At 47.2% G+C, this 273,602-nt stretch overlaps 1 protein-coding gene and 2 long non-coding RNA genes across 4 annotated transcripts; 1 reads left to right on the forward strand and 2 right to left on the reverse strand.

Moving 5' to 3' along the window:
* Positions 1-27,989: 27,989 nt before the first annotated feature.
* Positions 27,990-211,685, forward strand: GALNT14 (polypeptide N-acetylgalactosaminyltransferase 14). Its single transcript, XM_054701225.1, has 15 exons — positions 27,990-28,127; positions 146,303-146,472; positions 167,558-167,656; positions 175,353-175,420; positions 177,269-177,334; positions 177,504-177,625; positions 182,807-182,894; positions 183,582-183,666; positions 186,170-186,273; positions 195,027-195,153; positions 197,267-197,359; positions 201,296-201,379; positions 201,824-201,971; positions 209,935-210,054; positions 211,140-211,685. Exons 1-15 carry the CDS (start codon positions 27,999-28,001, stop codon positions 211,296-211,298), a joined length of 1,662 nt encoding a protein of 553 aa, XP_054557200.1. The 5' UTR covers positions 27,990-27,998; the 3' UTR covers positions 211,299-211,685.
* On the reverse strand, positions 55,507-65,096 carry LOC129146844 (uncharacterized). 2 transcript variants are annotated; one of them, XR_008554120.1, is made up of 4 exons: positions 64,948-65,096; positions 63,990-64,158; positions 61,400-61,527; positions 55,507-55,565 (listed from the first exon to the last, which is right to left on the reverse strand). It is a non-coding gene; the product is annotated as an uncharacterized LOC129146844 (long non-coding RNA). The 2 variants fall into 2 exon arrangements; XR_008554119.1 differs by lacking the exon at positions 55,507-55,565 and having other exon boundaries at positions 61,177-61,527.
* Positions 150,511-155,369, reverse strand: LOC119259425 (uncharacterized). Its single transcript, XR_005128450.2, has 3 exons — positions 155,105-155,369; positions 151,931-152,105; positions 150,511-151,716 (listed from the first exon to the last, which is right to left on the reverse strand). It is a non-coding gene; the product is annotated as an uncharacterized LOC119259425 (long non-coding RNA).
* Positions 211,686-273,602: the final 61,917 nt, after the last annotated feature.

Genomic DNA, 273,602 nt, shown 5'->3' on the forward strand with positions numbered 1-273,602 from the left:
AAAATCTGCTCACAGGTGCAGGGCTAGACCCCGCAAACAGAGCTGAGCTTCAGCTCTTGCCCCTAAGGGGACTGGAGGCTGATTGGGGGGACTAGCCAGAAAGTCAGCCTGAGGCGGGCTATGGAGAGCACAGCTGGGACCCAGATGAGCCTGGGCATCTTGGCGGAGTTTCTGGAGGACATGGTTCTTGACTGGAATGAAGGAAGATATTGCCAGGGCAAGGAGGAAGGTCTGGTAGAAGGAATGGCTTGAGAGGACAGGGGCTAGAAAGCGGGTTCTTCAGGAGAGGGATAGGGGGTGTTTTGGAGAGATGGCTCGATAGCTTTTGTCCTTAGCAGAGGCTGGCCGAGGGAGCAATGGGAAGTTCAGAGAAGGTAAGTGACCTTCCTGAGGGCCACAGGAAGTGGTCAGTCCCCATGACTTGACTTGTTCTGAGTCCTCTCCTCAGGATTCTCAGACCTGAGTGCCTGGTAGGCGCCTTTGCAGCCGAGTTTGCTGTCAACCCTCAGGAAGAAGGGGTGAGGGGAGGAGACTGCACCTCCCATCTGATGTCAACAGAGACCCAGCGGTCAGGGTGAGAGGGTCTTGTTGGGAGAGGGCAGCTTCAGGGCAGGATGTGGAGGAGCCTCCCTTGATTCTGCTATCCTGGAGGGTCGAGAAGAGGAGACTTAACAGCCTCAGAGCTGTCCCGCTGCTCGCTCCGCCATCAGTCCGAATGGCATCTCGTTCTGTCTGAATTCTGAGATGCACAATAGATTCAGTCCAAGAAGCAAACGGGCATTCAGGGAGCAAGACAAGGAATTCCATCCAGACATATGCACGCAAGACCAGGTTCTCTGGGCAGGGATTTTAAAACCCCTTTTTACCACCATGGATTCTTACTGAACACTCAGGGGTGCAAACCCAGGGTGTCCTTACCTGGGTGGTCCTTGTGCAGGACACTGCTGTCTTGCAGGGATATGGACCTGGGTCCAGTCTGGGGAGGGGATCTGTGTGGTCAGTTCACCAGGGAAGTTTTGTGTAAAGGCTGCGTGATCACAGTGAGAGTTGAGTACTGAGAGACTGGGCAGAGAGCTAAGCACTGCAGCCATGGCAGATGTGGGGGCACCCGCTAGCCTGAGCACTGAGATGGGGGCCATGTAGGGCCTCCCAACCCCAGAGCTGACCCAGACCTTGGTGGAGAAGGCACAGCTGGGCTCACAGACGGTGCAGAAGTGACTGGGGTGCCATGGGGCAGAACTTGTGGGGATTCGAACCCTGGAATGTGCTCCAGGGCTGCCCTTCCAGGGGGCAGACTGTTCATAGGGCGTCTCAGCAGGCTTATGCTGCTGCTCAGCTGCTTTATGTGTTGTTTCCTTGTTCAGACTTCTGAAGAGGGTGAGTTCAGGGCTGAGGCTTAAGGAAATCCTTCACGTTTACTACTTCATCAAAGACATTCTGAAATGAAATGGGCTTGCCCCCTCTCTACTGCGCGTGTGCACAACGGAAAGGACAGGAACAGTTTAGATGAGTATGCAGGTCATGGCACCCAAAAATGACAGTCTCTGGGGAACTGGGTCCCCACGGTCATGCCCATGCACTTGTGCTGTATCCTGGGAATTCAGTCCAACAGTTGTCCATGGACAGGCCCCTTTAGAGTGACCAGATGTGTGCCTCTGCCCACCTCTGGCCACCTGGAAACAAAAACAAATTATTAGATGGATAGGCAGACTTAGAGCCCAGGGAGGACCTGAGCCACTGGCTGCCGCGCAGGCCCTTCCGGTGATTAAGTGTTAGTGCTGCCAGCTGAGGGGCTCCCTGGCCCCCAGACAGCTGCCACTGTGGGAGATGAGCGGCTCTCCTGCCCACCATCAGCCGTAGGTCACTTCCTTCCACCTGCTTGTGCTCCTTGATGTCACCTTCTCCCTTCAAAGACACACAGCTTCTGTGGCCAGCTTCACGGTCCAAGATCATAGATCATTTTATGCCGGTGGCATTTTTTGAGTGGCTGCTTCCCTGAGTGTTCACGGAGGGCTGTGAATTCACCCACGGTTGTTCTCCAGGGCTCTCACAGGCCGGTGCTCCCGGGAATGTTTCCTTCAGACAGTTAATCCCCATCAGGAGTGCGGGCTCCCATTGGCCTGATCAAAGAGATTCTCGTGATCTGTCCTCCCTTAAAGCCCCACTAGAGTTGGTTTATTTAACTAATAGCTGCGGCATTTAATGTTGCTAGTAGCTCCGGGGAGCCTATATAAATATCCTTTAAGCCAAGAACAATAGGAGTGTACAGGGGCCTTAAGCAGAGCCAATCTTTGGGTTTAAGAGTTTGAATTTTGAAACTGAAACTATTTCCCCTCCTTAGTAAGAAAATAAAAGGAAAAGAAATAGGTAAGTGAACAGATGTTGGTAGTGTGCATTGAAAAGCTAATTTTTAGAAGAAACAAAGAATTTAAAGATAAACCTAGGTCTTTGGCTTCAAGTGTGAATTCTACCCTTTGAGCCCCACCTTTGTGATGTTTCCTTTGGGGACTATGTGTTCCCTGCAGCTTGGTCTCCTCCGTGGTGTAGCGCTCTCACTATAAGCCCATTCATAAGGCAAGTGGCCCTACAGGGACCCAACTTGCTTTAAAACTGAATTCTTGTTGGTGACCCTCAGGGCTGGGTCACTTACGTGCTGCTGGGCACCTGGGTGCTTCACAGTGTGTCTCACTGGGGGACTTCAAGTCAGAACCACCCCAGGGATTTCCAACACACAGCTCCCAATTCCCCTGCATCACCTCTGATTTAACACATGGCACTGGCATGCCATAGCGTGTTCAAGTTTACAGATGATTTTGTGTTGGTCACATTTTAGAATGGCTGCTTCCCTGGGCACGAGGAACACACCTTTATTCACTACTCAATCTTCATTTTGGGGCCAAAAATCACTAATGTGTTTCTGATGCATGTAAAGACCAATGTATCAGAACCTACCAACTTTTCTCTGTCAAGTTTCATTCCATCCCTCTTCCAGACAGACTCTGGACAAAGGTTTCCAGAATATTCTAGACTTGGACAAGATCCCTATCAGGCAACCCTGACCTCTTGGCATAATGGAAAATACCCAGGCCAGGGGATTGTACCTTTGCACATCCGCTCTCTCAGACCTGCACCTTCTCCAGGGCTCCCCCACCTACTGTGGATCTGAAGACGCTGAATCTGACCTGTTGGCAGGTGTGTACCTTGTCAAGAAGAAAATGAAGGGAGCTTTTGGTTTGCCAGTGCTGGCATACACACTTTAATTTTAGGGTCTTCATCTGCTTTGGTAGATAAATCACAAACATTTCCATGAATAACCACGTCTGTTATGCAAATTGGTTTCCGTCTGCTGGTCTGTTGAGAATAATGTTCCATAATTACAACAGTTATTTACTTCTGGGCAAATCAGCTTTCTCACCACCTTCTCCATTCGAGAGAGGCCTTCAACTGTTATAGGAGCCTGTGTGTCTGTAAGGGCTGGGGGCTCTGTGGTCTGAGTCTGTAGGTCCTGGGCAGAGGGGGATCTGAATACTGTCAGCCAATGAGAGGATTAGGCCCCCTCTCTGGCCTCTTGGCAAGGAGATGTCCAGGACACTGTCCCCTCAAGGCATTTACAGCTGGTTGAGGAAGTAAGTTACAATGAACAAATGGAAGAGAATTAAGCCCTAAAATGATGGTTCCGCTCAGGATCCATGCAGTAAGTATTAGCAAGGAAGGGATTGGTGTGTCATGGAGAATTTAGTGTTGGCATTCTGTAGGACAACTTGCCGTGGACTTGGGAAGATGGGATGGCCATCTGGAGGGGGACCTCAGGTGGGAAGGTATTCCAGGTCCAGAGCAGAGACAGGAGGAAGGCGCAAGAGTCCTGTGGCCTGAATGCAGGGAGGGAGGCTCCCAGCCTGGAGTGTCTGAGCTCTGGTCTGAGTCTTGCCAGGCTCACAAAAGACCTGCCAACAAAATAGTGCAGTAGGTGGGAGTATCTCCACTTAGGGAGTCTGAGGCAGGGTGAAATTAAAGTGGGTTGCCTAAGTTACAAAACCAGGAAGGTGAGAGAGAGATAAGATATGGAAGCAGGATCAGAAGACAACAGGAGTTCTAGAGTTCCAGGGAGAGTAATTGGGACACAACTGTAGGATTTTAACCAATGGTGAAATCCCAGTGTTGGGAGGATGGGTCAGATCGGACATGTGATGGGGGAGAGGAGACCATGGTCCTGCTTTCCTATCTGGACACCGTGTCTTCCTTCCCAAAGATGCCTTTTTCACTTTGATTTTGTAAGTTGAAAGCAATCAGAATATTATCCATGTTTTTATTTCCCATCTTTTATAGATAAGGATAATGAGGCCAAGTAAAAGTTGTCACCAGTCATTTGTTCTTTTTCACTGGCTAGTCCCAGAGTGCTCGGAGTGGTCTGAGCTTGGCTATAATAATGATATTGACATCACAGGACATTCATTCCATACTTGTTACTGGGCAAAGGGTCTAAAAACTGTCACTGTCCTCCTTGGTGGAACAAGGGGTTAAGTCTCAGCACTGTGAAGCTGTCCGCAACCTCTGTAGCATGAGTTCGATCCCCGGCCAGGGAGCTACCCACATGGTGCAGCAGACCTCTCCTGTCTCGCCTGCTGCTCCCCTCAGCAGTGTATTTCAATCAATCGCCTGTTCTGCTCCCCGCTCTGTCTCTGGTGAATCCTCTCACCACCCCCGCACCTCTGTCCTGTACCCCAGTTCCTGTATGCATAAATAAATAAATCTTTAAAAAAAAAATAAATACTGTCACCAGTATTAGAACTTCTCTTATCAATTCTGGTCCAGTTACCTTCTGCAACAAATGCAAACACAAGGGGCTTTGGTGTAGGAAAAAAAAAAATTATTCTAAAGACAAGGTAGAAGGAGAGGGAGAATCTGGAGCCAGGACCTGCAGCACCCTCCCTTCCCTCCGCCAGCACAAAATCTTACCAAGTTCTGCCACCACCAGGGTGGTAGGATGCAGCAGTCCTGCCTCCACTGAGGCCAAGAGGCCCCACTGCCAGGAAGGCTACTACTGTCTAGCAGGCAGGACTGCTGTTGTCCTCAGCAGGGAAGAGAGGACGTACATGCATTGTTCCCTGTTAAAGTCTCTCAAAATGGCCACTTGGCTCTACCCCCTTCCCGGCAGCCCCTTGTGCATGTTGTCAGGGGTGGAGTTCAGCCCATAGCATTGTGCTGGTGCCATTCCCTCTGCCCTGGGTGGTGTCCTGACATCAGGGGACTGAGTTCAGTCCCTTGTTCTGATGGGCATGGTTGGCCCCCAGTCCAAGAGACTGTGCTGGCCACCCTGGGCTTTGGAGCCACAGCACTCAGCTGCCCCAGGCGGCTCCAACAATTTCAGCACCATCTATAGTCCTCAATAGAACATGATCCTTGTCTTCAAACACTTGCATTCCAATATGGAAGAATTCAAAGTTTTTTATTGGGCATAGAAAGCTACTAGCCACATGCTCCATGCTGAGGGGCATTCTTCATTCACTTTACTGTGATTTTGTTGGGAAAGGGTCAGAAATTTGAACTACAGGGTGTCCTGATGAGTATAAGTTACACAAATAGGCTCCTAACAGATAAACCTAAAATTTGAACTGAAAGAACTAGATAAATATAGAATTGTCCCCTCAGTATCTAGTAGATGGAGGCAAGGTTGAGGAGGGCGTGGGAGGCTGGTGAGGAGTCAGGTCAGCGATAGAAAAATAAAGGAGCAATACTTTCTCTGCGCTGTAGACTCATAGGAATGTCAGTCACTCTGTGACCTGATCCCATGAGCAATGGGACTTTTATTTTTTTTAAAGAATTATTTATTTATGCATACAAGAGCTGGGGTGCAGGCCAGAGGTGTGAGTGGTGAGAGAGGATTCACCAGAGACAGAGTGGGGAGCAGAACAGGTGGATCTACTGAAATACACTGCGGAGGGGAGCAGCGGGTGAGACAGGAGAGGTCTGCTGCACCATGTGGGTCACCTCCCTGACTGTGGACTGAACCTGTGCTGCAGTCTGCAGATAGCTTCACAGCACTGAGACTTAACCCCTTGCACTACCAGGGAGGCCTGCACTGGGACTTTTATAGGAGCATGTATACATTTATTCCAGGAGGGTTTATTGAGCACCTCTGCTTGCCAAAAACTGTGCAAGGCTGAGTATTCGTTGCTGAACAGACCAAGTCTTGTTATCTATGATTCACAGGCTGGTCATAGAGACTGAAGCATTCAGGGGATTGAGATCAGAATGGGGTTCTGAGAAGGGGTAGATGTTAGGGGTTATGCAAGTCCAAGGAGACTTCATGACCAGGATCAGAAAAGGCTTCCAGGTAGAAGTGGCGTTCACTCACCTTGTTCTTGTAGATGCAGCTTCCTCCCCATTCCAGGACATGCTCACTCAATGTTCCCTTCGCAGCGAATGATGCTCCCTGTCCTTTTGATGATCTATTCTCCTGCATCTTTAGGTCTTGGTATAAAGAGAGGACTTTCCCTGATCTTGCTCCCCAAGTACGAATGATGACACCTTTGTTATTTTTCTTTTTTTTTTTTAAAAAAAGATTTATTTTTATTTTATTTATACAATAACCGGGGCACAGGCCAGATGTATGGGGGGGGGGTGAGAGGATTCACCAGAGACAGAGCTGGGAACAGAACAGGCAGAATGACTGAAATACACTGCTGAGGGGAGCAGCAGGTGAGACAGGAGTGGTCTGCCGCGTCATGTGGGTTGCTCCACGGCAGGGGCAGGTGGGGATCCGAACCGGCACTGCAGAGGCCGCAGGCAGCTTCACAGTGCTGCGCTCACCACCTGCACCACCAGGAAGGCCCCAGCTTTGTTATTTTTCTTTCCTCTTTCGCCTGATTCTTTTTCTGTACGAGACAAACACATCTGTTTCCATGTCAATCTTCAAATAGCTACCTATTTTTCCCACTAGGGTGTGAGTTCCTCAAGGTAGACTTTCCCGTCACAGCAGGACACTCAATAAATATTAGCGCGATGCATGAGTGAAATCACCCAACCAAGACAATCAAGAAACCCTCTGAATTTTCACCTGAAAAGTGGGATTTATGTACCTACTTCATAGGGTTTCTGTAGTATGGTTGGTTGAGTGACGTCTCCCAAAGGTGTTCCATAGTAACTCTTGGAACCTATGGCTGTGCTAGTTTATATGGCAAAGGAGACTTTGCAGATATGACAGAGAGAAGATGGAAGGATTATCCTGGATGGGTTCAATGTAGTCAAGGGGCAGGGAGACAGGAGATCAGAAGGGCAAAGGCAGTGTGGTGGAGGAAGCAGAGAAAGACTGAAAGGGTTATGTGGGAGGCTGTGAAGATGCAGGAAGGGGCCACAGGCAAGCAAGATGCATATTTTTCCCCTGGAGTCTTTGGAAGGGTTGTTCCCTCCTGACACTTTATTTACCCCTGTAAGTCTTGACACCTTGCTCTAGCTTCATTTTGGACTTTCGAATTTCTAAGTTTTTTTTTAAGATTAAAAAAACTGGAATATTTTAAGCCTCTAAATTTGTAATAGTTTGTTATGGCAGCAATAGGAAACTAATACATGTTGGGATCAAATAAGATGTGTGGGAAGGATCTTGGAAAAAGCACAAAGCCAGGAGTCATTATTAGTTTATGACAGCCCACACCTTGTTTATCCCTCTGGTGTACCAGTCGGTGTAAGTTGCAGCTTCCATAATGTGGAGAGATGGTTGAATAATAGCCCTACACCCCAAGGAAGGGTATTTTTTCATGCTTTATAATTGCCATAGAGCTTGACAATCTTCCAGGTCTTATAGTTCTTAATTATGCTCTCATGCATATGCATCAAATACCCACATGCTCCTACCTAGTTTGTTACTGCAGATATTTGGAAAAAAAATATATTTGGAACAGTTTCCTCTGCATGCATCTCCCTCTGAAAATATGCTATGAAATATTTCACCTCCACTGCAATAATCTGCTCCAGTGGGGACATACTTGCCAATCTTCCCTGCACGATGGAATTAAACCTCTGCTCTCATCTGCTGCAGTCTCAGAGCCTGCTTATTATACCTGGCAATTCTCTCTGCTTAAGTCCCAGGGGCTTAATTGCAGATTTGGTTCTCTGGGTTTGTGTCTGCCTAGCTGGGGATGGTCAGCAATCCAGGACGGACCAGGGAGTATCTGACCCAGGAGGTTATATTTAAGTGACAGCTAAGGGGAAGAAAGGGTGTTGGTATTTTTGCTTGATGTTTCTCCCCATTAGGAATGCCTCTGCTGGGGTCTGTGCTCCTGGCCCACTGAATTCTAGCTGAGTAGCACATAATACTAGAGGGGTAGTTTTATCTACAGATCCATGGCTTTGCCTGCTGATAGTATGCAAATTTCCCATATAAGGCTTTCAGTTCTACACGGCTCAGTTTACCACTCTGCAAGTCAGTTTTCTCCTGGGGTGCTCTCTCTTCCTTCTGCTCTCTCTGATTTGTCCCCTGCCCTACAGATGCCTGTAGGAACCATACCTTCTTGTTTCTGTCGGGAAAATGACAGTAGATCCATCTTCATGGGGCATTTTTATGAAATGGACCAAACATCATTCTGTTGGTGAGCTAAAAGGTGGGTGGGTCTCAATTTTTGACTGTTAGACTGAACTTAAAAAATGTTTTTTTGTGAGAGAGGAGATCTCATCTTTGAAACCTCCAATTTATAACACAGGAGCTGTGTCACCAGGTAAATCCCTTAGCCTCTCTGCATTTTGGTTTTCTTATCTGTAAATTGGAGATGGTCATTTAAGCATGGCAGTCACTCCAGGAGGATTAAATAAGTTATTATGTAAAATGCATATCTCAGAGCAGTTACTTGTTCCCTCCTCTGCCCCTTTACTCCATGTTCACACTTGAGGTGCACACTCCAACCCTCCCTACCCCCACTGTGAATTTGCTTTAATGGGAAGATTCTGAAGTCTCAAGTCCAGGGAATTAGATTCCATTGAGAGAAGCCTGGGAATCTGCATTTGAAGTGAGCTGCCCAGGTTACCCAGATGCGGGTGGTCTTCAGACACTACTTATAGGTGCTGCTCCATGGGCTGTGAGGATGGGACGCATGAACCATAAGCATCTTAAGGGCAGTGCCTATGTGGTTTCAGTTGGGGCAATCCCAATGCCTGTCACAGCGGACACACCCAATGCACATTGGCCAATGTTAAATTAATTCCCCTGTGCACTCTTGATATTATCTGATCTTTTTTTTCAAGGTTATACTCCTCACTGGGCAATTAGAAGTCTATGTATGAAGTCCACTAGTGCAACAGTCTGCCATCTGAACCCTGAAACATTCCTAGTGGCCACCTGGAGTCCTCATTCTACCCCAGTCTGGCATGTACGAATCTAATCATCTTTCAGTAAGTCCCGGCACAAAGTCATGTTTTCTGAGATGCTTTCCCTGGTGAGAGTTAACACTGCCTTCCTCTGAAATCAGTTTTCCATGTCATTTTAAGCAGGTTAACTGTGAATTCTTACAGATGTGTATTTGCTCTCTCAGCTGATTGTGTGTTCTTGAAATTTCATCCTAATATCTCTCAAATACTTCTCTTTCTCCCAACTCAAACATGTTTGACCCAGTCCCAGTGCCATCATCTTGCTTGATTTACTAGATTAGCTCCTTCTCTGGTCTGTCCAGACCATCCGGGCCCCTTCCAAATTGCTCTTATCTTCATAGCCTTTGTACACAGGAGTCTGATAACATTAACATTCTGCAACCATTATTCACCCACCCTGCCACTTAACATCCTTCAATGGCATTGCTTCTCTCTGCCATTGGAATGAAGCCAACAGTTTGAGCATAACCTCAGAAGCTCTGTGGGGTTTGACTGCCCCTGCCTCTCCAGTCTCATCTTGTATTATCTCCTCTCACTCAGGCCTGCTTTAGTTCCTTAAAAGCAGTGTGCTGCCTCTGGCCACTGGGCCTTTGCACATGAAGATCCCCCTTGCCGAGGATTCTCTTCTAATCTTTGCCTTTGGTCTAGTTAACTTTGTTTTCAGCTCTGAGGACAAATCTAACTTTCTTAGTGAAGCCTCCTGTTGAGACTCCAAGTCTAGGTAAAATTCCTTTGGTATATGATCTCATCAAACTGTGCTCCTTTGCCTCATTGCCCTTATGCTTCTTTAAACTTATCAGTTCTACAGAAATTTCAATAATATTTGTCTCCACAAAAGCAGGAAACTGTTTGCTTTTGTTCACCTGTTTCTTCTTTATATTAGAAAGTAAGACAACGCACACCAGGAGCTCAGATCTATTTTGTGAATGAATGGAAGAGAGAATGCATAGATGAAGAATGTGAAGGTTTTACTTTGAATGGGGCCTGTTGTTTTGGACTCATCCAAAAAGCACTGGATTTCATTAAGTTCTAGGAATCAGAATTCAGCAGTTGGTCTCTAAAAAATAACTTGAAGTTGGAAAACTGATGAGAATTTTGTTTTGTTGCTTAATTTAGATACAAGGACTATGCTGAGTTTAGGTAAGTTTAGGCAATCCTAGGCAAGGGGGGCTTATATTCATTAAGTGTTAGTCCTCAAATCCTCTATTGAGTAGATTTTGCTGACTAAATGACTATGGAACAGATTTTGGTTGGACAGATGGTTACAGAGTACTATGTACTATGTCAATGTGAGTTTTAGAGAATTTTTTTTTTTTCAATGAGCAAGAAGGTGACTGCTGTGATTAAACAAGGGGTATATGGGAGATGCGAATGGGGAGAAAATCTGTGGAATCTCTGGATTGAGATCATATGTCAATCATTGCCTTCCTATACCACCATATGCCGTACCATGCATGAAATACCATACAAGGGCACACCATCATAGACCCTCCATCCAAAACTAACTCTAGAAATACTACACAAGAGTATAGTTGGCTGGGGTACAACTATAGTTGTACAGTTGGATGGGTTGAAGGGCAGCAGCACACAGAAACTATGGGATATAAAAAGGTTCTGGAGATTCTGATCATGGAAACCAGTCAACACAGTTTGGGGGGTCCTGTTTCCTCCCAAGGCTTTCCTCTTGGGCACTTGCTCCCAGCCTGGATTAAGAAGGTTGACCAAGGCACTCGTGTTGGTAGCAGGCAGTCTGCTTTTGCCCCTTCTCATGCAGTTGGCTGGTCTACAGCAATTTCCTAAGTAGAGTTGAATTAACCAGTTGCCTCTCTGGAAATATGGAATTGAGGTAGTGAAGACTCTTCGTTAGAACCTGAGCCCAAAGTGTATGAGGAGATGGAGTTAGTCAGCAGCAGTGAAGACAAAGCTGAAATTATGCAGCAGAAATCATGAGTGAGAAAGGGATCTACAGGAGGGAGGAGATGGCACAATCAGACCAGGCAAGACTATTTACATCAGAGAAAATCATAGAGACAAAGAATTGGTCCTTGTGCCTTCTACTTAGATCCTCTTTCCAGGTGACCTGGCTGGCCAGGTGACTGTGACTTCTGTATCTTTTCAATAAACTCTCCTCTGAAAGGGCTCACTTTCTGGTATCTCTGTTCTTTATATTCAAAAGAAATGTGAGAAGCAATCAGTGCTTGAGCATGTGATAGAACAAACCATTTCAACTTGAATTTGAGAGGTACCTATGAGGACTCCGTTTTCCTAGCTGTGAGCCATAAACACAGCCTTAGAGGAAACACACTGGAAATATCAAGTTTTCTGCGACTAAGTAAGTTCTTTATTTATGTGTACGGTCAACATTCTGGAACCCACTCTTGAGAAGGGAGATTTCCTGACTGGACATGTCTAGCATGAGTTGGGTTAACAGCCTGCAGCCCCCAAGACTGAGGTCCAGGTGGAGCATCTTCTGGGAAAATGTTAGTAGAAATGACAGGCAGACAAAGGATCGGTCTAGCTTTTTCCTTTTCCCCTCCAGCAGAAACCTGGCCTAGCAAAGAACTTATAGTACCTTTTGTACCTTTCTTACCCTTCTAGATTATTTCTCAGGTGTTAGCTCCGTGCTGATGCTCTTGTAAATTCATATCGGCTGCTAATTCCCCATAGACTGTGTTTCAGCCACTGGCCCTAAATGCCTTCAGATGTTCAAGTCAGCAGACTCAGCACCCCCCTCCCTGGCCTAGGTGTTGTCAGCTAGTCAGCAAGTGTTTACTGAGCGTCCTCTGGGTGCCCATCTCTGCACCAGGTGTTCTGTGCACTTGGCTTATGTGTGAAGAGAACAGTTAATTGACTGCTGGATGTGCTGTTCTGTTGGAAGAGTTCTGACGCTTTGGTAAGCATTGCCTGGGCAACCAGACCAAGAGTCTGGTAATTAATTAATACTGCAGTGATCGCACCCAATGTGAGCTAAAGAGAAGTGGAAAGTGGCTGGGATGACTTTGTTTTTTTGTGAAGGAAGGGTGCTAGAGAGACATGCAGTTTTGCAGGCTGGGAGGGATTTTGTCCCATTTTCAAGCTTACTGGGAAAAGACACTGAGAGAAGTGATGTGGTGGGAGGGGAAGGAACTGATGAAAACTGTTCTGCACACAAGTGAGAGGGTGACCAGCCACAAAGCCATTGACAGTTTTCTCCAAAGAGAAGGAAACCACAGCTCAAAGGCCCTTCGAGGGAGAAACTCCACAGCTGAGTTAGGGTTCAGCTTCTGAAGACGAGCCTCCCGACCGTGGCTCGGGGGAAGATCAACATAGAAGGGCTTTTATAGAAACAGGTGGGGCACAAACACACGTGTTTTGTATAACTTTTCATTTTGTTTAATAGTGTAAGTGTGCATAGTTAAAAAACCACCATTGATTTTCCAAATTCCCCGTGGATTACCCAGGACTTGAACAATCACAAATTGTTTGCTCCTCCATATTCACATACATATGTATTGAGATAGATACATATGTAATCAAGAATAATTAAAAATTGTGTTAGTTAATACCGCAGTGATCCCCAATAATCCATGGAGAATTTGGGCAATCAATAATTGTGGTTTTTTTTTTAATTATATGCAATACACATGCAAAATTAAACGAAACAAGGACTGTGCACATCATGGGTTTCTTTCCACAATCCTGGCCCTAATCTATAGCCAAAACTCTTTGGATGTCAAAGAAACTCATTCGTAGGCTGCACTGAGCCAATCATATTCTTTCTCTCTTTAAAAATTTTACTAAGAAACTAAATTATTCAAAGATCAGGGAAGAGGGGAAGAGGTGTTATAGAGACCTGGTGCTACATATACATTTCCTTCCTTGAGTATCCAGAAATCCCTAGAAGCAAAGAACAAGACTGGAGAGAGGAAGAATTCATTCATTCATTCATTCTTTTCTTTTTTAAATAAAGGTAACTGATATAAGTTTCAGGTGTACAGCTTCATACCTTAACAACTGTCTGTACCACACCACACCCACCACCACAGGTCTTGTCACCATCCACCCCCATCCAAATGACCCCCTCTACCTGTTCCACTCACCCTCCCGCTCCCCTCCCCCTCTATTAACTGTCGTTCTGTCATCAGCATTTATGGATTTGTTTTTGTTTGTTCATTTGCTTTGTGTCTTCAAAACTATTCACTGAGTATCCTCCTTGTCTCATACTTTCTTCTGGACACAGAGATGCAACAGTGATTAAAACAAAGTCCCCTTCTCATAGAATTACATTCTAGTGAGGCAAGGGAGAGGCAGATGGCAAATAAAATGCACTATGTGCTCAGGGAGTGGTGTTATGAAGGAAAATTAAAGCCTTATGGCCATGGAGATTGATGGAATCAAGAGGCTGCCATTTTAGAGAAGGAAGACAGGAAAGGTGGAACCAGGGGAGAGACCAGGCTTCGTGTGGTCCTAGAGAAATGGACAGAGGGGTTCTTTGGAGATCTGCTCTCCTTACTGTTGTGGGGTCCTGAGCTATACCTGACTAGATAGCTGATGAATGACCCTTTCTTGCTTAAGTCAGTTTGGGCGGTTTTCCTTTTCTGATAGTTAAGAGATTTCAAAGTCATTCACAGATCCACAAGCCAAATGCAGTTACAAACTATCTAGATTTTTAGTAGAACTTCCCAGTGAGAGCATGTGTCTCTTTATTATCTAAGAGCGAAATCTTTAAAGGACAGGAGCCTTACAGAGGTGCAACAACCTACCAGCCTGTGAACAAAATAGATGTCAGGAGGTAATAACTCAGCACCTATTTCCTTTCCCAGTTTGAGCAAATTTTGAAAATGGAAGAAATTATATTCTTGAAAGCATTAACAGACCATTCCTGCCAAGATCATTTCAATTTGTCTGGAGGATTTGGGAAGCTTAGAGATATGAATGGCTCTTTCTTTAAATTGAGGGCCCCCATCAGACCACCACCAGAGCTGGTCCCCATCCAGGACTCAATTCATTCAGGGTGGCTCTGAGTGATTCTATAGCAAAGCTGGGCTGCTGGCCTTCTTGCTCTAGGTAAGGAACCAACCCAGAAGATGGGTTCCCTCCACAACTCTATGTACCCCCAAGACACACTCAGGCATCAAAGAGAAATATAAGGAACACTCTGGCTTGGGACAATCACTACTGCTGGACCCAGGTTTAAGGAAAAATAACATTTATTGAGTACTCTGACACTTGATGTACCTGATCTTCTGTCGCTGAAGAATGAACTTCATTCTAAAGATGAGGAAACTGAACTGCAAAGAGATTAAGTGCCTTGCTGGATCAGTCAAAGTCTGAGTTTTAAGCTATAAAGAATACTCTGCTTGATAAAGCAGAAAACGAATACTAAGAGGATTCGGAGATCCTCAGAGAGCCGAGGCTTCTGGAGTGATGCCTAATGTCACGCTGTGCAGTGGTCCGCTGAGTAGGCTGCTCTTGCAGAGAACTGGATGCCAGTGTTTGCACCGGTGCCACTCTGTGCAGGCCTTTGGCTCTGCCATGTCTGCTATTGCTGCATCATACCCCAAGAACCCCTACTACCCCGACTCCCTGCCCTTCTCTCTCATCTTATCAGCTCCCCTGTACAATCTGGCATCAGAGTCAGGAGTCCAAATTTGGACTCTAGCTGCAAGGGAGGCTAGGAAAAGAGCAAACTTGTGTTTTCATCTCTTCTTGGAGAGTCTGTTTCAGTCCCTTGTCAAGGGGAAAATTCCCCCCAAATAGAAAGTGGATCAGGCAGTCCAATGCTTTGCCCACCAGTGTTGCCAAGATGAAGTACTTGTGAACTTTATTTTTTACAAATTCTTGAGCAAATATTGTGTTGAATATTTTAATTATGCCCATCATGTCACTCAGTGGTGGAGCAGAAAAGAGCAAAGTACACAGTCCTTGCCCTCAAGGTGAGGGCTTAGCCTTCCCCTCCAGGTCAGAGCTTAGCCTTCCCCTCCAGGTCAGAGCTTAGCCTGCCCCTCCAGGTCATGAGCAACAATCATGGTTGATTCATATATTGACTGCCATCTCTATTACTTCTCTATGTCTATTGTCTCTGAATCCTACAACAGCCCTGCAAGGATGGGTATGACCATGGAGCTCAGGAAGGCTCATAACTTGCCTGTTACCAGTTAAGATACTGCAAACTCCAGGCTGAAACCCAAGGTCTGTCTAAACAATTCCATCGTGGAAGCGCTGGGAGACAGAGGGCTCAGTTACTTACTGAAATGCACCTGATGGAAGATCAGGCTTGGAACACAGGCCTCTGACCCCATGAGCATAACCTCTAAACTAACCAGACTCCACGCCAGCTGTGTCACCCACACCGTGTGCTGGCTGGTCTGCCCCACTGTGCCTTTCATTCAGTCCTGAGCTTTTAAAACCTGCCCTTCCCAGCTCTGTCTTTTTGAAGGATGGTGACCGCCTCAGCCGATTCCAGGTGTCACTAAAACCAGGCCACCCCAGCACTGAGGGTGGGCTGGAGGGGCTCAGGCATTTTGCCAGGGTGTCATGAGGGTCCCTTCCTGGTCAGAGGCCTGTGAGGAGGGTTTTCTCCTAGAATGTGTGACTCCTTCGGGCACAGAAGGCTATCAGCTTTATCTACAACCCCCCGACCCCCGTGAGGCTGCTGGACCTTTGGTCTCGGATCACCCCTTGACCACTGGCAAGTTCTTCCCTTAGGACAGCCTGCTGTGGCGATTCGCTTCCTGATGAAGGAAAAGGAGTTTTGAAGGAGGAGTAGCTGGCAGGGGCTTGGTGAGTGAGGCTATGAGGCCACTCCTCTTAACTGGATAGAGCTGGCAGCAGAGAAGGTAGAAAAGAGAGGATGTTCTGAAAGTGGCCAGGAGTGGCCAAGAGAGAGAGAGAGAGTCAGGAGAGAATTAGAGGAGTTGGTTCTTTATTCCACACCTTTCTCTCCCACCTTCCGCTGCTGGTTCAGGCTCCACCACAGTTATCTAGCTTGAGTTGACATGTCAACTCCTCACATAGACTTGGTATATATCTAAGTGCTTGAACATTATTATTGTTAATATCAGTTGGCCATTTTCATTCAATTCCTGTAAATGGTAATCCATACCTTCCTACCCCTAACACACACACACACACACACACACACACACACCCCACAGGCCCTCACATACTATACACATACCACACACACCACACATCACACATCACACACACATACCACACATACACATACACTCCTTACATACCATACACATAGATACATACCATATAGCTCCCCACATACTCCATACACACACACCATACGTACGCACCACACACATACCATAGTCCCCCACACATACTACACACACACATCCACACATCACAGCCCCCTATATACCACACACATACACACACACACACACACACACACACACAGCTTCCCATGCATAAAACATAACAGTGAAAACCTCACAGCCGTTTGCTACACCCTGAGAGCTCTTTGTCTTTGAGAGTCCAGAAGGAAAAATCCACCAGCCATCAAAGATTTTAATTATTTATTTTTAATTACACAAGCCAAGCATGAATATGTTCTGGTTGTAAAAAATTCACACAATACATACAAAATTAAAGTGTCCCCCAAATGAAGAATTTTAAATAGCTCTGGCCCTCACCTGTCAGCTCTGCCATGGGCCCGTTCTGGGGAAGGTCAGTGAATTTGGCAAAGATCTAAGGAGACAGACTCCTTGTTGGCCCAGAAGGATAGGGAAGCTGGGGTCGCTCAGATAATGTGAGGGGGGTCTGTAGTTGAACTTACCCTTTATGTTTAGAAGCTTTGGACTTTGCCAGGAATGTACTCTTAGATTTTTTCAGTTTTCTTTTATAGGACGAAGGGGAGAGGACATGGTCCCCTGCCTTTCTGTTGAGATTTGCCTTTTTCTTGAACACATGCAGCATTAGGGTGGTCAGCACCACAGGCAAAGGCTTAGCACTGGGTTGTAGGCTGCAGCTGCTCTCCAGAGGGCTGCCTTCCAGCTTGGGTGGAAGGAAGGAAGTCTTCACATATCCCCCGTCCCACCTGATTCACTGGAGGAGGTTCTCAGTGTTTGCTCACCTCCTTCCTTGAGCTTAAGGTACCTGGTCATATTTGGCTGTAGCAGATGGGCAGATACTTATCAAATTCATCTCTTTCTCAACAATATCGTATTAGTGGGTATTTCCCTATGCCTCAATTAACCCCTGTATAAATTTGCTATGGAACTAAATGGAGATAAAGAGTTTTGGAGGAAGAGTCAGAAACACATTGACTAGGAGAATACTTGAAGCAGAAAGGATCTTCGAGACCATCAGTTTAATTCTTCACTTTACAAGTGAAGACATCAAAGACCAGAGAAATTTGGTCCAATGTCTCAAGTCATGTAGGCAGAGTTAGAAGAAGAGAGAGCCAGGATTTTTGATTTCAAACTCCCATCTCGGTGCTCCATCCATTACACCAGAATTGGAATTCAAGTGGCCACTCTGCTCTGCCTTCCAGGCCAGGGCAGGTCACAACGATTCTTGGTTCCAGATGCTCCGTCACCCCTGTCTATCTTAGAGTAGCACCACTAAGAGCAACAGAGGAAATTATGACTGCCAAGTGTGATGCAAATCACCAAGCAACCTTCAAATACAAGTGATCATCCTCCAAATATTGTAAAGACAAGCATTCTTAATTGCTTAGTCATCTGTAGTAGAATTTCTCAAAGCCCAATCATCACCTACCTGAATGAATGTTTTTGGGAGTCTAGCTAGGAAGCTTTGCTTTTTTGTTTTGGTTTATCTTTTGAAGTTCTCAAGGAATTTGATTATAGACTGAATGTTATATAATTGTAGAAGATTATTCTTAATTCAGTTGTGGTAATGGTGTTGGGGTGATGATGAACATGTCATTAATTTTGGGGAATATGTTTTTCTTGGTTATTTACAGTTGTTTAGGTGTTGTCTATCACAATGTCTGTAATTTACTTTTTAATGATCCAGCAATTATAGATGCATGTATGTGTGCATACACATAAGGTAATATGTTTACAATGTTTGAATCTAGGTGAGAGGCATATTACATGTGTGACTGTCTTTCTATCTTCATGTATGTTTGAATTCTTTATAACGAATAGTCAGACAAGTTCTCTAGATGTTTCTAATTCTCTGTGGTTTGAGAACCCTTGCTGTGGATCTGTAAGCCAGTGACCAATGACAAAGTGTGAGTGGAGAACTCTTCTTAACGCCCTCCTTGGTAGCTTGTCAGAATTGGAACCACTTTTACTCAGCAATACTTTTGAGGTTCTATTTCCCCTTGCCTATATGAGTTGTCGATAATACAGCATATTAAAATAATAGACTACTGTTCGTATTTCCAGCCAGGTCTAGAAGTGACACTAATTCAAGTTGGAGATATTGATTAGACCAGTGGTTCTCAAACTTGGGTACCTAGAAACACTCCCTCCCCCCTCCCCCACCACACACATACTCACCCCACGTTGAATTTCAACAAGCTTAGGGTGAGACACAGACATCTGATTTCACAGCTGTCAGAGGTAATCCTATTCTCCATCTAGGTTTGAAGTTCTTTGTTTTAGACCAAGATGGCCACAAGGTCAAAGTCAGATTTAATTCCCAAATTAAGAACTATGTAAGTGCTATACCTTAATAACATCCTATACACCTTACCCTGTTCTACCATTTTTAAATGTTTGGAAAAATGAAAAACTGAACCAAGAGAAAGGGGAATGGCCCAGGGTAATTTACAATTGCAAATACAGATTCGATTTTTTTTTTCCTTTCTTGTGAGAAACCGCTACATTTATTGTAGAGGTAGCTGCACTTTATTGATGGGTGAAAAGAGGCCTTTATTCGTTGTTCTCTCTATACCAAATGTATCAACTACCTCAGGAGTTTTAGATGAAAAGGTAAAAATGTTTTGTCAGCATTAGTGAATTATGATCACAATGAATGATGCTTTTAATGAAAACCACTTGATGAACACTTAGCCTGCAAGCCTGAAAGGAGAAATTGAACCTCAGGAAACAGAAAAATTAACCACTCACCCCTCACCCAACGAGCTTTATTATTAACATTTTCTGGGCCTTCACAGCTTTGGACATACAGGAAGACAGAAACAGCCTTTGGGGGCAGCCCTGGGGATTGCAGGGGGCAGCTGCAGGGGGTGGCTGCAGGGCCCTACAGCAGGGCTCCAGAAAGCAGCTTCCCCTGTTCTTATGTAATACGTTGTTGCAGCTTAAACCTTTAATTAACCAGAGATGTCATCAAGAAAAGTTTGCCAAGGAAGAGGATGCCTGGTTTAATTAAAAAGATCTTTAATAGTTATTAAGGAAATCAATTTGAAATTCAGGCTTGAGAGCGGTGATGGGGGAAGAAATCACTGAAAGGACTCTGCCATCTCTCTGGGTAATGGATTTTAACCCTTTGATCTGCACTGCTTCAAAATCCCTGGGGCAGCGGTGCTGGGAAGGAGAGGGATGCTTATCACTCATCTCTTGCGAATCTACATTCCAGATCCAAGCGAGAAGGTAACCTTTCTGGGATGCAGTTATCCTGGCAATCGAAGGAAATGGGAAACCTTTATAAATTGAAAATCTCCTACCTCATAAGTATAAGCTGTTTTTTTTTTTTTCAAAGAGATGCATTATTTCTCCCTGAGGATTTGTGCTTAGACTGTACATCAGCTTCTTTCCATTACCACTCAAACCCGCCTTCTTCAGATCAAGCCAGAAAAAGGGATTTGGCTCTTTGGAGCACAAGAGAAATATTATTTTCACTTGTCTCATGAAAATGATGACACAAAAGGTGAAATAGCCAGGGGATGGGCAAAATAAATTGTCTGCATAGGCAGAAACTGCAAAAGGGAAGGTGTTTTTATTTAAAAAAAAAAAAAAGAACATAGTATTTTGCCGACAGGGGGCTGATCACCATCCGATGCAGCCCAGTTGAGTTCAAATGCTAATAGCACTTTTCAAATAATCTATGTTTAATTAATGTTTGTACAGCACTTAGAGAGGGAGACTCAAGACAGGTGCAGAGGATGGCTACAAAAATGACTCTCCTGTGGCAGTGTGGCTATCTTTCAAGCGGACGAAGATGGCCTCTTTCTGGGACTCATGTCAGTCCTCAGCAGGAATGCAGCCGAGAGGTGAGACTGGACCTTGTAACACTCAAGCCTGCATCTTCATCACCAGCTTACGCTTTCCTGAAGAGCTGGAATCAGACCTATACTTATTTGTATTCCTCACAGCAAACTGCCCAGAGTCTGTGCTCACAACGTATTGCTTGTTTTGCTGATCACCTGGAAACTTACCCGAAACATCTCAGCTCCCTGTTTCACTTGGTCTATTAAACCTGGGGAGGGCAGATCCATTCTAACCCTAGCTCTACTCACGAGCTAGCTGTCTTGCTGCAGGTGGATCATGTAGCTTCTCTGGCTCCACTTTCCTCAGTGAAAAAATGAGGAACATTGAACTAGATGATCTCCAAGGCCCCTTCTGACCTGAATAGAGTCTGATCCACTATTTCTCCTGTATCCTAGCCAGGCAGATTCTGTTCTTACGCTAGTAGAATGATAGTGCAGAGGAAATCTCCATGCCTATTAAAACATTATGGCTAATGTTTGGGAGGGTGTAGAGAAAAAGAATTCCTTGTACACCGCTGGTAGGAACGTAGACTGGTTCAGCCCCTATGGAAAACCGTATGGACATTTCTCAAAATATTAAAAATAGACCCACCATATGATCCAGCAATTCTACTTCGAGCTATCTATTTGAAGAATACTAAAATACTAATTCAAAGGGACATATGCACTTCTCTGTTCATTGCAGCACTATTTATAAGTCAAGCCAAATTATGGAAACAACCTAAATACCCATCAACAGAGCAGTTGGTTTAGTTGATTAAGATGCGGTACCCAGTGGAATACTACTCAGCTATATAACAGGATAAGTTTTTATTCCTTTTTATTTTTTTAATGACTAATTTTATTTTATATATTTTATATATCATTTTTCATTTTTGCACAATGTATGCATTTTCGTCTTGGTTATATTCCCCGTGCAATTCCCACCCCCCCTTATTTTGACCCTCCTCTCTCTTCCCCCACCCCTAGTGTGTCTCTAGTTTATAGCTGCTTGTTGATTTTGATTTTCACTTTATTATAAATAGTCTTTTTCCAAAATAGGATAAGTTTTGCCATTTGTGGCAACATGGCTGGAACTGAAGGCGATTATGCTAAGCAAAATAATCCAGAAAAAAACAAAATATGAATGGTTTTGTTACGGAGCAGCCCCGATATAAAACGGGGTGCCTGGCTGTGGGTCCTCACCCGTGCGCTTACAAGGGACTTATTAATACTTCACTGCAGGCACACACAAAAGGTTAATAAAAGGTTTATTTACAAGGGAAAGGGAAATGAGGAAATGTACAACTCAGGGAGAAAATAGGGAAATAAAGTCTTTAATGCGTCCTACCTGATCCGCCCAACTGGAAACCCAAAGGCACTCTCAGAGCTGGCTGGGCGCTGCGAGCTGGCGGAGAGTCAAAAAGGTAATCCCCCAAAGCCCACGTGTCTGGTTTTATACCCAACCTGGCTGCTTAACCCCACCCTCAGGTTCCAGCCACCTTCCCTTGGGTGGTGATGGGATTTGTCTTTCCCAATGTCCTGATGGCTTTGGTCTGGAGTGGGGGTGGGGTCCACAAAGCCTGTATGGGATTAGCTCAGGACATCCTTTCCCCCCTAACAGTTTCACTTCCATGTGGAATATAGAGGGGAAAAAAAAAAACAACAACAAAGGAACTGACAAAACTAAACCAGAACAAACCCGAAAAGTGACTGCAGAATTGAGGCTGCTTGAGAGGGAGGGAGGAAGGGACAGGAACAGAGGAGGAAGACGACCCACTGTCCTAGGATGAAGGACTATAGGTGTTTTGATGGTGGAGTGAAAACATAACATGAGGAGGCGTGAACCTATACCCCTGAATCATGGGCAGGGCTGTAAACCAACGTTACTTCAGTAAAGCAGGTAAAGGAGATACAGTTGAACTGGGGGAAGAAAAATGTGTGGCTGCAGAGTGGGGTTGTAAACTGGCCAGCAGTGGGTTGGATCCCGGCTGTAGACCTGTGCAGTAACCCATTTGCTTTCCCCAGGGTGAATTAGTTAATAGCAGTTAAAATCCAGGAGGTTTCTTAGAGTTAACTGGACTTCCGCTTCCACTGAGAAGCGGAACTGTTTCAACGATGAACACTTTGAGCTGAGTCCTGAATGGGTCACCCACAGTGTCCTCCTGTCATGTCCTGGACACCAAGCCTTGCTGCCTGTGTGCTAGGCGGTGGCTGCCCTGACTCGGCCCCTTTCCCTTGCTCATGTTTTTTTCGCTACCCATGTAGGTATGTTTGTGAGAGGAAGGGACAATTGGAACAGTTATTAGAGTCTAATGTCAGAAACCCAAGTCCTCTGAAGAAATGCTTGTTCCAGGAACCTGCTCCTTCTTGGGATGTGTGAACTGCCAGGTGGGTAAAATGCCTTCAGTTGGGTGGATAGGCTCAGTCATTGACTGGTGGGGTAATAGGATTGTTTCCCATTTAAAGCTAGCTCAGTCTATCCACATTGTCTCTTCTTTGCATTCATACCTTGAATATTGTTTACTCAGGATAGAGTCCCACCTGAACATCTAGACTCTCCCAAACTCAGCACATGCACAAAACAACTTTACCAGCAAGGACCCACAGTTCTGGTTATCTGAGAAAAGCAAGCTTCCTTTGAGCAACATCACCGGAAGCCCTGTTAGAATGGCCTTCAGATGTAGTGTCTAAAATTGGGATTTCCTGAAAATGTAGGGGTTGCTATTACCAACTATGCAAGGAGAATGGGATTAATCCAGGGCTGTCCCAAGCAGGATGGGGCACGTGGTGCCTCTGTTCAGCAGGCAACATCCGCTGAAGACTTGCTGACAGACTCTGCCACTGGCCACTGGAGGTTGTCCTGGGAAGCAGATTGACTCCATTTCCATCCCTGGGCCTGCTTGGCTCCTCCCACTATTGAAGTTCCTGCCAAGCTGGAGGCCCTCACACAGTTCTTTCCTTCTAGGACCTGAGCTCTCCCACCTGCTTCACTTTCCACTGATGCCTCAGAGCCAGACTTACCAAGGACTGTGCTAATGACTCTTATGCTAATGATGAGGTTGCCTGTCAGACATGACTGTCTGGGATTGGGACCTGGGAGTAAAGGACATCTGTCTTCAGGTGCCTCCATTTCTTCTGCCTGTGCTCCCCTCTTTTTTAGAGTCCTTCTAGGTATGTCAGGGTAAAGAAGTTTCCTCTACTTTTCTTTATACTAATAAGATCACCCCTTCATGCTGCTAGGACTTCCATTTTTATGGGGATAGGGGACCCATGGCCTAGTTCATTGCAGGGAACCACTGAGGATCAAACCTGTTTTTACAACCAGAAAAGACATATCACTGTAGCAATAGTAAGTTTTACACTTGGCATTTGGGTGAGAAGCGAAGAAAGTTTGGGGGCATTTCGAATAATGAAAGAAAGAAGCAGGCTTTTGAAATGCAAAGATAGAACTCCCTTTCCAGGAAGCAAATTATACAGTGGCACATTAAAAAAAAGGCGGGGGGGGGGTGTGGTAGGGGGTGACGAGGGGTTGAAAGTACTGGGACCGTGAAAGGAGTTGTTTAATGGATAGAGAAAGATCCAGAAAGGTGACTCTCAGATCCTTTGGATAAAGCCACCCATCTCCTCGTCAAAGATAAGAGGAAAAGCGGCTGGCTTTATTCTTTATTCTTTTGACAAAGATGCACCAGTGTGGCTGAGAGAGGAGGCAAGCTTGGTAATAGCTGCTCATTCACCAGGCAGCCTAAACCATTCTAGCGCTCACTTTACAAAAAGCCTTTCAGGAGATGCAGGACATGAGGTTTTGACAGGCTCTCCAGTGGCAAGGAAGAGGAGAGGAGCAAGAGCAAACAGGGGTTGATGTATTATTTATGGTTGGAGAACTTAACAGCAGCCTGTGAGGGTCGGCCCAAAGACTCGCATCTATGGAATCGAGACAGACATCTCTGAATTTCTTTTGCTGCCGGGACCCCTGCCAGTGCCGGGCCGGTGTGCCTGCCTTTCATCTCAGCGCTGGGCTGCAATCTGCCTGGCTCCTGGTTGCCTTTCCCTGTGGCCCATGATGAGTAGAGACCTTGACAGAAAACTGCCAGGGTCTCTGTGGGTGAAATCTCACTAGGTCTGCACAGAGGGCATCGTGCTGGGCAGTCAAATCTGAGCATGCAGATACACACACACACACACACACACGCGTGCTCGCAGACTCTTACTGATGTCACACGGTGGGCAGAGAGGAGGATGTGGGACTTGGATCTGAAAGGAACAAAGGCAGATCGTCCTCTGCAGTGAGCTGGGCAAAGTGCAGGCGGACAGCGAAAGGAAATGAGAGGCAAAGTGCGAAACCCACAGCAGAAGCCGCTGGAGAGCATATGCATTGGACTTCACAGCTTCCTCCTGTTTCCAGCTTACATTTGCTCCATATGCTGCTTTACACAGCTTTTCGGGGCAATAATGGGTTTTATTCCATAGTTTTTATACTAACATGAATGACTCACATCTGCTCCAATACCCAATTTGCTCTCTAATGTCTTCCTTCGGCTGCAAGGGGAGAACAGCTCCCACAGAACTTGCCAGTGACAGGAGTGGTGAGAAGAGACCTAATTCAGGGACAAGGCAGCTTAGTGCCTGATAAGTGTGAGCTGGAAGGGGCTTAGAGAGGACCTGGCACAACAGAAGATGAAACTGAGACCAGAGAAATGAACGGGCCCAAGAATATCATGACCAGGGAGTTGGGTCTGTCCTAGAACACCAGGATATACCTAATTCAGAATTTACCTATTTTTCTTATTTCCTGCCATGTTAAATCTTACCCTAGGAGGTTTTCCTACCCCTATTGGCTGTGATGGGAAAAAAGTAACCTGGATTAATTGCCAACCACAGCTAATTCCCCACTGGGCTCAACTGTGCTCTGCATTACTTAAGGTTATTAAAGTTTTAAACATCTGCCTGAGCATGGGAGACCCCTGGATAGGCTGCGTCCTGGGAGAGACCCCTGGATAGGCTCAGCCCTGCATGGAGACTCACCCGACATGTCGTTGTTTAAAGTCCCACCTGAAATGCTTTCAATCCAAATGGCAGCTACTATCAGACTACTAGATGCTTTTTGGCTGGATTGGGAAATGCTACTTGGCGAAACTGGAGTCCCCTGACAGCTTCCAAAGGCCCAGGGAATTTTCTCAATTTTGAGTGGAGGACAGTGATTCTGAGGCAAGCCCCTTGGAAGGCAATCCCTGCTCTCCCAGGCGTCCCTGGCCCTGCACAGGAGACTGAAGGTCTCCGTTTTCTTGCATCCCAAACAGTTAGCATGAAGGACCTGGTGCTGCACCGATTTTGAAAGCTTGGCGGTGGTGTTGTGTAACTGTCTGCCATCTGTTACTCAGAGGCAGCATCACAAAGCGCTGAGCAATGGACTCAGTGCTGCAGCTCCTGCCTGGAGCCCACAGCCTCTCAGCAGCTTGCCTGGGGGTCCCCTGCAGAGACTGCTGCAGCATGCTTTGCGGGGCCCAAACCTGCAGGTCTGGGGGGAGCTCCTGGAAGAGAGCCTGGTGCTCCAGATACTGCAGGGACTAGTCTCTCACTGCTGCCTTCACCCTTTACCACGGTGATCTACCCGGACCCTGGCCTGGCCAAAGTGGGGGGTAGGGGGGCCTGCTGCAACCTTTCAGGACAAAGGCAAATCCTGAACCATTCCCAGGGTGCTGTGAGAGCTGAATCTTGAGATGGGCTGGCAAGAGAGCCCAGGTGTTCTCGGTGGTTTGATTTCCACCTCTGTTCCCAACTAAAAACTTATCTAAGCCTGTCCAAAAACTCTTTGGAATTGTGAGGGAGGTTTGCCCTGTGGCAACAAACATGGGGCTTTCAGCAGACACCACCATGCCTCACTTCACTTCTTGGGGCACCACCTTAGTAGAGAGTGAATTTTGGATCCCTTTTGTACAGCAGCACCTTCAGAAGGATGTGAGATATGGGGGCTTCCCCTGTGCCTGGCTCAGGGGGGAGAGAAGCAAGGATGGTGGCTACAGCAGTTGGCACGACATTATCTTCTCTCCAAGCAACTGGATGAGATAAACATCCCTCCAACTAAGGCTGCCTACATTCAAATGGCTGGTTTTGCTCCCACTGGGTTGCCCAGGGGAGTCCTCACTCCCCCTTTCTGAGTGGTCAAATGATCAGAGACCACCAGAGCCTTGCAATCAGCGTCCACAACTATTCACTTACTAGTCAGAGGAGGTACTGTCGCCCCCATTTTGGGGATGGAGGCAGGTAAAAGGACTTGCCTGAGATTCTCACAAGTAATGAGAGAATGTTCTGCGCCAGATCAGGGACCCTAGTCCAGGGATAGCGCTATTATTCCCCTGAGCTGATAATCCAATTCAGAATTTCCTCCGCCCCTAGACCCAAGCAGCTTTAGTCTGCAGCGGGAGGAGGAGGCACACTCCAAAGGCATTTGGGGAAAGCGGCTTTTGGAAGGTAACCTCCTTCCTCTAGTATCTCCCCTGCCAAAGCTCACTTTCCAACCCCCTTTGTGGCCAGCCCAACTTTGGGTGCCCTTTCTTGCTAGCACAGAGCCGCGAGGCTTACAGGGAGAGAAAACCCTTGGGGGAGATAATTGTGCCTTAATCAATGGATTTCTTTAATTTTAGACCAGCCGAGCGATCCACCAAGCAGATAAACTTGCCAGGCACCTGCAGGCAAGCAATAAACACCCCGGGAGTTGGCTGAACTCGACCTCAGCCCTGCTCCACCAGGGGGGTGAACCCCGGTGTGGCAGCAGCACCCCCAGCGCCCCAAGTCCCAGCGCCTTCTCCCTGAGGGCCGCGCACTGCAGGCGGGACCCGGCGCGAGCGCCACGTGCAGCCCCCGCGGCGAGCGGGAAAGTCTCCCCGGCGCGGCTCAGCGCGGCGCGGGCTGGCCCTGGGTCCCGCGAGCAGCCCGGGGGGCGGGGGGGGGGCGGCCTCCCCCACGCACAGCTCCGGCCCGGCCCCTCCCCAGCCGCGAAGCTGCGCCCAGGGCTCCCGCGCGAGCGGCCCCAGAACGCAGCTGCGTGCGCCCCGGTCGGCGGGCGGCGGGAGCGCCCCCACTCAGCCCCGCTCGCTCCCGCGCGGGCTCCCTCGGAATCGGCCCCCCTCCCCGGCGCTCCCCCCCGCTCCCGCTTCCCTCGTGCTCCTCCCGGGGCGCCCCGCACAGCCTCGGATTGGCCCCTCCTCGCCGCTTCAGCCAGTTTCCCTCGCGGCGGCGGCGGGCTGGAGGCGGCGTGGCGGCACCGGGAGCCCCTCGGCCCCGCGCGCTCCTGCCGCCGGCGCGGACGTCCAGCCCGGCTGCCCCCCGGCCCCTCCCCGCGCGCCCCCTGGCGCCCCGCGCCCCCACCCCTGTTCGCCTCCTCCCGGGCGGGCGCAGCCCCTTGCCAGGTCCCGCCGCCCCTGCGCCCGGCTCCCCCGACCGGCGCTCCTGCCCCGCCGAGCCTGCCCGCCAGGGGGTGCCCCGGGGCGGCGCGGCGCGCGGAGGACTCGCGGAGGGGACCATGCGGCGCCTGACTCGCCGCCTGATGCTGCCGATCTTCGGGGTGGTGTGGATCACCGTGATGCTGTTCTTCTGGGTCTCCAAGAAGAAGTTGGAGGTGCCGACGGGGCCCGAAGTGCAGACCCCCAAGGTGCGGGGGCTGCGGCGCGCGGGCGCGGGGGGCGCGCAGCCGCGTGCCGGGGTGCGGGCGCCGGGGGCGCCCGGCGGGGTCTGCGCGCTGCGGGCGGGTAGCGGGGCGCGGGCGGCGGCTGCGGGGGGTGTCTCGGGATTTGAAGGAAGCTCGGGGGGCGCCCCCGACCCGCGCGGTGTGAAAGTGGGTGTGGGCGCCGGGCGCGCGCTCGCGGGCTGAGCGGGGCTCCCAACTTGGGCACCCGCCGGTCCCGCGGCGGAGGGGGCGCTGCGGGCGGGGCGCCCGGGGGCGGGGGGCGGGCGGTGGGGCGGGCTGGTGCTGGAGAAGTCTGGCGCGGCGCTGACCTGCTTCCCGCAGCCGCCAGGCCACACGGAGCGAGGCCGGAGGCCCGGGGTGCCCGCGCGCGCCTGTGCGTCGCAGGCGAGCGCCCTGCAGCCTCCTGGGCGGCTGCTGCCGGGGCCCACGCGGCCTGCTCCGCCCCGGCTTGGTAACTGCTCCCGAGCCCTTCAGCCGCCTTGGAAGTTGCCTGTGCCTTGAACCCCGCTAAAGAGCCTGTGAAGACAGGCGCCTCGGTATTGCCGGGGAGTTGGGGAGATGAGAATCCAAGTGGCGTTTCCGACTCCTGCCTACTTAGTTCCTCAGAACTGAGCCAGAAGGGCCTCCCTGCGGGCCTCCGGGTTACTTTCATTCAGGCCCCCACACTTCAGGCTCTTTCTCCTCCACAGACCAGGCCCTGTGGGACCCAGAGTGAGCGCTGGGGGTGGGGCCGCGTTTATGAATGGGATCCGGAGCAGTGCTCCAGGGACTGGGAGAAAGCTCCTGGAGAAGCTTATTGTCAGAAGCAGAATGTAGAAAACGGCAGGGGGAAGGGAGGAGTCTCCCAGTACATGTGGTACTGAGGACCTACTGTGTGCCAGTACATAGTGGGTGCTGCTTCACTACCGGTGGAGGGTTATTCTTTTTTTCATAGTTCAGGAAACAGGTTCAGAGTCTTGGGTTTCTTTCCTTAGGTCTCTCTGATGAAAACTCAGACCTCGATATTCAGAATCCTTCCACTATATCCGGTTCTCTCAGGTCCTCTTTTAACTACATCTTTGCCACTTACTGTTCGGAACCCGGCCAGTTTGCTCAGTTGAGTTCCACAAGCATTTGTTGATGATCTGCCGTGTGCCTGGCAGTGTGCTAGGTGCTAGTTACTGTGGGTACAGAGGTGTAGAACTTATTCTGGGTGTAGGTGGGGTGGGGTGGGGCTTTTGCTCATCAGTGGGCCAGAGGCTTGAAGAGTGCTGAGGGCTAAGAGAACTCATGCACCAGTGTCACGGGAGCCTGGGGGACTTCCTGGAGGAGGAGGACATAACAGAACTGAGTTCAGAAGGATAATCAGTAGGTTTGCCAGTAGGTAGGGAGGGCATTCCAGGGAGAGGTTAACTGCACAGAGGAATGACACAGCACGTTGTTCGAGTTTGGCATAGTTTGAGTGTAAAGTTTGACTGACGGCTGTGATGAGGCTGGGGAGGTGAAGAGGGGTTGCGCAGTACCTGTGGGTGCTCAGGGGCCTTGGGAGCTACTCATCTGGGAAGTGATGAGGGTCAGACAGGTGACTTCAAACAGCCTTCATCATACCGGATCAATTTTCTCCCTCAGTTCAGACCTGCACATAGATCTGGGAGCTTTCTTCTTTTCCCTGCTTTTGCTCCTTGTGATACAGTTAATGATGCCTGCAGGGACGTGAACTCTTTCTGTTTTGCGTTGAACCTCATTACCTGAGCTTACTTATTCTCAGTTTACGCCAGGGATCTGGGATGAGAGCTCTCTTTCCTTCTTGGTGTATTTTGCTCTTGCTCCTTACCTCCTCTCATCCTGGTGTGTACAGAAACCACATTTATCTAATGCGGCTGTTCGCCAGGCCCTGTACTGGGCTTGGGGGCTGTTGTGAAGAGTATTCTGTGTCTCTGCTTTTGTGGCTGGACCTGGAGTTTGGGGGTGGCGGGTGGTCTCATAAGTTCCTGGTTGAGGCCAAATTACAAACTAATGAGTGATGTGGGGTAGTGGCAGTGCAAGTCGGGATCCTGGAAGTCCTGACCTCTTGCTCTTTGCTTTAATATCTTATTCCTTCTTTCTTCCATTTCAGTATTCTTTATAGCCATAGTTTCTATAGGCTTTACACATCCTGCTATTTCTTCCTATTAGGTATCCTTCTTTTTTGTTAGTATATTTCTCCTTCTCTTTTTCACTCGTGTATATGACTGTGTGTCTACACTTCTGTGGGTGTTTGTGGGTGCATTTAGTGTCTGGTGGATGAGCACCCCTCTGGATCTCAGTGTCTATATGTATCCGAGGCGAGAGGTGGAGGCGGCAAAGAGAGATTCCTTTTAGGCACCAGGGCAATTTTCCTCCCGTGACTTATCTGTAGAGAAGGTTTGTACATCCTGTCCGCAGGGCATTTGGCTCCCACACCTGACTGCATGTCAGAATCAAAATATGAATTTGGGGGCTTATGGTAGAGATTATGATTCTATAGATTGCCCTAGAATCAGTGTCTTTACAAGTGCTCCGTGTGAGTCTGAAGCTGCCTGTCGATGAAAGGGATTTGGAGGAAGAATACTCAGTCTGTTCATTTTTTTGGTAGCTGGCTTGGCCCCCTGTAAGTATGGCCAGATGATTCGTTCTTCTTAAGTCCCTCACCGGCCTAGCTTGGCCAGCCTGTGTGCGCTCACGTGAAATAACAGTGGCTGGCGTTTGTATAGTATTTTACAAATTCACAAACTCCATTTTACATATGATAGCTCATTGAATCTCTACAACCACCACATAAGGCAGCTGATGCTTCTGTGCAGATGAGATTGAATAATGAGATTAAACAGTTGGCCCAAGATAACAAGGCTGTTACTAAGTGGCTATTTCTGCTCGGGGAGCAGAGGTTCTGAGTGACCACCGGTGTGCGCCTTCCATGCCGCTCAGCTGTGGGGGTTGCACTTGTGGGTAACTGGGTGAGGTCAGAGATATTTGCAGTGGGTGCTCCCCACCCACTTTCCAGTGCTTACATGACTCACTCCTAGATGAGCCTTTGGAAAAGACCAGGGGGATTGGTGTAAGTTGTGGGGGAGCCACCTCAGAGGCAAACTTTCTCTCTCTGCCTTTGGAAGAGGCCAAGTGGGACAGCGGATGCTTCTCTGTCTGGGCTGAGTCTCCCAGGTGGGGAGAGTCCCCGGGGAGGTAGATGTGTCTTGGGGTTTGGCACCCAATGGTTGCAGGTGGCAGCAGTACTCCTGGTTGAGGAATCATTTGCCAGGGCAGAGATTATTTTCTCCACAGTAGGAATTTGAATGGGACATTTAAAAAAATGTGGTTTTTGGGTGATTCCAGCATCCTGGGTTTCCTGGGTGTGCTCAGGTATGGACACCAAGAGGTCCCAGCGCTGTCTGCGCCTGTGCAAGTTTACATCCTGTGCGGATTCTTCCCAGTGTGATCCAGGGGGTTAGATTATTTTCCAAAGCAAGAACAGTGGGCTCCCTCTCCCTAAAAATGTCCTGAGAAGTTGGGAATGGTGGCGGGTTGGAGAGGAGAGGCTGTGGTCCGGGCTGGTGGCTGGCGACTGCCTGACTCTTTGATTCCAGACAGCAAACTGGGGTCTGCTACATGTTCTAGTTTTGGTCTCTGGCTCCTTGTCTCCTTCCCTCAGAGTGTTAGGAACTGTCCTCATTCACCTCATGATGGAATCTCCAAAGTGGGGTGATAATAAAATAAAACCTATGCCCGGCCACAGTTTCAGTGCTGTGGAGAAGACGCACTGTGCTTCTAGTTTAAGGAAATTAATTGGATTTTTTTTCTTGGTTTCAAGAAGGGTTGGTTCTATTAATAGCTCAAGTAAAGATTTCTTTATGTTTGACTTTTTAATGTTGATTAGATTCTTTTACTGGGTTCCCTACTCCCAAATTCAGCAAAGCTCTAATTCCTAATTGAAAAATCATCTAATACGTTTGATGTCTTCATTCAACTATATTTTAGTGATAAATGTTTTACCACTAAAAAGGACCTGAAGATGTTTCATTTCTTCTTTCCCCTATCATGTGTTTGCCATTTGGAGAATTATACAATAACTGACAGAATTAAAAAAAAAAAAAACTAGCAAATTTGACTCTCATTTCCAAGAAACTAAATTTAGTCCAGGGGCTTAGGGCTCAGAAAAAGCAAAAGAATGTGAGGCCTGAGGGTACTTTTTGAGGAAAGTATTGGAAATATAAAGGCTCCTGAATAAAGTGCCTCGGGCCCATGTAAATGTATTTGTGCTCTGCTGGAAATACAGCAAAGGCTATTAGAAAAGAGCTTGTCATTCTGTGGTATTTGCATACCTCAGATGCCTGAAGTATATGACACTGTTATTTTTCCCCCATTTAGTAGATCGCTTCTCCCATTAAAAAAAAGAATCTGGAATTTTAGAGAGTGACCCTGTGCATTTGTTAATGCTCAGTGTGTGCTGACTGGACTTTGTCCAGGGCATTTTGACTCTGGCATGACCACAGGAGCCCGTCACCAGCCTGGCGTCCATGCGTTCATTCACTGGTGTGCCTGCTGTTGCCAGGCTCCATGTGTCCTTCCACTCCAGGGCCATCCCGCAGCAAGCGAGGGGCTGAGGTGGACTGGTGAGAGGTTGGGGGACACTATGTAGCAGGTTGGAACCTCAAGTATTCAAGAAATCTGTCTTTGCTTTCTAGTTATCAACAAGCATTATTTTAAAAAATCTTTGAGGTATTTTTAAATACCCTTGTCGCATCCTATCAGGCTGGTGGGATTTTGACATTTGCGTCATTTTTGGCCTGCCTGGGTTGTTCCCACATCCCAACCCAGCTAGTCCTCTCCCCGAGGTCCAGGCTGGAGGCCCTATCCCAGGACCCAGGGGTCTGTGTGGGGAATCCCTTCTATTCAGTATGGACTCTCTTTCCATAAATCCTCATTCCTTAAGTGGCCTGGTGCTTTTGGAAACAAAGACTGGGAATCCCTGTCTCGGAACTTTGCTGAGCACAGCCAATACCTGCTCAAATCTGGAAAGACAAAGGGGCAAGACTCAGCAGGAGGAGAAATTAATGTCCCTGTCACAGGCCTCCCCAGCCTGTCTAGAGTCTGGCCCCTTTCTAGGTTGCACATGTGTTTGTATCATCCGAGAGTGTTCATTTCCACTCATCATAGGTCATTTATAAACTGAACAGGACAGAATGAGGCTGCTGTTGGCTGGTGCCAAGGCCCAGAATTTCCACCCAGTCTGGTTCACGTGCCATTCATCTGCCTCCTTTGCCTACATCCTTTCCCATCTTCCCTAATCCCGAATTTCCAAAGTGGTCTTACCCATTATGAGCACTCAGGAACAAATTTTAAAGAAACATGTTGCTGTGCCCTGTTTGGTTTCTAGCACGTAGTTTGTCACTCTTCCAGGGTATCTCAAAGTCCCTGGTACATTTTTTTTTTTAAGATTTATTTATTTATACATACAAGAACTGGGGTACAGGCCAGAGATGTGGGGGGGGGGTGAGAAGATTCACCAGAGACAGAGTGGGGAACAGAACAGGCAGACTGACTGAAATACACTGCTGAGAGGAACAGAGGGCAAGGCAGGAGAGGTTTACTGCGTCATGAGGGTAGATCCTTGGCTGGGGATCGAACTTGCACTACAGTGGCTGTGGCGAGCTTCATAGGTTGCGTCTTAACCCCTTGCGCCACCAGGGAGCCCCCCTGGTGCATTTTTGGAGAAGAATTTGAAGTAGAAAGCAGGGATGGGTTTCCAGCACCTCTGTAGGGGACGAGGGCCCTTGCGTCCTGGCATGGCCTCTGCATGTTTCACCCCAGACAGCAGCAGTGCCGACCTGCCATCTGTTCGGGTAAGTGAGTCTGGCCATGCCCCATGCCCTCTGCAGCTGGCTGCTGACTGCCCCACGTGCCCACTGGGACCCTGAGCCTGCGGTCAACCCACCTCACAGGGCCCTCAGTTGCGCTGCTTGCTGGAACCCGAGACAGAGAGCCTGCTGCTCTCCTGGTTCCCCCATCATGTCACAGTGAGCTGTGCTTGCACCTTCTGGGCTTGCTTATGTGGCGGTGGGATGTGTCTTCCTGGCCTGGAGTAACTCGGACCCCTGCCTGCAGGGCTTAGTGTGCTCGCCTGTGAAGTGGGAGCCGCTGCCACAGCGCTGCATCTTCACAGGCTCATCAGCAGCCAGAGTCGCTTTGGGTTACTTGTGAATAACTCTGAAGTGAGACCTCATGCCTATAAATAATTACACCACAGATACTCTGTGTCTATTACTTATCTTTTAATTATTTTACCAGAAACGCTAGATTAACCAAAAAAATAAATCAGCCTGAGTCCTTAGATGTTGAGCTGATTAAGATAGAAGCCCTTTGGGATCCTGAAGAACACACACACACACACACACACTCTCTCTCTCTCTCTCTCTCTCTCTCTCTCTCTCACAGACACACACTCACCGGTACCCTGGGGAATTCTGCAGAAGCTCCTGAAATTTGCTGGCTCTGGTATTTTGCTATTTCAGAATAAGTGGCCTGATAGGACCTTCTGGGGCAGCAGTCTTTGCACTTGGCAGCAGTCGCAGCCATCACGCGACTCACACGACCTAATGAACACGAGGAAGCTGATCGGGGATGGAGAAAAAGAGATGTGTATGGTGTGGACCTCTTTCCTGACTTTTATCTCCATTGGCCCCCTCCTCCCTTCACATTCTTTGTCCTTTTCTTATTCACATCTCCTGAGAAGACAGTGGGTCCGGGAGCAGAGAGCCCAGCTCTCGCTTCGTGACAGGCCCTAGGGACACTCTGGAGGGACAGGAGCCCAGTACTCCTGCATCTGATACAGGGTCAGTTCTGGCAGTTCTTCCACCAAGGTGGGTGTAAAGGCCGGACTGGGCACAGGTGCAGGTTTTCTGATCCCATGCAGACCGGGTAAAGGAGGAGTCAGAGTCCTCAGTAGTTTTGCAGGTTTTTTATTTGGGGTTCACCAGGCATATGGCAGGCAGGGGGGCTGGCTGGGGGGCTGGGAGGCCTGCCAGCAAGTCTTCACTCTATCTGGGCTCTCTGGCGTTCTTTCTGCTGCTTCTCGGCTTCTCCTTCAGGTTCTGCTGCTGCTGGCTGGGGCTGCTGGCATCACCCCCTGACGCCGCCCTTAAAAGCACAGTCTTAGCTCAGCTGAATCCCATCTACCTATGCCCACACCCTATTCCAGGTGCCCGCCATCAGGCATGCATTCAGGACAAGGATCCATCATCTATCCTGATGGCGGAAGGGCAGAAAAGCCTGACATTTTCTTTACCCTACAGTGGGAATTCGCAGCTTTGGGCCACCCTGAGCCACCTTGCTGGACACCTTTGTATAAGCAGGAGTTCTCATTGTGGGGTTCAAGGTGTCCCCTGATCCACTACCTCCTGGACAATGCCCATTCCAAGTGCAGAGTCTCTTGTGCATATCATTTCAGAGACAAGATTAGGCACTTAAAAAATAATTAAATTCTCCTCATGTCACTTGTCTTTTTAACTATCAGCACTACAAAGATCTTTCAAGGAAATGCAGGGGAGAGCGGCTTGCTCTCATGTTCCTGCCATTGGATTTGAACATCCAGATGAAGCGAACAGCCCCCCAGCTGCCTCTTTTCTAATGATTCCCGTTGTTTAAACCCAATTTGCATCTCATTCCAGGACTGGAGAGGGTGGGAAGCAGCTCTGGGGCTGGTGGGACCGCGCCATCTTGATAAGCGCCTCGAAGCGGCTGTCCCTTTGCTCTGTCCTCACTAAGGTTTGGAATTAAGATTTTCCCCACCCCGAGTGTCCCAGCTGAAGATTTATGTAGCTTCTCTCGTTCCTCTGAGAACACTAATCATTCATGCTTCCCCCCACCCCTCCAGCCACGGGGAGCCTGGTCCGATCAATATTTATGCGCCCATCACTCGCAGCTGCAGCACGCAGGCATAATGGACGCCCAGTTCCTTGATGGCCATTGAGAAATTAGCTGGCGCTGTATTTCAGGCTCTTTGTTTTCTAGGATCTCAGGGAGAGCAGACCACATGGCGCATGGATTAATTAAGCCACCCAGATAATTGGCTGTTAATAGATGGCCAATTGATGGCTGCCAGCTGGGGCTGAATTGACTGAGGTCCTCATGGTGGACGGGTGGTCTTTATCGGGAGAGGAACTGGCCGAAAGACTTGACTAAATAAAGGTGAATCAGGAATGCGAGATAAGAGGCAACTTCTTTCTGCCACCACTTGGCGTGTTGCTTTACACTTTACAAAGCATTATACTCACAGATGCTGCATTTGACCCTCCCTGCCACCCTGTGAGGTGGATGTTATTATTATTCACATTTTTAAAGTGTGATGAATCTGAGGTTATAAGGGGGAGGAGACTTTGGCAAGGTTGCCTAACTTGTGAGTGGCTGTAGAGGCAGGAATGGACCACAGTGCAGGTTTTCTAGGATCCAGCAGACCGGATAAAGGAGGAGAGAGTCCTCAGTGGTTTTGCAGGGTTTTATTGGGATTGCCAGGTACACAGCAGGCAGGGTATTGGGGGGCCAGGAGGCTGGCAGGCCTCCCAGCCCCCAGCAAGTCTTCACTCTATCTGGGCTCTCCGGCCTTCTCTCTCTCTCTCTTTCTCTCTCTCTCAGCTTCTGCTGCTGCTTTCTCAGCTTCTGCTGGCTTCCCCGTGTCGCCGCCCTTAAAAGCCCAATCGAATCCCATCTACCTATGCCCACACCCTACTCCAGGTGCCCGCCATCAGGCGTGCATTCAGGACCGCAGGGTTCCGTCATCTATCCTAATGGCGGGAGGGCAGAAAAGCCTGATATCTTTTACCTTACCCTACAGTGGCCTTGAACTCACTCTTGTGACTAGAAAGCATGCACTCTTTCTATGGTAGCCAAGCTCAACTTTTGGTTAGCTTGCTTTTGCAGGGGAAAATGAAATGTATCTTATATGTGCATGTATTCTATGTGCAAAAAAAGCTGACTCCTTACCTCTGATGAAGCAACAACCACCACCTAGCATTGCATTTCTGGGTACAGAGGGAACCAAGGAGAGATTGAGGGAAATTTAGAGCTTGTCTTTGGAGGGGCCACTGAGGGGTTGGAGGGGTTAGGTTTTCTTCCTGGATAGGCCAAATTTAACCACACTGGGCCCAGAAATAGTCCACAGGACACTGCCTTCAGCGGTGGGAAAATACTGCTCAGTGGCAGCCTTGGGGTCTCAGGAGCAGTGGGGAGATGCTCTCCCATCCCCTTGGTCCCTGTTGGCACTGGCTGGCTCTGTTGTTGGCAGTGAGCCAGTGCTCCCCAGCCAAGTCCTGGGCCCGCAGGCTTGACAGCAGGAAATGAGACTCTGCTGTCATTCATGAAGCTGTTCAACTCAGAAGTCAACAGGATTGTGTGATTAAGACAGCATCGGTTGATTTGAATCCCTTTCGTGATGAATGTAGTCCTTAAACAATCAGAAGCAATTCCCCTCTAAGAGGAAAAACGTCATTGGAAGGAACCTGATACATCCTATTTGAGATGCAAGGCAGGGGATGACTCCGGGGAAGCTCCTCAGAAGATGTGGAGCATCGCCTGAGAGCCCCCCGACCCCTGCCGTCTGGAAAACAGGGGGTGCCTGCCTGTGTCTTGCTGTTCAGCCTTGAGGGCCCACTGATGACCAGCTTCTGCCGGTAGATGGACCACAGCTTCTACCCAGGCGGGGCTCAGCCTCCTGTGATGGGTTGGAGGCTGGGTGTGTAAAGCAGTCGCTGTCTGTAGATGTTTAAACTTGTGAAAGCATAAAACCAGGAGACTGCTGATGTCTTCCTGGATGTTTTATCTGCAATTTGGATAACCAGCCAGGGGGCTCATGGTGGGGCTTTTGTTACACGGCCTGAATGACACAGTTTGTTGCTCCTGCAAGATATGGAGCAGGAGCCTGGCTCTTGGCTCTTGTCCACTTCTGCCGAGCATGACAACACAAACGGGCCCTCCTCTTTCTGAGATGCGCATGGGGTAAGAACGAAGAAAAACATAAACTAGGTGACTTTGATATTTTCCTCTCTACTCGGAGACCCCGATCAACAAATTGAATCATTTGTTCAATTCTGTAATTCTCCCAAGATTATAGTTTCTGCTCCAGGTTTTCATTTTTCTTAAAACTGTGTGTGTATTTTGGGAGACTTCTTGGCAGCGTCTACTAAAGCTGAACGTATGAGTGTACCTATCACGCTGTGATTTCATTCCTAGCTATAAATGCAACACCAGTGCACACATATCTCAGTCGATGTACTCACTCTGGAGTTGGTAAACTTTTTCTGGATAGTAAGTAGTTTTTGTTTTTGAGGTCACATGGTTTTTATTGTCACTACTTAGCGCTGCTAAGAATATGTAGTTCTGCTATAGAATGAAAAGCAATATGCAAATGAATGACTTTGGTGAGTTCTAGGAGAACTTTATTTATGGGCACTGAATTTTGAATTTCATGTATTTTTCATGCCTTGTAACATACTCTTTGGTATTATTTCAGATATTTATAAATGTTAACATCCATGGTTATTTTGCAGGGTATAATAAAGCAGGTGGCAGGTCAGATTTGACTAGGAGGCTGTGAGATTCCATCTATATAAGCACCAGCACTGGCAAAACTGGTGTTAGAGGTTTCATGGTGAGCCTTGACTGGGGAGCAGGGAGGCCATGGCGGGCAACTGGTACCAGTTTTTCGATCTAGGCGCTGGTGACTGGAGAGTGTTCACTTTGTGAAAAGGTCTTGAATGCATGCTTTCTTCTCTCTGCATACTTCATTTAAATAAGTTCAAAGAGAAAAAAATCTGAACCGAGTGTGTGACTTTTGACTCTGGTTTTAGCACTCATTTGGGGTCAGCATAGCAGTTTTCACACTTTTTATGGCTGCTGGTTTCTGTTTCCGGAATAAGAGTCTTTGGAGAAAGGTCTTGACACTTCTTCCAAGATTCCTAGATGTTGCTCTCTTTTAGAAACAGGGAGCCATTTAACAGCTGGCTGGTACAGACACCCACTAGCCAAGCTATGCACCGAGTGAGTGTTAACTCTTTAGAGAACTAGTGCTGGGTCACAGAAGGGCGGGGGAAGGACCTAAGGGGAGTGTGGCTGCAGTGGCAAGCCCTTCGGGACATTGGGAACTGTGACTAGTGCTTTGACTGGTTATCACTCACCCAGAGTGAATCCAGACTGAAATCTATCTTTGCTTAGGGCTAAGATGTAGATATGTAATTGCAAGGAATGGAAGTACAAGACACAAACTACTGGCTTTTAGAAACCAGCTCCTTTTTTTCCCACCCAGGAGTAAAAGCAGAGAACAAGCAATCTGAGCTCCTACTAAGTGCCTGGAGGCTTAGTCATCTCTTCTTGTTAACAGCCCGGCACAGTAGGCACTGTTCATTTCCGTGCTCACTTGCTCAGAGGAGGAACATTAGGGAAGTTAAGGGACTTTTCCAAGGTCATGCCATCCATAAGCAGAGGAGCTGAGCACTCCTGGCTGGCTCCCGAGCCTGAGCTCTCTCCTCTTGTCAGGCTTTTCCTTTTCTCTTCACAGTCACACCCAATCTAGTCTCTTAAAAGTGATGACTTGAATATATTTCCCCCCCTAGCAACCAGCCTTTGTAGCCTGCCATTGAGCCCCTTCGCAGAATGATAGGCATATTGTCTAGACCAGAAGCAGTTGAATGAAGTAGTTTATATCAGCAGCTCTCTCTTCCCACACAAGTCATTTTAAAACCATACTCAAAGAGAAAAGTTTACAGCATTTTCAGAGAAATACTTGTGCTTTCAGCACGGACACCCTTTGTGAACACCTTCCACCTACAGATGACTGGAATGTTTTTGGTCCCAGGGTTAGACTTTGAAAAGGAAGTCTGCAGGGCCTCACATTCTTGAGAGTGTGAATGTGCTTTAGGCACGACTCAGGCCTGATGAAAGAGCGGGCAGTGAGGAACTGATGAACCGATGCTGAAACTGCAAAGGCCACGGTGGTTGCTCCCCACTTCCCACGTGGAGAATAACAGTCCTGCATCCAGTGTAATAGCACCGATTATTTGGTTGTTTGTGCTGAGGAGCTGAAAGCTATCATGTGCCGGGAAAATACTCAGCGTGGAGCAGTAATTATGGATCAGCTGATGATAAAGGATGCACTGGATTGACTGCTAATTAGATTATTAGCACCAAAAACAAATACCTGCTATTAGCTATAAATAAGCTACACTTATGATATTTTCTCCTTTTCAGTGCATCTTCTTTTTGATAATGTACGATTTCCTCTCCTCCCTTTCTGTGCCAACACTTCTCATCTCCCCCAATCACGTTAAGCACATTTACTTATTGAGTTGTCATCTAGTTGTTTTCTTGTTTCCTTCCAGCTGCAACAGCAGGTCAAGAGAGTTGACACTTAACGATGCCACGTGTCTGGTCCTACCTGAAGTGTTAGGTCTTCTCAGGGAAGAAGTTGGGGCTAATCCAGAGCATGAGCCAGGTTTTCCCCCCGGTACTGAGTCTTTGTGAGGAGCAAAGGGGAAACTGGTGCTGGAGATAATTGCCAAAGAAAAGACCTGGCTGCTTCCTTTGTGCCTCTGTGAGGTTCGATCTTCATTACCATGGCTTGAAGGAAAGGACAGGATAGCCATTTGGGTGTTTCAGGTGTCTGCGATCCCCACACCTCCCCACCAGATGGGCCTGTCTTCCTACAAGCAGGCTGACTGCATGTCCCTGGCAGTGTGAGATTCCACCTGTCTTTCTGCACAGGGTGACTATGAGTTCTGTGGGTGGGAACACCTGGAAGACCCTGGGGAGCTTCCCGGGTTGTCTGGAGAGAGAAGTTGGCTCTGGCTGGAGCCAGGGGGCAGCTCTGCTCATGTGGCTGATAATCGGGGCAAGTTGGGCTTTGTGCAGAAAGTACTAAAGATAGACTGTTAGCAGGTGACTGAGGGGTACCCTGGTGCTCCAAACTGGTGAGGGGTTCAGCCATGGACTGCACAAATGCAAAGGAAGCAGAACTCAAAATGTAGCAGCCCTCCCACGTGTCCCTCACCCACTGTATCTTCCAAATGAACAATTTCCATCCAGATACACAAACACACTAGAGAAATAAAATCCATGTTGCGTTTCTGGTCGTGGGTACCTGAGGTGGGGGGAGCCTCCCATTGGGCTGACTAACCACGGGTGGCTTTTTCCCGTTCAGGGAACCAGATCTGTTAGAGCAATTACCACGGGAGGCTCATTGACTGTGTTTAGCATCTCAGACTTTCCATTTTCGTCTGGCCTGGAGTATCCTGCAGCACAAACTAATAGCGCAAAGTCAAAATCAAAGTACATATCAAGTCCCCCCAACTAGGGAGGCTGACAACATGTCAGTCATGGCGCCTTCCCCCACCTCCCTCGCTCTCAGCCCCGAGCAGGCGTTTTCTAGGTGTGTCTGCAGCAGAACTATTAAATAGTTCATGGCTGCTGGTCTGTGCTGGGTGTCCTATGTAGAAATGAGAAGCTTTCCTGAGGAGAGGGGCACGTGAGTGCCTTTCAGGGGAAAGCGAGGTGCTTTATGTTTCAGCCATTCAATCTTCTCTGAGATAGGCAGGCTGCGATTTAGCTGGTGCAGGCAGACTGAGCCATGTAGGTTGTTAAAATGATCTTAAGAATATCATCGCTGGATGATGTACTGATTATCTTTATTTATCTTTGAGGAACTCGAGGTTCATAAACATCCAATAACTTGCCCATGTCAACAGAATTATTAGTAAGCGGAGGAGCTGAGGCAGGACTGGGTGACCCTGGAGCCCATGCTGGGCGCCCTTGGGAAGCTGCAGCGGGGCTTCTTGCAGGAGGTTTTCCATGCGAATTCCTGTCTATGAGGAAATGGGTTTATCACATGTGGGTGGACAGAGTGGGCCAACTCCCCAGTGCCCTGGCTACTTGGTCACGCTCACCAGTCCAGCCAGCAAACCCATGTGGGGCACCACTGTGTGTGAAGCCCCGTGCCAGAAGCGGGAGATGCCCAAGCTCTGGTTCCGCACTCCGGCCCAGAGCAAGGTCGAGGAGCGTGGGGCGGGGAGCAGTGGCTTTCTGCCGGGCCCCGCCTCTCCTGTCTCTTGAGTGCTGTCTCCCACTTGGACATTGCATTGTGTTGCTTTATTACCGGAGAGGACTGAGTCTCCAGGATGGCTGTTTAATGGTGAAAGGACAGCAAGGTGGCCGGGCCTTTTCTCTTGAGTTGATGTGGAATGTGAGGCAGGGCGGATGGAGAGACTCTTCAGGCAGGTTCCTGGGATAAAAGTTTGAGGAGATTGCTTTTGAATTTGCCAGGAATTGTTCTGCTAGGTTGAATTTCTTCCCCTGATCATGTCACTGTTCTGTTAGCCCAGAAAACTGTGGTTGAAGTTTAATCTCGTCCTTAAAGCTGTTTCACTAAAACAGGAACCTGTTATTCCACAGGGCCTGTTATTAGAAGAAGAAGGATTTAGGGCGGTCTTTTAAAGTCGTTTCAGGGCTTTTTGAAGAAGTACATTTGCCAGAATCCACTTGTCCCCAAAGTGTCTGCTGTTTGAAAAGTATAGCACTTGGGGAAGGCTACCGGGAAGGAAAACTGGCTTCAGATTATAAAATAAGCTAACTGAGCAACCCACTTCAATTTAATTAGTCAGGAATGCCCTATGGTGGGTTCTGGACTTTTGGGGGCAGCATTTCAGCCAGACCCCCTCTTCTGCTGTTTATATACAGCCTGTAAGGTGTGTGCTTGTTACCTTTTTTTGATGGTTGGAAGAAAAATAGTATTTTGTGTTATATGACAATTAATATGACATCTAAATTTCAGAGTCCATAAATTAAGTTTCATTGAAACACAGGTCATCTCAACTTCTGTGCAGATTGTCTGCGGTAGTTTCTGTAGTACTGCAGCAAAGTGGTTGGGGTGTGGGGATTCCTCTTCTACTTACAGCTTCACTCAAAGGTCTTCCTCAAAGTCCCAGAGTGTGGGAACTTCCCAGCATTGTGTTCACAGCTGTAGCATGCCATGGAGCCCTCGCTGTCCGGGAGACCTGTGCCCAGGGTCCAGCCTCCCTGGGACACCACAGAGCCCCTCCCATACACGCCTTACAGGCTGCATATAAATAGCAGGCGAAACGGGGTGCAGTGGGGGGGTGTCTGGCTGATGCTGGCCCCAAAAGTCCAGAACCCACCATAGGGCATACCTGACTAATCAAATTGAAGTGGGTTGCTCAGTTAGCTTATTTTATAATCTGAAAACCCTGCCACCCCCAGGCACCCACAGCTCTTAAGATCTCTGCCCCCACTGTCTTTCCAAACTAGAGGGATTCCCTTTTCTCTAGTCTTCAGTGTGCTGCTTTTCCATCTCTTTCTTCTTATGTTCCAACAGAGACCTGTGTTAACTGAGATGTGACCCCCCAGCATCTCCCCTGGGACCTAACACAGGGCATGTGGAAATGCCCTCATGATGCACCAAATTAAAATCATAGTAGTATTCAAAATTACGCACATAATAGGATCCTGTTAGAAAAAAAATCTTATAACATCAAAGTCTGTATAAATGGGCATTGTCTATGTTGTATTTCTCATTGTTGTTTCTTAGTTAATTAATGATTGATTTAGGTTTAGTCTCCCTAAATCCCTCCCACATCTCTCCCCACTTTTAAATTAGCAACATCACAACTTGAATATGTAAATGTCCATATTTTTCTCTGTGCATGATGGAGTCAGTATTAAACATTTAAACATTTAAAAATCTGTTTTGGTCACTATTAAAAAAGGGGGAAATCAATTATATTATAGATACTTATTTGAGTCCTACCCTTCGTTTAACCTTGTATTTTAGAAATCTTGAGGTCCGCTGGCTCATTATTTTCAATGGCCCCATAATAATCTATGGCATGGATGTGAGTTGTTTTATTCAATCCTTTCCATTGGATGCCTATGCATCCTGTCTCTCCATGCAGTGTTGCAGTAAAATGCATTGTGCACATGTTCTAAAAAGTAGGCACTTTTATTTCTACAGGGTAGATTTTGAGTGAGTCAAAGGCAGGCTGTAATTTTTATATTAGTGGATAGATTAAGATGGCTTTTTAAAAACAGTGTCAATCTACATTTGCACTAGCAAGTGTGAGTCCTTCCCCACCCCCGCCCCCGTGTTCCCTTTAAGTGTTGTGTTCCCTTTAAATGTTCCCTGTAAATGTTGTCATTTTCATTTTGCCAATCTAAAGTGCAGAACATGGAATCCTATTGTAATTTTATACTCCTTTGGCTACCAGAGAGGTTGAGTATATTCTCAAGTGTTTATTATCTTTAAGGATCTGCTCTTCTGTCACTTATCTCTATTCTATGCTTTGTCTGTTTGTCCACTGGATGGTTTATCTTTTTGTTGTTAATTGTAAGACCTCTTTGTATGTTATGGATCACTCTTTATTGGACATAGGTACTGCAGATTTTTCAAAATCAATTGTCATACTATTGACTTTGTTTATGGTATATATTGCCATATAACTCTTTACTTGTTTTATATAAATAGATCTAATAGAAATAGCTAATGAATATTCTATTTTATTAAAAAGATCTTCCTAACTTCTAGGTTGTAAGTGGAACATCTTTAATTTCTTCTTCTATGTAACTTAAAAAAAAACCCAACAACTTTCAAATCTTAAGTCCACTGGAATTTAATATTATTTCTAGTTTGAGGTAAGGATTCAGCACCATTTTCTTACAAATAGTCATCTGTGTTGATATTATTATTTTTTTTAAGGATTTATTTATTTATTTATACAAGCACTGGTACAGTTAGAAACACAGGAGGGTGAGAGAATTCACCAGAGCCAGAGCGGGGAATAGAACAGGCAGACTGACGAAATACACTGCTGAGGGGAGCAGCGGGCGAGTCAGGAGAGGTCTGTCGCGCCATGTGGGACCCTCACCAGCGGACGGAGATCGAACCAGTGCTGCAGAGGCTGTGGGCAGCTTTGTAGCCCAGCGCTCAACCGCTGCGCCACCAGGGGAGGCCCCTGTGTTGATATTATTAATTAAACCATATTTTGCTCCACTAATTAAAATACCACCTTTGTCATATATCTGTTTCTTCTATCTGAGTTTTAGTTCTGGGAACTCCATTCTGTTCTGTTGACTTAAATATCTCGCACTCTGCCAATATCATACTTTTTACTGGAATTTTCTTATTAAATCCAGCAGTTACTTCTTAATTAGTTCGTTGGATTTCCTAGGTATAAAATCATGTCATTATCACCATGAGTTAAATTTAGTCCTTCTTTTTGAATACTAATCTCGATGATTTCATTATGTTGTTTCATTGTATGCACAAGAACATTCAAAGCCAAAAACCTTGGCAACAGAACTCTTTCTTCAGGTTGCTATTGATGATTCCAGTGTTTTGTTGTTTACTTTTATCGACTGTTCTTTATCATAATTTGGTAGTTTCCTTTTTCTGTTTTACTTCAAGTTTTTTTTAGAAGTGATTTTAGTTTTTTTTTAAATCATTTTAATGGAATCATTTAATTTTTGTCTTTTATTGATGTAATAAATTATTTTGACTGCTAATTTTGAACCACCTTTGCTTTGCTGGAGTAGATTCTATTCAGTTACAGTTTTAAAAAATATGTATGCTGTTCTATTTTATTTATTGACATTTATCTGGAATTTTAACATCTGTATTCAGGAATTATTGAGTTGCTGCTTTTGGGGAATAATTTCAGAGTTTAGATTTAAGAGTATGCTGCTTCTATAAAATGAATTATGGAGATTTTGGTTTTTTATTTTTAGCATGTGGGAATAATTTAAATAGCTGAGGCATTATCTATTGCTTAATGACCATGTAAAACTCAGCTCTGAAATTATTGGTTTGCTCTAAGGATAGCCTTTGGTTAGAAAGTGTACCTAAATTTTCACCATATCTATATAAATATTGTCTGGCTTGTTTGTTTTCTTTGGCATTTGCCCATCTCTTTATTTTCAACAGTTTTTTAATGACAAAGTATGTTTCTTATAAATAATTTACAACTGTATATTAACTTGAACACCTAGTTTTATTTTTCGATCCAATCTGATGTTTGTTTTTTAATAGGAATAGTCTACTTATTGTAATTAGTGATAATAACTGATATGCTGAGTATTTGCTACTTAATTTTCCTTTTTTTTTATTTTTCTCCTTTTTATTGTTTTTGTTAGTTTGTCCAATTATTATCAGTTCCTCTCCCTTTTTTTAAATTTGGATATCTTACTATATCATAGACACTATTACCTTCCTTTTCTGGACATTCAAATACATATTTCTCAGAAAACAAGATATCAACAAATTTTCCCCACCAAGATGTTACCTATTCATTATCAGTCTTACAAGCTTTCTTTAAAAGACCTTTTTGGAGTAGTTTCCCTTCTTCACACTTTCTTACACTGAAAGCTAATGGATCTTTAGAAGACTTCACTCACTCACTCACTCACTCACTCACTCACTCACTCACTCACTCACTCACGATAGTGTTTCAAATCCAGTGGTGGTGCAACAGGGCCAACAAGCCAGGACAGCAGTAAGGTACTGACCCCACAGAGTGGCTGTCTGTAGAATTGCAGTTTTATTTATTTATTTATTTATTTTAAAGATTTATTTATGCATACAAGAACTGGGATGTAGGCCAGAGGTGTGGGGGTGAGGGGTGGGGGTGAGAGGATTCACCAGAGACAGAGTGGGGAGCAGAACAGGCAGATCTGCTGAAATACACTGCTGAGGGGAGCAGTGGGCATAAAAGGAGAGGTCTGCTGTGCCATGTGTGTTAGCTCATGTTGCCGTGGCTGGCAATAGCTTGAGAGCACTGTGTCTTTAACCCCTGCACCACCAGGGAGGCCCAGAATAGCAGTTTTTAACTTTACATTTTCCAGTCCCTATTGTCTAATTTAATACTGTAACTGGAGCTTGGTGAATGAACAACTCTCCATGAAATTTTTCATTTCCAGGTTTTGCTGAGATGATGTTTTTTAGAAATAAATGTCATGTTTTTCTCTGCAGAATATCTCTTCTTTTTAAAGTATTCTTATTTGCCACTTACAGTAGATGTTCCTAGCCCCTTAATCCTATCAATGTAGACATAGCCGTGCAGCTCACAGATCCATCACAAACTACTCTTTTCATCTTACCCATCTCAAGATTTCTGTTTGAATTCGTTCTTTTTTTTTTTGTCAGAGCATTTTCTTTATGTGGGTTATATTTTCTTTGAACCCTGGTGTATCCACAAATGTTCTACAAATCGCACAGATGGGTAACATCTGCCTTGGATATATGGCAGTCTGGATGGTTCACCACTGTTTTCTAGATTCCAATTTTGCAGATGGCAGGTATACTTGAAAGCTAATTACCGTACCCCTGTATGTCACCTGTTCCTTCTGTTTGGAGCCTTGCAAGATTTTCTAATTGTCCTTGGAACTCAGGACCACGCTATCGGGTAGGTTCTGGGAAGGACTCAGTTCCGTTTGCACACTTAGGTCTTTCTTCAAAACAGAGAAAGTTATGCTCTCATTAACTTAATTTTTGTTTCTTGTTCTATCTTCTGGGGTTATTGTTATTCACAAATTAGGCCTTTGGGATGCACCTGTTCTCCAAATACCTTTTTGCCCCTGATTTTTATTTCTTTATATTTTTGTTCTTCTTATGTTACTTTTTTCCATTTGCTCTTCTGAGTAATTCATTCAGGTCTCTACAGCAACCATCCCATTCATCACATCATCTGATGAGCTTTTCAGTTTGAAAATCATGATTTTTCGTTCTAGAACACTTCTGTTTTTGGCTTATGGTTGAATACCATTAAGGGTTGTTATTTTTTGTTTGCATTGCCCTTTGTCTCTGCTCACCATTCTATTTCCTCACCAGCCTCTCCCTTTTAAATGTTGGCTCATTCATCTCTGGCTTCTGGTCCCTTCTGTGGGTGGTATTTGTCCTTTGTCAGCTGTCCAGCTGCCTTTAGGTAAGATCCGCAGAGAGTGGCAATGGTGTTGTATTCTGGCCCCATGTACACTGGAGTGGTTCCACCTGGCAGATTGTCAGTGCCCAGACATACAGAAGGAAACCCTGAGCTACCCTAGCTCCTGACTAGAGAGGACTCGATGTCCTGGTTCACTTGCCAGTCCTATCCTTGGGCCACAGACAGGAGGTCTTCTTAGAAGCTCAGACAGCTGAACGTATTCCCAGGGACCCACTCTGGGCCAAGTTCTTTCTAGGATTTGGGAGCTCCTATCTGGTTCTGTACCCCTCTGCTGTATCCTGCACCAGCTTTCTGTACTCAACTCTGCAGAATCTGAGGTCTCCCTCTCAGACTCCAGTTTATACCTGTGTGTTAGCCTCAGTGGCTGCCAGGTTCAAGAGAACAGCCTGCAGTTGGACTGGAGTTGAGAGAGGCAATTGCAATTGTCAGCAGGGGGCTCTTCAAACCACCACTGTCCAAAATCAGCTGCTTCATCTGTTTCTGGGTTTTCAGCAATGACTTTTCAGAAACTTCCAAGTAAATTTTGTTTTAAGATTTAGGCTTCTTTGTAAACCATTAAATTGAGATCTTGCCACATTTTATCAACAGGAGAGGCATTTTGCTTTAGTTATGAAGGATTGCTATTCATTGGGAAGTGTTGCTATGATTTTATCATGGCTGTATATAGTAATACCAGTGGGTAGACCTCACCCATCTAGACTGAAATTGCTTCCTTGTGTGATCTTTTGGAGAATTTTAGGTTTAATTCATTACAGGAGTTCTGGAAGCATATGGTGAAGAGATTATATGACAGAAAAAGGAGTTTTGGTATAGCATGATGAGAAAACAAAGCATTTTGGGGATGGGAGAAAGGAGGTTTGAAGGTTTGAGTTTGGCACAGACTCAGTGGTGTTGTGGGCCAATGAACATGCTGTTGAACCTTGTTCCATAAAGTGGACAGGATGCCTAGTGGACCCTGACTCACAGGAAATTGGTGGCTAAGATGTCCTGTCAAGTGAGAAATGTAAAATGCCCTGGGTCATGCATGTTGGCCATTTTTCTTTGAAGACTCTGACATATTATAGGAGTAGCTCATGAAGAATTCAAGAGATCTTCAACTTTTTCAACATTTATTAAACATCTGTCCCATTCAAACAGTGGTGCCTGGTGCTGTCTCAGACGTCACCTCCAGTCTGCACTCTGCACAGTGGTAGCAGCATTTTTACCATTTACATGGAGAACAAGATTGAGAAGCTAAGCACTTACTCAAGGTCACATGGCAATTAGCATCTTTCTGAGTTGATCAGAGGTTTGAAAAGCACTGGTTTTTGTCCAGAAATTGCTCCAACTGTGCTGAGGGTAAGAAAGCCACGGGGTGTGTTTGCTCTCCTGTGCCTGGGGCCGGCTTGCTATTCTACAAGAGTGGCATTTCAGAGGACACTTTGCTGAAAGGGCATGAGAGTGGCCAGTGGTCTCCAAAGAGCAGTCTTTTATGGACTGTCTGTGATATGGAGGGTCCTCTGTGGAACAAAGAGGAATAGGAAGGAGAACCCACAAAGCAAATGCACAGCTGTAGAGAGATGCCTGAAGCCCTGCTGTTGGGGGTGGCAGCTGTCTGTGGGACAGTCCAGTTGGCAAGGATGCTTCTGGTGGCCGGTAAGTGAAAGGTAAATAAGATCTGAGAAAGCAGTTACTAGATGTGGTGAAAGGATCAAGTTAAAACTCATCTTTCATCGAAAAAGTGCTAAAACCAGATAAGGACCTTCGTGTGAAAAAAAGGTTTTAGGAAAATATCGATTTGCCTGCATCTCACCTCGTTTTAATGCCTAAGCACTTTCATCGCACCTAAGGTTGTCCAAAGTGATGCAGCTAGGGTTCTCTGGGAGGCTGGGGGTCAGGGCTGGGTTTCTGCAGTTCATGGGAGCTGGTTATTTCTGGTTGGTGGATTGTAGTTAGAAATCCTGTTTAAGAGCCATGTGGGGGCTTATGGCAGAGATGTCCAGTCATCAACCTGGGGAACAAGCTGATTGTCCTTGGCGCTGCCTTTGACTTTCTGGCTTATCATTTTTGTGAACGAATTCAATTCTTCAGATGTGCAGTGAGTATCTATGGTGTGCTGGGTGCTGACACAGGACGTTGTGGGGTGCAAGTGGAAATCCTGGCCCTTTGCCCTGGGTGCTTGTGAGGACCTGCAGGGCGGCCTCCTGGGAGGCCCCATCCTGGTGCTCTTGGGACTTGCTAATACAGAATCCAGGGTCTGCGTGCTGGGCTGCTCTGTGGTGCCTGCAATTCCATCCAGTGCCCGGATGCTCCCCTGGGGCTTCTGCGTGGAAACAGGGTGGCAGAGAGGTGTTTTCTGCTTAGCACTGGCTTGCTCTCTCTGAGGCTTTGGAGTTTTGCATGTTTTAAATTCTCTGGCTCTGCTGGAAGACGCGTGGGTGAGGCACCTATGTTAGACTCTGTCTTACAAATGAGCTGCATAAATAAGGGGAGACTCAAGTACTTGCCCTGCCCCCCAGGTCCTGCAGGGCTTTGGAGTTATGGCCTAATATCCCACCTTTTTCTTTCATACCCCTGAGTCAGCTTGAGTCATAGATCTTTGGAAATCTGACTTTAAGAATGTTGTTTTTGCATGAATCTAGTGCTGGTGTGAGAGTTGATGTAAGTTTTAAGGAGTCAGTTTTTCCCACTCAGAGAAAAAGACCAATCAGTTTGATATTAATTCCCCCCAATTTTAGAACAGATGGTTTTCCGAGCACTTAAAAATAACTGCAGTGCTTGCCTGGGCTAGCACAGCTCCCCTAAGGACAGAGCCTGCCTTCCTTCCTGTGGTCACTCCATGGAGGCAGGGAGGGTCAGGAGAAGGACATGGTGAAGGACACCCACCCCCTGGCCCACGTGCAGTCCCTCTAAGGAAGACAGCTCCCATGGTCTCCTGCCAGAGCCTGTCCATGGTGTTCACGCTGCCAGCCCTGTCCTGCTCTCTTCTGTTATGCCCTGATTTTGCTCATTAAAGACTGCCCTCTGGCTAAGAGACAGGGTTCTTTATTTTTGTGACTTTGTCAATCCTCAGCCTGTTCAATTTTCGAGATGCCGAGGATTTGGAAGACATGTCTCTTGGAATCACTACAGATAGGACAACCTCTGACTTGATTACCCAGTGAGTAGAGTGCCTAGAAATGGAGGCTGTTTCTGGAGGAGGAATCTGTGTGCTTCTCATATTTATTGGGAAGACAGAGATGAGGAGGTAAGATAGGGCAAAAGGAGGATCTAATCTGGCTCTTCAGAGACCTGGAATATTGTTTCAAAGAAAGGCAATGCAGAAATTAAATCATTTTTTTTTTTTTGAAAGATGGGACTCAAAGACAAGGAAAGAATGGATTTGTTTTTAACGATTTCAAGTAGAACTGAGGCTGTTCCTGCAATTGTTGGAAGTAAAATTGGTTAGAAAATGATGTCAGCAGAGAGTGGGGACTGTGAACCAGGAAAATAAATGAGCTCTGAAATCACCTTCTATTTTATAAATATTGTTTCTGGAGCTGAGAAAATTGAGACAGATTATTCCTTTTTCTCTCTCCCAAGCTATGGGTGGAAGAAGCCCTGAGTATCCCATTTGGACCTTGTGAGGAGCAGCTCATCTTGTCCTGGCGCGTTAAGTAGCTTTGTCTGCATTTAGACACACTCCATTTCCCTTTCAAGGACCACTATCAGCAGTAGCCAATTACAAACACACCTCATAACACATTATTGAGACACACTGCACGCAATAAGCTGGAGAGATGTTTAATGATTGTACTGCATGGCGTCCGTTACAATCTGTCCTCGCCATGGTAGGACGGAGGGGCCAGTTCCTGCGTGTGTCTGTCTGTGTGCATTTCACTTTCGCTGCATCCTAATTACACATAATTTGAACCAAACCAGTTTACACTCTTAAGGAAGGAGAAAGGGTATCATTTCACATTCTGACAGACTCCTTTTAGGCCTGACATTCCTTCTCTTCGGTTTTCTAAAACTATCAGCACTATTAGCAGCCTGAATTCATTGGAAAACAAGGGAGGGTGCATTTTCCAACTCAATGGGTGGCGTCCTTCTGTTATCTGTTTCTTGTGGTAAGGCAAAGGTGTACAATTGAAGGAAATGTTTACTTAGGCAGTCGTTTCCTTCACTCTTTCATCTGTAGGTTTGATTTTTGCAGTAAGAGTTTGCTGAATTTTATTTTCTCTGCCATTTGCCGTCACCATGGATTTGGAAGTAATGGCTGCATTTTACCAGGGTAACAGCTGCATTCCAGGCCTGGGTGAAATGGAGCCCCATTCACAAAGCCCAAGGCCCTCCCTGATGGTGTTAGTGGTCTGGAATCTAGGAATGAGCTAACAGCCAGGTTTGGGGTGGGGTGGGGGTGGACCTCACTTGTTGAGGCAGGGTGCCTTTGAGTCTGTCAGTCCCTCCTGCTCTGTTTCCATCTGACAATACTGAGACTAGTGAGCTGATGTTACTTTCTCAAGTGTGTCCAGCTGTTTAGTGGCAGAACGTATCTGGAGCCTGGCCTCTTGGCCCCTGGCCCAACTCTTTGCATTCTGACTGTTCCAAACTGGCTGCATTTTCCTCTGTGAAGTGCGGAGCTCGGTAGCGAGCTGGGTCCCTGCTGGACCCGCCAGCCATGAACACCATCACAGAGTATTCAAATATCAACACGTACATAGTCCTCATTTCTAAGGAAACTCTTACTATTCTGAAGAGCCTTTGGAAAGAAGGAATAAAATTTCAAAGGATTATTTTGTCAAAAGATTGTTTCATCCTCACAGTTTTAGAAAGATCGAATGCCCAGTGCTCTTAGCTCTGTTACCTTTCTTGAGTTTCATCCTTGCAGTTTCGTCCTGGGCCTTCTTTGAAGAGGTAGCAGAGGAAAGAGAGAAAATACCTTTGTGTTTGCTTTTAAATCAGCCAGAAATGTTTTCCAGCCAGATGGCAAACTAAGGTTGGGTCTTCTAGAACCTGTTTGTATAGTTGAGCGGGTGATGTGTCCAGCCTCCCAAACTTGGAAAAATTTACTGTTCACACTTCATTCATATGTTCCTTAGTCCTTGGCAAGCGAATTGCTTTTGAAGAATTTATGTTCCCATCTGCCACTTCTATTAGTAAGGATGATATTTGTGATTTGATGTGGTGATGGGTGAGTCCTGGGGCTTTGGTGATTTGACATTGCCCATCTGCAGCCTAAAACTTTAGGGTTCACATGGGGTCAGAGGCAGGAGTTTGGGTTTGGTATTTCCCAAATCACACTTCCTGGCTGAGGGAGCCTGTGTTTGCTCACAGCCAGGAGGATGGTGCCAAGTAGTGGCACATTCCTACTGCTACTTTTGCAGCCAGCAAGAGAAATGAGACAGGGCAGCCAGCAAATTGGTATTTTGAAGACTCTGCTGTGTTTTAGGGTGTGAGTGTGGGTGTTGTTGGGGAGGCGGTGAGAGTCTGAGATGGGGGGTGTGTGTGATCTTAGTCCTAAAGAAGCAGCTGTTTCCTGGCTGGTGGGCTATAAAGAGCAGGTGCTAAGGAAGAAATAGGGTGAGGGTGTAAAATTATCAGCACCATGGAGAGCACCTAGCTTTTTGCTGGCATGGAAATCCTTTTAATGACATTGAGACTTGTGCCATAAGAATCCTCTTAGATCACCTTCAGGAGAAACCAGGAGGATAGCAGGTCCTTCTGCCCATTACATTAACAAGAACACTGATGCTTAATGTGTGTCTTGTTTGAGCTGTGGTGGCCAGTAGAGAATGCACACAGGACTTCCAGCATGGTATGGTTGTGACATCCTTTTTTTGCTTCCTGCTGTTGGATATTACACAAAAGACACAAGGAGAACAATTTAAAAACCTCAAGAAGTATTTCAGTGGGCTTAGAGGATAGATACAGCCTGTGGAATCAGAAGTATGTGTAAGGGCTGCCAGGAGCAGCTGGGTTTGGAAGAGGCCATGAGGGGAAAGGTAGGGGTTTCGAAGAGTGGCAGGAGGACCCAGGGCAGCATATGGCACAGAGTGCCAGAAAGACACATGTCCTGCAGTGGGAGCATCTTGAAGAGCCCCAGCCATGTCATTTAACTGTAAATGTGGGGCAGAGACTTGTGTGAGCAGAACTGAAGGAAGGTACTTGCTGGGCCTACTTTGCTCCCAACATGCAGAGGCGGTGGATGAATATGAGAGTCCTGAGGGCAATATTGGAATCAAGGTAAATAGTATCACATTATTACCTATTAAATGAAATAGGAGTCCATGAGGCCATACTGTTATAGATGAAAGAAAGAAAGAATGAATTAATAGATAAGTAAATATATAAGTAAGTTTGTGAGGGGGGAAGGAAAATCTCTTCCTTATAGTATAGTGGCAGCTGATAAATGTAGAAGAAATGATGGCAATAGATATTCTCCACCTGCAACCATCCTAGTGGTGGTCAACACAGGTAGCAGTTGTCAATGTCTTATGAGTGTAGGTTTCATAAAGGTCAGTGTTTCGGCACAATGTTAGAATAGTGCCCACAAAATTGTAAGCACCTACAATGGAAACATGGGGAATTGTCAGTGGTGAAACCTGGCAGAGCCCAGCTTGACCAGCTGAGGAAAGGTCCCACCACTTGTGATGGGCTGGGTGGACCTGGGCTGCCCTGGTGCATGGTGGACTGAGTAGAACACAGCATCACATCCTTCATGGCTCCTGAATTCCTGCCCAGAGAGAATGGCCTGTCATGAGGCCCAGGTCCTGCAGAACAAAAGGCCAGAACCCTTTGAGACTTTCAGAACCCTTTCAAGACTTTCTCTTAAGCAATAGAGAAAGACCAAGGAATTGTACCAAGTTGTAAGAGGACAATGAGACACACCAACTAAATAGTGGCAGATAGAATCCTACACTGGGAAGGGAGAGGAGACATTGTTAGAAAACACAGTAGTTGAAATAAATTTCAATGCCAGTTTTAAGGATTAAAACATTCTTAGGAGAGGAGAGTTGGAGAAATTGGAATAGATTAGATGATCAGTCTGTGTTGAATCAGGGCTGAGTTTTTGACCAAGAGGCTAACCCTAATATAAAATCCTGTTGGTTTTATAGGACAAGTGTTCTTGTCCTTAACTATACCTGGGAGTATTTAGAGATGGTGGAAAGCAGGTAAAAAGAAAAAGAAAAATCTCTTTTTTCCAAATAGGGGAAATAAAGGTTTTATTTCTGACCATCTAGGGGATTTGTGTGGAGGAGTTAGAAGAGTTTATACTTTTTGAAACTGTATTAGCTTTGAAATTATTTCAAAATTAAAAAAAGTTTCACAAAATAGAATAATGAAAACATTCATTTGAGGATCTGGCCAAGTAAGGCAAATCTCTTATGAAGAGAAAAAGATCTGGTTGGCTCCAGTTTCCTTTGCAGCAACATGCAATGCCCAGAAGACAGTGAAACATCTACAAGAAAAGCAAAGAAAGAAAGTGTGAATCTAAGATTTATATCCTTCCTAGCTGTCTTTTAAGTATAAAGACAGTTGTGAGCATGCATTAACTCAGGGAATATTGTTCCCAGGAGCCCTTCTTAAGGAAACTTGTAGAGGACAAACTTCAGCCAACAAAGAAGAGACTGGGGGTGAACACTGAATATTTTCTGTGGTCAAACTAGACACAATTGACACCACAGAGATAAGTATTAGAGCAACAGAGGAGCATATAAATGTTCTGCTGCAGAAATGACAGAACCCACAAATCTTAGAAGGGAGTGGAGGATGGGAGCAAGTTTTCTGAATGTAGGCAGTCAAGGGATATAATTTAGAGCTGACAAATGGAGTAATATAAGAATAATTATATTTAACAATAAATGGCAAACATTAATAAGGAATATTATTGACTAATGGAGGAGAAACTGCATAGCCGAGTGGAGGATGCCCAGGGGTTATGGGATGTGTTTGTTGTCTGAGCGCAGCTGCTACTGTTAAGGTCTCTGTGCACTTTCAGAACTGGCATCCCGGGATGTGTGTCTCCATCTCTTTCTATCATGTATTTGCTTTGTCTCTGTGGAAAGGGAAGCGAAGTGGAAGATGAGAATATATCCCAATTTTATCTTTGCTTATAGCACAGAAATAAAAATTGTGTCTAAAGTCACAGGCTAAGATTATTATGTAATGTTATACTTATGAATGTAGCTACTAGAATAAAAACACGAACCTTTCCAGAAGAATCACACAGGAGAAACAATCACAGTAAGATTAACAATACCGAGAAACAAACAAAAAAAAAGTAGTACACAAGGAGAGCTAGGCACAAACTTATTTGTCATATTGCATTTACATAAATGTAAATGCATTTAACTCACCTGTTAAGATTTCTAGATTGTATCACAAATCACAATCCAATTCTATCTTGTTTATAGAGAAGCCCCCTAAAGGCAAGTGATATAGGAAGGCTGAAAGGCAGGAAGGATGAGTAAAAGGCCCCCAGGCTAATGTTTATAAAGGTTAGTAAAAAATATAGAAGTGAATAGTAGTAATCATGAACTTGCGTCAGACCAAGTAGAATTCAGGTTAAAATGCATTAAATAAGAAAGAGAAAGTAACTTCATAATGTTAAAGGGTATCTTTCACAATAAAAAAATAGCAGCAATATTGAAAAAAAAAGTTAAGGGATATAACGAGAAATAGATCAAAACACACTAGCAAGAGATCACTTTAATTTACATGTTTTGGTCTCCAGTTAACTGAACAAAGAATAAAAATCAATATTGAAGACCTAATTAACATAGGTAATAAAGTGGATCTGATTGATAAATAGCAAACTCTATAGGCTAAATGAGGAGAATGCTTCTTTCAGGGCCCATGAAACAGGCACAGATATTGACCATCTATTAGGAGACAAAGCTAGCGTCAATAAATCCCAAAACGTAGAAAAAAGTACAAGCACTATTTTCTGATTATAGTACAATTAAGCTAGAAATTAATAACTAATCAGAAAGTCTAAAGACCATTCCACTGAAAGCAAAAACAAAACCAAACCACTCAATGCTTGGCTTGAAGAGGGAAATAAAAACTGAAATTGCAGATTTTCTGGAAAATAACTATGAATAAAAACTAAACATCAGAACAGATGTGATATAGCTAAAGCGGTACTCAGAGGAAAAATGATGGCTAAAATATTTACACGAAAGAATGATAGCACATGACTTAACTGTCTAAGTCAAGGAGTTACAACAGAAACCTCCCCACCTCTAGATTATAGCGTAAGGAAGAAATAGATAAAAGTAAAAAATAATGAGTTAGAAAACACAGCAATTGAAATAAATTTCAAGGCTGGTTTTAGGGAAGAAACCAATAATAAAATAGATAAACTACTAGTAAATCTCATCAAGAGAATGTAGGCACAGGACAGACATGTAAAATAAGAAATGATACCCTGGAAATAAAGACAATAATAGGAAATTAAAGGAACCACAAGAAACTATTTACTCAGCTCCATGAAAACACATTTGAGTGAACTAGAATATTTTCCAAGGCAATAGAATTTTCCAGACTGACCCCTGAAGAGAATCCAAAATTTCCAAGGTAGACATTAGCTCAAAATGGATTAAAGATTTGTAAGGCCTGAAACCATAAATTTCTTGAAAGAAATCATAAGCATTGAGCTTCTTGACATAGTGAGGCCTTTTTTTAAAAAAGATTTATTTATTTATTTATACAAGCACTGGGTATAGTCAGAAGCGCAGGAGGGTGAGAGAACTCACCAGAGCCAGAGTGGGGTACAGAACAGGTAGACCGATGAAGTACACTGCTTGGGGGAGGTGGGGCAGCAGGCAGCAGGAGAGGTCTGAGCACCATGTGGGATCCTCGCCCGGTGGCCGGGGATCGAACCGGCGCTGCAGAGGATGCGGGCAGCTTCGCAACCCAGTGCTCAGCCGCTGCGGCACCGGGGAGGCCCAGTGATGCCTTTTTGAATCTGATGTCAAAAAGCAAAAATAAGCAAATGGGATTACATCAAATTGAAAATTTTCTGGACAGCAAAGGAAATCACCAACAAAACGAAAATGCAGTGCAGCTGAATGGGTGAAAATATTTGCAAGTTAACCCTGATAAGGAGTAATATCTAAAATAATTCAGGAATATAATAAACTAATTTAATAGCCAAAACAAACAAACAATTAAAAAATGGACAGAAGAACTGAATGGACATTTTCCCAAAGAAGGCATCCAGATGGACAATGGGTACATAAAAAGACCTTCAATATCATTAATCATCAGGAAAATGCAAATCAAAACCACAATATCATCTTACATCTGTTAGAATGGCTATTCTCAAAAAGATAAACAATAACAAGTGTTATTTCTTAGCAAGTGTTACATTATTAATTAGTAAGGATGTGGGCAAAAGAAAATCTGTTGTATTTTTGGTGGGAATGTAAATTGGCACAGCCACCATGGAAAACAGTATAGAAGGTCCTCAAAATCACAACTACCATATGATCCTGCAATTCCATTTCTGGGTAGTTATCTGAAAAAGTCAAATAATTAACTCAAAAAAGAGTTAATATTAAAAAAGAAACACTATGTTCATTGCAGCATTATTTATTTACAATAGCTGAGATAAGGAAACAACCTAAGTGCCCATCAATGGATTAATAGATAAAGAAATTGTGTGTGGCTCCAAACATATGCAGAGCCATGAAAAAAGAAAGAATGATATCTTGCTGTGTGGCCACATGAATGGACCTGGGGGGCATTACGCTAAATCAAAGATAAAATACATCTGCCTTCTCTTATATGTGGAAGCTGTATCTGGATACAGAGAATAGATGAGTGGTTGCCAAAGGTGAGGGGGATGTGTGGGAGAAATAAGTGAAGGGAGTCAAAAGGTAAAAAGAACAAAATAGAAAATTTCTTAATTTTTAGGAATAATTTTTTCTTGCTTGGCCCTTAGAAAGTATTCCAAGGTAGAAATTAAGAAAACTCCTGGGCTCCTACACTGCTGGTGGGAATGCAAACTGGTCCAACCACTATGGAAAGCTGTATAGAGGTTACTCAAACTACTAAAAATGGAGCTTCCATATGACCCAATTCCACTCCTAGGAATCTACCCTAAAGGACACAAAAACATTAATTCAAAAGTATACCTGCACCCCTGTGTTTATTGTAGCACTATTTATAATAGGCTATTGTACAATAGGTAAGCTATGGAAACAACCCAAATGCCCAAAAATAGATGATGGATCAAGAAGATGTGGTGCATATACACCATGGAATATTACTCAGCAATCAAAAAAGATAAACTCATGCCATTTGCAACAATATGGATGGAGCTGGAAGGGATTATACTTAGTGAGATAAGCCAGAAAGAAACAGATTAAATAGTTTCACTTATAGGAGGAATATAGGGGAAACAAATAAGGGATCAGGAAAAAAATTATAATAAATCAAAAAACAAAATTAACAGTCAAAACTATAAATCAGAGACATTCTGTGGGGGAGGGAGATAGATCAAAATGGGAGGGAAGAGCATAAGGGACCTGTGGTGTTGGCATGTGGGTGAATTGGTGGTGGAAATTCTACCGGAACGCCACCTGAGAGGAGAAAGCATACATTGTACCAAAGGGAAGAATGATGTAAAATAGATATAAAAGAAAAAAAAATCCCAGAAAACTCCTCGAACTTTCCAAACATGTGTACCTGACCACAAAGAAGAAAACAGTTTAAGTGGTTTTACAGGGAACAGTCTGTATCAAACTTCACAATACAGACAATTCTGAAGCATTATGTAGCACAGAAAAAGAAGGAAGGCTAGATGACTCAATAAAATTTGAAAGGAAAAAACCAACAAAATCTCCTGAAGAGTGAAAAGAATCTGAAGTAAACTGAAAAGACAAAAGACAGAGGAAAAATCACTTTCAGCCACTCCAAACAGGTGAGAAAGTATGTCAATCCACTAGAAAAAAATAGGCAATGATTGTAATCAAACAATTCTCAGAAAAAAAAATAGGAATGATCCTAAATATGTTAAAAGATATGCTCAATTTTAGTTCAAAAATCAAATTAAAACTATATAAAAATACAGTATTTTTATCTGATTTCCAAATAGGGGAAAAAGTTGTAGAATAGTATACATACAATACTAACTTGTATAAAGTGGTGGACAGGGCTGGGGGAAGAATTAGAATGTGTCTTTGTGTTTGATTCTAATATGCATAAGAAAATCTGGAAGGGTAATCAACAAAATAGGGGTGATGGTGATGTGAATGGGGGAGCTATGGTAGAAAGGAAATTTTTCATCGTGTGCTTTTTCTTTTCTAACCACATGTGTATTTATTTACAAAGGGGCTGTTTTGCTAACGGAATGCTAACATGTTCTCTAATCTATTCATGTCACAAGAGCCTGCACACCGGCTTGTCCCCACTTGCAGAAAAGGGTCCAAATGCTTCTACTCCAACCCAGTGCAAATTGCCCAATGCTCTTCCCCCCTTAATAAGCCGTGAAGGATAGAGGCAGAACTCCTCAGAGTCCACTGTGGGTTTTTCAGGTAAAATCAGCATCATCTCGAATCACTAACTTTTATTAGGCACTGGAGTGTTTGTTTGCAGAAAGCAGTGTATTTGCTGAGTGTGCGGTTTGTGTCTCCCCTGACGATTTGGTGTGTTTCCGGATCAAGTGTTAGATGCTTGTTTTGCAGCTTTTTAATAGAGATGTGCAATGGTGATTGATACCAGCTGTGATTACTCACTTCCCAATTATAAGTCTGAGCAGCTCTGACTGTGTAGACATAGGACATAAAGTGGTGTAAGTGTAATGGATCATAGAAATTAACTCAGAAGATGACCTCATGTCACTGGTGAGGAAACACCCCAGCCCTGTAGAAAGTTTGGCGTAGCTGGTTAGTGCCAATCACTGGAGCGAGTCTCTGAGGTCCTGAGCTGGGGTCTGTGGAGGCCTTGAGGTGGTCAGTGCAGCGTGACTCTATGAACCCTACTGTATTAGGGGCATTGGTGTTAGGACTCCTGGGTGACAACAGGAAACAAAAGACGAATCAACTCACACAACTGAGAAGTCCAAAGAATACTCTTGGGCTCTCTTTGTAACAAGCACTTTTATTTTCTTATCGCCCATGCCTCTCTTAGAAAGTATCTTGTTGGATGTTTTTCTCATTTGTGTACTTGATAGCTACACACAGCAGGGGTCCCGTCTAGCGTGTCTACTCTTGAGTCACCTGTGGTCAGAGTGGAAGGAGTTAACTTCCCACTCTTGGACTGGAGGGTGGAGAGTAGAGCACATACCTCATCTGAGAGTGAGAGAGGGATTCTCCCCCGAGACTCTGTGTGGACACCAAGTGCCAAAACTCTACATGGGCTCACTGGATCTCACAAAGCTTCAGGTGATCTTTAGTTCTCTCCTTCCTCGATTCCTAGAAAAATATGCTTATTATTCATGTTTTCCCCTCGCTGGGTTTGACTCAGGATGATGGTTAAGGAAGGCCTTGAGACCACTGGGCACTGCCCAGAGTCCATGAGACCCTCCTCCTATCCTCCCCTGCTGGAGGATCATGATTATTTCTCCTTGACTAAGAACCAGGACTACGCTGATGGTGTGTAGACACATAGCAGGAAAGGAGGAATTTGATGATAGGACACTTTCAACGGAACGCAGCCAGGAAGGGACAGAAATCCAAAGTGGGAGACCAAGAGCCCTGACTTACTTCAGAGACTGGTGTCTGCCATCGCCACCCCTCCCCACCCCCACCCCTCCCCACCCCCACCCCCACACCACCCCACCCCTGCCCACCCCACCCCTCCCCACCCCCACACCTCTCCATCAATACAGTTCTGGTTTGGCCAACTGTTGTTGCTGCTGCTCTTACTGTTGGTGGTACAGCCGGTGACCATCTTCGATGTATTTCTGTTTCCATGGTATTCAGAACAGGTTTTCACAAAGAACATGCTATCAGAAGATTCTGATTTGAAACCATAACTGTCATTTGTAGGGTGTGTGATGTGAGGCAAAACGTTTAATTTTTTACTCTCAGATTACACTGGTACAAAGTTGGGGAGAGTCACAATATCTTCCCTATGTATTTCCCAGGAGTGATGTGAGGATTAAATGAGGGAAAACATAGTAAGTACTTTGCAAACTAAGGCATTAAGCAGAAGTGAGTCTTTTAACGATCGTATCTCAGTCCCATAAAGCTAAGGTTCTTAAAGATCTTCTCAGACTAAAGCCCTTGATTTCAAAGGAGGAAACCCAGGCGATCTGAGGCTTGACCAGGGCCATATATTCAGCTAGTCGAGGAAACTGTGCCCAGTCACTGTAAGACAGGGAAGGGGGAGTGCAGTATGCCCCCACATGTCCATATCCTAATTCTGGGAAACCGCAGCAGTATTAGATTATGCGACAAAGGGGAATTAAGTCGCTAATGTGTTGACCTTAAAATAATAAATGATCGGGCCTCTCCGGTGGCGCAGTGGTTGAGAGCTGGGCTGCGAAGCTGCCCGCAGCCTCTGCAGCACAGATTCGATCCCCGGCCTCTGGCAAGGGTCCCCTATGGCACACAGATCTCTCCTGCTGTGCCCGCTGCTCCCCTCAGCAGTGTACTTCGTCAGTCTGCCTGTTCTGCTCCCTCCTCTGGCTTTGGTGAATTCTCTCACCCTCCCGTGATTCTGACTGTACCTAGTGCTTGTATAAATAAAGAAATAAATCTTAAAAAAAAAAAGAAATGATCCTGAATTACTCAGGTGAACCCAATGAAAGTAGTTGAGTTCTTAAAAGGAGAAGGCCAGGGACGGAAGAGGAAGTCAGAGCGATTCAGTAAAGGAAGTGATTCACTCTGGTGGGCTCTGAAGATACCTACTGAGGGAAGAGGAAGTGAGCCAAAGAATAGGGGTAGTCACTAGGAGTTGGAAAAAGGGCAGAAACAGACTCTTCCTAGGAACACACCCTGCTCACACCTTGATTTTATGGTGGTGAGACTATATTGAACTTCCAACATCCAGACGGTAGGTAATAGATTTATGTCGTTTCCTGGTACTAAGTCTGTGGTAATTCGTTACAGCAGCTGTGGAAAACTAATACAGGTACCATTTTTCACATTTTATAGATGAGAACACTAGGCACAGAAAGGTAGAGAGACTTCCTTTAAATCATAAGTCTTGCAGTGATTTTGGGAACTTTTTCTGCAGGAAGGAGCTGCTGTGCTAAATATATTTAATAACTACTATGGGGGATAGTCTGGAAAAGATTAGGATATTAAATAGCTGGTCTTGGAAATAAATTTTCCTCTCTTTTTAGTGAGTCTGCTTTTCCCCTGTGAGGGTCGAGTTTTAAAATTTATTTTTCCATGGACTGTATGATTACTTGTCTTGATGAATAGGCAGGTGACTTTTTCAAGACCAAAGACAGGTAGTGGGAAAATAAAGACCATTTGGATATAAATGGAGGTAGAGACTTTGGCATTTGTCTTCTTTTGGATGATTTTTTGTGTCTCCCAGGGAGTGCTGGGTAAGAAAGAATTAAAGCAGAACCTTCACTGGGTCAAACCCTAAACTTGCAATTGTTCTGTTGTTGGGGCTGGTGCATATTTTACCATGTTTGAAAGGAGGTTGCAATTCATTAATTCTCAGACTTGGGTGGGATCATTGTGGCCACCCCACCTTGTATTTGTGAAGGTGACATGAAGGTGATAATTCTCTACCAGGAGTAAGTCATCTCTACATTGGCTTTTCTAGGTTTGCTACCTTTCTTACTTCTCTACCCTCTGTCGCTTCCATGACTGGACTGCTTTTGACACCTAATGAATCAGCACTTTAATTGTATGATCAGTGACTCAGTTAGAGTATATGTGCTCATTGATTCTACTCTAGAATTGATATTTACCTGGGAATTCCTTTATATCAACTCCTGGCCTTTTGATCTTTTGTTGTTATTTTTGAAGCTTTTCATTCATTTATTTTATTGACTATAGTTGATGTGTAATTCATTTTGATTGTGATACTCTTTGTTGAGGCACAAAGGAAATCATCCCATACCCCTCTGTCTTCTTAGGCTGGATCAGTAATCCAAATAACATCAGATGGGTTAACAAAGGAAAAAAGCAATCAGTTTAATAACAAACTTAAGGAGAATTTACTTGGTTAGAAATTTGAAAGAATATTGGTGTGGGCCACGGATATTTAGCCTATGTTTAGGGACCTGGGGCATCAAGGAGAGAGAGGAGACTTCACATGATAGATAAGGAGGGGGTGTTATTTCATCCTTATTCTGAGAGGTGAGACAAGAGTCTTTTTCTCTGATAAACTGACAACTGGATGAAAACTTCCAAATTACATTGTTCTAGGTATCTCCTCTTAGAAGGGGACTTGGGCAAGGGAAGAAGCTAACTTAGCCCTTGATCCTCACTGCTCTTAACCCAAAATAATTTGCATTCTCTAAGTAATGGCAACAGACCTCCTAAGGCTCATAGGACTTGATTGACCTCTAGGTCCCATGGCAAGGTGACAAAAGGCTTACTCTAGGCCTATTGAAAAAAGCTTACCTCACCCTTTTGGGGAGACCAAACTCTCATCCTACCTCGTGGCTCTGAGTTGGGTCCTAGTTCAATCTGCTCATTGGCCAGATGAACCACTAAGGCTGCAGAGATGGAATGGCTTACAGAGGGCCACAATCATTGGAGCACCAGTGGGCCAGAGCCTACTTTCCCATTTTCTAGTCCTTGTCCTCCATCCAGCACATTCCCTAGAATGTCTCCTTCAAAGGGGCCTCATTGCTGGAGCAGAGGCAGCTTATGTCTTTCAATCTCAAGACCAGTCTCATGTTCTTTGAGAAAATTACTTACTCATCAACTTCTATCTTCCATATGCAAGATGGAGAGAGCAAAGAGGAAGCTGAGAGATACCTGGGGAGTGGTAAACTCTGGCATGTGGAATAAACTGGATCCAGGGCGGCCCTAGGCCATCCCGTTGTCATATCCTATTGCAGAGCAAACAATGGACAGCAGCTGGCCACATGTTGCTCATGTTCTGTTTCCATGGCTCCCTGATGACACATATAACATTGGCTTCCAAATGAGGTCAGGTCACAGTCTACAGCCGGGGTAGATCCCGTTGCACTCAGACCAATGTCAATGACCTGGATTCCTGGTTTCATCAACCAGCATGCTTGAGACGGGATTCTTAAGTCCTACTGAGCTGAGTTTGCTCCAAGATGGGGAAGAACCAGGCAGCTTTCCTGCTCTGTGCTCACCGATGTTTTTCCTTCTAGGAGGCTGCAAGTCTGCAAGTGTTTTTCCATCCATTTGTATTCAATACCTCCTGGATGCTACAGAAATAAAGTGATGTATACATGATAGATAATAATAAGAAATATAGCACTTGTCATTTGTTAACGGTGCTATTCATTATTCTTCACAGCAGTGCAGTGTGATGGATTCGCATTAGCCTCTTCTAAAGAGGAGAGACACAAACGCAGCATGAGGGAATTGACATACAGGGTCTGTGGTCCTTGCTTAGGTCGTGCAGGCTTCCTGGACATTGCTGCTGAAGTAGCATGATCTTTCCTCTAGGTTGGCTCATAGGATCTTAGTTCCCAGTACCAGGCTATCGCAGTTTGAGTCTCTTTTGCTTCAAAATTACATTACTTGAAGTTTTTGAGTTTGAAGTCAGAGAATCCATTTCAAATTAGCTTTTTCAAAATGAGGCTGTTTTGTAGTGGTCCAGAGTATGGTCATGGAACCTGAGCTCAAGAAAACCTTAGGGGCTGGGACCACAAGGCTGCTGGGGGCTCTTACACCTCTTTCTCCATCTTATCCTTTTTCCTTTCTCTGTGTCTTCCCTAGCAGAGCAGCCTCCTCTGTTCCCCAGTCCACATGGTAGACAGAAGGGTTTTACTCCCAGCCATAAAGGGCAGCTTTGCTCTCTCTCTTATCCCTACCCTGAACTAAGGTAAGGGACCAGGAGGTCCTGCCCCAGACAAGAGCCATTCTGGGTCCAATGAGTGGCGATCAAATCTTAATTGAACTGTGGCAGCCAGGGATAGCTGACCCTGTGGATATTCACGGTGTAGTTAAGGAGGCCATTTTTTAAAAAATTTATTTTTATGCATACAAGAGCTGGGGTATAGGCCAGAGGTGTGGGAGGTGAGAGGATTCACTAGAGACAGAGTGGGGAACAGAACAGGCAGAATGACTGAAATGCACTGCTGAGGGGAGCAGCGGGCAAGTCAGGAGAGGTCTGCTGCGCCATGTGGGTAGCTCCCTGGCCGGGGATCGAACTCATGCTGCAGTGGCTGCAGATTGCTTCATAGGTTGCGTCTTAACCACTTGTGCCACCAGGGAGGCCCAAGGAGGCAGTTTGAGATGAGTTAATTTCTAATGATGACCAGAAACTGGTTATTGATCATCACAGTTTACATTCCTGACATGCATTCACTGCTTTGGGAATATGTAGCAATAGGGAGCTTATTCTTGGGTCAGCTCAGCCAGCCAGGATGCTGCCTCATATTGAAATGTGCTGAAATGGGCCTTCAGTCTCAAGTCTCCTTCTTCTTGCCACAGAGAATTATCCTTGTCTTCATTCTTCATGACAGCTCTTCAGATAATTGAAGGCTCACGTGTCTTCCTGTCACACATGTCTGAGTTCCAGCATGTTCCCGGGTGTCCTCCTGAGGACCATCCACTTTAAAGTGGAATCCCCAGAATCAAATCCTTATGCATGCTCAAGCCTTTTCTGGGAGTAGCTTTGGGACAAACAGAGATCTATGTATCAGGGCAGACAAGCTTTGTCATTAAAGGACTAATTGAAACGAGAGAGGGAAGACCACAAGGGACTGTGGTGATGGGTCGTGGGTGCTATGGTGGCAGAAGAACTACGGGGGCTATACCTGAAGAGAGTAACCAATTAGTGTACAAAAATGAGCAACATGTAAGAAAAATAATAATAATAAAATTGAAAAAGAAGGACCAGTTGAAAAATAATTTGAATTTCCAGGTCATATGGTTTCTGTCACAACTCCTCAGCGTGGCTGGTGCAGCATGGAATCAGCCACTGACAACATGTAAACAAGCGAGCGTGGCTGTGTTCCAATAAAGCTTCACTCATGGACACAGTAATTTGAATTTCATATAATTTCCATGTTTCACAAAATACTCTTCTTTCGACTTGTTGTCAACCATTTAAAATGTAAAAGCTGTTCTTACCCCACCTGTTGTGCTTATAGAGATGGGAGGTAGGATTTGGGCTGTAGGGCATAGTCTGTGGACCTCTGGTCTGTATTCTGTGAATAAGGGCCCTAAGCACCCACCCCCTGACACACACCAAGTCAAAACAAATGCAATTCCTATCTCTAAGCCTGGTATGGAGGAAACATTGCCCTGGTGAAGGGCAGCACCCAGCCCTCCACGAAGAGGACAGAGGGTCTGCTTAAAAAGTGAGGCTCCTTTGTGGAGGTACACACAACTCAGTCTTTAAACTTCAGTATGAATTAGTATTAGTGACTTAACCTTTGTAAAATACTCACCAGCTTTTAAACACGCATGATTTAATTCTACCCTCCCATTCCCTGTGAGGTAGGTATTTTAATGGGGAGAAAGTCCCTTGATGAAGTGACTGCCAGAGGTCCCATAGTTGAGGTAGAGCTGAGGTTCATAGTTTAGCAGGTCAAGTTCTTTGTCTCCCTGCATCATAAGAGTACTAGTTTCCCCTCTATCCAAAGTTAGAATGTCACTATTTAGAGGTTATTTTTTGAGTCTGGGAATGCTTTTGCCATTAATTTATATGGAAAGATGTTTGAGCATTCCTAGACCCCCCCAGAACAATCTAGCAAATCATAACAAATAGGTACATTCTACCTTCAGATAGTGGGGAGACCTTTATAACAAACCATTTACTGGGCACCCACTTGTGCCTGGCACACTGCTATGGAAGGAATTATGGGCAAATAAGATACAGCTCCAGCCTCAGAGAGCTCAAAGTCAGGTGGGAGAAATAGCTAAGGTCCCTGTTGGCTAGCTGGTGAGACTAGGGTGACCCCAGGAGCTCAGAAGAGGCTACCCTCACCCCACTTGCCTCTGGACTGGAGGCCTTCTTGAGGGACACTTTATTTCAGCAGAGAAGCAAGAGTGGATCCACCTGATAATTCTGGAATCTGGAAATGATGAAAACTGGGGAGGGGATGTCATCCAGGGGATGGAAGGGTGAGCACCCTCCCCTGCTGGTGCCCTGTTGTCAAGCAGATGTCTCTGGACTAGTCTTGATTTCTCCACCTATAACTATGGCTGTTGAAGATGGAGATGCAGGGCCTCAGTTTCCTTAAACTGAGAGTCAGGGTCCACTCAGGCCCAGGGTTCAGGCTGGCACGGCACTTGAGGGCAACGTCTTCCTCGAGCCCCTCTTGCTGCTGTCTTTCAGGTATAGAGAAAATCCACAGTAGAGGTGGGGGGAGTATGATGCTGTTCATTATTCCTGGGACCCCTTGTATGAAGCAGAGGCTCCCTGCCATCACCTGTCAGATCCGGCACTTTTTTGTTTCATTAAAAATAAAACAGAAAACCCTCTAAGCAACGACATTAAAGAACAACTGGAAAATAACCCTTCTGTTTTCCCTGGGAAGATGTCAGTATGTCCAAGGCAGAATTGATGAAAGAATTTTTGAAGCAGTCAAGAAAAGAAAATGGATCAGGCTTTAGGGAAGTTGGCCTAAGAAGTGGGGGAAAAAAATAGCCTCAAACCAGAAAATATGTCAGTCTCCAGAAACAATAGTTCTGGTGGCTGACTTAACAGCAGGTCTTGCCTGATTTGTTTTGGTTCAAGTCAACTATCCTAGCAGAGGGAACAGTGACAAATACTTTTTCTTCTTGAGCCAGTTAATAAGTGATTATGAAGCCTCCTTGTTGAGATCATCACTGTGCTGTCAGTGAGGTGTGTTGGGGGGGTGCAGACTGCATGGCCCCCAGGTTTCATCAAGCTCAGGCCCGACAGGGGGAACGGGGAAGAATGCTTCCGTCCTACGTCAGGTGCTGAGAAATGCTACTTAAGTATTGGACTGGGCTGGGGAGTGTAGAGGCTGCAGGAAAAGAAATAGTTCATGGTAGGCAAGGAAAAAGTGAGACTTGCTAGAATTTAGGTTGCTGGAGAAATCAGAAAGATATTTAAGAAAAATCAAGTCACAGGCACAGGCCCCTCAACACTACTGCCCCCCGCCCCACTCTGTCCTAATGACCCGTCCTCATCAAGCCTTCAAATATTCAAGTACAACCAATCTGAACTCCTCATCTTTCTCCTACTGGACTTTTAAATGTCTGGCATGTGCCCCCACCTTGTCCCCTCTTGTTACAATGGAGGATCCACCCATCCTCTTGTCTAAGGTCTCTCTACCCCTGCCCCAACATACACATTTGGAGTCTTATCCCCTTTTGCTCTTCTCATAGATGTTGCAAAGCTCACCTTCCCCAGACATCAACATTCTCTCTTTTTCCGGTTAGACTGTAAACACAGTCTGGTATCACCTGTCTTCAAAATAGCCCCATCTGACCATCCATTTCCCCCTTGTATCAGCCCTCTACATCCATGGTAACGCTACAGCAAATAATGACAGTGTCTCAGACATACTATGACATTTGTTTTTGCTCTCATGGGTTGGCTGGGATTCTGAAGATCTAAAATGGGTTGTTGCTAATCTGTGGTCACATATGGCTCATCCTCCTTTATCCAGAGGCTCCTCAAGGGATGTTCTTCTCATGGAGAGCAAGCCCATTCAGCCAAGTGAATTCAAGCTTCCATTGAGGACATGTCTGTACATCTCTTTGGTCAAATTATATCAGAAGGCCAAGGTCAACATCAGAGGGAAATAGGTTCTCTCATGCTAGTTGAGGGAATGACACCTGCTCACCAGCAGTCAACCATGTTCTTCTATCTTTAGCCTCTCTGTTTTGTTCCTCTTCACAGCCACTTTTAGAAAGGGTTGCCTAAGCGTGTTGTCCCCAGTCCTCACCTCCTATTTTTGCTTTGTCTCTTCCAGTGGCTTCTGCTAGACTACCCTCTTGGGGCATCATCTGTATTGTCAAAGCCAATGGCTATGTTTCCATTCTCATCTTCATTTCCTCCCTTTCTCAGTAGCTTTCTGCACAATAGACCACTTTCTCCTTCTGGAATCCTTTTTTTTTTTTTTTTTAATTTTGGATTTTATGAACATCACTAGGTCCAGGTCCTGACTGTTCCCCCACCTCTCTTTTGCTTCTCCTCTCGTCCAGCTCAGTAGCGGTGTTTCTAAGGTCTTTGTCTAGAGCTCCTCTTCTTTCCTCTTCTTTTCTGAACTCTACAGTGTTCACAGGGCTTGGAATGTCTTCTCCATATGGATGATTCCTCTTACTCAGCTGCCATTTGGATGCCATGCATAAACCCCAAACCTAATACATCCAGGTGGAATTACTGTTTTTCCCTCCATAATGTGCTCCCTCAATGTCCCCACCTTAAGCCATAAAGATCCTTAAGCAGACCTCATTGGCACCTGCCTTAGAGCCTTTGTGAAGTCTTTTCCTTCTGCTTCCTTCTTCACCCTTCACCATCCTCCCCATGGGTGGCATCTTGTCATTACCCAGGTCATACAGTGAAATGTTGCTGCCCAAGGGAGACTTCTTTAACCAATCTGTGTACAGGAGCCACTTCCCCATGCAAACTCATTTTACATGCTAGTCCTATGTTTCCTACTAGTTACCATAATTGATCATTCTTTTATTTGTTCTCCTGGATTTGTTCTGTCTTCCTAACTGCAAGTACACTTCCTGGCAGGCACTCAGTAAATATTTGTTGAATTAATGACCTTGAAAGGCCTTGGGGTAGAGTGTTTCATCCACTATTTGCCGCGGACCCCTGGGGGACTGGGGAATCATTACCTTGGGTTCAAGTGTCCTGAGTGCACCAAACGTTGCTTTGTTGTCTGAGAACTAAATAATAAATCTCACTCATGTATGGTATCATTTTCAAATGATGGTGTGATAATGAATAAAATACAAATTCATTTGAAGGTATTTCGAAATTCATAGGGCCTTTCTGTCTTACCTACTAACATAATTTGTATAACTTCTATCTTTATGGCTATAAACACAGCACCAGAGGGATGAAGTTACTTGTTCAAGGTCATGTTCTTCAGCAGTAGAAAGGCTTTGGGGGTGGGGATGGAGAGGAAAGGTTAGGGGGCTGGGGAGGTATGCAACCTGGTTGTGAGGAGAAAGCTGTTCGGCCAGACATCGTCTGTTCCTGCACATTGCAGTCCTCACACAGATCCACATCCTCAAGGTTCCAGACGATTTCAGCTTCAGCCAAAACATATACCACTTAAGTAGCTTTGTTGTCTTGAACAGCTCACCTCTCTTAGCCTCTTTTTCCACCTCCCCGAGACTGTTCTGTCATCGATAAAATGGGGCATAGCAATGCTTACTTTGGAATATTCTGTTGAGTATTAAGTGAGGACAAACTTTGGGAAAGTGTCTTGTGCAGTGGCTGCTGCCAGCAACCTCTCAGCCTGTGTCAGCGGCGGCTGAATTGGGAAGCTGATGACCAAGCAGGTTCTGACTGTGAATTCAGTGCACTTTCCCCTCCTCTGCCATAGAAATCCTGTCCCTAAACCCACTCCTATACCCCTCTGCGAGCCAAGGGACCCCAGCAGCTTCCCTTACCAGGAGTCCTTGGGTCTTCCTTGCTCCCACTGTTTCTCAGGGCTCACCACACTAGGAGAGGGGGAGGAGCCACGGTGGTGTAACTGCTCTTTCCTGGGTCACACAGTCTGGTGACAAGGTTATGGGGGAGGCCTTGGGCCCTGGCCACCTGGCACGGGGGAGTAGGACCTGTCCCTTACCTTTGCTCCCTTGTAGTGTTTCCCAACCACACTCCTAGACCATTCCACGGAGACATGTCTAAGGAAGCAGCAGATTGGGATCCCAGCCCCAACCTTGGCCAGCTTGTCCACAGGGGCTGTGCACGTTGGCTGGGCGCCCATCCCCTCCAGACTCGAGCAGAGGGGCCGTGGGTGGCAGTGAACACCTGGTGAAGGTGAGGCTGGGAGAGCATCTGAAAGTCAGTGATCCCAGACATGGCCAGGCTCCGCTCCCTCCCCAGCCCCTCCAACCCCCTTGCTCTGTTCCTTTAACTGGAACTGACCAGAGGAAATGATTGGACTGAACAGCTTGTTAACCATCATCGATTCCCTGTGTTCCCTTCACCAGGTGCCATGATCCTCAAGAAAAGTCAGCTTTCCTCCCATGATGATGTGGTGCCTGCCTCTGATCCCCACAGTAAAGGCACCTAGACCACCTACAGCTTCCGCTCCCACCCCCATGCTGTGTGATCCCCTGGGGCATGATGCGGGAGAGAAGTCCTACCATCCTGGTTTGCCTAACTTTCTAGATGTCTCGCATCCTGGGAAACCTGTCAGTTCTGGGCAAGAGCAAACTAGTTGTTTACTCTAGCAGAGAACTTCACCATCATCATCATCTTTACCATCATCTTTACCTCTGTCATCATCCTCATCCCCATCACTCTGTCATCACCATCACTGTCACCAACCATCATTGCCTCCATCTTCACCATCCTTACCTATATCATCTTCATCCTCATCCCTGTTACTCCATTATCACCATCAACACCACCATCGCTCCCTCTATTATCACCAGCATCAACTATATCATCACCATCACCATCACGCCTTCATCACCACCAACATCATCATCATCATCATCATCATCATCATCATGATCATCCCTCCTTCAGTCATCACCATCCATCACCAATTCCACCATCATCATCACGTCCACGATTATCCTCATCATTCCTTCCATCACCACCACCATCACTGCCATCCTATCTCTCCCTCCGTCATCACCTTCCATCATTACCACCACCATCACTACCTCCATCACCACCACCACTGCTGCCATCATCATCGGTAATAAATAATATTAAGCACTTCCCATGTGTCAAGTTGCCCTGTGTCACACACTTTAAATCCGTAGTTGATAATCCCCTCAGCAAGCTGAGACAGAAGTTAGAGTTAATTGATCTGTTCTGCCCCTGCACGACTTTCCCCCCAAACTCCTAAGTTATATTTTCAACCTCAGGTCAACTTCCTGCAGGGGATGCTGTAATCCTCTGGTTCCTAACATTGGTTTCCTCCAAGCCTTGCTTTGTCCTTTTTTCTGGCTCTCAGCCTCTCCTGTGTCTGAGCCCTGCTGAGTTCTCCTGTCCCTCGTGAGCAAGGTCAGCCTTGTTCCTGACCTTCTGCACCCCAGAATTCTGTAAGAGCCTGGAGTGCTGCACTTGAGCTCCTAGGGCTGAGACTTGGCCTTTGTCCCTGTTCTCTGCGTGGCCACCTTGACCTGTGCCTACTCAGTTACTTAGTAACTTGGTGCCTGGTTGGCCTGGTGGGCCTGTCTGTGACTGGTCTAGGTTTGCAGAAGATGTGCCTCCCGGGAAGCACAAGCCTTTTCATAACAGTCTGAGCATCCTATAACAAGGGAGACAAATGAACCTCTGAAAATAACATCATGTACTCCAAAGGCACGTTATAAATGACTTTTGGATAGGGTGGGCTCGATTAAAATCAAATTGATTTAAATCATGATTTGAATCACTAGTCAGGAGGAGTCGATTAAATCAATATTTTCCCTTCAAAAATGCATTCATTTTTGATATAATTTTAATGCACAGTCTTCACAACTCTGACAGAGATAGATGTGGTTTTCATTTTTAGAAGTTACATACCATGCATTTTAAAGTTGTGATTTATTTTGACATTTCGTTGAATCAATTTTGCAGCCACGTCTGAGTCTTGAGTGATGACTTGGTTATTCTATTTACCAAAGCTAATCAAACAAATGTGTATAATTTTCCAACAAAAATAAGCATGTGCACTTTCGAGTGTTTAACTGTTTTTTGCTGTAAATGTAAAAATGTTTTTTTGGTGAGATGAATTAGACTATTTGGTGAGATGAATTAGATCTAATCCCAAACACTTATACTATTATATTTTGCTTTTAACTGAGTCCTTGCCTTCACTTTCTATTTGTTTATGTATTAGAAAACAAAGGTAAGGACTTCTCTGGTCGCCTGGGAGTTAAGTCTCAGTTCTATCATCATGAAGGCCCACCCAAGTGGCATGGGTTCAATCCCCTGCCAGGAAGCTGACCCATATGGCACAGCAAACCTCTCCTGTCTCACCCGCTGCTCTCCTCAGAGTGTATTTCAGTATATCCACCTGTTATGCTCCTTATTCTGTCTGGTGAATCTTCTCACCCCCCTGGACCTCTGGCCTATACCCCAGTTCTTATATGCATAAATAATTAATAAATCTGTAAAAAAAAAAAAAAAGGAGGTAAGCTTTTCTACTTCTGTAGTACTCAATGATTTAGTGACTAATTTAGACCAAATTAGTCACTGGAAGATACTCTTGAATGTGTAGAGAAGAAATATCTATGATCATATAAACTCACTAGTTGTTTTTATCATTGTTGAGACTCTACATGCTTGACTTTTATCCACCTTTAGTGTGACCCCCTCATGAAACCATACACATTGAGACACATTTGAGATCAGCTACTCTATTATAGGGAAGTGTCTTATGGAAGGGTCCTTATGTGTAGCTTCAGAATGCTGGGCTGGATCCCCTCCTGCCTGAGGCTAAATAACTGCCTTGGGTTTATGTTTTTACTTCTGTCTTTTCTGAGCAACTCATGCCATCAGCTCTTAGAACATGGCCACATATTTCTCTGCCTGCTGGAAGAACAAGTGTCTGTCCATAGAAGAATGGACAAGGAAAGTGTGGTTTATGTGTATAATGGAATATTATTCAAACTTTAAAAAGAAGGATGGCCTGTCAATTGCCACAACATGGTTGAACATGGAGAACGTTATGTTAAATGAAATGTCAGTCATAGAAAAAGAAATACTGCAAGTTCCCACTTACACGTGGAATCTAAAATAGCCAAGCTCATAGAAGCAGAGAGTGAAACGATGGCTTCTGGGAGCTGGAGGAAGGAAAAAAGGGGAGGTGTTGGCCAAAGAGTACCACGTTTTATTTATGAGGGATGAGTACATTCTGGGATTAATGTATAGCATGATGACTGTAGTTAATCATACTATGTTTCATGCTTGAAATTTGCAGAGAGTAGCTCTTAATTGTTCTCATCCAAAAATAAGAGTAACTATGTGAGGTGATTGATATACCAAAAAAAAAAAAAAGTACCTGCATCTTTCAAGCTAAAACAGGTGCCTTCTAGTTTTGCTTTCCCAGGACTCGGAATATGAATCCAGTTGCTTTCATTCTGTTTCTATCACTGTACTTGGAAAGAATCAACACATTTTAGGATTGGGAAGAAGAGTGATTTCTTAGTGCCGTTCTCAAACTAACTCTTTGATGTGAAATTTAAGTGACATGCACAACTCACCAGCTGGGCATAAGAGCCCTGGTCTTGAGTCCCCCGGAACGGGGTGTTTCCTGGGAGAAGTCTTGCCTGGATTTGGGTGATTTCTCCTCTTTGTCTTTCTTTCTTTTTTAAAATAAGATTTATATTTATTTGTTTATGCGTATAAGAACTGGGGTGTAGGCCAGAGGTGCAGGGGATGAGGAGGTTGACCAGAAGCAGAGTGGGGCTCAGAACAGGCGGACCTACTGAAATCCGCTGCTGACGGCAGCAGCGGAAGAGGGAGCGACAGGAGGCCCCTCCTCGTTGTTTTCCTTCTCTGAAAAGAAGTAATTTTTGAAAAACTCCTGTACAGATACAAATATCTATTTTAGTTTGTGTACAGCTGTCCCCCGCTGGACTCTTCCAGAGCTGCACTGAGGAGTATAAGTTCTCTAGGAGGGAGGACAGATTTAGCAGATAAACAGCGGGTAAGTTTGCATGCAAGACATGGGCTGGCTTACAATAAAGAGTATTCCTCATTTATCTGAAATTCAAACATAAGCAGGTGTCCATATATTATCTGGCAAACCCCTTCTCCCTGTTATTCAGGGTAAAGTATGATGTTTGGGTTCCTGTGTGATGTCTAAGGGATCTGGTAAGGTATGTGATCCACCTTACAGGTGGCCAAACACACTTGAGTTATATTTTCATTGACAATCTACTCTTCTGTGTTCTGTTTCATTAAAAAAAATGATTTTGTTGGTTGACTGTGCCCTCTGCACTATTTTCATGACCGTGAACTCTGCAGTCCTGTGGGAGGCAGGCATCCCAGTGCTTGCGGAGCTCATGCTGGCCCAGCCCAGCCTTTAACAGCACTGGTCCTCGAGACCAGGACTGCTGGAGGCTGAGTGGTGCCCAGTGAACCCAGCCTGGTCTTCCCCAGGAGCATGAGCAGTGCCTGGCATTGGGGGTGACTCCAGAGGAAGCAACTGAGTTGGGACGGTGTGACATGAACCTCACTGAGCCCAGAACCAGACCCTGATGACTATGGAGAATGTGTGTCTGACATCACTTGACCCCACTGTGTGATGTGTGGCTTCCTCAATGGAGGGGCATCTCTTCCTGTCTGTTCCTTCTCTTCCCTTCCAGGCATTAATTCTTGGTTCAAACAAGCCAGTTTCCCAAAGGTGTGGTCACCTGAGCCAAATAGCAAGGCGTGCATTTTCATTTCTTAATTCTTTAGATTTTTTTTTCTGGTTGGAAAGTGGTCCACGCACAGTAGACTGTAGTGGATCAGTCTATCTATCGCTGGGTGTGATGCCTGAGGGGGGAAATCTATACACTCAGAACACTAACAAGGATGTAAAATAATGGTATTTCAATAAAAAAAAAAAAAAAAAATAGTGACACAAGGCCATTGTAACTAAATGCCCCAATAAAAAGAAATTAATAACTTGTGAAGCACCATAAAATAATACATTATAAAATAATACTGTTATATCTAAAATTAAAAAAAGAAAAATGGTCTGTAGCTCATGTCTGAGCTCACCCAGCTCACTCTGAACCCCAACTCAGTACCCCAGCTCCCCAGCACCCCCTCCAAGGCTCTGAGATGGGCTTTGGGGCTAGGCTGTGCCTACCCAGCTCTCTCTCTGGCAGACCCGAAGGTGCCAGAGCTTGCAGCCCACACCCCTCTGGCTTGCAGCCAGCTCTGCTTTGCCTTGCTCTCTGCCTGTGCGAGCCCCTGATATTGTGTTTCTCTGTTGCTCCCTGTGGTCCGTGGGGGGTCTCCACACTGCCCAGCTCTGAGCCTTTGCTATGTTCTATCTTGAGTGGGCAGCATGGCCTCCAGGAGCTAGAGTCAGGGGATTCCCCAGTTCTGGCACTCCTGCAGAGCCGGGCCCTAGAAAGCTCACGTCAGCCCCGCTCTGTTCAGGGTGAGGGTGTGATTTCATCCAGGTCCAGGGAGTGGGAAGAGAAGCCTTTAGTAAGCTGAATCCTCCCAGGATGGCTTTGTTGAGAAGTTCCAGTGTAGACCCTTTATTTCAAAGCCATTTAGTGGGCTTTAACTCTGGACGCAAGTTTCTGGTAACCTTTAAAACAATAGGGTTTTCTTATCAACCTGTGTTCCTCTAATTAGGGAAGGGTGATGAAGACAGGAGTGGGAGTGGGGGCTGACCAAGGGCACTATGATCGCCTAATGTTATCAGACCTAATTACCATTTCCAAGCCTGGCTGAAACTCTGAAAGTTGCCTTGTTGGATCATTACCATCCAAGTTGTCTCCTTCTAATGAGCCTGAACTTTCCCCACCATCGCATCCCAGATGCTCTTAGGCTGCTGTCCCTACTGACTGATGAATGTAATTGGTTCTGGCCTTTTTTTCCAGTCTCCTCATTGTAGAACCAGCTGGGTCTCTACTGGAGCCCGTTGTTTCTCAAGATGACCCTGTCCTGTTACTTCATCTCCTGCTTTGTCACCTCTGGCACCATGTGTAACATCCTTAGCCCCCAACTAGAGCTCTTTCCTTCCAAGTTGCCCCCGCCTCTTGGTGTGCCCTGTTTTCTCCCATCCCCAGACTTCCATGCCCAGGCTTGGGGTCCCTTTGTGGCCCACACACATTTCCCCATGGGCATAGGGTACAGCGTAAGTCTCCATGCAGTTCCTCACTGCTCCTCGGTAGCATTTCTGCTGTGCCTGGCTGAGATGCAATCATAGCGCTGGATAATTCTGCTAATTCTGGGATGAAACGCAAAGGGGATGAAATCAAGTGTGTGTTCTGGGGATGTTCCGGGAAATGTCAGTTTAATTAAAGACAGATAAGTGGGGAAAGAAAGATTTCTGGGGATCATGAAAGGTGACTTCTGGGCACTGTCAGTCCCAGACTGATGGATACAACTTTATTATTTTACATTTCATTTCACAATTTACATTTTAATTTGCTTTTGTAAGGAAGTCTTAGACTTACCAAACAAGATGAGCTAGCATGTGTAGAGGTTTGTAATGGGGATGGAGATGGGGAAAGAAATACTGTATTTATGGAGAAGGAAAAAGTATTTCCAGAGATGGTTGAAGGGGGGAAAGGGACAGATGTTAAGATGGAAAGAAAGAACTTGACTGAGATGATAGGAACCGAGGCATGAAGGTCCAAGATGGGGGTGTATGTGGGATCTCATAACCTTGAGGGATCCAGGTGGAAATAAATAATGGGAGAACTTACCATTTATAACTAAGATGTGGCCCTTTAAAATTGTACACTCTTAGGTGTGAATATACACTTCTCTGGCTCTTGGGCTTGTCATTAACCTAAATTCTTTGACCCTTTTGTAAACTGTATCTAATAATACCCACCTCATGTAATGGTGAGAATCAAATGAGATATTTGTGGTGGCTTAACTTAGTATTTGGTGGGCTTAACTTAGCTTCATTTGAAGCTTTGATCATAAGGATTGTTATATTAATCCAAGTAACAATAGTCTTTTTTTTTTCTTTTTTTTTTTTTAACATTTATTTATGCATACAAGAGCTGGGGTACAGGCCAGAGATGCAGAGGGTAAGAGGATTCATCAGAGACAAAAGTGGGGAACAGAATGGGCAGACTGATGAAATACACTGCTGAGGGGAGCAGCGGGCGAGTCAGGAGAGGTCTGCTGCACCATGTGGGCTGCTCCCTGGAGGGCCGGGGATCAAACTCGTGCTGCAGAGGCTGCGGATTGCTTCGTAGTGCGGTGCTTAACCCCTTGCGCCACCAGGGAGGCCCCCAAGTAACAACAGTCTTTACTGCTGTTTCCAATGGACAGCGAGGCCTTGTTCCAAGTTCAGCACTTGGATGAGTTCCTGTGGGATTGACTGGGGCTTGTGACCATCAGCTCCCTTAGGTGACCTTGTGTCCTGCTTCACCTAGGCCAGTCCCTTGTCTGAGCGCATTATTAGTAGTGGCTCCATTCAGACTTGAGCAACAAGTTTCAAGTTTCAGACTTGAGCAACAAGTCATATAGTCACCCTGCATGTGGTTCTTACTGTCTGTATCAGCAAGGCAGTAGTATTGGGGTACCCGTTATTCCCTATTTTCTCAAATAGATGATGAGTTGAGACCACTGTAAGGACATGTATGTGTAAACCTGTATGGATGTACACATACTTCCATCGAGTGCTTCTCCATAGAAATGCAGGGACCTCATCCTTTGGTGGTCTTTGCTATAGGACCTTCCCACTACTGGCTGCTAGAAAGGACATGGGCAGAGGAGACAGCGTGTTCACAGGAGCAGGGATGGTTCTAAAGTGGAGCTATGGACAAGCCATGGCCTTGTCTCTCGCCTGTCGCTTAGGAGCTGTGTGCTCTGGAGCTAGTTATTGAACTTCTCTGTCTCTGTTTGCTCAGACACTGTGAGGAACAAAACAGACCTTGAAAGGCTGTTGGAAGGATTGCATTGCCTGGTGCCTGACCGTAGCGTGTGTTGAATATATATCCTTACGCCGAAGTACCCTCTACATGCGTGGGTGGCTCCTTGCCGGCCTCTGTGCAGCTCTGCTTTCTCCATCTGGTTTCCAGGTTTGCCCAGGGTCAGACAGTTTCTGGCCAGGCAGATAGGTAGGTCAATCCATCACTCATCTGATAACTGTCTCAGGGAGTCCCTGACGAACAGCCAGATGCAGTTTCAGTCTTCAGGATCCCAGGCCTGTCAGGGTAGTTTGTAGGGTGTGTTAGAGACGGTTCTCTCCCTGAGTCACAAGGGCACACATAGAACCCACCAGAGTCTCAGAACCCAGTGTGGGAGAGGTGTTCCTGGGCTTTGAGCTCCCAGCCTGTCTCGAAGTTAAATCCTGTTATTCAAGTGGGATATTTGTGATTCAATCATCAACGTGGCAGTGAAAGGCAGAGGAGCACCTGCCTGTCTTGGCGGGGTCAGCCCGTGAGCTGTCCCCACTCCTCAGACGCACAGGGAGTGCCAACTCTGACACATTCCACGTCATCACACTCACTTCAAACCCCCTGCTCACACCCAGAGATTGTCTCTGATTGTTTCCACACCAGCCAGCAGTCCTCGCTGGAGCAGCGTCTGTGTGGGTAGAGGGAATATTTGCATGTGCGATGTGTGCCCTGGCCGTTGTTCGGGGCAGCTGCTCCGTCTCAGCTCCACTTTATAAAGGGAGAGGTTATGGTTACGTCGGAAGGCCCAGTGACTCTCCCAGGTCATGGGCTTAGCGCTGGATGCAGGCAGTTCTCTGCATGGCACTACCAGCCAAAAATCCCCCTCCGACCTGCACCTGTGCGCATCCTCTCCCCACTGATCTCCGGCTCTCCCTGCCTGGGTCTGCCTCATCTCAGCGTCCTTCTGTAACTGGTTACACTTCCTCCGCCCCATTTACCTCTTCCAGGTCCCCAACTCACAGGGAGCTGTTTGCAGTGTAAGGCCAACAGATTATTATTATGTGCAGGGAACTTGAGGCTCAAATAATACCTTGGTGGACAAGCAGGCGGCCTGGGTAGATAAGACCGAGGTATTGGCAGTGGAGATAGGGCCTGCCCTGCAGAAGTTGCTCCTCCTTTGCTCTCTAGACTCCGAATTTGCTTTATTTTTCTTCATAACTGAGATGAGTTAGCTCTGATTTGTGTGTCTCCTCTATTAGAATACAAACTCCAAGAAGACAAAGTCTGTATTTTTTTTTTTTTGACCACTGCATCCCCTGTGCCTCGATAGCATCTGGCAGGACTGGCAGGCAATAGCTCTATTAAGGCCCATCGTTACAACTAGCAGGTTTTGAGTGTATGTAATGTGCCAGGCATAAGGCAGAGTTATTTCTGTTATCTAAACCTCATCAAAACCCTATGGGTGAATCCTGTTAATATTCCCATTTTGCAAATGAGGACTCTAGAGCATGGAGTGACTGAACAGCTTACTCCAGATCCTGCAGCTGGTTTGTGTTGAAGCCGTTAGATGCCAGGTCAGGAGAGCACAAACCCTGTTCTTGGGTGACCATTTGCTGCCATCACTCAGGTCACTGCAGAGGGGATTTTCCCAGCAAGGATTGCCTGGCCCCTGAAGTTCCCAGTATTTCCTTTGAAATACTTTGGGTGCTTTCCTTACCCACATCTCTTTCAGGTACCCAACACTCAACTGGGTTGAAGTGCAAAGTCAGTTATCATTATGTCAGAAATGTGGGCTCCAATAAGACAGGTGGACAATTGGCAAGCCCAGCGCGGGCCAGAGAGGCCACTTGTGGTCACAGAAGGAGCACCAGGCTGGAGTCCAGTGGCCCATCACATCTCTGCGCTGTGTCCTGGCTTAGCCTGAAGAGCTTCCTTCACCCTCTTGCCCCATCTAGAGGACCGAGGGGGAAGTCCCTTCATCCTTGTCCAACTGAGTTGTCTATCAAGTTGGTAGAGGGGCCCAGTGTTAGGGCGCCAGCTCTGGGGGTCTGAGTCTATAAGTCTGTGAGTGCAGTAAGGGAGGGAGGAGAAAAGGCAGAATTTTCCAAGCAAGCAAAGGAAGGTGTTGTGAAATGGAAAGAAGCAGGGAGAGGAAAAGGATAAAGAGAGGAGCTCAGGAAAGGGAATGACAGAGAGAAGAAAGCAATGAAAGAAGAAAGGAAAAAAGGATGAGAAAGGATGGGTGAAAATATGTACATATTTGATGCATATAGAAGGGTGTGTGTGTGTGTGTGTGTGTGTGTGTGTGTGTGTGTGTAAGCAAGCCTGAGGGAGGAAGAAGATTAGAAGAGAGTAGGGAGATAGGCATCCTTACTGTTAATCCTCCCCTCCCCCATGCCCTCTGTGTAGCACAGCTTGAAGATCTTGCCTTCCGTCCTTTTCATCCTGCAATGCCCTCGGCCTTGGATTCACCGGTTCTTCCATCTCAGTTACTTTCTCTTTTTCTGCCCTTTACTACCCCTGAGCTGTTTTTTTCCCTTCTCCCCCGCATACACGGTCCCTGCTCTGCAGTCTTGCTGTTGGCTGGGGCATATCTCCACTGGGGTTGCTAATCATCATCTCCAGCGTGACCTGTGCATCAGCAGCCCCCAGAGCACCCCCGGCTTCCCAGAGTGCCTCACATCCTTCCAAGGGCACTGTGCTTGCTCTCAAGTCACTGTGGCTATCTTGAAGCTCTTAATGATTTTTTTTTTTTAAATTGAGGTTACCTTAGTTTACAACACTTACAGTTCCAAGCTGACATTTTCTCATCGTGCCCACCACGATATGTCCAATCACCATCAACCACTAATCCGTGGCCCTCTACCCATTCCCTCCCCTCTTCTGCCTTCTCAGTCTTTCTGTTTTCTGAGTCTGAGGGTTTGTTCCTGTTTTGTTTATATCCCACAAATTAAGTGGAATCCTATGGTATTTGTCTTTCTCCTTCTGACCTACATCACTTAGCAAAATCCCCTCAAGGTCCATTCATGTTGTCAAAAATAGCAAGATTTCACCATTATTTTTTAAGGCTGAGTAGTATTCCATTGTATATCTATACTCCAATTCTTCCTTATCCACACCTTAGTTTTTGGCTATTGTGATAGTGCTGCAATGAACACTAGGGGTGCATATATCTTTTTGAGCTAGTATTTTCATATTCTTCAGGTAAATACCCAGATGTGGGATTACTGGATTATGTGGTAGGTCTATTTTTAATTTTTTTGAGGAAACACCATAGTGTTTTCCATAGTGTTTGTACTACTTGTTCACCAGCAGTGAACAAGAGTTCCTTTTTTCCTTCACATCCTCCCCAATATTTATTATTTTTTTATTTGTTCAATAATAGTTATTATAACCAAAATGAAGTGAAGGCTCATTGTGGTTTTGATTGGAATCTCCCCAATGGTAAGGGATGTAGAGTATCTTTCTGTGTGTCTGTTGGCCATCTATGTGTCTTTGGAAAAATGTCTCTTTAGATCCTCTGCCCATTTTTAATCAAGTTGTTTTATGCTATTTTGTTGTGTTACATGACTTGTTTACATATTTTGGATATTAACCCTTCATCTGATATATGGTTTGTAAATATCCTCTCCCATTTAATAGGCTACATCTTTGTTTTAATAATGAGTTCTTTTGTTGTGCAAAAGCTTTCTAGTTTGACGCAGGCCCTCTTGTTTATATTCTCTATTGTTTTTCTTGCTGTTGGGGACAGATCCACAAAAACATCATGAAAATGGATGTCAAAGAGACCCTATCTGTGTTATTTACTATGTACTTTATGGTTTCGGGTCTTAAAGTGTTTAATCCATTTTGAATTAATTTTTCTAGAAGGTGGAAGTAGTGTCCATTTCGTTCTCTTACATGTGGCTGTCCAGCTTTCCCAGCACCATTTATTGAAGAAGCTTTCCTTTCCCCATTGCATGTTCTTGGCTCTATTGTCCTTAGTTAGTTGCCTATATGTGTATGATTTTACTTCTGAGCTCCCAGTTCTATTCCATTAATCTACATGCCTGTTTTTATTCTAGTACCATACTGTTTTGATTACTGTAGCATTAGAGTATAGTTTGAAGCCAGTGAGCATGCTACCTCCATTTTTGTTCTTTTTTTTTTTACTTCAGAATTGCTTTAGCTATTCGGGGTCTTTTGTGGTTCTGTGCAAATTTTAGAGATTTTTGTTCTATTTTTGTGAACAATGCCATTAAGATCTTAACAGGATTTGCTTTGAACCTATGTATTGCTTTAGATAGAATGGCCATTTTGACAGTATTCTTCTGATCTATGAGCTTGGAATGTCTTTCTATTTATTTGTGTATTTTTCAGTTTCTTTCATTTTTTTTTTTATAGTTTACGGTATACAGTTCTTCCACTTTCTTTAGGTATAAGGTTGGATTGTTTATTTGAGCTTTTCTGTGTTCCTCTTAATGATTTTTGAGCCACACTTTTATTTTGCCATGTAGCCAGTCCTGACTCAGAGCCAAGAAGTTCACTGAGTGACTGGAAGAGAGAGAGCAGAATTCAGAGGAGGCCAAGGGTGAGAGGAAGAGAGATCCTGACACGCAGGTCATATAAGGAGGAGGGCCAGGAGCACCTTGGCAGGGCAGGTAACTGGGACCAAATGAGCCAAGTGTGCCTGTAAGGCGGGAGAGGCTGGGTAGGAACATACAAGCACTGCTGAGGCTGTACTGCTGCTTTGTTCTGGTTGCATGGACCCTCTCCTGCCTGGGTGAGCAGAGAAAAATGCTGGAGAAGCTGCAATCAGGAGACAGTATTACTTGACATTAGCTTATGAACGCAGTTTCTCTGTTTGCCCATGACTTTGATTCAGGAGTGGCTGTCAGCAAAGCCCTCAGTTCTGGTGTCTACAAAATAGGTGCAAAAGGTCAAGTCAAGGGAGAATCCAGGCTCCTGAGGGGCACCCTTGGTTGACTCTGGTTCTGCTCTTCTTCATGGCCAAGGACTACCTGGTATTCTCTGCTGATAAAGACAGCTGTGACTGCACTTTTAAGCACCAGCCTCTTCATCCCTCAAACGTCAAGTCACCCAGACTTCCAGATCTGAGTTTTTGCAGTTGGGCAACAGATCTGTCTTGCTCCATCAACTCAGTGGTTTTGGCATTTGCCTAGATGTTGGAATGTGGATGCACCTGAAAAAAAATTCAGGCGTCAGGAAGTAGGATTTCAAATTAAAATTAGAAGTGTGGTTCACAGCATTGCTTGTTTAGACTGCCTGGTTCGTGACTGTCAGCCACCTCCCCTCCAGCACACTGATAAATTGCTACTGAGGATTTTCCAGGCTAGTTGAAAATAGATGAATCATGTGGCTTGATTAAGTTCAATGTAGAATGGGCAAGTGGAAGGAGATGGCCTTGAGGTCAGGCCCATCCAGGGGAATGTAAGTGTGTTTCTGAAGAAAAGGCAGCCTGAGTCGGATCTGCGTGGGATGCCACTTCGGCTCCTTCTATCTTCCACGGGTCGTTGCGACCTAAATGGTTTCCTTCATGACCCCACGCTGATCCTCCTGGGTTTGTTTGTGGGCTCGTTCAGGATGCAGGATGAAACCTGAGTTCCATTGGTTTTATGGCAGACACTGGGTAATTGAGTGGATGTGCAGAGCAGCTCCTGGTTAGCCTGGGGAGGAAGGCCTTGGATGTGGAATTAGACAATCTCCTGCCATGTGGTTGCAGGCTTCCCAGGACCTCACTCACGGGGTGGCCACCATTCAGCTCTGTCTTCCCAGAGGTTCTTGGAGGAATCTTGAGGGACTCAGAGGTATAGGTGGATGGAGGGGAGATTGTGGTTTTCTGCTGGTTGATTAAGCCATTCTCCTTTGCTTTACCCAGCATTGGGCCAGGCTGATGGATTTCCTTCCTCCCTGTCACTATGCCGTCGCACTGAGCACGGCAGTTCATCACCCCATTGGGATGGGGAGACAAATGACAGCAGTAACGTAAGCTGAGGAGGATTAGATAAAACCAAAGAGCTATCACATACAACAGTGGACAGTCATTTAAAAGGAAATCCATCTCGTTGTTGCCTGAGGCCTCTCGGGAAGAAAAAGACATTTTGCTATTGCGAATTCAGTTTTTACTACGAGGGGTCGGCTCCTGCGGGTTGGCACAAGTCTGGCTTGCCTCCCGGGCTCTCTGGCTTGAAGGGGACAAACAAAGGCTCAAGACAGACTGCTGGGCTCCCATGCCAGTGCCAAACTCAGAGTCTGCCTGTCTTGATGAAGTGTTACCTTACTCCCCGAGTGGGGGAGGGTTCTACTTCTTCATGTGTAAAGTGGGGGCAATGGAAACTTTTGAGTTATAGGGCAATCAATGGTGAGGACTGTATGAGGGAACACAGCAAAGTGCTTAGATCAGAACTAGGATGCAAGCAGCGATAGATGTGACGGCATAAGGTAGATTCAGGCTGTTGAACCTGCCCTTAATACCCTCTTAAAAGCGCAGAACTTCTCGCCTTCCTTATGGAGTCTGGTGGTAAATAGCAATGAAATGCCCATTTCTGAGATATTGACCTTCTTGTCTCTCCAGAAAAGGATGATCAAGAAGATGTTCCAAGCATTTGATTTTTCAGAAGATTGTTTGAGTTATAATTTACATATATCATATCTGGAGAGACAGAGTCGGAGCAGATGACAGTCCTTGTGGGACAGTGATGCCCACTGCCGGGGCAGAAGGAGGTCATCACTGCCCCAGCAGCACTGGTGGCGCTGGGGTGGGCAACTGCTGTTCTGAGCAGGGCTGCGGCCAGCCTGACACTGGGATTTGTGTTTTCCAGGACCTGGGCAGCTTCTATTTGTGACTCGACTTCTCTTTCCTGTTTCTGGAGAGTGGTCCAGCAAGGAGAGTGGGGTGAGGGCTGGCAAAGGCTGGCATTATGTGGCCCCAGACTGGCCTTTGGACAGGCGTCTGCACAGCAGCAGGGCGGCTCCCTGGCCAGTGCAACCAAGGCCCGCAGGCACCTGGTGCTCCAGCTCTTCACAGAAATCGATATTTGCAGCCGATTTTATCTTTCCACCGGGATGGCTGGATGACGATGTTTGGGCTGAGATGTAGTTCCTGTCCTGCCCATGGCTGCACTTCTGAGGGGAAGAACACTCATTAAAGGCTTCCCTGCATGGCCCCCTCCCTGCCTGTTCAGCCTGAGTGACATAAATAAGCCTCTCGTTTCTCTGTTACAAGCAAAGCGAGTCCCTTAGAGGTGGGTGGACGTCATCTGGCTACCCCTCCCAGCTTCTCGGAGGCCCCTGGCAGAGCTGGTGAATAACAGCTGCTGTCGAAGCCACAGCTTCTGACAGGCTCCTGGGTACTTTACAGCGGGGGAAGGTGTTATGAATTCCTCCTTCATCTCCTGTTGAAGATGGTGCTTTGGCCCCTGGGGTGGCCTGAAACCAGCTCAGCTGAGAAGCTGATGAAAAGCATCTAACGGTGTGCACACATGGAACAGAGCCTCCAAATTCATGAAAGTGGGAAAACAGGGCCCTGGGGAGGGGACCCTGGCATGTGGGCTCCTGCTCTGGGCCAGGCACCTTGTAGCTATTGTCTGTCCCACTACCAGCCCCGCGAGCAAAATAAGGAAAATGAGGCTCAGAGAGGTTGAGCCACTTGCCCATGGTCACACAGCAGGGGGAGGCTCGAGCAGGGATTTGAATCCCAAGAAGGCCTACGCTGTTATCCTGGTGCTCTGCTGCTTTCCTGTGGGTTGAGTTTTTGGACGAGTTTGTGGGAATATCTAGGTAAGTTACAAGGCATGAACATGTCAAAACCGGGACTCAAACCCAGATTTGCCTCATGCCTTTTGCCCTACTGGGCTGCTTTTCCTGGGCACCCAGGGAACATTTGTTGGATGCCCAGGATTTGGTGAGCAAATCTTTCTCAAAGCAAGAACTTCCCAGTACACTGGGAAGGTGATTTTGTAATACTTTATGTTCATGCAGAATTTTAAAATCTGATGGGGTGAGCAGGACTTGTAAATCTGACACCCCGGAAGGTGTGCAGCTGCATCTGTTGATCCCAGGGCCCTCTTCCTGGCCACTCACTGGTTCTGGACAACCACACCCATTCCTTGCTGATTGTGCCCGAGTTTCTGCTAAGATTTGCCAAGCACTGAGCTGTGAGTTTTATGGAGAGCATCTACTTGGCTGTCATTCTTACCACTCTCCTGAAAACTATTCTCTGCATTTTTCTAATGCAGAAAATGGGGCTTAAAGCCAGTGAATGACTTGCCTAAGTTTGAACAGCGGCTAAAGAGAAGGGAGGGATTTGGATCGACCTACAGCAGAAGGTAGGAGAGAGGAAGAAGGCCCTGGCACTTCAAACATCCAAGCAGTAGTCAAAATAACAAAAAAAAGTAGGAGATAAAGGACCAAGATGGATGCATAGACTGCAAATTCTGTGGGAGGCAGAGCAGGGAGGTCTTCAGGGTTGATCTGGGAAGAAGCAGTCGGTCAGTTTGGGGCTGGCTTCCAGATCCACCTACTTTTCGTCCCCTGAGGAGGAGAAGCTCAGCCAGCTCCAAAGTGTGAGCGCTTAATCTGCCGGCAACGGGGGAGGAGACAGATCTCTTTCACTGTGCTAGCGGTTTTTTACATCACGCACCCCCCCACCCCGTTTATTTTGGAGATCGATACAGACAGGAGAAAAGTTATTCCCAGGAGAGGACCTATCCTTAGTCCTTTTTCCCCAGTCCGTGGCCATCCCCCTTTGCATTCATTTAGAGCAGAGTCATTTATGCCCTAACTGAATTGAAGAGGCACTGAACTGGAGAGCGCTAACTGCTGTGGCCTGGCCTTGGCAAGGCCAGTGGAGAACTGGGGTGGGGTAGGTGGTCCAGGATGCAAGGATTCCCCGCACAGTTACCTTTCCTTTACACAGGAATGTTTGGTTCCTGAGCTGGAAGCTTTTATAAGAGAGGCCTGCACCCCAGAGGCAGAGAGGGAGGGAGGGATCATAAGTGCCTGCCTGGCTGGCTTCCCATCTCAAGGTATAGGAGTGTCTGGCAAGATCCAGTAGGAAGAACTAAAGTCTCCCGGTATCCCCCAGGCCATCTGCTTTGACATGGAAACATACAGTGATGGCTATTCTGTGATAGTTGGATGAACTGGGTTTAGAATAGATGTCAATTTTCAGATGTTTCCCCAGTGGAATCCTTTTTGTTTGACTGAAATTTATTCCAAGTCCCAGATATAAACCAGATAAAAGTTGAACTCTGGTTTTGGGGGACCAGGATTTGAGACAGACTTTACTGCACTGGAGGGGGTTGGCCCAGGAGGTTGTTTCTAGATCAAATATTCTAGAAATATGCCATCTCACATTATTCTCCTCTGTTCTATGCCTGTGCCCAGACTCTCCAGGGAGCCAGTGAAAAAGTGGTGGCAGAGACACTCTTGCATTTGATTTGTAACCTCACACACAGTAGGAACATGAAAACAGATTTGTATCCAGTTGAGTTTCAATCTCTACACAATCAAGAGTCTGCAGCAGGTCATCTGGGGTAGAGCCACTCCCCACCAGTCTAGATGTGACTTCCATTCTGAGCTCTGGGGAAGCTGCCTGTGAGCCTGGCCATCTCCCTTCTTGCCATGTATGAAAAGGACCTCTTCAGCCAAGAGGGATGAGATGAGAATGAAATCCTCATTTTGAAAGTCCCCTCCTATAGAATTGTCTTTTCAAATCTTTTCCATCCAGGCAAAATGATTCTTAAGTACTCCCGGGCAGGAATTCAGTTCATTTTCAAGGTTTTATCAAAAACATTTGGTTCAGGCTCTGCACTGAATGCTGGAGGTATGCGTAAACACAAACTATGACCGCCTTCAAGGACTGTGCACTGTGGGTGGTGACAGGAGGCACCTGGGGTATAAAACCTGGGGGGTGAGTACTGAGAAAGGAAACAGGTAGAGAATAATTTCCAAGATTTTAAGCTGAAAGGGCCAGTGGACCAGGCTTTAAGGATAAGAGATAAAGGCAAGAACATTCTAGGCAAAGGGAAGTGTAAGCACTACTTGAAGGCCTTGCAATGCCTCTTGCACATGATCTGGGGTGGTTGGAGAAACAGTTTTATTGGGGAAAGTCCTGGAGGTGAGACTGGCCAGAGAGTTTGGGCCACAAATGGGAAAGGCTGGAGGATGAAGTGTTGCTTTTCAGGAGGGGAGAGAGATGGCATGACTCAGCGTTAGGAAAATCATCTGGTATGGCTTGGAGGATGCATGTTAGTGAGGAGAAGGCAGATGCAATTGTCCTTGGAAGAAATGATGGGTGTCCAGTCTGAGATGGGATGATTTCATGTCAAATGAGAGGAAGGAGGTGGATGCCAGGCCTATTTGGAAATACACCAGGTCTATTTGGAAACATACCCTCAACAGATGTGAGGGTTGAGGAAGAGAAATTCAGGAGCAGGCCATATGTTTGGTTTGAGGGACTGGATGGAGAAAGGAGCCTGCTCTTGAGATTGGAATTGGGTGGAGAAATGCCTTGGGTATGGAGGCAGAGATCAGATGTGGAGGTTCTACGGGATGGCTAGGTGGGATGCCGCGTATGGGGTTTGGAGCTCAGGAGAGAGGCGTGGTGGAGTCTGGGACCCCGAGCATATAGGTTATGGTCTTCGGCTCACCGTGGGGGTGTGGATGAGCAATCCTAGCTCCCTTGAAGGTAGGAAGGGAAACCATCACTTATGAAGGAAAGGGGACGGGAGATGAGAAAAAGTGTAAAGGAAAGAGCCAGCTTTTTTTAAAAGCCTGGCTGAGAAGCCAGCCAGCAGTTCCTGCTGCAGCTCCCCCCACCCCGTTTCTTAGACTTCTGTCTTGTGGTGGTGGAGCCCACCATGCGCCCTGCTCAGGGCTCCCCACCTGGGTGGAGGTAGTGGAGGCCCAGGACAAGCAGCACCAACTAGTACTGCAGAACTGCCATCTTCTGGGCCTGTACCAGCTTGCGTCAGAGAGTGGAGACCCACTGGGCCCAAAGCACCGAGACTAATCGAGATAGCTGTTTAACATCAACATATCACCCCGGCTGTGCTGTCGCGGCCCCGGGGGTCACGTTGACGGCCACTGGCCCATTAAAGGTGCAGCTAGACTGGTGAGCACAGTTTTGAGGAGCTGCTATTAACGGCACTTAATAGCAGGACTGTAGTTAATGGTTAGCAAATGTTTTATGAACAGGTTCCTCGTGCTCTGTGAAGGCAGATTCAATTTATTCTGAATGGATTTGCTTTCCCCTATTAGGCTCAGGAGTGTATAATCAGCGCCTTCCCTCCACGGAAGGCGTGGGGCCCATGTGGCACTGGCCCTCTCTAGGGCTCGTTCTGGAGGAGGGTCTGCGAGGGAATCTGTGTGTGTCTGGGGGTCTTGTGTGGATTGTTGGCCACACGGAGCCTGGGGTGACTGGTCTGTGGTGGGCGGACAAAGACAGTCTAGAAAAACTGCCTGGTCATAATAGATTTGTCCAGCTTGGCAGAAAAACCCTGACCTGGGGCCTTCTTGGTTCTGGTACTGGCGGGAGCACTGGTTTCCTGGTCACCTTGGGGCAAGCTGTTTGACCTTTGTGCCTGTCTCTTCATCCTCAAGTTGCGGCTAATGGCGCCCCTCTGGCTGTCAGGTGTGTTGTAGGAGTTAAGGAGCATGAAGCCTTTCTGGGTTGGGGAGGGCAAGGGATTGGAAGGACGTCCATGCCAAGCGTGCAAGGAGAGCTGGGAATTCTAGTTGAAAGGCTGGGGAAATAGAATTTGGCACGACTGCTAAATCGTACCTTAAATTGAATTTCTGATAGCATTCATTCAGGACAGCATTTGAGAATAGCTCCTGTTTCTGTTCAGAATCAAAGCGGGTTGTGATTTTTGGTTTTAAATCCAAAGAAAACGAACACTGTTTTTCCTTTAATGCCAGCAAGGCGGGGAAGGTGGCAAAATCACCAGGCGGCTTCCTTTTCCCTTTGAACAAAGGTTCAGAAAATGTTGTCTTTTGGGGAGTAAAGAGGTTAAGTCTTCAACGCTCCATCTTTTGCTTAATCGTAAGAGGTTTCTTTGCTTTCTGCGCTTTGTCCTGAATTATTTCCAAAAAGTTATACCATCCAGCCACCACCGCCCGGTGATTCGCAGAGGGAAGCGCCTCTCTCTTTGGTGCTGACTTTGTTTCTCAATGGATGGGCCTGTCTTTCTGGCCCAAAGACAAGGTCGTGACAGGATTTTAAGGGGAGTCTTTTACATCTGCCCTCTTAGGTCTTTCTGTTGGGAAAGAATTTGAGATGTTGTTTAGAAAATTCGAGACCAGGCCTTGGTACTTAGTATATGTCTGAATTTGCGCGTTTCCTCGTGTGATATCTCTGACCTTTGTCTCATCCCCAAAACAATGTTGAGAAGATCAAATGGGATCTCATGTATTTAAGCAGTGTGTTCCTTGGCTCCTGTGGTCAGAAGAGGGAGTTGAGGGGCTCATCCCCTGGGGACAGCCCAACCACGCCTTCTTCCTTTGGGGAGTAGCCCCTGGCTGCCGAGGGCTTCTATTAGGCAAGAGGCCAGGCCTCTGCTCCCCTTGTGCCACCAAGAGGCCTCCTCTGGCTCTGGCCAGTGAACGAGGGCTGCACTAGGTTGGTTTACCAAGAACAAGCTGTGGAGTACCCTCTCCTGGAGCTCATGGCACGTATTAAAATGAAAGGGGAGGAACCAAGGATTTCCAAGGTGGGCACCCTAGCAAGCTCTCCCCTCTACCCCACAAACACACACACATCCAGACACAAAGACACACACACACATTCCCACTCAGTCCCTGCTGTCCCTCTGTGATGAGGGGAGCATTGCTGTTCCTTATTTGTATATTAAAAGGCTCAGAGGTGGGGTGACCTGTTCAGGGTTACATAGGTAAGGAGCTGTGGTGTGGGTGGGGCTGGCAAGTGCGGGCTGGCACACCCAGAGAGTGTGGCTGAGAGGTGTTTAATGAGGGGGCTTTTAAAAAGATCTGTGGAAAAGAGGTACAGGAGCCAGCTGGAGACAGAGAACCCCCTCAGGGACCCGCCATCAGAAAGCAGTTCCCCCTAGGGCTGGAGCGCCAGGAGGGTTGGTGTTACTGGAGCCACCTGGGGCCCTGGCAGAGGTTGGCCGTGGAGGGCTCCGAGGCGCAGAGCAGAGAGGAAAGGTCAGACATGGTATAGCTGGGACACATGGAGAATGACCAGGATGCAAAACCAAGTCTCTGACATACAATCAGGGCCTGTGGCCCTTTCACTAAACTGAACTAGTGTGGCACACAGGTTCTCCAGGGGAGGGTGCTGTCAAAAAATAACAAAAACAAAACAATCAAAAACATCACGGGCACTTAGCAATCTTCCTCCTGGGGACTGTAAGAGACCTGCAGCCTCGCGTTGGCACTGGAGCCCAGCCGGGGGTCTTAGCTATCAAGCTGGGGCTCCTAGCTGGGTTTTATACTTACTGTAGGTACAGGTATTTTGAAATGTAATCTTGTTATTACCTTGAAATTATAGCACCTATTAGACCACTGCTAGATATATTGCTGTATCAAGTTAAAAAGTTTTTAAGAAGTCATTTTTGAATGTAATCTGCTTTCTTTGTAATACTAGGCATTTGATTTTATGCATTTATAAATATTTGGAGAAGGGCTTTCCCATGGAACACAAAAAGGCAACAAGTTCAGAATCCTAGAACAGGATGATGTTACCCAAATATGCTGACTATAACCTTGAAGTTCAGGGTCAGAGAAGACCTGGCCAGTGTCTTCCCAGGCCCCATGGTCAAGGCCCTGGGCCAAACTTCCAGAATATCACTGAGATGGTTCCACCTAAGTCTTCGCTTCACTGACCTTAACAACTCATCAAATGGTCCTGAAATGACAAAATTGATGAGGGTCAACCAGAAAAAGGGCATCGCCTTCAACTTGGAGTCTTCTCAAAGTGTGTTCTATTCATCTCCTGACTACTTAAGAATCAAGACCCCACCTGAGACCTACTAAATCAGAATTGGGGGCCTGGAAATCTGCATTTATTGGTTTCTTAGGTGATGGTGTTTGAGCTACTGAATCACTGCTTGAAAGTGCCTGTGCCTAGGGGATTTTATTTGACCTAAAGTTCAAATTTTTAATTGAATTTTCAAGAACTCATCTAATTTCTAAACCAAAGCCTCAGTCCAGCTGGTTAGATGAAAGCAGGTCAGCCCTGGGGTGGAGGTAGGGGTGGGGAGGGGAGCCTGCCCCTTTCCAGTGATTCTGTTCTGGGCCCTCCCAGGACCCGGCACTCTGGATGGGTGGCACTGACATGGGAGGCAGGGGTAGGCCAGGGTTCAGAGGACAGATAATGGCTCTTTGGCCTCTGGCAGCTGGAGTCTCAGCTGGCCTGGCCTGGGCTGTTCTGTTGTGACCCTGAAATTTTGCATGGCAAAGGCCATTCAGCTGATGAAGTGAAATGACAAGGCTGTGGTTTATCCAGCACCTTTAATCCCAGCATTTAAAGTGCTATTTAAAGGTCAGCTTCCAGGGGATAAGTGCCCATGTCATTTACGCTTTTTAAAATATCAGAATAATGAAAAGCAGTGTGCTGGCGCCTTGCTAATGGGTGTACACTTTCCAGATTTTCATTAGCCCTTCTGAAGATTGCCAGTGTTCTGTGGATGATCCATTTGATAGCAGTGAGCCTGAAGATACACAGTATCTGTGCTGCGAATAATAATTTCAACTTTCATTTAAATTGCTGCTTTTCCGGAGCATGATTTCTTTTTATGAGCAGTATTTTCACGATGAAGTCTGGTCCTCCTTCACGCAGACAGCTGAATGGGCAGAACTCAGCTCTGGCCTCTTGGGGCTCTCTAGGGCCCAGAGCCTCAGTCTTGCCACCCAGAAAACACGTGGATTGTCCTAGTCGCTCCTGCACCATTAGCCTTTAAATTGTGCCCCATGGCCTCCTGCCGTGAAAGATGTCCTCCACTAAATAGGTGGCGCTGCCGATGCTTTTGTTTTTCACGTTAAGTAACCAAAATATATTTACTAATTAGGGTTTCTGATTAGCGTGGAGTCAGTAATACTGAGTTGATATCATTTCTACTCAAGGCAAAGAAATGTGACATTTTATTTCTTCTGTGAGGCTTTATCGAGGGTGAGCAAACAGATGAAGTCTGTTAGGCTTTGAAATGTATTAAAATAGCTCATGGTGCCCTGTTAACACATTCAGGCACCCCTGGAGGTTTGGAACCACTGGGTAGCTGCTCTTTCTGTTCATTCATTTGTGCAGTAAATTTCAGTGGCGTGGGCGCTGTGCTGGTGGGCTGGCATCGAAGGAGACAGACAAGAATCTGGTCTAGGTGGAGACAGAGGAATAAATACAGGGCGGCCAGGCAGTGACAAATGCCATCATAACAATAACACAGGATGATGGGGTGCAGAGTGACAGGGGCCTCTTTAGATCAGGCAGTTGGGGAAACCTCCCAGGGGAGGGGACATTTCAGGTGAGACAGGATGGAGCCTGCCATGGCAAGATTATCTTTGGTCACATTGACAGGCTGGCCAGAGTGAGTCCACACATATGTAAATGGGACTTCAGTCTTATCTCAAACCATTTTTAAAAAATCAGAGCAGCCATTAAGCAGACAGCTCACCCCAGGGGATCGAAGCCTTTGTCACACTTCCTTGAAGTGGCCTGTTTACTTGTCTGTCTCCCTAAATGACAAGTGAGCTCCTGAAGGCAGGGACACAGGCGAGTTCTCCACTGGACCCACAGAGCTAGTGCAGAACCTGCAGGAAAGTCAGTGGAGGATGAACGGATGAATGACTTTGACCTCCACTCTCCCCCGGGGCTTTGCGTGCTGACGGCTGTGAGGTTCTTACGGAGCAGAAACACTGTTCAAAGGTGGGTGGGACCAGTAAGAGAAGTCAAAAGGAGTCTTGCCAGCCTTGGTCTGATTTGTTAGTCCCTTGAACACGATGGTGTGAAGACTGGCAGGAGAGGAACAGGTTTAGTTCTTAGTGAAATGTTAATGCCCTGCTGTGTCTCTTGTTAAGGAATCATGGATGTCAGGATGGGGGAGAAGTCAGTCTGATCAGAAGCACGATTACATTGGGATTCAGGCCACAAATGAACAGGTGCCTCAGGGGAAGCGGTGAAATTTCTGAAGTAGGAGAGCTCCAGGGTGCATTTTTGTGGGTGTTGAAGGGTGGTCTTGCTCATGGACTGGACCAGGCTGAGGGCTGATCCACAGGTATCAGAGTTGGAGATTCTGGGCAGGACAGGAGGGCAGGAGAGGGCAGGTGGGTTGAGATGGGTTGAGAAGAGTCCCACTTACTTGGTGAAGGGCTCACCCAGCTGCAGGTGCCAGTTGGCAGGTTTGCAGCGGAACCAGCAAAGGGGTCGGGCCATGGTTGTCCTCAGTCATCAGGCCACCAGAGAGGATGGTGGTACCCAAGATGAAGTCCTATGGGTAGGGCCCTCCACCCATTCATTCTGGGGCTTGGGGACTGGACCTGAGGGTGAGCACAGGTTCCCCAAGCCTTGAGGGGGTGCCAGGCAAAACAACAGCACAGGCATGTGAGAACAAGAAGTGGAAGCAAGATTGGGCCTGGGCCACGTCAGGGTGGATTGGGAGCAACAGGACCCTGCGCTGGTATGTGGCTGCAGCTTTTACCTCCTGCCTCAGCTTAGGTTTGGGCCTGGGCTGAGGAACTGGGAGAAGAGGCCCAGAGGCTGTGACCGAGCAGCCTGATGCGGTCCCTCTAATGGCTCTCCTCCATGGGAAGCAGGGACGCCAGACAAGCTGCAGGACACCCTGTTAAATTTGAGTTTCAGAGAAACCGTGAATATTTTTTTACTGTATCTCAAATATTGCATGTGATGTATTATAATTGATTCAAATTTCAAATTTATTGGGTGTTCTATATTTTTATTTGCTAAATCTGACCACATATATTTGGATGTAAGAGGCAGAAGCGCTCAGAGGCCACCGCTTTCCAAAGGATCTGTTGCCTGACTGGGCCTCGTGTTCCTCCTGAGCTGAGGAGAGGAGGCAGAGTGACCCAGCCTGACATAGGGGGAAAAGGAAGTGTCTTGGCCAAGGGGAGGAAGGAGCCCCCTGCGTCTCTCAGGAGGCCAGGTTTCCAGGGAAAGAAGGCAGAGCTCTCTTTGCTACCCCTTCTCAAAAAAGTGTCCCAAGTGAAAACACCTAACTTCCCACTCTGTGTTTGACCTGGAGAGCATCCTCTTGTGGATTAGAGTACAGCCTCCAGGTGTTATCCACGGACTGTGTCTGTCATGTGAACTTTGCTGCTCCCCATGGTCCCTGATGAGAGGTTTACAGAGACACAGGGTGAGCATCTCCATGAAGGGTAGGCGCTGAGGTTGTGCCAAGATCTGTGGACCCCTCAGCCAGCTCAGAACCCCGGCCCAGGGACACCTCACAGGTGCCTCGACACGAGGGAAGCATGGGCAGGATAGCGCAGGACCAGTGGCCTGTCCCAGGAGGTGGCTGTGGCGCGTGCTGTCGGGTACCTTTGCGCCTCAGTGAGTGTATCTCTCTGGCAGGCGGCAGGTTTTCTCCTCACTGAGGAAATGCTGTCAGCCCGGCGCTCCCGTGACTGGGGGGGAGTGAGGAGTTGAGTGATGTGTTGTTATTTTTGAGTTGGAAATGAGAGGCAATGGGGGGAATGTCCACGGAGCTATTCCTGAAATGTTTGTCACTTACTGTCACTTTCCAGCACAGGGAATGACGTCCTTCTCAGACAATCAGCGTGAACTCTTTATTTTAGTGACTGCATGATGGACTTGTGGACGGGCCGGTGATGGGTGTCCCAGTCTCTAAGCCCACAGTGGGACAGCACAGCACAGTGCATGGAGCGGGACCTCTGGCCCTGCCTCTACTGTGTAGTCAGCATTCTCCAGAAACAAAGCCAGTATGTATATGTGTCTATCTAGTTTTCTATTCATATATATGAATATCTGTACCTGCACCTGCATCTCCATCCGTCCGTTCATCCGCTAGCTGGCTCTCTATCTTGGTTCATTTTAAAGCACTGGCTTCTGTGATTGTGGCCACTAGCGAATCCAAAATCTGCCAGGCTAGAAATTCCAGTAGGAGCGTATATACCATCTTGAGCTTGAAACCCATAGAGCAGACCAGGCAGGATGGAGACTCAGGTATGGTTTCTGTGCTGCAGTCTTGAGAATTCCTTCTTCTTTGGGAAACTTCAGTTTTTGTTCTTAAGGCCTTCAACTGATTGGGTGAGGTCCACTCTATGTAAGGCCTTCTGTTTGACTCAAAAAGGGATTGAGTGTAAATGTTAATCACATCTTTAAAAAAATACCTTCACAGCAACATCTGGATTGGCATTTGACCAACTGGGGAAGCTCTGCTGTAATTTTGATGAAGGAAAGGGGTGACCACAGGGTGGGAGCAGGTAGGAGGCTCAGGAGAGCAGGAAGGGACACATCGCAGAGGTCATGTTCACCTGATCCACCTCCCCTGCCCTGGAGGAGGTAAGAGGGGGGCTTCAGGCAGAGGCAAAAAAGGCTGGTGCAAGAGAGAGCGCCCTTCCAGGCCATGGATATTACACCCCTCCCGTGGGTCTGTGATGAGAATTCCAAACATGTCCGGCTGGGGAGAGGGTATCGCACACCCCACTGAGGCAGTGTCACGGCCACAGGCTGCCAGATGCCAGCCCAGTGTGTTCCACGTGGCTCGAGGCTTGCTGCGGGCTCATTTCACTGGGTTTTCTCTCAATGAACGTGATTTTTTTTTGCAGCACTTGCTACTTGCTTCTTTTATGTCCTTCTCTGTGGTTATGCTGGGCCTGTGACTTGCAGGCTCTTTCTGGGGTGAGGTCCCACACAGTGAAGAGCCCTGTCAATGCTGGGCTCCCCCAAACCCCACTGCCCATGGTGGGAGAACCCTCACCTCCAAAAGGGCTGCACATTCACTAGTTTAGAATGATTTTCAATTGATAGAGAAGTTGCAGAGATGGTGCAAGGAGCTCCCCTCCCCTCTTGCCCCAATGGTCCTCTCATGTCACATGGAATATCTGTCACTATCGTGGAACCACAAAGGGACAGTCCTGGTAACTGGACATGATTTGTCCACGCTTCTGTCCAGGCTCCAGTCCAGAAGGCCACATCGCCTTTCTGCCTCTACTTTTCAGGCATGCTTCTTCCTCACAGCACCCCCTTCCTGCCCACTTGCTGAAGGGCTCTGGCTGAATGGTCACTGCCTGGACGCCCAGGGCCCTGTCTGTTGATCTTCTTCGCTCTTGCATGCTGGGAGGAAGGAAGGCGCCTGGGCCGCTTGGTAAATATTTTACAACATCTAATGGAATCAAGTTGTTTACTCTGCAGGAAATAGAAAGGCATTAGTTAAAGAAAGTAACAAGCTGGCTGGTTGCTGACGCTTCAGGTTTAGCAGAGGCCTGGGAGCTTGAATGATTTCCACTTAAGGAGTTTTAGTGCTGGCTTGCAACTAGAACATCCTAGGAGAGCCCGGCTTTGCAGCCTCTTGGGGTGGGCTTGTGGCCACCAAAGCCCTGAGGGGCCAGGACGGGGAGCTGGGCTCCCTGCAACCACAGACCCACTAGGGCCTTGCTGGGCTCCTCTTCAGCTCTTTCCCCTCAATGTCCACCCACTCCCAAACCTCATTCCAAGTAGCTCTCCCTTTAGCTTGTTCCCCCTTAGTCTCATCCTTATGGCCTGCACCCTTTGGGGGTATGCTTCTTGGCCTATTGGTCTGCTCCCTCCTGAACCCCATGACTGTGCCCTCAGCACAACCCCTCGCCCTGACTTTCTTATCTGGAGAGGAGGGCACTGTCCATGCACAAGGCAGAGGCAGTGAGACAGACCTGCTCATGGTGGCCGAGAGTGTCCATGCACCCCTGCTCCTGTCCACCCCACTCTGGTTCCCGTCTCTGCTTTTCTATGCTTTGCCCCCAAAGAGTTTCATTCCACAGAAGAGTGAAATAAAAATCATGATTTAAACCAAGGCACATAAAGGCTGTGGTAAGTGGTTTTAATGCTGTTTACTACAAGTTGTGATGAAGTTTAATGTGGAGTCAGGAGGGAGTCTGAAAGTCTGAGCAGAATCCTGAAGAAGAGCTCGGTCTGCTTGGTGTCAGCCTCCACACCTACCCCACCCCACCACTCACCCCTGTGCACACGCATCACACAACCGTTCTCCATGAATTAGTTTCTGCTGCTTCTTGGGATGGGGCTTGGGCCTCCAAAGCCAAGTTGGAGGGTGAGCTGCCAGCTCTGGGGCATCCAGGCTCGGCCCTGGCATGGCTGTTCCCCAGATAACCTGGGAGCCAAGTAGTGGAGCCAGCTCAGCCCTGGCGTGATGCTTCTGGGCGCCTCTGCCTTTGGAGGTATCTGAGGCACCTCAGGTCATCTTTCTCCATAGTCCTGAATGAGAACCTCTCCTGATTTGGGAATTTAAGTTGGCTTGTGACTCCTGAGAATGAGCTGAAGACACAGACCCTGCCCCTGAGAAGGGGGATCCAGGAGCGATGGCACCCAGGTAGACAGACAGGTGGAGATGAGCAGAGGGGACTGTCAAGGCGTCAGGCAAGAGGGTGACCACGTCACACTGCAGAGAGGGAGCTGCACCAGACACACGGCACAGGAGCCAGTGGGATCTGTGAGCATAGGGTGGGAGGTTTCTAGCAGCCTGTGCGCCCCTATTCACCGGGAAAGTCTGGCTGCGGGGAGGGGCTAAGGGGTAAGGGGTTGGGGTCTGAGGGTTGGAAGGAGCATCTGTCCAGTGATGCTGTCCTTGTGGTGGAGTCACTGGGTCCGGGAGGAGCCTTGACTCCCGCAGCCGTCTCTGGCTGTGTGTCTTTTTTCTGGTCCCAGCTGGTAAGAAGACTGTCACAGCTCTGTCCCCAAGGGCATGAGACTCATCTGCAGAGATGGTTAACATGCAGGTTCAAGGGCCTGCTTGCCTTGCCCAGTTCATGATTCAGTTTGTCTTGGGAATGGCCCTGGAATCTGCATTTCAAAAAGGCTCTCCTGGCTGATCTTGGTGTGTTGCCGGATTGGGGGGCCTCCTCTTCTAAATAGGAGTCCTTCAGGGTCACTATCCAAGGCTGTCATGAATTTGGATGTGGAAGGGGGACTGGGGATCCCCTTGTTTTTGTTACACAAAGGTAAGTAGTGCCCATCTGATCTTAGACTAGAGTCTTTGGGAAGACCCAGGCTGAGGCTGTCCAGAACCCAGTGAGCAACTGCAAATGGAACCTGGGGCCTGGGGGCTCCTGACTTATAATTAAATGTTAAGGTGCAGCGTAAGAACAAGGGGCTCTAGGACTGGGGATGACTTAGGAGAACTTCCCTCCCTGGGGAGTGACACTAGGCGCAGAAAAGCCTGTAAAGCAACCACCCACATTCTGCCTTCAGTCAGCTGTTCCCACTTGCACTGGCTCCTTGCCTTGCTGGGTCTGACTGGGGGTGGCTGGGGAAGCCTCCTTGCTGGCTGCTACTCTCGGCAGCCTCGGCCTGCAGCCCAGCCTCCTGCCCCCGCAGCCCTGCCCTGTATTCTTCTGGAGGGGTGCCACTTCCCCGGCTTCGTGCACCCTAGCTTCTTCAGGTTCTGCCTTGGGTGGTCTGTACTGAGATTTAGCCCCATGCATGGAGGCAGGAACACGAGGCTGGAGCCTGTTTCCTGTCACCCCACTTCTTAGCACCCCAGTCCAGGCCAGGGACTCACCTCCCTGAGCCTTAATTTCTGTGTTTGCAAAAGAGGATTTTGATTTCTCTTTTGGCCCCTTTATAGAAACATTTTGAAGATTAAATTAGAGAGGGGAGAATATCTTGAAATTTCTGAGGCAGGGTCTGTGAACATGAAATGCGTAATATAAATGAGTGATCTGGGCAGTGAAGATTGGCAGGAACTGTGGAAAGCTGGAGGGCAAAATTAGATTCGAGAGAAAAAAGAAATACCATAGACTCCAAATAACCTGTATCTAAGAGCAAAATTTGGCTTGTGGGCCAACAGTTACCTCTTACTGTAAAGCGATGTCTGAAAGTCAGGTAGCTGTCATAAATTTCCATCCTCTATTCATCAATTACAATATGGAACGGTGCCCTAACAAGTATTTTATGTCTGGACATTCAGACAGAGGGCTGCGAGACTGTGGACTCCAGAGTCAGTCTGCTTGGATTTGGATCCTGTCTCTGGCACTTGGACATGTTGTTTTCACTTCCAGGACTCTCATATATTCCTCTATCACCTGTTCAATGTGGGTAATAATAGCGCCTACCTCATTGGAATCCTGTGAAGATGAAATGGGATAATCCATGAAAAGCTTAGTTCAAGGATTCCTCCATAAAAGTTTAATATTGTTATCATTGTATTATTATTATTATCATCATCATTCTCTGCTTTGTTGGACAAAGGATTAGGGAGGCATATGCAGCTTTAAATAGACTCATGACACACAATAGTAGATATATGTGGGTAAAGTTATGTTGGAACTTGAGAGTAGACAAAGCTGACCCCAGACATCTCATATGGTTCCTGTTGGAAATTTACCTTTCGCTTTGAGTTTCCTGGTAACCACAGGGAACAGGGAGAAATGGCCAGTCACAAGCTTCTGATTGAAATGCAGGGGTGATCTTGAAAGTTTCTCCTGGATCTGTGCCTGTCTTTTGTTCAAGAAAAGAAGTAGGAAAGACTGTCTTCCTCATTGAATGGACTGTGCATGTACCTGGATTACTCAGGTGTGGAGTTTGGAGCCTACCATTTCCTCACTGGCATGTCTGAGGACATGCCTCGCACATTGGCGTTAAATCTCAGCTGTTCCCTAGATGCTGGGATGTAGAATCCCCATCCTTGTGATAAGGGCTTCAAAGTTCAAAGTCAGGCCATTTTTCTCATCTTGTCCAGTTCCCCAGATCATGGGCGCTGCTCAGATATCTCAGTGGTCCCATCCTCTCCTGCACCTTATAACTAATGCTGGTCAAGGTGAGTGTGACCTTGAGCAAGCTCCTCATTCTTCTCTTCCCCAAAAGCAAATGGCTCCCTCCTCTGCCTCCTTACCTCCCATCCTGAAGTCCTTTCTGAAGTTTTTTCCAGATGGTGCTTCTGGCTTGAGTTTCCAAAACCTTAATGGATCTGACACCCCATATGCTGACTACCCAAACACACTTGGGATAGAATGTAGACAGTATGTAATTTCTAGAAGAATCCTCCCTGGTTTTTTCTATACTGTTAAGGAGTTTCTAGAGTGCAGAGAGCACATATTTGTTTATCTTGCTCAATTACATGCTAGGCTCAGAAGGACACTTAATAAATCAATGTCTCAATAAAGAAAATGGTGGCGTTATCAGTAAATGATAATCTGGGATCCGAAAGAGCACAAGCTTACTTGATTTGGATGTGAACCTTGGGTTTTCAGGGAAGAGCAAGTTCTTTGCAGTATGTTTATTTTGAGGACAGCAAGTCAAGTTTACAAACAGAACCGCATTACTGGATGAAATTAGCAGCATATTATTTTCCTGCCGAGTCCTTCCTAATATTTCTGGGAACTCTGATACGTTAGGACAAAAGGCCTGTCTTTTCACAACAGTATGCAGCTTGGTTTTAAAAGGCTTTCTAATGGGAACATGAAGAAATAATTACATAAAAAATTAATATTTGAATGACTAACGGGTCTTATAATAAGCTACTAGCCCTTGGCCATGTTCTAAGAGTAGAGTAGTTGGCCGTCAGGAAACTTGACAGCTTTCACAGAAGCTGAGTCCTTTTGGTGCTGCTTCCCAAGATGCAGGGAGGACTTTAGAGTTGGCCAGGCTGTTTTCTGGTCATCCTTGACCCTTGTCCACCCCATCACAGGTCTCATCACTGTCAAATCTGAATCCATGTCCTCCTGTGTAGGTGTCTGTATTAGAATTTTTCTTTACCATTTCGTCTCTCTGAACTGTGTGGAGAGGGGCAGGTGTGGCATGCTATCTTATTCATCTTGATATGCACAGGACTTACCATGTATTTTTTGAATGAATTAAATAATTTTGGGAATGCACCAAAAAAACCCACCTGGTCCATCCCTTGCCGGTAAGATGGATGATCCCTGGGAGTTTGAATTCCTCAACTGGGGCTCTGTGACCCTGCAGGGGATGAATCCTTTGCTTTTGTCTCCAAGTGCAGTGTTTTTTGGCTGGAATTATTAAGAAGTGTTTTCTCTCTTCTTCTTTGTCTACATTATTTTTCTTCTTTGCCCATTCATTCATTGACTCATCTCTACATTATTTATTGAACAGCTAAAATGGGTTGGGTACAAAACAAAACAGATAAAGAACAGTAATGGAGCTCTTATTTTAGCAGGGAAGATAACCAATAAATAATAAGCATAATCAATAAGGTAAGTATATAGTGTGTCAGAAGGAAGTTGGTGCTATGTGAAAAAACAGGAGAGCAAGGAGGAGGTTGGAAATACTGAGCCGGGGCAGGTGACAGGTTACAGTGTTGCGTGGACAAAAGGGAGAAAGGTTTGCTCAAAGACTGGAAGAAGGTGAGGGCTATCACTTTTTTGAAGCTATCTGGGGGAAGTTTGTTCTAAGCAAAGAAGACTTGAGCAAAGCCTCATGGGAAGAGTATGCTTGGGGGCTTGAAAAACAGCCAGGGTGGAGTGGGCCAGAGTGAGGGTAGGACAGAGAAGTGGGAGATGATCGGAACAGGTAAACAGGACCATATTGGGCAGGGGCTGGTAAGTCATAAAAAGGACTTTGATTTAGATGTGGAAGGACATGGAAAGCCATGGAAGGGTTTTCTGGAAAGGAATATGGTCTGACTTATTTTAGAAAGGACCTGTCCTATTGAAAATGGAAGGGCCGAGGTAGAAGTGGGATCTACAAGGAGGCTATTGCAATGATCCAGGTCAAAGATGAGGGTGGGTCAGGCCAAGACGGTAGCAGCAAAAGAAGTGGGAAGAAGAGGCAGATGCTGGGATGTTTGAAAGGGAGAGCCAGCGGGATCTCCTGATGCCTTGAGTACAAGGCATTCTAAAAGAGAAGGGTGTGAGGATCCCTTAAGTTGTCACCTTAACCAGAGGGATAGTTGGTGTTGCCATCGACAGAGGTGAAGGCTGTGGCTTCAGCCCGATTCTCCACCTGCCCTGCCCCACTGGTTCCATCCCCCGAATGGAAGAGGAGTAGGAGGCTTCCCCTCCCAGTGAGGCTAGAGTCACCCCTTTTGTGAACCCTCCATCATTTTTCTTCACAAACTCAGATGACCCCCCTTCAGCATTCCCTTTATGATTCATCACCTCCTTCATGACATGTGCCTTGATTAATTTTACCTCACTGAAGTCTCCCAGTACATTCCATATTCATGCATAGATATGCTTTACTTAGCACAATAGATGAGTTTTTGAAAAGAGAGGTGTAAGTCACCTTAAAAAAAAACATTAAAGCCTATTTTATATTCACCAGGGGAGCTAACTATTTAAAGTACACCATTATTAATAGGGTAAGGTAAGAATTTCGTAAGGTGAAGAATCCTTTTGTTAGATCACTATGGATCTCCACTCATTTATCAGTTTTAAGAGATCAGGTGATAAACACACAAACTGAGTGTACGTTTGTGTCCTATGTCTCTGTGTGAGGTGTCTGCTGGGCATCTCGTTCGAGTGCCCCCTCCATTCTCACCTGAGCTCCAAAGCATTTTCTTCCTCAGCTCCTTCTGCCTTCCCTGTTTTATCCAGGCTGAAACCCAGTCATCTTGGGATGTCTCTTTCCCTCATTCTTCCCGCCCAACTCATCTCTCTCTCTCCTGCATTCCTTTCATTTTAAGGGATGAAATGTCCTTTTGGGACATTTTTTTTTTTTTTTTTTTGGCATTCTAGTTATTTTTATTAGCTTTTGATTGGATAATAACAAAGTTTCTTTCTTTTTTTTTTTTTTTAAATATTAAATTTTATTTTTATATTCCCCCATACAATTGCAAACGCCCCATTCTGACCCCAATCCTTCCCCTCCCGCCGCCCACCCCCCAAAAAGTGTCTCTGGTTCATAGTTTTTTTGTTGATTTTGATTTTCACTTTCTTATATTCATTTTCCTGGTCCCTTATTTAAGTTTTCTAGATTCCTGCTATGAGTGAGACCATCCGGTATTTTTCTTTTTCTTTTTGGCTTATTTCGCTGAGCATGATCCCTTCCAGTGCCATCCATGTTGCTGTAAATTGCATGTGTTTATCTTTTTTGAATGCTGAGTAATATTCCATGGTATATATGTACCACATCTTCTTGATCCAGTCATCTATTTTTGGGCATTTGGGTTGTTTCCAAAGCTTAGCTATTGTAAACAGTGCTGCTATAAACATAGGAGTGCAGGTGCTCTTTGGAATTGATGTTTCTGTGTCCTTTGGGTAAATACCTAGGAGTGGAATTGCTGGATCATATGGAAGCTCTATGTTTAGTAGGTCCAGAAATCTCCACACAGCTCTCCATAGTGGTTGGACCAGTTTGCACTCCCACCAACAGTGCACAAGAGTTCCTTTTTCTCCACATCCTCGCCAACATTTGTTGTTGCTAGTTTTTTTAATATGTGCCATTCTCACTGGTGTGAGATGGTATCTCATGGTAGTTTTGATTTGCATTTCCCTGATTACAAGTGATGTTGAACATTTTTTCATATGTCTGTTGGCCATTTTCGCCAGTTTCCTGGAACAGATGAACATGGGATGATGCATTAGAAGCCATGGATAAAGTAGGTACAGGGAGAAGAGTTAAGAAGTTCCTTAAAATGTCCCAAAAGGAAATGAAAATGGCCTTTTGGGACATTTTAAGGAACTTCTTAACTCTTCTCCCTGTACCTACTTTATCCATGGCTTCTAATGCATCATCCCATGTTCATCTGTTCCAGGAAACTGGCGAAAGCATCCTTCTGATCATGTCCTTTCTCTACTCAAAGACCTGTGGTCTCCTCATCACCTGGCCTGTAGCTTACAGGCTGAACTCCTGAGTCTGGTCCAAACCCTCCCACGTGCCTGTCGGTTCTTCTCACCATCATCTTTCCATTTATCCTCACAGCCCTGAGGGCTGGCGTGATGGAACTCTTGCACCACCCCTGCAGCCCTGAGCCCGAGTGGGTGTGGGCCAGCACAGCCCCCCATTCTGCTCAAATTCTTTCCATTTGCATAGAGCAGCTCAAACACCCTTTTCTCTTTGAAGCCTTCTCCTTCTTCAGACAGAACGACCCCTCTGTCCCTAACACTTAATGCAAATCATTTTTCTGGCACATTTTCCTCTGGTGTGTTTTTATTCTACCCCCACGACTTCCTCCCCAACTTCCTGCACTCTTCCTGCTTGCGGGTGTCTTCTCAGCTCTTACCTTTCTCTCATGTGCCTTAGGAGTGGCCGCGCGTGCTGCTGGACGGTGTGGCCACTCTTTTTCTGAATAATGTTTCATTGTTGCCATATGCTGCCTACATTAAATTGTAAGTTTTGTGAAACTGCAGTTGGCTTGCCTTTGTGGCCAGCCTCCCTCGAGCACAGCCCACAGATTGTGTTTATTGAGCTAAGTGCGGTGTTGTCCACTAGCCCTTGAGTTTCAAAGTTGTGTGACCCTAATGATGAATAACAACACATTGGAAATTCATCCTGGGCACTCTGGCCTCTGGTTTTTTTGTTTGTTTATTCATTCATTTATTTATATCCCATGTGGCAGGTATGAATTTCAGGCTGTAAGAGTAGGGTGCAAGAAATGTCACATTTCTTTATTTTTCTCTAAATCAAATTTAATCAGTGCCAAACTTCTACCTTCAGAGCTGGCAGGAAATTCAATCTGTTTTTGGTCAGCCCCCTGCCCCCAGCTACTCCCTGAGGATTGTAGAAAGCCTTGGGGTTCCCACAGTTCTGAAGTTGGGGAAGGACACTTTAGGGTGGGGTTTGCACTGGTCACATCCTCACGCCTGTCGTCTGCAGGTCCGTGGCTTCTTTGCTTCTGTACACATTAAGAGAGCTTAGAGGTCCAGGCTGGAAGTGTCGGGTTGTTTCTGAGACTCCCCCTCAGGCATGGTGAGAAGAGCCTTAGCTTGGACCACTTATAGTAGCTCCAGAAACCAGGCCCTGTCTCAGCCTCAGGAGACATTCTTAAAACTTCCTCCCTTGGGCCTCCCCTGGTGGCACAGCGGTTGAGTGCTGGGCTGTGAAGCTGCCCACAGCCTCTGCAGCACTGGTTCGATCCCTGGCCGCTGGCGAGGGTCCTACATGGTGCGTGGACCTCTCCTGCCTTGTATTTCATCAAGTCTGCCTGTTCTGTTCCCCGCTCTGGCTCTGGTGAATTCTCTCACCCTCCTGTGCTTCTGATTGTACCCAGTGCTTGTATAAATAAATAAATAAATCTTTAAAAAAAACCAAACAAACCAAAACTTCCCTCTTGCCCATTTATTTATTTAGATTATGTATTTTTTATTGAGGTAACGTTATTTTACGGCACTGTGTATGATTCAGAGGTATGCATTTGCACCTTTTCAGATCTGTTACTGCATTACATCCACCACCAAGCACATCTAACCCTCCGCCCACCTACCCAGCTCCCTCTCCCGCTTTCCTCTCCACCCTACTCTACCTGGTTCCGCTCTGGGAGCCTCACTTTTACAATCAGATTTCTAGGTTTATTTTGGTTTGGTTTTGTCTGTTCCTTTGTTTTGCTTCTCCGTAGTCATCCATTATTTGTCTTTCTCCTGCTGACTCTCCTGATTTAGCATAATCTCCTCCAGTTGTATCCATGTTCTCACAAATGACAGGTGATTTCATCTTTTTTATAGCTGAATAGTATTCCATTATGTGTCTATACCACATCTTCCTAAACTCTCATTTGTCATTGGGCATTTAGGCTGTTTCTATAACTTGACTATTATAAATAGTGCTGCAGTGAACATAGGAATACATCTATCCCTTCAAATGAATGGTTTTGTATTCTTTGGGTAGGCATCTAGGAGTGGAATTGCTGGACCATATGGTAGTGCTATTTTGAATATTTTGAAAAACTGCCATGTTGTTTTCTAAAATAAAAAGGCGCCCTACTGAGTGGGGGAAAATATTTGCACATCATGCATTTGACAAGAGGCTAATATCTAAGATCTACAAAGAATTCATACAAACAACAGAAAGAAAACAAATAGCCCAATCAAAAAAATGGACAGTAGAACTAAATAGACACTGCCCTGTAAGACTGAGTAGAGCTGTCTTCTGGTGCCCAGCAGCTTTTGCTTTTGGCCACACAAATATAACAACCCCTGAAGCAAGGAAGCATAAGATTGTTAGGATGAGAGAGGGAAAATACCTTTTGTTTATTTTCATCTCTTTCAGTATTGTCAAACAGAATTAATATCTGAATGATTTTCCTGTCACACAGCTTAATAAAGTGATTAATGCTCTGTACACATATCATAAATCACAACAGTTTAGTAAGGGAAATAAAGAATTTGGGCCAGGGAAAATAAAGTATAAACAGTCAAGATAGGAAAGGAAAGAACTCACAGTTTAGGTAATTAAAATTGCTTTAGTTATGCTTTGCATCTCTCTCTAAGCTCCCGGTAGCCAAATGAAAAGGGAGCTGCGTTTTCATAACTCTGTTTTCAGAAAGGGAAAAGCAATCAGATGCTCAAGAGAAGAGCCTTTTTTTCTATTAGTGATTTTAAAATAAATTTTTCATGTGAAGTATTATAAAGGGGATATTAAGCAAAGCCTTCTACAGTCTTGCTTGCAAGTCTCTGTTTTTTGTAGCTTGTGCCTTTTGATAAACCCTGGTGAGGATAAGTATGCCTGGGCTGTATGCCTTGGAACAATGAACACAGAAATTGGCCCCTTCTTTTGTTACATTTATCTCCTATTCACACTCTAAAGTATGGCCAGATATTACTGATATTGGAAATGCACCATAAATTAAACAAAGACTGAAATAAACATGTATGAGATCAAAATCTAATTGACAGGAGAATATGGCCTGTCTGGCTAGATAGGTTCTGCTCCTGCTGTTGCCTTTGCCTCTTGATGGCCTTGGCCACTTTCTTCTATTGAAATCTCTTCGAGCATAGGGTCTATATGTTCATTGTTGAATCACCAATGCCAAACAAATACCTGGTATTTAACAGGTGCTAATAAATCATTGTTGAAATATTGTGTTTATTTTCCCCTCTGTTTAATATCTGCCACATGATCTTTTACATTGACCTCCTTTGTTTCAGGAATGTTGTAGAGCTAAATGAGAAAAGAGTTCCTCTATGGTGGACCCTTCTCCATCTTGTACATGATAGGACTCAGGAAATAGACTTGAAGCTCCATCAGTGATTTAGGGGACATAGAAGGAAGAGCATATTATACTCTCAATCAGGACAATGGAGACAGGTCAGCTGCTGGGTAGAAAGGATGAGGTTGTGTGATATAAAAGAATAATTATGAGACTGGGAGGCATAAAACTTGATACATGTCTTAGAGTGTGTTTTACTTGCTGTGAGACCTTGGTCAAATCATTTAGTTTTCTCCTCTGTAGATTGGGGAGATTTTCATTTCAGTGGTTCTTCTTTGGAATAAAAAGGCTCTTTATAAACTGAGAACTGATAAAGAGATGTTGCTTATTGTTCTTGTTGTTCCTAGTTGTAAGTACGGGATAGGCATCTCAGAGCAGAGAAATTGTATGAGAAGAATCTTGGTGACCAGCATGAACAAGATATATATATGTATGTGTGTGTGTGTGTGTGTTTGTGTGTGTGTGTACACATATATATATACATATATACACACATATATATATGTCAGTGATTGACTTAGAACTAATAAATGAATCCAGCAAAATTGTAGGATAAAAATCAACACAAAAGATGAGTTGTTTTTATGCAATAAGACCAAATAATATAAAGAGGAATTTAAGAAAATGCCATTTATAGTAACATCAAAAAGAGTGAAACCCTTAGCAATAAACCTAATCGAGGAGGCAAAAATTTATAACCTGAAAACATTGCTGAAAGGAATTAAAGAGACACATAAAAAAATGAAAAGACATCCCATGTATATGGATTGGAAAACTTACTATTGTTAAGATGTCATTACAACCCAAAACAATCTACAAATTTGCATTGAATCTGACACAATTCCCTCCCAAATCCCAATGACATTGTTCGCAAAAATGGAGAAAGCCTTCCTAAAATCAAATTTGAAAAAGAACGAAGTTGGAAGACCTGCAATTCCCTCTTTTCAAAACATCTTACAAAGCTACAGTATTCCAAAAAGTGTGATACTGGAATAAAAGACAGGCATATAGATGAAAAAGTCAAGAAATAAACCCTTCCATATATGTTCAGATGATCTTCAGCAAGAATGCGAGGACTCTCAATGTGTAAAGGATAGTCTCTTTCACAAACAGTGTTGCAAAAACCGAATATCCACATGCAAAATAATTCAGATTCTCATCTTACAACAAGGATAAGAGTTGACTCATAATGTATTAAAGACCTAAACATATTTGCAAATTTTGTATCTCATTAAGAGATTACTATCTAGATAGAGTATATAAAGAACTTTTAAAACTCAACAATAAGGTAATCAAATAATCTGATTTAAAAGGGGCCTCCCCTGGTGGCACAGCAGTTGAGCGCTGGGCTGTGAAGCTACTCGCAGCCTCTGCAGTGCTGGTTCCATCCACAGCCCCCAGCGAGGGTCCCACATGGTGTGCAGATCTCTCCTGCCGCGCCTGCTGCTCCCCTCAGCGGTGTATTTCGTCGGTCTGCCTGTTCTGTTCCCCGCTCTGGCTCTGGTGAATCTCTCACCCTCCCGTGCTTCTGACTGTACCCAGTGCTTGTATAAATAAATGAATGAATCTTTAAAAATAAATAAATAAAAGTGGCCAAAGACTTAAATAGATATGTTTCCCCAAATGATATACAAATAACCAACAAGCATATGAAAATATGCTGAAAATCACCAATAATCAAAGAAATGAAAAAAAAAAACAACAACCATGAAATAAGATATCATTTCTGACCTATTAAGATGACTACTCTATCAACAAACCAAAAAATCCCTCACAAAACAGAAAAAAAATGGAAGTAGGAATTTTGTGCACAGTCAGTGGGATTATAAAACGGTACAATTGCTGTGGAAAACAGTATGGCAATTCCTAAAATATTAAAAATAGAACTACCATAGAATGTCGCAATCTCACTTATGATAACAAAAGAATAGAAAGCAGGGTCTCAAAGAAATACTTGTGTGCCTATGCTCCTAGCAGCATTTTTCACAATAGCCAAGAGATGGAATCAACCCAAAAGTCCATTAACAAATGAAAAGAGAAATGTATATAATGGAATATTATGCAGCCTTAGAAAGGAAGGAAATCCTGCCACATGCTGCAGTATGTTGAACCTTGAGGACATTATTCTAAGTGAAATAAACCATCATAAAAAAGACAAATACTAAATGATTCCACTTTGAGGTATCTAAAATGGTAAAATTCATAGAAATACAAAGTAGAGTGCTGGTCATCAGAATGTGGGGAGAGAAGAAATGGGGAGTTGCTGCATAGTAGGTACAGAATTCAGTTCTGGAGACCTGTTTCAGAACAAGGTGAATATACTTAGTACCTCTTAAAATGATTAAGATGATAAAATTTATGCTTTTTATCATGATTAAAGTAACAACTAAGAAAAAGTCAGTGATCGAAGCACTTCCAAAACTGCAGAGTAGTTACTTCCAAATAACGGCTTCTCCACGATAACAATGAGAATGCTGTCAAAAATCATCATAATCAACTTTTTCAGAATTTTATAAAATACAGACTCAGTCATGCAAGGAACATTTTTTCAAGAAAAATAACTGAATTACAGTAATAACAATAAGCTTCATGACTTTTTTTCTTTCTCTAACAGCTACTGGAGGGGCAGATGAAGCTGGAGCTCTCCCAATAACCCCATCTGCAGAGAGTCATTACTAGATTTTGATAATGTTCTTTTTGATTCCTTCATTTTCTAAGAAAGCTCCTACATGAGGTTCACAGATACCTCCTCATTCCCAGACCTTCTGTCGTCTGCCTTTCACATCTGAGACACAGGGAAACCCTGTCCCAAGTTCCTGGTTCCTTCCCACCTTGACCTACCTCTGCACCTAGCCATTTTGATTTCTCCACTGGATGACTCCTTGTGTATCCCTCTCTCCACTCAATGGAGAGAATAAACTCAAAGAAATCTACATCAAAGTCAGACTGTCAAAAAGTCTGAGATATTCTTGAAAGCAGCAAGAGAGAAAAGACTTGTCACATATAAGGGATCCTCACTATGATTAACAGCTGACTTTTCAGCACAAAATTTGGAGGCCAGAAGCTAGGGGTATATAAAATATTCAAAAGCGAAAGAATGTCAACCAATGTTCAGTAAAAGCTACCCTTTAAAAGTGAAGGAAAAATTAAGATAGTCTCAGATAAACAAAAGCAGGGAGGATTTGTTGTTATAGGACCTGTTCTGAAAGAAATAATAGAGTCTTTCAGGCTGAAATGAGAGACTACTGGACAGTAACTTAAATCCACACAAAGGAATGAGGAGCAGTAATAAAACTTACTACAGTGTAAATGTATTTTTATATGTTACTCTTTTCCTATTCAATTTAAAAGACAGCTATACAAAGCAATAATTATAAAACTACATTGATAGGTTTATAATGCGTAAAGATGTAATTTTTGTGGCAGTAATAGCATAAGGAACTAGATTGTTATAAATTAAGATGTTAATTGTAATCTCTAGGGAACCCACTAAGAAAATAACTAAAACAAAACAAAGAATAGGGAATAAAAATGGTCCACTACAAAATACTCATTTAACATAAAAGAAGGCAGTAATGGAGAAATAGGGAAATGAAGTCTTAAACGTATGGAAAACAAATAGCAAAATTGCATGCATAAATCTGACCTTTTCACTAATTACATTAAATTTAAATGGACTAAACATACCAATCAGAAGGCAGAGATTGGCAAAATAGCTTTTAAAAATGTGATCTAGCTGCATGCTCTTTATGGGAGACACATTTTAGATTCAAAGATGCAAATAAACTGGAAGGAAAAGGATGGTTAAAGATCCAACATGCCAATAGTAGCCATAAGGAACTATACTGATACCACACATGGCACACTTTCAGCATTTTTGCTATAGACCAAAAAGACCATTTTGTAATGCCGAAAGGGTCAATTTATCAGGAAGACATAACAAATATAAGCATATAATCACCTGCCAGCAGAAGCCCCCCAAATACCTAAAGCAATAACAGAGTTGAAGGGAAACATAGACAATTTGATAGTAATGGTCAGAGACTTCAGCAGACACTTTCAACAAAGGATAGAAAAACTTGAGCAATGACTAAAAAGGAAATAGAAGACTTGAACACTGTAAACCAACTAGACTTAACAGATATCTTTGGAACATTCTACTACTGACAGCAGAATACACATTATTTCCAAATGCACGTGCAACATTCTCCAGGATAAACCATATGTCAAGCCACAAAAGAACCTCAATCAATGTAAAAGGATTGAAATCACATGAAGCAACTTCTCCAACCAAGTGGAGTGAAATTGGAAATCGATAACAGAGGAAATTTGGGAAATTAAGAAATATATGGAAATTAAACAGCATGCCTGAAGAGCCAGTAGATTAAAGGAAAAATCACAGGCAACTAGAGAATACTTTAACTAGCATGAAAATGAAAGTGTAAGACACTAAAACCTATGGGATGCGGCTAAATCATTGCTTAGAGGGAAATTTATGGCTGTACATGCCTATAGTTGAAAAGAAGAAAGATCTCAAATCAATAACCTAAATTTCCACCTTAAGAAATTAGAAAAAGCACATCAACTAGGGGGAAGGGAATTAATAAAGATCAGAGCAGAAGTAAATCAAATAGAGAATAGAGAAAAATCAAGACTAGGAAAAGATAAAAATTCAGTGACTGGAACAGCCATGGGAAGCTCAGGGGAACTCATCAAAGCTTTGCAGGACAGTGGGACCATTTGTGAAGGGCCCTGTGAACTTGAAGTGTGAACAAGGAAGAGTCATTGCAACTTTCTCCATAAAGAGTACCAAAATGAAATGTGTTCTACAGGGCTCTCTGGAGTCATTGTTCACGATTTGAAGGCAGTGTGCAATGTGTTATCAAGACTAAAGAATGGAATCAGTAAGGTAAAGCAAGAGGCCAGTGCAATAATCCAGGCAGCTAGGGACAAAAATTTATAGTAGAGGTGTGACAGGTTCAGTTCAAAGGGGATTAGGAAGGAAAGAAGACTCCATGGAATTTAATGACTGCTTGGATCTTTGACCTGAGGAATAAGAAGAGTTTAGACTTGGATCCATAATTTACTAGTTGTTTGATCTTGGCAATCCTTCTGAGCCCTCAGCCCACTCATCTATGAAATGGAAATAGCAACGCTTGCCTGGCATCCACTGCAGGATTTTTGTATGGTTCAAAAGGGGCGATAGGTGTAAAAATAGGTGTAAAGTCACTTGTGAATTTTTAAACTTTTGGGAATCCTATGAGGGTTTGTTTGCTATTATCCTAATGGGTTTGGTTTTCTGATGTGCATTTTCAATAGTGAAATTTTCAAGTGGAAATGTTGACTGGGTAGTTGGAAAGGTGGGAGGGAATTCTGGAGAGAAATTATTGTCAGAATAACACCTGACATTGCCTACCTGCCTCAGGGGGAGATCTGGAGAGAGGTTTGGGATGGGCAGAGGGCGGGCAAGGAGTCAGCCAGTGGAAAAATCCAAATGATTATGGGCCAAGGCCAAGGGGAAGGGAACCAGGAACTCAGGATAGAATATTCCTGAGTTGCAGATGTGAAAGAGAGGAGGTAGCAGATGTGGGAATGAGGATGTGTGGGTGAACTTCACAAAGGAGCTTCTCGAGAAAACAAAGGAAGCAAAAACAGAATTCTCTGAATTTAACTAGAGGATCACAAATAAGGAAAGACAGACAGCAGGAGAGATTGCTCATTTTAAACGACTGATTTGCGAGAGGGTTGGGATGATTTTAGAGTCTTGCATTGAGATTTTGTGGTTCTTTGTTTTGAAATGGAAATTCCGCTGTGGTTCTGCTGCTAAGAGTGTCAGGGCCATGAGGGAGGATGAGGTCCCTCTCTTGTCCCTGTTCCTGATGCATTGGCTTTTGCACACAAGAGTCATGCCACACATGATAGCTTGGTGGGAACCTCTGTCCGTGGAAGCAGGAGGAAAATGCCCCAGACCTCAAGAGTTCATTTGCTGTTCAGTGACTTGAATCTGAGCATCTAGAGATGCAGCCCACTGGGCCAGCAGAGCTCGTTTTGGAAACCTGATTCTTGTACTGCCATCTGTCCCCTTAGTCAGGGCACAAGCAGGATTACTCACTGATCACAGTACAGCACTGAATTTGGGATGGGGTGGCCTCCTGGTTCAGGGCTGCACTGGGAGCTGACTGGTTCAGTGGTCCTCACGGCATGAGATGCTGCCTTTCCTGGCTCCTTCTCCCAAAGAGCCCAGATGTTTCCCAGCATCAAGCAAAGTGCAGCTCGAGGCAGGGCTTCCTGGCTCCCAGTGCAAGATGCATCTTCTGTCCTCGCAGCAGATCTGTGGGAGGTTGATATGATTTTAATTGCTCAGCAGTGCTGCTTAACTGAGGTGAGGAGGGGCTTCCTGGACCATGAAAGAAAGAATTGGGGGTGGGGGGTGGTAATGGCAATGGGGAATATTCTCAAAGGCTTCCCTAGCAGGAAAATCGCAGGATTAAGTTGCTCACTTGCTTACTCGGCCCTCTGGACTGTTTCTGTCATTTCTCAGCCGAGGATGCTTCCTAATATGCCTGACCTTGGAAGGCACCAGAAAAGTAAAAGCGGCAAAAGTGGAGCTCAGCTACCCTGAACTGCCAGCTGTACCTGTTTCTTGCCGCCTGGAAATGACAGTTGGCCTGTCTTTGGTTACATTTTAGGACCTTTAGGAGCCCCCACACTGCTGTCCTTGTGCCTGCACCCCACCTTGTCTTTCTCATTCCCAATCCTGGGCTTGGGGAAGATGAAAGTTCTGGGCTGTCAGTGGCTGGGGGGCATCTTGAGTGGGTACATCCTTAGATACCACTCCCCTAGCTCCCTAGGGGCCATGGACACAGAACCCTTCTGAGAAAAACCGTTCTCTTACAGGTTAGGATCTTGGACGTGAGACTTGGGAAGTTGGCTTTGATGTCTTGAGGACGCCTGTGCTCCCATGATTCTGGCCCCTGTGTATTCCTTTCTACCAGGGTTTCAGCATGAACTTCCTGAAGGATAAAGAGGCCTCTTCCTGGGTGGAGGAAGGTTCTTGACAGATTGGTGTGGCAGCTAGAAGGAGTTCATATGGATGGGGACAGGTTGCAAGCATCGTCAACCGTGCCAGAATCAGAGGCTCCAACAGGAAGCTTTACAGGAGAGGGGACCTTTTACCCTAGTAGTGGGAGTCTGACCATGCTCTTGTGCCTTCACAGGGGTGTGGAGGGGAAGGGGGAAGCTCTGGCCTCTCCTTAGATGTCAGAAGTACAGGCAAGATACTGCATCCAAAGCCTCATTTCTTCATGGGATCCCAAAAGTGGCCGCTATTTCAGGGCATTAAAAACTTCCTTTTTCTCCATAGTCTTGTTTGGCTCCATCGTGCTATCATGAAAGTAAGCTGGCAAACTAATGTTTGGGGTTAGTTGTCCACAACCTGGCAAGTTGTTGAGGGGGAGGAAGAAGTGAGCAGGGTAAAGGCAGGTGCTGGTTGTGTTGAGAGAGGAGAGGGAGGCTAATCAAAGAATTTTCAGGGCAATAGAAAATTTGAACTGCTCAAAAACAGGACATTAATCACTTTAGTGAGCCACGATATGTTTTCCTTATTACCCTTGTGATGTTAGAATCACCTCGAAGAGTAATTGTTTGAAAATGATGGTTCAGTAACCTCAGAGTGAAAATGTGCACAAGTCAAGTGCTTTCTTTTATAAATGTTCTAGGCACCTCAAGGTCATGTCAGACAGGGGATAATGAGGTTTGCTTCCTAGCCCTGCAGCCACTTATACCTTGGGGTCACCTCATGGGACACTTGAGACATGTACAATTTTAAGAAAGGACTTGTAGTCACTTAAAAGTTATGCCATTGACTCTATGGACACAGAATGATCTCCATTATAGAAAACTCCATTCTCATTAGAATTACGCAATTGGAGGTAGCTGGTTTGGGGTGTTTATGTGGGCATATACATGCTTTATTAGGATGATTGACTGTTAGTGGCTTTATTTGGGGCCCAGAAGTGTGGGTATCAAGCTCTTTCAGCTCCTCGTAAATCCAAAATTCAGAGATACTCCAGATACTGGTGGATCTCATCTTAAACCATATCTAAACACAGGCCATGTCAGATACTGACTGTTGGTGCTGTGCACCATGTCTGTCCCGGGCTATCTCCTGCATGTCAGGGGCTAGAAGCCTGCATACTAGATTCAGAGCCCTCGATAGGATGATTCCACCAATGGGAAGCACTTGTTGAGAGCTGTGAGGAAGGAGTGGAGGCCATTGTTGCTCCTGCAGCTCGGTGGGAAGGCTCAGGGGCTTCAGTGGGTGGTGGACATGAGGTTTTGCCAGTGCTTCTGGGTGTCCTATGAACGATGACACACGTGTCACCTACTCGGTGCTTTGGGCATTGGTAACCTCTGCAATTCCTGCATTTTCTGATTTCCTGAATACTAGTAGTGATTTCCTTGACTTTTGCTCCCTCAGCCTTTTCATATAACTTTGTAAGCTTCTAAGTTCCTCTCTTAAATCCCTCTTGCTTAAGCTACTTGGAGTGATTTCACATACAGGCACTTTGTTTTTCTTTCCTTCTGTCCCTGGTGGGCAGCCCTGGATTTGTATGACTTCTTGGAGGAAAGTGAACAGGAGCTGCCATGTCTGAGAGCATTTTGACACTGGTCATTAGAAATGGCAGCAGCCTCCACAAATCTTGTTGTCTTCACTCCCAGCTTGTCAGTTAAAGTGCAGGAGGCCCTCCTGCTTCTTTTTGGGCTGTTCAGAAAACTCAAAATGGTCAGCCATCCCCTCCATCACTGATTCCTGCCATGCCTCTGCAGCTATGAGCCCCCTTGAAGCGGTCATGGGAGAATCCGATAAGAAATTCATTGCACTCATCTAACGTTTGTGAGCACCTACTACACGGTCAATGCTTTTTAAGCTCTGGTGACATGGGAATGAAGAAGACACAAGCCATGCCCTCTAGCTGCTCACCATCTGGGAGACACACTCAAACAGCTGATTAAGTTGGATTAATTTGGGGTGATGTGGTACCATAGGTGCAGCCACAGAGATGACTTGCTGGGGCTACATAGAGCAGAGCAGGATTCATGATCCAGGAAGGACAGTGGGGGGTATATTAGTTGTTTAGGCTAAATAAGCTGTTGTAACAGAGGCCAAAAATGACAATAATTTGACCAAGGTAGATGCTTGTTTTCTCTCTAAACAGCTCGTGGCAGTCCAGGGCGGGTCACACTCTGCAATGTGACCTCAATGGAGAGCATGACTCTGTCCTTTGCTCCTTCATGCCTCAGAGCACAGTCTTGTCCATGCAGCTGGTATTGCTGTCAGCCTCATGCTTCCCAGCCCAGGGGGAGGGGAAAGAGAGGAGCAGGGACAGTCAGTTTCCTTATCCCCCATGTATATGATACACGTGACTTCCACTCACCTTCCAGTGGCTACGGGCTTCCATCTGGCTGCAAGGCAGGCTGGGTAATATAGTTGGTAGCTGGGTGGTAGAGCCCTGCTATAACTCCTGGGTTCTGATACCAAGTGGATGATGTAGAAAAGGATTCCAGAACACAGGTTCAGTCTGTGCCTAGAGGGGTGCACTGAGAGATACGTAGAATTACTGCCACCCCGTGTGTGATTGAATGGATGGAGGCCTAGGTGGCTGGATGTGGGAGGCAAAGATATTTGGATATGGTGGTAGAAGCAGTGGGGTGATGTTGTAGGGCAGAGGTGGGGCAGGGGCCTCTGGGAGAGTGATTGTGAGGGTGGGAGAGGCAGAGTGGGGGTCAGTAGGCAGCAACATGACATCAGTGGAGGAGCTTTGCTGAGGAGCCCCAGAGCTGGACTTCATGTTGCCAGTGACAGAATAGATTTAGAGAGAGTTGAAGTGACTTGTTCAAGGTCACACTGTTAGAGAACTGCTGAGAAGAAACTCAGAACCAAGTGTCTGCTCCTCTTGGCCAATATTCTTCACTCTGTCCACATTGGAATTGCTCTTGGGTGGGGCAGATTGATGAATGGGAGGGAGCTCAGGAGCACCCGGAGGGCTGAAGGTCCAGAGGTTTGAAAGCTGCTAACAAATGCCCTCATCCCGGCCCTTGGCCTTCATGCTGGAGAGGAGCAATTTTGTTTTCATTTTTTAATTTTTTTTTTTGTTCTATCACATGGCCATTTCCTCAAATGTAAACTCCTTTCAGCCATTGCTACTTTGCATGGAAGCTATCCTGCCCCTCTCCTCACCTGCCCTTCCCTGCTAGATAGCATGGCAATGAAATACCACCTTGGCTGAGACGGAGAATTTGTCATTTTTACATCTCCACATCCTAGTGTCTTCTGCTCCCAGTGACAAATAAATCCCCGGGCTGATGGCTGGCCCCAGCCATTCATTAAGCAAATAAAGCCCCAGCGTCCGCGTTGGAGACTCGTAAATAATCCCTGGTGTTTTATCCTCGTTGCCTGCTGCCTCCCAAGCTTTGCATATTTATAATACGGAGCAGTATTTCTGACACAGACTATTATTTGTGGGAGCACGCTGGGGAAAGTATAGACAGTGGCGGCTCTAACCTGGAGAGAGATGGGCCTGGCTGCGGGCAGTCACCCTGAACCCTGGAATGTTGGCGTCATTATCCAGCGGGGTGAGCTAGGGGTTCTGTCTTGTTTAGCACACGGCTGGCCCCAGTGGGCCGAGAGAGCTGACCTGGGTCGACGTCCAGAAGAGGAGGAGGGAGACCTCAGGCAGGTGGCAGCTTAGCCCGTTGTGTCCTTTGGGCAGAGGACCATCGGCTTGGGGAGAGGAAGGGACTGTAGTGCAGCCCTTGGCCAGGTGAGTGCTGGCCAGGCAAGGACACCATTCATAATTTACCCCCAAGAAAGGCCAAGCACCTTGCACCCGTCTACCCAGGCAACCTCATGGGTGAGGGGGCAGAACTTCCTCTACTAAAGAACAGGAGGAAGTTGAGAAGTTCATGCCAATTCTAGTGAGACTCGTTAACAGAAACATTCAGTATGAAGAAGGGACTCAAGTGTATAAGCATATGCATAAGCACCATATACCTATGTTCGTGAGCAGTGGGTTCAGCAAACTCTTACCTGAGGAACATGCCACTGACGAGCCTCCCTGACCCTGGCACATGAATGTGTGCAGGAATGCACACATGCACACACGTGAACATGCACACACACATATGACCCTCTTATCATGTCTTATCCCAGGGTGACAACTGTTGCCTAAGGCTTTCCAGAGGTAAAAACTACTATTTATAGATAGTCCACATCCATGGCGGATGTGAATTTCATTTAGATTTCTTTGTAATCACATAGGGTGGCAGATGAAATTGTGGTGATAAGCAGAAACACAGACCATAGGCAGCCAAAACTATACCAATCTGGAAGGGGAGGCTTGGGCCTACTCATATTGACCCACGGCGTCCATGCGCAGGTTTCTTCCCAAAGCTGCCAAGGCTGGCCGATCTCACACACGTCCCCTTTTGTCTGGGATCTGGGTATACCATGCTGGGACCCCTGAGGTTGAAAGACCCATCTTTCACTGGGACCTTGAGTTCTCAGCCTAAGATCAGAGCCTGTCTTTATCCCCAGCAAGGGCATGTGGATACCCCACTTCTCCATGTGCTGCAGTGTCAGGAGGATTGAGTGTTTTTAAAATTTGGATTATGACTCATCAGTGCATTTTTAAATTGAAAACATTGGTTTATAACATTGTATAGGTTTAAAATATACAGACTGTAATTCCATACCTGTACTTATGACTTGACTCCTTTCACCTGATTTACCCACCCCACCCTTCTGTCCCTAGTGAACTGCATTTTCCAAGGTGTGGGACAGAATGAGAAAGTGTTCCAAGCATAAATGGAAAGTTTCATTCATGAAAATGTTAGTCTCTACAGAATTGTGGGTGTGTTTGTGGCCCTACTCGGCACAGCGTGAATGTGTGCCTTACCTTGGGTTCCAGTCCAGAAAGTGGGCAGCATAGGGAAGACTAGAGAGGACAAGGCTCTGGACTCAGAGTAGAAGGTCCTGAGTAAATTCCCAGCTGTGCCCCATAAGTCTTGAGCACATATTCACATTCACACCCCCTAACTCAGGCCAGATCCCTTTCTGGGGACATGAGCATGACAGAAATGACCTGCTGTCATGACCTGGGAGATGATAGAGCTGGAACACGCCTCGTCAATTAGCCGGGTCATCAGGGAAGTTCAAGGCCAGAGATGGGGAAAGACTGGTCCATGGGCACCTGGCACATTAATGGCAGAGGCAGGACTGGAACCTATTTTGATTCTTCTGCTAATTCAGGGCTCAAGACCCTCAGGAATCTCCTGAGAGGCAAAATCTCCAGATCACGGCCAGGATGATCCAGTATCTCCCCTCTAGGCCTCCTTCACTTCTGAGCCAGGGCAGGGTGGCCACTTAAACCATCACAGCATTTGTCTAGGGAGAGAAGACAAGATACTCTGCATCCAATTAAAAGCAACAGGAGGGTGTAAGGGAGACAGAAAGTAATTCTCCTTCTTGGAAACCAGCCAGAGCATCCTCGTGCCAAGATTAAGAAGGATAATAACAACAGCCATAATAGTGGGAAGAAAAAAGCTTCTACAAGGCCTCAGGGACCTCGCAAAGTAATAAGAGAAGAAGGGAAAATCAAGATGGACACTCTGACCTTTGCAAACCTCCTGCAGCAAAAAGCCAGTGGCCGAGCCTCTTACTGGGGAGAAATCTCTTCCGAAGTGCCTGACCTTCCAGTGGGTCTCCGGCCCACTCTGTTCACTTGGCATGTTTGAGGGCAGGTTCACTGTGATGGTTATTGCTGTGTGCCAGCTGGACAAGGGTCTAGGGCCCAGTTGTTTGGTGAATACCATGCTAGATGTTGCTGTGAAGGTATTTTTTAAAGATGTTATTTACATTTATAATGGGCTTCCCTGGTGGCACAAGGGGTTAAGTCGCAGCACTATGAAGCTATCTGCAGTCACTGCAACATGAGTTTGATCCCAGGTCAAGGAAGTGACCCGCATGGTGCAGCAGACTTTTCCTGACTCGCCTGCTGCTTCCCCTCAGCAGTGTATTTCAGTCATTCTGCCTGTTCTGCTCCCCACTCTGCCTCTGGTGAATCCCCTCATCCCTCGCACCTCTGGCCTGTACCCCAGTTCTAGTATGCATAAATAAATCTTTTTTAAAAAGATTATGAATTTATATCTATAATCTGTGGACCTTAGGTCAGGTAAATTATAATATGGGTAGGCCTCATCCAATCAGTTGAAGGCCTTAAGAGCAAAGACCGAGATTTCCTAGAAAAGAAGGAATTCTCATCAAGTCTGTGATACAGAATCTCTGCCTAAGTTTCCATCTTTCAGGCTTAAGACGACAACATCAACACTCTTGTTGCAGCCAATTCCTTAAAATCTCTTGCTCTTGCTCTCTTTTATGTTCTTTCCTGTCACTTCTGTTTCTCCGAAGAGCTCTAACTATTGTGATCACCATCTCAGCTCCACATGTTACAGTTATCTTCAACCTCATCCCCTCCTAGATTAGAGTTTTCAGGCTGACCTCAGCTCTGGTCTCTTCTTCCTCTCTTCAACCACATCTAGTTGGCCAACTGCTGGGACTGTCTCCTTACTACTTCTTGTGCTTTCTACCTCTTGTCTTGAGTCCAACCCTGTCTTGTGTTTCTCTACTCAGTCCATTTGAGCCTCACACCTGGACAGCTCAGTACCCTCCACAGCTCACTCGCGCTCACTCTCTCCATCCTTGTCTCTTGTGTCTGTCTCCACCCGTCCCTCTGTCCATATTGGGATGATAGTGATGGGAGAGCACTTTGCAGATGATGAACACCAAGCCCCGCTCACTGACTAGCAGAATGAGGTGGGGAGGGACGTGAGCTCTGGAATCAGACTTCCGGTGGTGGGATCCAGATGTGTCAACTTCCTGTCATTATGAATCTTTCTGTTTTCCCATCTCTGAAATTGGTATAATAGCAGTACCCACAGTATCTTAGAGTTATGAGGACTAAATGAAATGATCCATGTGAAATATTTTAACCCAATTTAAATACTCAAATCAACATCATCTAGTTTTATTATTATCTTGGAATAAAAGAAAAAGACTCAATCTGTTGAGGATATTGGCCCTCTGCATAGGGAGTGCCCATGGTACTGCTGGGCCTTGTGTCAGCTGTCTTGATGTCCAGCCTTTCTAGACTGCTCCATTAGCCTGCTACCATGGCCAGGAGCCTTGTCCTAGAGCCTGCCATGTGGGATCACTCTTCTCAGACATTTTCCGTGCCTCCTATCGCTTCTCTAAATAAAATCCATTCTTTTGAGACTGACATTTATTCAGAAAATATCTCTGAGCAGGACCGTGTGGCTGTCTCTGCACTGGGTAGAGGTTGGGAATGCCCAGTGGAGTCCTGCCCTCCTCACAGGGATTCTATTCTAGTGAGACGAGACAGAAAGCACGCAGATATCTACCTTATATGGTGACAGGGTTTGAGGAAAAGTAGAACAGTCTGGGGGAGTCTTCCCTAGAGGTGAGGCGAGGTGTGACCAGGAGGGGGAGAGCCACACAGCTCTTGGGAAACACATTTCAGGTGGAAGGAACGTGTGCACTAGGGGGTGAATACGTTCCTCCAAATTAGGAAGTAATTTAAACCCAAAGAATGAAGCAGGCACATGTATTGATCACTTAAAGTTTACTAAGTGCAATTTATATACTGGGGTTCCCGGCAGTGGAGCTGGTGGATGGACTTTGGGTCGAGGCAGAATCCACACACCCCCCCTCCCCAGCCTGACAGTGCTCATCTCCCACCTTGCTGAAGCTTAATGCTTAACTAAAGAGTGGGAGTTTGTGTCAAACTACTGATATGTGCATCTTTGTGCAAGACTAATAGGTTTATGTGTGATTGATTCACAGGTACAGGTTAATGGAGGTGAAGGAAATAATGGGGGATTTGGCTATAACAGAATAGGGCATTTGTCAGCCATGTGCCTGTGATGGTGTCCACACAAGTGATGGTTTTGATGCAAGTCACTTTGGTTTTCCTACAAACGGCAAATGCAAAGGCCCTGAGGTGGACGCTTGGTGGGCATGGTGGAAGAACGGCCAGGAGCCCAGTGTGAGTGGAATGGAGGGAAGAGAAAAGAAGGAAAACATGCGGGATCTTTGGGCCATTGCAAAGACTTTGTCCCTGAGTGAAACAAGGAGCCGGGAGAAGCTTTGGGGCCAAGGAGTCCTGTGATCTGACTTAAATGTTTAAAGAATGAGTTCAGTAGGTTGCTGTGTGGAGAATAAATTCCAGGACGAAAGGGAAGAATTAGGGAGAGAAGTTAGGATGCAAAGATATATTTCAGAACCACAGGGGAAGAAAGACTCTCTCCTCTAACTAATTACTTATGTATGCACCTGCCTTGGAGGCCTCCACTGCACACACAGCTTATCTCATTTTTTACTAATTATGACAACAACCCTGGAAAGCAGATACAGCAGGTCCCTGAATAACATCGTTTCATTCAACATCATTTTGTGATAATGTTGACGAGAGAAAACCAATCCAGGCTGATGTCGAACGAAACAGTGTTATACTGAGACCTGGTATCCTTCTAAGTCATTTTGCTTAAAGTCGCAGCTTCCAAGACCGCTCTCCAGAGAAGTGAAGAAACCTACCCCGGGACACACAGTCAGCACAGCCTCAGACTGCTCACTCAGTCCCAATCTCCCGACAGCCAGGCCCTGGCTTCTCTCTACTGTACCAGCGATGGGCCTTTCTCTGAAAGTCCAGGTAGTAAGTACATCCTTTAGGCTCTGTGGGCCACATGATCTTAGTTGCAACCTCTTGCTCTGCTATTGGTGTGAGATAGAGGCCAGAGGCAGCGTGTAAATCAAAAGCATGGCTGTGTGTCCATAATACTTATTTATAAAAGCAGATGGCAGGCTGGCTGTGCCCCGCAGTTCTGAGCAAGAAGACCCCAGGCTTCTGCTAATGCTGCCTCTTACCTCGATGTCATTGTGTGACCACCTTCATGTGACCCTTGGGGCGTCTCTTCCTTGCCTCCAAATAAATGGGCCCCTCTCATCTTGCCCACTGGCTGTTCCAGTGCTTACATGAATCTCTCTGGATTCTAGTTTGGGCGTTTAAGCTCCTGCTGTCCCTTCAGGCCCATCGGCAGGTGATTAAGAGCCCAGCTGTACATTTCTGACAGCAGTGGCTGGCTGGAGGGACCCCGCAACTGAGATAAGGGAGTGTGTGCTCGGGAAGGGGGCTGACCACGTGGGACCTGGATTTCATTCCTGGAGAGGAGTAATAAGCATGTAATTGGCTTTTGAAAACGTGCAGGGCCCCTGGAAATCCTGTTTCTCCCGCACCTTATGCTCTCTTTGGAGTGGCAGAGCCTGGCTCCCCAGGAGCAGTGTGAGCTAGAGAAATCCTGGATCAGCAGAGGGGGCACCACTGGGTCCTAAGTGATCACTATGTTGCTGTCCGTATGTTCTGGAGTCAGAAGAGGCAGATTAGGACAAGACAAGGGGTGGTTGCTCCCACCAGCAAAACATAGCCCCCTCCCAATTGGGATAAGAGGGGGTGGCCATTCCCAGACCCGGCATGACTGTAGGGGTGTAGGGAATGAAGTCGCCTCCCCTGGTGCCAGGTGCCTTGGGTCTGCAGGTGTGACCATCCTGTGTGGTCACCAAACCCACGCTGGACTGCAAGCACCCTGGACTATCCTGTGCTGCCCAGAGAAGGGGCTCTGACTGTCTTGGGGACTCTGGCAATCTTTCAGGGGCAGAGGGGATCTGCCTACACCTCCTGCTTCTTTCTAAACCTGTCTGTTCTCTGGAGAGTCATTGACCCACAGGAAGGTATTAATAACTATAGCTATGTTTTTAAAGAAAAAGTTATAGAAAAACCAGCTTTCACTTTAGGTTTAAACTCCTTTAATGAACACAACTGTACAGTTCTGCATTTTCATGTCCTGAATAACGAGCCAACACTGCTTTGTTGTGTTACAGCAACAAAGCACTTCTCTCTAACATGTGTGTTCCCAAACCCCTGATCAGTCAGGACTTGTCTGTGCAGCGGGGATGCTGAGCTCAGAGTAGAGTGAGCACCTCTCACCCCCACTGTAGCCCAACTTTGTGTTTAGATTCTGACATAATAGTCAGCACTCATATCTGCAAAAGCTGTTAGATTGTCAGGGCCCTTCTACAGGCATCCATTTATTTAATTCCCACAATGACCTGTGACCTAGACAGGCCAGCTCTCATGAGTCCCATTTTACAGCGAGACAAATGGAGGCTCCAAGCAGGTCTCTGGGGGTCAGCTGGAAGGAAGTTCAGAGATGGAGCTGGACTCAAGTCTAGCTGCCCTGTGCTGCCACTGTCCAGCATCGTGCTGAAGTCAGGTGCTGTCCTCTAGAAAGGGAGCAATAGTTGCTTACCCCCTGGAGAAAACTTGCATCCCCTGGGCCTCCCCACCCTAACCCTTATGACCTTTCATTGCCATCTGCAGGCTCCTGACACAGGACTGGGCTGTGTGGTTGTGTGGTGTAGTTCACAGCCTCCTGCCTAACCCCCACCCTGCAGAGCACAGAGAGACTCTTAGCAAGTGGCCATTGAGTGAATGAATGAATGAGTAGGTGGCCCTGGAACCCTCTCAAATGACCAATGAGTGGTGATGGTGAGCTAGGGGTCAGACATTAGACTCTGCAGTTCTGTAAAGAGGGTTCATTGCAAAACCCACTCAAAATAAGCTTTGATGTCAACCAATTCTCAACCCAGACACTAAATTAAAATCATACAACTTCTTGTTGACATAGTTTCAGCTGAGGAGCTACATGGCCGCTTCCCGAGTCTGAGAGGACTCTGGCCCTCGGCCTTGGTCTCTCCTACCGTGGAGGAGATGCGTGGGGTGGTGATTTAGGGGCCCGTTTGAAGCCTGACTGCCTTCTGCCAGCTGTGGCCTTGAGGACAGTACTCAATCTTTCCCACTTCACGGAGTTGTTCTGAGGAGTATATGAGATGATGCCCAATAAAGCATTAAGCTTAGTGCAGACTCCTAACTCGCAGCCACCAGCCCCGCCACACTTGTTTGTGCTGAAGGGCCAGGTAAGACAGGGTGTGTTTTGGGGTGGGGCTGGGGGAAAGGGGCTGTTTTACCACACAACCACTGAGCCTGCAGGCCACAGTGACAGGTCATAAGGTCACGAGGGCTATGTGCTATTAGTTGTGCCTTTTATTGTCACCATACCTGGGATCATGCTTTCTTATCCCAAAATACCTGCCCAAGTCCTTTGTTCTGTCCGTCCCTACCAACCTTCATTGTTGCAGATGCCATTCGCCTGAAATACTTTTTAAAAAGAGAGCCCATCCCTTCCAGACTCTTGAGCAAGAAGGATCAGCATGTGGTGGTTATTCCTCTCAAGTCCTTCAAAGCTGACTTTCCCTGGTGCTGCCCCCGGGCCACTTCCTTCCACAGCAGAGACAGGCCCCAGGGCCTGGCTGCCCTGCTTGAGTCAAATCCACTAGCTGCTGGTCTCAGCCTCTCTCTGCTGGCTCTCCAAGGCTTTCTTCCTTTCACACATTCCAGGCCTCCTTTCTTCTCAGGAAAATTGCATCTCCTGGGGCTGGGAGCAGCTGAATGGCTGGCCCTGACCTTAGTCTGGAAATGAGTGGAAGGCAGCCCCCAAGGCCGAGGGCATGCAGGAGGGTAATTTTACCCTTGTCGCTCTAATACAGATGCCCTTATTACTCACACAGACGTCTCACCCTTGTTTAACAACATATTAAACCATTAGTCTCCATGCCACTGAGTTCAGTTAGTTCACAGTGGCAAAAGCTGATCATTAAATCCCTTTTTCCCTACTTAATCTCTTTTAAATTGGATGCCTTTTAATTTCTTCAAGTGCCCTCTTTCTCAACCATTCCATCATGCTGGGTGCTGCCGTGCTGGCAGATTCTGAGGTGAAAGGGGCTGACTCTGAGTCTTCCCTGAGAGGTCTCTGTGGAGTGTGTGCAGGGAGGGGATCAGAGGGAGGGGATTGTGGGGGGACAGATGGACCCCTCCATGAGCTCTGAAAACCTATTGGTTTTGCTGCCCTCCTACCCCCCTCCTGTCTGATGCATGCCCAGCACAGAAGATTCTAGGCTCTAAACCTTTTGCTTCATCAGTCTGACCAAGCACCTGGGTCCCCTGTTGGTAAAAATAAAAAATTGGTCTTTTCTCAGCAGGAAATAAAAATCTTATGTTTTCTCAGCTGGAAATTTAAATATTTATAAAAATGAATACTGTGTATGCATATCACTTACAGTAAATTCATGTGTCATTAAGGTTGTAATAGAGGAGGGAGAATTCCCATGGCTAGGGCCTGCTGGAAATGCGTGTGGTGGGTGAGGGATGGGTCGTAGGTGCTGGGGGTCCACTGTCACTCTGAGCAGGCCAGGTAGGTCACGGAGGATCAGTCCCAACTTGCAAAGGGTGTCAGGTGAGGACATTTAGTTTTCAAGTGTTCGGTGTCTATGCATTTGGACAGGTGATTTTTTTCTTTAATTTTAAATTTTGAAATGATTTCAGACTTACAGAAAAGTTGTAAAAATAGTACAGAGAATCCTTTACCCTCCACCCAGCTTCTCTTAATATTAGCCCATCTTACATAACATGAACGCAATTACCAAAACCAGGCGTGTAACCCTGGCACCGTGTCCTTAATTAATGACAGGTCTATTATTAAGTAAACTACAGTTTAAAACTTTGCCAGTTTTTTTTTTTTCACTGATGTCCTTTGTTCTCTTCTGGAATCCAGCCCTGCATCCCACATTGCATTTAATTTTTATATCTCCTTCATGCCTTGCAATCTGTGACAGTTTCTCTGACTTTCTCTGTCTTTTGTGACCTTGACACTTTGTAGAGAACGAGTCAATTTTGTGAAATGTCTCTTGGTTAGATTTGCCTGATGTTTTCTCCTGATTAGATTGAGGTGATGTGCTTTTGGCAAGAATGCTCTAGAAGTAACGCTGAGCCCCCTCAGTGGTCCTTGCAGGTGACATGTGTGTCCTGTTACAGTGACACTCACCTTGAACACTGGCTAAGGTGGCCGCCTGCCAGCTTTCTGTTGTAAAATAATCATTTTTTCCTTCTGCAGATATAATAGTAAAGACCTTGGAGGGATGTGCTTTGAGATGATGCAGACAGCTGACCTTTTTCTCAATTCTCCAAGAGGGAGTGGGGTTTGGGGTGTCCACCCACCTTGAAGGCAGCTCGGTACGCAAGCTGTGTTTCCCGGTGGGTTTGGTCTGTTGTAGAGGCAGAACCTTCACCCCTGCCGCTTCCTTTTCTCAGCCCCTCACCTGCTGATTTATGCTTTAGTCTCATGTTTCCCTTCCTTTCTGTGCTTCCAGTGGGTTTGGTGGTTGAGTAAACTGTGGCCATAAAGACTTCATGTTGGGGATGCAACCAGCTCAGAACTCGCACTCTACACCTGTTATAGACCCAGAGAACTTCACAGCTCCTGCCCACCCTCTTCCTTCACTGATGAAGAAATAAGCACAGACAGGTTGAGAGAAGCTAAGGAGAACAGGTAGATTCCGGGGCTGCGTCTAGAACTTGTTTTCCTGACCCGTGTGTGTTTTCCAGACCTGCTTTTCTACCTTGAAGGCACATGCTTTGGGGAAGATTCCATAAGTGCTGTGACATACAAGGAGGGGACACTTTTAGGTTTCAGGGACCAGATTGTTTTAACTACTTCGAGTACTGGTGGTGGCAGTTTCAAGTAAAGAGGCTGGTGTGTGGGAACTAAAGTTAGGTCAGAGGAGCCTGGAAGTCCAGGAAAGGATTTGTGGGTCACTGTGAGAGGCTTGGCCTTTATTCCATCGATAGGATTCAGCTGCATTTCAGGAAAGTCACTCCAGCAGCAGTGTGAAATCTTAGATATAGACTTAAAGTTTTAAATCCTCATTGCATGTCTGGTGGTCAGTTCCACAGAAAGGCCAGGGAAATATCTTTCATCCCAAGAGCTGAGTCACCAAGGAATAGAGAGGACCCTGAAGCAGGCTGACCCCCGCCCTTCTCTCTCCCTGCCCCATACCTTCAGCAGTTGCTGAGCAATACCTAGCTTCCCCTCCTACTGTTTTTCCCTGGTGACCCTCTCTAGAACTTTCACAGGGTGCCACGGATGGCAGCCAGGGTCGGGGGTGGCAGTCTGGAAAATCAAGGTTGTCTTTTTCCAGCACAGCACAGAGGAGAGACCAATTATGGGGTCCCTCTGCACAGCATGCCTCATTACTATGCTCAGCATGGGATGGGCAGAGGCTGGAGGAGCTGGGGAACCAGCACTGGCCCTTCAAAGGGTAGCTGAGAGGGGAGGGAGAAGGCTATTATTGATTTCTCTCCTGCCAGGCAGGCCTGTCCATGTGAGCTCATCTCTGCAGGAAAGCTCCCACTCCTCTCTACTGGGCTTGACAGCCCAGCCCTTCCTGGAGCTCCAGGGCAGCACTGGGTCCTTGATAGCATATTCAGAATTCAGATCTGTGTCTGCAGAATTCACATCTGTGTCTGCAAGTACATTTTTCAGGGGAAAAGTCCGTGACTTTTATCACATTGAAAAAAGTCCATGTCACCTCAAAATAGTTAAGAATGCCTGCTATAGCTAACCCCTACATTTGGTAAGTGGGGAACTAAGCAGAGACCCAGCAAGCAGAAGTGATTTAACCAGGAGAGAAGGTAGTGGCTGTGGCCTCCTTCTAGGACTGCCCGCTGCCTCCCTGGGGAGACCACCTCCTGCCTCAGGAAGTTTTCAGTTTGCTGAGACCTGCTGTCTTTGGTTTGCTGGTAGTTGAAGTTGTAGCTATATTTATTGTGTGCTTCATATATGCACGGCATGGTGCTTAGAGCTCTACATAAATAGTCCTTTTGTTCATAAAACACTATCATGAGTTACAGAATAGGCAGTTGAGATTTCCTCAGTTGAGGAGAGGTGAAATTATTTTGCCCAAAATACAGAGAGTAATTGGAGGACAGAGATGGCAGTCTCAGCATTTTGGGGCACCTTCTTCTTTATGTACTCTTGTCTTAGTCTGTCCATCCCTCTACCCAAGCCAAGACTTGCCTCCTCCCTGAAGTGCTCTCCTAGCTGGGCTTCCTTTCCCTGACAGACAGAGCCATGCATGTTCTTTGTAGTCAGATGGTCCTGGTTCAACCCCTGGTCCCACTACCACTGCCTTGGTGGCTGCCAGGTGTATGTTCTCATCTTCCCCCTTGCCTCTTTGTTGGCCTGTGATACAGAAATAATGAACTCCAAATCCCGGGGCTTTTAAGAGGATCAAATGAGATCTTTAATGTCCAGGGAGTCATTTATTCAACAAGTATTTGAGAATCTGCCATGTGCCAGGAGCTGCCTGTCGTAAGAGTGGTGAGTGAAACATGCCTGCTTCCTGTGTTCTGGCGGGCCCTGGCCTGGCCACAGAGGGAGGTGTGCTATGGGAGGTTAGACAGCGTGACCTGGTGTAGGCCGTGACATTCAAGATGCACAAAGTTCTGGGGCAGTGTAAGGTGAGGCTTGATTCTGTTCATGGAAGGTTTCTTTGGAAAGGCTTCTTTGGGAGAAATTCCCTGGTATGTCTCATTTTTTTAAAAGGACCCTCCTCATACGGGGTCAGTGTCCCACTCTTAAGACTCATTTTAACTTCACCTCTTTGAGGGCCCTAATCCAAATACAGTCACATGGATTAGGGACCATTTAACTCTAAGCTTAATTACTACTTTAGAAGTCCTGTCTGTAGATTAGATTATATTCTGAGGTGTTGGAGGCTTCAAAAGATGGATTTGGGGAATACAGTTCAGCCTATAACAGGTCAAATGACTTTGTCCAAAGAACTTATCTTGCAAACTGAAGAAAAGCTAGTGTGGCTGGAGAGGCCTGAACAAAGAGGAACGGAGAGGGAACTGTGGCTGGGGATTGGAGGGATCCCATCAGGGAGGACCTCCAAATTAGAGTGAAGATGGTGTTCTGAGTGGAGAGAAGCCACAGAGGGCTTTTGATCTAGAATGAGAGAGAAAGGATCAAGTGTCATTTTAAGAAAGTGACTCTGGAAAATGGAGTGGAGGCACCAAAAGTAGAAACAGAGCTGGGCATTTTGCAGGCAGCCTCCTGGAAGAGTCTGGTGCTTGAACATGGTCATGGAGATAAAGAGGGCGGTGAGCAGATGGAGACATGTTTTGGAGGTAGAATCGGTAGGATGTGGTGATGGGTTCGATATGTATGTGGGGGTTTGAGCGATCAGGGTCAAGATGGGGGGGTGAGAGAAAGAAGTGTCAGGGATGACTCAGCTTCCTGGCTGAGTGGCTGCATGGATGCCGGTGGCATCTCCCCACTTGGAAAAACCGGAGGAGGTGCCTGTCTTGATGGAAAGATCAAGCATTGCATTTGGAACCTACTCAGGGTGAGATGCTGCTGAGACATCCAAGTGGGCATCTCAAGCAGGCATTTGTTCAGTGAAACTGAGAAACGAGATCAGGTTTGGGAAGCTGTTGGGTTGTCAGAAAAGTCATGATTGGGAATCAGCCAGCTCTAGAAGGTTTTGAAGACACAGGAATGGAAGAAGTCACACGTAGTGAGCCTGCAATGAAAAGAGAGGATTGACTGGGATTAAGTAAATCCATGAGCAATTCCAACATTTAGAAGCCAGCAAAGGAAATGGAAAAGAGGCCAAAATGTGAGGAAAAGCCCAAGAGAGAGGGTTTGTGGAAGCCACCACACAGGTGCCTAGAAGGGGACTCCCCCCATGGGGTGATGACATTACAGAAGATGCATGAATGCACCAAATCAGAGCTGGATGCCTAGCAGTGCTCAGTCAGTGTGGGGTCCTTTCCCATGCCACTTTATCCTGAAATTGTCCATTAACCTTTTCTTTTAGATAGCAGTCAGAATGTAAGAAATAGGGCCTCCCCGGTGGCGCAGCGGTTGAGCGCTGGGTTGCGATGCTGCCCGCGGCCTCTGTGGCGCTGGTTCGATCCCCGGCTGCTCCCCGGCCACCGGAGGAGGGTCCCGCATGGCACGCAGACCTCTCCTGCCGCCCGCTGCTCCCCTCAGCAGTGTACTTCGGTCCTTCTGCCTGCTCTGCTCCCCGCTCTGGATCTGGTGAATTCTCTCACCCTCCCGTGCTTCTGACTGTACCCAGTGCTTGTATAAACAAACAAACAAATAAATAAAACATGCCTCTATTAAAAAAAAATCTATAAAAAAAAAAGAATGTAAGAAACAAGGAATTAGTGAATAAAAGCACATGTGCACAAAAAGTGAATGACAAACATGGCTGTTACCAGTGGTCTCAAGATGGGGTGTAGCCCCCCCACCCCGGTTCCTTCTGCAGCCCTGGGCATTGAGTGTGTCCAAAGGCTGGACTGGGTGCGTGTTTCCTGGAAGCCCGTGGACTGTGTCCAGCAGAGGACCCTCTGGGGAGTCTCTTTTCATCCTTGTCAGGTATCCTGGCCTCAGCAGCACCGAGACAGTCCCCTTGGCTGCCTGTGCAGGGAACAGCTTCCCCAGCAAGTCGCCAGAGTCCCTGCCACCGTTCCTCCCTGAGTGGTGATGCCTGCACTGTGATCACACAATTATGATGCCATTAAAATGTCACATTTAGAGAAATCCATATAAACAAAGCATTAACAACCCCTTGAAAATTGTAGTTTTTACCATTAATGACCTACTTTTTCTGCCCGCCCTGCCCCCTCGCCACCCCCACTCAGCTGCCTTTCTCCCCAGCCCTGCTGGCAGAGGTTGACCAGAAGGTCTGGCTGTCTTTGCTGCCTGGAAAGCCTTCATGTTTAACGGCTGGGAAAGGCTCCTTAACAGGCCAGATACCGCCAGGCTTTGGGGAACCCAGCACTGAGCTACTTGGCGAGGGAGATAGGAGGATGTCCTCCCAGGCAGAAAGTCCCCATGGAATTTAGAGGAAATTAGGTCCTTGGGAAATTAGAGGAAGAGGATGGTGTTGAAAATCCTGAGGGTAGAATTCATGCTGCTAGTTTTGATTCTGTTCCCTGGGGAGGGAGAAATGGAACCTGAGGTGCTGTGGTCACTCTCACAGGGGAGGACAGTGTCCTGCCCAGGAGCCGTGGACTAGAGCGTTTGGATCCCGACAGTTGAGTGGAGGGTAGGTGTGCAGGTGGCTGGAAGGGCACTGGGGAATTGGACCTATGGTAGGTTTTTCTTCCTTTCCCAGAACAGTGCTCTGGAACAAAGTTGATACGAATTTTCTCTGTCACCAGAAGCTAATTTTAATGCATTACAGAAATGGATTACTTAAAGAAATCTTGTAGTGAGTTGCTCTTATAAAGTAAAACATAAACCAGAACAGCTCTGGTGAAGTTATTCATCTTTTTTCGATGTATCTGAATTGCAAATCTGGATCACCCTATAACACTGGATGTGATTAAAGCAACAGGGCACCTAATTCTGAAGAAGCAAAGAGAAGGCTGCTGTGGATTAAAAGATGTTGCATTGGAGCTTAGGAGACATTTTCAGCATCACTGGGGGGCAGGGTTAACACAGAGACAGGATCCTTCTGAGCAAGAAAGGTGGGTGAAGGGCATGTCGTTTGGGGAGCGATTGTTGGTGCATCCTGACGGCGGAAGTCTACCCAGTGGGCCTTGGTCACATAAGTACTTGCGTCATAAATCCTTTAGCGTTCTTGTGAGATGCTGTTGAGTTGGTTCCTGCTATGGTGTGAAGATGGTCAGTATTTAGAGGAGGCTCAGAAAGATTTCTCCCAGCTCTTCAACCCACTGCCGTTATCACTCGCTGTGCTGCCTGCAGCACTAAGTCTGCAGCACTAAGTCTGCCATTGGCTGAGGGTGGGCACTCCATCTGGATTCAGCAGGCATGAGGTCTGGGTACTCTGGGTCTGCTTTGGACATAAAAAGAGCCTCTTTTGTGAAGAGCCAGCCAGCGGTCTCCACGGAGTCCTGTGAGATAAAGTCATTTCAAAGTCATTCGCTCCAGCCCCATACCTACATATTCAGCAGCTGACCTAGTTCTGAATGCTAGAGGGTATCTGGAAGTCACCCTATTTACAGAGTGGATAGAAAATGTACTAAGCTCCGGGCCCTTGCTACACGCAGTATCTGGGGAGATCTCGCCTGGACCTTGGAGGCGGGGAAGAGAGAGGAACAAATTCTCAGCCAGGAGCTTGAAGCTTCTTGCTAAAGTCACCTTTGGAGAATGAATGACAGGGCTTAGGGGACACTTGACTCTGAAACTCTCTTTCTAGCCAGATTTCAGTTTAGCACCGTTTGGTGTGTGGATCGGGGGGGGGGTATTTGTAGGATGAGCTTGGCAGATGTGGAGGACTGAGCTTCTGGGGGTGCCCTCCCCTACCTTCTCTTTCCTCTGTCTGCCTCTGGGCAGGTGCTGGGTGGGGAGCCCCAGTCCACCCTTGCAGGTCCTGGTGAGGACTTGAGGAGTCAGCCTGCCAGGGTTTAGTGCCGGCACCACCTCTTACTGATGCTAATACTAGTGACCTTGGCTGAGTCCTTTTAGCTCAGCAAACCTAGTGTCCACTTCAGTTCATTCAGGCTAATAATAGCACCTGCTTCAGGTCTGTTCTGAGTATTCCATGAGCGACATTTTTAGGACGGAGCCAAGCACACAGTGAGTACTACAAACCCATTTGTTGCTCTGAGTAGAATTTATTACTTTTTGTCCTTTTTCCTGACTTCCATTAGCCATCTCCATCTTGATTTCTTCAAGGGCATCTTTACTGAGAAGAACCTGGAGACAGATTCAGAAAAGCTGAAAAGTTTGCTAGACACATTCCTTGGGAGTGCAGCCCTAGGGGTGGCCTTTCCAGCCCTGGAAGGCAAGTCCTAGGCAGCCTGGAGAAGACCCACCAGGGATGGTCAGTCAGTGAAGGGGAGGGGCCAGATGCTGTCCAGCAGGTAGCCTTAAAGGCAGGCTCCTTGCTCTGATGAGAGTCTTGGGGTCTCAAGAATGATTGGACTTCTGCCACCACCTCTGAGATCCCCAGGTCTCCTCAGAATTGCCCAGCACAGAGTCCCTGCTGGCCCGTCTTCCACATGCTTAATGGGGGCAGGAGCAGAAGCATGGAAGCCACAGAGAGCACCATTTCTAGCCTACTAATCTGGCGATAACCTCATGTATTTTGCCTCTTACAGCAGTTTTCTTGTTTTTTCATTTGCATGGCGGTGTGCTCAAACCCATGTTTGAGATGGAGATTTGGGGCAGAAAAGACCCCCGATCTCAGGAAGCATCAGCATCGATAATGACCCAGCCCTTCCATCCCCGCCAGGCTGTGAGGCGATGCATCTGCTCGCCCGTGGGTGCCGTCATAGACCCCATGTCCGCCACAGGGAAGGAAGAAGCTAAATGTAAATGGTCTGACTGTAAATTGCATTTTCTCTCCATTAGCATTCAGTCCCCCAAAGAAATAATAGTAACCGCAGAGATGTTGACAATAATAATATGTTACATATGCATTATGTTTTGCCCAGCAATTTTTCATGTCTTATCTCATTTCTGAGATCTATTCTGGACCTGTGAAATTGTGTGGGATAAAATTAGCGTTACCCTAGAGGAGGAAGAAACTGACCACAGAGCTTGGAAGGTTGGGCTGAGCAGAGCCAGGACTCAGCTCTCCTGTGGCATCACTGGGACCATCAAGAAGATGGACAGGGTCTGCCCCAGAACTATGCTCCCCTTCTCTGCCCATCTCCCCTCTGTGCAGTCTCTCTCTCTCTCTCTCTCTCTCTCTCTCTCTCTCTCTCTCTCTCTCTCTCTGTCTGTCTCTCTCTCTCTCTCACACATACACACACACACTTGCGCACAGGCTCATACTCATCAGCTACATCTCTGTCCAAGTGAAATTAGGTTGAAAACAAAGGGTCCCTTTGAAGGAGAAAAGAAGTTACAAAAACCTAACACAGAATAAGCACTTTCCCCTTCATTTCATTTGTCCTTCCTTTGTCTTTCTTTATCTCATCCCTTTTATTCCATTACTGTCCCGGGGTCCCAATGTGGTGTGCTCCTGACCAGATTCAGCCCATAGGCATAGCATCATTCACCCAAAGGGGAGGCTTAGGGCAGTGTCACTAGGCAGGTGTGGTTTGCTCACATTTCTCTGCTCAGTGACCCTGAAGGCACGTGCATGTGTGACCCTGCTAGATGCTTTGGGGCTCCTTGAACATTGCTTGACTCCATAGCTCTTCCTGGACACTAAAGAGCTTGCTGGTGATATCTAAGGTATTTCCTAGGCCTGTACAAGTGCAGGGGTGGAGGGTGAAGCCTGGCTTTAGAGGAAGGTCTCTTCTGTTTGGAAGAAATGCAAATCTGGTTTTTATCCTTCTAGAGGCAGTGTCCAGAGGGATGACCATGAGTTCCCCTCTCTGTCCTGATGGAAGTGACTCTGGCCATGTTGTTGGGCTACCTCATGGGGAGCTGGCCTATGCTTCTCTGGTGCCCCTGCCCTGGATGATGGCAATAGCACCCTACTGCAGATTTAACTCAGTCTGACAGGTGACCCAGGGGCCACCTGTCCACATCAGACACAGCGTGTTTCAGCATCCGCTCTGTCCAGCTGAGGCCTCTCTTTCTGAGCCCACTTCTGGCTCTGGCTCCTTCCTTCCTCGGTGCAGGTCCTCTCCTTGGTGGCTCCTGAGCTGATTCCATCTCTTGCTACTGCAGTCCTCTAGGTCATGGGCAAATCCGCCCTCTGCCTCTGTGCAGTCTCTCAAATCCTCATTTTCCTGAAACCAGTGTGGGTACCTGGCTCCCTCCTCCCCTTGAGCTCTTGCTGTCTGGGATCCAGAACTAGAAGGGATAAAAGCTGCTTATGTCCAGTGATCGGTTTACTGACCTGTCTTTGCACACAAAGAAGAGGATGCAGAAATAAATGGTGTGGGCTGGGTCAGCTCTCTCTCAGTCCTCACGCCCACTAGGAATCGGGTGGTGCCCTTCAAACCAGCAACACGTGATTTGAGATGCCTGTCTCCATAAAGGAGTCTGGTGTATCCTTTGGCAGGGAAATTTATAGGATGTTGGGCAGGAAGGAAACAGCCATCTCAGCTTTAGAGCTCAGGCACCCCGCTGCTTGTAGAAGAGCCAGGCCTGCTCCTCCCCAGTCACATGGCTGTACTTCTCTGGCACCTCCCTCTCATGCTAATTAGTAAGCAAATTAATCTCCATATAAGGTCCAAATTGCATGAGTTTCTTTTTTCCTATTTCAGAAACAAAAGCTGGGCTTCTGTCCATTCTGTTAATCACATTATATTTCACAGTTCGAGTTTTCAGGCAATTACACTAATTATCAGAACTTTCTTTTTCCAGAACGCTCAAAGCACCCCCAAAGCTATATTTGCATGTGAGATGTGATTGGGACATGGGTGGGGAGTGTGTTTAATGGGGTGGCGGTGGGGAGGAGGGAGCTCGGCGCCGGTGGCTCCTGTCAGACACTAAATGAGAGTGAAACCAGATGGAGGACCAGCAATAGAGAGGGTCCAGGCACAGTGCCCATGCTATCACACCCTCCAGCGGCTCAGAGAAGTCAGAGCCAGTGGACCCCCGCGGACCTGCTTCCCAGGCACCTGACTCTTGAGGGAACAGGGGTAAGAAGAAGAGTGGGGGAGACAGGAGGGAGCATAGGAGGATAAACTCATCCCTGCTGAATTATGTGCCCCCTCATTTGGTCTGAGAAATAGTCCTTTCCCCTTCTATTATATGTCCATTCCATCTATCAAACTCCTTAAGGAGTGACTTTCATGTAATTAATACTAACCATTAAACTATAGTATGGAAGGAGCAATTGCCTAATTCTGAGGAAAATTTAAATTTATTACCAGCACCCGAGATAAAATGAATACTAAAGAGAAAGAAAGAAAACCCTGCAGAAGATAAATAGAAAGCCAAGTGGGATATTGACTTGATCCTTCTCCAGTGCAGGGTAATTTGGCTTCTAAAGTGAGTTAGATCATAATAAATTAAATTTAGATTTCTGCACATCAGTTAAATAACTCCCAAGACAGAATTCCAGTGAGGGGAAGAGGTGATAATACATGGCGGAAATATTAAAATGAAGATCTTATCTAATAATCTATAATTGATGTGCTGTCCCTTGATGAGGGAAAAGGATTTTCCAGCCCTTTCCTTTGCCTGGAGTCCAGGTGAGCGAAGGACTGATGTGCCCCTCCTCCTGAGTTTGAGTTTGCCCTGCATGTTGGGGAAAGACTGTCCCCAGCGGGTCATTCTGTACCCAACCTGCTCCCTCCATGTCAGTGTGGAGAAGAGTCCCATGGTTCTCTTCACTCTCTGAACTGGTCCTTCACTCGCCTGACTGGCCCCTGGGTAAGTAAAGCCACTCCCCAGCTGAGTGGACACCAGGACAGTAGAGGCATAGCAGACACTCTGCTTCTCGTGGGTGCCCAGTGGGAGTGCAGAGATGTGGCCTGTGAGCCAGTGAAACATCTGCTGTGGTGGAAAGAACACTGGCCTTGGGGTAGAGTCCCACTTACAAGCTCACTCTCTCCGCGGGTCTCTGGCAAGCACCTTTGCTTCCTTCTGCCTCTGTTTTCTCACCTGTGAAATGGGAGTCATTGAACTGGGGTGCCTGCTTCACAGTTACTGCAAAGGTGATAGTGCAGTGAAAACACTTTGCAGACTAAACATGGACTTACAGTTATTTGTATAGCCTTTTCTGGCTCTTTCGCACAAAACTTTAGTTCATTGCTAATTTTTTATTCCATCCTTTACCCATTTTATCAATACTTGTACTTTATTTGGTGTCTAGAATTCTTCATCTGAAGTCCTTGGAGCTCTAACTCTTGCTCAGTTTCCACTGACTCTCTCTTCTGGAGTCCTGTTTCCTTGTATAGATATCTGTTCATTTTCCATTGTGATTTTTGTCTTTGGTGAGCTTTGTGGTACTCCTGGGAACCTAAATCAGATATGTTTTCTTCTGGGTAGGATTTGCCTTAAGTTAGGGACACCCCTGACCTGGGTCATTTTATCACCCTTCTTGGCTTTAATTTCTGGAGACTCAGATTCAGCTTCTCCTCCTTTTGGGAGTTCATGTTACACCAGCCTCACTGTTTGTCTTTACTTGCCCTTCAGCTACCCCAGCTCCAGGCCTACACCCTGTGTTTTTCCCTGGCTTCCTACCTTCTTTCTCACGTTGAAGATTTCCTTCTAGAAAGTCCTGTAGTGCATCCCCAAAACACATTTGCTTTGATTTCTGAAGGATCTAGTGGTAGTTTAGCACAAAGTTCCCCATGAATATCTGGGGTACCATCATGCTGGAAGCAGAAACCCCAGCAGGTAAAAAACGGGGACACTTGGAGAAGTGCTGAAGCCAGAAACTGTGGGCTTAGAAGCAGCCTGGACCAGTGCCTCAGGGCTAGCTTGGACACTGGGTCTACAGGCTTCGGGACAGATACTTCTTCTTGCTGTGTGAGCTTGGGCAAGTCATCCATCCTCCTCATGCCTCCGTTTTCTCATTTGCAAGTCTGGGATACAAGTTTCCATTGTGCATTAGGGATATGAGAATTAGAAATAATTTGAGGTACCCCTCAGTTACTGCCTGCTTCCCTCTGCAGTTCTGACTGGGGAAGCTGTGCTGGTTCTGTGTCCCCGAGGAGGGGCAGACACCATCACTTCCAACTCCTTCTGCTTTAGTCCAGTGTATCCCCACCTTCCAGCAGGAATCCACCTGCAGAGTCCCTTCTTTTCCTGCACTGTCAGAGGAAAACCTGCAGGGGGGGATTGACTGCCCAGAAGGGGAGTAAAGAACAGCTGGGGTGAGAGCAAGGGGGCACAGGAATCCTTTGGAGGGAGGAAGATCCCTAAGCAAAGAAAGGCCTTGACCTGGAAAAATCATGGGAAACGTCTTTGAAGATGAGCCAAGGAAATGGTGGTGAGGCCGTGATAGCCTCACAGGGGTGAGCCAGGGGAGTTGGGGCCAGGCTCTGGGTTCGTACCAGGGCTCCTGTGTATGTGGACATTGGGCAAGTTACTCCATCGCCCTATGCGTCCTAACCCCAGCTGTAACCTGGGAGTCCATTATTGAGGAGTAAATGTAAATCTCTGGCCCTATATGACGGGGATCCCCAAGGTGTCAGCTGCTTATTGTGAGAAGTTCTACTTAGGATGAGGCACGGTTCAGGAGGAGAGAAGCTTTATTGAGGGATAGAGAGTGTTCTCATTTTGCAGATAAAGAAGAGGAGGATTAGGGCAATAAGAGAGAACTACTAGCACCAAACGGCGAAATAAAGGCAAGAGAACAAAAACATCAGTGGCAACTACAGGCAGATTCCAGCCTGGCGGAAGAGAGGCTAGCCCGTGACTGTGGGCCAGAGAGTCCTCGGGAAGGACAGCGGGAGAGCGAGAGGAAACCGTCCCGAGCAGGAGGAGGAGGGGCACTCAGGATCCCTCCTGGAAGCATGGAGGGAGGAAAGAAATGAAGACAACCTTGCTCTTCCGCTGTGGGTGCCAGATTATTTAAGCGCTGGTCTTGGCCAGCCCGTGGCTGACTTCAATATTTTTGATATAAAAGATGATCTTTGCTTTCTGCGTGTGTCATCTTATCTTTTGAAGCGCACCCACTCTGGAGTGAGTAAATTCTGGTCACAAGAAGGGGCAGGGGCTTTCCTCGGGGACTGGGTGGTGCTGAGGCCACCCTGGAGCAGGCTCCGTCCATCCTGGTGGGTGCTGAGGGGCTTCCGGTTTGTCCTTGTCCCCAGAGGGCCGTGGGACCTGTGCTGGGACAGCCTGTGGGGGGGGGGGTGCGCAGAAGTTCTCCCAGGTGGCCCCAGGAGCCAGGAAGTGGGGAGTCCAAAGCATGGGTAGCACATACTGTACTCTCGGCCCTCAGAGGTTGCACATGGGGGTTCATGAGTTGAAGAACTTAGAAATCCAACTCCAAGTTATAGCTGCAAGTCCAGGACAGAGGCAGGAATCCTGCAGAAACCCTGGCAGGGGGCCTCCCCGGTGGCGCAGCGGTTGAGCACTGGGATTGCGAAGCTACCTGCGGCCTCTGCGGTGCTGGTTCGATCCCCGGCTTTTCCGCGGCCACCGGAGGGGGGTCCCACATGGTGCGCAGACCTCTCCTGCCGCCCGCTGCTCCCCTCAGCAGTGTACTTCGGTCCTTCTGCCTGCTCTGCTCCCCGCTCTGGCTCTGGTGAATTCTCTCACCCTCCCGCGCTTCTGACTGTACCCAGTGCATGTATAAACAAAACAAACAAACAAACAAACAAATAAATAAAACGTGCCTCTATTAAAAAAAAAAAAAAGAAACACTGGCAGGGCCCCTCTTCTCCCCACTCTGGGGGCAGAGGGGAAAGAGTGGCTGAGCCTCGGGGCGTGCCTCCCCCTCTGCTCCTCAAGAGGGGTCTTTGCCCACTCACCCTCAGCAGAGGAGATGCCCTCGTTTCTGTCTTGTGGTGAGACAGAACAGAGCATGGTGTTGGGTGCTCTTGGGGGAGCTCAATTAGCCGTTCCTCCGCTGCCTCACTGTCAAGCTTGGGTAAGCCCTAAGCCTCCCTCAGCCTGTCCCTCCCTGTACAAATGGGACTTGTGTGTGGATCCGTGACAATGTATGTGCAAGCTGCTTTGTGAAACGGAAGTTGCTATTCAAATGGTAATGTTATTATTTTAAACGTAGCTTCACCATGATTGAACACATCCAGATGTCATTACAGCAAACCCAAGGTCCCAGTACAGGGAGCTCTCTGAGTGGCTTTCATGTAGCTAAGTGTGAAGGAGCTTGGTGCACGGGACAATCTTGGGGGGCAGCCCCCTCCCAGGATGCCCTTGGCTATTCCTATAATTTTTTTTTCCAGCCTGACTGCTGCTCTGACTCTTGGCTTTCTGGGGGTCAGAATCCTGGCTGAGTTCTCATAGATCTCCAAGGAGGCAGATCCAGCCAGGAATGCTTAGCGGCCCTTTAGGATGGCAATTGCTAAGCCGAGCAACCACCTGGCCTCAGATCCTATGGCCCCATCCCCTGCCTGGTATGACTCTAGTTGTGGTTGGGACGAGGCCCTTGTGCCTCTGTACCCATGCCGGCCCCTCCACCTGATTCTCCAGCTGACAAATGGAGCCCGTGAGGCAAGCTGAGACTTCCCTTCCTATCAGACTAGATACTGAGGTCACTTCCTAACTTGGGATAGTTCCCTTCCTCCACTCCATCCATGGGCTGGAGATCTTTCCCCTATGACCTGCTTCAGACAGGCCCAGATGAGTTCCAGAGTTTTCTTTAATTCATGCTCCCTTTGCACTCACACTCCGGCCTCCCTGTTTCTGAACTAGCCACTCCCTGAACAGTTTCTGCTGCCTGGTACATGGACTTTGACTACACTCACTTTCTCCTCTCATGTCCCCTCAAGTAAAATCCCTATTTATCTTTCATTTGACACTTCTTCCAGGAAGCCCTTCCCATCCCCCCCTCCTCTGTTGTAGGTGTTTGGGTGTCTTCACACATGTCCCTCTGCAGCATTGCAACCCCTCAAGGGTAGCCCCCCCATCTCTGCTCTCCCCTCCCTGGCACAGTGCTCTATAGGGGCTCATAGCATATTTAGGGAATAACAATGACTTAAATTGAGAATGAGCCAGCAGGAGACCTTTCAGAGCCCTGTGACCTTCCCTAGAGAGTGGGATGTCAGGCTCTCCCTGGGGTGATGTTCCAAGCACAGGTGACAACTGTCAGGCTGTGACATTGCACAGCTCAGGCTGGGACTTCTGTGCCCTCACCTAGATTCCCCTAACACATTCTATAGCAGCAGTATCACAGAACATTAATAAAATCAACTGTTGGATAAAAAGCACCAGTTTCCAAAGCTTCATTTTGTGCTATTAACTGTTTCAAAAGGAGAGAGATCAATTACAGATAAGATGGAGGGGTGCCGAGATAAATGTGTGCATGGTGAGCGTGCCCCACCTGCCATGGTGGGCCCGGCACTGCCCTGCAGCTGCCCGGGGGCCTTCCTGTGAGTGCCCCCAAGTGCAGAAGGGCATCCTCGGCAGTGTCAGGTGTGGTAACCAGGCAGCAGCAGATGCTTGCACGGTGCCTGGGGCCAGTGACCAGGAATGAGCATCTCCTAGCAACGGCCAGGCCCAAGGCCCCAGCCCTCACCTTCCAGCTCACAGCCTGGTCAGTACTTTTGCCCAGAGAAGTTCTTGGTTGTGATGAACCTGAAGGGCCTCAACTTCACTGGGTATAGATTGGCCCTCCCTGAGAGGTGTCAGGGCCTGCATCCACTGGGCAGCAGCCATTACAGCTGAGCCTGCAAAGCCCTCACCTCCTGCTGGCTTTGTGGAGAGTCTTTGTGGGCTTGGGAGCTGATGTTACTGGCGGGGCAGCCTGGCTCTAGAGAGGGGCCTCCCTTCCCGAGTAAATCCCCTCTCCTCTGCTGTGTGGGTACACCAGAGGACCCAGAAGATGGAGCTCTGCCACTATGCACCTGGGTGACCTCAGGCAAACCAGGCTCCTTTGTGGAACCTTGTGCTCAGCACCAAGTGCCTGGTGGCAGATGAAAGATCATGAATACAGAAACCACTGTGTGCACACTAAAGTGCTGTCCCCACGTGTTGGGGGTGTTAATAATTGTTCCCCCATTGATGCGTCTTAAAAATAAGTACAGAATCCAGGGGTGGAGGAAGAAAAGAAATATCCGGGGCACCCATTCTGTGGATAGCACGCCATTACAGATGATCATCCACAGGCAGGAGAGGAAATGGTGCTCATTGTATACCTACTGTGTGCGAGATACCCTGCTGGCTCTTTTCAGCCAGGTGCTCCAAATTACCCTGGATTGGTGGCCTCCAGGGTCAGGACACCAAAACCCAAGTCCCAGCCCTGCCGCTTCCTCATTATGGGGTTGAGAGTGAGGTACATAGCCCGTGGAGATGGCTCCCATCTCTATGTGACGGGGATGTGAGCCGTACCCATCTTGGAGAATCACTGTGAGGATTATGTGAAGTCCTATGAACAAAAGTCCTGGCACAGCAGCCAGCACAGAGCATTCAGTAAATGGTAGCTGCCATTCTTCTGTTTCCTATTATCACTGGTCTTATTAACCTGCCACCTCCGGCCCCATCTGGTCTTTGCAGTTGGATACTGACATATGGTGGGAGGGGAGGGTTCAAGCCCTTCTCACATGCTCCCTGTTTGTGTCACGCAGGTGTCAGATGCTGACTGGGATGACCTGTGGAACCAGTTTGATGAACGGCGATATCTGAATGCCAAAAAGTGGCGTGTTGGCGACGATCCCTATAAGCTGCACGCTTTCAACCAGAGGGAGAGCGACCGGGTCCCTAGCAATCGGGCCATCCCGGACACAAGACATTTGAGGTACTTCCTCTTCCTTCTTCCCTAGTCCTCCTACCTCCTTCCCCCACCTCCTCCCCACAGCCATGCAGGCTGATTTGCGCTGTGCCCAGTGCCAAGAGAGAGCACACATTTTCTTGTCCATGCTGCTTATTGCTGCGAACCAGCCAGCGGATAGGGTGGGAGGCCTCCTTCACCTGCACCTTGCTCCTCCTCTCTGGTGTCACCATAGGTGACACCTGCCAGGACATCTTGGAGCACTAAGACCCAAGAGCCAGGGCCTGCTTTTCCCTGGCAGGGTGCTACAGCCTGGTCTGGTGTCTGTACTGGAGGAGGACAAGATGGGCAGGCCCAAGGAAGCCATGGCTCTGTCACTGGGAGGCCCTTCCTGTGACAACTCAGACACAGTTTGTCATGGGAGAGAGATGAGAAGCCAGAGGGCCTCTCCACTGCGGGGTGCTGTCTGCTTCAGAGCCTCCCGTATACCCCGCAGCCATCTGTCACCCCCTTGGGCAGGCCACAGCTTCAATGGGTCATAGAGACCTGGCTTGGAGTATTGGGGAAAGCCTGGTTTCCCAGTCAAAGGGGACTCTGTGAAGGCACTTTGCCTCACTAGTGACCCTTCCTGGAGTCAGACTTGCCCTTTGCTAGTGGCAGCTCCTGCTGTTCTGGCCCCCAAGCTGGAAGGCCCTGGCACCAAAGGCCCATGGGGCATGTTTCCTGTCTGCTGTAGGAAACTGACCTCACACTGGTCTTAGGTAGCAGATGGGCATCCTTGGGGGAGAGGGACTTGAAGGCAATGTTACACTGAGAAGCTATAGGAATGGTGTTAGCTTCTTAGAGTTTTGTATTTATTGGGGCCCATGGACCCTGAATTATGGCCAGTGGAGTTTAAAAGCAAGGCATTAAGAATTTTCATGACTAATGAAGCTGGTTAATCTAGAGGTATTTAAGTTGGCAAAATGTGAAGGTCCATGGACTAAGTTTCCCCATTAGGCCTTACAACACAGAAACCAAGTCTTATACAGATCTGTGAACTTACCTGTCCCCTGAGGTTCTCACGAGACTGTTCCATCGCCACAGGGCCTGGAAGTTCTCTACAGCCAGAGAACAGGCAATGATGAACTTACCTGGACACTCCCTGCAGCTGGACTGAAAACTAAAGCCAGAGCTTTCTATTATTTCTATTTAAATTGTCCAGCTTATCATTTACTATCTTGGTCCTTTAGTAACCAAGAAAATTTTCTTTAAATATTGGAATCTTTTATTTTCCTGAGCAGAGTCTACATAAAGGATAACAGGGAAGAGGGAGGAAACAGAGGCTGAGAAGCCTCACTGGGTCTCGGGCAGGCAGTCCCTCCCTTGTGCTGAGTCCACATGCTAAGACCCTCCAGAGACACAAAGCAACAAAGGGACACCCCTAGCTGGCACCTCTGTGTGGGAGCTGTCAGGAAGACATCTGCCAGAGAATGCTTCCCACCAGCAAAAGGGAGGCATTGGGGCGTTCACTGAACAGGCAGGTACATGGGGATATCCTGAGCTGAATTTCTGCATTCTCCCTCTGCTGTGATCTGAGAGGCAGAGATGCATTTTACAAGGGCAGGATGTGAGTGGTGGTAGTGGACGAAGAAGGAAGCCTGTTCCCCAGGACCCAAGCTCACTAGGTCCAGGTCTGGCTTCTACACCTCACCCCTGGTGTTCATCTGTTCGGTAAGTGTGATCTGCTGGAGTTTCAGCAAGGAGAAGGGAGAGGATTTCGATGGAATGCAGACACCCTTTGGGGAGACAAAAGGGGAAAGCGTATATGTGTGCCTTGGCACAAACCTTGCCCTGTGGGAGAAATTCAGATTTATGGACCTTAACTGAAAAAGCAGAAAGGGGAGAAGACAGGGCATTGGGAATGAGGGCAAACACAAGGGACCAGGCAGCCCCTGCAGGGGTGTTGACCACCTACTGTGGGCAGAGCCCCAGCTAGAATGTAAAAAGCCAGCAGTTGGATCATTGTCTCCAAGCTGAGTTTAGTGTGGAGCTGATCTTATGCCTGTATCACCCTTGCAGTAAGGAGGGTTCCAGAGACTGCAGGCAAAATTGGTGTTTTAATCCTCAAGTGGGCCCCATAGGATCTAAACGACCAATCTCCAGGATCTCTCACTTCAGTACGTGCCTCTCAGGATATCTACATCCTCGAGGCTGAAGTTCTACCAGCTAAGCCCTTTAATCCTTCTGTGACCCCAGTCTTGCTGCTGTAACCTGATTTCATCCCCATGCAGCACTTGGGGCTTGCCTGCCTAGGGGCTATTCTTGCACCAGCTGTGACTGCGTGGAAGCCTGCACACCTGGGACTATCAGCAGTGATGGATATTTGGGGCTGGATAGTCCTTTATTGTAGGAAGCTGCCTGTGCAGCGTAGGATATTTATGCCTATGCAGCGTAGTAGGATGATTAGTGCCATCTCTGGCCTCTACCTACTTCAAGTAGCGCCTCCCAAGTTGTGACAACCAAAATGTAGCCAGATGTCCCTGGGGGATGAAATTGCAATGAGAATCTCTGCTGTAAAGTCAGCCCTGCCTGTTACCTGAGTTTTCGAGAATAAAGTGTAAACATGCATTATTAGCCCAATGGGACCAGGCCACGTGTCCCGACAGAATCAAGCAGAAGGTAGAAGCAGGGGTTAAGGACACGGGGTCTGGGATCAGTTCACTGTTTCCAGTCCCTGCCATGCTGAGTAGCTCAGAGGACCCCTCACTGCCTACTTTCTCTGTGTGGAGTTTGCTCTTTTGAAATATAGGAATAAAAATAGCAATAATGCTACCTACCAATTCAAATTTTGTGAAGATCAAGTAAAATATATGAAAAGCACTTCCTTACTCCACAGTAAATAGTCCAGGTATTTTTATTATTATTATCGCAGGGTAATTATATAGGCAGGCTGGTACCACAGGGCCTGGCATGGAAGCAGGGGCTCTGTTTCTTCTGAGAAAACCAAAGATGCTCACTCAGGTAAGAGAGGCATCTAAACCCCAAGTGTCAGAAAGGAGCTCTAGGAGGGCCACTGGGGTTAGGGGCAGGGAGGAACAGAAGTGGCTTTTGAGGTCCATTTGATGACCGAGAAATGGGAGTGAGCAGAAGCTGACCCATGGGCATGGAGTGCTGGGCAGGGTTCCCAATCCGGGCATCTGGAGAGAATCACTTAGGGAACTTTCTAGCAATGTCATTCCCAGACTCCAGCCAGCTAACATACTTCTTTTGAGCTCTCCAAGTGATTCAAATGAGCAGCCAGGGTAATATAACACATTATATGAGGAGCCTGGTAACTTCTGATTCAGCAGGCCTGGGATGGGCTCTGGGGATCTGCATTTCTAATAAGATCCAGGTGCTGCTGCTGCTGGTCCATGGAGAACACTGAATAGCAAGGGCTTAGAGCAATGCTTCTCAAAGTGTGGTTCCTTAAGCTAGCAGAGCAGCCATGTTGGCATTGCTTGGGAACATGTTAGAAACACACCTGCTGAAGCTTCACCCCAGAACCACAAAGTCTAAAACTCTGGGAGGGAAGCTTAGCTCTGTCTTGACGAGCACTGTGGGTTTTTCTGATGCCCAGTCAAGTTTGAAAAACACAGAGCATTTGCTTGCACTTGCCACTTGCTGTTGTGGAGGAACGGCCCAGGGGCGGATGGTGCTGCTCTGGGTTTGAGTCAAAAGTAGAGGCCCAGGAATAAGACCACCCACCTGTCTACCTGCTACAGTCCTCTTCCTCCCTACAGGGCACAGGACTCTGTCACAGCCCCTGTGGAAGCTTCCTGCTTCTCTGGGCCCCTCCCGCCCCTGCCTCTTCCCCCAGTTGGCTCAGCCACAGCTTGTATACCTGGCATGGGCATCACCTTTATCAGAAGCTCCCACTGCATGGCCACTCCTGAACCCATGACCGGGGTCCGGCCTTACACTCCTGGCTCCTTCTTGGGGCCAAACCCTATTAATCAGGCTCCTAGTGGCAACATGCACGGGGCAGGTTCACCATTGATTTGGGCAGGTGGATAAAGGAGTCCTGGAGCCCTCAGTGGATTTTTCAGGCCTTTAATGCTCTCTCAGAGAACCAGGTACACAGGCACACCAGGCAGGGAGGCTGGCATGCAAGGAGGCAGGCACAGACCAGATAGGTGTGAGGGGCTGGGAGGCAGACAGGCAACTGAACCTCCCAGGCCCCCATGAATCTTTACTCTTTTTCTGGACTCTCTCTGGTGTTCTCTCATGGTCTCACTTCTCTGTAGTCATGCCACTGGTCCTCATTTCCCTGGCCTCTAGGCTCAGGTGTGCACACTTACACACGTACACACGCTCATGCTCCAGGTGTCCACACAGACATGCATGCCCCCTGCCCATGCTCCCAAGTGCCTTCTGCATTAACATGATCAAGCGTGCAGGTGACAGCCACAGAGGCTAGTGGTGTAAAAATCTTGACTGATTTCATTTACCCTACAAAGCCTTACTACCACTGGCCTACCCTTGCGTTCCCATCAGGCCTTGCAGCTAAGGTTCTACTAGTCGTGACAGCAGTTGCCCTCCAGGGTGAGTAATGCTTTGACAGCATCTACTACAGTGCCTGGCGTGCAAGTCATTAAATGTGTGTTGAACATTTTAAGGGGGAGTAAGTCTGAAACTGCTCTTCATATCTGCTTTATATGTGAAGAGCAAAAGAGGAGCTGGAAGCAGTCCCCTTCCTGTTATCTTTCTGTCCTCGGGGACTTCAGGTAAGAGATGGAGAGAACAGACTCAGTTAAAAGAAGCCTTTTCCCTTAAAGAATTCTCATTACTGAAAAGAGAAGACTGAAGAAACAGCATGTGGGAGGGGTCTGAGCTTATTAAAGTTGCTTCCAATTTTCTTAGTGCCGTAATTGGATTCTGATTTATAGGACATGTTTGGACAGCGCCTGAAACAGAGAACTATTAGCTGAGCATTAGAGCAAGCGCTGCTGAGCAGGCGACACTGGGTGAATCACTTAGGAGTTTGAAGATGCAGCAGGTGGGGGCCGGTGCAGGGAAGGAGGGCGTCAGTGGGAGTTTCACCAGCTGACCATTGTCTGAACAGCCAAAGGCATTGGTGTGTGGCACCCACAGGAGCAAGGCCTGGTGTGGCCTGGGTGACAGGAGAGGCCCTGGAGATCCCAGGGCTGCATTTCCCTCCGTGGAATAGAACAGAATGGCCATTTTTCTCTTGATCCTTTTCTCATGGCTTCATGTTGTTGATGTTTTTTTGGAGGCAGCCAGGTTTATCTGGAACACAGAATGACCGAGATGAGGAAAAGGAGAAATAAGTCTAGGGCAGGCTTTGAGTACCCCATTCCTAGGGTTTATCGGGCTCACAGCGTGGACAGTGAGTGCTGCTCACCCCTAGGATAGTTTCAAGAGTGTCTGCAGTTGTGAATGGGCCCCCTACTCATTCACCCCTAGAGGTTGATGATCTTCTCAGGCCCGTCCCACCCCTTACCTGATGTTTGACATTTTCACAGTTGCATTTGAAACCTGCTGTCATTGACCTTTAGACATGTCTTTGCTGCGGCTCAGTCTCTTCCCGGATTCCGGCACCACATGAGGAAAGGGGACAGGCCAGCAGCAGTGGCCTTCTGTGAGTCCTTGCTCCTCTCTAGCCTTTGCTTTCTCATCTGCAATTGGATTAGATAACTGTGAATTTTTATCCTTTGCTGAGTTGCCGCACAATTGCAGATCAATTCATTTTTCCATGGCCGGTCTTCTCATTCCATATACATGCAAATACATACTCTTCATTCTCCTATCCTACCTCGGGCTGAACAAAATGTTGTTTAGGGCATCTTCATTCCCAGTTTGCACCTAAGTCCTCACCTCAGCCTTAATTTCCAGGCCTGAGTGCTGTGGGGTCACAAGGAGGAATAAATCATGGCTATTTATTTCAGGCTGTGGGGTGGGTATCATCAATAACTTCTTCCATGTAAGAAAGAGACAGCATCTAGCTTGGGGTAAATCTGAGATTTCCTAGGGGAGTTCTGCTGTTTGTAAAGCATTGATTGGTCCAACAAATAGTTCTCATTTTCCAGTTCTCCAACCCCCACCCTGTCACCACATTCTGGTGACAACAGCTGGATTAGCCATCATTCAAGTAGAGCGTAAACATCTGGCAGACAAGAAACCTTTAAGTGGGGGCACATCTCTCCAAAACAGGGGAAATGTTTTGATAAAGCAAATGTGTGTTTTCGTTGTTGCCTAGCAATCATCCTTATGGGACTGCTTGGATTGCAGGGGAGCAGGTGGCAGGGTGGACCAAGCCCATGAGCTGTGGGCTAGAAGGGGTTAGAACTGGGGACAGCCTCATTAGGTCACCTCCACCTGGCCTGGCAGAGCTGGATTGCTCCCTTCAGCATGTTCTCCCGGCCTTTGTCCAGTGCCTTGCTAAATGATTCAAACAGTGGGATGCCCATTGCTTGCCTGGAGGGAAAATTCCACACTTCGATACATCTCACCAGGAAGACATTTTTCCTTTGCTTCTTTTCATCCTGGGAAATGAGGGGGCAGTGGCCCTGTCTCGGAACGGCTTTCTCCCTCCTTGTATTTACTCAGTTGGAATGGCTGCGAAAGATCATCATCATTTCTCTCCTTGAACTCAGCACTTAGCAGTAATAGGATAAAAATCTTTACGGCTGGAACAGCTAAGCATAAAGAATCTTCATATTGCCTCAGAGTCAAGGCTCTCTCACAAGCTCAGCCCAGAGTGGGTGATTCCACATCAGGGCAGGGGGGAGGAGAGGGGAAACCCATCACAGGCACTTAGCTTTTGCAAACAAGCTCACCCCATCTGCTACGTTCTGGTCCCTTCTGGGTACCATTTTTCAGTCCCGGAGTTTGTGAGCCTGTTGACAGTGGCTTTGCGTGTGCTCCACTCCAGAACATCTCCAAGTTTCAGGGAGCTTTGGGAGGGAACAGCAGGGGGAGCGTCTGAATGTTCTGGAAGTGCTCTCCAGGAAAACTGTAATTGCTGCCTGGACAGCTGTTTGCGGTACCACCTACAGGGCCTCCAAATGGGTTCTCACCAGGGTGAGGAGGAAGAAGCACCCCAGGGGCTGAGACAGCAGCCAGGATTCCTTCTGCTCCTGGTGCCCTGGCCACACATGCTCCTGCCACCGCTGCTGGCCTCTGAGTTTCAGGCAGATTTCCCAGGGAGGCGACTCCTCAGCCTCCTCAAGGAGACCAGTTAAGAAAGCTTGCCGATGAGAATTCATCTGGGCAAATTGCCTTAACTAATGTTTTCTCACCCTTTGCTTCCTCCTTAATTTCACCAACTTTGCCTTTGCCTGGTCTATCTTGTCCGTGCATTCTTTTTCCCTTTCTTTTACTCATTCATCACTCAGTGCTGATCACTGTGTGCTAGGAATGGGGTTCCACTCTCCTGAGCACATGACCGAGTGGCAGGAAAGCACATGGGCTGACTCCCACTGCCCATGTGGACTGCCCTGGCCATTGCCTTGATACAAGAGTTAACACACACACACACATCCTGCCCTCCTTTTCCAAGCCCATCGTCTGCCCTGTCCCTGGCATTAGTGTAGCTCTTTCTGTGTTGGTGTGCCACCGGGAGAATGAGTAAGTTCCCCTAAATTGAGAGGGTGATTTGAATCTGCAGAATAAAGCAGGCTTATCAATTAATCACACTTAAAATCTTCTAAGAGTAGATTACACACAGAGGTCCTGGCACTGGAACAGGTCCTGCTACTGGTGGAGAGGGCTTCGGGGTGAAGCAGGATCCACACCACCTACCCTGCTTAGTATGTGTAAGACTATTGTCATCCAGTGTCCTGGAGGACATGTCACACGTGTCTTTGATCTGAGATGAATAGGATTGTGCAGGAATTGCCTGTACAGCCTACTGCATGTGAAGGAAACAATGGGGAAACTGAGTTTCTTCCCAGGGTCGGGCAACTCTCAGTCACGGGCCTAAGATGGTATTGCTACAGAAGGGGTCACTTTGGTTTTCCTATACTTGGCCTTGGAGAAAACCCTGGGAGTTGGGAGCTTTCCTGTAAAAAGACAGAGCAGTATTAGACTGGTTTGTCAAGGAGGAGTTTGCGTGCTGGTGGGAGGCAAAGGCTTCTGAAGAAGGGGGTGTCTGAGCTGGAACTGAGGAGAGGGAGGATGTTAGCAGGCAGGTGGCATTCTGAGCTGGGGGAGCAAAATCCCCAGAGACTAGGAGGTGGAAGAGCCCTTCAGGTGGAACTCCTGGAGGACTGGGAGCTCGTCCTGTTTGCCTGGAGTGTGGATGATGGAAGGAAGGGGTGGAAGGGGGAAATATTTCCAGAAGGGAAACTTAGGGCCACATAGTGGCAAAATCCTCAATTTGGGAATGGGAGTAGACACTGGCAGACCTTCCCTCTCACAGCAACCCCAGGACATGCCCCAAGCATCACATCCCCGACCGGCACCATTTTCTGGGCGCTCCTGCGCAGGAAGGGGACCCGGGCAGCGCTGGGCTGGGCAGCAGTGGTGCCCCCGGCTGGTACCGACACCACCCCCACTGCCTCCAAGGGAAGATGGGCGACAGAGCAAAACCCAGCGTGGCTGAAACTGGGACCAGCACTTGGGGAGGAATGTGCTGTGGGATCTTGGCTTTAAGGCACGGGAGTCCTGGTCTTACCCTGGGGGGTAATTTTGAGGTCAGGGAGAGATGACCCACAGGAGCTGGTTCTGAGGGAAGAGCTGGTGAGGACCTGGGAGGGTTCTGTCCTTCTCCCCTGAACTAACTGCTGGTTGTCAGGCTTGAGCACTAGCGCTGGCTGTGGGGTTGGGCAGAAGAGAGAAATAATCACTGTTATTAGTGATTATGAGGCGAGGTTAGTAAAGGAGCTTTGTTTTCAGAGTCCTAGGGGAGGACTCTCCCGGGGAGCAGGCCAGACAGAGAGTTCTGGTCAGTCTCCCAGGTTACCAGTGAGAAAACACTCTCATTGTTCCAGAATAAAGTATTTGTTTTAGAAGCAGCCATTGATACTCGATCCTCTGTCTTGTCCCTCCTCCGGTCATTCTTCTATGCTCTTTGCCCAAGAACCAAACCCAAAGCCTGAGTCTTCGTTCACCCTCCGTGACTTGCTTTTTGTCATTTTGTCCCAGTCTTGGTGTGATACAGGGGGCGGTGAGGGCCGCTGGACCAGGCATGAGAAGGCTGGATCCTATTTAAGAGGGTGCTGACCCTTCAGCACCCTGCGTGTCCATTTCCCCACTGGTGAGAAGAGAGAAGCAGATCAGAGATGGTTATTAAGGTCACTTCCAGCTCTGTCTTCTGCCGGTACAGACGTGCGGGAACTGACTCAGGAGCTGAATCAGTTCGGAGGCTATTTCCAGAAGCCTGACTCCTTCTGCTCCGCCACCCCTCCCCTCCCCAAGGCCCTGGATTAATCTTTCCCCTCACACCCTTCCCTTCCTTGCAGCTCCAGGTTCCTGCGGAACCATTAGAGCTGTCCTTGCTTATTGCCACCTCGTCCATTTCCTTGTGCAGGCCGTGCGCACCCCCTCACGCCTTCCACTTGGCGTAGGTCTCCAGACCCCCACCCAGCTCGAGAGACAAATATGAGCTGGTTTGGTGCTGCCTTTGAGTGTATCAGAAGCCCCAGAATCTATTAAAGCAACTACAGCAGAACTGTTTGCTCCTGGAGCTGGCACATCCTGTGGCTGGCAGCTTGACTGCAAACTGGTGACCTGCCCATGTGTCTTCATCTAGAATAAGGAGCGGAACAGACAGACTTTTTCCCTTGAAAGCCCAGAACACCATCTCCCCTGGTGACTTTAAGGAGCCCTGACTTGGTGTGAACTGGCACATCTGCTTCTAATGCCAGAAGGAAACAGGCCAGCAAGGGGCGGGAGGGGCCTCTGCGGTGACTCAGGGCACCAGGACAGTTCCTCACTAGTAGCGTGAACCTTGCGGTGAGACCCCAGAATAAAACTAATCATGTGGTATGTTTATGAGGGACGCAAAGCGTCCGCACATCCCTCACATGATGTCCTCGGCAGCCCTTGGCTGGAGGGGCTGTCTCCATTTCACAGGGGAGGAAAAGGAGGTGCAGGCAGGGCAGCTGGCGGACTGAGTGGCAGGGCTGGGTCTTCTTGCTCTGTTGAGCTTTGAGCTAAAACATCCCTACCTCTTCCTAACTGGACCTTGGGTGAGTTACTCAAACTCCCCAAGTGTCCATTCCCTCACCTGTAGAATAGGGATAATAATGGGACCCAAGTTTGTATGGGGGTGAGCAAATCTATATCCCACATCATGATCATCATCTTTAGTGCTTAGCATGCACTTGGTGACCGATCGCTGCGGTTCGTGGTCCTGTGGTTATCAGTACCCGACCCACATTAGCTGTTGGGGCTTGTGATCTCCCCACTGCTCTGCAGCTGGGGGCCAAGGGGCGCCTGCAGGGCGGGGCAGAGACAGTCTCAGCTCCCGAGGAGAAGAGAGGGACCCTGGCTCAGCACCCTGTCCCCCCAGCCCTGAGCTGGGGTGCTGTTTGAGAACGAGGTGGGGCAGGTTGGAGGGGCCTGGGCAGGGAAGTTCGGCAGAGAGAGAGCCACCTGCCTCAGCCTTGGCGCCCAGCTCTTGATGCTTCACTTGCCTGAATGTCAGACTTTAAAACTGGAGTGCAAAATAAGCAAGGAGGCAATTGCGATGCCGTGTCTGCCGAAATTTGTGCTTTTAAGATACCAGGGACAGAAGCCAAGGCCAACAGAGTGATTTAAGGGCCGGGGGCCAGGAAGTACAAAATGTGTTTGACAAGAGATGAAAAGAGCAGGAAAGGAGATGGCAGCTGTGGGTGGGAGAAGCTGTGGCGACGAGGCCGCTGGCGCCGCCGGCCGTGGTGACAGACAGTGGGATGGAGCCGTGCGAGCAACGGCCGAGGGCGGCGGGGAAAGTAGCTGAGGAATGTGTGAAGTGAGGAGAAGAGCTCTGTCGGGCCGTGGAATCGTGTACCAGCTGGGGTCCATCTGGGCCGGCATGATCAGCGAGTGTCCCTGCCTTGGTGTCCCTGATGCAATGCACCAAGAGAGTGTGTGTGTGTGTGAGATCTCTCTGTACACATGATATTTATAGATGATATATGACATATATATAAATATATTCATTTCAACAAAATTTTTCATTCCTGGCCTGCCCTCACCTTCTGCCCTGGCCTGATTCTCACCGGAAACTGGGCACCGCCGACATCCATATATCTGTTCTGCGTCCTTCCCCATACTTCATTCACACTCCCCGATCATGACACAGATGCATCGTTTACCCGTTACCCCAGGCCTCACTGAGCCTGCCTATGACTCCCCCCTGCCCCCCCAGACCTCCAGCATCCACCTTCTCTCAGGCTCCATCTCAGGGCAGGTTTACCCTTTGGCGGGAGCCCAAATCCCTGGAGGCCTCCTCTCTCCTGCCCTCATGGAGCCTGCCTCCTGGACAACTCTTGGCCCCTGAACTTGCTGTCACCCTCGCCTGCTGTTCCCTTCCAGCCTGGGTAACTGCAGCCTGCAGCCCCCTCCTCCTTGGCTCGGGACCTGCAGCTGTCGGTCCACACGGCTCCTCCCTGGAGGTGCTTTCCAGACCAGACACCTGTCATCCTCCCTCTGAAAGCCTTCAGATGTCATCAGTCCTGCCCCCCCCCCCAGGTGCCTCCCTCCCCAGGGCTGCCTGACTGTGCGCAGGGTTGCTGCCTTCTCATTTTTCTTCTCTCTGTCTCTGTCTCTGAGCAGATTCTTCTCTCAGGAATCCTGCTTGGGGTGGTCCCCTCTCCAGGAAGATATCTTGTCCCCTCAGGGGCACCTGCATGCTCACCTCTGAGCACCATCTTTTACCCCAGTGCAGGCATCTGTGTGCTCCGTCTCCCTTGGCAGCCTCAGGCGGCCCCGGCACCCCTGGGGCGGGGATGCTGCCTGGCACCGTGGCTGGCATTCACTCCTGTCAGTACCAGCTGCGTGAATGTGGACTCAAAGAGCACCTCGGGGCTTGTATTCTCAAGCTCTCTCTGAAAACATCAGGGTTTGGGAACAACTCCTCAGAACAGAGGGAGAAAATCAAATCACAGGAAATTTATAAACCACCTTCACTCAACAAGGAATTCTCTGTGTTAGCACATAAATCCAGGCCATAATCAGCCAACATTTATTGATCATGCTATTCCCCTGACGCATGGTAGGCACCTTATATATGTTCTCTCTGCTGTCTCACAGCAACGTGGCTCGGTCCTGGCTTTAGAGGTGAGGGAATTGACTCCGGTTGGCTGAGTCACTTGCCCAAAGGGATGGGAAGAGGTAGGGAAGTGGCCCCTGCCCACAGAGAAGATGGCACAGCTGTGCAGGAAGGGGAGTCGTCACAGTGGGCAGACAGAAGTGCGAGGAGGAAGCTGACAAGGGCCAGACTCTACAGGGCAGTTACAACTGGTGACCCTAGAAAGCAGGACCTGGGAGTGTGTGTGTGTGTGTGTGTGTGTGTGTGTGTGAGGCTCCTGCAGGGTCCTGGGGCAGGGCTGGTGGGGGAACACCCTGGTGGAGACCTCAGGCTGGGTCAAGGCTCAGTTCCAGGTGGCTCCTGAAGGGTGGGGGAGGGGAGAGGAGCCTTTGTGAATCAGAAGATACCTGTGGAAAGAGGGAGCATGATGAGGGCGAGGTGAGGTCTGCAGGCAGGAAGCACAGTCTGGAGCTATGACAGTTGGGCAGACCAAGGGTGTGGACTTTGACAGATGAAAGCGGGAATAAAAGAAAATGGTGGCAGGACCATCTGGCGATGGTCCTGGAAAGCTGTGGGAAGACTTTACCTTTTATGTTTTTATTTTTTAAAAAGATTTATTTATTTATGCATACAAGAGCTGGGATACAGGCCAGAGATGCAGGGGGTTGAGCGGACCCACCAGAGACAGAGTGGGGAGCAGAACAGGCAGATGCACTGAAATACACTGCTGAGGGAAGCAGCAGGCAAGACAGGAGAGGTCTGCTGCGCCATGCGGGTTGTTTCCTGGCTGGGCGGGGATTGAACTCGTGCTGCAGAGGCTGCAGATTGCTTCATAGTATGGTGCTTTAACCCCTTGCTCCACCAGGGAAGCCCAAGCCTTTGCCTTTTACCTCCCCACCTGAGATCCTCCAGAGGGCCACAGCACTGAGTCTCCTGGAGAAGAGATGCTGAACACTTAATTCAAGCAAGACCCTTCCTGTGCTGTGTACTGGGTCTGGCCATCGAAGGGCCTCTAATGGGTCGTTTGAGGGACAGAAAGGGGAGCCAGGTCATCTGGCTTTCTCTCTAGTCTCGGCCGCTTACTCACTGTAACCTCTCTCCTCCACAGGGAGGAAGAGCCACTAGACACAAGCTCCATCCCCGGAGCCACTAGATACAGGTCTTATCTCAGCTGCTTCAATTTGAGGAATTTTTCCCTCATTAGTTAAAAAGAGGGATGAACTCTTCTCTGATCCTTTAGCTGGGAAATCTAAGAAATATCTGGAAATAGCTCAGGGAGTTATTAAGGGGAGACATCATTCGTTAGCAAGTGAGGGACAGCCCAGACTTGTGATTTTCCATCTTTCCAGAACTTTCCAGCATGCAGCCTTTAAGATCAATGACCAAAGAGCAGAAGAAGGTCAATCTGATAAAGTAAAGGTTGGAGAGCTGGTGAACGGATGACCATCAAAGGGCCTCTAGTGGGGCGTTTGAGGGACAGGAAAGGGAGCCAGGCCATCTGGCTTTCTCTCAGGTCTCTGCCGCTTACTCACTGTGACCTTCTCCTCCACAGTGAGGGGGCAGGAACCAAAGCTCCCACCTCGCACAATTACTGTGTACATTAAATGCTCTCAGAAGAATACCTGAGACATAGCAAGGGTTCAACAAATGTTACCTATTATTACTCTTGTGTAGTGTGATTCAAACAGAACTAAAATAAGACTTGAAGGAGCCCTAGTCCCAGACACTGAGGAATCTTTTTCAGGGCATATTTTAAAAATAAACCTTGGCCCACACATCCTGGTCTCAGCTAGACTCTGCATTTGTCTTTGAGGATGTACTCCCTGCGTGTGAACACACACATGCACGCGCACACACCCCCCCCCACACTGGCACACACACGCACTGCTGTCGTCTGGGTGGTGCTTAGAACCAGCTAACCCAGGTCCTGACAGCCCCAAGAGAAGGCTCTTTGTAAGGCTTCTCCCCTCCCCCCAGAGCTTCTCTGCTCCTCTTCGAAAGAAGATGCTACTGCCTCTCCCCGCCTTTCCACTCAACCTCAGTGCCCCTCTCACTTTGAAACTGGTCACTGTAGGAGACTAAAATTAATTGTCTGGAAAGACCAATGGACTGGGTGCATAAGGGAGCAGCGGTCATTTCTAGGAGGTCTGCTTGCAGCTAGAGGTGTCTGCATGTTCCAGGTCAGTTGTCCCTTCTGAGCCCCGCCAGCTCATGACCACATGGGCAGCAGAAGTGCGTGAGGAGAGCAACTGGGGGCAGAGATCAGAAAAGCCACATCACCCTGTTAGTACCAGCAGCCCAAGAACAGAGCTGGAGCTGCTGGTTCCAGAACAAAAGCAGGAGGTCCTGTCCTCTGTTTCATATCCACGCTGTCTTGTGCAGGGCGGTCAGACCAAGCTCACCATCATTTAGGGAACAAAACCATGAGTTGCCCTTTGGGGGACTGGTACAGCTATGGAGTAGAGGGGAGGCCACAAGGGAGAGTTTCATGAAGCCGAGTGTTACAATACAAGGGCTTTGAATTATTCTGAGACTGCAGCTTTTTTGGCGTTCAGACACCCTTTCTATTACAAAATAATAATGATGCTAGCAGATGGGATTTTTAAAATATGCTCTTTCCTGCAAATAAATTGTTGCAAACCTAATAGTGGTCTCTAATTTTTTTCATTTTCTTTTTTTCATCCATAGCAACCTAATATCGATAAACCATTGCCTGACACTAATGCTGAAATTTTAAATCGTATTATATATATAAGTGAAGGCTGGGTAATGACATAAGACCATGAGGTCCAGTCGAAATAGAGATGAGCCATATATGAAATTTAAGGTTTTCTAGGCGTCACATTCAACAAACTGAAAGTATAAGAAATGAGTGAAATACATTTTTATGATAGGTCTTATTTAATCTGATATAGCCAAATATTACCATTTTGACATAAATAATGCAAAATATGTACAGAAGTGTTTCACATTCTTACTCATGAAATCTTTGAAGTCATGCATGGAATTCACATAGCATCTCCCTATCCAGACTAGACACATGTCACTCAGCACCCACATGTGGCTACTCGGTTGATCCGTGTGGGTCTAAGAAGAGGGTGTCTGAGCCATAGGCCGGCCATCCTATCAGGAAGAATTCACATTAGGCAGCTTGTTCATCACCCTGGGACTTAGATAAAAAGAGGGAACATGCACAAAGACATGAGGATTGGGGCCATCAGCTGCGCCCCCACCCCCCACAGTGGTCAGCCCTGTTCCTCAATGGTTCTCTTTCCTGGGCATTTATCCCCTTCTTCACATACTAGAATTTAATAACATGTTCAGCAGTTTAAAATGTGGCAGTGTGATGGGCTAGCAGATCTCACTTTATTTTAAGTGTCTTATGAGATGCAGGATTTCTGAAATACTAAGTGAGGATGGCTGTTGAAGCAAGAAGTAGGAGCAGTATATGTTTATGGGGATGAACAAATTAATCTGCATGTGAAATCCCAGTGAAATTGACATGAAATAAAAATTTCATGCCTTACAGTGTATCAGTGTTGCCCATGAAATGAGATTAAAAGGAATTTCTGATTTTACAGTTGTCATACTTTTTATGACTGCTTGTGTTCTTCTCTTGGAAAGGGTTGAGTCGGAAAGGGTTGAGGCTACGTTTTATATTTTGTGGTCATCTTTCTTTTCCTTAGAGCAGAGAGGAGGCTTCCTCACATAGAACTGAACTGGGGGTCCAGGGGGTGAGGTGCTCTCAGCTCTGAAAATCAATCTGTGATTCTGAAAGCAAGGCCACTGCCCCTGACCCAAGGGAACCAACATTCTGGAAACGCCTCTGGGCCAAGAACTTTGCTCCTCTCCTCTCCTCTGTTCTTCACACGCATCAACTTTGGGGTGTGTGTCTGGGAAGATGGGAGGAGACATTAGTTGTCATCAGGCCTTTTCTGGGCTACAGCTGATGACACATTGAGACTGGGAAGTGGGGAGTGAGGAAGGCTGCATCCCACCCGCCCGAGCCTGGGAATCCTTGGGGACGGTGTTCTAGGAAATGAATCCCACCCCCACTTTATGTCTTATGCCTGTGTTTCCCTGGGCCTTTGTGGCCACAGAGGCAGGCAGATGGCACATAGGAAGATCAGCCATTCTTTCCCTCTGCCTGGGTCTGCCCTGTGTGGTGTGCACAGTGGCTGTGGGAAGCGGAGGGACAGACCAGAGCTTTCTGTTTAGGGTCAGGCGGCTATTAACAGGCCCTCCTCCCAGGGCCTTGTTGAAATCACACCTTCATGCCCCCTTTTGGGCTCCGCCTGAACCCCTTGCGGATGTCCTTGTAGCAGCTCAGCCAGCAGTTTCCTCATCTTCCTGTCCCTACCCATCCTGCTCCCTCCCGTCCTGGCACCACGTCCCACGTGGCCTTTAAACAGGACCTGAGACCCAGAGAAGGGAAGCCCTCCCCAGCAACTGAGTGACCTAACTGTTGGATTTCTGCTTCCGTGGGCCACACACTGGCGTGACCTTTCTGCTTTCTGTAATGGTAATTGTCCCCCGCTTCTGGGATCACAGAGCTTCACTTCAGGGGTTTGTCTTCAGACTCATTGTCAATTCTGGAGGTGCCAGGGCAACTCTCCTTTACTCCACCTTTTTATATTAATAATAATTTTGCTCTCCTCTCTGCTGCAGAGTAATTGAGTCTGCTGCTCCATCACTCCCTCCTGCTTTTATGCTGGAAGATAAAACCCCGAATGTTTGTAATTTATGACCATGTCTTTTCTTCCACAAGGGCAGCCTGCTGAAGGAGGGAAAGTGTGTCCAGGGTCCAAGGACCAGGGTCCTGGTTGCAGCGGACAAGCCTTGGGCTGCAGGGAGCCTCATTGTTCATTGATAAAATGGGGGTGCTGATGAGCATCCTGACAGTGTGTTTACGGGCTGCTGCCAGTAGTTAGTGATCATGTGCAATAAAATCAAAGGCACGTGCGCTGCCTTATGCTGCTGTGGGAGCTGACGGCGCTTGTCACTTAGTGTGCTTCTGACAGGACCCCTTGGCACAAGTTCAGGTGCAAGGAAAGGGCAGGGTGGGCAGGAAAGCCATGATTGGCTGGTGGAGAGACAGGAAGAGACACAAGAGGGAGAGGCCCTGGGTTAGCAGCTCTGAGCACCTTTCTGGATGCATCCTTGGCCAGTGAATGGCACTGAGCACTAAAGAATGGATGGCCCAGAAAGCGCTGTGAGCCCTACCTGAACTTGGAGAAATCAAGAGTGTTAGTTGAATCTTTCTTTAAAAAGAAAGAAAGCAAGCAAGCAAAAAAAGAAACAACACAGGCGACCCCTGGGAGAAGGGTGCCCTATTAGTGAGGGGCCTGGTCTGTCACCCCACGCAGTAGAGTCCTGCCCCTCCCCCTTTCCGGCTCACGCCCTTCTTTCCTGCTCACTATTTCTTCTCTCCAGTAAAACCTCTAAATCTTTAATAAATTATAAACATGGTTTCTCGTCCATCTGCTGGCGCCAGATCTAAGTGCTGGCAGCTTTTTCCATTCCGCTCGTGTCCCTAATAGATCTCGCTGTTTGATTAATCATTTAGATCCCTCTCACAGAAAACCCCTGTCTGAGCCCACTCTCCTCAGGCGTCTAATTTTAAGGATTTTTCTCAGTCTCTCAGATTTTCGCTACCAGTGCCCAGTGGCGGTTCTCTCAATGCAGCTGTGGCCCCCCGCTTTGGGGCCATGGAGCCTCCTGCACAGGGCTCGGGGAGGTGGGCCCTGCCCAGCATCAACACCTTGGGCTCTTGTGCCTTAACCAGGGTGAGCTCACAGCTGGGACACTAGGGACAAGCACCAGCTCAAAAGTCAGGGGCTTGGGTTCAGCTGTCACAGTTCCTCACCAGGTATGTGACCTAGAGCGAGATTCTGAGCCTCAGTCTCCACATCTGTGGGTGCAGTTTCTCCAAGGCTGGTATGGGGGTCAGACAAAGCAAGGGATGAGTCAGAATGCAGGGAGCAAGGGCCGAAGGAGGAGACCAGACAGTCCCATGATCCAGAATGCCATGAGGTGCCATCTGGCTCCTGCTCTCCCCAACCCTCCCCAGCTCTGTGTGCACCGGGCGGGGAGCAGGGGGTGGTGGTGGGGGAAGAATTCCTGCCCTGTCTGGAGGGAGAACCTCACCCTTTATCCTGCAGGTGGGAAGTTTGGGCTGGGTCATCTCCAGGGCACCGCTTTTTTTCAACTTGATTTTGTGGTTCTAGACCATAAGCACTGAGCATCCTAAGGAGGCTGGGTCAGCCACGGTGTAGTCATGATAATAATAATGCTAGCAAATAATGACCATTTGCTTCGCCCATGTTACTCATCAGGTACTTTGCCCGCAGTATCTGCAGACTTCACAACCTAGAAGGGAAGTACTTATGGACATCTTACAGGTGGCAACAGAAGGCAAATGACCCACCCCAGGGCACACAGCCAGTTTTCAGCAGATCCAGGATTGAAATCAGCATCACAACCCAGGATCCTTTGTTGGACATGGATGCTGTGCTGCTCTGCCTTCCTCTTGCCTCTCAGTGCCCCTCACCTGCTGCTGGACCAGGCAGAACCACTCACCGAAGATGGCTTTCCAGCCTTTGCAAGATCTGGCTGCCCTCAACAGGAGAAGTCATTTGCAAACTTGAACTCGACAGCTACTATTTGTCAAGCACCTATCATTACCTAACAGTAATAATCTGAGGGAGAAAATCTACAAGTTAAGAACTGTAATCTGCACCTTCCAGGTGAAGACAGAGAGGCTTCCAAAAAGTAATTTTGGATGTCCAGCCAAACAGTCGAATCTCAGCTGCAGAACGGTCTTTGCGACATTCCATTTCAATCAGCCATGTTATTGAAAGTCTGTGGCAATCAAAGCTTCTGCCATTGATGCCATGAGAAGCTCCAGCAGGACCAAGCCCACTGCACAGCATTTTGGAGAGAGGGGTGATTTGCCTGGGGGTCTCACAGCTGGTCGGTGGTGTCAGTGAGAATTTCTGCAAGTCCTTTGAGAGGCTGACTCCCACACCTTTGCAAACCATCGATCTTCACCTGTCCCAGGAGTACATTTCCTGACTTCCCTCCTTCATTCTCCTATTCTGAGGACATGGAGGCAGCCAAGAGTCCTTCCCTAGCAGAGTTCATAGTCAGGTGGGGGAAATCGTCCCATCTTGAGAAGGAGCACAGAGGACAGGACATTCCCTATGTGGGGGAGTATGGAGTGCTTTCACAGCAGAGGGGACATGTCTCTGGGTCTTGAAGGATGTATAGAAGCTCACTAGGTAGAGAAAGGAGGAAGGATATTGCTCCACACAAAGCAATAGTGTGAGCAATGGTGGAAAGTGGTGGCTGCACATGAGGCCACGTTATAAAGCTGCAATAACAGATTTGGACTTTTTACATCAAGAGCCACTGTAAGGATTCAGACCAGAGGAGGTTACCAGCAGAGCTGTGTGATGAGCAGGACATATCCTGCAGGAGCAGAGTCTGGATCAGGAAGAATGTCAGAGGCTGTTTCAGGGATCCCCAGAGCAGTAAAGTCTAAGCTGGAGCCATGAGGACAGGGGAGGAGGGTGGACTGGGGGTTTTCAAGCAGGTGGAGCTCACCTGATGAGCAGTGGTCACTATGGGGAGCACAGGAAACCCCACAGGGCACTCCCTACCTTTATGCTGCCTCTCCCCAGGGGCTTCCTTTCCTAATTCTCTGCTCCTGCAACCTGACCTGTGCTCATGCCCCAGCAAAAGAACCCAGTTTGCTCTGAGTAAGTTCTCTTAGTTGGTGTTTGCTCTTCTAGGAAAAAGGGTTCAGAATTATCAGGGAGGCCATCAACCCACTGGCCTAGGATTGAGGTTCTAAGAGAATCTAGTGAAAACCCGGAACCATCATCCCAGAACACGTGCACACAGGTGTTTGCATACACAGCTTTGCAGACAACTTCAGAGGGCTCACGGTCCCCTTGAAGTCCATCCTTGGGTCTCTAGACACCAAATTAAAAGCCCCAGGACTAGGAAGAAATTGGAAAATGAAGAGGAAATAGTTGACTCGCCAAACGCGTGCTATTTATGTCCTCATTTATGCCTCCCCCCACCCCGCCCTCTCCCCTAGCCCCCCACACCCCCGCCACCACCTCTTGGACAACTCCTGAAATAACAAGAAACAGGAGGAAACTTTTACCCAAGGATAGCCCTCGTGGCAGCAGCCTCACTGGGCGGGTTTACTTTCATTATTATAGTAATTTTCGGGCTGCGAGCTACAATTTTCACTTGCAGCGAGGTATTAAATTGAAATTACCCCAGATGTAATTGTCATACAAAATGATCCTGGACACATGGAAATGAATGCACCTACAATGGTGCCACTGTTCCATTTTCTGGGGGTGGGGGTGATGAGAGAGACCTGAGGTGTGAGGTCACTTGCAGGGGTCGCATTTTCTTCAAGATAGGGTTGCATTGCTTACTGTGGGGTTTTAGGGCTCTGCTTCTTTAACCATGCCAGCTTGGGGTGTGTGTGGCAGGGGCGGGTTCTGCAGAGCATGGTGGGTTGGAGCTGCTGGCCGCCTGGGGTGGGCATGGATGGAGACCAGAGTCCAGGACTTGGGGGCCATGTGTGTGGCAGCAGGGAACTGTGTTGCACTAACTCGGGCATGTGAGAAAGCCCACATTATGTTCTGTACATCCTCTTAATTTGGCTTCAAGTTCTCCCTAGGTGGAGGGAGATGCAGCTTGTGATTTTCCTGGGTCTCTCGTCCCCGGAGGACTGGGTGAGGCCCCAGGATCCAACTGAGTGCTAGGCAGCTGGGTGACCCCACCAGACATGGGGCACCTGTCCACCATGCCCTTTCTGTCTGCTTTGCCCCAGAGCTCTCATTTATCCTGCTGCTTTTCCCTCCCCAGATGTGCCCTGCTGATGTACTGCAAGGACCTGCCTTCCACCAGCATCATCATCACCTTCCACAACGAGGCCCGCTCCACTCTGCTCAGAACCATCCGCAGGTAAGACGGTCTTCCCCTCACCTGTCAGTACCCCCATGCCAGCCATGTCTGCTGGCAGGGGAAGGAAAATGGTGCCAGCCCTGGGAGGAGAACATCAACCATTTCTAACCACTTGCCAGACATGGGCCTGCATGCTGCACATGCATCCACTCAGCCTGTGCTCACGCGCCTACGAGAGCGGCCACTGTTCCATTTTCTAGGGGCAACGAGAGAGACCTGAGGTGTGAGGTCACTTGCAGGAGTCGCTGAGAGTCACAGAGAACCTGGTTCCAGAGTCCTTGCCTTTACCCAGTGCTCTAGACTGCCTCTTGGTTTTGTTTTGAATTTCAAAATGTTGTCATTAAGTAAATCACTGTTCAGAAGTCTCTGACTTTTCAGACAAAAATACTGTGTTGTTGATACAGCTGAAAAAGTTCAAATGGCTTCTCCTGCAGGAGAAATTCGCAGCATCTCCAGGAAACTTGAAACCTGGCCCTGTCCCCACGGTCAGTAACTCTCCAAGGACTGTATACCTGGGGACAAGTTTTCTAGGCACTGACACCGCCCTCCCCACCCCCCACACCTGCCTGTGTATCTGGCTCCAACACAAGCCCCTGAATCAACTGGGCTTTCCCTTGCTTCATGTCGGGGCCTGCCTGCCCTGTTCACCCAGGATACCATCCAGGTAGGTTCAGTAATTGGTCAAAGGATGCGCCAACTCCAGAAAGTCACTCATTGGGGCCTGCAAAGGTCCACGGCATGATCTCCATCCTGGGAAGACATTGGCAGGATCCAGGGTGTGCCTTCAGCCACCAGTGCAAAGGGCAAAGACTGAGCTTTCCCAGCCAGCAGGGTGGGAGCACAGCAGTTGCATTAAAGGCTGTGTGACCCTGCTCTGGCGGGCAGCAGCCGTCACAATTAGTGCTGGGAGGTACTTCACCCCATGCAGAGGAGGCAGAAGGACCAGAACAAAGCCCTGGTGGGAGGAGCAGCAGGAAGACATTATCATTCATTTTAAACCAGAGTCAAGATGACTGAACGCTCACCAGGAGATACAGGGTGTGTGGTTTATGCAATAGGTTAACAAAACTCCAAAAGGGATTTTGAAAATCATCCCTGCCTGCACTTTGGGGTAGGAAGTGAGGACAGCATAGATCTAGGGCAGGACAGGGGTACTGATATCCTCTTGAGAAGAACATGAGTTCTAATCCTCACAGGTGACAAGGGAGCTGAGACCCTGAGAGCTGAGTCCACAGCCTCAGCCTGGGATTAGAACTTGGGTCTGCCAAGTAGTCCCCACAGTCGGCCCCCCACCGGGACCCTGGTATAAATGGGAGCAGTTCCACAGTACCCACAGCCTTCTTCCCAGGCTGTCTACCCCATACCTCTCCATCCTCAGCTCCTGGTCTGGGCCCTGCTCTGGCTCTGATAGGTACGTCAGCTCTGTCTGGCCGGGGGCCTACATGGCTTTGTAATAAGTGGACATCCCAGTGCCAGCCCCCATCAGAACTCTCCTCAGAACAGACTGGGGGAAAATTCCTCTCTGACCCTCACTTCTCAGAAGCGCCTGGTGGTTCTGGTCCCTTCCTCAAGCCATGCCTCTCCTCTGGAGCCTCTCCCTGTTGGCCCTCCCCCCAGATCGCCTGCCTGCCCCAGGTGTCCAGCAGCACTGGCATTTTAGGTGGGGGAAACGGCAGCTCCCAGTCGCTAATTCACCTTGGCTCATGCCCTTGGCTGGGGTGGTGGGAGGCCACACTGCAGAGGCCAGCTCTGCGGCCGAGTAGGCTGAGCCTTGGAGATACTAACTGAAGACCCTCTGTCGCCCAGAGAACAATGGTGAAGCAGGCTTCTGACCCTGCACTCTGACCTCTGAGTTCTTGGCAGCCTGACTAGGGCAAGGCTGGAGGTTGGTGTGGAGACATCCTGCATCCCTGGGAGGTGTTGGGGGCGAGAGGCACCAGCCACACCTCCAGCAGGGGGGCCAAGTGCCTGTGGTCCCTCCAGACCCCTGAGATACCTTGTCCATTACGGCCCCTCCCTGTCTGCTAAGAAGCACCCCAGATGGTCCGCTGATCCCCAGAAAAGGAGTTAAAAGTGAGTCAAAGAGAGCCCCAAGCACAGCAAAATCCATGTCATTTCCCTGGAATAAGCCACCCCTTCCCTGTCTCTGCCACATGAGGATGGCTGTGAACCGGAGGACATTCTGGGTGACTGCGAACAGCCCCAAGTGGATGTTTCACCTGTCATTCACGACGAATGTTCACTGTGTGGGGCCAGCATGTCCCTTAGAAACTCAGGGTGGGACGTGCCCACAGAGGCAGTCTTCAGCCTTAGCCACTGACTGGTGGGTTCCTTCCACCAGCACCTGCCCCTCTCTCTCCCGGCTTCTGCATTTGCCCCTCAAGTCACCTAATTGGAATCTGATTTCCAGCAAGGCTTCGGCTCTTGACAAGAAAATGTCGGGAGTCACTGTCAGGTGTCACTGTGACTCTCACGGCAGACTAATAAAGTGCCTTTTCGAGTTTCTGGGCCTTGTAGGCTGAGCAGGCACAAGGGGTGGGGGTGGTGGATTCCCAAGGGTGGATTCCCACAGCCCCTTAGCTGTCCCCATCTGCTGGGGCACCAAGGTGGGGATAGACACGCTCACAAGCCCTTGCCTTGCCTGCCGCCCGTGGTGACTGCACCACATGTCTGGGCATGTCTGCCAGATGTTTCCATCTCCCGCACTGCAGTTTCTCAGAGGCTCTGTGCCTTCCAGGCTGGCCTCTCCTCATCTTTCCAGGGGTCCTCTGATGCCATTCACCTGTACCCTTAGGCACCCCCCACCCCGACACACACGCTTTTCTCTGTGTCTCCAGCACATTTTTCCCAGATATATTCTTCAAAGATTTTCTCTAAGGGCAAGTACTGTATCTTGTTCATCCCTCACAGAACCTCTCTATAGCTCAGTTCCTGGTCAAGGAAACGGGAAGAATAATCTTACCTATTGTATAGGTAACAGGACTATAGCCCATGCTGGGCAGTGAGTGCCTGATTATATTCACCATTCCTGGGTCTGCATAGCTAGCGAGCTCTTGAAGGAAGAGCATTTAAAAGGGCACCACACCTGGAGTCACAACTCTCGGGGCCACGTCCCTGCCTCCCCTTCTCACGTGCCCTTGGGCACATCTGTAAAGATGGCAATAAAAAATTTCTGTATCAAGTTCCATAAATTCCCCACAATAAGACATCACCTTGGGACCTCTGTGGGCGTTTTAACACCATGTGGGGCTTCCCTGCCGCTGCACCCATGTGCTCCAGGGCACTTCAGCTGCTGCCCGCAGACTCATCCCTTCCAGCTCTAACACACATTTCTCCTTCGCTTCCTGCTCTTCCATCTCTGTGAGGTATCTTTCATCTAGTTTTCAATAATTCTGATGCCTTTGCTGTCAGGCCTTTGCAGGAGAAGGGGAGAAGGATGCGGAGGACCTGGGAGCACTGTTGCTCTTCTCCCTCCAGCCAGCACTCAGCCAGGCCTTTGTGCCAAACCCTCTGGCCCCTGATCACCTGAGTTAGCTGGGGACAGGGGCTGAAAAAGCAGCCTGGCTGTTGCAGCAGGTCCCTGTGTACAGGAGACCCAGGACTGTCCCCTTCCTCTTGGAATGGCCTTTGGCTCTTGGCCGCCCATGGGGACTCTGGAACATACACGACTCATCACTTTTTATAGAGTCTCCTATCGTTGCTTTTTTGTAAAATCCTGGCTTCAGAGGAGCAATTTCTCAGGTCCAGATGGTTAGGCAATTAGACTCTGTGGCCAGATTGATAGCCCTTCCTGGTTGTGTGCCCTGGGCAGGCTCTCTGCCTCAGTTTCCTTTTCTGCAAAGTAAGAGTGATGGGGGATAACTACCTTACGTGATTATGGACAAGAGTGAATGAGCTCAGTAGGTAAAGACCTTGAAACAGTGCTCAACAGAGATGAACCTGGAGAGGTGACGTCGCACCTGGTGAACCTCCAGCCAGGTAGCGGCGGTGTTCTGATGCAGTGGCTCTCGAGGCTGAGTGGGTATCAAAGGACCCGGGAGGGCTCATTATAACAGTTTCTTGGGGTCCATCCCCAGATAGTTTTAATTCAGTAGTCCAGAGTGGGCCCCAGAATTTGCTTTTCCTCGGGTAACATTGATGCAGTTGGCTCAGGGACCACATTTTAAGAAGCAGCACCTTGTGATATTATCCGTACCCAGGTGGCAGGAGCAGCTGCTGGGCTTCAGGCACAGTGCTGGGCTCCTTCCCTGTGCTGGGGAGGTTGTGCTGAGGGTCAGCTTTTCCTGGAAGCTAGTGACTGGCGGGCACATTGATAGAGCACTTGAACTCTCTAGTACCACTAACCACAACTGTCAAGCGGCAGCCTTCATTCAACTGGTATTTATGGGGCATGTGATAAACCCAGCCTGCATCTAGCACCATGAAATTCACAGAGCAATTTCAAATACATTTCCTCATTTCATACACACAAAAGCCTGTGAAGTAGGTCAAGTATTAATATCGCCTGCTTTTACAAGGAAAATGTAATTACAGATGGAAATGTAAGTGTGGCGTACACGGGTGTCTGGCTCAGGATTGCATAGCGAGTAGATGGTGGAGGCTGCCTGGCCTCCCCCGCTGCTGGCCTGTGCCTCTCTGGGTGTTCCCTGGGACTCCATGATTAGGGCCCTGCAGGCAGACAGTAGAAGGCATAAGCTCTGCCTGCCCAGATACCCCCAGGCAGAGGTGAACTGCATATAGGAAACTCTGTTCTAGAATAATTCCCAGGCAGACCGGGGCCTGGATATGCCAGTGAGGTGAGCACACATTCCCACGCCTGTTGGTGTAAGAAAGAGGCACCAGACAGCTGGAGTGGGTGAAGCAAGGGAAAAGCATATCCCAGGCTGGGCCCTGGGGGAATGGGCCGATGGGTGTTGTTGGAGAGGGGCTTGCGAGGTGTCTTGGCACAAGAACTGCCAAGACCACAGGCGGGAGCTGGGCAGCCAGGGTTTGGCTGGGGTGGTGGGAGTGAGGATGGCACGTGTAGAAGGGAGGCCCACGGGCCATCTTGGTCAGGGCAGGTCTCCTGGGCTGGACTTGATCTTTCGCTTCCTCTGGCTGCCCTGGAGCCCAAAGCACCTGCCCACCTCAGGGCCCCTGTGCCCAGAGCCACTTTCCAGGAGCCTCTGCCATCTCTCCAATTGCTCTGATTAGAGGAGGAAAAACAAGCCAGGTGTTACCAGGAAATGGTCTAATTAGCACTTACTGCTGACGATTTCTTTTTTTTTTTTTTCCTTTTTTAAACCCTGGACATTTTTTATTCGCTAATCATCTCTCAGTTCAACCAGCTCAGAGCTGCACACGATTTACCTTTTGATGTTCACAGAAGAGAACTCTTGAATTTCAAAGAGCCGGCAGGGATTTGGGGGAATCGCATGCAGAAGCTGGAGCCATAATCAAACCTCATTAGAGGGTATTCTTTACACAGGGTGTTCCCTCTCTCTCTGCATCCCTCTTCCTCTCCCTCTCTGATTGGGGGTTGGGGGGGGCAGCAAGGAGGCTGGTTGTTGGGTTTTGGGTTTGTATGTGTTTTCTTTGGGGCCATCATGTTGAGGGGCTCCTCCTCCCACCTCCTGCCCCTCCCTGCCCCACCTTTCCCGAAGGCTCAGGGCTGGGTGTCAGGTTTCTTTCCCCACCTTACACTAGTTGCCATGGTGAGAAGGAAGGTTTCATAAATAAAGGCAGTTTCAGGCAAAGTTCCCCTCTTAGAGAGTCTGCATCCTGCTTCGAAAGGGCGGCTCTCCAGAAACAAGGTTCAGAATGGTCCTCTCCAAAAACAGGGCTCAGAATGGTCCTCTGAGAGGAGGGACTCGCAGCACCTTGGGCAACCCCCACCTGAATCCCTTCCCACCATGCATGGGACTTTGGGTGTTCGAGGCTGGATGGTGTGGCCTAGGAATGTTTCCAAGGAACTGCATGGTTTGGGGTATTCAGGAGATATAGGGTACAGCCATCGGGGTCAGGCCTTGAGATCCAGTGAACCTGGAAATCCAGCCTTGCCCCCCGGGTGCAGATCCACCGCATAGGAGGGTCAAAGATCACAAACAACACACAAAATAAGAATAATTGATACCATTTTTCATCACTCAGTATCAAGCATGGTGTTAAATGCTTTAAATATATTTTCTCCTTTAATTCTTCCAACAACCCTATGAAATAGATACTACTATTATTATCCCCATTCGACGCATGGGAATATTTACAGCACAGAGAAGTTCAGTAACTTGCCAAAGATTGCACAGCTTGTAGTAAGTAGCTCTGAGACGATAAACTTCTGGAGCACAAAGCTCATATCATACAACCAGTGCCTAGCACACAGTAGGTGTGCATAATCTCTTGAAGGGAAGGTGATAGGCCAAGAGCTGTGCTGGAACGCTACTCCTACAGAGAGTAGCCTCTCAAGGACCCTGTCCCTGGGGAGATGTCCATCCAGAGAGACCAACAAAACCAACCTCCAAGCCCGGCAGTGATGAAAGCCACGGGAAGCTTTAGATGCAAACTGCTGAAGGATCCCAGAGGAGGAAGCAATTAATTGTTACTAAGGAGGTTGGAAAGCTCTTAGAGAGGAAGTGACAGTTGAACTGGTCCTCGTGGCAGAGGAGGACAGAATGGCTCTTGCCAGGAACAAGCAGGATGCCTGCAGACTCTGGTGGGAGGAGGTGGGAAATGGTGGGCAGCCACGGGTGGCTCCAGATTTGAAGGGTCTCAGTGAACATGCTGAGATTTGGGGTGGGTATAGTGGGGGCATTGCAAGGGTTTTGTCAACTTACTGCTTTATGTTTGCTTTGCAAAGTCACATGATCAAGATCAGTCCTGGGCTTCTGAAGTTACCCTGGAGGACACAAAGGGACAGTGTGGGCAGGCAGAGGGTACTGCAAAAGGCAGGGGGAAAGAGGTTCAACCAATATAAGAGATGGAAGTGACTGGAGTGGCATTTCTAGTGCCACACCTCACTGATTTGATGTGATGCTTCAAGAAAAGGCAGAATGGTTGGGGATGAGCCTGGCATCTGGTGCCCTGGTGGGGGAGTGTCAGTGACTAGGTGGTGGCAGAAGTATATGCCTGTGGTCACAGGTGGGCCATGTGATTGGCCCAACCTCATACTTGCTCTGAGTTTTCTCAATTGCAATGGCATCTGTAGAGGCAGGATGGCACAGGGCAGGTTTTCTATGATCTGAGCAGATGGGGTAAAGGAGGAGTCCTGGAGCCCTCAGTGGCTTTTCAGGCTTTTATTGGGATTTTACTGGGTACACAGCAGGTAACGGGCAGCCCTCCAAGCCTCCAGCAAGGCTTTACTCTTTCTGGGCTCTCCCGCCTTCTCTCGTGGCCTCTGCTTCTCTTTTGTTCTTTTTCCTCTATTGTTCCATTCTCCTTCTTCTTCTGGTTCTGCTTCTACTGTTTGCTCTGTTGGCGTCCCCACGACACCACCCTTATAAGCCCTGTATCAGCCCAGGTGAACTCACCTATGCCCACACCCTACTCCAGGTGCCCGGCATCAGGCATGCATTCAGGACCGCAAGGATCCATCATCAATCCTAATGGCGGGAGGGCAGAAAAGCCTGATACTTTACCTTACCCTACAGCATCTATTTAATACAGCTTAATTCATGTATTTTGCCACTAGAAGTCATAACATTCTTTCCTCTTTCCATCTCAGTGTATTAAACCGCACCCCTATGAATCTGATCCAGGAAATCATATTAGTGGATGACTTCAGCAATGACCGTAAGTAACAGCGCTTTCTTGTTTGGTTGGCACACGGCTGCTCCTGGCCCCTTGTACCCTTATAATGTGTGGAAGTGAGTCCACGGTTCTCTGGGGATCAGGTTTCTAATAGATGTGGAAGACTTTAGTGCCCATGCAAGCTGAGTGAGATAAACCTTACACGTAAAAAACAATGTCTTGGGTTCTCTGCTGTAAGTCTTGGAGAACCTAAACAGGTAAATTTAGCAGGTTCTGGATTGTGTGTGTGTGTGTGCATTTGTGAATGTGTATTCTTAGGTAAGGGTAGGAACTCTTAAAGGACAGGAACACACACCCTAGAAGCAATTGACATCACTCACAGCCCTCACTCACATGCTGTGATAATCTGCCAGCCTGAACTGAGGCTAGCACACCCACCCCCCTTCATTCCCTTGAGAGGATCCCCCTGGGACATCCCAGCACCTGGCCTTGACACTGTGAGCAGCTGTCTTCCAACCTTTCAAACATGGATAATCACTGTACCCAAACATCCTATCAGAGACCTGGGTCCCACACAAATCCACACCCCTCATCACTTTTCCCAAGAAAAGCATGAGGTATTTTCCAGCATCTCTGTGACCGGTGTGGCAGATACAACAATGACAGAAGCAGTGCTAAGTTTCAAATACTGGTAGTACCAGTGCCTCCTCTGAGAGCCCTCATCCCAGCAGCCTGGACACTGTTCCCCACAATCAGCCCATCCAGGCAGAGCCAGGGGGAGCAAGGGTGACCCCTAGGAACAGATGCTACCCCAGGAGTGAATCCCTCCACTTCCCAGTGCTGATGCTGGAGGCTGGGTAGTAGAGCCATGGCCACGCTGCTCTGTAGGAAGCCTGGAAACCCTCCCCTGTGACACAGCCTCGGATCCTGGGATGTGACTGATGCTTATGTGGGTTGTTCTCCATGTCTAGAGTGATGAGGTTAGACTATAAGTTCCACAACTTGGTGATTGGGTCTCCCTTCTCTAGTGAGCAAGGAGGGGTTAGCAATGGGGCAATACTCGTCCAGCCCGGCAGTGAGGCTGGCGAAGGGAATGCAGCTGGATTCACTTAAAGCAAAATAGCTCAGTGTTTAGAGCATGGACTCCAGCCAGACTGCCTGGCTTCAAATCCAAGACCTGCTTTTTCCCCAGTAGCCTCAATGGGTCTCAATTTCCTTGACTCAATGGAGAGAGCAGTAGTATATATATAACACAAGGATTTTAATGTGCTAATGCTTTGGAAGTGCTCGAACAGCACGTGGCCCCAAGGCAGCCTCTCTGAGTCTTTGCTGCAACACGGTAGAGTGCTGAGCCCAGCAGAGGGCTGAGGTGGGAAGCAGTGAAGCAACCGGAAGTGGAGTTCAGAACATAGGAATGGCCTGTCATGGAGGTGATGGTGCAGATAGGCAAGGTAGAGGCAGCCCAAGGCGAGGGCTCCGCTCCCTGGCTCATGGGGACTTGAACCAGCTGTGTGTGGTAGAAGACATGCCTCTCAGACCCCCTCAGAAGTAAGTCTCCTCCACAAACAGGCCAACATCGGAAAAGAAGCTCCAAAATGTGTCTCATCCATTCTCCAGTCTCTAATCTCATGTTTTTAGGACTATGAAAAAGGAGGCATGTTCCCAGGAAACATGCTAAGAATCCCCATCCCAAGTGTTTCCCAGCAAGTTCCCACGTGCCACGGGTCCTGCATGCACTGGCCGCGGTCAGTCCTCCCTTCCGAGGCCTACAAGCGTCCTGTGGTCAGGACAGTGCCCCGTGGTCTGGGTGGGGGCAGCAGGTGGGCTGACTTACCTCCTCTTCAGCCTCCCTCCCGGGTGCTCAGGCCATGTAACCTTTTGTCTTCGCAGCTGATGACTGCAAACAGCTCATCAAGTTGCCCAAGGTGATATGCTTACGCAATAACGAGCGGGAAGGTAGGTCTGCGGCTGGGTGCCCTGGGGTGGGAGTATGGGAGTGGGGGTGTGTGTGCACCTTGGGGTGTGTGCTTGGTGTGCATGGGGGGGGAGTGCTTGGTGGCTCCTCCGTGGTCTTGCTGGATGATGGAGTGACTGTGGCGCCCCTGGGCCATTCGTCTCACTGCAGGTCTGGTCCGGTCCCGGATCCGGGGTGCCGATGTGGCCAAGGGCACCACCCTGACTTTCCTGGACAGCCACTGTGAGGTGAACAGGGACTGGCTCCAGCCGCTGCTGCACAGGGTCAAAGAGGTAAGTGAGGCTGATGAAAGGGCAGAGCACACCCCGATACTTCATGTGCTGCAAAGTATGAGGGTGGGCATCTTTAACATGCCCATTTCACAGATGTGAACACCGCCTCAGGGAACTGTCCACTGCCTAGCCGGTGCTGCCAGCCCCAGAGCCTTCCATCCTGCTTCAGCAGCCTGTGCTGGGCTGTGCTTGAGGTTATTTCCTGCTCGCTCTTCTGATAACTTCTGGATTCCTGTGTAAACCACTTAGAAGAGAGATAGAAAATTCCATGAGAGAGCTTTTTGGGGAGGCGCATTCTCGAGCACGGGTGTAGTTGTTAAACCCCACTTCATGATCTTATTTCCTGAGATTAGGAAAGCTCGTACACTTAATGTCATTTAGAAAAATCCCTCTTTCCCTCTTTTTGACATCAGCCAGGAGAAGAGGTCTGGGTTGAGAAGTAGCTATGTGCAGGCCATTCAGTTGAGGGGCTTCGACTGGCTCGCTGCATCTCTCTAAATCCTCCGCTCCTGCTGTGCTCCGTGTGCAGCCCCGCACTGTTCCCCGGCTTCCTATCCCTGGATTCCCTTGTCCTCCCTTGAAGGAGGACAAATCCTCCTTCTCTTCAGGGCCTCGCTCTTGCTCCAAGAAGTCTGCTTGATTGGGATGGCTCTCAGGGAGTTGACATCATAATTTCCTTTCCTGGGCTTAGCGCTCTGTCTCCCCAAGCAGACCACACACCCAGTGGGGGCACCCATCATGGCCTCATGATGCCAATGGTAGAATGGGTGCCTGGTGTTCAGAAATGCTAATTAAAAGAAATCAGATGCAGTGGGGAGGTGATAGGTGAGAACCGAGGGGAGCAGCTGGCTCTCTGCCCTATGTTAACTCACACACATTTACCAAGCACCGATTTGGGCCAGTTTCAAGGGAGGGTTGAAACAGACTGTGTCAAATGCATCCACACCCTGCTTATTATTAGTTCACCAATTTGGAAGCTTTCAGAACCCTATAGGTTGGGGTTTTCATGGAGGCTTCATGACTTAGGCAGATTGATTAAATCATCAGCTATTGGCAATTGAACTCAATTGCTCTTCTGTGTCCCTGGCTTATCCTGTAGGTCAGGGAAACTTTCACCTCCTTCCCACTCCCCTTCTCTGCTGCCTGGTGCCCCTTCCCTGGACTCCAGCGCTGAGCTTGGCCTCCCTGGCTGTGCTCCAGGTCCCCACAGTTGTGTGAGCTGAAGCTTTCCTAGCAGAGCCTTGGCCTGACTCTGCCCCTTGCAGGTGCCAGCAGCCTCGTTGGGCTGCAGAGGTCCCCCAGGCCCTGATTCTTGATGGCAGGGGCCGCTCTGCTGAGCCATCCCCCTGGAGACAGGGAGCGTGGGCACGTCTGAACCCGTGTTTCCACGTGTCCTTGTATGTGTCTTGTCTCAGAGTGAAACGTGATTTGATCTTGTGAGTAGAAGTGGAAATTTTAAGCTGTAATTGGAGTGTAGATTTTCAAAAATAGAAAGAAATAAGAAAAGGGTTGGGCTCGAGCTGTCAGACGCTGTCCACAGCTGGTGTTTTCCACTCGAAAAATCTCCTCGGTTTCCCCTCTTCCCTTTAATTACGTGATGATACTTGAAACGAGCCCCGTGTTGGGTTTTTGGTTTTTTGTTTTTTGTAACATAGGCTTCTTTTCCTGCCTCCTTATTTACATGTTCTTTGGTAGGAAAAAAGATTTTAAGAAATTTCAATCCTGGTAGCGTTTGGTAAATGTCTATAAATATTGGCTTGCACACGCTTATAAGCCCTTTTACGTGCTTTCCTCTCGCTCCTTCCCAAAGCCTTGGGGAGATGGGATAGTTTGGCAAATAATGTGTCTTCATAGATGAAGGGACAGAGTCCCTCAGCATGTACTGATTTACTTGAGGTCCTGCATATTCTAGAAGGCAGGATGGGAACCCACACTGTCACCTCCTTGAGGGCTCCCTCTTTCTCCCCCTTCCCTGCCCAGGCCAGCTTAGAGACCCCACGTGTAATCCTCCACTCACCTGTCCACCCCTAGATTCCCGGGGCGGATTCATCTTTGTGTCTCACGATTCCTAAACCTTAGCAGGTGCTCAGTAATGAGAGTGACAGTGAGACAGGAGTGATCACCTCTAGGAGTTTCCTAATTGCTCATCACAATGTGGTTTTAAGGATACGAATTGGTAAAGAAAGAAGATGTAGGACCACCGTGTAACTGATGGACTTTGGCTCATGCATTCAGCCTGTCATTGCTCCTAGTGGCTGTGCTGGGGTCAGGGAGGAGTGCTCAGCTTTGTATGGGAGAGGAGAGAAAAGAGGGTGTGGTCCTGAATCTGCCAGGGATTCCTCCAACTGCCTGCTTGAGTCTCCCTGTGGGCCTAGCCATTCAAAAACAGATCCTGGAGCATGCAGGTAGTGACCTACGTTGGGCCTGAGTGTCTTTCTGGTGAGCCCCCATTCCGAAGATTGACCCACCAGCTTTGCTGCCAGCTGCTGACACAGTGTCCCCAGAGGAGTTGACAGGAGGCCTGCTTTAGCTAACATTGATGAACACCTGCGGCCCACTGGGTTCTGGCAGGGGCTGAGGGATATGAAGTGGAGCAGATACTGACCCAGCTCCCATCACTCAGAAAGGTTTGTATCTGGTTTTGATGGGCCACTCGTAAAGTCTCCTGCGGTCCCTTTTCAAAACCATGGCCCCATACAGCACTCAGCCCCAAGTATCCCTTGCCACCCTCTGGTCTCCATGACTCTGAGCCAAGCATCACCACAAAGAGATCGTGGCAGGAATAATAGAATGGAAACCCTCAGACCTTACAGGGAGAGCACACCAGAGTCTGCCTTAGCCTTTCAGGCACAGCTCTTGCTAGCTTCTGGAAAAGCCTGTGACCCAGGTGAGCAACCCACATTTTATTTTGCATCTGTTTCCAAATATTAAGGAAAGATTAAAAAACAGTATTGGAGTTTGGTGTTCCCCAAGACCCCCTTAAGTTCAATAAATTACTAGAAGGACTTGGAACTTAGCAAAACTGTTATACTCATGGTTAGTGTTTATTACAGTGAAAGAATATGGATTTAAGATCAGCAACAGGGAAAGGCCAAGGGGTTGCAGCTATAAGCTTCCGGTTGCCTCTTCCATTGGTGTTCAGGGACAGCAGTGACTTCTCCCAGCAAAGATGTTTAGCTTCACACACAGAACATGCAGACAGGAACCCACCCAAGCCTGGTGTCCAGGGTTTAATTGAAGGTCAACCACATGGACGTGGCTAACCAACCCATAGGCTTCACATCCCTCCAGAGGTCAAGTGGAGTTGGAACCACATGGCCCAAGACTGTCCTGCACCGTAAGTTACATTGTTGGTCTAGACCATCTGATGCAGACCAAGGCTTCCAGGCAATCAGAGACACTCAGAGCCAGGGCATTCTGAAGACTTAGAAATAACCTCCCAAGAGCTGGGCAAGGGAGACACGTATCTTTGGGCACAAGGATCTCCACAAAGACTTGATGAGGCTGCAGAGACTCCAGAACTCAATAAGCGAAGGCAAAACAAAGACCCACAGAAGGTTGTTCTTGGAACTTCTAATGACATTGGAGAACTCAGGTCACAAGAATATCTTTGGGGGGGGGGTGTCTGTGTGCGGGTATGGGTGGGTGTGGCTGTGCGTGTGCATACCATGTGCGCAGACACACAGACACACTGTGACAGTGGCCAGCGAGGAGCCCGGAGAACCGTGGCAGCTGGGTAGGTGCCATGGTGACTGTGAGGGAAGCATCTGTGCACGTCCCAGAGGCAGAAGCGATGCATTGAAAATGAGCATTTCTTTCCACGCGGGCCAATTGGCTTCGGAGGCACCTTGTCACTGTCAGGATGAATCACAGGTGGAGGCTGAGAGGGAATTAAGTCTGTGAACATAAGAGCAGGCACTCAGTGGATCTGAGCTTAAAATAAGAAGACAGCCTCATTTGGGGAAGAGACTGAACCAGGAAATTAAATGGCTGCGGGAGAAACAGGTTCCTACCTGTGCCAGCCGTTGGTGCTGGGTACTGGGGAGGTGGGCCTGATCTTTGCCCAGACCCACTACTGTCCCTGCTATTTGATTTGCATTTAGCTGTGAGGCTCTGTGCTCAGCTCCACTACCCATGGGGCCCAGGTTCCTCTCCAGTGTGCCAGGTACAGGGTGTCCCCTCAGAATTAGAAAACATTTTAAAAAATATATGTGATGCCTCCCAGGAGGTGAATTTATATCTTTTTTGTTTTGGAAATGGTCCATGAGTGACTTTGGTGCCTATAAACAGGGTGGCCTAGAGGAGCAGTGAGTGATAAGGCTAGAAAACATGATACAGACCTATTCCTGCCAGTCCTAGAGGTCAGACTGAGGAGTCTGAACCTTGTCCCTGAGCCGGTTTTTACTCATTCAGCTGCAGAGCAAGATTGTGCATCAGAAAGATGACACTGTCAGTCACGTGTAGAATGAGAAGAAAAGGGAGTGGCTGAGGGCTGGGGCCAGGCTTCTGTGCATGACTCCAGGCGTGAAGGGCCAAGCAGGGGCAGGATCCACTCAGAAGAATCCTTCTAGTATCTGCAGGATGGGTCTGGTGATGGGCAGAGGTGACGCTTCTTAATTTAATGCTGGGAAGGAAGGGGGCGTAGGGGTTGGCTCTGTTAACCCCTGGAAGCCAGGGGGAGCCAGGGCTAGAGGAATAGAGTGTCCACAGGTGATAACTCAAGTTAGGAATCTCGCCAATGCTCTTCAACAGCTTGCCTAGGAACCATGGCCTAGAATGAAAGTATTTGGAAATCCCAAGTGGTTTCCGCTGTGGGTGTGTGGCTTTGCTTCTTGGGGCTGCAGGCTTGATTGGGGTCACCTTCCTGGCTGAGTGTATCCTTTGCCTCCTGACGAAGAAGGACATCTCCAGGCCCCTTCTTCCCCATGTCCTCTTCTCGGGGTGCAGCATGGTAGAGAACTGTGGTTGGGGACAGCTAAAGGCTCTGAGGGTTTCAGGCAACTAGAGAGGTTTCAGCCTTCAGAGCCTCATTTTATAGATGGGAACACAGATCTGGGGAGGAAGGTGCTCGGTCAAGGCCCCAAAGCCAGACTCTGGCACTGCCGGGGTGAGCCCCTTCCAGTTCCCTGATTCCCGCCAGTGACCTCTCCTTCCACGCTGAGCTTGGGTTATGTTTTCTAGGACTACACGCGCGTGGTGTGCCCGGTGATCGACATCATCAACCTGGACAGCTTCCACTACATCGAGTCTGCCTCGGAGCTCAGAGGGGGTGAGTGGGGCTCACACCTTTCCCCCATCAGGGCTCTGGTCATTGCTGTCGGGGCACCAAAGTGAGAAAGTCACTGAGGGGTTTGTCTGAGATGCAGTCCATGGCCTGTAGTGTCAGTCACTCGATATGACCATGTCCATTGGGCCAGGGAGTGGAAGGGCCAGGCGAGTGGGCAGGACATTCCCAGCCCCCAGTCCTCTGACTCCAAGACAGGGCTCACTCCGGGGCCTGGGACTGTGGCAGACGCAAGGAGCCCCTGGCTGTGTGCACCTGAGCCATTCTAGCTCCTCAGCATGGGTCACCGTCTTCTCCTTGAGGTCTCACCCCAGGACCCATCTGAGGTGATTCAGCACCTCACAAATCTGCTTACGCCATCAGAGGTTCCTGAGCAAGGGCCACATCCCATAACTGACCATCTTGTCCCCCTCGGCTCTACCCTGGGGCCCCATCCAATCTCTGCCCCTTATTCCCTAACCCCACTGAGCAGAGAAGGCTCAGGGAGGCAGCAGGTAGAGAGAGTGGAGGCCGTGAAAGGGGAAGTTGGCAGTCCTGGAGTAACCAGCTTGGGGGAAGCCTGCTGTCCCTGGGACAGGCTTCCCCTTTCATGAACTTCTAGAAATGGGACAGAATGAGCATGCTCTGCAGGGGCATCTCAGAGACCAAATCAACCCAGTGTGCTGTTTCTAGGGTTTGACTGGAGCCTCCATTTCCAGTGGGAGCACCTCTCCCCACAGGAGAAGGCTCGACGCCTGGACCCCACTGAGCCCATTAGGTAAGTCTGGACAGGCAGGGCAGGCAGAGCCACCACCACGTGGTCCTTCCTGCTGTCACATGGTCTGGGGAGGCATTCTGATCAGATGCTCAAAAGATTGGGTGGAGACCAAGAGACCCCTTCACCATGCCATCGCCACTTGTGTTCCTGGAGATGGCCGTGCAAGGGGCACTGTAGCCTGTGCTGTCCACCGCCCCCACCCCCAACACACACACACATACTATGGGGTACTTATGTTTCCTGCTTAAAGTTGGGTGGGTCCCGAGGATCCCATTTGAGGCTCTGCCAAGGGAATAGATGGTCTCTTAAGGCCAGGCGCAGAGCCCCCAGGTTTCGGATGTCTGGCTGCACCCCCGGAGGCTGAGTCAGCATGGCTATCAGTAGGGGCTGATACTAAGGCCACTGCTACTTACTAACAGCCACATTTGCTCCACTCTGGGAGAACTTGATGGCCTCAGCTCTGGGCTGCTTTTGCAGGGCTGTGCACGGCTCGTGCACTAGCCTGAGCTACCTCCTCCCAGGCCCCCCTGTGACTGACTGCACTTGGTGCCAGCTGGCTGTCTGGGGTTCAGGGCCTATTTTGGGGCCCCCATAGAATAGAGCATAGGAGTTCACCCAGTGGGAGTGCCTGTGTCCTCATTAGCAAGAGTATTTGGCCATGGTGGTCTTACCTAAGACTGGGGTGATAAGCATGTCCCAGACCCGTTGACATCTCCAGGCTATGTCAGTGTGGGGGGTGGTGTGTCAGGAGGATGGGAAGCGGGTGCAGTACACAGAAGGAAACTAGATTTCTCCTGCCAGTGACCTAGGGAAGCCCACATCTTCAAAGTCACATCTGTATCTTGGGGGTCTGCTATTTAGTAAATGTCTGGCCATTTTCCATGGACTAAAGTCAAATTGTGAGCCGAAGGGAATATGAAGAGCTAAAAGCTAGGATGCTCCAACAGGTGGAGGAGTGGAGGACACTCTGTTCAGGGGCCTTGGGCTCCCCTGCCAGCCGTGTACTCCCCCCAGCTTTCATGGCCTGGAGCAATGCCAAGAGAGAGATTGGAGCCAGAGGCCACACCTGACAGTGCCCTTTATTTCTAAAGGAAGAGGAACTTCTGCCCTTCACACACACTCGAGCACTGCTGTGAGTGTGGGCAGAGGAGTCCTGCCTTCCAGACACCTCCAGGGGCAGCCCAGCTATGGCCGGGCACTGCGTGGACAGCGGCCTCTGGGGTTCCCCACTCTCTGCCAGTGGTGGGGTTCTCAGGCAGCATCTCTGCTCAACAAAGAATAAGTGCTTCTTGGAATTAGGTTAGTCCTCAGGGGACAGCAGGGTGTGGTGACACCAGGACACAGGCCGCTCACCAGCTTGACATAGGAGGACATTCCTTTGGCCCTCTGGACCCAATGAATGAGGGACTGGGTCCTCACTCAGGGCCTGTGGGGCCTGCCAGGGTTTGGCCCTCCTACCTCAGCTATTGATTCTCACAGACTTACCCGCTTACCCTCACTGGATTATTTGGTTGGATTCTGTTCCCCAGCTGCCTTTCTTCCTCTGTACCCCTTTCCTTACCAAATGACTTTCTCTGACATCTCTCCTGGCAGTCAAGAGAAGAAGATCTTGGGGTGGGACCCCAAGAAAATAAAATGAGGATGAGGGTGTATTTGTTTGCTTGAGCTGCTATAATGGAGCACCACAGACCCATGGGCTAAACAGAAATGTGTTATCGCACATCCCAGGGGCTGGGAGTCCACAAGCCAGGTGTGGCAGGGTCGTGACTGCGGAGGCTGCATCAGACCTGGCTCCTGGCTGCCAGTGGCTGCCTTTGCCTCTCTCTGCACATGGTCTCTCCATGCTTGTCTGTGACAAGGTCTGCCCTTTTTCTAAGGATGCAGTCATATCGGATTAGGGTCTGCCCCAAAGACCTCATTTTAATTTGACTGCCTCTGTAAAGACTCTCTTTCCAAGTGATGCACATCCTAAGGTGTTGGGGTTGGGACCCCATCGTATTTTAAGGGGCTGTAACTTAATCCATAACAGAGGGATAAAGAGGGAACAGGGCGAGAGCTCCATCTTAAGAAATTGATGCGCTGTTAATCGATGCTGTCCTGACCCTTCTTCTCAGCCCTGGTTTGTGGCCCACTACTCCTGCCCCAACTTGGGGGGGCCACACTGCATATGGACTGGGTAAGAGGCCAGTGGAGGCCCCCGGGCTCACAGACAGCTGGAGTTCTGATGAGCCCATCCCTTACCGAGCACGTGCACTAGCCTGTCAGCAGGTCGAGAGATTTACAATAAGTGGTAAACCCTGGAGCATGGTCTGGTTTTCAGTGCATGGACTATTTATTAGCCCTCCTGAGCAGAAACTAAAGTGGGAAGAAAATGCCCTGGCCTCTGGACTGCCAGGGAGGAAGACACAGACTTGCCCGCTTATACTCACTGGATTATCTGGTTGGATTTGACAGTGGTCCCCTCTCATAACCGATCCTCCTTCTTCTCCTTCCCCATGCGCAGGACTCCCATCATAGCTGGAGGGCTCTTTGTGATGGACAGATCCTGGTTCCAGAAACTGGGGAAATACGACATGGCCATGGACATCTGGGGTGGGGAGAACTTTGGTGAGTTGCTCTCTCTCCATCCTGGGGCGGAGCTGGGGAATCCTGTGCCCTGGGGACAGGTCCCTGGGAGGAGGGCCAGCGAGATGGGGAGCGAGTCACTCATGTGGGGGAAAACTTGGTGGACACCAGACGAGTGGTTACTGGGAGGGCAGAGGAACAAGAGTTTCTCCCTGACATCACGTGGGGCCTGGGAAGCACACCCAGACAGTGTTAGGGGAAACTAGAGATGCACAAGCAAGGAGACCCAAGGCAAAGACCAAGTCCCAAGGGCCAGAGGCAGGCTTGAGCTGGGAGCTCTGAACTTGGGAATTTGGAGGTGGCAGGACACTGGGGGTAACAAGAATGAGGAGCAGGATTGACAGTGGCATGTTACCATCTGGAGAACATCTGTTGGCTGCTGTATGTGTGTAGCACTAGCACCGGGTTAATGAGAAGAGTCTGGGGTACCTGCTATGGAAACTTGGGGCCTCTGCTCTCATGCCCTAGTGCAGACAGAGGGGGTGTAGGAGCTGTATCATAGATTCCCAAGCTGTGAAACAGATGGCCAGGGTGGACAAACTGGGGTGGTGCTGAATATGCAGCTACAGGCAAAAGAAAAGTCAGAGAGACCTACTACATCTAGCTGATGACAGAGTGACCCTCCAGTTTCCTCCGTATTAACTCTGCCACCTGAGGGTGCTCCTGGTGGTTATTGCAAAAGTCCATTGAGGTAAGGCTACAAAAGTTGTGGTACTGTACGGCAGAGTAAGCCTCGGTTCTTCCCTTCCTTCCAGCAGGTGAGTGGAGTAGAATGTAAGCTGCAGAAGGGCAGGGGTCTGGTCTTTTCATTGCTGGCTATTTCTGCTGCTTAGTGTGGTGCCAGCCACAGGGAAGCATCAGTAGCTATTTGTTGAATAGATCACAGTGGAGGACAAGGAAGCCGCATCCAGGTGCTGGGACCCAGCCCACTCTGGGCAGCGGGGAGTGGGTCTGGCCCGGGGTCTCCGAACATTGTGCCAAGTGAATGATCCATGGGCTCATCCTGGCATCTAGCAGTAATCCTGTGCATTGTCCTCCGCCATTGTTTTCTCCCATCCCTGCCTTCCGAGTGTTTTATGGCTTTCTTCCTCAGTCACTAAGAGTTATTTCTTGGAAATTTATGGCTGCTGGCCTGACCCACAGCATCTGTTCTCCCAAACTGGGCAGTGTAGAGAAATCCATCAGAAAAGTCTGACTCCTGCCAATACAGGGTTGGATTGGAACCGAGGGGTTGACAAAGCAGAAGACTCCAACCCCCTTCCTGGGACAGAATGGGCATCTTTGGTGTGGGGTTTGAGGTCAGGTCTGCCTGCCCCAGCCCTGTAGGGCTTAGAACCAGGTAGGCCCTTGGTGTTCCCAATGGGGCAGAGATTCCTGTCTTCCTGGGCAGAGTGATCAGATGTGCTGATGGTCAAGTACCACTTACCCTCCCTCCTGGAGGCTGGGCCTCCACTGCCTCATATGTTCTGTTGTTGAGAATTCTTTGTTGAATTGTTAGAAAATTCTAAGTTGAAACCCACCTCCTTCCTGGGTCATCTGTGGGGGCTTGTTTCACACTCCTGAGTCACCCACCCTGAGCCTGAGCCTTTGGCCTTCACTTTCAGGCCTCACCTTATTTTTAATGATGCACATTCTGGTCCAGTCTACCAGCACCTTCTCTGGACACATGTGCTCAGATGAAGCATCAGTGTCATCTAGTATGCTTCCTAGTGGGCTGGAGTCCTTGGCCTTGACAAGTGCTGACTCAGATAGGGAAGTGGGGAGGGAGGGGCTGCTGGCAAGGTGTGGGAGAGACAATTTGCAATACTCCCCCAAAAGTTTTTAAACCACCAAGAAAGCCCCGGTGGGTTGGTGTCACTGGAAACTTGTCCATCCCAATAGTCCATGTTCCAGCCTGCTCCCAGCACTTTCAAAACTGTTTCTGGACTTTTTTTTTTTTTTAAGCATTTTTATATGCCAGAAATATAGTGCTTTTCCAGGGGTGGCTGCAGCAGAGGACAGTCAGCTGTGCAGGTGGGGAGAGCTCAGCACCTGTGTCCATGAGGGTGGGAATGCGATGATGACCAGGGTTCAATGGGGCTGGACAGTGATGTTTTGGAGCAGCAAAGATGTGCTGCTGCCTGAGAGTAAAAGAATCCCTGCTCTAGGAGATGACAGTGGGTACCCTACCCCCCAAATCACCAGTTCCCAAAGATGTGCTCCCCTCCATGTGGCTCATATCCACCTCTCCTTCATCCCCAGCACTGTCCTGAGTGTCCCCACCTCTGTTCTACTCCCTCCAAGCCATCCCCCCACATTCCTGCCCAAGTGTTCTCCCTCCCACTCTCCCTGGCCTGGCACCCCCAGGAGTTCCTTCCTATTCTTCATACCCAGGCCCACATGCTTCAGCTGTGTTCCTCCTTGGCCTCGCCCACCCCTCCTGCCTTCAGTTTGGAGGCTCTGACAGAACTTGCCCCCTGCCCAGACATACTTGATGCTCCACAGTGACCTGAGACTGTCTCGAAGCCTGGCCTTCCTTCTCCATCCAGAGCACAGCTCTGCGCTGCCTTCTCTGCCTGCCCTCCACCCCCTCCTTCTGCACCCTGCTCTCTTCTGCATCCTGGCTCTGAGTCCTCTTACATACTTGTGTGTTTATTCATTTGTGCCTGCTGCCTTCTTCCCCAGAAACCCAGAGCAAGAGAGAACATACAGGCAAACTTCTTGTTCTTAAGGCTAGAACAGTGGAAGCCACTCAGAAAACCTGTGTTCTGAAGGAGAAAAGAGAAAGAGTGTGTGTGTGTGTATGTGTGTGTATGGGGTAGGGGGTGGTGGCAAAACAGATCCCATCAGTGAAGCTGCTTCAAAATAGGTCAGCTTGCATTAAGTGGAGCCCGTGATAATAGTAACAGTGGGTAGAGGTGTTTTTCCAAAGATTGGGGCTTCTATGTCTATGTTATGTTGACTTTATTTCATAGCACCAGAGTCCATGGGACAACTGGAAAGGGCCCTGGGCAGGAAGACCAGAAGCAGGCTCTGTGACACATGGCACATACCCTGCCAGCCCCACAGCTGACTGCCAGCTGACCCCCACTGTGTGCTCCAACCCCTGACCTCAGGCCATCCTTCTGCACAACACAGCTAAGGGGAAGTGAATAGTTTTGATAATTATATCTGCAGTTCAGCAATAAGAGCAGGCTTCAGGGAATTGTGGCTTTTAGTTGGTTTTTTAGAAGTTGTTTAGCATTAAAATCAGATGCTTAAACTCCAATTTGCATAACACAAAATACTTGTAATATAGCTACTGCATCTATCTACTCACATCTAGCAGCATCTTAAAGCTTTTCATCTTTAAAAAGCTTTAAAAAGCTGTTGCCCAGTGAGGTGTCAGTGTGGTGTGTGTGTGTGTGTGTGTGTGTGCGCACTGTGCTTGTGAGCTCAGCTGCTGCATTAGACAGCCTGACTTTGAATCCTGTAGACCAATCATTACTGGTTGTGTGTCTTTGGGAAAGTTACTTCAACTCTTTGAGTCTATTTCCAAGTCTTTATAGTGGAGAGTGTGATCCTGTGATAAGGAAAATAGCTTCCCCAAAAGGTAATCACCCCCTAATCATTATGTTCAAGAAAAAATTATTGTGACCTATGTTAAGTGGTAAGGAAGACTTTATTCAGAGCTGGCATGCTAGACCTCATGACTCCTACAACATGGGAGATGAGGCTCCAGTAACTCGAAAAGGGGGGGGGGGACTTTGAACCAAGTAGGGAGGTGGGGGTGGGAAGTCAGCTTGTGGAAAATTACTGAGGGGAGATCAAGGGGTGGGCGATACTTAATAAACTGGTGTAAGGATTCTTACCAGGGTAGTCAGATCTCCAGCCTGGGAGACTTGCTGAATTGACTTAGAATTCTTGATTAAACTGGCTCTGTATGCCCAGGAGGACTGGGGGTAGGGTCAAGGCTGCGTTAAGGGCTTAGAGGAGCCTGACTGAAGTTTGGTCAAAGGGAATGTCTTGTCTGCCTTGATATGTTAACTTAGCTGCCATAGAGACTCTATAGATGTGATTTGGGCTACTATGAGTGGTCTGAAGTTGGGAGATTACTTTGGATTATCCATGTGGGCCCAGTATGAAAGCAGAGAACTTTCTCCAGCTGGAAGCAGAGAACTGGACAAAATAGAGAGATTTGCAGCATGAGGGGCACTGGGCAGGCTATTGCTCAGTTGAAGATGGAGGGTCAGATGGAAACAGCTGGGAGATGCTCCTGGGCTACAGCCAGCTCAGAGAAGGAAACCACAGTCCTACAACCACAAGGAACTGAGTTGGGCATAAACCCTGATGAGCTTGAAGGTGGATTCTTCTTGAGAGCCCTCAATAAGGAACACAAACCTGCTGACACCTTGCTGGTGGCCGAAGACTCTCATCAAAGGGCCCGACCAAACCTACACATGAGGGGTGTGTGTGATAGTTTGTGTCGGTGGCAATAGAAATGCTGGAATCCCACATCACAGGACCTTGTGATGATGGATTGGAGCTGAGCTTCCCCACCAGGCTTGGAGCTGTCCACATTGCTAAGAGAGCATTCCTCAAACCCGCTGGGTGGTTTGCCCCTGCAGCTTTCTCTTCTGACCTCACCCTTCCTGTGTTCACTGGCTCAAGGTTAGGAATATGACATCATCTGAGAAGAATGGACCCTGGATGTAGCCAGGTTGTCCCAGGTATGTGTGAAGTGCAGTTTTAGCTCACAGATTCAAGGCTCTTTTATGGGCCAACAAGATTATTGCACTCAAGTCCATGTATACATTACAAAATAAGATCAGAGCTGCCTGGCCCATGTGGCCCTGGGAACATAAAGATCATTGAAAGAAAAGGTCCCTGTCATCACATACTTATGTGTGTGGACTTATGAACAATATCCAGAGGAGTGTGTGCTACTGACACCTTGCTGGTGGCCCGAGACCCTCATCAAAGGGCCCAACCAAACCCACACATGAGGTGTTCACCCACCGCCGTCTGCTCGACTTCCCTGGTAGCTCTTAGCTCGGCCACAGGCAGAGTGGAGAATGAGCTGTGGATACAACCTATGTCTGTGTACAGTATTTGAGGCTCCATTTAAAATGCCCCATTGCATTCAGTGGAGCCCTGTTCTAATGCTCCCTTGGCTTCTGTTTAGAAAACAGGCTATAAAGGAAATCTAAACTAGTATGGCTGAGCCATGGCCTGTGAATAGCTGTGGTTTCTTTCTTGGGGAGAAAGCTGTCCTCTTTTCCCTGAGTTGCTGTCCGCCATCATGGGATGGTGGATGGGTGTTAGTTCTGGCGAAGGTGGGGGCTTTTGAAGCTACTACTGGGTTGATGAGATAAAAGAAAAAGAGGTGACAATAGGGTAGGGAGGAGGGCAATTTGCTCTCAAATATTAATCTGAAGTTTAATGAAAATAAGAAGTTAACAGTGCCCCCAATGAGGATGGAGTAAATTTATACCTCTCCCTGCCTAGAATTCGAAGTGGATTCGGGTCTGCATGACATTCATCACCAGGGAGATTATGCGGGTGCTGACTCAGCGAGAACACCCTACTAACTCTCTAAGTCGTTTTTTTTTTTTTGCTCCCCCCTCCTTTGCTTAAGAAAGTGATGACTTTGCAGGAGCTGCAGACCTGGGTCTAGACTGTGCCTGGAAGGCCCGCCGCCTCATACCTGGGCAGTTCTGATCTGGGAGCCCCCACTGCAAGGACATCGAGATTAAAAGCCTTCCTCAAAGCAGCCACTGGACCCAGCTTGCCTCCTGGAGGGAGGCTTGTCACTCCCCTGAAGTCAGTGGTGCAGGTAAAGCTAGGGCAGCAATAGACTTTAAACATTCCAAACTGCAGTACCTGCGAATCATAGCACCAACCTGAAATCTCCAAGCTGCCTCACTGGAAGATTCCACCCCAGGGCGGGGCGCATGGTGCAGGTCAGCTTGCCTGTCTCAGCTTGCCCAAGCTGATGTCAGACAGAGAAGCCCTTACCCATCTCCTGCTGCAGGTTCCCAAGGGCGGCATCTCTGGCCTTAAGATGAACAAAGTCAGGTCTGTCAGGATTGGATGAATGAGTCGCGGGGTAGAGATGTGGAGCTATGAGGGATTTCTCTCTCCTCCTGCTCCTTAGTGAGTGCTGTGAAGTCACTCTTTGTATCCTTAGCTGTGCTGATGGGTGGTGCTCAAGTGGAGGGAGGTGTCAGGGCAAGAGCTTAGGCTTAGGAGTTGGGGGACGGGCTTCCATTCCCAGCTGCCTGCTGTCGCTTGTTCTTTCAGAACTGCTTCTACATAGTAAATTAAGAGTATCCCCAACTGCGAGCAGGCTTCAGGGAAGTAGAGTGATTGTAACAACCTGAAGGAGGACTGAGCAGAGCCTTCCTAGGAGGCAATGAAGGGGGCATTTCCCTCTCTTGGCTTATGTTTGCAGGATCGAGATATTCTGAAGTGTTAGGCTAAAATGCCAGACACAGGAAGATGAGGAGGAGGAATGGTTTCTAGAGGTGGAGGCGAGGAGGCAGGCTGCATCCGATCGGAGGATGCTGATAGGAGACCTACTGCATCTGAGGTGGCCAGTGCACCCTGATAGTATCTGGCAGCTACAGCATGCTGGTGCTGGAACTAGAACTGGAGTCACGGCTGGTAGAGAGGAGGTGAGGCCTTGGGCAGATGAGGAAACAGCATCAGAAGACATCCAGGGGCAGCCTTGGGGTGAAACAAGAGAAGAACAGCCAGAAGAAGGTCATGGGCCACAGTCAGGGGACTCCAGGCAAGTTCCAGGGCCACTGTGAGTTCGTTTCCAGACTCCTGCAATCAAGCATGTCACACAAATTTTTGGTTTTCCAGTGCATATAAAATTACATTGACACTATACTCTAGATATAATGTAATCAATTAGAAGTGTTTTATTGCTAATGAACGCTAGCCATCACCAGAGACTTCAGCAAGGAATTGTAATCGTTTTCCTGGTAGATGGTTGTGTATAAAACACCATCATTTGAGATGCGCGTACACTTGTGCACAAGATGTACACTTGTGCTTTTCAAGGGTGGGGATTTCTGCATGACTGTGGCAGAAGGGAGAGGTTCGATCAATTCAGGGAGAAGTAGAATGCTGGGCAAAGGAACACAGGGAAAGAGACAGGTTGTGGGGCATGGGTGGGAGGGATTGAGGCACAGGTTGAGGGATTTGCCTTGCAAATGAGGAGGGACATATGTCTCATTTGAATACGTGGACAGGAAGAGACCATAAACGAAACGTAGGCATATTTTTGGAAGAAAGCTGGCGCGAAATTTGTAAGTTATATCTAGTAGCGGGGCCTGCATCTCCAGTTTTGAGGGGTGAGAGGATTTCCTTTTTGGGAACTGGAGCAGATCGTGTTTTGAGATGCCAGAGAGGAGTCGAATGGAGCATTAGACCTGTTAAGGAAGACATCTTGAGACTAAATTTGCACATGTGCTAACACAGTGGCACGCACCAGCCTCTTCGGCCTCTGGAGCTCTCTCTGCAAGGTGGGGATGTAGATGTGGGCAGTGGTGCTGTGGCTCCGTGGCTCCTGCAAACACCAGGCTGGGATCCACAATCCTAGTTGTGCCCCAACCGAAGGCTGGATCACCGCGGATCCTAGATCTTTATGGAGAGTCTCAATATCAGATGTTAAGTCCATGAATTGTGTGCGGGGAGAAGGAGGCTGTAAGTCATCTAGGAAGTTGCAGGGGGGCATGGTGGGCGATGCTATCCTGCCCTCATTTTGAAGAGGTTAGCTGCAGGGGAACATTGCTTTATAACTCACTTCTCTTTTGATTGTAATTTGAATTTTCACATTTATTCTCAAAATTTCATTTCATTTGATGTGGACAGTTTCCTGTGGAGTGTCTTTATAATCTTCATTTTAAGGAACACAGCCTCTGTGAGGTCAAACAGGTCTCCCCATTAATGTGGCCAGCAGGTCACTGCACCCCAAGCTGCCCCAAGCTGCTGACCCCAAAGCCAGACTCTTCCTGTTTCTTCCCCCAACCCCATTTTCTTGCCATCATTCAGTACAGTCTTGAGAAGCTCCCTCTTCACCTGGCATCTGTGTTGTCCACTGTGAGGGAAACCTGAGCCTCTAGGTAATTAGCTGTGGCTTGTTCAGGACAGCACCTGGGCAGGTAGAGGGATAGGTGGGAGAAGGCAACAGTGGTGATGTTGGTGTTAAGGAAACCTTGCCTGCAACTCAGTGGACTTTCCGAGGACACATGGCAGGAGGCACATGGGGGTACAGGGTGGCTGAGGACAGGTGATTGAGAGGACAGGCGAGGATTGCATTAGGAATCATTGCCCATGCCCCTGCTCGGAGAGTTGGAGTGAAGAGGACAGAGAGCAGGAAGTGGAGGGACTGCCAAGGTGAAGAAACCCAGGAGGTGGGACTCAGGTGCTGGATCGGGTATGGGGCATGTTTGTAGTGGGCAGGCACCAGAGTACTCACATCTGGGTTCCCTGCTCTGGACACTGCCCCACCAGGGGCAGACAACCACGGGCATGGATTTTTCCTGAGCAACCCTCCTTGAGCTTGCCTGGGAGCATGGACCAGGCAGGAACTTCCAGAGGTACAAGGGCTTTCCAGCGGCGAAGTGGTCTGTGGAGTCGCCTCTGAGCCTGCAAGCCCTGAGCTGGGTGCAGTGAGTCCTCACCCTTTCCTTGGACCTCCATCCTGTGTCCCTTCTCCTAGGAGGGGTGCAGAGCGGTGATGGGGGGATATGGCTGTCTTGCAGAAATCTCCTTCAGAGTGTGGATGTGCGGGGGCAGCCTAGAGATCATCCCCTGCAGCCGAGTGGGCCATGTCTTTCGGAAGAAGCACCCGTATGACTTCCCGGATGGAGACGCCAACACGTACATAAAGTGAGTGCTTGTCCCAGGGCTCGTGGGGGCTGCCGAAAGCTGAGGGCGTCCCAGGTTCTTGGGTAGTTTGCCTGAATGTTCTGGAGGAATAGGAAGTGCGTGTCCATCCCTCCCACCTTTGCCTAAGCAGGGGGGTCAGGCCTACCCATCAAGCTTCAGACCCTCGGCCCAGGCTGTCCTTCATCGACTTCCCCAAGTCATGGTCAGGCCCCACAGTGGCCTTGGGGTCTTCAGGTCTCTGGGAAGCTGTTCCAGGGATCAGGCTCTGGGTATTGTTTGAAGTGGGGGGCAGGGGAGATGTTTTTGCCCAAGTTCTAGAAGACCCACCCTCCTACCCCTAGGCTGGGTCACCAGTGAGGGTTTTAGGAAGATTCGGGAACAAGAGGCACAGTGGATGCAGCTCACACGCCTGCTACGGCACCTCTCCTGGCAGACCCTGAGCCACTGGCTCCTTACCTGGGGTGTTCTCATGTGCTGCAGGGGTGGGGTGGGCTGGGGTACAGGATGCAGAGGCCGGACCCCGTGACCCAGTGGGGCTGCTCGCCTCTTCCCTGCTCGCTCCTTCATACACCCTTGGCCTTTGGTTGCTTCCTTCTCTATTAACCTTCCTCTTCTCCCTCCCTACCTCATCTTTTTCACCAGATTCTGTCCTTTTCCCTAATCCTCTTGTTAGTTGTCATCTGACAATGTCACTTGCCACTTAATCCCCTTTGCCTTTTTGTCTGTCACTTGGTCCATTTGAGGACGGGAGGGGCTAAGCACATTTTTTTTATTTTGGTGTCTTTTTCTTCCCTGATCGTGTAGCTTTCCTCTTCTACGTCTCTCGTCCTCGGTTTTTCACACGCAGGAACTGATCTGGTCACTCGCTGACTCAGCCATCTCAGAGGATCAGGATGTGAATGGTGGGGGAGTTAGACACCTTTCCAGAAATCCAGTGGGTGGGGGTGGAGCCAGGAGAAACCCAGCCAGCCCAGTAGCCAGGTGGGAAACAAAGGCAGGGCTGGGGCTTTAAAAGGGAAAGTGAGCTGGGGACATCTGGAGTGGGAAAGTGATGAGTGTGGCTGTGATGTGGAAGCGGCTGGCCTGGGACCGAGGGGCAGAACCTTGGACTCAGAACATGCCTTGTCTTTGAGACGGGCCCCGGCCGTGGGCCTCCTGCCCACCACTGGTGGGCCATCCAGTGATTGAAGAAACCTGGCAACTGTCTGCTGAGCAGCTTCTGCTTGCTGATGGCAAGGCCAGTGGACAGGGCGGCAAGGCCAAACTGCCTTCAGGGCAGCAAGAACTGGGCTGTGTGTAGCCTAGGCAGTTTCCGGTCAAGGGTCTCAGCTCCAAACAACCAGCAATCTGGAGGAGTAGGCCGTTTCCAGGGAGCCCCCAGTCCTCTTACTCAGGCCTCAACAGATGCTGCCCCCACCTGCCCCTGGCCTCGGATTGTCTTCCAATAGATTTTCTGTCTGCTCCAGGACTCTCCCAGGTATCCAGCCTCCCTGCTGCTGAGTGATGACATTGTCCCTGTCAGCCTCCCTCTCTATTTTCTGTGACTTTTGGGGCCAGACGCAGAGCAAATACCTGATTAACAAAACCAAAGGGTGCTGGCAAAATGTCTAACAGAGACAGCTTGATTACTTAATTCTTTACACCTGCACCAAGCTGATCACATGGCTCACGGGAGGCCCATTGGGGTTGGCTTTCCCTTTGGAGACGGGCCCTCAGCACATGCCCTGTGTAAACGGGGTGGGGGGGGGTTACCTGGAGAAGGAGCAGGGGTGGGGGTGGGGAGGAGGTGGGGTGAGACTTTCACACAGGCCCTACCTGTCCTTCTGGGTTCCTGGTACCGCAGGGACATGCAGGTTTTGCTGGCTCTTCCCCCTATTTTTATTTTTCTTGAGAGCCACAGAAATTCTGTTTCTGGCATTTTTTTTTTTTCTGCTAAAATCCCATGTCTTGGATAAGCGCCCCTGAGGAGATTGGGTGGAATGTGAAGGACATAGCTCTGCAGGAAGAATAGTGAGGTCCCCCACTGTGCAGTGCAGCCCACTCAGCCATGTGCATGTATTCTAACTGGACACTCCCATCTCAGAGCACCTCTTCTGACCCCCTGCCTCCCCAGGAACACCAAACGGACAGCTGAAGTGTGGATGGATGAATACAAACAGTACTACTACGCTGCCCGGCCCTTTGCCCTGGAGCGGCCCTTTGGAAAGTAAGTCACCCGTGTAGAGTGAGAGGGGCCCAGCTCCCAGGCCTGAGGCAAGTGGGCCCTGGCAGGCGTGTCTGCTCCATCAGTGTCCTGAGCCCCTGAGCCCCTCCAGGCCTAGCTGTGGCTGTCCTTTCCCGTCTCTTCTTGCTCCTGCCCCTGCTGGTTGGCAGGGCTTTCGGCAGCTCCAACAAATGACTGTCCAGCAGCCTGGACCACCTACTCATCACGGGGCTGTTTGTACCATGGGCGGATAGTTCTGGCATTTTGCAGGAAGAAAGCTCAGTCCCTCTGGCCTCAGTTCTTCCATTTCATCCTCAGTCACCCCAGTTTAAATTCTTCTCTTTCCCAGGAGGGCCTTGTGCACATAAATATCGCCTCTAGCAATGCTCTAGCTTCCTGAGCAAAGAACACTGGGAAAGGGACTGAGTGCCGAGGTAGCATCACTTCAGACGTCTTATTAGTTCTCCCAAACTCTGAGATGTGGGTGTAATTATCCCTGCTTTACAGAGGAGGAGACGGAGGCTTATAGGGGTTCAGGGACTTGCCCTGGATCACTCCATTTTAAGAGGGGCTTGGAGGCTCAACCATACCTGCCTGATTGCAGCTCTATGTGATGTTATATCCCTCAACTGGATCTGATTCGAGGAGAGAATAACAGTTTCATTTATGTTATTTGTCTTTTGGGGCGGGTAGGAGCAGAGCAACCAATGACTTTCTGTTGCACTAATGTCCCCCATTCGTCAGATGAGGCTGTTGAGCAGATGGGGTTTGCAGCCTACACTTCATAGGCCGTGCCTCGTGCTGCGCAGGAGGATTAAATCAGGAAGCGCCAAAGTGATTTGTATCCGAAGTCTACAACCCGCGCTACCCCCCCATCCCCCGCCGCCCCAGCTCTCACTCAGAGCCTCCCAGGGCATTTCTTCTTAGTCCTCCACCAAATTCTGGTCCACTGGCCACGTCCACCCACCCTCTTTACTTTATTTCCTCTCCAGCATGGAGTCCACTCTCTAAAGGACAGAAGATCTCTTCCTCAGATCTTTGTCCTGATGTGCACCTGTCAACACTCCGAGCAGTTTTTTCAAACCTGGATGCACCCAACTTTGGCCTCTTCCTCTCCTGGCCTACAGGCGGCTGAACTGCCCCCAGAAGTACCCATGCTGCCGCCTGCTCGCTGTGGCCTCTGTACCCTGCACATGCCCAATGGTCCTGCTACCTTTCCCGACCAGCGCGGCTCCCAATCCCATTCAAACACTCGCTGCACCCCGAGTCCATCCCTCTCCCTCACTCCCAGCAGATGACACCTTCTATGTTATTCGCAGAAACAGACACGTCACCTTTCCAAGACAGGCCAACATGCAAACTTCACTGTATCTGGCCCATTCTTCTCTGTCTCCATCTTGAGGGACCACGTGCCTCCTGCTGCGACAGGCCAGCCCTCCCCCTGAACTCCTCGCACCTTTCAGTCTTGCATTCATTCATAAACTAGCATTTATCGAGTTCCTGATTCATCTCCTGCCTTCTAGCTCAGGGCTCCTCCAACTTTAATGTGTACACAGATCCCCTGGGACTCCTGTTGAATGTGGATGCTGCCCCGCTGGCCTGGTACGTACTAGTCTCCCAGGGGCTCCTGCTGCTGTCCTGAGCACCTCCATTCCAGGAGAAAGGGCTTCCCCAAAACCACGTGGCTCTCACTTGGGAAGCTTAAAAATGGCTGCTGCCTCTTCTCCACCCCCACATAATTGATTTAGTCTGGGGCCTGGCCTGAGATTTTTAAGCGGCCGCCCCTGGTGATTCTAGTGTGCAGACAGCGTGGGAACCACTGTCCCAGGGGCCTTTGCCCTCCCTTGGTGTCTCCACTCTCCACCTGGTCTTCCCTGAGGCGCTGTCACATGTGCTCTTCACTGCCCATTCCCCAGCATCACTGATTTCTTCCCTACCACCTGGTTCCCATCAGCATTTAGATGAATTCAGTGTTCTACATCCTACAAAATGAAAAAAAGAGGGAAAGAGGGAACAGCCTACCCAGACTCTCCTGCAGTTCATTGTCTGCCCGGCTGCTCCTTATTCTGCTTCACGAAACAGAGGCCTGCATGTGCTGTCGGACTCCCGTCCCCTGCGGATGCCCCCACCTGGCTCACACATGACACCCTTACCATCCTCTTCGTCACCCCATCAGGATGAGGCTTCGTCTCCGCAGCCCCCTCCTGTGAGCCTGTGTTTTCAGAGCTGTAGTCCAGGCTTTTGTTGCTGCTCAGCTTCTACCTTCACCTTATGTGGCCTCAGCTTCCCCTTCTTGGCCTCTGTCTGGTGCCGCTTTTCACGGCCCATTCTTGTGGCATCAGGCACCATGCTATGGACCCCCACATCTCCGTCTCCAACTTGGACTGAGCCCCAATCCCCAGTGTCCAGGCAGGCACCGGGCATCTCTACCTGCTTGGTTCCTGGCTCCTCCAACTCAAGTCTAAACTGAACTTAAACACTTAACTCCTGAATTTGCCCCTCGTCCCCTATCCCCATATCAGTGAATGCGCTTCCTTGCATCCTGTTGCCCACGTCAGGAATCTCGGTGTCCACCCTGACTCCTCCCTTCCCCTTCTTCCAAGTCTGAACAACCATAGTGCTAGAACGCAGTCCACACTGAGCCCCCAGGTCCTTGCTAATCACTGAACATTCCACATTCAAGATTGGACAGCATTCCTGTCCCCTTGGAGCCTCTAGCCTGGCGAGGGAATGTGATGAGTGCCAAGAAGTCCTGGTGCTGTGAGGGCACCTGGTCCAGTTGGGAGTGGAAGGAAGTGAGGCTGGACCAAAGTAGCTCCAGTTCTGTGTGGTGGCACAGGAAGGACAGGTGTAAATGGATCCCAGCAGGTGCTGGTGCTGCAGTTGGACAGGGAAGGACTTGAACCTGTCACTTCTCTCCATTCCCTTCCCCGCTCCCCTTCCTAGAAGTGTGATCAGATCTGGGTTTCTACACCCCCTTCCAGCAGTGCTCCTGGCTCCAGCTTTGCCCCATCAGACCCCTCGGCCATCCCTAAGATGCCCTCAAAGCACAAACATCAACACACTGCACTCGGCATCCCCCTGCCCTTCAAGTTCAACCTCACCCCCACCAGTGCCTCGCCAGACCCTTTAAGTTCTGTGTCTTTATCTCTCATACATTTCTCTTCCTCCATTTCTCCCACACATACATTTACCCCCACATTTTACCCGCCTGCCAACAGAACTCCTCTCTTCATACATGCTAGTCTCTGCTTTCCCCCTGCTTCAGCCAGAGCCCCCAGCTCACCTGCTTTCTGGTCTGTCTAGATAATATCCACTGTGCTTCTGGGTACCAGAAGCATCATCACCACCTTGACCACTGCTGATCCAACAAGCAGGGCCTCTGGGTGCTCCCACAGCCCACATGTTCCGCATCTGCACAAGACAGCAATTGCTTCCTCCACTACCTTTCTCTCTTCTTGAAAGCTCACCATCCTATCCCACATGGGGCACATAGTAGGTGCTCGATCATATGTGATGAACAAATATATGACCAGGCTCAGATCCAGCCAAACAAGAATGTTCTTTGAGGCTGGGTGGTCAGGGGTAGCATGTCGACTGCAGAATCCAAAGAGATTTGTAAGTAGACCCAGCGCCCCAGCAGTGAATTATGAACAACACACAGAATGTTCCTGTAGCCTTGTTTTTAATGAAAAATAAAAACACACCTAAATTCCATTTTCAAGTAAAGCATAAGTGTCATTACAGCATCCTTGTGAGGTGTTTCTAAGTGCCTCTGCAGCTCTGTCTGGAGCTCTAGAGATCTCTGGCTTATTTCTCCAGCCCCCTCCTGAGAGCTGTGGGCATGTTGTGCCTTGTGCTTCCCAGCCCGGGCAGGCTGCAGCTACCAGCTGGGACACAGCTGTATTTTGTCTTTGTGTCTTCCCTCCCCACCCCCAGCATTGAGAGCAGACTGGAGCTGAGGAGGACTCTGCAGTGCCAGAGCTTCAAGTGGTACCTGGAGAACGTCTATCCGGAACTCAGGTATCTGCCCTTCCTGCTGGCTGCCCCGAGGCCCTCAGCTTACTGGATCTGGAGAAGGGACAGCCTCTGGCCAACTGGAGGAGGCTCTTGAAGTATACAGAGTGGACCAGTTGGCTCCCCTTATCTCCAAAACCAGAAGAGGAGTTAGATGAACCTGTAGCACAAGGTGGAGGCTAGCTAGCAGCAGTGCTGAGTCTCAGCCCTGGCTCTAAGCCCCACAGTAGGACCTGAGCACAGACTTGCTGGTCTGGCTCCTCTCAGGCTCCATCTACCTGTGGCTCCTAGGTCTTTCCTAGTGCTAACCTCCGCCCCCTGCCCCCAGCAGCAGTGCAAATCTTTGTGACATAACCCAGGGTAAAATAATCCTCGCCACTCCTGATCCCTCAGCTGTCAGTGTTGCTAATCCAAAGAGCTGCAGTTTCATCTCCTGTGGCTTTCCTCCAGCATCCCCCCAGACTCCTCCATCCAGAAGGGCAATATCCGACAGAGGCAGAAATGCCTGGAGTCTTCCCAAAAAGAGAAAAACCAAGAACCCGCCAACGTCAAGTTAAGGCCCTGTGTCAAGATCAAAGGCGAAGATCTGAAGTCCCAGGTATGGTCACTATCAGGGGACACACAAGCACGTGGTGGACTCAGCCTCTGTCACCTGTTTACAGTGACCTTGAGTGCCCAGCTACACCCAGAGCTCAGCAGCAGAGCAGAAGCATGATTGACCCGCTCTGGGACTGGATACATGCCACCAAGCATAGAATTTCCCAATGCATAGAATATTTCTCTGAAAGAGACCTTGCCAGGCAACATATAGGAAATCACTATTTAATTCACAGAAGTTTAATGAGTATCTGTTGGGGCCAACCTGCTGGCAGTAAGTGTGGGCTGGGTCAGCAATGGTGGGTGCCCACCTACCTCAAAAATATGAAATACAGAGGAAGACGAGCCTGCCACTGGGTGGCGCTGCCTGCTGGGTACTCCCCCCATTCTGATTTTTAACCACCTTTGCTCTAGCGGGACACTGGAGGGGCTGCCTGAGTCAGACGGGAAAAGGGAAGGAAGCAGAGGTGTTGGTTTTGCTATAGGTGCGGCCCCCCATCTAGGAATGACAGGATGTGTTCAAGTGGCTTTTGTAGAGTGTTGAGAGTAGGTGACAGACATCCCTCTCTTTGCAACTGGCGTGTGGGTGCTGTGTGTTGTCCCCTTTTCCTGGAACAGGAGTTTGCTTGGTGTCTCCACAGCACAGCCGGGTGCTGATGTCTTTGACTGCATGAGGAAGGAGGCCTTGGGAATGCTGGATCCCAGGGAGCAGCCCCCAATACCCTGGCCCTGGGAGAGATTGCCAGGTCTTTGTTTGACCAGAGGGTAATAGTACCTGTGCCGCTGACTTTTCTGTGGTGCAAGCAAGGGGAGGAAATAGCCGCCATCGGTGGGAAACTAGAGTTATCACAGTAACAGCCTTCAAGTGAACAAAGAGTTCTTTTCTAGAAGAGCATGCAAAGCTGTCGCTCCTCTGCTTTGGAGAACAATCGTGTTTGTGTAGCAGCAGTGAATTTAGGATAATAGGGGAGCACCTTGGGATAGAAAGATGTTCAGTAGGATCCCACAGAGCACTGAGTGCCCGAAAGCCCCGGCCACATGTGTGGCTGTGAGGCCGGCTCGGACACCCCCTGCTAGCAGGGCCCGTGCCCCACAGCCAGGACTAGGTGCGTTTCCAAGTGTTCCGAAGGTGTTAAACTCCCTTTAGTCTGATAGCAATCCACATACATGGATCCCCTGCTTTTCAAGAGTGTGCGTCACGCTACTTAACTTTACACAAGACCTGTGTTAATTAATATCCGCTTTGCTCACCAAATAGGAGCTCAGGAGGATTTTGCTTTCACAGCAGAGAGCAAGTGTCGCACACGGCATTTGTTTTGTAGCAGCCCCAGAGGCGGTTGCTTCCATGCAGAGAGCGAGGCACCAAGTCCTGCCCTGGCTGTGCCCGGCTGTGTCTGCGTCACAGCTTTCCTGCTTTGAATGTTAGTGAGATTTTAGGGTTTATGTGTTATTGGAATGATTTCTTAAGTTAGTTTTTGGGTCTGTGAACACACAAAATGTTTTCTATATAAATTAATGGTAATTGCCTCTTCATTTTACACTCTTTTGGTTTAGGAAGGGTTTCATAAGGATGCTGTACTGTGGCTAGTACAGGACACCAGTAACTCTTTCAGCTAAAATAATCCCCCAAGAGTGTGCACTCATGTGTGGGTGTAGAGGACATGCCCTGTAATACTGAATGACATCACCTTCCGGTGCCTGCACCTTCTCCCCACATCAAGTCTTGTCCTAGCTTCATGCTGCCCCACCACCCCTGCTTTACTGCAGCCATGGCTTCTCTCCTAACCCTGCTCTGCCTCTTCGCCCATCTGTGTTCTCCTTTTCCTGCCTCTTGACCTGTCCAGGGGAGTCACCTCTGCCCTCAAACCCCTTCACATGACCCCTTCAGCTTCCCTCCTGCCCCCACCTCTTCTGTCTCTGAGAGACAGATCAAGGAACTGACATGAGAACTCCAGTAAGCAGGTGCTCACGCTATGCTGGTTTTACAGATGATAAAGCTGACCCAGAGAGATGATCCAAGGCCATGTGCTAGAAAGTGGTGAAGGCAGGACTTGACAATCTGGTGGCCACACGTATCTCTGCCATCGCTGCTGCTGCCAGAGCCGTGGCTGGTGCCAGACCCTAATTCAAGATCCATCACAGAAGAACATGCCTGTCCCTGAATCCTTCTTCCAGGCTATAGATATTAAAACCATCCATCAGGTATAGGAGGTAGTTGGCAAGAATCTTCATGGCCAGTGTCCAGTGGCCACAGGAAACAGAGGTCCCACACCCCATGCTGGGGTCTGGGGAGCAGACCAGAATGTAGGCCTCTCCCCCACCTTGATGGGAAGTGGGGCAAGAGTACGAATGGGGGCCACACTCCCGGACCCCACACCTGAGTGTGGGGATACCAGCAGTGCTGGCCGGCACCCCTACTACCCCGGGATTTGCCCTCTACAGCCTGGCTCTGTTCCCCACCATGAACTCCCCAGCCTGCACATTCACACTCCCTTCCTTCCAGGTGGGCCCTGTGGGCCTAGGTATGTGTGCTGGGGAGAGAGTCCATATTTGGGAGGACAGGCAGGAGGTGAGATCCAGGTAGGCCCTGAAATCAGGAATCAGTTTGGGGCCACTGGGGTGGAATTCCAGGGTCCCAGATGTCTGGAGCGAAAGTGTACCAGAGGGTGGGATCCTGCTGGCAGCTCACTCCCCAGGGTGTTTGAGCCCAGGCACAGGGGTTCGTCCTCATTGTTGTAAAGAGCCTCCAGATGTGGCTGTCCTCTGGCTCACAGCCCTGCCCCCAGGCCCATCCATCCCTCACACTGCTTTACCTCTCTCTTCACTGGGGTGTCAGCCTTGGGAACAGAGTGTCTCATCTGAGTGTGCTGAAGATGTCAGCAAAGTGATGCCTTGGATGGAATGTGAGAGAAACACATCATCTATTTGTAAACATGTGAAGCTCCCGAAGTCGCCAGGCTAACAAATTTCCTCTTGACGCTCTTGGATCCCCTAGGAGAATATTTGTGAAAGATAGCAGGAAGACAGGCCACCAATCTAGTTGCTATCCCAAGGTGGAGAAAGGGAAAAGAAAATTTAAAAAATTCTTGAGTGTGCTTTTCCAGCTGTCTCCCCGACACTTTAGGTTACTGGCTTAGGGAGGTAAAAGCTCTTCTCCCAAACCTGGACTCACATTGCGCCTCTAGGTGTGTGAAGCCCGAGTCTGTCAGTGGGACACGTGGCCAGCTTGTGACCTTCCCTGCTGATGCCAAATCTCCTCCCTGAGATGTCTCAGTAGAACTTTGGGGAAGGCCCTGTCTACCTTGCCACCAGAGCATGGCTCCTGGGGGACCAAGCAGAGGCAGTTTTCTGCAGCTAGAGCTCCAGGGCTGCCTCTTCCTATTGGCTTCCTCCGTCATAAGCATCTACACGGCAGGCAGTAATCGGGTGCTTGCTGTGTGCCCTGGACATCCACACGTACTCAGCCATGCATTCCTTAGTCCCCCTGATAGTACTTTGATTTAGCATATGAGGTAACTGAGGTGTTGAAAGTTAAGTAACTTACCCGGTGAATAGTAACTCACAGGGTGAATAGTAGGTAGCCCCGGCTGTCACTCTGGAGTCCAACAATAGGACCCCCCCAAAAAATATAGCATGGTGGGTATTGAACTGCATGGTATTTAGCCACTTCTTTACTCTAAGTACAGTGAGTCCGCAACACAGACAGCAGGCTCTCCAAAATTGCTACTTAAGTGCAATGGTGTATAATGAAAGCAGGTCTTGAACCTACCGTTGTTGGCCAGGATGGTCCTTTTCTAATCAATTTTATAAAAGCACGTGGACTCAGTGTTATTGGAGACCTGAGGTGTGTTCTTACAACTTGGGCAGGAAGGACAGGTGGGCTGGAAATAAAGACCCTGGGAGGGAGTCTAGCGAAGGTCCCGTGGCAGGAGGGGAGTGTGTCTTGGAGCTTCCCCCACCCCTGGCTGCTGCCTCAGGGTGCTGCTGAGACTGTGTGGGTGCAGCTGGTGAAGGCGACCGTGGCACGGCCGGCCAGTGTGTTGGGTCCTCCTTCAGGGATATAGGGGGTCAGCTGAACTCAAGGTTCGCTTGCCCCCAGACTCCCACCACCTGTCCGAGACCCTTGAAGGGCACGTCTGGTGCGCTAGTGCTTTGCCTGGTGTGACCTTAGAGGCTGGGGCCCAGCCGTTGTGCCTGCGTCTGTCAACCCGAGTCTGCTTCTGGCATGCCCAGATTAACCACTGATCTCTTCATCTTCAGTTCCCCCTTCATAAAATTGTGCCTGCCCCCAGGGGCTATGATGCCTTTAAATCGAAACAAACGAGACACCCTAGAACCAGAGTCCCTTCTAGGAGCCTGGGTCACCCGAGCCCAGCAAAGCCAGCAGTGCCACCTTGCACTCACACCCGCTTCTCAGTTCTGTGCCGTCCACCACTCAGAAAAAGGTGTGAGGGGAAGTGCCGTCTGCAGAAGGTGTGGGCTGTGCATTTGCAAGGACAGGCCTTAGCCTGTCTTCTCACTACATGTCTCCGTGCTCACCTAGCCACTTCTCCCGTGAGCCCTGCCAATACCGTTGATGAGGCCCTGCTCGGGGGGCCTGGCCTTGTGCTAGTGCTTGTGCATCATCTCATTTAACCTTTACAGAAACCCCACAAACCAAGGGCTGTTATCACCCCCCCTTCGCAGATGGACTGAGCAAGGCTGAGAGAAGTCAGGAGTGAGGCTAGAGTAACTGCATTCAGACCTAGGCTGCTGCCTCCAGAGACCACGTGCTTCAGCTCAGCTGGGCTTTCTCAAACTCAGCGCTGTTGGCATGAGGGCTGGGTCACTCTTTGTCATGGAAACAGCCCTGTGCATCGTAGGCTGCATAGCAGCATCCCAGCCCTTACCCACTAGAGGTCAATAACACTCCCCAACCTGATAATAATGATAATAAATGCCTCCCCGTGCTGCCAGCTGTCCCTTGGGTGGGTGAATGGGGCCGAGTCACCATGGCTGAGAACTGCTGCTGTAGGCTTGTGGCTTTTGGCTTTTAGAAGATGATCCTTGGACCATCTAAGAGCAGCCCCCTGCTTGGGCCCCCAACACTCCCTCATGCTGCCTCTTTCAGAACTTTGCTCCTTCAGTTGTCTCCTCTTAGAAAATCTTTCTTCTGCTTCTCCATCCAGTGCAAATCAATGAGCCCCAGGCTGGGTGACGGCCCCTGTTCAGCTCAGCATTCACGGCTGCTGCCAGATGGGCACTTACTAGAGAGAAGTCGGCTACCCCTCTGCATTCCCAGGCCACTCCCTTCTGCCCATAGTGGCTCTCTCCAGATGGCCTTGAACCTGTACTAGCTCCATCATCTGCTCCCCACTTCCAAGGCAGGAGCAAAGGAGCTGGAGGGCTGGGAGTGGGCCCCCTCCTCTTCTTCCTCAGGCCTTTGCTGGCCAGCCTCAGAGAGGGTGAGGCTGTCCACACACCACCTCCAGGGAGACCTCTGGATAACCTCCCTCTGGTGGCTGTGTCTGTACACCTCAGGGTGTGGGCAGATTTTCCCGTCCCCCAAATGTTCTGTGTGTGGCCCAGTACTCACGGATCTAGATCGAGCTTGCTGAGCAACTGCCTCTGCCTCCTGAATCCGTTTCTGACTCTGGGATTCATTTAATAAACCCATTCATCACCAGCCATCCTAGAAAGTCTGACAGGCTGCAGAGGGGGGATCAGAAAACCTCTTGCTCTGTGTTCTGCTTCCCTCCTTTCTTCTCCTGCAGATGTGTCCAGAAAGCAGAGTTCCTCTGGGAATTGTGAGGCTGAAGTGTTTCAATGCCAGTAAAGCATCAGCTAATGGAAAGTCCACTTAGTGTAAGGCCTTCGATCTCTGTCTCATAGTTTACCCTTGGGGGTCTCGGAGGTGGTTACCTCAGCCCTCACCCCTGGGGGTGTACCATGCACTTTCCTTCCCGAAATGCACTGGCGACAAGGTGTTGGAGATGGAGTGTCTCTGTTGTCAAAAGAACCCCAAACACACGCACACCATCCCCAGAACACTGATTTTTTGAAGACCCCAGGATATTTTGAAAAGAAATGCCAAAACAGGCTTTCAGAAATCATGGTATACATTAAGGTTTTCTTTGTTAGTGCTTTTAGCATAAAAGAAAATGCAATGCCTGTGCTGGTCATAACATAATTACAGGATTTATTTTTAAAACACAAATTCATGGTTCACTGCTGGCTGGGTGAATGATGAAACAGAGGAATGAACCCCATCTTCTTTCCACATGGGGGTGGTAGGTTTAGGCTCCAGATAATGGCAGAAGTCTAAAGGTGAGGCCAGTTGTACAGTGGATCTAGGCAGTTAGCTGCTGGCAGCCCTACCCTTGAGCCTGAGCCCCAGGCCCTTCACTCCTCGCAGAGCAAGAAATTCTGGAGACCCTCACCCAGGGCCTTTTCCCACTTCTAGATCACACTGCAGTATCTGGAATCCCATCCAGTGGGATGGGATTGGCTCACCTGAGTGGCCCTCACCCCTGGTCTGTCCTCCTGAGAGTTGACTTTATTCCCAACACACACAACTAGACCCAAGGGGGGCTGTTTAGAGGGGAGTGACCAGGTGTGGATAGGCAGACCGGGAGGCTTGTGGGGGAGCAGCCAGTGCTGCCTGTATCCCCATGTTCGGATGTGGAGTGTGGCCTCCTTCATACTCTGGCCTCACCTGCCATCAATGTGGGGGAAGGGCCTACTCTCTGGTCTACACCTCCCCACCCCCCTGTTTCCTGTGGCCACAGGACATTGGCCAAGAAGAAGCCTGTCTCGCTCACTCCCTCCTGTCAAGGTGGAGTTGATGTACAGATTTAGTGTGACCTCAGGGACAGGCGTGTGCTCCTGCGATTCCCTTTGAATAAAGAGCTGTTGGGAAGCGAGGACTTGGCCACAACTATTGCCTTTGGATAACCTCACTGAGCCTTTTCTTCCTTTATCAAATGGGGATAATAATAATGTCTACCAAGAGGGATTCATAGTTAATGAGTGGCCTGGTCCAGAGGCAGAGGGTCAGCTGGTGGGCAGGGGGCAGTAGAGGAAGCAGCCCTCCATGGGGTCCTCTCTGCGGCTCCCTCAGCCCCCAATTCATGAAGCATCTTCTTTGCCCCATGATGAAGGCAAAGAGCAGATGTTACCCCCACTTCATGCCAAGGAGGGTCACGTTTTGACAATGTACTGGCACTTGCACCCTCAACTGAAGCCGCAGTCAGTTGCTCTCTGATCTCTGGCACATTGGAGGAATTCTGTGAAGAACGTCATGTGAGGGGCCTCATAGAATTCCCCTTCCCCTTTAAGGGCCCTGCTTGGCCACCCAGTGGCTCAGCTTTTCCTGCCCCTGAGCGGCTCAGGGGGGAAGTGAGTGCACCTGTTCTCCCAGGCGCACATGTGCTCCCGGACTCTCTCTTTCTCACGACTTCCTTTCCTGCTCCCCCGGAACACGCGTCCGCGTCCTCTTTGTCCCTCCATCTGCCTCTCGTCCAGCCTCTCATGTTCTCTGCACACTGAATTGGAGTGCTTTTTTTTAAAGGGGGCACTCTGGAGACCGCTAGGAGTGATTTACCAGGTGGCTATTTGAAATGTCAAGTGTGGGGCGCAGACAATGATCTAAATAGACTAGAGGGCACACAGCCCAGCTGGGGCGTTGTCCAAGCCATGCCCAGAGTCCGGAGCTGCTCAGCACCCGCTGAAGGCAGCCTGCATCCCGGCCACCCCCTCACTGGGATACGGGGTCAGAGACCCCCCCCGGAGGTACGACCTCCAGGTCTCTGGTTCTGGAGCAGAATATTCCATGGTCACCTGTTCACTGTTGATTCCTGCCAGGACCTCCCCTCCCCACAAGGCTTTGCTCAGCCCTGCTAATCATCACACGTATGAACAGCTGCTCCTCCCCAGTGGCTGCTTCCGAAGATCCTCACGTGCGCCTTCCTGCTCTCTTCCCCCAGATCTGGGCCTTCACATACACCCAGCAGATCATCCAGGAGGAGCTGTGCCTGTCAGTCATCACCTTTTTCCCTGGCGCCCCCGTGGTTCTCGAGTTTTGCAAGAACGGAGATGACAAGCAGGTAGGTGCCTAACGTGTGGCTGCCTGTGTGTGTCTGTCTCCTCTGCAGGCAGAGAACGACCATAGGAGAGGAAGGGTGAGAAGTAAGGCTTATGGGTAGGCGAGGGAGGAAGGTGCTGCCTCTCCTAGCACCCAGGCACCCGCAGAGGGGTCAGCTTGTCACAGAAAGCCTGTGAACTTCATGGGACCTCAGCGTGCAGTTGCCTCTTGTCCTGCCCTGCCTGGCCCCAATGCCAGCCTGCGTCCTAGGGCAGGACGGCACTGCCTCCGAGCCTCAGGGCCTAGGGTGAGCGAGATTTACACCTTGAGGACCTGGGCCTGGCAGTGGCCCAAAGCCACCCCGGATGCACCATGTGTACAGCTCCTCCAGCAGCCGGGCGCCGGCTTCACTCTGCTTCCTCCGCCTGGGCCGTGGCGGAGGCCCTGTGTCAGATGTCTGTGTTGGCTTCAAGGCCCTCTGTGAGCTTGTTTCCTCCTTGTGGAATGGCGTTGATGATGCTCCTCATGGGGCAGCTGCTTAGAACAATTAACCGCCATGGTCCAGGCACTGGATCGGGGTGGTTCCCAGGAGGCACCCAGTCTCCTTGCAATGCGTGGTGAGGTCTGGGGAGCAGCAGCCAGAGAGCCAACATCCTGCTCAGGGGCCTGGTGAGCATATGTGAGAGGTGTGGGGTGTGACCCGGAACCCCTCCTGCGTGGTCAGCCCCCAGCTCTTCCTGCTGCTTTGTGGTGGTGCAGACGCCAAGCACAGATCGTTTCGCTGTTGTTCCCGTGACAGACTCCCGTGCCACATGTTCTGGCCTAATGCTTGGAAAGTTATTGCCTTCTAATGAGTTTTCCTAGCAAACATATTGATTTTGCTTTTTTTTTTTTTAAATCTGATTAAAACAGAACAACAACAATACCTGGCAGAGCAATTAGTTGCAGTTTTATTCCTCCATGAGACCATGAAGTCAAGTCTCCGGGTGACCCTAAATACGTGGCATAAATGTTTCTGATTACACTGGAAGGCCCGATATTAGTGATGGGACCTGGGGCCTTAGCCAGAGAGCCCAGGCTCACCCTGTTTCCTCTCCATCTCCCCAGCAATGGAGCAGGACGGGCTCCCGCATCGAGCACATGGCTTCCCACCTCTGCCTGGACACGGACTTGTTTGGTGATGGCTCTGAGAATAGCAGGGAAGTCGTTGTCAACCCGTGTGAGTCCTCACTCATGAGCCAGCACTGGGACATGGTGAGCTCTTGAATGTCCGGGGGCCGTGGGCTGGCGCTCTCCGTGAGAGCCGCAGACTGGAACGCAGGCCGCCAGCAGCCCACACCCACTGCAGATGTCCTGCACTGGAAGCTGGAGCCAGAGCCCCCAGGACAGGAGCAGCTGTCTCAGGGAGGATGGAGGCAAAGATGGCAAGCCACATGGGGCTCAGCGTTAAAGCCCATGGGTTCTCGATACCGTTCCGGTCCTGTCCTGGCCCCATCTGCCCCGGCTGGTATCTGGAGACAGATCCACCGGGAAGTGTTTACATTGTTCCCTTTCTTACAAAAGAGACCAGAGAGATTAGCTTTCCTTGTCCCTAGACCAGGATTGAGTTGAGAGATGAAGAATAGAGGCAGTTTTCGAACAAATAAAAGTAACCTTGCAAGTTTTCTCTGCGTACCTCTCACTTTGTCTCTCCTTGCGATAGCGCAGGGCTAGAAGAAGCTCTCCGCTGAGCAGGGCATGGGGGCAGCAGGGTCTCGTGGTCAGGTGGACAGAGGGCAGGGAGCTGGGACGCCTGCATTCTTATCCCACCAGGCTCTGTGACCTCGACAGACACACAACTTCTCTGGCTCTTCATTCTCTGTTATATCAGGTGAGAGGTAGGAGCAGCCCAGGGTGGTTACCCAGGGATGCACGAGCTCTCTCTGAGGAAGCCCCATCTCTTCAGGAGCTCTTGCTTCCACCCTGGTGATCCTGCTGTGGGGGCCCGGGGCAGGGTCCAGACTGCAACTGATCCTCATGCCCTCTGCCTGGTCAGAACCCCTGTCCTGGACACCTCTGTGGGCTCTGGTGTGGCCGCTAGCACAGGAGTTCCTGCCTCTGACGCGTCTTCAGGTGCTCCCAGGCTGTGGTGGTTGTCCCTTCTTTTTAACTGGGGTTGAGAAGATCTGTCCATATTGCTTAGAAAGTTGCCAAACTATGCTTGCACATTCTATGACAGTAAGTTCACCACCCACCTTTAGTAATGATCTTAATTCTCTTTTGCTTATAACAAATTAACCCAAAACTTAGCAGTTTAAAGCAATGTGTGTTTATGACCGATGGTTTGTGGGAGCCAAGAATCGCAGGCTCCCCTCTTACCAGGGGCTGAAAAGGCCACATTCAGGGCATTGCTGGGGCTATAGTCGGCTCAAGGTTCAGCCAGGGCAGCATGTGTTCCCAGCTGGCTCTATGGTTGTTGGCAGATTGGATTCATCTCGGGTTGTTGGCGCGAGGCTGTCCTTGGTTCTTGGCCCCATCAATTTCTCCATCCCAGCTGCATGCTTCACCACAGCGAGCAACCCAAGAAGATCGGGCCAGCCAGCCAGGGGTCACAGGCGTTCATAACCAGTCGCACCAGCTGCCTCCCATCTCTTTAGGGTAAACACTCATTGCAGTCCACACTCCCAGGTCATGGATTACATGGGCCCGTGGGAGTCATTTTAGAATTCTGAGCTCGGGACCTTTTACACGTGAGCCAGAAGTCTCGCCATCACTTGTAGAGCCAGCAGTGATGGGCCATCGTTCTGGCGCTTCTCATCAGGCCTACAGCAGCGGGCAACTGCAGATGGTGAGGGGTGAGTGTGCAGCCCCAGAATTTCTGCCAGGGTTTGGATCAGCTTCCCAACTCTCTTGTTGCCTCTTTGCTGTGATTTGGCTCTTTTTGGTGGGGTTATTTCACTCCCCACTGGGAAAAAGAGAGGAGGTTGTGCAGTGGAGAATGACATCTAGAGCAAAAGACGTCCTGATGGCCCCTCAACTACATGTCCAAAGCGTTCAGACCAGCCTGTCTGAAAGAAAGGAAAGACAGGTTCCCTAGGGACATTTCCCCATGTAGGTGAAGTAGGAATGGTGCTAAAAAAAACAAAAAGCCGAGCTGGGATGTCTTCATGTGTATCTTGTCCCCTCTGTGTATGCGCCTGTCCTGGAGACCCTCACCAGGAAATCAAGCTCTCGGGTAATATTCTCTTAAATAGATGATTGGAGAAACCATTCCTTGACCAAGGTGAAGTGACCTTACTTATATTTACCACCCCTAGAGTCACGGGGTGTAGGTGGCCCTAGGTCCCTCCTCAACATCCAAAGAAATGGGGAAGCAGGAATGCAGACCCTGCTGTAAGCAGCAGACATTTACTACCTCCAGAGCTTTTGATGTGGCAGAAGAGCCAATGCTCAGCATGCATTTGGACCTCCCTCCCTTACACATGAGAGTCACTGTGAAGGATGTGGCTGTCACCTGCTAATGGTTCATGTGTGAGGGGCATGCATCTGGAAGCCTCCTTGGTGGAAAATCAAGTTGAAAATTCTGTTGATGTGGATTGAATCACTGTGTGTAGAGATCCAGATGCCCTCTACCCACCAAGCTGATTATAATGAAGCCAAAGCGAGTGTAAGACACAGTTTAAAAGCAAGAATAGCAGCACTTCCAAGCCTCCACCAATTCAGGACAAACTGACCGTATTCTGACAGCACAGCCACCTGTCCATCCCGGGATGCCCACGGCCACCATTGTCTAACACAGCAAATGTGCCTGAGCTGCACCTGCAGTCTGATCTTTTGGTGGTTGCTGAGTGGGAGTCCTTGGTCAACGCTGATCATGTCAGTACCCTGGAGAGCTCACTTGGTAGGCCCCCAATTGTTGAGGATGAAAAAAAAAAAATTATTAAAGGACATCAACATATGAAAGCAAAAAGGATTTTCGTTCTTCTTCTTTTAAGCACTCACAGGGCTTAGCCCCCAAAACAAGCTTGGATATTCACCCCCTTGGAATAGTGTCACCACACTGCCAGATAAGGGGTTGCCAGTTGTGGCAGAAACCCCCCTCACCAGGATTATCTGGCCAGTAGGGACAAATAATAGTATGGGCTTTTAAGTATTGTAATGGTGTCAGTGGTGTGCCAATTAAATGGAAGAATTTATACATACATCACATGTATACATGTGACTTGGAAAGAAGAGGGGCAGTGTTTTCAGGCTTGCCCCCGTGGCTGGATTAGAGTTGGAGGAATGACAGTGTTTAGTGGAGGGGCCGAAATCGGAGACAGTTCTGGAGTCAGCCTCGGTGGCCGTGCTGGTGCCATATTGAATCTGACACTTGCTGTCTTGGTAGTCTGTTCCTCTGTGTGCTCTGTAATTCTCTGCGTGAGCTCATCTTCGGCAGGAAATATTTCCTCTGGGCATCTCTTGTGCCCTGGTTGTGGAGATGTGCCTCAGCCAGGGCTTAAGTTTGTTTTTGTTGCGTTCCATTGATTTCAAACCTGTTTGTACATTGGTTTCTCCAGTTGTAGTTTCCATGCTGTGAGGGTGATGTGAATTTGGATTCCGCATCTATGCTTGGCACAAAAGTCAATTATCTTCCCTTTGTCCAAGTTGTCTCTTTGCTCCCATGCCATCAGCACTCCCCAGCTGGTGGGTGGGTTTATCTAGCCCTTCTAAGCACCCAACTATATGTAGGGTCTCATTTCTGATCCCAGCCACCATGAGGCTGGGGTCCTCATATCTGCCTCTGCTTGGGTGTTGAAACCCCATCCCTGATTATATATACCTGGTTTTGATTTCCCTTCAGTTCCCATTACTTCTCTGGCTTCAATCCTCACTTGTTTTTGAGAGCTGGAACTTACCCTTTCTTCCTAAATGCAGCTGTGATTTCACATTGTTTTATTGTATTTTATCCAATATTTACATGTCTGCGTGGGAAGGTGCTTCCATGTCAGTTCAGACCCAAATTCCTTAGTGTGGTAATTAGCTGTCACCACTGTCTTTCCCACTGGCTGTGGGACCATATCTTACCATAGACACTCAATGAATGTCTGTGAATGAGTGAGAGAATAGGTCTGTGATTCTTTATACCACTTCCTAATTACCTCCTGGCTACAGCTATCACACACTAGAGTTTTTAAAAGACAGCACAGACAGGAATAGAGCACCAAGAAGATAAATTTATAACAATGAAATCTCGTTATAATACACATAGATTTAGAGATCATGCATATTTTACTTCATAATGACAGAGTTTAATACTGAAAGTGCTAACTGCAAAGAACTATCAGTAATGGAAATCTTTAATACTGCAGTAGAGCCCAGCAAGAGAGAATCTGTTCTCATAAACTCTGGGGGATGGTGATGGAAGGGTAGACGGGGAACACTTGCATTTTGTCTGCAAGCTTCTCACTGGCATTTTCACTGGCATCTGGCAACCTGAGTCCTGGCTGGCTCCCCTAATACTTGCAGTCCGCCATCATTACCTGCAACAGAGTTATGTCCTCTCCCTGTGCCGCTCCACACCCTGAGCCCCTGAGACTCAGTCCCTGACCTATCCATGCCCTTGGCTCATGACAACACCTGGGGGAGCGTCTGTCACATGGAGGAGCACGGTGAAGGTTGAGGGATCTAGCAGCTGTGTAGACATGGCAGTCTCTGGGACGTTGCACTTGGGGGTGGGAACTCTTTTCCCCAGTGTGCAGAGCCAACCTCCAGAGCTCCCTGGTGGTCTAAGGACTCAGGCAACCCCACTCAGATTAGCAAAATCTGAAGCTCCGAGCACTTTTCCATTTGCCATGGAGCCGACTAATTTAATGAAGCCGTCACAGTGCAAACCTCAGGGCTTATTGGAAAAGGACTGGAGCACGACATTATTTCACAGCAGTAGATTGCATCATTCTCATTTCACAGCTTTCCAATGGGAAATAATAAAGCAAAATTACAAACATAATGAAGAAAGAAAGGAGGGAAAAAAATCTTGGGTGAGAAACGCACCCTCTGTGCTGTGACAGGGCTGCTTACCTTCTTCATTTGAGGCAGTAAATATTACCTGGCTTCGCTCTGCAGGAAGGAGCAGCCAGGATGCCTCCACCTGCTGCTGAAGATAACAGGCTGCAATAACTCACTGTCCAGATGCAGCAAGGAGTGGCGGGCACCCCTGCAGTAGTCACTGGCCTTCTGAGAAATTCCAGCCTCCAAGAGCACAGCCCTCCCTGCATGACCAGGGGTGAAGGGCTGGTGAGGGACACCCTTGGTGGTGGTAGACCACACCGTTGCAAGGGCTAGGGGGGCGGATTGCCCTATAATCCTCCCTCTAGAAGACAAGTGGCTTCACCAGTGGGGTTTCACCCATTCCTAGGGTAGAGGAAAGAGAATGAGCCCCTGCCCCTAGTCACTCCTGCAGGTGCTTTGGTGAGCAAGGTGAGTTGACAGCTGGAGGCTAAATAGGAGTCAACAGGGAGACAAAGCTCTTTTCCAAGGCTGTTCTCATCCATCCAGCCGAGGTGTAAGATTAAGGGAGACAGCAGCTGAGCTGCTGGACCTTTTATTCTCTTCTGTGAACCTTCTTTCAGCTCCAGGAGATGTCCCTGCCTGTCCCCACGGGGTGCTGAGACTCAACTCCTTTATTCCACGCAGTCCCAAATTATTCCTCCCCTGCCCTGTACTGAAAAGAATGTTTCTCCTGTTAGTGGAAAAGTTTGAATCTTCTGGAATGAGCTCTCTCTTTCCCCAGGAGCCTCCCCTTCAACCAACCCCTGCAAGCACTTTTCCATTTGCCATGGAGAAGCAGCGGGTGAGCCAGGAGAGGTCTGCTGCACCATGTAGGTAGCTCCCTGAGTGGGGGTCAAACTCATGCTGCAGTGGCTGTAGGTAGCTTCATAGATTGTGCTTTAACCCCTTGCACCACCAGGGAGGCCCACAGAAGTTAAGTGTCTTAGCAGCCCCTAACACAGTGCACACAGCATTGTTCTAAGAACTTTAAAGAATTAATTGAGTAGTACCCCAATTTCATCTACCTTGACTAATGGGAAAAAAGCCTCCCCTGGAGCCTAATCTCCCATACACAGTGGTTTGACCCTTAGACACTGATGTCGGGTAATGTAGGTTCAAATCCTGGTTCGGTGCCTTGCTGTGTGACAGGTGGCAAATTGTGTAACATCTCCGAACTCCACCTCCTCCTCTGTAAACAGGCTTGTCATGACATTGATCTCATCATTTTAGTGTGAGTCAATGAAGTGACAGATCAGCACAGAACCAGGCACATAGCATATCTTCCGAAATGTTGGTTGTTGTAGTTTTATTCTGAGGATCAGCATCAGTTTGCAGAGCAGAGGGCAGGGCCTCAATCTCAGAGGCCGAGGAGAGGTCACACCAGGCCCTGGGCGTCCACTATGGCATTGCCCAGGGCCATGGGACTCCCAAGGGCCCAGCAGTGCTGCTCTCTGGTTTCCCATTAGTGAGGAGCCAGGGAGGAGAAAGCAGGATAGGGCAGTGAGGGACAGTGAAGAGGACAGCAGTGCCTTGATGGTCTTGGCCTTCACTCCCTGCAGTTCTCTGCCAGCTTCCCCCCTAGGAACTTCTTCAGCCCTGTGTTATTCCCTGCTCATACACACTGGTCCTGCCTGTGACCTCCATGCTCGCCCCTTGTGTGCCTTGGTCTGCACTGAGCACTGAGGGGAAGCCCTGTCATAGCATCAAGGGAGCCGTGGATGGACAGGAGAACAGAGGATGAGTATGTAAGTGATAGAGACCTCACACAGTGACTCCAGCCTGCCAGAACCCCCAGTGCTCCCTCCTTCACGGGGAGGTCACACCACACCCAGGAAATGTCTCCAGCCTCCTACCCTCTGAATCTTCACTCTAGCCCATGGGTTCTGCTCTCAGGCCTGAATTATGCCTCTCTTCAACCCTCACCAGCCAGGCAACAACCTGACTTTCAGTTTTAGATGTGCCCCCAGCCAATGTCAGAACACGGTGTCCTGTGGGTGCCAGCACCCCGGTGCCGGGACGTCCACCTGCCTTCTCTGGAATTGGGGTCTGAGCTTTCTCCTCAAAGCCGGCCAGGACTTCTAGATCCACTGGTGGTTTTGTGGGCCACTCTGTCCTGGGCAAGGGGTGAGATGTTAAGCATCCAAAGCAGTTCACACAGAACATAGTGTCAGAAAAGAGGTTCAAATAAAGAACTCAAAGGAAGATGCACATCTGCTGAGATGAACTTAAGGTGTAAGGGGGATTTTAAGAAGGATGTAGGGAGGCATCCTAGGGTGGACAGCCTGGTCAGAGGTGCAGGTGCAGCCTAAGGTGTGCAAGACATGGAAGAGAGTGGGGGCCAGATAAGACTAGAGAGGGGGCCTCGATGCCAGGCAGACGATTCTGAGCTTAATCAAGTAAAGTACTTGGGAGCCACTGGGGTTGTTGGAGCAAGGGGGTGATACTGACCAGACGCTTCGGAGGAAGATGGACTGCATTACATGGAGAAAGATGGTGTGGAGGCCTGGGAGAGACTCCAGAGATAGTTCAAGAAAGATGTGAGGCCTGCACTATGCCACCATCAGCCAGAGTGGACTATAGACCGTAGCTATGAGCAATGGGGTGGATGTGGGAGGACAGGGGAAGAGACGAGAGGAGAGCAGCCGGGAATGGCCAGAATGCAGGTGTATCCTGCTGAGCACAGGCCCTCCTGCTCCCACATTTCCTGGGTCTGGTTGAGTATCTGATAATAAGGCTTAGTTATTACATCGGAAATCATTTAGACACAGAATGGAAGACAAGTGTCTTTTTTTTTTTTTTAAAGATTTATTTATTTGTGCATACAAGAACTGGGGTACAGACCAGAGATATGGGGGGTGAGAGGATTCACCAGAGACAGAGTGGGGAACAGAACAGGCAGATCGACTGAAATACACTGTTGAGGGGAGCAGCAGATGAGTCAGGAAGGTCTGCTGCGCCATGCAGGTAGCTCCCTGAGTGGGGATCAAACTCATGCTGCAGTGGCTGTGGGTAGCTTCATAGGTTGTGTTTTAACCCCTTGCACCACCAGGGAGGCCCACAGAAGGTAAGTGTCTTAGCAGCCCCTAACACAGTGCACACAGCATTGTTCTAAGAACTCTAAAGAATTTAACTTAGTCAATCCCCATGGGAGCAGTGACAGGGGAGAAGATCTCCAAGTCACAAATGGGTAATGTGGCCAAGTAGGTTAAGTAACTTGCCCAAAGCTACATGCCTTGTAGTTGAGGTACGATTCACATCCAAGAAATCTGCTCCCAAGTTCTAGGCTTACAACCGCTGGGCTCCACTGCTCCTTAGGGGGAGCCTAGAATAGACTAGCAGTGCGAGAATAACGAATACAGTAAGACTCACTAACTTGGTCCAGGAGTTCTTGGAATATGCGACTTTAGGTAAAGCAACGTATTATGCAAGAACGTCCTCCTATTTCACTCATTGTTGGCTGGGATTTTTTTCTCATCAACATTATAACAAAACGATGTTGAACAAAGTGGCATTGTTCTAGGACTTGCTGTACTTGTGTGCCCAGAAAGAACATGCCACAGATACAGCCAAGTCCCTTGCACCAACCTCCCCAGTGGCCATGGGTGGACTTTTAAAATTAAAGGTAGCTCTCTGTTTAGCAACTGCTTAGCCACACCGACCCTCCGATTCATTGACCCAGCAGCCATTCCTCGGGTGAGGAAGGGAGAAGCAAGTTCATGAGCTAGTGCGGGGCCAGCTGTGTGCTCATGTGCTTTGCATTCACTCTGTCGTTGACTGCAAACAGCTTTCCTATGCGGTCGGTGTTATCTTCATGATTTTACAGATGAGGAACTTAAGTCTCTGAGAAGTTAAATAAATGGTCAAGGTTGCCCAACTGGTAAATGGCGGAGCGGCCTGCCTCTTCTCAGTGACCACGCTGCCTTGCAAAGTACCTGGTGATTCAGCCCTCCGCTTGTATATGTAAATCACTGAGCGATGAATATTTACTAGGTACCCATCACATGACAGGCACTATGCCAGGAGCTGGCCTCCAGTCCTTGCCTTCAAGGACAATGAGCAGAGAAGAGAAACAAGTTTTATTTAAGAGAAGCATGCTGGGGAGAGGAAGAAAGCAGAGTGGACGGATGGGTGTGCTCTGCATGGTCACTGTCATTAGTGGGTACTTGGGGCACCGTGGGGCGCTGTGCAGGGATGGCTGAGTTGTGAAGCTGCTGAGAGGACAGGGCTAATTCCAGACCCAGGAGACCATGGTTGCCTCTCCATGCTGTCTGAGAAGCTGGTTCAGCCCTAGTCATAGTGAAGTAGAGGATTATCTTTCTCAACTTGGGATGATTTGTTTTGAGAAGAACACGAGACTGAAGGAGGGCTGAGTCTCCCCCTAGGAAGCCCAGTCTGCCTCCTCCCCCAACAGGAGGGGAGGCAGGAGGCCGGTGCCCCCATGTCCTCCTGGAACACTGTGTGTATCTGTGTCCTGTGTTCCCATCACACCCTCTGCATAGCCATCTCTGCATGCTCATGTCTTGCTCTTCTGTTTAGGTCACCCCCCCCCCATTTGTAACCTCAAATGATGGTTCCCAAAGGTGCTTGAACTGAACCACTGTGAGGAGACCAAACTGCATCTTCTAGATTAAGCTGTGCCTGCATTTACGCCCATGTCTAATCAGGCCCGGATTGTGCTCGTTTCTGTCCAGAACAGGCCCTTGCAACCACTAACAGGCCTGGTTCATTCTAGTGACCAAGAATTCCTTCCATTGCATCATGAAGCCAAGGCAGCACAGACCTCTGTTGATGGATACTCAGGTGCTTGTATCCTACAAACTGGGGAATTGACAAGGAATCAACAAGAACCTCAGAGCATTCAAAATTGCATTGAGGAAGCCCCACACTGTTCTCCATCTTCCACACCCTCTTAGAGCAGGTCGGGCCCGTCTAAGAATGATAGTGGGCTAAGAGCCCCTTTGGAACATCCAGATTGACCAGGTCAGCTTCAGAGTAACAGCCAACCAGTGAAGGTACCGGGAAGGGGAACCCACAGGAAGGAAAGGTAGGCCCTGCAGACATTCCCACCACAGGATATAGTTCAGATTCTAAAACCAGAAACTCCAAGGCAGGAGCATGGCTTGAAGCTGAAGTCCCTGCATCTGCTGGGAATCTAATGTGGCTCGGCCAGAAGTCTCCATTAGAAAACAGTCATTCTTGGAAAAACAGATTTGGTTACCTTCTGCCTCATCTCTATCCATTCTTCTAGAAGGTCCAACTACATGGCCTTTAATTCTGTGTTTCTATGGTAGAATGAAGCAAAGGTCTAGACTACTGAGCATGAAAAAAAAAAAAAAAAAAAAACTTTGAAAGAGAATTCCTGGTCCAGCTCTGGCTTCTTGGCAGTTCTGTAACTAACTCATACCAGCCACTCGCTTCTCTATTCAAATATCTTTAGAAATCACTCTTAATTTGCTCAAATCAAATGAACACTTCTTGGATGCCTGCTCCATGCAAGTAACCAGAGTCTACGGAGGCTATGGTGAAGTAAACACAGGTGCCTTGGAGTAACTGCCTGAGGGGAAGTTGTTTCCCTCATCCAGCAAATTGCCTGAGGCAGCTGCATTCAGAATGGTGCAATAACCTTTCCAAGGACACACAGTAAGTCTTGGGGTGAGGCAGGGCTAGAACTCACTTCTTACAGCTCCAGATCACAGGCCCCCTTCTCTTTCCTTTCTGCCAAGAGCATCTAACCTTTAAACATAGTCAAGAAAACATGAGAACGATGTGGTCTATAGTGAAACTAAGAAGTTTAAAATGTAAAACATTTTCTAAATTGTCTTTTCTATTCATGATGAGAAAAAGCTGAAGTTTTGAGAGAATAATGACTAGGCCAGTTAGATGGGAAAAAAATAAAGATTCATTCAGCCCACAAAAAGGCTACGCCAGCTTTGTCTCCTTGAAAAGATCAAATTTATATTTGTTAATTATTTTTATCAAAGCAGTACTTGTTTGAAGTAATGTTTACATACAGAAATCTCTCGTTCCACACACACAATCTCTTTCTGGAGGTAGCCATAGTCCACACTCTGTCTTTCCCCTGTCACCTACCTCTATAATTTAAAATTATACTATGATTTCTTGAAATATCAATTTTAGACAATATCTATTGACTTTGTGCCATCCTAGATAAGGACTTCACTTTTCCACACCATTGCTCAAATTTCTCTCCTTTTATCCCTGTGACATTTTATAAAATAATTTTTGGCAAAATCAATAATCAGTATTTTCACACTGAGCCAAATAGTAAATTACAGCCAAATCTTTCTTGTACAATCTTTTGTTTTTCCTAGAATTAATAATTGCTTAATTTTTAAAAATTTCTGGGTTTTGGTGAATCTTTCACATTATCCAATATATTCATAATAATATATTCCACCATCTCAAAAAATCTTCCTTTTCTTTTTCTAGTTTTCTACGTAAGAGTCCTCAATCAAGATACTCAGTTAAAAATGTCTCAGTGTTAGTGGTTGCTTTCTATGCAAACTGCAGAGCAGATACCTGGGAATTTCTTTCCCTATCTCCAATATTGATTCCCTTCTTCCTAGATCGTATGTCTTTTTTTTGGAAGATTTATTTATTTACGCATGCAAGAGCTAGGGTACAGGCCAGCAATGCAGGGGGTAAGAGGATTCACCAAAGACAGAGTGGGGAACAGAACAGGTGGATCTACTGAAATACACTGCTGAGGGGAGCAGCAGGCGAGACAGGAGAGGTCTGCTACACCATGTGGGTTAGCTCTCTGGCCAAGGATCAAACTCATGTCGCAGTGGTTTTCTGATATTTATAAATATCAATATGGACAACTTTGCATCCTGCATTTCTGGAGATTTTCTTCTATTATTTCTTTGATTAGCAGATGCCTTCTTTCTTCCTGTACCTCCTTATTGAATTCTCCGGTTTTTATTGGATGTGTTTATTTGCTTTGTTCTCTTTTAGTTTGAAGGGTTTCATCAAGTTTCCAGCTTCCTATGAATGTAAAGACATACATAAGGATAAGAAACTAAAATACTGGAAAGTCTATGCTTGTGAGCAGGGCATGCTACTTGGTGAGCTGAACCATAGGATAACTAAAGGTCAGCTGGCCTCTTCATTGGAGGGGGTCCTAATAGTGGTAGTTCTTAGTTTCTCTAGAGAACTAAGTCTATCTGTTTCCTGCCTGATGATTTTTGCCGTGGTTGGCTTTCTTGACATAAGTCGTGAGAACTGAGGATCCCACACAGTTTTACAAAGATGAAATAAATACTCTTGATGAACCAATGCCTCTTGGCATCATGTCACTCCAGTGGTCCTGCTCATGTCCCTGCTCTCTGGGGGAGGGGCTTAGCTAGATCCTGAGAGTCCTCTTACAATGTAGACGTTATCTAGAAGTTGATTAAATCAACAGGATATGTGACTCAGATACTTTTTTCTTTGTACTAACTGCTCTCTTACTTGGACATTGGGTCTGTTTGAGGAGAAAATCTGATGCAGGACATCCGGGAAAGAGAAACTGGGTTCCTGTGAGGGTATTATCACGTGAAACTTTCTTCAGAAAATTATTGCTCTACTTTTTACTTTTATGTAATTTGACATAAATTAGTTTCTTAATCTTCAAGGTGGTGTTTGCTCTTCCATCTAAATGTTTTCTTTGCAAAGTGTAAGCTCATCACACTCACTTTCTGAGCATCTTGTTCATATGTCATGAAGACTACCCCTTGCCAGACCCTCATTAAGTCTTTAAGTTTCAAGGTCACTGCTATCACCAGCCTCTTGAGGCATCACTTGGTGAGCACATGCCCTCACAGAGCAGGAAAGCCCATAATCTCTTCAGACAGTGCATGTGACTTTATCAGGATCCCAGCAGCTAGTGTCTGAGAATCTGACAATTTTGAGACAATCCCCTGAGTAATTCTGTGGTCTAATATCTGTATATCCTTGTCTCTCATGACTGTAATACATGCTGTAATATGTATTACATGCATGTAATACATATATATGTATGTTATCGAATCCCCACTATTGGATAGGTACTGCATATGGATGTATGTAAATACAAAGGGGCATCATTACCCCCATTTTAAAGCTGGAAATTGAGGCACAGAGGGAAATTGTTTCCTCAAGACCTCGAGATTACCGAATGCTAACAGGGAGTCCTGACTGGCTTTCTTCTTCCGTTCAATACGCGTGCTCCCGCTGCTTCCCTGTAATTGAAAAATGCAGCTCTCCCCTCTGGGAGGAACAGCCTCCTCTCTATCTTCCCAGGGAGACAACTGCAAATAAAGCTCAAATCAAATCACACTGTGCCTCCCCCTCAGCAAGTCGACCTGCAGGCTTCTCCCGGGCGGGTGTCTATTATTCGGGAAGGTGAAGTGTGGCTAATCGTGATATTGGTAACTCGGTGGCCATGAGCATCGTCTGCAGGGTGGAACAGCCTGGCAGTGTTGCAAGCCCATTTCATTCCTCACCCTTCTTTTTTATTCCCCATAGGTTTCAGAGACATTTGCTCAGAGACTAGAAACATTCATGGTTCCATGCAGCCCCAGATCTGAATTACTTTGTAAAACTTGTTAAGTGCTTTTAGAGTTAGGCAAGCAAGAAAATACTTGACTTTTGTTCTAATGAAAGCTATTTTTAACATCTAAAATATAAAAAACAGCCAGGCTTTTGCACTTCCGACTCCACCACTTGCCAGCATGCCACGGATGCAGCCTTCCAAGTAGACAATAGATGAAAATGGAAGTTTACAGAGAAGTCAAACTAGAGATTTTTTTGTTTACAAGGATGCTTTTATATAGAAATTCCAACAATTTGAATATCTGAGTCTGAGGTCGAACCCTACCACTTAATGGTGTAACCTGTCTGTACCTCAAGTGTTCATCTCTGTAAATGGAGAGATGTAAGATTAGGCTGTTTCTCCTGTCCCACCGGGCTGTTCTGAGAATCTCAGGAAAGACTGTTATAAGCTAGGCAGGTAATTCAATAGAAAGGTAATTATGACATCTTTGAGGAGAGAAGTAGAGGGCTGGGTAAGAGGAAAAGGAAGTCCCTGTCTAGGAGTGGTACCCCAGGTTGTTGTGGGAACAGCCTCCCACCTACATAAGCCTGTAGACACTCTCCCCTTGCTTGCCACAAGGAATATGAGCTCTATCAGGTTCCATGATCCTGCACAGTCTCTCCCTGCAGTCCTACTCTTCAGTTAAACACCATGGCTCCTGAGCACATTTTCATTTCTGATCATTAGTTACAAGATTTTCTTGTTAATTCTGATTCAGCAGATTTTGCTGAGACAGCTCTATTTTTTCCCTTTTATTTCAGTGGCACTGCACAGAGTCTATTGAGACAGACAATAAATCCGGGTGTCTAACCTCCCTTCTGGGGATGAATCATCTGCAATTTGGAAAAGGACATAGCTTTGGGGTAGCGATGGGGAGGGGTCCACCTCCTAGGCTTTACTGGGGACTTTGTGTTCCCTGACACAAACCTGCCAGTGGTGATTACATTGGGATAACAAGATTCCCCCAGAGCTCTATCGCAGCCAAATCAAGGGAAAAAATAGAACAACTCAGGACAACTCAGCAAAATCAGTTCCTGCTTTCTGCTGCTTTTATTAGATCACAGGTATCATGCGACTGAATTTGCTATAGATTAATCTAACCTGGAGTCACCAACAGAATTTTGCAACCAGAAGGACTGGTTTTGGGTCCTGCACTTCCTCTTGTTTTCCTTCCTTGTGTCTAGTTGCTCACCATGATCATTGGCAGGAGGAGGTTTATTATTCTCTTTGATCTGGGAGGTGACCCCCTTCCAACTTTGCACCTAGGAAAACTATGAGCTCATCCATGCTAAAATGTTCTGTTCAATGGTAATACCCTTCCCAGGAATGGCAGTATTTTTAGACATTCTAAAAGGAGAGCTAACACTCATGGAGGATTTGCCTTGTGCTGTACATTCTTCTTAACCCTTTATTTGTATTCATTTAACTGCCATATCAAACATATGTAGTTGTAATAAGTATCTCTGTTTTGTAGAAAGGAAACTGAAGTACAAACTGCAAATCAGTAGTCATCAATGTAGTAAGTGGCAGAGCTGGGATTTGGGCCCTAGTACCAGAATCCTTGCCCTTAGCAATTATACTTTATTAGTGAAACTTGACACTATTGATATGTCCTGGCAAAATATCTAGATAACTCAGTCTCAGGGGAGAGGTCCTGGGTTCAACCTATGGTAGGAGTGGAGCTGGAACTGAGGAACAGACCTAGCTGAGTGGCTGAGAGGAAGTCCTGTCTAATAGCATCCAATCCAAGGCAGGAAGTAGCAATCTAGATAAGCAATGTGGAGCCTGGTAAGGGTGGAGGGGTGTCCTAGACCAATAGTGAATCCAGGGCAAGGAACATGTAGCATTGCAGCCATCAGGAATAACTGCCAGCAGGTAACAAGACCCACACTGGACCCCAAGGTTAGCTTGACTTGGAAACAGGGGTTAACAATCCCTACCTCACACCAAAGACAAAAATTACTTAACACTGAATCATAGGCCTAAATATAAGAGCTTAGACCATAAGATTCTTAGAAGAAAACATAGGGCTAAGATTTGGCAGTGATTTATTGGATATGACACCAAAAGCACATACAACACAAGAAAAAATAAGTAGATAAATAGTACTTTACCAGATTTAAAAACTTTTGTGCATCAAAGGATTTTATCAAGAAAGTGAAGAACAACCAAGAGAATGGGAGAAAATAATTGCAAATCATATTTCTAATAAAAGAGCTGTATCTGCAACATGTATTCTTACAATTCTACAATAAAGGACACATGACCCATCTAAAATAAATGGATGACAGAATTAAATAGACATTTCTCTATAGAAGACATACAAGTGGCCAGCAAGTGAATAAAAACATGCTCAACATCATTAGTCTTTAGAAAAATGCAAAACCATAATGAGATACAGTTTAATATCCACCTGAATCACTATAATTAAAAACAAAACAGAAAATAAGCATAGGCCAGGATGTGATGAAATAGGAGAGCTCCTACATTGCTGGTGAGAATGTAAATGGTGCAGTCACCATGTAAAATAGTTTAGTGGTTTCTCAAAAGTTAAGCATATAGTTTATCATATGACCCATCACTTCTACTTCTAGAACATATACCCAAAAGAAATAAAAAGCTACTCAAACAAACATATGCACATGCATATTCATACCAACACTATTCATAATGGCCAAAAGCAGAAATGATCAATGTTCACCCGTGGATGAATGGATAAACAAATTGTGGTCTATACATAAAAGGGAATATTCCAACACAAAAAGGAATGAAGTACTAATACATGCTACAGTGTGGATGAATCTTGTGCAAGTGGAAGAACCAGACACAAAAGGTCTTGTCTTGTATGATTTCATCGACATGAAATATTCAGAATCGGTAAATTTGTGGAGACAGAAAACATACTGGTGGCTTCCAGGGACTGGGGGAGAGAAGAAAATGAAAACTAACTGCTTAATGGGTGTGGGGTTTCCTTCTGGAGTGATGAAAATGATTTTGGAACAAGATAGTAGTGGTTGTATTTTATGAATATGCTAAATGCCACTGAATTACTCACTTTAAAGTGGTTATTTTTATGATCACCTCAATTGAAAAAAAAAAGACCTATTTGTGAAGGACCAAGACAGGATCCCAGGTAGTGGAAAGGAGGTATAAGGCATGAGGGGGGTCAGGGGAGAGGGGGGCAAATCTTTGACAAAAGGCCACACCTTTGACAAAGGTTTAGCATAGCTGGTACTAAAGCTCAGCACTCAGGGCCAGGGCTCCCTGTACAGATATAGACCTGGGAGAGGGTCAGGGGGAAAGCCTGTAGGAGGAATGGACTCTGTCCAGCAGGACACAGAGGAACCTGGGATTCCTTTCCGGGAGGGAAGTAACCAGTAAGAGAGGCAAAAGGACTTGACCTTGGACAACAGGACGGCTTCCTGTGATTTGGGCATTTCTGGCCTCCCTCCCAATTGTATAAGCGTGGAGGTTTAGACCAATGCATTTGGTTGATATGCATTTCAAACACAAAGGAACAAGCAGGAGGGGCAGAGAAGGAGGGATTGTTCTGTTGTTTAGAAAAGGAACAAAACAGCTGGAGGTAAAGCTTTTGTTACAGGCTGCCATCTCTGATTCATGCCTCATTATAATCCCGACTGTGGTTTGGGTGAGCCAAGAAGAGTGATTATACCTCTAGTGCTGCACCCATCAGCATGGGGTTTATTAGAAGTAGACGACTGTTTAGCAATGTCAGGAGCCTGCTCATCATGACACGGAAGAGGTGACTGCCTGAATGGAGAGCTGTAGCTGCTCAAAGTAGTGTGTTCAGTAAGGATCTCTGAAGAACCTGGGCTCCAGGAGCACCCCAGTTGGCTCTTAGCAAGGACTGGGTGTCCTGCCTGAAAGTACCTAGAGGCCTCAGAAGTCTGAGCAGAGCCAAGCTACAGGGTGTGAGGGGAGGGGGGCCGGCATCGGCAAGCTTGGGGGGGCAGCAAGTTGGGGTCTTTCAAACTCCTGCTGTACTGTCAGCTCAGAGTAGCAGAAAAGGAGAAGAATTTCTGAAGAGGAACAAGAGACACCTGAGGGATCCCTAGGGACCCCAAGATGTTAAAGGATGAACACTCTAAAGGGGTCCAGCCCTCTGCCACACTAAGGCAGAGCAAGTGGATTCTTAATGCAAAAGATTTTGAATAGAATTGTTATGAGTAAACAGGGAAGAAAGAGTAGCCTTAATAATAGTTACCCAATAAAACCCCCCAAATTACCCATCCCCTCCTGGGTAAATGCCCAGCCAAACAAGCTTGGCCTTAAGAGGGGCTGCTGAGGCCCCAAAGCTTTCCACAAGCCTGAAGTATTTTCTGGCAGGGACCCCCAAGAAAGGGATCTGGGACAGAAGGAGAGAGAGGAGGCAGAATATAACACATCTAGATAACGGCTGCCTGTCTCTGCCAGGGACAGCCTCCCCATGTGCCTCTCACCAAGCATCTCTTCCAAGTGTCTCTATACGTCTCTCTTACACGTGTCTCCTCCAAGTCCCTGGGTGCAAGCCAAAACTGACAAAGCAAGAGAGACCCAGGTCCGCCTACATTCCCTGTTATATGGGCTCACCTGGCGACTCAGCAGCAACCCCAGTCAGGAAGTCTGGTTCGTGGCTTACTGGGACTTGTAACCCAAGGCGGCTGCATGTAATTGAGGATGAGGAAAATAGGGCCCCTTCACTGCGCTGCGCCTCCCCCTTTATAGAGATTTATTCTGTAACACTTTGACACTCCACCCCAGCTTCTTGCCCTCCCCTGCTTCCTAACTTTCTTCATTGCCCCACAGGCTGCCCTTTGCCACAAAGTACTCTAGACTTGTCAACATCTTCCCCATCCAAACTCAAAGGCCCCCAAACTGCACGGCTGCTGTTTCCTGGGGTGGGACCACCACCCTCTTCCTGGGCCTCCTCCTGGGTCCTCTGTGTTGGGCCCAACTTACCACGCCCCTGCCATCATCTTTCCCTACCTGGGGAGCCAGTTTGCATGGTCTTTCTTGTTGCCCACCCAGACACATACTCTTCCAACCTTTAAACAACCTCTGGCCCATTTGGGCCTCTCTTGAAGGCTTGTTCTATGCTGTCTCACACTGTGGCCCCTCTGGAATTGTTGCAACCCCTTACAAGGCTGCATGGGTCTGTTGTGTCACACCAAGGTAAGGCCTGGTACATGTGAGATTGCATCTGTTGAAGGATGGATATATGAATGAATGAATTCTTCCACCCTGAGTCAGGCCTGCTAGCCATTCAGGAATCCCTGAACCTCGAGCTGTGACTCATCATGAAGAAACCCATCTACAGCTTCTAGTTGGGAAAGTTGTAGGATGGACCTTGAGCAGAGGCTCCAGGCTCAGGCCCTCTACCTCTGGGGGAGTGCCCTGGCCTGCAGGTTTCTCCTCAAAGGGGTGAGGTCTGCAAAGCCAACATAAAGGAGGTAGATGAATCCATTTTTATCAAAAGCTAAGACTAACTCAGTACCCAGCAGGCTGGGACCTCAGAGACGGCCCCTCCTGGTGGAGGGGACAGTCGGGGCCAGGTGCAGAAGAGGGCAGGTGGCAGGTATGCCAGGGCACTGTGGCATCTGCCTGGCTGGGAAGAGAATGCCAGGCAGGACCAGCAGTCCATGGGCAGGACAGGGGCTTGCAGGATGTGAAGTCCAGCCAGGGGAGCTGGACGCTTGATGGGTTTGCTCTCAGGACATAAGGCAGCTGCTCATCCTCTGTGAATGAGCAGCCCCAGAGGGGGCCCCCAACAGACAGATTTCCAGCATAGACCGGGATCTGCCTTGAGCCCCAGGCAGATACCTGAAAAGGCTTAAGCCTGTCCTGGGGTGGGGGGAGGTGAAGGTGTGCTGTCAGGACCTAACCCCCCAGCACCCAACCCCTCCACCAACTTCTCTCCCTTCAGCCCTTTTCTCCCACCTTGAATTCCAAGAAACCAGGCTAGCGAGGGAGGAAGCTAACCTGCACAGGACGGAAGAAGAGGAATGATGGAGAGGCGCAGGGGCAAATGTAGTTTTTCAGGGACATAAAACTTACACAGTCTGAGGAGCTTTCTCAGAAATTTATAAATGCAAGATTTGTTCTTGAGCCTCAGAGATCCAGGCCTGAGAGTGGCCCTAGACCTAACATTTATTATCTTCCAGGAAAATCAGCTTCTGTTCAATCTGGAGCAATTGTATATACAAGGGTGGGCTTGGGTGGGGCTTTAAAATGCCCCATACAAAGACGGGGCACTCTCCTCCCACCTTACTACTTCACGCCCTCGCTTCTCTCCGGCAAACCTGCCTGCGCTGCCCAGGCAGCCTCCCCTCCCCCAGCCCTCCTCTCCCAATTAAAAAATCTGTTCTGTATTTCCTGCGTGCGGCACCCTTAATATTAGGTCTGAAAACAATTTGCAATCAGTTGCACTAATTAATCTAATTGAATTTAATTTCCCTTTCTTGGTGTTAGGGGTGAGCGAACTCCATATGCTGACTTATGTAAAGCAATATGCAAATTTGTATCTTGAGCCCAGAGCTCTGCAAATGTTTTTGATTACAAAAAAAAAGAGGCAACACCGAGGACCTAGGGAAAGGATCCATTGCCTTTTCTGACCTGACACCCTCTTTTTCCAGCTGTCTGGACACATTATCCCCTTGCCATGCCACCTGGCACTGTGGGGTCCCTCCAAGGGGTCCCTAGGAGCCAGGGTACCATATTTTCTACAACCACTCTCGAGACTCTAGTTTCCTTTGTCTTGCAGCTGATCCTTCTCCCTTGTTTCCCCTATACCCCCTACCCCCCCATGCAGCCCAGGAATGGACCCATGGATCCCAAGTGGCTGGGAAGTCTGGTGAGCGCCCTGTGGATGAGACATCACCCTTAGGGAGGTGGAGGGTAGTGCTTAGCTGGCTGCCCCAGGTCCCTGGAGCAGAGAGCAGTTGTAGGGCTTTCAGGAGGGAGTAACCACATACAGGATACCAGCTCATGGCCCCGGTTTCTCTCAGCTTCCATGGAGAGCGGGTGGTGTCACCCACGGATGACAGAGGACAGAGTCATGAGCCATGACCAGCCCGGCCCCACGAGTTGCAGTGCTAAGAAAAGATGAACATTGGCCCTCAAATGGAGACTCACTGAGGAGCTTGTGCCCTGGTGCTGCCACCTGGTAAAACCCCCTGTCTTTGTTCTGGAATTCCTACGAAATCACCCCGAGTGGGGAGAGGGGATTGCATGCAGTGGCGGAGAAATGACATGGGCTGTGAGTTAAAATCTGCTGAAGCTGGAGCAGAGTTCCTGGGGGTTGGTGATCCTTCTCTCTCTCTTTCCATCTGTGTTTGAAATTTGCCTGAATGAAAGGGCTTAAGTGTCAGTTCTATTGCAGGATCTGATAGATGGCTCTTTGCTTCCACTGGCACAGGGCGCTTGCAGAGGGAATGAGAAAAACCAAAGGGGGCTTTATTGTCAGCAGCCACCATGCCTAGAACAGCGACACCCTCACCCCACTCCCCAGCAGGGTCAGGGAGGTGCAGTCAGCAGTGCTAAGGAGGGTGGGGGTCCCTTGGCCAGCCACCTGCTCCCTATGGCCCCCCAAGTGCACACAGTTGGGCAGGGGAAGGACAGTGAATCCAGTATCAGGGTCCAGGCAACAAACAGCAGGAATATCAACCTGGGAGGAGGGGCAGGATGGGAACAAGGAGGCGGAGTGGAAGATGAGGAGCGTAAGTTTTGCAGTGTTTTTGTAAGAGAAAAAAAACAAGGGAGGGTTCAACAAGGCAAGGCTGATGAGGACTGGAGAAGGCACCGTCGGAGACATCCCCAGGGACAGCACCACTTACACTCTGTGTGTGAGGGAGGAGGGCAGGAAGCGTCAAGGACTGTTCCAGGGCCTAAATTGCTGGTGAAATCCTTCACTGAGACGCAGGGTCCAGGTCCAGGAGGAGGTGAGCCAGTGTTTCTCTCTCAGACACGTCTAATTTGGAGAGCAATAAGATCCCACGTGCAGTTTTCCAACGAGGCTGGAATTTGAACCTGGAGCCCCAGGATGAGGTCAGAGCTGAAAGATGCAGAAGAGACACCCAGGGGATGAAGCAGTGTGTGGGCAGTGAGGTCACGGTCACGCTGGGTGAGAATCACTGGGCATTCCAGTGTTTAAGGGACAGGAGGAGGGAAGGAGAGGCAGAGGCAGAAAGGGAAAAGAAGAGCAGGAGCCTTCCAATGGAAGACAGAGAATCTGTGGAGAGACAATGAGGAGAGTGAGGAGAGGACAGGGGAGCACTCAGGAGGAATGTTGAGTGATGCCGGGGGAGACTCCTGAAATGAAGAATACACAGGACTTCACGCAAAATGCTGTGCCCTCCACACTGACGGTGGCAATTCTGAGGAATTTTCTGTGAATGCCTATTCATTGCACTTGAAAATTATCTAATCCTTAAGAAACTGTGTTTTGAAGTCAAAACAATTTCCAAGTCTAGCTCTGTTGTGCATGAAATCTAGACTCTTCCCTAAATCCAAGCTTCCCTTCAGTATATTAAATATGCTTGAGACATTATTGTATGTTCTCAAGAACAATGAAGGATTTTCCAATTTAGCCTCTGGCGGGAGGAAGAGTTTATTAGTAAGAATAAATTCAGTTGAGAAAGCAGAGAGTAGAAGGGAAGGGTTGATGAGTTAAGGACAATTTAAAGGGACGCCTGGGTACGTCCAGCCCCCCGCCCCCACCTTGGCCTAGGACTTCACTTCACCGCGACCGTTTTGTTAAATCTTACTCATCCCTCAGCATGTCATTCAACCAAAAATTTTTAAGGGTGTCAGGCACATATCGCATGCTGGAGATAAGAGTTTAAAAAATGATTAAGATGGGTCTTTGAGGAATTTCCAGTAGGGAATTAGAAAGTTTCTACGGGGATTTTATCGCTGAGTCTAAGAAGTGGGGAATTGGGAGGCCCAGGAGGCCAGACATAGCTGAGCCCCAGCGCCTGACTGACCAGAGCTCCCCTCACAATGTCCCGAGGCCTCACATGGCCTCTCAGATAAAGGCTCTAATTTCCCAGGAAAGTCTGACTGACGCAAGTTCAGAAAGTCAGTCGGACACAGACTTCAAAATCTCCAGCTGGCTGGTGTGTCAGCTGCCGCCTTGCCTGGGGTTCGAGTTAATCAAAGCCTCTTTATTAAAAATTCACACTGTTCTCTGTCCTTCCCCATACTCTGCTTGTTCCCTTATCTCTTCAAGGTAGACATAGAGGGGGCTTTGCTGCTGGGCATGTGAAAAAGGTCAGGAAGCCCACCTTGGTTTCTGGTTTCCGGGGATGGTGTGGTTATCTGCCTCCTTTGCACTGAGAGAGATTAAGATGGTGGAGAAGAGCTGCATCTCTGTGTTCACATGATAACATGCCAGAGAAAGATGCTGGTGAGTGTGTATGTGTGTGTATGTGTGTACCTGGAACTAGCTGAGATGAGCAAGGCAGTCACCCTAGGCACAAAATTTAAGTCAGTACCAAGAATACAGTGATTAAGATGAATCATTTAAATTCAGTATTTTTTAAAAGCCGAAACTAATACAAACTTTATGATGAACAAAAGATGAAAACTTAAAATAGAAGAATCATTAGAATCAATCATATAGTGAGTGTTGCCCCAAGCTATAATAGATCGGAAGTACTGAGGTGGTTCCCAGGGCAAGTGCCTTTTAGTAATCGTAAGATTCAAGTAAGTTTCCTTCTCTTCTTAAAAGCTTGCCCTGTTTCCAAAAGCAGCAAGACAGGTCTTTACCCATCAGGGAGTACAGCCTCTTCCATTGTCCAGGTTACCACATCAAGTTACCTCTGTTCCCAGGATACACAACCTTTTCCCCACCACAGGACCTTTGCACATGCTGATTCCTCCATCTGGAGCCTCTACCAGCTCTTGTTAAGAGACTTGTCATCCTTCAAGTCTCATCTCAGATGCCTCCTCCTAGAATACTTTTCTACCCACTGGATTTAAAATAGGCCACCCTCTTTACCTCTTCCATATCTTGTTTGCCAATCTGTACTTAACTCATTTACTTGTTCATTATCTCCCCTGCTGGAATCAAAGCTCCATGAAGACAGAAATCTTGACTGTTAGTTCTATGTTACCACAGGCTCTAACACAGGCACATAGTAGCTGCTCACTAAATATTTGTGACCTGATGTCTTAGAGGCCAGAGACTGAGTCTTATTCACCTCCATACCACTGTGCCCAACATAATGTCAAGCACAGCACAATGCATGAGAGCAAGTCCTCAAATAAATGTGAGGAAATAAAATCAAAACAAAGCAGCTAGGTTCACAGATGGGTGCTAGAAAAGTTAGGCCTAATTGAAATTTTGCTAATCAAATAATATTATAGTGGTAATAGGGGAGCTTACTTCTTAAATGAACCCCATAGGCATTCTTCCCGTAAAGAGCAGAAAGTCCCTGACCAAACCTTTAGTTTTCAATTTGGATTTTTGTAAGGTAGATCAAGCTTGTCTAAGTCTGTGCACTTTTTCCAGAGCTTGCATGTGGAATGTCTCCTCAGCCCTGCATGGGTTCTGTCAGACCCTGAGGGACTTGGTTACCACCCCCACTGGTTGATTTTTGAGGATCCTTTAGATGATCTCTAGCTCCCTCTGGTCCACTGAGAGACTTTGACCTCTCAGAAGGATGAGCTGACCTCTTAGAACTAACTCAGTACCTGTGGTGTCTGAACTGAACTGGCTGGGCGGCATGGCTGGGCAGCCGGGGCCCTCAGGCTGCCATGTTCACGGGGCCCTCTCTAGGCGATTTCCTGCTGCTTTTGTCCCTCTCTAACCTGCTCCTCCTTGTTTCATGGCTCTTTCTCATCTTATGGATTGAATTATGTCCCCCCCAAGATTCATTAGAAACTCTAGTCCCCAATGTGACTGTCCTTGAAGATGGGGCCTATAAGGAGGTAATAAAAGTAACATGAGGTCACAAGGGTGAAGCCTTCAATCTAACAGGACGTGACCTTCTAAGATGAGAGACACCAGAGCACTTTCTCACATTCTTTCCGTAACAGAAGAAAAGTCGTTAGCAGGCGCAGCGAGAAGCTGGTCCTCTGCAAGCCAGGGAGAGATGCCTCATTGGAATCTTGCTTCCTAGACCCTTCTTTCAGGTGCCCCACCCTGGTGGCTCCTTAACTTTGGACTTCCAGCCTCTAGAACTGGGAGATAATACGTTTCTCTTGTTTAAGTCACCTAGTCCATGGTATTCTGTCATGGCAGCCCAAGCAGACTACCATGCCATCCACACAGGTTTCCCCAACACCTTTTTAGGTCTGAGAACAGATGAAGACAGGAGGACTGGCACTCTAGGGTTCTGGCCTTTGTGGATTTCTTGCCCAGAACCCAAGGGCTGGGTGCAGAGAAACACGATGGTCTGTGGCTGAGATTGTCCTCCCGAGTCCTCTGTCTCAGTTCTGTATGGCTCCTTGGAGACACCTGCAAAGTAACTCAGATTCAGATATCAGGATTTGTTGGGCCCTCATAAATCAGTCACATCATTAGGTACATTCTCGAATGTGAAATTGTTCTGCATCATGGGTGAGATAGGTCAGAAGCTAAATCCATCTTCACCTTGCTAGCTGTGACATGTTAAGTTGCTTGTAATTTGTTTTCTATTTTTACAATAATTCTTCATGACAGACCACCTGGAATTTAGTGGATTGAAAGATAACTATTTATTATTCCTCCAAAGAGCAAATCCAACCTAGTAGTTAAAAGAACCCAGTCCACATTCCTGCTCCCCCTTTTCTCTCATATCTGGGTGGGCAGCTGCCTACTCCCATATTCACATCCCAACCCCTGAGATAATCTACAGCATCTACAGCCAAAAATCCTTTGCCTCTGTTCTCTGGTTTTGAGAGAACAGAGCCTGAGCAAATATTCAGATTGAATGTTTTTGGAGCTCTTTATGTCCCATGTTGTATTAGATATCTGCAGCCTTCGTCCTAACCACAACACAACATCCTTTTATTGTGAATATTTTTAAGTTGTAGATACTGAGTCCTATAAATTGACTATGATGTGGAAGAGCCAGATTATAATCCAGGTATCCTGACTGCATACTTAGTGATGTTTGTTCTATAGACACAGTGGTGATTTAACACTATTTAAGTTAAAATAATGGGTAGAACATTACAGTGGGAAAACAGCCTAAGCTAATTGGTCTGGGGACAGGGGTAGTTGTGTCATATATAGCCAGCAGTGAGGACACTGCAAGTTCCAAATGCAGAGGATTATGTAACAGTGTGTAGGTAGGTACCACCTTGAAGTGGTTTCTAATTCATATTTATGTTTGTCCTTGATCCATTTTTTCGTGTTCTCTTAGGCTATCCTTTATGTTTTGTTTCAAGAGTGTGAAATAGGAGCTATCTTTCCAGCAGTTCAAACAGGTTATGGTCAGAACAGATGCAGAAATGAGCTCATCGGGAACAGCTTATAAATTAATGAGAAAAGATGAATATGTCAAGAGCAAAAGAGTGGAAAATATAAAGCAAGCAGTTCACGCACACACACACACACACACACACACACACACATACACTAACATTGTTTGCTTTTGGTAATGATAGGGTAGTATGCTTTAGACTAACCATTGTCTAGGCAGAATTATAAACTCTGGGCAAATAAACAAAAGGTACTTGAAGGCACCAGAAAAATAAAAGCAGGCAGAAACTGGAGGACCATTAACCAATGAAAGAAAGGAAATGTGCTAGTGAAATTCAGTTATACAGATTTTCACCTAATAATTTCTCCTTACCCCAGTTTAGGATACATGATGTAAGGAGGCTGTAACTCAACCAGAAGGGCAGGGTCTTATAAACTTAAGGAGTTAAAGGACAGATTTCAGGTTGTCAGAGCAGATGGCAAATAAGGAGAGGAATCTTAGTGGGAGAAGGAAACCACAAAATGGGGAGACTCAAAATATTCTTGTAAATTCTGCCCAAATTGACCGCTAAATTGTACTTTGTAAAGGAGACTCCAAGCAGCTCAGTTGAAAAGCAGAACTAAGCACTGAGATCAAGTGATACCCACTTCAGGAAAGATAGAGTTTAGCCATATTAACTGTCTGCTGTAATAGGCAGCTAAAACTTCAGTATATTAGAAAGCAAGATAACAAGACAAAGCCTCCACAGCATGTTATCCATAATAGGTAATTAGAAGTTATTAAAACGAAGAAATAGGATATGTAACTAATAGTCAATAGAAAAGGCTGGCAATAGAAATTGATGCAATTTGTTGGAATAGCAGAAAAGGATTTTAAAATAGTTACTGTGAACCTGCACAAGGTTTTAAAAGAAAATATACAGATAATGAATGAAAAGATATGGAACCTCAGCAGAGAAAAGGTCATAAAAATACCAAATAGAATATCTAGAATGAAAAAATATATAACAATTAAAATTTAAAACTCACTGGTTTGGCTTAATAGTAGATGGAAGATAACATAAGAAAGTGTTGGTGAATTTGAAGTTAGCTCAATAGATATTATCCATGCTAGAGAATAGGGAGAAAAAGATTGAAAAATTTGAACAGTTTCAGAAATCTGTAAGACAATCAAGCAGTAAACCAACCATAAGCAGAATTAAGGTAATGTGTCATAACATAAAATAATGCAATATGTAAATGGGGTGCAAAAAAGGAGAGATATAATAAGGTAGGAAAAAAACGAAGAAATAATTGCTGAATATTCCCCAAACTTACAAATCAGTTCCATGAAGTTCAGCGAATCTCAAGCAGAATAAATACAAAGAAAAAAGAAAGAAACCACACCATGTCCTATCATGGGAAAACTGCTGAAATCCAAACTCAGAAAGAACATTTTGAAAATTGAGGAAAATGGAGTTTAATCTATAGGGGAACAATGTTACATTGACTATCTGCAGAAACCATGGAAACCAGAAGACAATGAAAACACCACCTGTAAGGTGATGAAGGGCAAAGTTGTAAAACCAAAATTCTCTATTGCTAAAAATAGTACTCAAAAATGAAGGAAAAATAAAACAATTTCAGATCAATGATATTGAGAAAATTTCTCATCAACAACCATTTTCCAGTAAGAAATTGTTAAGGAAGAGCTGAAAGGAAAATGATTCCAAATGGAAACTTGGTTACAGAAAGGAATAGAGAGCACCAGAAATGGTAAATTTGTGAATAAAGACTGTTTATCTTTCTTTATGTTTTTTAAAGACATACAACTAATTAAAGTAAAAAATATTATATAATCTGAGGGATTTATAACATATCTAAATATAAGATATATGATAAGAGCACAAAAGATGCTCTAGGACATTGCCACGTGATAGAGGTGCGAATGAAACAGCTATTACTAAGTTTTTCTATTTAATGTGAGATGAAACAATATTTATTCTAATTTCTGTGATAAAGTAGTGATTCCATGACAATCCCTCAAAAATTAATGCAAAGACATATGGCTCAAAACTCAATAGTGAAATTAAAAAAAAATCGTGGGAACTATTCAACTAACCAAAAAGAAAACAGGAAATGAGATACAGAGGAACAAAAACCAGATTGTACCAGCAGAAAATAAATACCAAAATGCTAGTCTATGTTCAATAATATCAATAATTATATTAAAATTACAAGGTCTGACACTTCAATTAAAAGGAAGAGATTGTAAGACTGAGTAAAAACCAATACCCAATTACATGCTGTCAACCAAGAGACTCACTTTAAATATAAAGAAACAGATTGAAAGTATACATCTAGAAAAGATACAGCATGCAAATATTAATCAAAGAACTTTAAAGTGGCTCTATTAATATTACACAAAGAGTTCAGGACAAAGAATATTACATTTCATGATGATAAAAGGATTAATTCAGCAGAAAGACGTATAATAAATTTGTATGTATCTAATTACCAGCCTTCAAAGTATATGGGAAAAAATACAATATATCAAAATTAAATGAAAGAGAGAAATAGACAAATTCATTATCACCTCTCAGTAGTTGATAAAAACTGAGACAGAAGTCAGCAAGGACATACAAGATCTTACAATGACTATAAATCATTTTGATATAATTGACACAGAATACGATAGTCAACAAACTACAATATACATATTATTTTCAAGTGCACACAAAATAATCACCAAGATAAAGCATATGCTGGGCCGCAAAATGAATCTCAATACATTTAAAAAGACTGAACCCTTTCTGAGTTTGTTCTCTAATGACAACAGAATTAAATTAGAAATTCAATATAAGACATTCATAAAAGCCTTGAATATTTAGAAATGAGACAAGACACTACTAAAGTCATGGGCCAATGAAGAAATATCAATGAAAATTAGAAAATATTTCATACTAAATAGTAATAAAATACAAAATATCAAAATGTGTGATGCAGCTAAAGCAGCACTTACAGGGAAATTCATTCATAAAACATCATATTAGAAAAGAAGAAAGTTTTAAAATTAATCATCTAAGTTTCCAGCATAAGAAAAACTGAGCAGTTTAAACCCTAATGATATAGAAGAACAAAAACAGTAAAGATTTAAGCAGAAATATAAAACAAACAATAAAGAAAACTTAGAGAGCCAAAATTTGGTTCTTTGGCAAATAGAACCTCTAACAATACTGATTAAGAAATAAAAGACAGAAAACACAGTTTACTGTATTAGGAAAACACAAATAATATGTATCAGGGGTATATTATTTGTACAGATACCCCCAAATATTAAAATGATAAAAAGGTTATATTACATTCAAGTTTATACAATAAATTTGATACTTTAGATGAAAGAAAAAAAATTCCTTGTAAAATAAAATGGATACAAATGTAGTAGAAAGTCTGAATAGCCCTAAATGTGTTTAAGATTGATTCATCTAAAACCTCTTACCAAAAATCTCTAAATACAGATGGTGTCTCTGTTGAATTTTATCAAAATTAAGAAACATATAATGCCAAGCTTATACATATGCTTTCAGACCAGAAAATAGAGAAAATACGCCCCACTATATTTTAGGAACTCACTACAAACTTCATACAAATATCAGACAAAGCCTTTATAGTAAAGAAAAGAACAGACAAATATCCTTCCTAAACACAGATACAAAAATCATAACTGGAGTGTGATCAGTATAATCCAGCAAAAAAGATAATCATCTTGACAAAGTGGAGTTTGTCCCAGGAATGTAAGTTTGCTTCAATATTTGAAAATCAGTATATTTCACCACATTAACAGAGTAAAGAAGAAAAATATGATCATTTCAATAGATGCAGAAGATTTTGACAAGTCAGCACCCATTCTTGATTAAAATACTCAGCAAATGAAGGAAAGGCACTTCTTCAAATCGGATAAAAGTCATGACTGAAAATTTTATGGTATACTTTATACTTATGAACATTGAATATCATTAAGCAAAGAGTCTACTGCTTATAGAGGGACATTTCCTGGAGAAACCCCAGTGGCCATGGATAATTATTTAAGAATGTGGGGGGAAGGTTCTAAACTCACTTGTCAAGCTGAATGTTTGCCTCCTCTTCTATCTGAAGAGATGATATAAAAAATTTGACATGAGTGATGAGTTTGACAGAAACATTGCTGATTGGCCCACATAATTTCTGGGAACCACTATGATTGAGACCCCTTAACCGAAATTTAAAATGTGCATGTCATTCAACAGAATATACTTTTATAGTTTTTTAACTCACAGATATAGCAATATGTACAAAGATAGTCGTTGTCTACAAAGAAGCATTATCTAATTGGAGAAAAATAAGAAAAACTAAATTTCTTCAATAGGATATTGGTTATGTGTTTTATGGAATACTGTGGAAAATGCTTACTATGAACACTGCATAGCTATTAGAAAGAAGTTGGTCTGAATGCAATCATATCCTTAATATAATTTTATAAAAAGATCAAATTGACTTACAAGATTTATAGTACAAACCCGCTTTTATTAAATAAAACTATTCACTTATAATTGTATGTAAAATTAAAACCTGAAAGGATACACACCAAAATTCTCATCATATCCAGCTCTGCTGTTGGCATTATGGGTAATTTTTATTTCTTTATGATCTAATTTTCTAATTTTTCTACAAAAAGCACATTTTAAATTGTGAGGTACCATTTGTGCAAAAGGAGCCCATTGTTATTCTCCTTATTGGGAGAGGGGACAGTGGTTCCATTGGAAGCCCAACTGTAACTCAATCCTGCTGAGGCTTCACCTCATCTCCACTGAGAATAATATTTCACAAGGAGTCACTGTGACATCTTCAGTTTCCTCTGTGCTGATGTATATTGTTCCTTGTGGGCCCCAGTGGGTCTTGTGTGTCACACCGTGAAAGGGGCAGAGCTTGAAGTGTCACACACACCCACCACCCACCACACCACACCCCTTGCACACACATCTGGTACTAACGATGACTGAACACCTCCAGGGGACAGAGTCCCAGCTGGTACTTTCTTGATATGTATGATTTTTAATCCTTCATAAAACTGTGAAAAAAAAACAAGCAAATTCAACTAACATTTTGTTGAATGTATCAAACACTTTTCTAGGGGCTGGAAATACATCTTTGAATAAAGATGCCAAAAATACCTGTCCTCTGGCATCAAACTTTCTTTCAAGGAGAGCCAGGCAATAACCATCATGAATACCGGCACTTTAAGTAGTTAACAGTAAGTAACTAGTACAGCTGCAGGGAGTATTTATTAGAGAAAGACCAAGCCAGGTAAGGTGACTTGGGGAAGGTTAGAGGAGGTTGAGCTTGCAATTTGAGAAGGAAACTTTGGAGCAAACACTTGAAGTAAATGAGGGTGTAAAAATCATGCAGCTATCTGGGTGAAGACTGTTCCAGGTACAAGGAACAGCCAGTGCAAAGGCAATGAGCTATGGGGAGAGGCTCCAGTGAAAGAAGCAGAGTAGAAAGAGATGAGGTCCGAGAGGGGACAGAAGTCCTAGGAGGAGGACTTTGGGGAGAGTGTAAGGACTCTGGCTTCTACTCTCAGTGAAACAGGAACAGTTGGGGAGGTGAAATATAGGAGTGTCCTGAAATGACCTGTGTTTTTAAAAGATCACAAAGCTCAGAGAGGAAATAAAGGGGGAAAGCAGAAGGTTAGTAGGAGGCTATTGCAATAATTCAGGCTTGGCTAGAGTCATATTTCCACATTTAAAATCAGGAAATTGAAACTCAATGAGATGATCTGGCTCACAATTCCATGGCTACTAAGTAGCTGAGCTGGGGTTTGAACCAGAACCATCTGACTCCAAATCCAGCATTCTTTTGCCCAGAGAAGAAAACTGAACTAGTGTTTACTATGAGGGCTGCTTTACTGCTGATCCCCTCCTCCTTGGAGGACTTTCACTCTTGACCTTATTTCCTGCCCCTCTCACACCCTATACTCTGTCTTTCCAACTCTCCTGCCCCCATAGTCAGTATGATAGAGACACTCACCATTGCTGGAAATGCAACATTCTAAGGGTTGGTTTCAAGTGTTTCCCAGTAAAAACAGCCTGGGTAACAGGTGACAGTAGTATTGGCTGGAGAACCTGCAGCACTAGCAGATCAAGACAGCACCCCAAAATCACACAGCTGGCTGAGATAGATCCTCCTCCTCCACCCCCATTGTCCATTTAGCATCCCCTGCCTCCTGGGCTGGACACTGGGTGTTCGACTGAGAGAGCACTTGATGCCCAGTGACTCGGTTCCATAAATGGTGCTCATGTCCCTTAGCAAGGGTGAGCACTGCCGCAATCCAACAAAACTCCAGTGAGTAATTGTTATTTTCTTGCACAATATCCATCAGAAGACAAGTCCTGGCATTAATCTTGCTGCAAGTGATCGTTATCTGGTGGCAATGTTCTTCCCACTGACAGTGTCTTCTAAATAAGGGTCAGTCATCCAGCAGTCTGTCGGCCTCTAATTTCTTCCTGTGGGATAAACCACATTCAAACCAAGGCAGCGGGGGCCCTGGATTGTGGGTGGGGAACAGGGAGAGAGAAAGGCAATTAGGGAAGGCGTCCTTCCGCAGAGAAATTAGCCTAAACTTTGATGCTGACAAATGTTTGTTGAACGAATGTTTGGGAAAAGATGAAAGACAAATCCAGGGAGAAGCCTCATTTTCACTTCAGCAAACCTTCATACATAAATGTAACAGACCATATAGTAAATTACCTGGCTGGTGACATCCTGAGTGCTAGGAAGGTGAGAAAAGGTTCTTGCGGCTCTTGATCTCTGTCACTCACCATCCTACCATCAGACTAGAATCTGAAATGGGGTAGAGTCCGGAGCTCAGAATGAACTGCCATCAATCTAGGCAGAGACACGGCATCAGAAGTCCCAGGTTCAAGACCAGCCCCACCAATTGCTGGATTCTGGTCCTTAGACTAGTCCCTAAAACCTTGATTTGCATATCTGCTTATTGAGAATGGAAACAGGGCTGTTGTGAGGGCTTGAGGGGAGCATAACATATAAGAGACTGTGTCGACCTATGCATGTAGCTACTGTTCCTGTTCAGGACTGGCAGTTGTGTGGATGTTGCTTGTCTTGTATGGCCCCACCCCAGTCTTGCTGATGGGCTTTCTATCAGTTATTTTCTGCTTTTGATCATAGATGGAAAGCTACAGTCTAAGTAAGGAGCCCATCAACTAACAGAGCCCTGTGTGGCAGAGGCTGACCAAGGCCACAGGAATTCAAGAGAAATGTCTGATCTGGTTTGTGCGGCCTTGTGGGAGCTAAAATATTTGCATTTGGACTAGTTGAACTCAATAGAAGTCAAGGTACAATCATGATTAATTCTATAGTTGATCATATTTGTTGGGAACCTTTGCTAACGTGCCACAGGCTTCCACACCTCATATTGTTCAACACTTCATATCCATTCTGAGCAGAGAGTGCCCTCATTTTAGAGATGAACAAACTGAAATTTGGAGAGCTCTAATGATCCAGTCAAGATAACCCCAATGACAAGATAGTGAAATGGGCCATAGGTGTTCATTCCCAAGACCAGGGCCTCCTCACCAACCCCAACTAGAGCATAACCTGGTGCTTTAGTCTGTCTCTTATGGAGAAGTGGAAGTCCCCGGTTCCTATTCCTGGCAGCTGAGCTCTGAGAGGCTCCTGCATGTCTATTCTGCTCCATTCTCAAAGTCTTTGCTATCCTTGGGTGTTAGGACAAATAAGCTTGAGGGACATGGAAATTTAAAATCCCAGGGAGAAATGCAAATCAATGCCACAAGGAGTATCTTCTCCCAATCAATAGGATGTTTTCTGGGGTGGTCTTTTTCATTCGATAGGAGTTTTTTAGTTTGATGTTGTCCCATTTGTTTATTTTTGCTTTTGTTTCCTTAAAGACATGACTCTAAAGACATCTCTGAGGCTGATAACAAAATTTGTATCATTTATGCTTTTTTCTGAGTTTTCTTTTTTTGTTTCAGATCATGCATTCAAGTCTTTAGTCCATTTTGAATTCATCTTTGTGTAAGGTGTAAGGGAACGGGTAGGGAGGTAACAGCTGGATGGTGATGGATGGTAACTAGACCTTTGGTGATAGGCATGGTGTGGTAGATACATTTATGGAGGGGTGAAACCATACTCCTGAAACTTACATAGCATTGTAAACAAAGGGTCCCTCAACAACAAAAGGTTTTTCAATTAAAAAATAAACTTATTTTTAAAAACCCACAACAAAATAATCACTTCATATCCATTAGGACGGTTATGGCCCCAAAGAAGGAGAGTAACAAGAATGTGGACAAATTAGAACTCTTGTGCATTGCTGGTGGGAATATAAAATAATGCGGCTGCTCTGGAAAACTGTCTCACAAATTTGAATATAGAACTGTCATATGATCCAGCAATTCCATTTCTGAGTATATATCCAAAAGAATTGAAAGCAGAGAGTGAAACAGATGCTTGTATACACACATTCATGGCAGCATTATTCACAATAGTCAAAAGGTTGAAACAACCCAAGTGTCCAAATGAATGGATGAATGAATAAGCAGATGTGGAGTGTGTGTGTGTATGTATGTACACATATATATATTGTGTGTGTGCATATATATACACATTTTATATATGTGGTATTATATAGTGTGGTATTTTGTACATATTCCACAATGAAACGTTATTCAGCCTTGAAAAGATCGGAAACTTGACACCTGCTACCCATAATGGGCCTTGAGAATAGCATGCTAAGTGAAATGAGTCAACACAAAAAGACAAAAACCTATGATTCCGCTTGTGTGAAGTCCGCAGAGTAGTTCAATTCATTGAGACAGAAGGTAGGATGGAGATCACCAGGGACTGAGGAGAGAGACAGTTAATATTTAATGAATACAGAGTTTCCGTTTGAGATGATGAAAAAGTTCTGGAAATGGGGAGCAGTGATGGTTACTCTGTATTGTGAATATATACTCAATGCCATTGAATTATACACTTAAAATGGTTTAAATGGTAAATTTAATGTTGTGAACATTTTACTACGATTTTACAAACCGTCAGGGACAAATTCTCCACATGAAGAAAAAGAATGTCAAGCTACCGGACTCCCTTTCACCAGTGAGTCCAGAATGATTATGTTTATTTAGAATCATTAACTGCTCATCAAAGAAGGGGCAGCCAGAGAGGCTCAAGAGATGACAGCAGAAGAGAAACAGCTCTGCAATGTTAATGTAAGTCAACTGGAAGGAGGATTTGATTTACAAACACTCAGTTTTTACACAGTTTTTTTTCAGCGCCCACCTATTTTCCAACACAAACAAACCTGCATCATCATTCAAAGATGCTCAAAGAAAATCCAGTGGAATTTGACTGCAGGTCCCTTTAAGTCATCCAGTGATGAACACTTATGCCACATGTTTCTTGGGTTTTTAAAAGGCAATGTTCTGTGCTGATGGTCCCCCTGGCTGTATAGATAATTGTAAAACAAACTCCATATTCCTCTGACACCCTTTCTAATTACATCTCACCTTCATTAGGCTATTAAAGTGATAGATGGTAGCAATTACATTGAACCCCACTGAAAACTCTCTATCTGTGACGCGCAGTGACGAGAACATGAGTTATTTACCCAGAAGGCAGAAAGAACTTGGCTGCCTTGGCCGAGCCGGGGAAGAGAAACCCCGTGTGACCACTAGCCATCTGGATTTCTGGAGCAACGTCAGGAGGCGGGGGTGGGGAAGTGCAGACAACACAGTTGGTGCTCACCTCGCTCCTGGCCTCAGCAGATGCCCAGATGTGGAAACCTGAAACTACTATCAGGTGTTATAGAGTTCCTTAAAACTATTTGAATACACTCAGCAGAGAGCCTCCCAAATACTGAATTACTCCCAGTCATTCGGTGTGAAGAATAGTTGAAGGAAATGAAGTGGAGCTGAGCCTAGAGAAAAAAAGACATGGGTGGTCCTCTCTGGACATTCCAAGATGAATTAGATTTGTTACAACATTATTGTTAATTAGTTCGTGCAAACAACAGAACACTCTAACCGGTTTAAATAATGTGGGCATTTTGCCTAGGGAGTACCAGGGCTTCAGGGCTTTCTTCAAGGGCTGGTTGATTTGGGAGCTCAACAATATAACCTATGTCTCGGGTGTTTTCCATCCCTCCACTCTACCATCAAGTGTCAGGCTCAATTTAATGGGTTACGGTGGTGGACTTGCAAGGGCTGTCAGTGGCAGGAAGGGCTGCGTGCTCTCTTGCTGGCTTCCAGGAGGAAAGCAAGCACTGACTTCCTGTAACTCTCAGAAAAGCGAAGCCCTCTGCAAACATCTCTGATCATGCCTCGCTGGTTGGAACTGGGTCACATGCTTATTTCTAAGTCCTTGTGGGACAGAAGATGGGATTAGTCTGTTTATGTAAGGTTATCTGTGACCCATCCAGGAGCTGCTGCAGGAAAGCTGCTTCTGAGATTTCAAGGGGAGAACAGGGGCCTCCTGAGCAGTACTGGATTCTGCTAGAAGGAAAGAAAAGAGGATTGATATTTGGCTAGGCCACCAACAATTCACTAGAAGGGAAAACAAGAGCCAAAAGGTAGAAGCAGAGTTTGATTCATAGCAAGAAGAGCTTCTTGCTCTGGGAGGAAGATACACAGCATCTAGCCACAAAAACCCCCTTCGAGACCAATAGAGACATAATCACTACCACAGAGCTTGGACGGCTTCAGCATCCTTCTTAACTCGGTCATCCACGCAGTTACTAAAAATAGAGACATCTCTCAAAAAGAACCTTTCATCCTGCAGCGCTATCAGCCAGGACTGCCGGAAGATGGAATGGGCAGGCCTGGGAGTAGTGAACTCTCGGTCACGCCAGCGTCCAAGCACAAGCTATGTGACCTTGTGCAGAGATGCTGTGTGGGGATTTGACCGCAGGTGAAGGTTGGGACCCGATTGTCCCTGAGTTGTGCTTGTAGATGGTTGGGGAAGGAAGCTGAAGTATTGGAGCGGACTTCAGATTCACAAAAGAGGAAGCACCTGACAGCCTCGTCCTAGCTCTTTGCTTTTTCTCCATGGTCCTGATACTTCAGAGTCCTCCATGAGCTAATCCCCCAGGCACGTAATTCTGTTCCAAGGCACCCATCCTAGTCCCAAAGTATCAGTGCTTTTATCTGGGGCTTTGATTTGTGCATATTCTTTTCTTGAGTTTACAATTTTTGATCCTCATTAAAACACACACCAGAGATGCATCACGGTCATTTTACTGATTCTTGTACCTGAGAGGTTGGTTGTCTTGTTCAAGATCACACAGCTAGATCGATGGCAGGGCTCAGAGCCAACCTTGGGAAGCACTGGGCTACTGGCCATGTACTCTCCCTGGGCAAATGCATGATGGAACAGGCAGCACTGCTGGGGGAGAAAGGACCCAACAGGCCTCGGCATGGTCCCATAACCCATGCTACTGTGGGAGCCAGAATACTAACAACCACGAGGGTGGGGGCCTCTGTCTGTCTTTCACTTCAACATGCACAACTTCATCTACCATATGCCATAAGTAGGCAATGCTGGCACAGCTGAGAGACCATGGGGCTGAGAAGTGTGGAGGAGTTCCTCCAGCTCCTCCCTCTGGAGCAGATACTCCAGGTTCATCTGAGTGGGGCGAGAATTCCTGTGGCTGCCTCTTTCCATTGGCCCCTGGAGCCTGTCCCCCTGCTGAGCAGAGGTGGGAGGGAGGGAAGGTGGCGTGGTATTAAGGTGACATCTTGCAAAGACACAGCTTCTGCATCCCTGCTCTGTCACTTCTGCAAGCCAGTTTTAAATTGCAAAATCATGGAAGAGACCAGCAATATGTGAAGGGAGAAACTGAAGGGACTTCTCTGGAAGAAACTCTATACCCAGTGGCATCTGACACCTCAGGTAGCATATTGCACCCTTGGTGTGCCTGACCCTGGGGGAGCTATTTGATGCTCCTAACGGGGTGGTGCTGCTGACCATAATGTGGCACGCTGGTGCTTCTGTCAGCTCCGAGGGATGCCGCTAAAAACTCAACAGAACTTCATGTTCACAGTCTACCTCTACTTTGTAGACATTTAAAAAAAATTATCTGACAGACTGAATGGACGATAACCCCTTCCATAGATGAGAAGACCCCATGTATGCATAAAGTATGCCCCCCCCATTGATAAACTAAGGCAACATGTGAGTTATGGCAGAGGTAGGACTGGAACTGATGTCTTCCAACTACAGGGAACAGGACTAGATCATCTCGACTATCCCCCTGTGCTCTCTAGTATTTAAAGACCCAGATTCCAGATCAGCAAATTAATTCTAGACCTGAGCTGTCCAGTAGAACTTCAATGCCAATGGGAATGCTCTACACCTGAGCAAGTGCAGTAGACATTGGCCACATGGGGCCACTGAGCATTTGGAATGTGGCTGGTGTGGCTCGATGAGCCGAGACTTGAATTCTCGTGGCTGGTGGCTGCCATATTGGACAGCACAGCCCTAGCACTCCCTTCCCCCAGGCCAAGCACCACCCCCTCAGCCAAACCTCCACACAGCCAACTTTATGCACTTGAGCATGTGTGATTGAGGGTGCGAATCAGGTGGCGATGGCACTTCGTGGCACTTCCCTATATCTCTTGGCAAAACACACCGGTCCCTCAAGCACCAGTCATTCTCCAGTTGTTGTGCTTCTTTCTACTGAAGGGAAATGAAAGCAAAATTGAAAGAGTTGAAGCAGAAAGACTATTGATTTTTAATCCTTTTTCATCATCCAAGAATTTCAAGGTGTATTCCTCAAGTCATTCCATTCATCTTCTGGGAATTGGGAGAAACTCACCCCTAAGGCCTGGAAAGCATCGAGTACTGTGAATTAAACACACTTTAAAGAAAACCTCCCTAGTCAACATCACTTTTGTCTCAATGAAATGTTTGGATCTTTACTATTATTTTCCTTTGGGTTCTTGCCAGGAGAGTTTTTTTTTTAATAGATTAAACCATGAATCCATTAACCAGTGATAGTTTATTTTCTAGGCCCCTCGTTCTTCTAAATTGTTTTCTCATCATAATGGAACCACCACACAACTGAGCTAGAAGACAGTGAGGCCACCTCCAGCCCCTGGTGCTGAGGAGGAGACGATCACTGCTTCTGCAAGCTTGTATGACCCGAGGGGTGTGTTCTCTGAGCCATAATGGCAGTCATCACCATCATCCTCTGGGGTATGTAAAATTCTCTCCATTTTCAAGACAGATAGGCAGCTGAGTTAAATTTACATTCAGGTCTATCCGGCTCCCAAGCTGGGACTCTTCCCCTGCACTCTCAGCTTCCCAGTCATTTTATGGGCAAGCAAAGAGAGACCCAGAAAGGGCTCACAGCTACAGTGGCCAGGGCCTGCTTCCATCCCTGCCTCACATCTCTTTCCTCCATTAATGTCTATTCTTTGACCTCAAATTTCTAGCCCCACACTCAGCTTGCATGTATCACTCTCTTTTCTTCTTCAGCCATACCTTGCCACCCAGAAAAAATATCAAAACACCTTCATTAGTCACCCAAACACCTCCTCGTCTGGTGCCAAACTTCCCTGTACTGTCCTCCCTCCCAACTCAGTTGAGCAACTCAGGCTTCACATGCCTTCTTCACTTTCAGAATTGAAAAAAAAAATACACATAAACACAAATTACATACCTGTATACTGACAAAACGCTGAGATGTGTATCACAGCAATATACATTGCATTGAAAAATAAAAATATTGTACATGGTCAGCCATATGAGAAATAGGAAGGAAAAAGCATTTCTATTCTGTAGATGAGTATAAAACCACTGAAGTGGAAGGAGGAGCCCATGACGTGGAAACATTTGGCTCCCCACAGTGGAAATAGCTAGAGGAAAATAAATTCTATCTCCCAGAGCGTTCCTGGCCGTATACACATTGAGCAAAACCAGAAATGGCTAAATTGGGTCCCATAATGATAATAACAACAAAAATGGTGATAATGTGGGTTAAACAAGCTTCACATTAATTTATAAGTTAAAGTTTCTAGCACTTGCCAATTCCTCCCCGAAGGCAGTCCTTGAGTGCAGCTGTGAGAGGAAATACCACAATGAATTGGGAGTCAGAAGCCATCAGTTCAAGGCCCAGCTGGGTCACAGGGATGTCAGTGTGTGCCCATGTGTAAAATGGGGAGGATTTGATCCATTGTGTTGGGTTCAACTGGTAGCTGGTTCCATTCCCATAGTGTGTCTCCTGCTGTTCCTTTACAAAGAAGCAACCCCCCATTCAGGGATTTTTCCAAGCTCGGGGAGTGGGGTGGGGGCTTGCAGGCAGCTTCATTCACCAGGGTCTCCTGGTGGGAGAAGGGGCCAAGCACCCAGTTTGGACTTGCTGACCTAGCAGGCCTGAGTCAAACCAAAGGCTATGCAGCAGTCTGTCCACAAGGTGGCAGGAGTGGAGAGGCATGGACCCTCCATGGTTCCCCTGGAGTCCTGTGCAGTTTTGGAATCTGATGAGTCAGACTATTTGAACAGCAAGGATGGTTAATAGCCACATGGACCTTGGGGTTCTCATGCTTTAGAGACCCTTCAGATGACCATTTCTAGACCCTGGCCAGTGGACAAGGCAATTGCTCTTTCCACAGAAGATAATTGTCACCAAGGACTCTCACAATTTGTGTGATCCTCCAGGATGTGCTTGTGGAAACCATTGTAGAATAATTTCAGCTTTGCACAGCTATGCTCAAACACTCAAACCGGAATCTGTGCTCCAGGGCAACAGAGATCAGTGGCTGGACCCTTATCTGTTTTGCTTTGTAAGCCCGTAACACGGAGTTATGTGAGATGGCTAAGAACAACAGCTTTCAAAATTTTCAAGCAGCAGAACATTTTACCCCCTAAATGAAATCTCATGTAGAACTTGTGTTTATTTTATAATTTCTAATTAATAATATTTACTTTTGACTTTTGTCAGTTCGTGACAATAATGAGGTTATTTTGATTAACAAATAAGATTAAATTGGGAATCATGGATGACAGTTACATTTTTTTATATTGACTTCAGCAACTGATTTAAATCTACTTTATTTGGGTTGTTTTGTATTAATAATGCATAATAACAAATACTTCAGCACTGCTTTGAGTACTTCCAACATTTTAACTCATGTAAGCCACAGAACTCTAAGAGACAATATTATCATCCTCAAATGTGGAAATGGAGACTCAGCGATCTGGGTTAGGGGTCCAGAATAACATAGCTATGATGTGACTGGAGCTAGGGTTCAGATATGGGCAGCTGGGCTCCATAGCCTATGATCAGACTAATTATTGTTTTTTTTGCTGCTCCCAATGAAAAGCCTAATAAATATAAATATGTAGTTGTAAATAATAACTTTGTATTTGCCTGCCCTGCAGACTCAGACCATTTTTTAGTTAATTTGGGAAGGCATTTTATTCCATATTCAAACAAAAAACAAACAATGTAACCTATAAAGCACCCCATTAGGATTCAGGGAACAACTTGAAAATTCCTGACCTAGAACACCAGGGACACATTGAAGGGACAATCAGTTTGTCAAAACACGTGCAGAGGAACCTCAGGGTGTAGAAGGGACAAAAGACATAGGCTGGCATTTTACCAAATGGAAATCTCTAGTCTCTGGCATTACCAATATTCCCCATTACAAATCTTCCAGCTGGTAAATAGAATGATGCCACTGACATTTAATTGAAATGTCAGCACATTTAGAAAGAGCCCTGATGAAGCTGCCAAGTTAAAGTTATCGCTGATGACTTAAGCTAAATGGAAACAGAAAATCACCACCAACACCCACCCCCTTCACACACACATATACACACTAGACTGTCAGACAGAGAGAAAGCAGAGAGCCTCAGCTGTCCAAGAGGAATTTAAAGATAGTTTTTAAATGAGGTTTATTCTAGTTATGAAAAACCAGGGGGCAATTGGACAAACTTGTGAAAGTAATCAGGTCTGAGACAGGCCAGTGCCCATGTAAATCAATTCAACAAGCATACACTGATTAAATTGCCTCTGGAGAGTCATATTACCTTTCATTTATTTGCATAGCTTATGGTTTATAGAGACTGTGATAGATGTCAAAAATGGCCCCAATTCTTCACCGCTCCCTGCACCTCCTCTTATTCCATGTAAGTTTGCAGTCTCCTCCTACTTTGACGCTGAGCGTGGCCATGTGATTTATTTTGGTCAGTGGGGGATGGAAGATGTGACATTTTCAAGCAGAGACTTGTGTTTGCACTCACCCTTGCCCCATGCCATCGCCATGGCCATTAGAACATGCCCGTGGAAAGGAGTCAAGGCAGTTGTCCCAAAGCCCTCCTAGATGAGCAATAGCCAGTCAGCCTCCAGGCATATAAGTGAGTCCAGCCCATTCAGAGGAACAGCAGAGCCATTCAGGGGTAGCCAAGTCACAGACTGCACCCCACAGACTCGTGGGCTAATTCAGCATTCCCCATCACATGCCAATGTTATGTTGAGGTGTCTGTTGAGCATCACTAACGTGAAACAGATATCTGATATAGAGAGACTTGCCATAGTCTCCTCCTTGGGGAGAAATGTGAGACAGGAGTTCATTCCCCATTTCATAGACAAGAACACCGTGGTTCCTGCAGGTTAAGCAGGCTACCTTTATTCCCCCTGCTGCCCCTTCCCAGGCCCGGTTCTCTGCTCATGCTCAAGCAGTGCCGTCTCTCTGAAATACTTAGCCAACAGCATTAACCTACGGGCTAAACCATTTTTTCCCTCTAGATCAAAGAGGCAGTTTTTCCAGGTTGAAAGCACAGCAGATAATTTCAGAAGTTTCTTGGACCCAAAAGGCAAGAAGGGGCACAGTGTTTGGCTTTGCAGATTCCCTCCCACTCCTCTGCCCTTGGTCCCTCCCTCTGTCCCTGGCTTCCGCTCTGCTTTGAAGCTATAGGTGCTTGGTCCATGTCAGATGTGTGTTTCTCTTGCCACCTCTCTGTGGCTGATCCCACTTGCGGGCATTCTTCACATGCTCTACATTAATAATCCCTGCCGTGTAGGAAAACCACTGGGGAGTTATGAAGAAATGCTCAAAAATATTTTTTTTGACCTTGCAATATTTACCTTAAAAGTCAACCCTAGCTCCCAATTTCCCACAACTGAAGCCCAAACTCGTAAGATCCTCTACGGTCTGTACCAACTACAATTTTCGCACCCCTCTCTTCCACCTGCTCCCAGTTCTCTCTGTTTGAGAATCAGAAATGCCCTACACTTCCTGGAGCAGGGGCCCAAGGTCATGCAGGTAGGGAGTGGTGGAGCTGGCAAAATCTGGGGTCAAACCCAGGCATCTGGCACCTTAGTCCATGATTTATGACTCAAAGGGTATTTTGGACTTGTGCCTCTATTCTCTGTGTCTTGGTTGAGAATTCTCTTTTCTTTCTTTTCCTCACATATTCTTTGCTATAAGATCACGATCACTTTAAAGATACACTCAAGCCTACTCATTTACATGTTTATTCCTCTTTGTTTTATCTGCCTGAGGAGAAGTTTCCAAAGACAAAACTGCCAAAACTGCACGGTGGCCAGGTTCACACAGAGCCCTCGCAGGTGATGAGGAGGGAGATTTTGTTTTACTGTGGCTTGTCCCCAAGGTAAGGGTGAGACATGCTGGGTCCCAGGGAGGTGGCTTTGCACGTTCAGGCAGGTCTAAGCAGATCCATGTGCTTTAAGTGGGTCTTAAACACCTGCGTCCTGGAAGCCTTCAGAGGTGGGATAAAGTCCCAACTCCTCTAGCCTGTAGAGGTACCGATCTCATTGATTGGAAGTGTCTCTTTTTGCTGATCTAATTCCCCACTTGCTGTGAGTTCATTAAAAGCAGATGCCCTATTTTGTTCATCTTTGTATGTCTGCATCTATCCTCCATCATAATGCTTGGCGCTATTAGAAACTCAATAATTGTTTGCAGAAAAGTGAAAACTAAAACAAGCTATTGGTCGTTAGACACTCAGGGGTTCCTCTGAGAAGTAAAGATGCCTCCTCAGAGGCTTTGGTGAATTTTCCTAAAGATCAGGGCGTGCAGGGGAAGGAGCATGTACTCATTGCTCAGAAAGTCCTAAGACATTTAATCTAATTGAAAGTCCTAGGACATTTAATCTAATTGGGCCTAAGTTTCCTGATCTGCAAAATGGAGCTCTTAGGTAGTACCATCTAATACTATCATTTAGGGCCTCCCCGGTGGCGCAGCGGTTGAGCGCTGGGTTGCGAAGCTGCCCGCGGCCTCTGCGGCGCCGGCTCGATCCCCGGCTGCTCCCCGGCCACCAGAGGAGGGTCCCACATGGCGCGCGGACCTCTCCTGCCGCCCGCTGCTCCCCTCAGCAGTGTACTTCGGTCCTTCTGCCTGCTCTGCTCCCCGCTCTGGCTCTGGTGAATTCTCTCACCCTCCCGCGCTTCTGACTGTACCCAGTGCATGTATAAACAAACAAACAAACAAATAAATAAATAAAACATGCCTCTAAAAAAAAATAATAATAATACTATCATTAAACAAAAAAGAGCTCATTTTTCAAGAACCTTGACATGTGGTGGGAGGGGAGCAGGGCGAGAGTGGCAAACACATGTGTTTTGAAACACTTTCTCCATAGGATTCTGGCATACTAACCTACCCTCTCAATATGAGAATCTCTAGTTCAGGTATGAGGAGAAGAGAGCTGGATCGGAGTGGAGGAGTGTGAACCTGGAGTTCTAGGAGAACTCAGAAGTTAAAGACCATGAGCGAAGTGGAGCTAATGCCCTGTAAAACAAAGACTATGGGCAGCAAAAAGAGGACAGAGGTAAGAGGAGGTTGGGTGTCTTTATTATCCATATAGACCCGGGATGAATATAAGAACAGACCATGAAGATGTCATCTTTGATGTGTTACTGACCATGTCTGTTTGGGGGGAATCCCATGGTCCAAATTTATGAGAGAGGCTCAAGGTGATGACTGGGGCAGGGTGGGGAAAGTCTGTGCTGGCATTTTGATTTGCACAGACCTTGGAGAAAATAAGATGGAGGACTGGGCAGTGGCACTGGAGCAGGAAACCAGCAGGCCTTCACCCTTCTGCAGGAGAAGAAGCAAGTGGGGACTCTGACATCCAAAGGAAAGCCCAGAGGGAGTGCCTGGCAGGAGTTTGGGGATAATCTCAGTGCCCTGGGCTCTGATGTCCACTAGCCAAGGTCTTTGTCAAGTCTCTCCTGCACTACTGCAGGCACCTCCCCCTGCCTCTGGAATATCATCTCTGCTTCCTTTTAGGTATCCTGCCCTCCACTAGCACCAGAGTAATCTCACTTCCCTTTTCTTAGGTATACTAGGAGTATATGTAGATTTTATGTATCATTATGTATAGATGTAATACTCTCTGTAATTATTTTGTTAAAGGGGACTGTATTATACATACCTTCTGTATCTCTCTTTTCTTATTCACCCCGGGGGGAAGTGGAAAACTCCCTCTGACTCTTCTAGTAGTTCTCCAATTCATATTTTTTTATGATCACACACTATTCCATTATATAGATGTTCCACTGTCTATTCAGTTTGGGGCCATTATTAATACCAGTAACCAATTCAGGAAATTTTATATATATATATATATATATATATATCTGTCAATGTCCTTAGAAACCACTTTTCATATAGGGGAGATTCACAGAAGTGGGGGTTGTGAGGTCAAAGGATATATGTACTTTGAATATTAACTATTGTTGATAGTTTCCAAAAGAACTGCAACTATATCTCAACCAGTGCACTCTTAATTCCCCACCTCCCTGCCAGTAATAGATGTGATAGTTCTTTTCAATTTTTGCCAGTCTGATGGGTGCAAAAAAATAGCTCATTGTTATTTTAATTTAGATTTCCATGACTATCAGTGAACTAAGCATATTTGATGCCAGTTGCATATGCCTTTCTATGAATTGTATGTTGACATAATTTGTTCCATTTATTGTGATTTAGTCTTTTTGTCAAATTGTAATTTCTCTTTGCATAGTAGCAAAATTAACCCTTGATCTACCATCTAAGTTAAAAATATTTTTATGGCTCTATTACACATCTATTCTCTTTGTTATGTCTTTTATGCCAAAATGGTTTAACTGATTTTTTTTAATGGAGATGCCACTCGTATATCCTTAAACTCACTTTCAAAGTGTGCAATTCATTCGCTTTTAGTGTATTCACAGTGTTGTGTAACCATCGCCAATGTCGAACTCTGGAACATATTCATCTCCCTGAAGAAACCTGTACCGATTAGCAGCTTCTCCTCATTTCCCTGTTCCCCCAGTCCCTGACAACCACAGTCCTGCTTTCTGTCGCTATGCATTTGCTTATTCTTGACATTTTATATCAATGAAATCATACACTGTGTGGCCTTTTGTATCTCTTTCACTCACTTAACATGTTTTTAAGGCCCGTCCATGTTGCAGCACACATCCAAACTCCATTCCTTTATCTGGGGTCAGTGACCCATTGCAGGGGTCCTCCCTATTTTGCTTACCCACTCAACAGCTGCTGTACATTTGGGCTGCTCCCACCTGTGGGCTATTGTGAACCTGCTGCTATGAACAATCATATAATTTTTTTGTGCAAACACATGTTTTCACTTCTCTTGGGACTCTCTCCCAGAGTGTAATTGCTGGGTCATATGGTAATTCTATGTTTAACTTTTGAGAAACTGCCAAACTAGTTGTTTTCCAAAGAAGCTGCATCATTTTACATTCTTGCCAGCAGTGTCTAAGAGTTCCAATTTCCCTCCTCTTCTATTTTTTGGAAGTTTGTAAAAGGATTAGTGCTAATTCTCCTCTAAAACTTGGATGGAATGCACCACTGAAGCCATGTGGTACCAGGCTTTCCTTTGAGGGACCTATTTTGATTATTAATTCAATCCATGTGTGTCAGATTTTCTATTTCCTCTTGAGTCAATGTGTAACTTTTTGGAAACATGTCCATTTTATCAAGGTCATTTAGATGTTTGGCCAATAAATGTTTATACTAGTCCTTTATAGTCCTACTTATCTTACTGTCAGTAGGAACGTTCCCTTTATCATTACTAATTTTAGTAATGCGAGTCTTCTTTCATTTTTCTTTATCAATCTCATTAAAGATTAATCAATTTGTTGATTTTTCCAAACAACTAACTTTTTTTTTAAAGATTTATTTATTTATTTTATACAAGAACTGGGGTACAGGCCAGATGCACGGGAGGGTGAGAGGATTCACCAGAGACAGAGTGGGGAACAGAACAGGCAGACTGACGAAATACACTGCTGAGGGGAGCAGCAGACACGACAGGAGAGGTCTGCGTTGCCATGTGGGACCCTTGCCGGCCGGCCGGGATGGAACCAGTGCTGCAGAGGCTGCGGACAGCTTCACAGCGTGGTGCTCAATCGCCTGCGCCACCAGGGGAGGCCCAAAGAACTAACTTTCGATTTTATTGTAAAACTCCTTCATCTTTTCACTTCCTTTTTTGCTTCCAGAACATCATTCTCTTTGAACGTTCATTCTAAATTTCTTCACTTAACCACTTCTGCAGGAATTTCACGAGTATGACTTAGGGCTCTTCTCCATTCTAATTCTGAGTGGCCTCATGTATTCCTTCCATTTACTCATCTAGATGGAACAGTCTCCAATCAGTGGCTGGAGCCTGGAATTATCTTATGACATCCCACTGCCCCTTCTGACTACCAGCCTACTAGCTCTTCCATGGAGTCCTCAACTTCTTCTGCATGACTGTCCTTTAGTAGCATGTCCACCATTTCTCTGTCTTCCTTATCTTTGAGGAGTATGTGTACATCCCACGTCTCTTGCAATGTAAGTGTTATCATTTTTGCCTCTTTTTCATTCACTGCTCGTGACACTAGGTCTTGTTTATGTCTCTGAAATGCCTTCCTGGTCTCTTCTCATCTTCATTCCATGGACATGCCCTTCATCTAGTCTCTTCATCTTTTCCTTAGTAATAATATCCTAATTGCTTTCCCAGCACCCAGTTTCTCTCCCTCTGATCTATTCTTTACTAGATTTTAATTGTAAATTTGTTAATTACTCTGCTAAATTTTTTTTTTAGCTCCCTGCTACTGAAGAATAAACTCCTTAGCACTGCACGAGAGAGCTTCTACAATCTTTTAAGTTTGTGCCTTTCCAAGCTCATGTCCAGTTTTTCTCCATCATGCTCCCCACATTTTGGGTCCAGGGCTTGCCTATGTTCTAAAGACCACCTTTTGCATTGATATGTTTGACTGTTTCATACCTAACCCCTACCTACTTGACTATAAGCTCCACGAAATCAGAGACTCTGTCTTATCTACTGCTGTACTCCCTGGGCCCCAAACCATTCCTGTCATGTTACAGGTGAATGAAGACATGGTCATGCCCTTCACCTCTGCTGCTCCCTTTATAGGGAGTGCCTGTTCCCCATTTTCTCAGTGGCAAGTGTCTGTACACCGTCCTTTAAAAACTAGCTTAAATATCAACTTATCCATCAAGTCTGACCTGAATACATTTTCCCCCAACTTAAAATTGGGAAAGTGACACTCCCCCCGGTGCTCCTGAAAAGTGTTCTCTAAAATGCCAGTCTAATACTTACCACCGCGTGCTATAATTATTTGAATATGTACCTCCTACTTCACTAAGTTTGATTCTTAGCAGGAAGGTATGCCCCTCATTCATGTGCAGTTTCAAGCACTGAACTTCACATTGAATAGGCAGTGAGCACTGGAAGAAAGTGGATTCATAATTCAGCCTTTTGTCTCCCACATGGACAGGGATTCTGCTCCTCTGCTAAGCACCTCTTCAGCCTGGACCCCTAATCCACGTGCTATTTTCTTTTACTGAAACATAATATCACAGAATGTTAGAACTTCCAGGGGAAATTGAGGCCCCATAGTTAGAATGACTTGTCCCAGGACACACAATAAGGATAAGAACCAAGGCGAGGACCAGGTCTGCTCTCCTCTGCACCTGCCCCTCTCAGACTCTAAGCAAACAGTCAGTATCTTTGCCACTTGATTCATTCTCCATCCCCTTTTTGAATCCCGGGTGAGAGATAATGAGGGACAAAGTGTCAAGGAGAAAGAGGAAGACCATGAACCAAAGGGTAAGTAATATGTGAAGTGTGTGCATTCGCGAGTGTGTGTATGTGTCCATGTGTATATTATTGTTTTCTCTCCTTTCGGTTCCACTTACAGCCCTCTGTGTGGATGTAGTTGTTTCCTAGAAGTGAGTAGAGAAGTCTCTGGCCTTGACTGTGAGAAATCATCATTCCTGGTTCTTTCCAAATCACTAAACTTCTAGAAGATTCCTAAGGCCTTTCCAACCTGAGCTATGACATACTCTACCACATGAGGGCCAGAGGTGAGCCCTAAACAGGGAAATAAACAGCCTTGAAATGTCACTATCACCAGGAACCTAGATTCCTAAATGCCATGGAAAATGGTGAGACTTACCCATCTCACTACCCTCCCTTGGCAGACAGCAGCCCAGAGACAGCTTCTAACCTCTGTCCTCCCAGGCTCCCTGTGGCCCACACAGCAAAGAATAGCTCAAGGGATGTCACATTCCAGGATCCTCTAATACCAATTTTTTTTAAAACTGCATTACCCTCAATAGATGTGGTTTTATTGTAATTGCTTGAAATTTGAATAGCATGCCATAACCATCCCTATAAATTGGACTTCTTTAGATTTATTAAGCTATTTATTGAATGGTGGGTAATAAACATTCAGGATTAACAGCTCTGCAACTGCTCTGAGCCAGTTACATAGAGAGTTGCTAAACTCCCATAAAATAATTATGAATCAGTTACCATGCTGACAAACCATAATTGTCAAAAGTTCAATGCAGACTCAGGGCCTTATTTAAAAGCTTGCTCTGGTTTGCAGGTTGGAATAACACCTTCTCATCTCCTGGTTCTTCCTCCTTCCTCTCCTTTCCTGCGTTTCTACCCTTCCACTATCTTCTTCTCCTCTCCACCATTCTCCCTCTTTCATTTATAATACATGGAAGTAGTTGCATGAAGAAAAGGTAGGGGATGTAGGGTCAGAAACATCTGAACTCAAGGTGGGGATCTGCCACCTGCCCCTCTCGGACCCTGACAATGGCTTCTCTCTGCCTTTGTCTCCTTAGCCATTTTACATTTTGATGTCACCACTATCTTCTTCCCTTGTGTATCCACTAACAAAATGTCACAATAAAGTTATTTTTAGTACTTTTTTTTTTTAAGATTTAGTTATACAAGAGCTGGAGTATAGGGCAGAGGTGTGGAAGGGTGAGAGGATTCACCAGAGACAGAGTGGGGAGCAGAACAGGCACATGGACCAAGCACTGCTGAGGGGAGCAGTGGGTGAGACAGGAGAGGTCTGCTGCGCCCTGTGGGTGTCTCCCTGGCTGGCCAGGAATCAAACCTGCACTGCAGAGGCTGCGGACAGCTTCACAGCGCTGTGCTCAACCCGTTGTGCCACCAGGGAGGCCCTACTTTCGATTTTTAAATTGCATGCTGGAGTTGTAAGTAATTTACCTACCACACTTACAATATTAGCATATTCTGAATTTAACTAAATATTTACTTTCACCAGTGACTTTTATTCTTTCTGATGCTGTCATATTAATGAGTGTCCTTTGGGTTCAGCCTGAAGAATTCCCTTTAATGTTTCTTAAAAACTAGTGGTGATCAACAGCTTTAGTTTTTAGTTGTATGGAAAACTATCTGGCCTTCAATTCTGAAGGACAGCTTTGCCATGTAAAGTATTCTTGGTTGGATTTTTTTCCCTCTCAACACTTGGAATTTACCATCCCACTGCCTTTCAGCATGCAGTTTTGCTGAAAAAATCTGCTATTAATTTAAGGGTGGTTCCCTTGTATGCAACAAATTGCTTTTCTCTTGCTGTTCTTGAGATTCTCTCCTTGTCTTTAACTTTTGACAGTGGTTTTAATGTGTTTTTCTGTGGGTTTTTTGATTCTTCTTGGGTCTGGGTGTCTCCTGGATCTGGATGTCTGTTTATTTCCGTAGATTAGGGAAATTTCTAGCCATTATTTCTTTTAATAAGCTTCCTTCCCTCTTCTCTCTCTTCTCCTCTGAGACTCCTATAATGTGTATATTGGTCCACTTGGTGGTGCCGCATAGTTTCTTAAGCTCCTATCACTTTCATTCAATCCTCTGTCTGTGAGTTTGCTGATCCTTTCTTCCAATTGATATAGTTTACTCCTGGACCCCTGCATTGAATTTCAGTTCAGATACTGTATTCTTCATCTCTGTTATTTCTGTTTGGTACATTTTTATGTTCTCTTGTGATTGAACTTCCTGCTTCGTTCATGCACTACCCTCTTGCCCACAATAAATACCTTTATGACCATTATTTTGAATCTTATCAGGTGAATCTCTTATCTCCACTTCATTAAGATAGATGTTTCTGTGAGCCCTCTTGTACTTTTGATTGGAGCATAGTCTTATGCTTGTCACTGTCCTTGACTCTCTGCGTTGGTTTCTGTGCATTAGGTAAAAGAGTCACCTGAGCCAGTCTTGCCAGAATGGCCTTGTGTAGGAGGTGAACCTGATCCCTCACCCTGGCCCAAGTTCCTGGTTATGTCTCAAGCATTTGTGCTTGTCCAAGCCTCCTTCCTTGTCCTTTAGTCCCCCTAGTACTGGAGAATGTGCCAAGGCTGTCAGTGCTCCCAAGGGGAGGACCCCATTCAATGTCTAGATTCAGACTGAATGGAAACCAGACCCTCAGAGAGCAGCTGGGAAAGAATGTAGGGAACCCCATTCCAGAGAGAAGCTGGGGGTGGGGTTTTGCCTCAGCCCTCTGTTCTGACCCAGGTGCATATCCATGAGTTGAATGCTCATTACCAGTTGCTTCTTTTTTTTTTTTGAAGATTTCTTTATTTATGCATACAAGAACTGGGGTACAGGCCAGAGTGTGGGGGCAAGGGGTGAGAGGATTCACCAGAGACAGAGTGGGAGCAGAACAGGCAGATCTACTGAAAGACACTGCTGAGGGGAGTAGCGGGCAAGATAGGAGAGGGCTGCTGTGCCATGTGGGTCACCTCCTTGGCCGGGGATCGAACACGTGTTACAATGGCTGTGGATAGCTTCATAGTGCTGCGTCTTAACCCCTTGTACCACCAGGGAGGCCCTAGTGGTTGCTTCTTTAAATTGTCACTGTTCTATGGGCACAGGAATGGAAACCCCTTTGGCTATCAGAGCCAGGCAGTCTTGGTTGACAACCACAAAAGGTACAGCACAAATGTTCATACAATTTCCTTTCAGGGAGATAATGGTGATTTAGAATGGGCTACAGGGAGATGGTGTGTGGATTGGTGGGGCTACCCTTCTATGGGGAGGATACAAGCCAGCCCCTAGATGTCTTCTATATTAGAAAGCTGACCCTCAAGCAGCAGCCTTTAAAATTTGAAGAGACTCCTTTCTGGGATAGACTAAGAGATTTTGCCTACTCCCTCTGCACTGACCCTAGAAGCATAGCTGTGGCAAGCACTTGCTAACTCATTAACTACTGTTCCTTTGTGGTAGTCTTGAGGGTCTCTTGGACCCAAGCCTCACTGGCTTTCACAGCTAGATGTTTTGGGGACCTGTCCTTTAGGTGAGAGTCTTAGCATAAAAAGCATGAAATATGGGATCTTAACTCTGGCCTCAGGGGGATGCTGGAAGTTGAGAGGTTGGGGGTTCCCTCCTGATTGGTCTTTCCTACCCGTTGTAATGCAGTATTTTCACATTCACCCCCTGTGTGAATGTGAGGCAGTCACTCAGCTAATTTCTGAATATCTTTCAGAGGTGATTGCTCTGTGTTTAGTCTCATATCTGGTGTGTCTGGGGGAGGAGGGATCCATGGGTTCCTATCTTGCCACCTCAGCAGGTCTCCCCATGTTTGCGATTATAGGCAAGACGTTTTATTCCCACTGCCTTTATCCCCTGTTTGATTCAGACAAACTAACTCACCCTCTGTGGGCTTCCCCTCTTTTCTAGAATATCCTCCCCTTTTCTTTCCTATTGAACCATGTCTCTCCTTCTTCTGAAATCACCACCTGTATGTTTTACCTCCTCCTAGAATCTTTATCTTCTGATCCCGGTTGACATCACTCACCTAAACATTTTCTACTTCAGTTAACATTTAAATAAATAAATAAATAAATAAATAAAAATATATATTAAAAATATATAAATAAATATATATAAATTTATATATATATTTATATATAAGAATAAATATATATAATATATATAAATATATATATAAAAATACACACACACACACACACACACACACAACCACAGAGGGACAATAATAAATAGAGAAACAAATTTCTGGATAAATTTGACAAATAAAATGTGTAATTTTCTTAGTCTACATTCCTGAATTTCAAACTCTCTTCAAATTAGTGTTCTCCAAAACAAAGTTCTTTTTCATAGATTCTCCCCTGATGATGGTACATGTGTGGGACTGCAATCAAACACCTCGAATCATCACAAAAGAGAGTATGTTGATATTTAGAAGTGGGCCAGCTACATGCTGACCAGCATCATGTCCTGTTGCCTGTATAATGTATTCCCAAGGATCCAACCAGATTAAAAACACATTTTAAAACAAGTGTAAAAACTGGAACATGACCCATGGGGGTATCTGTACTATAGCTCTGTCTTAACAAGCAGATTTCAAGCTGCATCCAAATTCAGTCTAGCAAAATCTTACTTAATCATAAAAAATAAAATCATAAAACTTTCCCTGGAAGGGATTTTTCTAACTGACCACAGATCTTTGCGACATCCTACTAAGACTCCATTTTTTTTTTTTTTTTTTTTAAATAGAGGCATGTTTTTATTTATTTATTTATTATATTTGTTTGTTTTTTTGTTTATACATGCACTGGGTACAGTCAGAAGCGCGGGAGGGTGAGAGAATTCACCAGAGCCAGAACGGGGAGCAGAGCAGGCAGAAGGGCTGAAGTACACTGCTGAGGGGAGCAGCGGGCCGCAGGAGAGGTCTGCGCACCATGTGGGATCCTCCTCCGGTGGCCGGGGAGCAGCCGGGGATTGAACCGGCGCCGCAGAGGCCGCGGGCAGCTTCGCAACCCAGCGCTCAACCGCTGCGCCACCGGGGAGGCCCCTCCATTTTTTTTTTTTTTTTTTTTTTTTTAATCCTTGATATGAACCCTGCTAGAAACTTCATTCTCACAAAAAATTTTAAACCAGGAGACATCTCTTTCATCCCATCAGTCAAACTCAATGTTATCTCAGGAACAAGCAGGAAGAAACAGTGTTAAATTACGTCAAGTACGTGAAGGGTCAAGACCAACCTGTCCACAGGCCCTGCTGCCATTAGGCTGGCTATCCGAGGCGCGAGCATTCATGTAAATAGTGAACTGACTCAACTAGCAATTGCTCCCCATGTGAGCAGTCCTCAGGGGTGGGGCTGTGCGTGCGAGCTTGTTGGCAGGCTGCTTGAGATAGACTTCTGAGCACTTTGATAGTGCATTTCCTAAGAACCAGGGTTTCATTCTTTCTATAGTTTTATAGCTTGAAAAAAAAAAAATGCTGCATCTGCTAACTGGGGAAGGAGGAAGGAGAGGACAGGGTGGAGAAGGGCAAGTCTGGGTTATAGTTTGGCTGGGTTTGCAGGTTACAGTTTTTTTGGTTTCTTTGTTTTTAATTTTCTTTTTTTTTTAATTTTCTTTTTATATTCCCCATACAATTGCAGCCCCCTTATTTCGACCCCAATCCCTCCCCTCCCCGCCCCTCACCCCCCATAAAGTGTCTCTGGTTCATAGTTTTTTGTTGATTTTGATTTTCACTTTCTTATAGTTATTTATTTTCCTGGTCCCTTATTTAAGTTTTCTAGATTCCTTCTATGAGTGAGACCATCCGGTATTTTTCTTTTTCTTTCTGGCTTATTTCGCTGAGCATGATCCCTTCCAGCGCCATCCATGTTGCTGCAAATTGCATGTGTTTATCTTTTTTGAATGCTGAGTAATATTCCATGGTGTATATGTACCACATCTTCTTGATCCAGTCATCTATTATATGAAAAAATGTTCAACATCACTTGTAATCAGGGAAATGCAAATCAAAACTACCATGAGATACCATCTCACACCAGTGAGAATGGCACATATTAAAAAAACTAGCAACAACAAATGTTGGTGAGGTTGTGGAGAAAAAGGAACTCTTCTGCACTGTTGGTGGGAGTGCAAACTGGTCCAACCACTATGGAAAGCTGTGGGGAGATTTCTGGACCTACTAAACCTTCCATATGATCCAGCAATTCCACTCCCAGGTATTTACCCAAAGGACACAGAAACATTAATTCAAAAGGGCACCTGCACCCCTATGTTTATAGCAGCACTATTTACAATAACTAAGCTTTGGAAACAACCCAAATGCCCAAAAATAGATGACTAGATCAAGGTTACAATTTTGGATGACACATCCCAGAAGACAAAATGTCCCCAGAGGAGAAAATTCTGTTGAGGATCTTGAGTTCCTGTGAGGTCAGAGCTGGAATGAAATTCTGGATCCTAGAGTTCAGGGTTTCAAAGCTGTGCCCTGGGGCCCCTTCATATTCCTCTGAGTGCTGAGGGGTATCCAAGGTGAGGGAAAACTGGGAGAAGTCTTATTTGGATGCTCTGATGCATAAAAATAGATTTAACAATTCAGATCGCTCTTTCATTTATTTCAGTAATAGTACACATCTTAAAATTGACAGCTCTGGGCCTCTCATGTAAGTAAGATCATAAAGTATTTATCCTTTTGTGACTGACTGGCTTAATTTCACTTGGCATAATGTCTGCAAGGTTTATCCATGTTAGAGCATGCATCAGAATTCCCTTCCTTTTTTGGGCTGACTACTATTCCAGTATGTGTGTGTGTCCATGTCTGTATAAATATTTTGTTTATCCATTTATTCACTGATGGGAATTTGGGTTATTGCCATGTTTTGCCATTATGAATAATGCTGCTATGCACATGAGTGTATATATATCTGTTTGTTTCCCTTCTTTCAATTCTTTTGGAGATGAAAAAGTGCAGTTGCTGATCCAGAAGCAGAATAGACAACAGTGGAATTGCTGAATCATATGGGAATTCAGTATTTAGCTTTGGGACACCTCAGGGGCGACACCATTTTAGAGTCCCACCATCAGTGCACAAGGGTTCTGATTTTTCCAAATCTTTGCCAATACTTGATATTTTCTGTGTTTTGGATAATAGCTGTGACGTGGCAGCTCATTGATGTTTTGATTTCTATTTCTCTAATGACTACTGAGGTTGAGCACCTTTTCTTGTCTTCATTATCCATTTATATATTTGCAGCAAATGATCTACTTTGTCTCTGAGTTTCCTGTCTCAGTGTTAAGAGTCCCGAGGTACGGGATTGGCTTGGATGATCAGAATTTATAGATTTGTCTCCTCCTTCCAATGGGGCCCACGTTGTAATTCTTTCCTCTGACCAATCTTCTGCATTAATTTGCTAGGATTGCCATAAGAATAAGTGTACCACAAATCAGGTGTCATAAACAACAGAAATTAATTTTCTTACAGTTCTGGAAGCTGGAAGTCCAAGATCAAAGTGTCAGCAGTGCTTCTCTGAAGGCAGCTGCAGATGAGGCTCCCCCCAAAACACTCAGCAGCCAAACTCCAAACACTTGCTAACACTTGCCTGCTGCCCCCTCCCCACCCCACATAGGCATCAAGAGCGATGGTCATCCAGTGGGGGCCCATTGAGAGAGAAGCCAGAGGGACTATTTTGCTCATTGTGAAAAAAAATTGAAACAGGTAAAGAAGACATGAAAAAAAGTCAACTGTAGTCTTTCCATATAGAGGCAGTTTTGTGGCATCTTGGCTTTTTTTGCTTCTAGAACCTTCCTGAACTATTAACTAACATCATTGAAATCATATTGAATATATTATTTTTGAGACCCATTTTGTTTTCCATTTGAAGCTTTCACAGCATTTTGCTAGGGCTAGTTGTTCATCAGCTTCATAATGAATGTTATTTGGGGAACCAGCATCCCCTTTGATGAAGTAGAAATCCATTGAGTCAATTCTTTGTCCCACTGATGGTGTCTTCCATATTGACTTTGGGATTTCGTTGGGCCCACGAGAGTTGGTGGGGGTGTGGTGGGTGTGGGGTCTTGTTTACCTTTTGTAACACTCCTCTCAAATTGCAAGCCTTCCTGCCAGGCCACTGACTAAAGAAAACTGGTCAGGTCACTTCTTGGAATAGGTGAGAAAAGTGGAAATCTGAGACTAAGATCACATATGGGAAAATAGTTCCTCCCCGGAAATTTCCAGTGCCCTGCCGGCACCCCAGATATCAGCACAAGCAGCATGAATTAGAGCAAAGTGGCTGGTCTTGTTGTAAGTGTCCTGTGGGGTCTGAGATGGGGGTCAGAGCACAGGTGGCCCATCGCCCAGCTGCGGTGCACATACCACATGTGACCCTCAGATACTGTTCCTGCTCTTCAGTCTCCTTTTTAAAGATGACTTAGCAGAGGCTTAGAGATTTTTGGTGACTTGCAAGATGATTCAGGTGCCAGACTAAGATTCCAATTCAAATCCAAAGTTTTAATATCACACCCAAAGTCATTTCTTGAGGTCACTGAGAAGTCTCTCTTGCTCAAGGAAACTAATTAGATATTCATGTATATTGGCAAGCTTCACCCCAAAAATAAATATCCTGGGTGGGGATGGTGGGCCGGATGATGTGGTATGAAAAGTAGATCCTGGGTCATTCCCCCCTCTGCTGGGCATGTCCCTCTCCAGCCTTTGCTCTTAATTGCTCTTGACTGAAATGATTCTCCCCATGCAAGTCATGTGAATCATGTGAGGATCCGCAGGAAGGCCCTTATGCAAACCCTGAGTGGACTGGTCCAGTGTAGGGCCCAGGCATAAGAATGTTTTCATCAGCCCAGGTGATTTCGAATGTGCAACCAGGATTGAGATTCATTCTGCTGACAGGTGGAAAGGCTGATAGCTTGCCCCCAAATCTACTCTACCAGTTTTCCCTGCACCCTGGTAGACAGATCCTAACTTACCACTGAAGATCACTAGCACCCATGTCCCAGGAGAACCTGTTGATGAGGGGTTAGAAGGGTGGCCTTTTCTAGAGTGGACCAGCAACCACCAGGATTACTCAGAGATTCCTTCTCAAAGCACTGATCTCCTTGAATGTTTGTTAGTTTGGATTCTCAGAGGCTCCCTCCCTATTAAATCAGAATCTCTGTGGTGAGGGCAGGGAAGCCACGGTTTTAACACCCCACTCCCACCCCCAAGAATCTTATGCATATAAATCTAAAAAATGCTGCTACAAACTCACTTCCAGGAAGCTTTCCATGATCAGTCCACTGATGAGAAAACTTTTTCTAACCTGCATTAGAGTAGGGACTGTTTCAAGTTCCTGGACCAGCTTGCCAATGATGATCTTCAGCAAATTCTTTCCAGTTTTTCCTTTTAGCAGCTATGATAAATGTTGCTTGTGAATTGTCCCAAATACTTTATTTTTGCATTGCGCAATTAAATTGACATCTTTGCATAACAATTTGAGAGGAGAGTTGTAATGGTTAATATGATGCACAAACAAGATATGAATAGAGATGCAGGATTTATGAGCACACTGTGCTTATCTTCATACTCGGCTTGTTGTCTAATGGTTGTCCCCTCTGGATGTAAGTGACCTGTCAGCCACCACCCTCTGAGAGATTGTGAAGTCAGTCCTAGAGTCTCTCACCAGGTCTCTGCCTTTCCTGGGGGCTTGGGTAGCTCTCATCCCTCTTTTGTTATTTGGCCCTGGCATCCTGAACTCACATAGGCTTGTTTCTAACATGACCACTTCGAGCTGATGTTGGCTCAAGGCTTCCAATCTACTCCTACAGATGAAGTCAGTGCCACCCACCAAAACTTAGAGCTAGTCTGCAGATTTCTACTCCCTTTGGCAGGCCCACAGACCTAAATCAGCAGGAATTAGTTAATCAAGAATGACCACCAGGCTCAGCACCCCTTATGAATGAGGGGTAGAAATCTCTGAGGTTGGAATGTGGTAGAACAAGGGCGGTTGTGTCAGCCAAGAAGATAGGAAGTGAACCCTTGGCCAGCGATTATAGCCGGTGCTCGGTGCCTTTTCTGTGACCCTGAGCTACTGGAACTACAGTGCTTTTTTCCACGGTAGTTGAGCCATTATCCACCGTGGCATTGCTGGCCTGACACTAGTAAAACTACCAAAAGAGGAAAGAAAAGAGGTGGCACCCAGTTTCAAGGAAAAACACACCTGCTCCAGGAAGTCCCCACCTAAAGTCATACCTTTTATTGAATAAACATGGTCTCTCATTTTAAGGCCAGCATCCCAATCTTCAGAGGGTTCGACTCCCTCGTGAGCACACCCACATTCATTTCCTTATCTCTGGTGGGAACCCCATTTTCAGCATCGTAAGTATGACCCTATGATGAGTAAAAATAGACATTAATAATCTTATTAATTTTTAATGAATAAAAATAGACATTAATAATCTGTATCACCACCACTCCCCTTGTAGCAACACTCCATAATTCAGAGTACAGGGTCACACCTCTTCAGGTGTCTGTCACCCACCACCCACCGCCAAGGCACCATAGTCCTCCAGCAGAGTCCAGTGGGCCCCCTTCCCTGGTGCTCACCATCCCAGACCCTTCCCTTCTGGGTGCCTTAATTTTATAGTCAAATTTTCAGTTTGTTTTGGTCGGGTTTTGTCTCTTCCTTTGCTTTGTTTCTTTTCTTTGTTTTTTAATTGAGGTGACATTAGTTTACAATGCTGTAGAGGTTCCAAGATTACATTTTCTCACTACACCATCCACCAAGAATCCAGTCACCATCCACCACAGACCCACTCCCTCCACCTTCCTTTCCCTGCAGTAACCACCATTCTGTTTGTCCAGGTCTTTTTGTTTTCTTTATATTCCACAAATGAATGGCATCACACAGTATTTGTCTCTCCTTCTGGCTACTTCTTTTAATTAATTCCCTCACAAATGGCAAGATCCTATCCTTTTTGATGGTTGGGTAGTATTCCATTGTGTCTATCTACCATATTCTCTTTATGCATTATTCTAGCAGTGGGCACTTGGGCCAAGTAGCATGTTCTTATCATGGGATTGCAACTATTTCTTTTACTACAATGTTGTAATAGTAACTGATGCATCAGAGCATGATGTCTGATCTTTATGCGGTATCTCTGTGGACTCCTCAGACACACTAGCACTTGGCAGCTTTAAGTTCCTCACTTAATTACTTTGTGATGATGGCAGCATCCATGTTAATGCAATTTTTTTTGGTTATCCTTCATGCATAGGAACTCCGCAGGTAGTTAGTAGTGCCATAAAGAGCACTACCTGCGAAGGATTCCCTGCTGATCATTTGTCCCAAGAACACTGCCTTTCTCCAAGGTCTGCCCACCCCAAGAAGGGTCACTAGCTTCTCTGCAAAAGTGAAATATTTCCCCCACCTGTTTCCCAAATGCCTTTCCTCTGCCTTCAAGTCATTCTGCATTAACTTTGAACATTTCTTATCTCTACCTGCCCCTACCCTACCCCATTGTCATCTTTCAGGAAGAAGGACGGGTCCCTGGATTAATTAAAAATCAAAGTAGGGAGAACAGCCTACTTCCACCCAACCTAGCCTACCTACATCTTTTGGATGACCTAAGATTTCTTGCCACAGATTCCTGAAAACTTGGTATCTGGTGATGTATTCAAAGAAGAAAATAGCCGAAATATCCCCAACCCTGCTCCCTCACCTGTTTGTCATCCCAGTACGTCCTGATCTGTGCATCCTCAGGCCACACCAATATCCGTCCTTGATCTGTGCCTTCATGGATCTGGGTGTTCACCAAAAGAGCTCCCCCTGAGAGATGCCGAAACATTAAAAGGGTCTGAACAAGCCCCACGTAATCCTGACACAAACACACATCACTGGGGGTGCTGACTTCCTGCTCCTTCAGCACAAGCAGGACTTGAGTTTGTCCAACCCTGTCCACCATGGCCACCGCATCAAGAGGCAGAGAAGGGACTCATTCCCTTTTAGCCCCTCTATTACTAAGATTTCTGCAGCAGCAGCAGAGCTCATCTCTTCTTGGTCAAATGCTTCTCTCTTTCTAGTAAGGCAACATGGGGCAACACCAGAAACAAACATATTCTTCCCATTTCCATTGGCTTCTTTCATAAAGTATAGCATGTAGACTAACATGCTACTGTGTGTAATAGTAAGTTTACAAAGTTTACAGTATAGAGACTCACTTGTCACTGAAACAGAACTTTAAGACTGTCAGGCTCTGCTTCCCTGGTCTGGGTTATCACCTTTATCCTTCCTGTGAGTGTTGACGGTTTCCACCTTGGAAGTCCCAGCTTCTCTCCTAACCTGGTTCTCCAGAACTTCCATCAGTCAGGTTCTCTGTCTGGTTTAATAATAGGCACCATTTATTGAATAGTTTCGGTGTACCTGATTTAGTGTTAAGCAATTTCCTTGCCCTTGCTTTTTTTTATTCTCATAATGTCCGATGAGTTGGATTCTTTTATTATCATCATCACCATCTTAGCTTTGTGGAAACTGACTTAGAGTTAAGTAACTTGTCCAAAATTCCAGGATAAAGTGGTAGGGCTAGGACACCTAGGTTTGAAAACTTGAGTGTTTGTAACGCTTCACTTGAAAATGTCGTATTTGTCATCTATTGCTCTGAGTTTAAGAACATGAATTGTGTGGCCTATTGTCTTTCTGAAGGTAGCTCATAGCACAACAAACTCAAGCTGGGGACTCTCCCATCACTTCATACTGTTTGGCACCCATAAAATCACCTCACAATGTTGACTTAGCTTTTTCCACCCATAGAGGAATGCAAAAGTACATGAATCTGTTAAATGATCTGCTTAACTACCTGGCAAACACTCCATATACCTGTTTTCCCTGTTGCAAAGGTCTCCTTTGTCATATTTTACAGAGATATTTGATTTTATTCACTATCTCAACTCTGGGTTTGTTTTCTTAAATAAAGGAGGAACAGGATGGTGCTTATCAAAATGAACAGAGCTGGGAACAGTTTACCTCAGGGAGTCCTGGAGGACAGTGCTAGGAAGGGGTTGTGAAGGGGCTCTGGGGTTCTGGTACTGCTCTGTCTCTTAATCTGGGTGCTGATATCTTGGGTTTCACTTTGTGAAAAGTCATCAGACTGTTTGGAATTTGTGCTTTCTCGCCATTCTCACTCCTGCCTGGACCATTGCCACCACCCTCTTCTCTTGGGGGGCTTCTCCCCATCCATCACTTCTCAGTCAGTCTCACATGACTCCTCACCTGAGATGAGAGGTCCCTATTTTAGTTTCTCATTGACACGTAGATCACCTTTACAGTGCTGATCAGAGAGTAATTTATCCAATTACTTTTTGGATAAAAAGTAGTTTCATGTGTCTCTCTCACTAGCCTGTAGGCAACCAGGGTGCCTACTGCACCCGTGGGTCTGCTACTGAGTCTCCTGGGCCTAGCATAGTGCCTGACACAGGGGGCCAC

This window comes from Talpa occidentalis, unplaced genomic scaffold, assembly GCF_014898055.3.
Source record: "Talpa occidentalis isolate TD23 unplaced genomic scaffold, MPIMG_talOcc4v2.1 talOcc4.5, whole genome shotgun sequence".
Lineage (NCBI taxonomy): Eukaryota > Metazoa > Chordata > Mammalia > Eulipotyphla > Talpidae > Talpa > Talpa occidentalis.

Coding starts and splice junctions, on each gene's coding strand:
- GALNT14 (XM_054701225.1), top strand. CDS start 27,999: ATGCGGCGCCTGACTCGCCGCCTGATGCTGCCGATCTTCGGGGTGGTG. Junction 177,626..182,806: donor TGCTGCACAGGGTCAAAGAG/GTAAGTGAGGCT, acceptor TATGTTTTCTAG/GACTACACGCGCGTGGTGTG. Junction 201,380..201,823: donor AACGTCTATCCGGAACTCAG/GTATCTGCCCTT, acceptor GCTTTCCTCCAG/CATCCCCCCAGACTCCTCCA.